Genomic DNA, 242,539 nt, shown 5'->3' with positions numbered 1-242,539 from the left:
TGATGATTTTGTCTTCTTGTCCTATTTCTGACAGTAGTAGAAATGCTTTTCAGGATCTTTACATTTAGTGCAATTAATGCGACCCTCGTGGTAAGAACAACATGTATGTACAAGCTGATTCGTGAGGACAGGGTAGTCATGCCTGAAATGGCATATAGTGTGTTTTTGTACCTCCACAATTTGCACTGATACTTCCAAACCTGGTCAGTCTAGTGAGGGCTAGAATAGTTACAGACTGATGAGACATAGCTTGAATACTGCTGATTGTGGATAAAACCATCTACTCACTCAAACACTCTAGAATATTTTATATATTATCCATAAGTAAGTTTTCAAAGGCATTTAGAAGTTGGCATAGTAATACATGACAATTTTATGGATAGCAACTTCTTGGGTTTATTGTCACGACATTTTGGGGAGAGTTAACAGTTAGCCTTACTGTTCAGTTCAGCTCAACCTGATGAGGGGGCTAGGATAAGCCCCAAAACGTCGTGAAAATAAACCCAAGAAGTTGCTATCCATAAAATTGTCATATATCCCTAAGTACTCAAAATGCATTAACAGTAGCCCCAGGAAGTCCATGAAAAGTCATCAATATTTATTTTCTTTCCTTAAAACAAAAATAATAGCATGAGTTTCCCCTAATTTTACATAATGTTCACTGCACAGATATAGATTTGATTTGGTAGGTGGGTCAGATTCACCTGATACTCCCGTTCTCTCAGAAGTGTCAACATCTTTTACCTTGGGTTCAACACATTTTTCTACAGAGTCACACATGTTAAAGGGGGACTCGTGATTAGCAGTACACATTCTTTGAGCAATCTGTTGAGCAAAATCTGATTCATGCTCACTGTCAGTTCTGTCCATGTTATTGTCTGATATGATAATATCTGTAAGGACTTTGGCACCTTGACATGGAGGGTCTGCACTGAGAGAACTGTTATTTTGTCCAGTTCCCACCGATGTTGTCAGACTGATGTCAACACAGTCCTTGGCTCTACCATGCTGTCCTCCACTGCTGTTGTCATCTTCTCCTGATGTCTTTGTTCCTTGAGAGGAGTTCACGCTAGACAATGTCCTCTCATTAGCCCTTGTTTCTGTGTGTGGTGTCTGTATACAGCTGAGCAGTATGGCCTTCAGGTCACAACTTGTCATCACCACAGCTATGCCTCCAACCCTCAAAACTCTGAAGTGAAGAAGGCTATGATAATGGGTTGACATCTCAAAAGAATTGCTCTGTTTGAAGAACTGTTCATGCTGTAGTTCACATCCTCAAACTAACTGCAGTATTACATATCGCATTCCAAATAATTAGATAAACATAGATGACCTAAACATGCAAACAATTCAAATGCCATGTTTCAAAATAGCTGGCAGAATTCTGCAGCTAGTTGAGCAACTTCACAGACTCATTTTTTTCATATCTTCCACTCACAACTTGGCCATGTCAAAGATGGAATATGTTACAGCCAACATTGTATTCTCACTTCATATAAGTTTTCATGACATGAATAAATAATTGTGGTGCAATGGACAAGATGGCATTTTCAGGATAGCCAATACTGCAGCAACCATATAAGTAAAAATAAAATTCAATGATTCAAAATTTTTCATGATGTTAGAGTAAAACTTCTTTAGCAATTGTCACAGACATTTGAAATGGTTAGATTTAGTCATGAGCTATGAAACAGGTTCCATGTGTTGCAGTAGGTGTAGTAGCTAATAGGTGCCTAGTTACCTGGAAATCTGGTGTATCAACATTGGGTAGAATAAGTCCAACTTCATTTCCATGATATGTTTGTATCCAAATGGAGCATCACACACAATTTTGTCCACTGACTGATCTCGAACAGGTAAATCTGCAACGAAATTCATGATCTTTCATTCTTTTTTTTCAGTTGAACTTATTCTCTAACTGTATCAAAACAAACTGGCAACAGGGAGTATGGCACATTCATAAGAATCTTCAAATAAATATTTCAAACATACTTCAAGTACATATATATGAAAGCAGTTTCAAGCTTACATTTATCCAGTGATTAAACATTTGGAGAAGATGAGCAACTCACCTAGGACACTTGCTGCTCCCAGGTCCAGCAGCTGACTATTGGCTGACATCCTGTTCTCCCTGGCATGGTCAAGCTGCCCATCACTGATGTCAAAACCCATGTAATGTGCCTGGAATGTGACCTGCTGTATCAATCCTATGTCTAGAGAATACATGACGAAATGTTGGTGAGGCGTTGTATTTACTTACAGGTTCACTGCATACACTCATCTTCATTAAGGAACAATTGTACATATAGTGCTAAAATAATTGTGTGTGGTGTGTTTTTGTCACATAAGAACCATCACACTACATCAAAAGGCTCTACAAGACTCTTCAGCAGAATTATCTGCTTCTTCAGGGTAATTCCTTATATTTCAATACTTAAAATGTCTGATTCTGTACCTTCAAATACAGCAAAGTTTTCTGTTGCATATGAGTGTGTTTAGTTTTATGCTGCACTTTGTAATATTCCAGCTATATGGTGGCACTCTGTAAATAATTGAGTCTGGACCAGACAATCCAGTGATAACAGCATAAACATTGATCTAACAGGGATAGGATGATGTGTTAACCAAGTCAGCGAGTCTGACCTGTTCTCGTTAGTCACCTCTAACGACATGGGCTACTGAGTGCCATATCAATTCTAACCTGGATCCTCACAGGTTCTGTTATTTTTTAAGCCAGTACATCGGTTGAACTTGTTGAAGTGGTCCTGAAGAGTATATTATATGTGGTGGTGCTCTTAATAAGCTTTTGAAATATTGTTGAAGGTTTATAAAACCTCCCATAAGAATGTTTTATCTTGGTTGATTATCAGATTGATTTTCACTTGTCATAGATGTACACAATGGGACAGAGATAACTGCAAGAAAATTAACCAAACCCTGAGGGGTTTTCAGTTTGCTGTCTCCCTTAGAGTATAAATGTGCATTTTCTGGTGCTGAATATGTCAAAAGTGAAGTCAAGGTCAAAGTTAGTTATTGGCATCAGGCCACATATCAGTAGTTACACAATACACATCCATGTGTGGCTTGACAATTCAGATGAAACGGGACCATTGACTTGTTCCCGAAAGAGTTTCCATAATGACAATTACGTCTTGGTCATTGTACATTCCTGTCATTTGATACAGACCTTGAGGGCCCCACAAACATCCAAAGTAGCAGTGGTCCTAGATGTGGAGGGCTGGGAAAAAGTATGAATTTTGATAGGAGCTGTCACATGGAAAGCAGGATTAATCTTAGGGTGGTAGATAACTTGGTGGTGGATACTGGTTCGGTCTTTGTAAATTACTGTCTCTTCTGGATCAGCAGACATCACAAGAATGTCTTCCACCTTTCTACCAGAAGCTAACACTACAAGAAAAGATGCCTTCTACATCAACAAATGAAGTGAGGGAGACAAGAGACTTGAAAAGGCAGGTGATCGAGAACAATCAGCAATTCTCAAGAAGTAAGAAATTGTGTAAACCTGATTCCAACTTTGTATTATTTCATTTATATAAATATAGCATCATGGCAAAATATGGACAATGCTAAGAAGATATCAGAAAAAATGATACAATATACACTGTACCTTATTAATCAGCAAATCCTGAACAGCTTCAACCAGGACTGAGGCCTTCCCACACATGGGGTCTAGCACCACATCACCTGTCTGCACAAAAACAGAGAATTTACATGTAGCCTTAGATTCGTAATAAGATAGCTGAAGGGGAAATATTTTCAAGGGATGCATTTCCTGCAGTTGATGAACATTGAACACTGACCTCAGACCTGTTTCGAGTACACTCACTGACCTGTATGTCTGCTAGATGTGCCATGATCCATGCTACAGTGGACCTCAAGCCAGGCTGGACCATATACTTCCTCTTTGACAATGGACACCTGGCAACACATTCTGACATTGATCATGTTCATATGAAGAACACTTATCAGAAGAAAAATGGCAACCCAGTTTTGATGAACCCTCAAAAACCGCCTGCCATTACTGATCCCTATAATGCATTACAATGGTCCTCTGTCAATAGTGATTTGCAATCCCTCTTAGCTTCATCAACTCACTGGGGTTGATAAATACATGAGCTTCAAAATCATATACTAGTATGCACCTTTTGGACACTTTCTGGGATCTTACATTAGTCCAAACAGTTAAGCCATTTTTTATGGAATCAGGTTTCTGGCAAGATTCTTCTTCTCTTTATTGAATCAGGCACAACAAACACATCTGAAAACAAACATATGCCAATGGTACATTATAAATATACCTCAGTACACCAGTTCATGAGTCCTGGATAGGTGTATCTACATGTAAAACTTAAATGAATGTCTGGGTTCTGTGTTTCTGGGCCCTTAATCTTTGTTCCTCTGAAAGGATGGAATCTGTTTCTCTCATTAACAAGAAGTTTCAGCTTGTTAATGGTGCAAGTGTACATTCCTATTGGCTGGTTAATTATAATGACCTTGTGACAGGCATGCCCACAGATACAGACTCATCATTGATGTGAACGCAGATCTGGAACATGATGAAGAACAGGATTATACTAAAGGTTTGTTAAAACTGTTGATCATGTTTTTCATCATGAGAAGTCATGAGCATCAGCCAATTTTTTTTTCAAATACATGCACTTTCTGTTGGTTGAAACATGGTGAATATAGTTTAGTAAACTGTATAAGGTTACTGCCACTGCCTATCATTAACATCATTGATAATCTCCAGGGTATACCTGTGGAATAAACCATGCCTGAGAGGAACAAACATGAGGAGTGATAGCCCCTTGTGTTTATCCCGAGGGTACGGGTTTTAAATCTCATAAAACCCTGAGGGTTAATGCTTTATCAAACTTACAAACTGACTGAAGATATACTTTAGATATGATTTCAATATTTGGTATTTACTGTTGAAATCAACAGGCATGAAAATGGCATCTGACACCTTACCTTGCATGTGCAATGCACATGCTCTGCACACACTACCTATGCCTTATGCTATCTGCCAACACTATCCATCTTGTGAGGACACACGGTTCATGCTGACGAACAGTCTCCTCACAGTGAAGCTTCATAGCCTTGAGCATAAAACCGCCATGCATGAAAGCAAAGGGTTGTAGGTTCGAAACCAGGTATCTGCACTATTTGTTGAAAATTATCGATAATGTGATATTCAGTGACAATAAAACAGAGTTCTATCAACCTTCAAAACAAGTAATAATTCAATGTCAAGGGAGGTTTTTGTTACAATCCCTGTGATTGTGCATATATTCCTTTTGATTTTGTAACGATCCCAGGGATGATACAGTCCCATGGGATTTATGATGGATAATGTTATAAGCAGTATTGTGGCGTGACGACACTGGAGGTTTATAAAGTCTCCATCAATACCCTGGATCTATCTATTGCCCAATAACTGTATTACCTCCCTTCGCTGGCTTTTTGTTCAATCAGGATTTCTATGCTGGGAAGTTGAGTGTAGTGGTAATTTAAAGGCCTCTGTCATAACATACTTGGCATAAAACTTGGCAACACAATTGTTGCAGAGGGACCCTGAAAAATGCAGAAGGAGTTCTTGTATATCTTGTGGGCGCAGTCATTGTTAACACTGGCAAGCTGGTTACTGTGAGAAGGCAGAGGAACAAAGGGAGACAACATATTATGGGACCAAGTTGTAAATGCCTCCTGAGGATTAGTGGAGATTTATCGGAATGCATACCCTGGAGATTATCAAGGATGATCATTAATTCCATTGCACACAGATGTGATTATCATTATGCAAGCATGGATGATCTTTGTGGAAAACACATATCTTGGTAAGGTTGTATCATTGAGAATTTGTATTATGAAGATTTTGTCTTGTGAGATTTTGGACAGAAAGTACTCTGTTGGAAAGTATTTACAGTACATATGGTTGCAACCATTACTTATACTACTCATATTGAAACGCTACCTCTACTTCAGGGTTTTTCAAGTCAACCTTCCACCCAAGCAGTCTCACAACATCCCTTCCAAGCTCCTGAGAGACTTCCTGCAATGTTTAATCAGTCAAATATCAAAGAGAGCAATTATTTCAATCAGAAGGTTTTGAGCCACAAAGTTACACTGACAACATATGGAGTAAAATAAGATTGTTGAAATACATTATCATCATATACCTGGAAATTCCTTGCCCTGAATGCCTTCCCCCATCGTCCAGCCACTTTGCTGGACACACGGAAAGTCGGGACATCTAACAGCAGACTTGATCCTTCATGTTCTCCCTTCCACCTCTTGTTGGATGGCTCACTTGGTTCCCCAGGCTCTGAGAGATGTGTCACATGTCTGTGTGTGACCAGAGCTGACTCTAACTTTTCCTTCTCCACCACCATCTCCTTCAGTGATCTGAGGAACTGTTTTTTCCCTATGGATAGAGAGGATTGAACAGTGTTCCATGATTCTGAAATGCCAAAGCTGCTATGTAAAACTGGGTACCTAGTATGATACATTGGTAGTCTGAATTGGAACCTTGAGGGCCTGACAGTAAAATGGATGTAATCGCCAGAGTGTGTTCTGGACTCACTGACCAGAGGTAATATGTCAGCACATTGAGCATGCAGTGTGCATGGATAAATGTGCAATATAAGTGGACCAATATTATTTATGTATCAATGAAAATCCATAATAACAACATATGTCTCATCAATTTTAGAGAACAGCTCCATGTTTTAAAAGTTCTGGATGATTATGAGATGACAATGATATCTCACTCTGACTACTTGAAGTAACTTAAACTCTAGCTCACCTTTTGTGCAAAGTTTGTTTGTGTTGAAATGAGCGATTTGCACAAATACTCTTTCCACAGATTTTAGATCAAAGAGTTTGTCATAATTCTTGACAGCACTCTTGAAATACACCTTTCCATCTGTTACACAAGCCTGAAAAGTCAAAAAAGGATTTGTCCAGCAAAATGAAAAAAACACAAAAACACAGAATATAGTGTATTTATTTACACATTTCTGTGAAGAAGGATAATATGACTAATATTGATTTTCCTTTAAGTGAAAAATTAGACATGACCTACGGAAACATATATTGGCTGATTTGGATGGTTTTCATTTTATGTCAGACAAATAAATGAAATAAAAAATGTATTTTCTGTGTAGAGACAGGTTACTTGTAGCTTTGCAATCAAACATACTTTGTGTGGTATCAAATGTTAAGAATGTACCCCCTTCAGAAAACAAGAAACAATGACACTGCACTGGCATTACACTACCTATGATGCTACTATAAAATATCACATTTGGATGTATAGAGTAGCATGACTGTGACTGAAGTAAATAAACATTTGGCCCACAAGTAAAGTGAGTAAAACCTACAAATTAATAATTAAATTGCATCACTGAAAATTGCTACTTAATCACATAATAAACACATATTTGCTCCGTAAATATATTACTGCACTAAAATTGTGACCATTGTTGTTTGGGGAAAGTACTTCACCTCATAGTCTATTTGTCTTATTACCAACTCTTGCTCTGCAAAGACTTCTGTACCCCTACCAGCGGTACAGTAAAACATTGTCTGCTTTCGGTCCCGACCGGATACCCGATTCCGTTCTCGCGCTCAGCAGCACGTTTTCAACTTTGAAGATTATCCCCGACACTTTAAAGCTAACATTTGTTTATCACTGAGGTGTGTGTGCAGTTTCCATAATTCTGACCGTCGTTTCAACTAAACTGCGTGTGGGAAATATGCCATAATCCAACGCAGAATCAAATGTTAAAGTGTAAAATGTGGACAATAAATTTATGAGGTAACAAAATTAGGGATGTGGTTAAAACGAATGTCACACATTACTCTGGTCAAACCTGACTAAAATACATTAAGTGATAGAAAGAAGTTACAGGAACAAATTATTAAAAATACTTCCTAAAACATGTCAAATCACATCAAGAAATAATTAAGAGCAAGGAAATCCTTTCACTGTAGTACAAGTCACTACCCCAATAGGGCCTCTTTAGACAAACTTATTGTTATTTTCGTACTTAGTGTAGTTTACGCAGATATACCATTAAAACTGAAAGTTACTTATAATTCATAATATTTATTTCTAACCCATCCACGTTTTACTGTTTACAAGGGAGTACGAACAGCGTCTTCGTTGCTACATAACACCTGTCAGTAAACAACATGGCGGCAGACACGGTGACTACAACAGATATGGAACGATCAGAAACCGAAGATACTGAAGTGAAAATGGAAGAGAGTGCTAAATGTGAAAAAGAAGACAAAGTGGAAGATGTCAGTCAAGAATTGCAGAAAGTTTTGGATTTAGGCGTGGATAACGCAATCGGCGGAACCATTGCAGATCTTGAAGATGTGACTTATGTGGAACCGGTTCCAGATCCTTACAACAAAGCCATTAAATACCTGGAGAAACATAACATTCTTCAGCTTTTCCAGGTATCTCTCTTTTAAAAAACAGTTTCTGCGCATTTCCCTGTCAGAGTCGTTACAATGACCATAGTAATGCAACACGATGGCAAAAGTATTCCCGAGTTTTCAAAAATGGCTGAGTGAACACAAGACAGTATGAAAACTTAAAACAGAGATATCCCAGTGTTAGGGGTTTTCGACGGTATAAGACAAAAACGCAATTTTTATTTTGATTTTGCTAACCTTGAGTGATAAAGGTATATTCATCTATTTCACAAAAAAAGTATCATGTGTTTCCAACAAAAATAGCATTTATAACATCGTACCGTCGAAACTGGAGTCGCTTGTCACATGCGGGTATTTGTGTATATGTTTTCGACGGTGAGCCATACTTTTCCCTCCGCACTGCGAGAGAGTGTTTTGATCACGTGGCTTCCTGTTTCATACATACGCTGTCACTGTCAGATGACTGATCTTGTTGAATTTTGCTGGCTAATTTTTATTATACAGGCAGTTGATTTTGCATCTGAAGTGGTATTAACGATCTAGGGTAAATAACATTGTTGTTTATTTGCTGTTTACATAACTTAATTTCTTGATTTCAATTGTCAATGAAATGTCTCACGACAGGAACTGGGCATCCGCCCTACCGTTGAAACTGTTTGTGCACTCCGATCACGCACATACTTCCTCGATATAGCGCTAGCAATGCAATCGTCGAAATCACCATAACGTCGAATTCAGCTCGCTTTGGGATATTTCAAGAAAAGAATAATGTCATACCTCATTACTTGGTCAAGTTCCCCTTGGAGAGTATGCACGCCATAATCCGTCATGGAATTGTTCATATAAGTAAGTTACTAACATAGTGTAGAGTGATATTTGTTCAGACACTGTGGATGGCATCATATAGTTCGTTAGTGGTCAGGATAGATTGTGATCATAGCTGTAGTGTTCTTTTGATGTGTAGCCATACATTTTCAATCATATTAAGATCAGGATACTGTGAAGGCCAAGTTATGCAATTAAAATCATTGTTAGCCTTGTATTCCTGAATAATTTGTGCCTAGTGCACTGGGGCGTTGTCATCTTGAAACAACATGGTTTGTTGTTGAAGTGCCGAGCCAGAAGGTATTTCAAGATACTTGACAGCATTAATATTACCATCAACACGACACAAGGTGCCAATGCCATACCAACTGATAACCTGGCCTGTTTTGAATGAATCATGTATTCGGGATGATGGGCTTCATATGCTAACACTAACTAACACTCTTCCACTCTGACCAATAATTAGCTGTGATTCATTAGTAAATATCACCTGTTTTCACTGCGGACACTCTTCAACAAAACATGTACATTACGGATACTCACTTTTATCGGCCTAACACTTTGTTGGCTGTTTTCAACATTATCACAAATCAAGTATATTTTCCCAACATTTTAAAGTTTTGATTCAGGTACACCTAATAATCTCACAATGTCAGAAGTTTTCGTTCCATTCTGTTTCAAATCGACAATTAGTTCCTTCATACTGATGTTGAGTTCCTTTATTTTCGGCCCATTATTTACAGCAGACAATTTCAGCATTCCAAGCTGACGACATAAAACATCATTGCGCATGTGCACTTACCATATATTGAGCTCACAAGCAACGTATTGAACATGAGAATATGTTCAGTATTTGCAAAGCAAGAGACAAAATACGAGACATTGCAATCAAAGTTTAACAGCCATTTTTTATAAATTGCGAATACTTTTGTCATCGTGCTGTAGCTCACTGTATTCAGGGCTAGACTACTTGACAGTCACAAAAGGAAGACATTCATTTTAGTACAAATTGGATTGAAGTACAAAATTTTGATGTTATATATTTTTTGGAGGGTAAAACATTTGGAAAATGAAATACAATAAAACATAAAGCACACCATACCAGTACTGTTTGTTTGCATTGTTTTGTTTTGGAGGAAATTAACCATAATTTATATAACCATAGGTTATATCTATCCTCTGTATTGTTTGATGATATGTTTTTGGGCAGCAGTATTCATTCTCACTATAATTAGGCAGATTGTGTGACATAGACATCGTAACTTGGATAATACCATGTCTTTATGATTTAGTTGTTTTTAATATTTTAAAATTATTCATGAGATACCTGAGAATCATAATATATTTTAACACAATATCCAATCATTTTTATGTAAGCAAGAGGCCAGGAAATAAGTTTAGCCTATTAATATAGTGTTATTGCTCAGTAGAAACCTGTGCATTTTAGAAAATGTTTGTATCAGAATATAGTGAATATAAAATGGATAGATATAATGCTCTTACGAAACATGCTTAATTAGTATTGTGACAATAATTCATCCATCTTTACATTAATTGACTTCGGTAATGCTTCAAGTAAGAAAGCTTGTTTTATATTTTTGACCTAGGTTTTTGTGGTAGCATGCAAGGGCTTCACGTTTTTTTTAAAAAGTTGGAACAGTGTTTAACCATGTTGAAATAAACTGATATTTACATGTTGAAGCTGTTGACCAATACTTGTCTGATTATCACTTCCAGACTCTGACAACAAACATTGTGTACAAGCGTCCAGAACATCCAGTTGACTTCATGATTGAAGAGATAGAAGAGCTGAAGAAGTTGATGGATCCTTCAAAAGAAAAAGCAGATGGAGCCTCATGATACTGTTTCATTTAATTTGTATTTGTGATGGTTGTGAACTTTGCCTGAGTTACAGTTATCAAGAGCTTTGGAAATGTATTGGAACAATAATACTCAGTTTGCAAGCAATCAAATTCACAAGTATATATCATGAGGTATACCTAATTTGTCTATGGCTCATTTTCAGACTAGTTTATGTAACAATATACCAATATACTGAGAGAAAAGAATTGTTCCCTGCCAGATTTGCTCGTCTGAGACATGTGATTGCATAAAGTTCACTTGATTAATTTCAAATAATAACCATGGCCAAGGACTCATCTCAGCAAATAAAGATGAAGACTGTGTGACCAAGACAGGTGACCTGGTACTGTGACTAAATTATTTTTATAACATTAGTGATTACAAGGCAAAGACTTCTAGTCATAAAAACCATGAACAATGTCAAACTCAGAATAATCTTGTCTTTGCTTTAATTTGTTGTTCTGCATGAAGCTGCATCATACATCATACAGTCTTGTGTTTTAGTGGAGTGAGTAAATATATTGTATGCAAATTACTTATATCTGGTATGCATGAGCAAATACTGCATTTTGAAAATGGTTTTGCATTTAGTTTGCAAGTAGTGTCAAATGGAGATACTGCTGAATGATGCAAGAAATGTTTGCCACACTATTTACTTCTGTCTATGCATAGCTATGTTTTGTACAAAATAACATTAAACCACAGAAGCATGTGTTGCTGTTAGGGAATTTTCACTAAATGATATTCATATATTAACATGAGCAATTGTACATGTTGTTGTAATGTCTTTTGATAAAGGAAATATGAATGACTTTGATTCTTTTGTTTATTACATATGTCTTTGATCAATTTGATCAGTATATGTGTAGGAATGTAAGGTTATTTCCAGACCTTTTTATATACACTGAGATAGATTGTAAATGACATTTGAGGACAGATTATGGGTGTGCTGTACAAGGTGTGACTGCATGTATTATAAAAGTCTTTGAAGCTTGGCCTTGATTCACAGACCCATGGTGAAAAGGTCCACAGTAACATGCTGATCTTCAGAGGTGATTTCATAGAAAGGGTGGTCAGGTTCACTGACTGGCTGACAACAGAATTGAAAATTTCATGTTTCTGTCACTGATTTCTCTAGTCCTGGTTTTGTTATACTCCTGGAATATCCCCAAATAGTTACTATTGGGTATAATTCTATGACTGCTAACTCAATGACATAGGGTTGTGACAAAATAAAGTATTCTTAGGAAGTGTGGCAGATTGTGGTGTTAATCAATGTACAAACCTTGATAGTACTCATTCATATTTCAGAAAAGTGAAGGTCTACAACAGTCAAACCTTGTCTCAAACACAAATTCATATCCCTGTTAATTCCTGCAACATTTGTCATCATTTATACTTTAATCTGACTGAAATTGTGAATACCTGGTCTGATGGTCTTGATCTCACATCAGAGTTACAAGTATCCAAATTAACCATACAATTCACCTCATGACTGAAACAGCTTTTAACCAAAAACTAATGTTTCCACATCCACATTCGCCAACTTCACAAACAACTGACCTACGCATGATTGATGCAATTTACATCAAAATCAGGATACCTTCTTCTTACTTAAGTGTTGTCACGTAACAATTGAGGCTTGAGTAATACAGATTAAGATCATGTCGGTGAATCTCGAGAAATGTCCTAAAGGTTCACTGATCACTGACAATTTGCTAGGACTGTTTGTGGCCCTTGTTCATGTACTACACCTCACCCCCTGTAACGGTAATAGTAGTAGGACATAGTCTCACATTGGTAACACATACAGGTTTGTCTTTGAATTAATTAAAGGGGCACTGATGCGGAGCGAATAATGCTTCTCGCCAACGGTCTAATTACGAAAGCAGACCGCAAATTGGTCAGCGCCCACTCCTTCGACCGTGACGGACAAAGGAACTGGGCTCCTGTCCATATTAGCAAAATTTCTTCACTTAATCAGTCAGGAGGCCGGATGCCCATCACATGCCATTTGTTTAAAAATATCCATGGTATTCCTTGTCTGATCGTAACCATATATCCCAGCAGTGTAGTTCTTTTCGGATGCTTGGATGGTATACTTACTGATCCAATTTGATCCTATTTCTGTGTTTTTAACCTCTATATTTAATCATGTTACATGAAAATATGATGTCTACAGGCACGTAGCAACCCATTTGTTTCAGTACGGAAGATTGCAAAGCTTTATATTTAGGTAGTTTTGAGTGTTGGTTGAGCTGTGATAGCAAATAGCATACGTAAATTTTGGTAGCTATGGTAGCTACAATGGTTTATTATTTATGATAATAAAACACACAGTTGATTTATTTGAATTCGTAAACAAAAAAACGATGACCTTGGCTTTGGTAGAGAAATCTGAAAATTGTCTTACGTAAAAAAAACTTATTTCACTTATTTACCAAAGTACACAGCAAATGCCTGTGTGTTTTCCTTATGTAACGAAATTCCGTTGGTATCCTCAAAACAGTTTCGGCCCATAAGTGTTTTCAGGCTGCATGCGACACAGAGATTACATCTTCCTTGCTGTAACTCGCGTTTGATGGTGTAAACCTACACGTGTTATTTGTCATCATTCTCTTGATGGTCAATTCATGAATTTATAACAGGTATAATTAGTAGCAACACCACTTCGGTTACTCAACAAAGGTTCCCATTTGGCATTTCTCCTGTCTGGAGTAAATACTCAACATTATAAATTAAGGTCTGTAATGGCAAATGTATTGTATGTTATGTAATATGTGCATGTAAGTGATGCAAGAGGGTTTATCACCTGAGTTACAAAAACAAACATCGATCAAAGGATTAACCGATAACACACTGATTGATTAATTACTTTTGTTCTTCTAGCGGATTTGTCAAAAGGCAGTGTGTGTAGATGACTACACCCTGTCGTAAAGTGTGAGTGCAAAAACAACATCCTCCCTTCAAAGAATTAACCACCCTTGCGTTGATTGATTGATTGCTCAATATTGGTCAACTAAATTACTTAGAATAGTGGACATCATACAATTAGTTGCCAGGTGTGCTATCTTGTGAGACCAATGAGAGGTTTATCTAGTTTTCACCAACGAAAGACGTGAAACGATGTGTTACTTTTTCGCAAATGAGACAGTTGTAAGACACGCGACACAGAGCAGGATTATTTACCAGCTGCAGATGAATGGAATACGATTTCTTTTACGTGGATATTGATGGATACATTCCTGAACAAGGTAGTAGCCTGACACTGTTGCTATAAAATTAGTCTGTTTTACGTTAATTTTTGCATTTTGTTTTAATTTATTTGTTGTAGCATTCAGCAGAATCTGTATGACAGAAAACACACACTAGATCGCGTATGTATGTGAAACAGGATCCACATCGGCAATCTATACAATGTATAAATGTTGCTGTTATGTTAGAAATTTACTATGAGTATAAGCAAATCGTGTGTTCTTTTATTAATTTTCAGAATCATACAAATATGACAATAAACTAATTAGGGTTATGAGACAAAATATAGAGACGTACATTGGCTTCGTTATTTTTCCGTCCTAATAGTTTTTTACCATTTCTACCACTGGCAGATGATTAACCTTCAAAGTGTTTCATTTGTTTTCATAATACATTTGTAATGAAGTACAATTGACTTCACCTCAGTTGATCTGTCTATAATTAAACTATCAATTGCGCTTACGGAATGCGCAGCAGAGGTCACGAACCAGTCACGAATTCTGGGATATCATCCGGGTACTCGAGGGAGAAAAACAATAACAAAAGTTTACACCAGTCCACGGAAAATGCTCCGCATCAGTGCCCCTTTAAGAAATGCACTCATCTTTGTGACTCCTCATTATTTCACATATTTTACAAACTGACTGCCAATTTTGTAAAATATTCAGCTTACTTCACCAAACACAGATGACAATATGGAAATAGTAGCTGTTGTATTGTATGTAATTTATTTCATTAAAACCTAAAGCGTCATTGCTGTTTGGGGGATATGAAGGGAACTTCGTTGTTGCAAAACTATTTCCCATGTACTAAAGTTGATAAATATATGTACATGTTTACCTGAGTGACTTCTTAGTGTAACTTTAAACATATTGTATTCAAAATGAGAAAAGAATTGGGGACAAGTTCTTTCAACTCTAGAAAACCCCTCTCTAAAGGCATTTAAATAAATGATTACATTACAAGCAATTATTAGACACAGAGACAGAGAAAGATTTAAAGATAACACGGGGGAATGTTATAATACACAATGTGCATAGAGAGAAGACTACTGGAATTGTTTTTATTTGCATATGTATTGATGTACATTTTTGAATATAATTTCATTGTGATGATTTGTCAGTGACTTCTTAAATCACAGCAAATTAAAGTCACCCACCTGGCAGGCAGACAGGGTGACAGCATTCATGCAATGCATGGGCAGTACATGTCAGGGACTGTCTCAAAATATCAAGTGTAGTTTCACTGCTAGTTGAGGACTAGCAGAATTACAACAGTTGCAACTCAGCTGGCATTAATGCCAATCCACAGACTTTGAGAACACATCCTTGATTTCAAGAGCATTCACTTCAGAAATTTGCCACTTCTGGAGTAATTCTCCTAAAAGAAGCATAGACGTCTGAAAGCTTCAATTGTTGCGAGCAATATAATTCTTACAGTTACCCCAGATCAGCTTCATGGGATTGAGCTCACAATGTATGCAGAACCATGTGGCCTTGTTTTACAGGTAGTTCGTCAGTGATGAACTGGATTGACTATTTTAGCTGCCAGATTTTTTACGTGAGCTGGGGCTTTGTTTCTGATTGCCTGTAAGATATGTTACTTCAAGTGAGAAAATCCTTGAGATTACTAATAGTGAGTGCGATGGTATCAGGAACACGCAGGTTATGGAAACAGGAATCATCCAACCTGATAACGCTTAGTTTGCCAGCTGCAGTAAAAGCTGATGTTCAAACCAATCCAAAAATACCTGCCATTCATTTTGCTGTGGTAATCACCATAAAATCTTTTGGCCTCAAAAACAAAGTCACATTCCCCAATCAGTCTCTTGTGTACCAGCATGCAAGATAAACAGGCATCTACCTTTGCCTGATGGTAACACTCTTGCCTGAGAACAATCTAAAGGAAGCCACAGTTGAGTGATTTTTATTTATTATTTTTATTATTATTAGAGCTTTGTAAACCTGCCTATATGTCAAATTAAGGGTTTTACACTTTCCATAGTAAACCCTGTCATAGCAGATGAGAGGTTTACCACTGTTTCTCTAGTATGAAATACTGGTATAAATTTGAAATTAATTGTTAGGCATATATATAAAGTTGCATGTTGTCAATTCAGTGTTCACACACGAAAAGAAACTTCTATGCATGAACAAGATTACCTATGAGATTTGAATTTAGACTTTTGTTACACAATTATTTTGAATATAACTACTACATGAGTGCCATCTATTTTACTTATTGATGTTAAAAAACAAAACTTTTTACAATCATTGTTATTTAATTAGTTGAAGGTATATGAAAAAACAGTCTGTATTTCAAAACTAGTTTGTATGTAGAATATTTACGAAAGTTGTTAGAATGTCAAAATTTCCTCCTGTGAAGTCACTCCTCAAGTGCATTTTTTCACATGAGCTTTAATGCTCTAACTAGGTAGAGTCATACATGTGTCATATATGTGCTTTTATCTTGTGTCAAATTCATCATAATGATATTGAAGCCAAAAAGCTTTTGTCAAAGCATTTCTGACATTACTTTAGTGTTGCATTCAGACCAGGTAATAAGTCATACCATGATGTCTGAAATGTCACTTTGCTGTTTGTTTTGAATCCAGGATAACACTAAGTTACACCCTGGCTGACCCGCTGCACGCCTTTTTTTTGTGATATGCAGATTAGTTTTGTAAACAGATCCAAGTGCATTTAATCACCAGGCTGCTCCACAGTTCTTCAATGTCCCATTGTTTTCCATTTCATGTTTTCTGTTTACAAAAGTTAATAATCTGAAAACTAAAGACCCATATGTATTAACTACATAAAACGATTAGTTTATTCATATTTTTAATAAAAATGAAGAATATGTTATTGTATAAAATGATCTACAAGACAAGGGAATGTATGTCTCACAAATATCCTTTGACATTAGTGACTTAGTAAACAAACACTCTCAGTAGGTACCTGCTGCACATTATGGACTCCTACCAGATCCTTCCACTACAGCTGATATGAGACATGGATACTTTGTAAAGGCATTATCACAGTTGGTGAAATGGACAGAATAAATATAGTACAAACATTACATAAATTCATCAAAAACAAACATTGAACATCTAATGTTGTAACTGTCTATTCAACACAAGGTAACAAATAAGCTAAACAAACTGAACAGTATTCACTTACTACTGGCTTTAACGAGAGGAAAGTCTCATATGGGATCATATTGATGATACACACCTCTGAAGTCAATGCAATAAGTTTTGTGATTTAGGAATTAAACATACAATGGAGGTGACTGTTTCTATATTATCCTTTTGTATTTCCTTCTATGCTTATTAATAACGTAGATCTTCATAAAATGCAAGCATTTTCAAATATACATCTGAACAGGTAGTGTAAACACTGAGTACAAAATACATTACATAGCATTCAGCAGATAGCTGACAAAGTAAAACCAGATACATGTTATTTTTTTTTATATGATTATTGCAAAACCCAAAAATATCATGGTGTTGTCAGTTCAATATATCAATGTACAAGAAGACAGTGTCATCAATATCCCCTCCAATGGTAAATATCCTTCGTGAATATGTCTACAAGTTATGATTACCGGTATGTCAAATGTTTTGGTGTGTATATGGATCAGTCATCAGAAGATGACATATCCCCTTCCGGCCCCCACATATTTGAAAGGACAAATAATCTGACAGTTATTTGATGTTTCTTTAGACTAAGTTTGAATCGCTTCCATGGAAATAAGGAAAAGTAAAAATGCCAAATATATCTGTAAACAGCAAAAGCCACCACATCAAGATCTGCCTCATATATCTGCCAAGTTCTGTTGAAAAATATCAAATGTTTTTTGTGAGTTGTGCTCAGGAAACAAAGCTCATCCCTCCCTTTTGAGACAAAGTCTGAATCGTTTCCATGGATGCCAAGAAAAATAAAATAACAAAAATCTATTAATAGCAAAAGGCACCTCTTTGGGGTCCGCTCACATATTTGCCAAGTTTCGCTGAAAGATCAAGTTGTGCTCCAAAAACAAAGCCCATTCCTTCCTTTTGAGACTAAGTCTGAAACATTTCCTTGAAAACCGGGAAAAATAAAAATGAAAAAAGCAAAAGGCACCACTTTAGGTTCTGACTGATATAACTAACCAATTTCGTAGCAAAATATTTAACAGATTTTGAGTCTTGCTCCAGAAACGAAGCCCACCCAACCCCTTAGACAAGTCCATAACATTTCCATGAAAACCAAGAAAAATACAATCTGTAAATGGCAAAAGGCACAACCTTAGCTTCAGTTTGTTTTGTCTGCCAATTTTGGTCTTAAAATATTGAACGATTTTTTTAGTTACGCTCGGGAAACAATATGATTTGGACAGACGGACACACAGACAAGGTCATTACTAAATCCCCGCATTACAAACCGAGGGGATAAAAAGTGGAAGGAGAGCAATGAAAGGTTTTAAAGTTCTGCTCCTGAAAGGAGCACAACCACTAATTTCAGTCTAAGTCAAACATGTTGCCATGGAATCGCCAAAATAGTTTAATCAGAATAAAAAAATTACCAAAAGGCACCACTACTCCACTAAAACCAAGCTATGTGAAAGTTTGTTGAAGAGATAGTGAACAGGTTTAGACTTATGCTCCGGAAAAGACCACTACTACTAATTTCAAAGTTGTTGCCATGGAAACCACAAAAATACTTCATTCAGAATACCCAAACTACATGGATGAACGGAGCGCACTTTAAAAAAACCCTGCAAAACACATTGCAGGGGATAAAAACAAAATAACGTTCCACTCAAATTAAAAAGATAAAATGGTCTCTCTTGAGAATTTGTAGTCAAAATCTGTAAATATCAAATACTCCTGATACTGATACTAGTTACATTTTGAAGCATTACAGTTTTAGAGCTGAGTACAGTAAGGCACAGCATGTTCAGTAAGCAGACACATATGGTTCAGTTTAATAGTGATTCTCTTGGGATATTAGAGAAAAATGTATATATGTATATACCTTAACTTTAATAATGTGTCAGACAAACATGTAAAACAATACATTCCACCATGCTTAAAGACAAGCGACCAACAATTATTCTGATAAATGATCATAACGCTAAAATGGCAATAAACTCACAAGGTGGTCAGAAAATGCAGGTACAAGAGCAAGCAGGTCACAAATGAATAAATACACAAGTTTTCTATTCTTATATTTTCTATAGTAATTTTAATACGTAAATTATGTTATGTTAATACGCATATGCTGCCTGAGTCCAAGAGGTTTGCTATGTACAGAGAATGCAGGACAATGTGATGTGGACGCAATCCTGTGATATGTTTCTACTATGGCACCTTCAGGTTCTGGCAGTGTCACATGTAGGTGGACGGACAGAAGAATTACAGGCACTTCCAAACAAACACACTGAAACAGAAGACAGCAGGACACCTAAGTGCTCAAAGCAAATAATGTAAGGCCAGATGATTTTACTACATCATATAAACAAATGAACACTTAGTTTTTCAAAAGTTATAAGAAGTGAAATAAAATGCAGTCCTTTTGCTGAAACACATATTTCTTCCACAGACTTAACCATGACAACATTTCACCGCTTCTTTTTATTTTGCCTTATGTTGCCCTGCCTACAGATCTCGAAAAAGCAGCATAAAACTAAACTCACTCACTAACTAAAGACTAAGACTAATGAATTCGTTGTGTCCTATTAAAAATATATTCCACAGATTTTGATGGCAATTAGTCTGCCCAATCCAAAGTTGAAAGCAATATTCAAAATAACTTATTTCATAATGCATGTTTGAGAGGAGAAAACAGACGAATTCCTCAAGAAGTCTATTCAACTTACCAACAGTCATCTCCTCCGGTACTGACCAGGTGCTTGTCATCATTGGTAAAGCGGACATTAGTTACGTGTGCTGAGTGACCTCCGAATCTCTTGTGAGGTGCCTGGAAACACAAAATGAAACAATAACAGAAGCACAGTCATTAATCTGCTACTGAAGTGTTTCACAGCTGCTTACTCGAAACATGCCTTGAATTATCAAACTTATCTTGCCTTGAATTATCAAACTTATCTTAGAAACAAAAGACCACAAAACAAACAGCCACAAAGGCTGCATGACAGGAAGTTGTAGGTTCAAGAGCAGATCCTCTACAGACCACATGCCAACATGCAAGTACATGCAAGTGCACCATGCCTGGTCAGAAAGTTTAAGATGTTTTTGAAAATTGTTTCAGGATATATAATTTAATCTCTTAATCACAAAAAATAAGTCACAAAATACGAAACTCATAACACAACTTTGTGCTATACACGAACACTAATGTGCTTGACAACAGTTAGATTTGAAGTATGTGCTGCACAGTGTACATAGTTAATGTGTGTGTATCGCAGACACACTGTAGGAGAGAGACAACAAGGAATACATCCATTGAATGTGATTGTTTCTTCAAACTACTTGGTTTACAGATTCTTTTTCCAAACCAATCTTGAATTTTTGGTACAACATAAATAAATAAAAATAAACACTGGTCAGGGGGTTAAGATATATACATGTTTGTTGAGTTTGTTGCTTTCAATGACAACTTCCCCAAATCCTTACGTTAGAAAAAAAGAGAAATGATCATAAAACTGTGACATATTTCTGCATCTTTAGTGTAGCGTGCTGGAAGATCAATAAACCAAGTAATAAAAAGTGAACCACCATACTATACTATGCCCATGCAGCTGGTTTGATAAACTGATGCAGTGAGTGCAATATAATCTAAGTATTGCTGGAGCATGAACTAATTTCTCGACTGCATGTTGTGGGGCCAATGCAGAGCAAGCCAGGAAGTTGTCAGTTGGGAATCAGAATATGGGTTACACAAATTCTGAAATATCATTACATAATATTCTTTCAACCCACACACAACTACTATTTTTGTTTACATGATACAGATCTAGCAGAAGAGACACAAGAGCTGACACTTACCAAACTCTACAGAAACAAAACAAAAACTATGTTTAGAATGATAACAATGACAGAATGCAATAAAGGTTCAGTAATATTAAAATATATTTGTGTCAAAAGTGGCCAATCTGTTTATCATCATAGAAAAATCACTATTTCATTCATATTCTACAACTATTACTTCATGTCATTAGCAAGATATAATTCCTGTTATACTTACGTAAGTTCATAATTGTGCTTCCAACTTACCATTTTGTCAGGACATGGGAACTCAAAGAGTTTGACAAAACCAAAGTCGTCCCCTGTTGCTAAGGCATTTCCAAGATGTGAGAGATGTGCACAGTTGACATCAGCATTACTGGAATCTTTAGGCCAAATGCCCAAAACCTCCGAGCCTAGTGTGCTGCAGTAAAGAGATATTCAACATCATGACAACGGTTGGTGAGCGTGCAGACAAATGTTATGTGATTTTGTATGTGAACGTTAGGTTCCTACTGTGTACAAAATCCTGGATAGAGAGGACTTGCAATTCACATAAAGGTCAAACAGAAACCAAACCAATTTCCAAACAATAAGGGTCTCTTCATTTTGGATTCACAGAGCATATTCAAATTTTAAAAAGAAAAGCAATTTCTTGCAACACTGGTGTGAAATGTATCTACTGCACTGCACCAAAGGGGACCAAAACATTTTCTTTGATCTTCAAACAGTGCACCTTTGTACATTCTTTAAGGGATGTATGTACTTGTATATCAAGAAAAAGTTTTGACATTAATTATGGAGTATGCTATATGTTGACCCAAATCTCCACTCTAACAGAAGCCCTTTCACTTGCCCCAAACATTCCTCCCTCAGAAACAGAACCCTGCTCTCCATGTCTACCTGGTCCATGATATCCAGGTGATCTTGCTGATGAGTTTAGGATCCTCCACAAGGGTTCCTCCAGGAATGGCAAAAATCTGGTTGACATATGCTCCTGTTGATACCTGCACAATATGATATGGCAGATAGAATTTGAGACTCAAGTGGGCTTCAAACACTATATACATTTAGAGAAATGAAAATGGGTCTATTGTGTGACAAGCAGCAAGAAAGAGATGACTGATCTGTCTGACTTGAGGTATCTTCTAAAGTAGAAGTACATTCTGATTTTTGTACTTACCCTGATATACTTGCTGTCAGCGGAGAAGTCCATCTGTATGACAAAACTCGGTATGCCATTGCAGTAGCCTTTGCGAACAAGACTAGGGCCCTGACTGATGTCATAAAAGTCCACACAGCTGTCCTCTGACCCTACAGCCAGGTATTTGTTGTCTGGGCTGAACCTTAACACAAAGCAATACACGCCAGTATCAGCAAAAGGTAACCAACATTCTTTTTACATGGAGAACTAAGTGGGTAAATGAACTACATGCATATCAAAGCTATACCACTATCAATTCTGGGCAAGAAATGCCAACCACTGAAAGCAAGAACAATGACAATGTGGCCCAATGATACACAAACAGCCATGTAACAGACAACCTCATGCAATCTACTCTATCTATAAAGCAAGTAATAGGTTCCAGACCACCAGTTCTACTTCTGAGTCCGAACATGTCTCTTTACCCATGAGAATAAAAATGAGGTTTTGTAAGTGTCAGCCCCAAAACAAACACAGCATAGAGTTCATATAATTACAATCATTGCATAAACCGTTACTTTCTTTAGTTCGTTCTTGTTACCAATATTTAAAGCAACTTACTTTTGCTGAAAAGTAGCCCATGAACAGCGAATAAGGTTGTTACCTGATGTCATTGATGGACCCGGATCGGTCTCGTTTCTTTGCCCATAGTTTCAGGTCCTTGGTGAGAATGAGGAACTCTCCATTCTTCAACCCAACAGCAATTAATTCCCCATCTCGGCTGAAGGAGACAGATCTGGCAGGACCAACCTCCAGCTTTGCCAGCAGTGCCTAAACATTAGCAGGACATGTAAGTGAATGTTGATATACTCTGCAATCAGCAATATTTTCCAGCAGCCTGTAACTATGAAGTCTGGACCTGACAAACCAATGGTTGATATCATGTCGGAGAATATTTAAGCATGGTGATAGTCAGTCAACCATGTCACTGAATGTGATCAACATATTTGTTGGAGTTGGCATTTTATGCTGAGGATCTGCTTTAATCTAGGTCCTTATGGGAATGATGACTGTGAGACAGACATGTTGAAGGAATAACTGTTGTTATTTGAAATATTTCAATCCAGACAAGTGAACAAATGGTACAATTTATACATGCATGTGACACTAAATAGTAAATGAAAAGTAATGATAAAGCTTACCTTAGATGACACATCCCAAAGTCGGACTGTTCCATCATAACTAGCAGTGATGTACTGAGGGAGGGTAGGGTGCCTGTCCAGCCCCCATACTTCACCTTCAGCATGACCACCAACTATAGTCTGCACCGTTCCATTTTTCTCTCCTATCTCAATGACATCATTGTCTTTTGTACCAATCAGAATCTTGCCCTAATGGTAACAAAAAATGTGAGAAGGTAAATCCTGACTATATCATTTCGTATAACATGCAACAAGCAATTTCAAATACAAAGACAAAACAGTAATGAAGGTGAGTATGTGACCAAAGCTGAATATTATTGAAATGTACCTTGTATCTGCAAACAGACTTGACAACTTCAGGCTTAAGACGTCCCTGGCCAACAGAGAAAGCTCGGCAACGCTTCATATCCTGATCCCACAGCTTCACAGGCCCATTTTCCTTGGACCTAAAAATGTTAATAAGCGAGTTCATGAAAGCAAAATCTGTTTGATAGTTGTAACAACAAAATATCCAGAGCAGAATTACCCCAGAAAACACTAAGAATAGCAGGGTGGAGATTAGAACTAGTTCACTAACCACAACATGTTTGCTTGATGCAATGGTATCCTTATGGCTTATAGAATCTGAAACAAAGTTGTACATTATTCCTAAACAGGCTAGTCTAGGTAAATGTTGACATGTCTGTGACTTCATCAATTTTCGCTTATCCAATTAAACACAAAATTAAACATTGCTCCTTCACTTTCACCCCTACACAGCCAGCCTTACAAAGCACTCAGCAACAGAACTCAATGAGATTACTTACGGAATTTCCTTGCCTCCAGTGACAATAAGTCCATCTCGAAGTGTTGTATACATACTGAACACAGGGCCATTGTGAGCCTTCTGTACCAGACGGGTCAGCGTGGTGTCTTTCCACACATACACATCCCCACTCATGGCACCTGTGTATGTCAGGTTGTTCTAGAAATACAAAACTGGTATTATCACTTCATGATGGTTTTATTATTAATGAGTAATTCATGGTCAATTAGCATCTGATCTGAAGAAGATATCTGTCCAATGTCTTTACTAAGAAGGAGATAACTGGGGCTAAATATTTTTAACATGTTTCAATATAAACTGGATCCTGTTGCAATGAATGCGATATATGAAAACAGTTTTAGGATTAACTTACAAAATCTTAGCACCATTTACAGACATTATCACAAAGGTATAAGAAAATGTTACACAAATAAACATATCACACAATGAGTGTTAGGACAAATGAGTGTTAGAATAAACACAAAATCATAAAAACATTGTTTACATACAGCTCCGAAGGCCACAGACAACATTGTCTGCATCTTCTTCACATCTGCACCAGATCCTGCATCAGTAAGGATGCCTCGCTTGCCCACCAGCTGACTGCCTGCTACTGTCCAAAACTTCACATGCTTCACACCCACAGACACAAACTGGGTGTCGCTGTCTGGACGGAACTCAGCCTGGAAGATTCTCTGAGAATTTCCAGGTGCAACAGCTACTTTCGAACCTGTGACATGGACAACATATCTGCTGCATTAGTATGGAATTGAAGCTCACGATCAACAGTAACTATTCAAACTAGTGAACACTGCTTTTTCAGTACACTGTGATTCTTATAGTCCAAAGAGAGCAATACAGTGAGTGAGTGAGGTTGAATGTCTTTTTTCACTACTGAATGTTATCCCACTTTCACAAAGCTGTGATTTTCTATAGTTCAACATAGACACTGATCCACAAGTGATCATAGAGCAGGGTTGGCTGGAGCTGTATGTTAGAATGAAATCTGTGACAAATACGAAAGAAACATGAACCAGACTTTTATGGAACAGTCTAAAATTGTCCCTATGGCCTTACCATCTTGCCACCTCCATACTGCCACATTATGTTCATCTTCCAGTCCCACAGTCAGCAAGTATTTTCCTGTACAAGAGAAATCCACGGAACAGACTCCCTTTGAGTGAACACCCTGGACAATGGACATAGTCTCCTTGGTTACAGCATCCCACACATGTACTGACGGAGGATTCCCGATCTGGCCGCTGGCAACCACATTCTTTAACTTGGGATGTTGATTGACAGTCAGACAGATGATATCATCAGTGTGCTTCACATAGAATGACTGGCTTCCTGGAACACAAAGTGCGAACTGTACACTGATAATACCATGAAGAGACCTTCTACTATTATCAAAATAAGGAAATGAGTCTGGAAACTATTTTTCTAGGTCCTGGTCACTTGCTGTCTATTTTAGTCAAAATATGCATATTCTGATTGTGTTAACATAACCAGTTTATGAAACAGTTATACAGACAGACCTTGTACATCCAAACTTCAGATATCGGAATACCTTGGTTTCCGAACATTCTCCAGATTTAGCTAACGAAACATCAAAATGTGTACAAATTTGCCTCGTATATCTGAACACCAAAGCTGACATCGGCAAGATGTCAGATGTTTACCGCTTATTGACAGTGATCACTGCTTTTACCTTTGAATCTACATGTGTACAATGTAGTTACGTTTCAATGTTGTTTTGTTTTCACGTGAAGCCGACCCCCTAGGTCCTGATTCAGACATCGGAATGATTCGTATATCCGAACAGAAAAACCAAAGTGTTCTGATAAACGAGGTCTGACTGTATAGTTTATGAAATGTTAGAACTAGAGCCATTTTTTATCACCCTATTCAGCCAAAAAGTAGCTAAATGAGACACAGAGAGAGATCTCAACCCATTTTTAGCATATTAAAAGCGGGTGGGCATCACACACAGTTCTTATAATTATTTCGGAATCCAATCTTGAGTATATATTGGAATCCAATATTGAGTCAATACGTCGGTCATTAGGTTACCCATCTTCCCCAGACTGCCATGCTCAAATGCATGTCTCTACCTGATGACAAATTCTGCACAATGCCTGCACCAGCTGCATGGAATACAATGTCAGCACCATCGTTGATGTAGCAGAGGTTGCTGCGGGCATCAAAACCCCTGTAGCCATGGATGTATTCCAGCTGCAGATCCTGCAATCATGAAAGATTCCCTCCATCCTGGCAAATTGCATTCAAGTCTTTCTCAGTATAAAGCTTACCGGTACAACATGACTACTGTGGGTTTCTGTTTTTAACATTCAACCATTCCACTTGGTTATCAGTTATCCAATCTTACACTAAAGTTACAGTGTACAGGAAACAAGACAACCAATATATTTTAGATACTGACTATCAATGCTGGCCGAAGGTAATTTCATTATATGTAATTTGTGTTAACTTACTGATATTTGTACGCATTATCTCGAATTCTTCAGGACCATTTTTTTCATGCTCATTTGGAGATCGACTTTCTGAAGAAGTGTGCCTACTCACTGTAACCTGGGTCATCTTCCTCCTCTTACCCCCAGCTGTGGGTGGGGGTTCAGCTCTCTGCACCTTAGGTGGCTGGGGGGCACCTCGGCTCACTGCAGGCCTGCATATAGGTAGACTTTTGAATGATTTGGGTAATCAACACCGAAAATGAACAGAGAGGGACATTATACAACCATCTAATATACCCCCTTTCCCTCTTGGAAAAACCTGACAATGTTTGACATGAATTTCTAGATCATATGCCAGCACTTCTGTATATGATACTAAATAGCACCTGTCTGCTCTCATGACCCTTAACACTGTGCTACAGCACCTAGAACTATTACTCAATGTACCACCAAGTCTAGAATCTATTGACTGTTTAACTGAATTTAGCTTTTCTTGCATTACCGTGTATATTATCTGTGAATTTGTCCTGCCATGGTACTTTTGTTCTGTTATGGTGCTACCTTTATACTGATTTGTGATTTAGTTAATAAAAGAATATAATTGTTAAATACATCACATTTCTTTGTTTTCTGTTGGTTTCACACTTTTCTTTTATGGCCAGATTACCAGTTAATTTTTTAATGTCAACTTGGGAATCAACACGTAACATACTGAACATCATGTAACTGTTACAGAGATTTCTGGATGTAAGGTAGCTTCTGCTGAATACAGCACAATTGATGCATTTGATCTACAATGTAACATAGTGGAACATCTGCCGACCTGTCCAGTTCCCTTGTGTTCTGTAGGTGAGGTCTTACTCCATCCTTCTCTCTGATGGGGTTCACATAGATTTTCGAACCATAGTCCATCTTCTTTTCTCTCTCTACATCGCTGTCATAGCCTGAAGGAACATACATACTGACTGCTTACTACTCACATGACAATGAAACCTAGCATTTTAAATCTGAATACTAAAAGATGTGGCACAGTTACTGTAATTATACAGAAAAATAGTGATCCACCTGCCTTCAGTTATAAGCATAAAAATCAGTAGGGATTCTACTACAGGAGCAAATCTCTTGAATCCCACTACCACTTCAAACATACAAATCACAAATGTTTGCAAGATCATTACCGTAATTTATATATATATACAGTAACCATAATCTCTCAGTGTTAAACATACCTGTTAGTACCATCCACACACTATATTCGAAGCATATTTAATTCAATCCAGTCATTCAAAACTGTTAAGAAACTTGAGAACTGAATATCAATGACACTTGAGATTTTGATGATATGTACCTTCTTCTTCTTCATCAGTGTCAGAGTCATCACTGTCTCCTGTTGCATTCATCTTGTTCTCAGACAAACCAACACGTTTCCACACCATCACTGCGGTGTCAGCACCGCCTGTAGAGATCAGCTTGGTGTCACTTTGTGACCATCGTACATTGGTGACATGAGCACTGTGGGCTGGATATTTCTTGAACTTAGCATACTTGCCCTGAGCAGAATGCAAAGTCAGCTTATAGACTTTTAGCCTGATAACAATGTAAGAACCTACATTAAAACATCATTCTACGCAATAAATAAGTTGTCTTCCATAAAGTTGTATGTTGCATTTTTGAGTGAACAACTTCCAGAATGCCGACCAAACAATTACTGAGAGACAAAGTACAACTAAATCATGGTGGCTTCACCTTAGTCTCTACCAGACAAACCAGCTATAAACAGCTAGTAGACTACACCCTATTTCATGAGGTCATGTTAACCTGATATCCTCCCAACCACTACAAGATGCTGTCACAGAGTTCATGTTTTGAATTCATCAATCTAAGACTGCAAAAGAAATGTCATAAAGCAATACCTTTGAAGGGTAGTTGAAGAGCTTCACAAAGCCAAAGTCATCTGCTGTTGCAAGTAGGTTGCCAGACTTTGTGAGACTTGAGGCATTCACATCTGTCACATCACACTTGGGAGGCCATACCCCCTCACATGTGGCCCCCAAAACACATGTCCAGCTGTCCCATGCAAACTTTTCTATTTCCTGGTTCTTCAAAGTTATTCTCTTTCCCCTTGGAGCCTCGAAAAACAGCTGCTCCCTAGCACCTGAGTTTACCATCAGTACTTTTCCTGGGGTGAGAATTGAAACTTTTTACCATAAATTATATATTTATACAATTATCCTATTTCAAAGATTGCACTCTCTCTTTAATTTGAGGGATGAGTAGAAACGAAAAAACATATAAACTCATCTGGGTGTCTGGTCATAGCATCCATCCTCCATGTTGTCCTCCTTCCTGGACATTCTCACTGTCTCTCGCGAGAGGCATGCACCACTCACCACTGCCTAGTCACATGACCATTCTTGCTCTTGGAGTAAATGTATATCAAGGTAGTGGGGAGGCTGGGTGGGCATCCATCACGTGAGATAGGATAAGAATATAAATATAATATTTACGGTTAAAATGTTCAAATTTTTAAACTTATTCTATCCTTAGTAGTGTACTTATCATCCTCTTGGACAGCAGGTCACAGATTTACCTATGAAAGTGCAGACGACGAAGTCTCATACAGTTTAACTACTGAGAAAAGTTGTGTGCATTAATCCATGGATTAATCTTAACATACTAAGCATGATATTGGGAGATGGGACTTCGCATTGAAGTGGTTTTCTGCTGCAACCTTGAACATGCAAAGAGATGTATTTCAGCAAGTAAACCTCGCTTTGCCACGGATTTACATAAAGCCACAGTAAACCAAGAGCTAATGATCTTGGTCTGGCCAGCTCCTGCATCAAGAATGCCCACATTGACACCATCGATTACTGGGTGAAAGATGATACGCCTTAGAATCCCACTATTTTCACATTCAGTTCCTCACAACATCAAGTGACCCTTGCTCCTTTACATAAGCTTAATCACAGATGAATGTGGCAACTGTGGCAAAAAACCACTGGTATTCGCAATACAGACTTCATTGACGTAATTGCTTGGTGAGTAGAGGTCAGTAAGCATGTGTGTCAATGTTTCTCTGCATTAAAACAATAGTCTCACCAAGACTATGTTTCATACTCTAGTGCCAACCTAAATCAGATACATCTAGTCACATAAAGTAGAAGAAAAGATTGAAGCAAGGTTAAAAAATTCATTCTGTTTCTACAAGGGATCAACGAACCGCAAGCCAGTCAAGTACCTTAAATTGTCTTAGTTGATGGGCTAACGACAACTGCATAGCCAGAAGTAATGGGCCAAATTGGTGTAAACCTTCCACATCAGGGAGCAATACGTCTCGGATGTAGTGTGACGAAAAAACTGTCAGACTTTCAAAAGCATCCTTCCATCCTTCCTTCGGAAGGGAGCTGTTACTATGTTAAGACTATAGTGGAGGTTAATGCCTCAGTCTTGTGGAGAATCGATGCTGCCTGGTAATTCAGTAAACATGTAAGCCTGCAGAATAGTTTATTGCATCCAAAAAGAGAAGGTGGTACGTGATACTTTGGAACTTGATGCAGTAGACAGAGCGATGAACAGCTGTTTCCTTTATCTGAGTCTGTTCTGTGATGCAGCTGAGTAAATTCGAAGCACTCAAACTGGGTAAAGTACTAAGTCTTCAGTGTCATGACCCAGTATGGTGGACAGTGGTGGGATGGTAAACACATGATTCGGGCAAATGGTTTTCAGAGACTTCAACACATAACTCTGCACTGTTGATATATTATGAGATAGATCAACTGATCGAAGAGCCGTAGGATCACTGATAGTAGATTTGTTGCACCATGTCACAGGTAACTGCTACAACACTGGACGTAGGTCTGAAACACCTCAAGTTCCGGTTGGTTCATCTTATCCACAGCTAAGACTCACAAAGATAGAGATCATCAATGTGACGAATCTACATCTTCATTCCCCAATAAAATACTCTGGTAAATAAGAGTCCAAAGAAGCGTCCATCCCTAGGTTTGGATGATGGTGTATGGCATCTCCTTTTTGCTCCTTTCTTAGGATGGCCTACTTTCGACCCTTTTGAAGAAGATGGGAACTGCTCTGTCCACATGCCAGAGGTTTACAAAAGCAACAATGATCATCCCAGAAGCAAAAACCCACACAATCCACACATGATATATGGGGATCAGGAACAGAAGAGATAGTTCTACATTTATCACAAAGTTTCCTCTTCCTAGAGGAAGATATTTCTTTCTTTCCCCTATTCTTGTTCGGAAAATTTGTAGTTCACAAATTAGTGTTTGCACTGATTAGCGTCAAAAAGGAGAATAATCACAAAGGAGTGATCATGTGACTAGGCAGTGGGGAGTGATGCATGCCTATTGCGAGAGACAGCAAGATATGCAGGAAGGATGACAACATGGTGAGTGGGTGCTTGGACTGGAGGCCGAGATAATTTTTTTTCATTTCCACCCATTTATCAAATTAAAGTGAGAGAGAGTACAAAATGTGAGATTCGGTAAGTTTAAAAATTTAATGACGTTTTTATTTAAACCATTGTAAACTTGCAAATACAAACAAGGGTTGACTAACAAGCTAACATCTTACACATAAATGTAATTAGTTTTAAAAATTTGGAAACTTTCAATGTCCTTTGTCACAACATTTATGATAAGGTGTGCATGTGACACACTGATTCCACAATAATCACTGTTGATCCAGTTAGTTTTATCCCATCAAATTTCCAGGTTGACATGTATCACAACTAAATAGGCTAAATTCAAGAGATGTGTTGAAACTTCTCATTTTTCTCAATCACAGAAATCAGTAGCTTCAAATTTCCCAACATGATAGAAAATGCATGTTTGAAAAGGTAATATAAACCTTAAGTGTGCTTCTCACTACATATTTGGTCATCCCTTGTTTTCCCAGAATAACCGCATTCAAGGTTTTTGTTTTGGAGGGACAGGTTTTACTTTTTGCTAGAAAGACCTCTTCCCAGGTTTTACTTTTCTTAACTTTATATGAACATCAACATTCAAATGATACATGAGTGTTTGAAATCAATTGAAAAATATCATTCAAGATTAAACTCACAACACAAATGTTTCCCCACGTGGGATTGGAACCGCAAATCTGTAAGCAGACGCTCTACAGCAGGGCCACCATGTCAACGAATGTGTTGGGGTTAAATTATCTACTTGTAGTTGATATTAAATTGATTTTAAGCGCTTCAGTTATTGTTATGTAGCTTCATTAAATGATCATCAACACTGTAATTACCCATCATTGACGGTATATATGTTAGAGAAAACACTTCTCGGTTTTTGGTAGACAATGTAAAACCATCAGTGTTTCCCACCCCTCTGGTTTTACATTGTCTACCAAAACCTCAGAGGCGTGTTTTCTCCTGTACTTACACCTGTATTTTCCAAACGAACACTGATGCATACTGATGCAGTCTTTTGTTTTTTAAATCATGGTATGCCACAATACCAGAAATACAGTGCACTTCTAATCAATGTATGCTCACTGAAGTGTTCAGCTACACCTACCACTGCTATCCCAATCAATATGAGTGATGTAGCTTGATGCCCCCTTGCAGGTGCCAACTCGCTTAGTGCTCAACACATTGTAGATGTCCACAAAATTGTCATGGGAGGCCACTGCAAGGTATTTTCCTGCACCTGAAAAAAACATTTTAACAGATACTTAGTAAACACTTCCACAAATTTGAAAGATATGACATCTGAATGTATATCAACAGCTGTTTACCTGGAGAGAATCTGATGTCCGATATTTCCTCCTTCCTGTGATGATGCGAGATTATGTCATCCATACTTTCTGCATTCACAACTACAAAACTGCCTGAAAAACAATGTGTTTGCAAATAATTATAACTGGCCGTAAATGATTGGGATTGTGGTAACAAGATCATTCTCAAACATATCTGCTATGGTAACTACATATGCAAAATGAACCGCTTACTTGAAAAACAATTGAAAAGCTTTAAGCCTCATAAAAATCAAAATGTGCAGTTACTTATGTGTAACTTATCGTATTCTTCATGCACATCAATCATCTATCATGATGGATCAATGCCATAAAACAATACTAAACATCCACAGACAAAAGCACTGACAAACAAAGGTCTGACAGAACCATCGTGCCCCAGTGTCTGGACTATATATTTCACAATGACTTTGCAGTTGTTATTTGTGACATGTGACACTCGTTTGCTGTTTATAAATCTTATGTTTGTTAATAATTTCAATGTCAATTAAAAGAAATGTTAATCTGAAATGTGTGTTTATTTTATTTTACGGGTCCTGTGAATTTCCCATGTGAGAGACAGACATCTGTAACTTACAGGATCCAATGTCCTGTTACTTTGAAAACCCATTCATAAATAGTGCATACCATCTCTGTGTCCAATGGCTAGAGCCTTGCCATCAGGTGAGAATGTGACAGATCTAGCTGGCTGCTTGAGCTCCTTGTAGTTGATCATCTTGTTTTCTGGACCAAGCTCCCACAGCCTCAAGGTCTTGTCATCACTGACTGTAGCAAAAACGTCCTGAGATGGGTGCACGGCAAGGCCCCAGACTTCACCCTCCATGTGTCCCTATCAACATGCAAAGATCACAATCACTACTAACACTGATCAGTTAGAAGTACTTTGTGCTAGAATCCCTATGGGCAGCTAATAGTCTTTAAATGCATGTAAGATGTAGACAAAACAAATATTTTGTTCAAAAGTGGGATTGTATACATTTTCAAGGGTATTTATCACTGGGTTATATGCAATAACCTGGAATAAAGTAATGATAGTAATGTCATTACTAGCAGACTGAGAAGGATATTCCTGATCAACTTCACCATCTCTAATTCTGATACCAATACCGCAAGTCGGGAGGATGTTTTCTTAACAGATGGTTGCTTTTCAACATTTTCATCAATATTTCATTTTTCTCACTTGATTGCAGTAGGTAAAACAACTTGTCCACCATAAGTGACATATTACACAGTGACAAGTGATTGTCTATGAAATGTCTAAAGATTGTGTACATAATGTGTGGTTTAGTAATTGATTTATGAGCATAAAAACACACTTGATTACTGTTTTACTTCCGAAGGTCTGGAATAGAATAGGCCTTCAGCAACCCATGCTTGCCATAAGAGGCAACAATGATTGTCATAGGAGTTGACTAACGGGATCGGGTGGTCAGGCTTGCAGCCTTGGTAGACACATTGCGAAGATTGATGCTGATGCTGTTGATCACTGGACTGTTACAGATCGCCACCATATAGCTGGAATATTGCTAAGTGCAGCATAAAACTAAACTCTCTCACTCACTCACTACTTCCAGTAACAGATTCTCACCGTACACATGAAAGAAAAGACATTTCTATGTGACATTCATACCAAGGAAACTGATGCCATGAACTGGATACAGTAAAATCAACCCCTCTGTTACTATAATATTTAGGAACAGTAATTGGAAACGTCCTAATTCTGATTTGTGATTTTTTATTGACATTTGTCTCAGACTCTGGGCTGAATATTAGACAGTATTACATACATCCCACTTCCATCAACATTGAAAAAATGGTTTCCCTTCAAAAGTTTACACTGTACACTGAAAAATTGAATGATTTGAAAGACTAAATATATTACCATGAGCATGCATAAATATGGAACAAGCAAGATTGTTGCCACCATAATAATATGAAATAGACAGGGAAAACATGTGCTAGTGGAGATTAGAATACACTACACTATACCTTGACAAGGGTTCAAAACATAATTTGATCAAGAACTAAAATGCAGTCATTATGGTGTCTTATTCAAATGGGCAGAATTTATAAATGGGGATAGTCTTTTGACAACTAATAAAGAGAACAATAACATTTATGTTGTTAATCTTTAGCGTATGTAGTGGTCAGGTTCTCCAGCTAAACAACAACCACTGATCTACTTACTTGAGTAAGAATGGTCAAGGGTCCAGACTTGTCTACTTCTAGGATTTCTCCATTCTTTGTCCCCACAAGGATCTTTCCATGTCCAAGGACAATAGCCCTTACAGCTGGGGACTCTGTGATGAACATCCCACGTGACCCTGCAGCTACAGATGCTCTTTTGATGGCATATGTCTTTAGGCATCGCTCAAACTGATCATCCCACAAGCCAATCACACCATCTTTGCCACCAGTAACAAAGCCCTGGAAGGATAAACAGTTGGTTTCTTCTTCACTTCTCTTAAACATCTGTTTCATATTGAAACTAAACAAAGGGTCAATTTTCCACTTGGAAGATTTATTTCAATTTTCGCAATTACAGTATAATTTAGAATAGAAATGTGTTATTTTATTGAGCACTACAGATAATCTGATCTCTTTGCCTTGTGACACCATCATTTATGTTCCTTAGGTCAAACCAAATTCGTTCAGAGATTTCCCATTTTGATTTTACATAAGCCAAACGATTCATATGATCGATAAACAAAGTGAAAATATGGTTTACTTATCCAGTAGAAGTGTTCACCAAAATATATTCTGAAATAATCATTATCACGCCCATTAAAAATATGTCTTAATAAATTTCTGGACGGTCAATACAGAAGCACTATTTCTTTCTTTGCTTATATGTTACATAATGTAATCATCTGGAAATCTGACTTTCTGGACTTTCTAGAGTTCCATGTCACAACTCTCTGAATAGTACCAACCTTATCCAGCGAATGCATGGCAAACACTGGGCCCTCATGAGCTTTGACTGTCTTCTGAAGTGTGATGCCATTCCATATGAAAACATTGCCATCACTGCCACCAGAGAAACACACATCTGCTGTCTTGCCGTACGCCACACATAGCATGTCACACAGCTTGGCAACTTTCCCCACAGTGCCTCGGTTGGAAGTGAACCCACCACCTGCCATTGAAACTGATGTTTAATACCACACTCACCAATACTCCAGCAAAATAAAGGAAAACTGTTAATAAGTGAGCTGGGATGAGACAAACTAGTGACTGACAGATCATGAGTAAAGATCATTTGTGTCACGGTACAGGCACACAAGCCAGTAATCAGATCACTTGAGGTATAATATTATCACATAGATTTCAGATTGTATCAAGTGGGTTTCTGTTAAATCTAGGCTCTCCCCATTTCCCCTCTATGAAAAATATTTATTGTGCATGCAGCCTGATTGATCTAACATGATGTTGGCATCATAACAGGATGCTGGGTACTAATTCCAGTCTGGAATATCACAAGTTTTATATTTGAAATGAAGGTCAAGGTCATCAAACATGACTGGGGCTTTTCTTATCCTGTGATGAACCTCGGTACCAGATGTGAAAAGAATCCAGCCTACAGTTTTTAAGATATTCCAATTCGTATGTATGAATGGACAGAGCCTAAATACAAATAGAATGGGTCTGTACATATTAATGTGCATCATTGAATGACACCTAAACACCCATTTATTAGTTTATAATATCAAGATAATAAGGTTACAAAGAACAAGATACAGGAATTAAAGGTAAAACAAAAGCACAAACACTTCTATTTGACTTTACCTGTTTGAGACCAGAACTTGATATGCTTCACTCCGACAGTAACAAGTTTGCTGGTCTCAAAGGGATTCCACTTGACCACAAAGATCTTGTCCTTGTGTCCCCTTGTGGTTGCAAGTTTCTCTCCCTTCTTCCAGTCCCAAACCACAACACAATGGTTGTCATCCAGACCCACTGACACAAGCTTCTTGCCATCACCTGATAAGAAAAACTCTCATGAGGTACTTGGATGGGCTTGAAACCAGGCCTCAAAGATAAGTATTTAGAGAAACAAAAGCTAAAGAAGTGATATGAACCAAGGAAACCACAGAGTACCTCTTGTCATCTCTGGGTTGGTAAGGTAGCCTACATGTTAAGGCACTTGCTTGTCAAACCAAAGACCCAGGTTTGATTCTTGATATGGGCACAGTGTGTGAAACCCATTTCTGGTGTACCCCACTGTGATATTGCTGGAAAATTGTGGTGTAAAACTAAACACATTCACTCATTTCATCATTGGGTAGGTCAGGCAACAATTAGTCATGCATTTTTGTTCCTTAGTGACACTTGGATCAACTTCAATAGTGAAAAAAATCAGGAGACAGTTTTAAACTCATTCTACATGACACAAGAGTGGTAAGGATTAGGGAGACAGTACTTCACACTGCTCACAAATTAATATCATTATTTATTCCTTACCAGTTTTAAACTCATTCTACATGACACAAGAGTGGTAAGGATTAGGGAGGCAGTACTTCACACTGCTCACAAATTAATATCATTATTTATTCCTTACCTGAGAAGTCGACAGCACAGACTCCCCTCTGGTGGTGTCCCTTCAAGATGGACCCTGTCTTTAATGTCTCAGCATCCCACACATGGATTGATGGTTCTCGCCCAACCTACACAGGGTACAGAAGAGCTGGTTGATGAACAGAAGTTAATACAAGAAACATGGAAAATCATAACACAAAAGCACCTAGAATTACAGAAGTATCACAGAATATCCTTTCAGAGAAAGTAAGTGGTTACTTAGTAGGAGGCAAAAACATTAATTTCCAAACTGATGAATTATGAGACTCAATATGATGATTGTGGATCTGAATTTTCTGCAAACCTTGCGTAACTCATACCTTGACATGACTGGTGCTGCTGAATGCAAATTCAAACCAACAAAGTCAATTTTATTGTGAACATGTTTGATAGAATGAATGCACTCTCACCTGTCCTGTTGCTACCAGGTCCTTAATGGGGTGTATGCAGAGACAGAGGATGTCATCCGTATGCTGAGTGTAGAACCTCTGGGAGTGCTTCTCCTTGTTGTATACAATACCGACAGAGGCCACATGGTACACAATCTCACCATTCTGTGTGTAGAACAGGTTGTTGCGGCAATCATAGCCTCGATACCTAAGAGACATTACCAAGTGGTTAGGCTTAGTGAGAAAGTGAGCTGGATTTAACCACAGATGAGACAGGATTCCAGTTACATCATGGCTGTTAGCCTATTGTGACAGGACAGCCCAAAGTGAAGCAGTTCTCAAATATTTATACAAACCTGTAGAGGTTATGAATTCTTTGATGATTGTCCTCCTTGGGGTACATATATAGCATTAAAATGTCCATTTAAAAATGCCTACGACAGTTGTAACAATATTGAATAAATATTTTACAAAACAAAAAACTCGTTTTTGTCTTGTGAGACCACCCCTACAGGGCCCCCACCCGGGCCCCTTAACAGCCAAGAGCAGGTAACTCTCGCCGTGTACCTCATACCTCACTTTTCATGCTGAGATTGTCAGACAGAATGTGGGGAGGCGGGTGGCCGTACCCCAAGGAGGACATTCTTCAAAGAATTCATAACCTCTACAGGTTTGTATAATTCTTTTTCAGAAGAAGTCCTCCTTGGGGTACATATATAGCATAAGACTCCCAACGAACGTGAGGCGGGAGCGGCATTCTGTCTGCTGATGTGTACCCTACACACACTCTCATACACTGCCGAAGCTGCGAGAGATGGAGAAATACACTTACCCAATCACCAAGCCGCTGATGTCAATCATGCGGGGGCGTGGCAACATAGGGCCGAAAGAGCCAATCGACAATAACCCAGCAAAGGTGATGGACATATGACCACACCTCATGCCATTCACTGTAAATATTCCCCCAAACCAGCGAAGTAGTGCTGGGAATAACAGTGCAAGGGTAAATATGAGCGTATGTCGACGCTAATAGTGAAAAAAAACGTCTATAGGTACAGTCGAACCCCGTTGTGTCGAACTCGTCGGGACCAAGGGAAAAGTTCGACTTATCCGAGTGTTCGACACATCCGTCAGCATTGAAAGGACCAAGAACCAACACAAACACGGTGCTTAACACATCGTTATTTCGCAGTAGGATACACATACGAACAATATATCTTTGCAATAAACGTTTACGACAGTATTGATCTTTAAATTACAACATATACAAATGTAAATCAATTCAATCACTTTATTCGTCATGGCAAATAAATATGCATACAAAAAGATAAGAACAAGAATAATTTAACAAACTCACAAGCGATCCCGTTTAGTTGGCTGCACTAATTCATTTTCAGTCAGTATAAAAAGTTGTATAGTTCACACAAACGGAATCGGAATGTACATACGTGTACATGTGGGGAATTTATCTCTTAAAAAAATCCGAAATTACAGTCTGTTTGGCGTTCGGGCATGGCATCACAGCAGAATTGCTCAAAAAGTTTCTTAATGTACCAAGCTGGTTGGAAAAAGTGTCAGTGTCACGTGCTTCCACAAATCTGATAAGGGTGTCGAGGGCGGTCCATGCTGCAGCTAGGGTAGGGGTGGGTGGTTCAATTTCATCAGATTCCGTGTCAGTCTCGGGATCGCTGTCATTGTTAGGTTTCTCCGGTGCCGGGGCTGATCGGGTCCTTCGCTGAATTGCTCTGCCATGTTACTAACCGTACTGGTTAAAAAAATTGATCCTACACCTTAAATACTACACCAAAAACAAAACATCAATTTAGATAATCCAACTCCGTTTTCCTCACTTCTCATTTTGTATTTTCAAGGAAATCACGTGACCGCTAACATAGACTGTCACATGACAACAACATGCGCCATTGTTTGTTTAGAGATATCCTGTCGGTCCATGATCAACGTGTCACTGGTAACAACTTAATTATGGTTAATTGTTTGAGTAAAGTTCAGTTGGTAAGTGTGCTGACAATGTGTGTATAGATGCGTAGTTAAACATGTCACTTGATTGTTGAGTCCGTTAATCGTTACTTTTGATCTTATGAGGATGACTTCCGATTGCGCGACTGCAGTTTTCAGTTGCAACAACCAGCTTTGACAGTTCGAGACAAAAGGGTAAATTTGTACTTGTTAGAGCCTTTGGGGACCCTAAAATGAGTTCGACACAACCGGGAATTCGACACATCTAGTTCGACACATCAGGGTAAAAATAATGATAAATATAAGGAAATCGGCAGGGACCGAGATGTCAGTTCGACACATCCGAGAATTCGTCTCAACCGAGTTCGAGACAATGGGGTTCGACTGTAGTTTCTATTGTGTTTTTTTTTAATTTTTTTATTTATATATAAAAACACCACCACCAGGGGATATCCATCACCAATATAACAAGAAATGTTTCGTGAAAACCCACCACCAGGAACATTTCATGATAAACAAAGTCGAGATCTCAGACGCTCATTCAGCTAGGGGAATCACGACTCTGCCCACTGGTGAGAACTGTATGGCCAAACCGAGCACGTTCCCGTGAATGTTTGTCCAGTTGGTAGTGATGGATAAACGTGCTCGGTCGGCTCCAAATAGCCGCAGAGCAGATCTCCTCAATGGGCAGAGCCGCGGCATAAGCCTGTGACGTAGCCACTGCCCTAACAGCATGAGCCTTTAACCCATTACGGATAGGTAACCCTTTAAGAGTATATGCCATACAAATGGCAGAGACAAGCCACCTAGATATGGTTTGCTTGTTCGCCGGCAGACCAGCTCTTCCCCCGCCATAACAACAAAACAACTGGTTATCTTTTCAGATATCAGCAGTTCGTTTGATATAAGCCCTAAGGGTCTTACGGACATCTAAGACGTGAGCACGTCGAAGAGAGGTACCGGGCGAGGGAGGCTGCATCAGCTTAGGGAGCTCGATAGGCGCTGTAACATGAAAAGCGCCTGCGATCTTAGGATGGTAAGAATCCGGCAGTCTAATACTGACCCTGTCTTTGTGAAAGACGGTCAAAGCAGGATCCGCTGACATTGCATGAATGTCACCTACCCGCCTGCCAGACGTTACCACCACAAGAAAGGCAGCCTTCCACGTTAACAGCTGGAGAGAAAGAGACGATAGCTCGTGAAAAAGAGGACCGGACAACCACTCAAGAACGACTGACAAGTCCCACGGGGGACTAATCCGCCAGACAGTCGGACGGATCCTATCCACACCCGCTAACAAAAGCTGAACAAGAGGGTGCTGCCCCAAGAGAGCACCGTCAACAGGAATATGGAATGCCGAAATGGCCGTGGAATAGCCCCGGATAGTAGAGGCGGCTAGGCCTGACTCTAACCGGGACTGCAAAAATTCCAGTACTTCAACTAGAGTTGAAGAAAAGGGATCAAGAATCCCCCTGTTGACACACCAGCGAGCATAACAGGCCCATCTATCCTCATATTGAACGTTTGTCGAATCCCTCCGCGAAGCCAGAATTGTGTCTGCAACTGGTGCAGTAAGTCCGGTCGAAAGGGTAAAAGGACAGGAGGCAATGCCAGAAACCTCATCATTACCGGAAACCAGCTTTGAGACGACCAAAGAGGAGCAAGAAGCACTAACAGTCGAGCTGGTTGGGTGGCAAGCTGCGAGAGGACCCTGGGAATCAGCGGCAGAGGTGGGAACGCCCACAATACCCTGTCCATCCAATCGAGCTGGAAAGCGTCCTGAGCGATGGCTCTCGGATCGGTATCCGAGAACAAAACACCGGAATCTGGTTCGTCCCCCCAGAGGCAAACAGATCCACCTGGAACGATCCGAACAACCGGGAGATAATCCCGAATATCTCCCGATGCAACATCCACTCGTGAGGAGCTAGGACACGTCGAGAGAGCACGTCTGCTCGAACATTGTCCACCCCGGGGAGACACCCTCGACACACCCGAACATTGAACCGGTCGCACCACTGTAGAAAGTGCCACGCCTCCTCTAGGAGGGACGGAAAAACCGTACCGCCCTGTTTCAGGATATAGGTCATTGCCGTCTGGTTGTCCATCTCTAGACGTACCACACAGCCTCGAACCGTCTCCCGAAAGTGTTGGAACACTAGCCGGACAGCTCTCAATTCGAGCACATTGATGTGCAGGCGCGTTTCGTGCCGTAACCATAGGCCCGAAACTGAATGGGCGCCCAGCACGCCACCCCACCCTGTGAGGGAAGCGTCCGTCTGAATTGAAAGGGTTGGTGAGGGAGCGTCCAGGGGTAACCCCCTGGATAGATTCCCTACCACTGTTCACCACCGTAAATGAGGAAGGAGCCACTCCGGAGTGAGGAGAATCATCTCGTAACTCCTGCCGTGGGACCACATTCGCGCCAAGGCGTACTGAATGGGTCGCATCCTCAACCGCGCCCTCCAAACAACGTCCACCGTCGCTGCCATGTTGCCTAGCAACTGGAGCCAAACCCGAGCCGAAGCCGAGGGGGACTCGAGGAATTGCATACAACTGTCTGAACTTTGGAGATCCAATCCGGCGACAGGGAGACTATGCCTCTCGCTGTGTCGAACCGTGCGCCTAAGATCAGATCCTGTGTAGGAACTAGGTCTGACTTCTTGAGATTGATAATCTAGCCCAACCTGGTGAGAATACACATTATGGCGAATGTTGCGTCTCGACTCAAGTGAGCGGCAAGTGCTCGTATAAGCCAATCGTCCAGGTACGGGTGACAACACCTGCCCTGTGACCTGGCCACTTGCGCTGGGATTAACATAAGCTTGGTGAATACCCTCGGAGCCGTAGCGATGCCGAAGATAAGCACCCGAAACTGATAGCATACCCCGTCGAAGGAGAACCGCAGGTACTTCCTGAACTCGGGATGCATCGGAACATGCAGGTACGCATCCTTGAGGTCGATGGACGTAAGCCAGTCGCCTCTTTCTACAGATGAGATCACTGACCGTAGTGTCTCCATCTTGAATGACGGTACCTGCAGCATAGTGTTCAGCTGTTTGAGATTGAGAATCGGTCTGAACCCTCCGTCATTTTTGGTGACCAGGAAATAAGTGGAGTAAAATCCCTCTTGTTCCTGGCCCCCTGGAACCACCTCGATGGCTGCCTTGTCCAGTAAAACTGAACCTCGGCGCGGAGAACCTCGGCTTTCTCCGGAACTACCGGCACAGGAGTGCGCCGAATTCCGGAAAAAGGAGGCGGGTCTCTCTTCCATAGTGGTAAGTGGCCATCCCTGAGTGTGGATAGGACCCAGGGGTTGGAGGTTACCTTTTCCCGACCCGACAGGAAGTGGGAAAGGCGGCCACCCACAGGAAGGTTTGGCAGAAGGCAATGAATGCCCGACGTCGGCAGTGCTCCGACTGCTTGATTCGGGTTCACTTGCAAGGGCTCCGGAGGATGACTTACTGGGAAGCCGGGGCCGACTTCCCTTTCCTCGGAAAAGGATGCTGGGGCGCCGTAGCCTTGCCCTTGCCCCTACCCTTACCCTTACCCTTCCGCGCCTGCAAGGGCTGTGCCCACTTAGCAGAGTCCTTGGCCGGAGCCGAAGGATAAGCGGAGGAAAGCACCGGGGGACGCGCACGAGAAGTGTGAGGCTGTTCTAACAAGGGTTTAGACTCCTTGAACGTAGACACAGCCTCCGCGGCCTCCAGGACTACTGATGCCGCTCCCGGGAAGAGAGTAGATCCCATCCGGAATGGCAGCGAAAGTAGCGCTTGTTGAGTGGCCGGCGAATACCGTGCCACGGACAGCCACAGTCTACGGAGGCCCATAACTGCAGACATCATCTGACACGAGGACCTGATCGAGTCCCGCGCCAGATGTGACTGCACCTCCGTAAGCTGTTGAGCGAGCGTAGGGGAAACACACTCCTCCTCAACACCGCCGCCGTCAACAAGCCGACGCTGCAATACCGAAGTATATGCGGCGTGTATTGTGACTTTAAGGCATTGAGCTGCATTTCGGTACTGCTCCTCAAACGACCTATAAGCCGATTTGAGGGCAGTAACGTTAGAGGTGAACGGAGGCAGGCGGCGTCCTTGCTTAGCCGAAGCTAAGGAGCTGCCAGAGGAACCCCCCAGGGCGACCGATGCATAGATACAGTCGTCGACCACTGGAGGGTATACAAGCCAAGATCACCCATAAAGGTAACGTCGGTCTAGCTCCGGCAAATCGAAGCGTGACCGCGCTCCCGTTAAAAGAGGGTTAATCACTTCTGACAATATAGAAGGGAGGATGCGCAACCGAGAATCCACCACCTTGGCTAGGGCAAAAGCCTCACCCGGCAGTCAGAATTCCTCGGGGTCAGGTGTCGCCGAAGCAACCACGACCTGCGGCAGGACAGAAGCTATACGCTCCCGTACCTGCCTCAGCGAGGTGCCGAGCGAAAACGAAAACTCACTCGGCCCACCCCGGTCCTCCCCCTCCTCCATTATCTCCTCGGCGCGATCCCCATGAGTGACACCTCAGATCTGTCATCTAAGGATAACTCCGGGGGATCGGTCGAGGGAACATCCGAAAGAGAGAGAGGCCCGAGCAGAGCCGAGCGGCCCGACGCCATAGACCCGACGCCCGAGACTGAGTCTGGGTGGCGGATCACCGGCAACGCTCCCAGCATAGGTATGGTCCCATGACCAACACTGGCAACCTCGGAGTGGCTGGCAACCGACTCTAAAGTCGGTTCCTGCGCACCCTTAATGGAAGTCCCCACACCGGCGCCAGAGGCGTGGCTGGGGAGTCCCATGGAAGCCGAAGCCGGATACACACCCGACTCCGGACGAACGCCGACCTCCTGACGGAGACCGGACATCGCATCCGAAATCAGGGTATGCACCGACGCCATTTGCTGCTGTAACAAAGACGAAAGTAAATCAAATGTTAACGGTTGCGAGGGTTCAGTGGGAGGTGCTGCGGAGGTAGAAACCACCGCTGGAGGTGGAGCCGAAGTACCCTTCGCTGGTTTTGCCGTATCCCCCCCCCCCCGAGACTGAAGCCGAAGACGCTTTCTTAATATCTTTTTTGGCTTTTTTTGAAGATGGCTCCTGCGCCCAAATATCCCCACCGATCTATAAAAGATCAAGTCTGCATGACGGGATTTTTGAGCCCTGGGGGAAGTCCTGATATATGGTGCATCCTTGCTCGTCGTGAGCTTCCTCCGCCAAGCAACGCAGGCACAGAATATGCTTATCCCTCGGGGGGAGTTTTGCGTTACAAGTAGCACACCCCTTGAACTGGAAAAAACCGAACCGTGCTATGATTAATAGCAAGGCCTGTTAATCCAACAAACACATGAGTATTTAACAGAAACAATAATACGCACTGGCGATATTTAACCGTTAAATAATAAGAAAGCTATTTATGAAAACATACAATAGCATATAAGGATTTCTTTACCATGGAAAAGAAAGGTAAAAAACCATACAAATATCCGGTTTGTATTTAAAACCACCTAAAAGAATAGGCAGAAGAAATAACCACCAGGTACGTGCCGCCCGCCATCTTGTCAGCCACATGGCTTAAGACCATGGTAGCCACGGAAAGTTACAACATTTCATGAATGAAAAAGAGTGAAATATGCATTCCTAATACCGCCCGTGCGTTAAAAAGGAACCATACATACGGTTTTCATAGCTTTCTCACTCATTTCTCTTCAATTCGTAGGTTCTGGCTCTAAATATGAGAGCTTGCTGATAGACGACTGTCCTCAATGACGACAGCATGAAAAGTGAGGTATGAGGTACACGGTGAGAGTTACCTGCTCTTGGCTGTTAAGGGGCCCGGGTGGGGGCCCTGTAGGGGTGGTCTCACAAGACAAAAACAAGTTTTTTGTTTTGTAAAATATTTATTCAATATTGTTACAACTGTCGTAGGCATTTTTAAATGGACATTTTAATGCTATATATGTACCCCAAGGAGGACTTCTTCTGAAAAAGAATTACACCCACTAAAACAGGCTTCCATCACTTGCATGGGACACAACTGCACAGTAAATCACATCACTACAGATGACTGAACCCTTTGTGCTATTTAATAAAGAAAGCAAGAGTTTGCAATTAATGGCCTTGAACAATATTTTAGAGAGATCACAGCGCGTCAGTTTAGTGAGTAAGTTAGGCTTAGTGAGAAAGTGAGCTGGATTTAACCACAGACGTGACAAAGAGAGATTTCATAGCTATTACAATTTGATGATACCCATAAGCAAGGGCAAAATGTATTGATATCAGCAGTTATTATAAGGATCATTATAATAGGCTGAATTTTGTTACATCAGAATTAGGAAGTATCATAAAAAAAATACATCCATACCTTCAAAACTTGAGAGAACTGCGAGACTATAGTTCTGCACAGTTTTTATCAATATGCAATACCACTACAAAGAGGATACCCCAACGAACAATGAGGAGAATCCATCAAAAACAGTTATGAGATGTGTCCCACAAACATTTCACATTGCACCTTGAATGGAACTGTTTTGGGTATGCTGGACAACATTGCAGAGTGGACAGGGAAGCGCTTCATCACGAACCAGCTTGCTCATGACCATCTGAGGTGCCGGCAGCTGGTGCAGAGTTCAGCAATGCCGCAACACCCCCACTAGCAGTGAAGGGTTAAGGGACTTGTGAATTGTGAATCATGAATGCTGTATGAATGCACAGTCTGCTCTTACCCATGAACATACTCCAGCTTCAGGCTGTCTGTGGGTCCACTGCTTCTCTTTACACCAGGTTTCATGTCTGATCTCATCAACTTCTTGAAGTTCTTGGTGTCCTCTTTGTAAAGGTTTCGGTCATATCGGACTTGTTTCTCACGTTCCAGGTCTGAATCAATCTCCCCAATATCACTGAGATCTGAGTCACTTGCCTCACTGTTGGAATCAATGTAGGCTGTGGAAAAGACACATGAAACCCTGTAGCCATCCTGCCAGTGTTTTTTCTGGCATTTTGTTACAGGTGGACATTGTGACCAGCTGGCATTTCAAAAACTGATCATTCGTAAATTTTATTGGTCAATTGACACCATTTACATCTATTAACTTCTCTGATAGTCTGTTATATATGAGACTGACTCTGGACAAATATTTATTCCATGTATTGCTTTTGTTACCATTGAGCTGTTCCGGCAAGTCATCATCAGTAGCGCCCTCTGGTAGATACCGCCACTGGAACACAGCATGGTCTGCACCCCCTGTTGATATCACATGATGACGATCCGCAGAGAAGCGAACATTGGTCACATGTGCAGAGTGTCCAACATACCTCCTGAACTTGGCACCTGTAAATCAAATATCAGTAACAAGTTTAGCACTTGAACTGATACACATGCATTTCCAGTAACAAGTTTAGCACTTGAACTGATACACATGCATTTCAAGTAACAAGTTTAGCACTTGAACTGATACACATGCATTTCCAGTAACAAGTTTAGCACTTGAACTGATACACATGCATTTCCAGATTGACATATCTTTTACACCAGCTCACTTCCTAACAATCACTACATGTTCTTCCCTTTGGTCTCCATTTAATCTCTTTAGTCTGTGTCTGTGCAATGTTAACTGATGAACTTATCCAATCACTCATTTGTCTGGCAAAGAAAGCATTATTTACATGCTTTGTCATATAGAGGAATGAGTATCGGTATGAGAGAAAAAGGAAAATGAGATGAGGGGTTTTGAGGGCCACAGGTTTAGACGATTCACAAGAAAGACCCTAGGGCCATAAAATTTGCAGAATTCTGTGGATCCGAGGAAACATTCTCATACCTGCATATAGCTGTGTCTCGTAAAACAATATTAAGTTGGTTTTTTTTGCCAACTGTATAAATGCATAGATGCAAATTAAAAAAGCATGGCCCAAGCATATGTGGATAATGTCTGTATTGACACTATTCACAAAGTTAGTGATAGGGCAATGTTGGAAGTTCTTTCTACTTAAAACAGTTCAATATTTACCCCCTTTACACATGGCTTGATACACAGATCTCACTTGCAAGCACTCACCTTTCTTCAAACATGGGAATCTGAACAGCTTTACAAGCCCGAAGTCATCTCCAGTGACAGCAACCTCTCCACCAAAATTTGAGTCCAGAGCATTGACATCATTAGTGTCTGTGTATTTCTCCCATATGCCATTGACTTCAGAACCAAGGACACCAGTGAACGTGCTCCAGTGGATGCTGTCCACCTCCTCTTTGTTAGTTGCCTGTTTACCCACTGTAAAACAGGAATATGAAATGATGAAAATAACACTGGATTGAAACTCATTTAAGTGTTTTGTCTTTTTTTACATGAAATTAGAATCCAATGAAATCAATATAAGTCAATATTGAGTGACCATAAACTGGAAATGTCCAATGTCCTTTAACTTTCCAAGTAGAAAGGACACTTCACAGAACCAGAAGACACACAAATACTCATTAAATAAATACAGTGGAAGCACTCTAAATTGGCAGTCCTCCAATCTGGCATTCTCTCACTATTGGAATCTGGCCCCGTCAGATGCTAGTTAATTTGAAATCATTTGCACAACCTCTAATCTGGAGTCAGTCTATTCTGTATTTCTGCACAACAAAGCATTTATATGTCCATTAAAAATTCCTACGACAGTTGTAACTACATTTTACAATAAAATAATTACAAAATCAAAAGTGAGACCACTCTTACAGGGCCCCCCAGGGCACCCTACAACCAAAAGCAAGTAACTCTGGCCATCTACCTTGCACCTCACTTTTCATGCTGAACATATCAGACAGAATGGACTTCCTTCAAAGAAGCCATAACCTCTACAGGTTTGTATAATTCTTTATCAGATGAAGTCCTCCTTGGAGTACACATAAGCATTAAACAGATTCCCAAAGACAAAAATACTAGCAAGTGGCATCTGTCTAACAACACAGTCCATTTCCTTCAAAGAAGTCATAACCTCTACAGGTTTGTATAATTCTTTATCAGATGAAGTCCTCCTTGGAGTAAACATAAACATTAAACAGATTCCCAAAGACAAAAATATTAGCAAGTGGCATCTGTCTAACAACACAGTCCATTTGACGTGCGAATCTACAACCATACAGAAATAGACAAAGACACCTACCTTGTCACCTCATCGCAAAGGGCGTGACTAAGGCGAGGACCCAGCTATCATAGCTTATATACCCATGGGCTGAATTGGGGCAATACCCAAACTAAACCCCGCCCAACCAACCCAAGGTATTTAGGTGTGGATATACGAGAACTCGCCAAAACAAACCCTAACCAAACCACATTAGTGAACTAAGCAGGGAAAGTGGATAGGAAAATATGGCACTGGGAGCTAAGGGAGAGCAGGGATTGAAAACCACCACCAAATACCACAACTGATAGATACCCAACACAAAGTATGAACAGAAGTAGTTATCTGGAAAGATTAATCAGCTTGTGCAGTGCTACTCTGTTCAATGTGGAGAACAGACTGACCAAACTGAGCACGCTCACGTAAATGTTTGCCAAGTCAGTAATGACGGATGAACATGCTCAGGCAGCTCCCAAGTATGGCGTGCGCTACCAGTCAATGCAGGACGCAAAAAAGCAGGAAGATCGATAGACACAATGATATGGCACACATGATCGATCTTAGGACAGTAGGAATCCCGTAAGCGTATGCTAACCTTATGGAACATGGTAAGTTTTGGATCCAATAACATAGCGTGTAAGTCACCAACATGTCTGCCAGACGTGACGGCCACCAAAAAGGGCATTTTCCAGCTTAAAAACTGTAACAACAAGTTGGCCAGATCATAAAAGAGAGGACAGGACAACCACTCCGTCGAACGATGGGAAGCAGTCTGTCCACACCTGCTAGAAACTGTTGCAATAGAGGACGTTGTCCTAATAGAGCACCCTCAGTAGGTTTGTGAAAGGCTGAAAGAGCCATGGAGTAACCTCGGATAGTAGACGTGGCTAAGCTGGATTCTAACGCAGACCGTAAAAACTCCAACACTTTGACTACAGACAAAGAAAAGGGATCGAGAATCCCTGTTTCCACAGGCTCATATATCCTCATACTGTACATCAGTGGAATCCCTCTGCAAAGCTAGAATTGTGTCTGCAGAAGTTCTTCTTGCTTGGAGGCGATCCCAGACAGTGACCAGCTACCCACTGAAATTCTGGGATTTGGGTGTGGCTGGCCATTCTGGAATAGTAGGTTTGTAAAGGAGCCAGAGGATAACTAAAAGGAAAGGACTGAGGGATGCGCGGAGGAAGAGGGTTCCTCAAGTTAGGGCTTCCAGTCCTTAAACTGGCTAAACTGTCTCCACTGACTACCATCAAAGCCCCCAAAAATAAGGCAGAACCTAACCAGTAAGGCACAGACAGCAACACCTGCTGAGTTGTTGAACAGTAGCTGGCGACAGACAGTGATAGCATATGGATGCACATAACAGCACACATCATCTGTTTTTTTGCAAGAACAATCGAGTCATGTGCCAGATTTCAGTGCATCTCTGTAAAGAGTTAGGGTAGCGTGGACAATGACACTTCATTGTCTCTGCCCTCCTGTGCCACTAGCTGCCTCTGCAGGACTGACACTTACACTGAGAGTACTGCAACCTTCAATTGCTGCATGGCATTGTGGTATTGTTCTCTTATTAGGCAGCGGCACTCGAGCTCTGGGAGATCAAATGGCCACACAACTGCATTTCGGCCACCTTGCACGGAGCCAAAGTCTACCTGGGTAGGGGCCAGGGATGTCCGACGGGACAACGACCTGTGGCAGTACAGCAGCAATATGATTGCACACCTGACTCAGGGAGATCTGAGTGAGAAAGGAACTTCCCCCAACTGCTCCAGACCTGCATCCTCATCCATGGCCTACTCCCCACAATCCTACAGAAATGAGCCCTCTGTAGCCAAAGACACCTCTGAAGTTACACAGGAAGGACCCGCCGACAAGGACAACGGATCCAGAAGAAACGGATTGTCTGGTCCAACCGACCCTAGGCACCAGGAAGAACCTGGGTGTCAAAATCCGCAGGATCACCTGCCAAGACAGGGATCCCCTAACACTGACAGGTACAGAGGCACCCCTACACACCCAACCGCCTTGACTGGGTTTGCTCTCCCGGATGCTTCGTTTTGAGGAAAGTAAACTCCAATACAAAATATTGCACTTTTGGTTCACAATTGTATGTTTATAATTTTGTTTATTTGCTTTTTCACAATCAGCAATGATATTATATGTCATGACTAAGTGATAATTGTGTTTTAATTGTGTTTGTTTTTTGGGTTGCATGTGACCTTTAATATAGATTGTTCTTCTAGTTTGCACTAGAAACCTTCTGATAACAAAAACAAGAAGACGAAGTCATCAATATCCCCTCAAAATAACTCTGAATATACCTACTAGTGATGATTACATCAAATGTTGTGGTGTGTATATAGCAAAGTGGAAGGAGAGTATTGAAAGGTTTTTAAGTTCTGCTCCGAAAAAAGAACACTATATTCAAATTCAGTCGAAGTCAAACTAGTTGCCCTGGAACCACAAAAAATATTTTATTCAGAAATCCAAAACTACCAAAAGGCACAGTAGACCCCCAGGCCAATCTGTGCTAAGTTGAGTGAAGAAATAGTGTATGGTTTTTAAGTTCTGCTCCAGAATGGATGAATGTGAACAGAAAAATGGACGGATGGAGTCCATTTTAAAAAGCCTTGTTTGGTCTTCCAGCAGTATTGTCCAGCTGTCATTATTTCAGGTCTTGTAAAACTTAACCACCACCTTACTGCTCTACTTGTGAAAAATGTTAATGTTGAACCCTGCCTTAAGTGGTAGAGCACATGTGAGTAATGTAATTGATTAACCCACTGGACAAGGGTTGCTGGCTATGAGCAGTGTTCACGAATAGTGTCTGACCCTCGAACAAATCTGGTAGATTTGCCAATGGTCAGACAGAAGTCCCCAACCTGCTGGCCCCAGTGTCTGACTGAATATATCACAATAACTTTGTCTGAAGTTGTTATTTGTGGCATGTGACACTTGTTCAATGTTTATGAATTTATGTTTATAACGTTTGTCATTATATAACCTTAATAATTTCAATGCCAATTATGATAAATGTTAATTGGAAATGTGTGTTTAATTTCATTCTGTGGGTCCTGTGAATTTTCAGTGGGTCAAACAGACATCTAAAACTTACAGGACCCATCGTCCTGTTACTTTGAAACACCATTCGTAAACACTGTATGAGCATTAAGCAAAGGGACAGGTAGTGGTCGTGCACTCATATCTTAAAGAGATAAACCATACATACACACTGTAAATATAAACTGTTGCCTGGCATGGTCCATTGTCTTTAAACAATACCAGTGTATACATGATCCAGAGATTTACCACAATAATGAATGTTCCGAACATGTGTCAATGCTGGCATTCTGCCAGGATCAAGGTAACAAAACCAAATCTTCAGCTGATAACCAAATCAATGTGTAGACTGGGTACACAACCAAACAGAACCCATGTAGATATATAGACCTACCTGGCATCTTGAAGAAAAGTCTCTCGGCTGCACCACTGTTTGTCTGCAGATATTTGCTGTCCTCTGACCAGTCCAGGTGGGTGATGAAGCTAGAGTTGCCAGAGCAAGTGCCAACTCGTTTGTAACGCTGCTCCACAGAATAGATGTCTACAAAGTTGTCATTGGAGCCCACCGCCAAGAACTTGCCACATGGTGAGTATTTCATCTCATGGATCATTTCCTTTCTGTCTTTGATGTGGGCAATTTCACTTAGGTCTCTGGACATGTACAACAACATTTCTAGCATGGCAGCATATAAAGTAATGTCAGTTTTAGTGATGTGTATATGTTCCCAATAATATTTTTCAAATTTTCTCATGATATATGTTATTGAGTAAGTGAATGAGTTTAGTTTTATGCTGTATATGTTATTGAGTTATTTGTGTAAGCTGATAGAGTTTATCCTCCTTCACTGTTTTGGACCACCCTCACAAAAATTACATGAAAAACACCATCTTAATCAAATTGGTGATGTTCATTTTTGCTTCCCATATATAAATACAACATGGGCTGCAACAGGTTTAGATAAAATATTTTGAGTAATAAAATAGTGAAGATCAGTGAAAGATTACCTTGATCTCAGCACCATGAAAGAACCATCCGTAAATCCTGCTGCAATATGCTGACCCTCATTGTCAAAACTACAGGAGCGAATTTTCTGGTCTAATGTTGTTTTGGACAACAGCTCAAAGTTGTTCATGTTCCACAAACTGTACCAACAAAAAGTAAGTGTGTTTTTACAATATTCTGCCAGAATTGTAGCAGAGGTGACTCAGTATTTACCTTTAAAGGTTGGGACTTGACATGGGCACTTGCCATACTATTCAGTGATTTACCACATTTTAATTTCTTTAACATGACATGTTACAACATAACAGTAAACAGAAGGACTTTCTTCCTAATTTTCTGCAATTTAATCTTTGAAGGAATTGTGCAAAATAAACACAAGCAAACTCAGATTTATCAAGATATGCTACCCTGCTCAAGGAGATAAGAACCAGCAAACAGAAAGAGAACTAAGCATGTTTAGTTTTTAAATCAATTAATTTTAAATAAACTAACACACATGCACACATGTGCCTGGCCACACCCATACACCCACCCACACCAAGTCTGTCTCCCAGGGGCAGTTTGATTTGAATCCCTGGTCAGTCTTGTCTTAATTATCTTCAGTGTTACCAACGTGTTAAAAATCCTTTAAAAACCCATCATAGTGGCAAATCTGAAACTGTTCACATTGAATATGTGGTAGTCACATTCAGCTTCACATAGACAGACAGACTAGGGGAAGTGACATTTACCGTAGAGTCTGGTCATCACTCCCTGTGGCAAAGATGGGTTTCCTAGGGTGGACAGCCAAGGCCCATAACTCTCCTTCTGCATGTCCTTGCACAAGGCACTGAGGCTTGTCTCGGTCTTTAACCTGCATCTCAAATACTTCACTGTCCTGAGTTCCCACCAGCGCTCTGTCTCCACGCCAACAGATGCTCCTGATGCAGATACCTGCAAAATTACAATACCTTGATCAAGACCAAGAAATTGGCTGTTGCCTTCCAAGGAGCATCCCCAATATCCCTAGCAGACAGAAGCAAGTCTATTGAACTAAACTGATGATAATTGCTGATTACCATTACTATGTTATCATAGGACAAACGAGGTATAACCAGGAGAAAACAGTCTGCATCTCTTAAAAGATACTGCAAGTGCAGAAGATACTGATTAAATCTGTAAGATCATATCAGTCATCATAGCTGTATCAAAGTATCAAAGACCCAAAAGGGTCCCGGGGTAAAATAGGCCTTCAGCAACCCAAGCTTGCCATAAAAGGCGACTCAGCTTGTCGTAAGAGGCAACTAACGGGATTGGGTGGCCAGGCTCCCTGACTTGGTTGACACATATCATCAGTTCCCAAAAGCGCAGATCGATGCTCATGTTGTTGGTCACTGGACTGTCTGGTCCAGACTTGATTATTTACAGACCGCCACCATATAGCTGGAATATTGCTGAATGTGGCGTAAAACTAAAGTCACTCACTCACAAGTATCAAAATAAATATGAGCATGCACTACTGCGTGGATATGTGTGTTATATAAATATCCTATATCCTATCCCATAAAAGTTGGCATATTTACTACCTGGTAATCTCTAAACCTGCATTAATGTCAATGTCTCTAGAATCATAAAACTAAATCACTGGTTAATCATGCAGTGATTTCATTGATCATATAGCATTTAACATTTGAAACACAGCAGTTCATCAGGACTTCAATAAATTTTAAATAATAAGATGGTAGAAAAGAAAAGAAGAACGGTCATCACCATTCTGGATTTAATAAACGGAAAACTATGTCCAGTCTAAATTTTATACGTAATTTAAGACATCAACAATGAACATATACTCATGGAAACAAACAAGGAAACACATGAAAGTATAAGTGTTGCTTTATTCTTTTCCAGGTTAGTTAGCAAGGTATGCATTGCTCTGTCAATGAAATTCTGAAAATATATAAAGGAACACTTGTACTTTTATGTGTTCCCTTATTTGTTTCCATGAGTATATAATATTACCTTTATAGCCTTCAGGAGCATTCACAAGGTTGACAGAAGTGATTGGTTTGAAGTCTGGGTCCCAGAATTTGGCCACCCCATCTTTTCCTCCTGATGAATATCCCTCTTCTGACATGTCCAAGGAGTACACAGGGCCCTAGATGCCGGTCATGTACATTCAATATATGTATTACTTGATGCAAATCGATTACTTTCATCAATCACTGAGAAATAATACTCAAAACATTAGTGACAGATCTTTAACTGTCCACTTGACAGATAACATTCTTTTTAAAAAATTGTGAAAGTTTTTTCTGTATTTATAAAAAATAAATAATTTTCAACACTTGTAAGCATTTAAGATTAGAATAGTAAAACACCTGTATTTTTTATATAACGCAAACATACATTATGTGCACCAGCGATGACTCGATCCAGGGTATTGCCTTTGAAGACATATATGTCACCACTCAGTGTTCCAGCATAGGTCTGACCGTCAGGTCCAAAGGCAAGGCACATCATTGTTTGTATCTCCCCTACTTTACCAAACACGCCCTTCTTGGCAGTCAGAGCATTGCCACACAACGACCAGAACTTGATGTGCTTCACACCACATGAGACAATGGTGTTGTCTTGGAATGGGTGAAACTGGACATCAAACACCTGCACAAAGAAAAAATTGGGTTGAACAACATTTCAGACAGCAGGGGTGGGAATAACCAATTGCCCGACGTCCCAGTCCAGTGTTTTGTTCCTGCCGGGCAAGCAGATTTGTATATCATGCTGTATGGATGTCCAGTTGACTTTCCAATATTAATCATGTTGTTTATTTTAAACAGTTAACAAGAAAATCAGAGGGTATAGCGGAAAAATTATCTGGGCAAGAGATGTTATATGTGCCACTGTACTGGAGTACACTTGTAATTTTACAGTTTCCACCCCTGCAGACATCATTGTCAAGGAAAGACCCAGTTTGTGTTTACAAAATTGTATCAGTACCTAATGTGATGGTTTTGTATTGATGGGCTTGTATTCTGCTAGTAAAGAACATTTGTATTGAAACATTCCATTCAGTGTTAAGTAAAAAAATTAATGTTAAAATGTCTCTTATAATAACCAAAAGAAATGTTTGAACAACAAAACAAATCTCTCCAGTTAGCCTACCAAGAACACTTTGTTTAGAATCATTAACAAAACTCAACTGATGCTGACTAAGCAATATTTCAGCTACTGGTATATAATGAAAATCCTGTACAATGACACAGTCTCACAAATTGATCCATTTTGTTGCCAGTAAGGTTTCTCTGGAACCTAATCCAACCAATGGACCAATGAGGTGTGTTAAGAAATACACTGAAGAGAGGTTCATGTCATCATGGTCAGGAGCAGTGTCACATAATCCCTGACCTGATCATCACTATCTGATATTAGTAACACTTTCGTCAAATATAAAGGTATGGAGAGTCTTTTTACTTTGTCTGAGTGACCTCTGACAGTAGATATGATTTTCCCTTTCCTCCAATCCCAGACATTGATTGTGGCATGTTGGTCCATCCCCACTGACACCAGCCTCTGAAACATGCCAACAGGACTGTCAGCACAAAAAATACTGTACAAAAATATCAAGCTAAACATTATTTAGGAGACACGAAGAATAAATTTCCCATATACCATTACTAATGAGAAAATTCAATGAAGATCACGAGTTCTGCAAACAAACAGTTGCAAACACATCAATTCAGACATGGTCAGATATCAATTCATCATGTATATTATGTCATGTACTGGAGCCTGGAAAAATGATAAATCAATCATTGAGGGCTTCATTTAGTTCATGTTATATAGTACTGAGGTGTAACTATGGCAACAAACCTGTGACAGACCCAACAAAATACCTGGTCACTGGTTATCCAACATAACTAAACTCAAGTCACTTGAAAGTGAAAACTGCTCATTTTATAATACTATCAGAAGTGGGTGTGTTATTTCAACAAAAAATAATATAAAACTAGAAAATGTTATACATGAATAGAATATGAACAAAGATAGACTTTATATAAGCTCACACTTCCGTCCTTGTCAAACCCCATTGCAGACACCCCATGTTGATGTCCTTCCTTGAGTATTGACACTGTATCGGTTGAAGCTGTGTCCCACACACAGATGTAGGGACTCTTGCCTATCTGACCCGTTGCAACCAGAGTGCGATCAGGGTGTAGTGCCAAGCTGGTAAACAATATCATCTAAAATTAGCATTATTTATACTATGAATTGCTTGTTCAAAGCACTAGTAATCAAACATGCAATCCAACACCAAATTTAATATTAACAGCTAATAACATAGTAGTGAACTGTTTCAACCACTTACAAACACTACAAGGCACAGGAAACCTCACTCATCTACATGTTGTAACATGTAAACAAACTCAACTAAGTTTTCCAATTCTCCACTTTTCTAAAGAGTATTCCAATGATGCATCATGTAGGTAAACGCTTTAAGCAGTAAGACGAAAGTAAACTAGCAAATAACAAACTACTAAATGTCTAGCATGAAAATGCTTTGCATAATACCTATAAAAGTTGTATTTTCAACTGTGCATACGTCTACGACAGAAATGTCAACCCGTTCATAGGTTCTAAAGCCTGTCACTAGGGAATTATTGATCTGTTCAGTCATGAACATGAAATCGGGGTGAAAATGAACCAAAGACGACTAGACTATGCTCTTTCATATCAAGAATGTGATTGCTAATAAGAGTATGTTTTTGCGCATACCTGACAATATCATCATCATGTCCCAGGAAAAATCTCTGTCTGTGTTCTCTTACGTTGTACACGATCCCAACGCCGGCAACGAAGTAAACAATGTCCTTGTTTCCAGTGTAAAAGAGGTTATTGCGACACTGGTGGCCTCTGTAGCCATATACCCACTGTAGTCTCAGTTGAGATGTCGGGGCTGTCTTGTCAGCCATGATTCCTGATGAAAAATATTGACAGATCGTACGCTTTCAGACGTGTTTCAACGAGCCATTTCTACCGCCACACGGAAATTTCTACTCTACGCATGCGTGTTGTTATTTTTAGCAGACGGTTACTTCCGGGAACCTGTTTCGTTATAAACTATTTACCTAACACTCAGCTTTCTTTTATATCTCTTGGGTCAGTAGTCTAGTGACAATCTGTTAATTATAAACTGTTTCTCCGAATTGCATAAACCTAAACCGAAATATGACACTCTGACCATCATCGGTCGCCTGAAATCTTGATTATGATATAACAATAGCTTACGTACACCTACAGCGAGCAGGCCCACGGGGCTAAAGGACAAACAGACCAAAACTGGGAAAGTCAAAAGAGCCAAAGAAAAGTCAGAAGGTCCAGGGGAAAGGCGAAAGGACCATAGATTAAAGTCAAAATGGCCAAACTCTTAGAAAATACAGTAAGATTAGGAGAAATTCACTACATGTTGTTGCATTAGTTCCAATATTAAACACCTCAGAGGGGTTAAGTGTGTATTTTATGAGTCAAACATACAGCTGTTTATTTAGGGGTTTTAGCACAGTTACTGGTGTGACAGTTACAATTACACTAGTCACTAATCTAAACATGATTGATGTTTTTAATTAGCTGTGAATGGTCTCGTGACTCAGAATGCGATATAAAACGAACAGTTCAATCACAAATTGATAACCATGCCCGTGAAGTGTGTCACTTGTGACAAGACAGTTAGGAAGAACTAGCATGCTCTGGTGTGTGACCGTTGTCAGAGATGGAACATACGTAGCTGTGACACAACACATGACCAGAGAGGAATACTTCCTTCTTTGAGACAGCTTGCAAGAATTTTACATGTGTTCACGGATTTATGGACCCACCATGCCTTTGCAATGACTGATAATGTCTGTAGTGAACTTGTGTGATGATGTGTTGGGTGATGATGTGTTGTGTGATGATGTGTTGAGTGATGATGTGTTGAGTGATGATGTGTTGAGTGATGATGTGTTGTGTGATGATGTGTTGAGTGATGATGTCGGTGAATTTTAAAGATACGTGAATTATGAACATTTGAACTACATATGAACATTTGATCACATATCACCTCCTGAAAACATGGCGATCACATTACATAGTATTACTACATATTGATACAAATATATATATAAAAAAACACATAAAATATATACATTAGTTTTATGTTCTCACTTGAATTTTGGTATGTGGTCGTTTTAACTTAAATTTATGGCCCTTTGACTTACAAAAGGGCCGATGAAAATTGTCAAAAGGGCCTTATTCCTAGTCATATGGGCCGAACAGAAAAAAGTTTAGAAAGGTTTTACGTTATTAATTAGCATGTATAGCATTGAAACATAATATCACCACAACATTAATAAATGGTTATGGTATAGTAATGGCAAGCATGTAGCCAAGTTTCCGTGTAATGGTAATACATAATGTTCGTATTTACTTAATTAACACAGGTTCTCATAATTAACAAAAAAATAATTAACTCAAGTTCATTCGATCCTGATGTACACAAGTTCATGGTTCATGATTTAGACACTGTTCATTTGATCATAATTAACTCAAGTTCATTCGATCATAATTTACACATGTTCATTCGATCATAAATTACGCTTGTTCATTCGATCATGATGTAACGGACTTGGGGCGGAAGCGGTAGGACATGAAGCATCTTTTGGATAATCTGACATGTTGAATGTCCATCCACAAACCACTGCTTTGTCATGGATAACTGAGCTAATTGTCTGTCAGTAGCAAACAAGAGATGCTCCTCTCCCTGACCTGGCAGACTTAAACAGGTCTCGCATGGCAGTCTTCTTCACCAATACCAACAAGGTTGATCGATCTACTAAGAATCATTTCGATTCCTTAACATTTACAAATAGCAATTAAGGAAGTTCTATTAACAATTTAACGGGGTCTTCCTCTCCCACTTACACCACTTATAATTAGGACATATAACTTAATGAGTCCTTACTTGGACTGAAATAACTTTGCCTGTCTCTGCTGTGTGACCGTGGTTCTGTTTCAGTTAAATTTGAATTAAAAACCTACAACAACAAAAAAAACAAAAAAACAAAACAAAACCAAACATCACGTACGGATTAGTCATGACACATGACAAATTCCAGTTAAAATCACAACAAACCAAACACTATTTACACTATTTTACTATGTAATTTATTAAATTGTATTTTTTGCTCCCATTTTAACATTTCATTTCGGCCCTTTTTGACTACAACCCCTTTTGACTTGTTCAATTTTTACTATAACACATAAATAAACAACTAAATATCATATAGAACAGATGTATATCCGCATTAAGACCTGGAATTTTATATATGTTTTCAGACAGATGCAGCACGCGTGTTACATGGCATTGACTAAAAACCAAGTTACAGAAGGAAAAGGGTGGATATAAAACATTGTTTAACTAAACCAGAATTGCCGTGACGAATACTGCATCATATGAATGATTACCGAGACCAGTGTACTTGATTTTCGTCATCCCCAGGTGTCGTCTGGAAGGGAGAATTATTTAATGTGAGGATATGACGTTCCTGTTGCCATCTTTTAAAGAATGTGCTACTCGTAAAAGCTCCTGATATTGTCAGGCGAGTAGACGGTTTATGATGATGTATTTAGTAGAATTATGAATATTTTGTTGTTGCATTTTATATCGAACAGGGGTGGCCAAGAAAGTTAAAAGTTGAAATGGTGTGATTAATGGTTTATAACACAGTTTCATAAAACCGTTATATTTGTTACAACCGTACGCGCGGCGAAAGAAATAGTCCCTTCCTGGTCGTTCTTATATATTAGGTTTGTATTTGTATAAAAACAAAAGTTTGAATCGAGAATGGTGCCAAGATATTTCAATTCATCAACAACTTCCGCATCTTTCTTCTGGTTGTTAACATTATCTGTTGGTGATTTACTTTGTTTTGGATACGAATTCGACTTCTTACAATGGACTCTTGAAGGTCGGGTTAGAACTGATCTTCGGGAACCCATGCCTGTCGGGTTGGGTCGTTAGGCTCGCTGACGTAGATCGGAGCTCATGCTGTTGATCCCTAGATTGTCTGGTCCAGATCTGATTATTTACAGACCGGCGCCATAAAGCTGGAATATTGCTGAGTGTGGCGTAAAACTATATAAACCAAACACACTCACTCTTACAAAGAATGACGCGTATTGATAAAAACTTTCGGTGTATGTTCAGAGGCTAGTGTTGCACGAAAGATGCAGAATTTTCAAAAAGCAGTCAAGTTCCTTGTTTGGAGGGAAAACTAATAAACATAATTGGGTTTTAAAAACCTGTCAACTGAAGCCATGCTAACAGTCATCGATATCGTTACTCATCATTTTTGTCTTTTTTTGTGGACATGTGTGAGCACTGACCAAGATCAATTCCTTACTGTTTGCTCGAAAGAAACCATGTCATTAGAAATATATAGTTCAATCACGTTCGTTCATCCGAGAGCCACATGAGGACATTAACGTGTAATGATAGTCGATAGGAAAGTATAACAATACGAAAGCGGAGATGTAAACAGCCCAAAGCAGGCACGCTAAGTGTAAGGCTTTCTATTCTTAATCTACCAAGCGGTGTCACTGAATAGAAATGGCAGATTTTACAGCCCTCATTACAGAGGCCAAAGTAGAAGATTTGCACAGAGTGTACAGAAATGCCAAGAACGCTTTCCTCTGCTTTACGAGACTTGCTGACCCGTGTTGGGTTGTGTCGGTAACCGATGGTGTGGATGTGTGGCGACTGGAGCTGGACTATGATGAGTTAGATTCACATAGAGATCTAAGCGGTGTTAACACTATGAACGCCTTCCTTACTAAATTTAGGTAAAAATTCTAACAACGTCATGTCCATATCTTTTATTCGTTTCCATATTTTCCAAGTGAGAAACTGTGACATTCCTAGAAGATGCCAGAACACCACGTTTAGCTTGCTGAACTAGTCAGTGTACTGTTCGAGTATGATGAGTGCTGATTGAACTAGGTGCTGGTAGGAGTGAGTGAGTGAGTGAGTTTAGTTGTACACTGCTATTAGCAATATTCCAGCATTATCATGGCGGGGGACACCAGAAAATGGGCTTCACACATTGTACCCATGTGGGGAATCGACCCGGGTCTTCGGCGTGACAATTGAACGCTTTAACCACTAGGCTACCCCACTGCCCCGTGCTGGTAGGAACTGTCCGCAGCACAAGCGTCCCAGTACAACTTCATATTTCAAAAGGACAACAATAGGTATTGATAGAAATTAAAGTGTTAATATTTCTTCCATTCTTTTAAGTACACAGTGAATAGCTGTAAAGTTGCTGATGCTGGGATAAGCAATATTCACTCGGTCATTATTTTAAAGCTCTAACCATAACTTAAACATTTCAAACGGGGTTATGTACTACAATATAAGTAATTTTCATCAAACAAAATATGTGGCAATGAACAAACTTAGTTGAAGAGTTTATTTTAACTCTATTGATTGACTGGTATATGCAGTGCATTCAGATAACTTGTTTAAGGTTATAAAATCACATCAAGCTGACAATCATGCTCTCTTGTATACTGATAGGGAACATGTTAGAAGGGAAACCAGTTTTTCAATGTTTATGGAAGAAGAATGTATGTAATACTGTCTAATATTCAACCCAAAATCTGAAAGAAATGTCCGTAAAAAATGTCAAATTGGAATTCAGATGTTTCCAATTACTGTTCCTAATATAGTAATAGAGGGATTGATTTTACTCGATCCACATTTCACGAGTGGAGATTCAATATTGCAACTGCAGGTAGCTTTTACAGAGTTCACGTTAATGCAGAAACATGCTTTTTTCACGCAAAAAAAATAATTAAACCTCGCAAAAAATATTTTGTGCAAGTGTTGTGGATGCATAGATTCTCATCTACATAATTTAAAAAAGTACCTTAAAACCATAACATATAGACAAACAATAAATTTTAACATGATTCAGGATTGTACTGAAAAAAGATTTGGACTGCATATTTATAGCTTTGTTTCTGCACACACTTGTACAAAACCTACCGTGATTACTGCTTTTCTTGTCAGGCTGCACCCAATGCATTAAACGTTTTCCACCACAAGTTGATGGCATCAGTTTCATTGGTATAAATGTCACATAGAAGTATGTCTTTTCTTTCATGTGTATGATGAGAATCAGTTTTATGTACACTCAGCAATATTCCAGTTACATGGTGGCAGTCTGTAAATAATCGTGTCTAGACCAGACAATCCAGTGATCAGCAGCATGAGCATCAGTCTGCGCAATTGGGAACCGATGACATGTGACAACCAAGTCAGCGAGACTGACCACCCAATCCCATTAGTCGCCTCTTACCACAAACATAGTTGCCTTTTATGGCAAGCATGGGTTGCTGAAGGTCAATTCTACCCTGGACCTTCACGGGTCAGGTTTGATGTTAATGCTGAATGCTGGTTCTGGTTCACATTTAAGAAATATCATGAATCATTTACTATGTACTTTTTAAGAATGCAGTTTTCAAGATATTGATATTAAGTGCTGTTATCACTGATCATCATCCTATCCACAGATAACTAACTTCACTAGATTCAGCTGTACATCTGTTCAGAAACTTTGAGCTTAAGTGCCACTCTGGTTAAAATTTCAAGGTCAGTTTGTCCATTAATGATGCATATATTTTTCAGGGATGGGTTTGCATCAGGTAATCTGTCTGTTTCAAGAAGTGGCACTAAGGTGACACTGACAGTGGGAACTGGAGCTTCAGCCTTCACCTTTGACCTCTATGAAGCAAAGGCAGCAGATAAAAAGACTGAACTTCAGACAGTATTGTTCCGTCTGGCTGACCAAGCAACTGACCTGAACACTAAACTAAACGCTGCAAATGTTCAGATTACAAATCTTAAAGCACAGAAGAAAGCAGGTGGTGATAGGAGTGCTCTGTTCGATCTTGGACCCAAGAAAGGAGCAAATCCTGCAAAGGCAAAGCCGAAGAAAACAGGCATGAGTGTGTTGAACCCATCAAGTCGGAAACGAAAAGCTGCAAAAGGAGTTGAATTTGATTAACATTGTTAAAAGTTATCTATTGTTTAAAATTTCAAAGGGGATGATGTGCTCTGAATGTCATAATGGGTTTAAGAATGAAAGGCCGAGACAGGTTCTCAAGTTGAGTGAGTACTGTCAGTGAATGTAACAAATCCCATCATTCAACGTGGCAGGAAAATCATCCGTCACCAATTTATTTCCTCCAATCCATGACTGACAAGCAACTCTCCAGGACAGATCAAGTGGCAGATGAAAACCTGGTTGAGTGATATACATTAAAATGGAGTTCTTTAAATACAGGGGCGGTGGGGTAGCCTGGTGGTTAAAGCGTTCGCTCGTCACGCCAAAGACCCGGGTTCAATTCCCCACATGGGTACAATGTGTGAAGCCCACTTTCTGGTGTCCCCAGATATGGTTGGAATATTGCTAAAAGCGGTGTAAAGTAAACTCACTCACTCACTCACTCTTTAAATACTTCCGAAGATAGCCTTACATACATTTTGACTTCAGGTAATCATTCTTTTGTACAACACATGCTACTCGAAGAAGTAGTTCTTGCTAATGGAATGATACTTTCTATCATTCCAAATATCTTGTGCAGTAGCATTTGCATTCATTTAAATAAACACACATACTGATCATAACTGAGAATCAGAGTGGTAGAGATTCTTGATTGTATTGTATACTAGACCACCAATAAAAGTTTTATTCTTCATTCTGTGAGTTTTTCAAGTATTGTTCCCAGTAATAGCTTTTCTCCTGCTTGTTTGCTCTTACTCTTTTTTTTTTAAATGAAATTTGATTTTAATTGGCAAAATAATCGTTATTACATCTCTAGCGTTGTCAACACTAGTGCACATATTCACCGCTTTACCCAGCTCACCAGAATCTTTCATCAAATAGTTAAATAAGATATTTTTCGACTTTTTATGGAATGGTAAAAGAGATAAAATTAAGGATATTTGTGATTACAATGGTATATTACCCTTCGAGCAATTAAAAGACAAATATGGCTTGAATGATTCTGTACTACACGACAATAAAATGCTATTAAATATTCCTTATCAATGGAGAAAATATGTATTTAACAGAGAATTCATCGATGAAAATATCAACATTCCTGAACGGTTAAGAAATATGTTAAAATATTCTAAAGGTTGTAGACACGTTAATGATAAATTAATTTAGAAAGACAATCTACCACAGGTATGAACAAAATGGAAACCCAGATGAACTGGAAATGCTCTTACTCTTTAGTACTATTATCTCTACCAGGACATCACGGAAAGTATCACTAAAGCAAGCACAGCTACTTTACAAATATAAAGATTCAATTCCCACACAATACCTTACTGGTCATGGGAACTGAAGGATGCCTGCATGCTTCAAAGACAAGGATGTCTATGAATAAGCAAAGAACGTCCAAGAGGGTCAGAACACGAGAGTTATACTAAACATGACTTTCAAAAAACTCAGTGAAAATCCATTCAAGAATGAACAGAAAATTCTCATCCGAAATTTAGAAGGATGAGGAAAGGAAAGAAAAACTCATCTATAACAGCAGAGATATATTATATTGAGAATATGACAACATAGGAATATTTTTGCTGACATCTATTAAACAGATCTCTCCTCCTTACGAAATTCAAAATAAAGAATGATCCCGGAAATGCTCTGTCAAGTATTTGCTCTGTGAAAAACTGTTAGAACTCCGCAACAGGGTTGTCAAAGTGGAATTGACAGCAGAGTTGCCTAACAGAATCATTATGTCATGTAATAAAAGAGCTTTGATATAATACAGCTGTTTCAGACGCAGCATTTGGCATTAGAGAGAAATCCTAGAAAATCCTTATCAGGGCAAACACCAACCTCAAAAGTGCAGTTTTTGTTAATGGCATTCAATCTAGACTCGTCCCTGTATTCCAAGGCTGTGTGTTGTTAACTCTCTTTTATCTTGTTTTTGTTGATGAACTTGACGAAATTGAAGCATCAAGATATGGTGTGAATGTTACTCACATTCATCTTGGAAATGAAACATTGCTGATCACATCACCCTGACTCGCACCAGAGGCCCTGCACACTCATGGATTTTGTGTCAAAGTATTCACAGAAGTGGAAGTAATTTATCCGTTCCAAATGGCAAACCTGGGTACTCCTCTACCTTTAACAAGTGATGTAGTCTGCACAACTGCCTCTACCAAACACTTTGAAGTACAATTGAACAAAAACCTTAAACACGAAGATTCAGTAATGGCTGTTTGTAGAAAAGCCAAATCGTGCTTTCATGTTCTAATGGACATTAGTTTAAAACCCACATGCTTTAATCCTCTCATGTCCCCAGATAGTGTCCGCAAAACAGTTCTACCTTGGCACCATATATATGGCAAAATCTCTACAAGGCTTCTAACTAGGACAATATGTGTCTCACTATGATCAACTGGCGATCTCAAAGAGTAGTAGAGTGAATGGGGGTTCTAACTCAACCATATAATCGCCAATAACGTGAAACTAGACCACCTTTTTCACAAACTTCGAAAAAACGGGCACTGCCCATATGCTTTCACATAAGGTGACTTTGGGGCCTAAGAAATCTTTTAACTTCAATGGCTCATGTAGGGGTGAGTTAGAACGCCCCATTCCCTCTACTACCCTATGTGTTTAAATCTCAATAGTGGGAGAGCATCCCCCCACATCTTTGAGCAATTCTCTAGAATTTCTTTCTCATCACTTTGTTCTACAATCACGGTTTGTAATTTAAAGGGGCACTGATGCAGAGCGAATAATGTTTCTCGCCAACGGTCGAATTACGAAACCAAACCGCAAATTGGTCAGCGCCCGCTCCTTCGACCATGACGGACAAAGGAACTGGGCTCCTGTCCATATTAGCAGAATTTCTTCACCTAAACAGTCAGGAGGCTGGATGCCCATCATATGCCATTTGTTTAAAAATATCCATGGTATCCCTTGTCTGATCGTAACCAAATATCCCAGCAGTGTAGTTCTTTTCGGATGCTTGGATGGTATAGTTACTGATCCAATTTGATCCTATTTCTGTGTTTTTAACCTCGATATTTAATCATGTTACATGAAAATATGATGTCTACAGGCACGTAGCAAGCCATTTGTTTCAGTACGGAAGATTGCAAAGCTTTATATATATAGGTAGTTTTGAGTGTTGGTTCAGCTGTGATAGCAAATATCACACATAAATTTTGGTAGCTATGGTAGCTACAATGGTTTATTATTTATGATAATAAAAACACAGAGTTGATTTATTTGAATTCGTAAACAAAAAACGATGACTTTGCCTTTGGTAGAGAAATCTGAAAATTTTCTTACGTAAAAAAACCCTTATTTCACCTATTTACCCAAGTACACAGCAAATGCCTGTGTGTATTCCTTATGTAACGAAATTCCGTTGGTATCCTCAAAACAGTTTCGGCCCATAAGTGTTTTCAGGCTGCATGCGACACAGAGATTACATCTTCCTTGCTGTAACTCGCGTTTGATGGTGTAAAGCTACACGTGTTATTTGCCATCATTCTCTGGATGGTCAATTAATGAATTTATAACAGGTATAATTAGTAGTAACACCACTTCGGTTACTCAACAAAGGTTCCCATTTGGCATTTCTCCTGTCTGAAGTAAATACTCAACATTATAAATTAAGGTCTGTAATGGCAAATGTATTGTATGTTATGTAATATGTGCATGTAAGTGATGCAAGAGGGTTTATCAGCTGAGTTACAAAAACAAACATCGATCAAAGGATTAACCGATAACACACTGATTGATTAATTACTTTTATCTTCTAGCGGATTTGTCAAAAGGCAGTGTGTGTAGATGACTACACCCTGTCGTAAAGAGTGAGTGCAAAAACAACATCCTCCCTTCAAAGAATTAACCACCCTTGCGTTGATTGATTGATTGCTCATTATTGGTTAACTAAATTACTTAGAATAGTGGACATCATACAGTTAGTTTGCCAGGTGTGCTATCTTGGGAGACCAATGAGAGGTTTATCTGGTTTTCACCAACGAAAGACGTGAAACGATGTGTTACTTTTTCGCAAACTAGACAGTTGTAAGACACGCGACATAGAGCAGGATTATTTACCAGCTGCAGATGAATGGAATACGATTTCTTTTATGTGGATATTGATGGATACATTCCTGAACAAGGTAGTAGCCTGACATTGTTGCTATAAAATTAGTCTGTTTTACATTCATTATTTGCATTTTGCTTTGATTTATTTGTTGTAGCATTCAGCAGAATCTGTATGACAGAAAACACACACTAGATCGCGGATGTGTGTGAAATAGGATCCACATTGGCAATCTATACAATGTATAAATGTTGCTGTTATGTTAGAAATTTACTATGAGTATAAGCAGATCGTGTGTTCTTTTATTAATTTTCAGAATCATACAAATATGACTAAACTAATTAGTGTTATGAGACAAAATATAGAGACGTACATTGCCTTCGTTATTTTTCCGTCCTATTAGTTTTTTACCATTTCTACCACTGGCAGATGATTAACCTTCAAAGTGTTTCATTTGTTTTCATAATACATTTGTAATGAAGTAAAAATGACTTCACCTAAGTTGATCTGTCTATTATTAAACTATCAATTGCGCTTACGGAATGCGCAGCAGAGGTCACGAACCAGTCACGAATTCTGGGATATTATCATGAAATGATAATTCATACCAAAATTCATTATAAATTGTAACCAGTACAAGCAATATATTAGCATTCAAATATTAGGAAAATATGAATATATACATATGGAAATTAATTAAGCAACACCAAATTCAAAGACACATAAAAACTTAACAAAGTTTAACGAAGTAATTTTGATGATTGATTATTCAATTTTGATGTATTGACATACAGCATGAGCTTTTCATGGGTTGATATGACGCGCGTGAAGCTTGCACAGCGCACGTGCATTGCTTTAACCTCAACTTTCGAAAAATGCACTTTTTCCCTGGGGTGTTTACAAGCGCAGGTTGTCGATTGCATTCGGTTTTTCATTCATTTCAATGTCATGGCACGTAGGAAATTATCAGAGGCCACTCGTTGGCAAATAATCGGCATGAGGAATGCTGGTATGTCTCTAAGACAAATCGGGACTCAAATCGGACGACATCATTCCATAATTTCAAAACTTTTGAAAAAATACCGGGCCACTAATGAAGTTAAAGACCTGCCTAGACCAGGAAGACCCAGGAAGACCACAGTCCGGGAGGACAGAGCTTTACTGAGACTTGTACGGCGCAGGTCCTTCGACTCGAGCTCTCGTTTGAGACAGGAGTGGCTTCCAGGGAGACCCATCTCGAACAGGACTGTTCGGAATCGTCTGAAAGCTGCAGGATACCGGGCAAGGAGGCCAATCAAGCCACCCAGACTGTCTCCAGCCCATAAGGCAGCCCGACTGGCCTGGTGTAATGACCGTTTGCACTGGAACATTGCCTCTTGGAGGAAGGTCCATTTCTCAGATGAGAGCCGGTTCTTGCTGCACATGGTGGACGGTCGTACTCGGGTCTGGAGGCAGAGGAACACAGCAATGGCTCCACGGAACATCCAGGAGACTGTGGCCTTTGGGGGAGGTTCCGTTATGGTATGGGGGTGCATTTCCATGAACTGCAAGTTGGATATCATTACCATCCGTGGCAACCTTAACGGTGTTCGTTACCAACAGGAGGTTCTTGACAGGGCTGTGGTACCTCATTTTGAGAACCATCCTCTGGCAACGAGACCCATATTTATGGACGACAATGCTAGACCTCACAGGGCGCATGCTGTAAATGATTTTTTGCGGCAAAATGCAATTGACAGAATTCCATGGCCTGCCATGAGCCCTGACCTCAACCCCATTGAACATTTGTGGGACTTTATTGGCCGTCGTGTGAGGCAGAGAGACCCACCAGTCCATAATCTCAACGAATTGACGGCTGCCCTGCATGAGGAGTGGAACAGGATCCCCCAGAATCAGATCCGGAGACTCATCCAAGGAATGAGGAGGCGTCTGGAATCGGTGGTGCGTGCGCAGGGAGGACACACTAGATATTGATGAAAGTCGGTGTGCAGACTCTCAGATGACTGTTCTTTCTTTCCATGTGACATTTGTGTTAATACACCTGACAACAACGTCTGTGGATGAATAGTAAATTGTGTCCATTTTTTCATGAATTTAAGACAGTTTTAAGAATTTGGATTTCGTTGCAATAAAGCAAAGTCTTGATACTTTTTCCCTTTAAGTTGTTTGTCAGAGATCGTCTGTTGAATAAAAAAGTGTCAAACTATATCAACCCGGCATATTTTGATTGTCAGAACACTTCAAAGTTGCTCCAATAGAAAAAATTGGGGTGTTGCTTGATTAATTTCCAGGTGTATAGAATATTAGTTTCATCATGTATCAGTAATAGCTTAGACAAGACTCCTCTCAAAAGTAGTAAAGCTTATCTCACAGAAATTCTATTGAAAAAGGTATAAGTTATGACCACACAATTTCATAGTTAAAATCCTAGCCTGAGGTAATCAGAACACCACTGTAAGACAAACCATTCACTAAGACAAGGGTTATGTCTAGACAGGTTAATAAACTGCTTTGATGAGGTAAACATGCTATCACCTACAGTAAAATAACATGATGCAAACACCAGTTAAGGGTCGTTAAAGATCCAGCCCAGAGTAAGCAATCAAGCATCCAGTAAATGTGCCAACAAGATTAATGTCACTTAGATAATAGGATTAAAAGATTAAGTACTCCCCCTGTCTGGTCACTGAAGTTGTAATGGTAGGACACACACCATTTTGTTTATTCTGTATTTCATTGGCTATTGTAGGTTACACCCATTTTTGTATCAGTCAGCAAATCAGAATCTTTGTATTGTTTAAATTGTAGTTAAATAGTCTCCAACTTCATTTGTCGATCAGTAGGGTTTAGACTCCCAACACAGGTCAGCTCTAGCCCTCAGCCCAGAGGGTTGTACCGACTCTCTGTGGACACCCTTGTTACTCCATCTCTTGTAAATAAAATTGTAATTAGCTTCTTGTGACTTCGGACTCTTTGCTGAGTTAATTCCCCCAAGCAAACCAGCACGCCAGTTAGATAAGGGATTTCATTGGTACCCTCACTTGGACCCGAGATCCATATCATAACAGTTGGCGGAGAATCAACGATTTTCGGAACCTCGGAGCCCAGGAACTAACTACAACCAGCTACAAGAACATATGGAATAACAAGCGACTGCATCCACCTCTGATCTCAGCACTGGATTAAGGACCACCAACTCCTGTAAAGACACCAAGCAAGGAAGAAAAAGTCGTCAAAAATTGTAAGTACAAGTTTACATTGTTGATTTCTTGTCTTTCTTCATTATAGTATGGTACATACTATAAGGTGTCATGGCCAATATGGAGTCAGGTATGGAAAATAACTTTGGAAGTGAAATTCCTACGGTGTCCTTAGTTACGCCCCTTGCCAAGAGTGTAATTCAGGTAACACTTGGCACTGAAACAACAACTTGTTTAATAGATACAGGGGCATCCATTTGTTGCATTTCATCTGCTTTTCTAAACAAAGCTTTCAACAACCCTGTGCTTGGAAACTCATCCTTTCCACACATTCAGGGTGTTGGCGGTGAATTGCACAAAGTGTTGGGTTCAGTTGTGTTAGATTTTGTCATTGAAGATCAGGAATTTTCACAAGAATTCCATGTCCTGCCCTCATTACCACAGTCAGTCCTGCTGGGTGAAAACTTCCTCAATGACAACGATGCAGTCATAGATTATAGCTGCCATTCCCTCATAATAGGCAACAGCACTTCAGATAGGCAGTATATTAACTTCATTACCAATCAAGATCAAGAAATTAGTGGATTAGCAAAAACAATGGACCAAATTTATATCCCTCCTCAGAGTGAAATTCACTTCAAGGTAAGACTGCCTGAGGCAAAAGATAATTCCCTCGTTCTCATTGAACCAATTGCCTCCCTCACTGCTCATTCTGAAGTAGCAGGTGGTAGGACCCTCTCGAAAGCATACAAGAAAACTGCTACATTTAGGCTAATGAATCCTTCCCAAGAAGAAAAAGTTTTAGACAAAGGCACAGTCGTAGGGAAATTTAGTTATATTGACAGACACTCTATCTTTGAAATTGACGGTGACCAGCCATTTGTAAGTATTGTTAGGACAGACAATAAGAAGACTGACAATGACTCTAGGGATTATGTCAAAGTTGCTCAAGATTTAGGGTTTGATCTAACCAAGACACAACTGACGCCTGACCAGCAACAAAGACTACTCAGGTTTTTAGGACAAAATAGAGACATGTTTTCCACAAGCCTTGCAGACTTAGGCAAGACTGATATGCATGAGCATGTCATTGACACGGGCAACCATCCCCCTGTTAAGTGTAGGCCTTACAGGCAATCACCCCATCTCCAGAGAGTCACTGAAGAACTGGTAGAAGATTTTCTCAAATATGATTTAATTGAGGAATCCACTTCAACGTATTCAGCCCCCATCATCTTAGTTAAAAAGCGTGACGGCTCATACAGATTTGTTTGTGACTACAGAAAGTTGAATTCTGTCACCTTACCAATGTCATGGCCACTCCCTGTTTTTGACGATGTTGTTGACCACATCGGTAATGGCCAAGCTACAATTTTCTCCACTTTAGATCTTGCCAATGGCTTTTTCCAAGTGCCATTACACGAAGATTCTAAGCATAAAACTGCTTTTGTCACCCATCAAGGCCTCTATCAATTCAAACGTTTGCCGCAGGGTTTGTCTAATTCTCCACTTTGTTTTCAGCAACTCATGAGCAAAGTGCTTAGGAAATTGCTTTTTAAAGTAGCACTGATTTACATTGATGATTTGATAATTTACAGCAAAGACTTTGAGGAACATCTCCAACATTTGGAGCAAGTCTTCTACTATCTCAAACAGGCAAATTTAACACTGAAGCCATCAAAATGCAATTTTGCATCAGACAAGGTTTCATTTCTCGGTCATGTCTTATCATGTGGAGGTGTCCAAGTTGATGACAAAAAGGTCGAAGCAATTAAGTCCTTCCCAGTACCCAAATCACAAAAACAGGTTCGTTCGTTTTTAGGCCTCACAAACTTTTACAGAAAGTATGTGAAAGATTATGCTAAAATAGCATTGCCACTGAATGCATTGTTAAAGAAGCATTCAGAGGCAGAAACTGGGAAGAAACCAAAATTCCAGTGGTCTCTCGAGTGTGATCAGGCATTTAACACACTCAAACATGCTATGTGTAACACACCTGTTCTAGCTTATCCAGACTTTGACAAAGAATTTTTCCTCGCAACCGATGCCAGCGATTTGAGCATTGGATTTGTATTAAGTCAAAAAGATGAAAAGAATAATGAGCATCCTATAGCTTTTGGAGGAAGAGCTCTTCATGGCAGCGAGAAGAACTGGAGCATTACGGAAAAAGAAGGCCTAGCTCTGGTTGAAGCCATCAGATCATTTCGTCCATACCTTGCAAATTCCAAATTCACTGTCTACACAGACCACATCGCTTTGAAATGGCTCAAATCCATCAAGGATGCCACAGGTAGGTTAGGTCGATGGTCGCTAGAACTATCTACCTATACTTTCGATATTGCTCATCGCAGCGGCAAAGCTAACGCAAATGCCGATGCACTTTCACGCAGGGAATATGAGCAGAACATTAACTGCCAGAATCAAACAGAAGAAGATGCCGAGAAAACAGTCTTTACAGCAACTTCACTTGGGCAAAGAAGCAATACCACAACGTCGCCAAGCCCACATTTATCCCCACAGGTCACCCAATCCACTCAGACTGAGAAAGATAGCATAGTGAGTATTAATCACGTGGATTCTGAATCAAAGACATCCCATTGGTCTGTCACCTTTGAATACGAGGAGGACTACCAAACAGTACCGGCAAACGTTGTTGCAGCATTACATGCCACCAGTGATGATGTCACACAAGCTACAATGATCGAGGCAAATATTAATTCTCATCCCAACTTACGTCACCTACAAAGGATCTGTCCCGATTTCACACAGATTTTTGACTACAAAGAAGATGATGTCCTTCCAGAAGATGAAAAAGATCGCCAAAAGATTCTACTTGAAGCCACTACCTTTGAAATTGATGATGGAATACTTTATAGATTTGTCCCACAGAGACAGAAGGGTCATGCAGATAAGTTTATTAAACAGCTTGCAGTTCCAAGAACTCTCAGGAACCAGGTCCTGAGATCCTACCACGATTCTGAGTTTGGCGGTTGTCACCATGGGAAGGAAAGGATGCACAACACCATGAGACCAAAATACTACTGGCCCAAGATGTACAGCGATATCGCTACATATGTCCAGACATGTGAGGTATGTCAACAAACCAAGAGGCACTATCACAGCAAGAAGCCACCCCTACGTCCACTACCTGTAGAAGAAGTCTTCACCCGATGGCATGTTGACATCCTTGGTCCCTTGCCAACTACACCTGACAAGTACAAGTTCATTCTGGTCATCACCGATGCAGCATCAAGATGGTGTGAAGCCTTTCCCCTTAGAACCCAAGAAGCCACAGAGGTAGCAGATGTTCTTGTGAGAGAAATATTTTGTCGTTATGGCGCTCCAAGGACCTTAATTTCAGACAGAGGTCAGAACTTCATGTCAAAATTAATCAAAGCTATTTGTGAACTTTTGGCTATCAAATTCACTCATACTAGCCCATACCATCCCCAAACAAATAGCTGTGTAGAGAGGCTCAATTCCTACATCAATCAGTCACTAAGGGCCTATTGTAACAAAACTCAAAATGATTGGCCCCGGTTTCTTCCAGGCATTATGATGGCCTATCGGATGGCTCCAAATTCATCCACTCAAAAGTCCCCTTTCGTTATGCTTTTCGGCCGAGAAATGAGAGCTCCACAAGATGTATCGTTAATTCCAAAGGAAAATTTAGGCCATAACAACAAAAGTTATCTTTCAAATTTGCTTGAGGAGCTAGAAATTACAAGGACAATTGCAGCAGAAAACACAGCTAGAGCAAAGGAGGTGTATTCTGAACAATATAATCGTAAGGCCAAAGAACCAGATTTCTCCCCCGGTCAAAGAGTTTGGCTATACTGTCAAAAAGTAGAAAAAGGCCTTTGCAACAAATTAACCAAAAAGTGGTATGGCAGTTATTACATTGTTCATGTAGGTCCAAATTTCACGTACAAACTGCGCCAAAGTTCTGACGACAAATTACACAAACCACTGGTCCATGCCAATCGTTTGAAGCCATATTTCGATCCAGCTGATCGACCACAGTATCCACCAGAACCATACCTGAACAACAACAATAATATGGATTCAGACGTCATAGATGACAACGAGGGACAAGTCAACAACCCACAGCTCAACAGCAAGGATTCCCAGTCAACACGTTCAACCAATGATCAATCATCTACAGGTGCAGAACTCAGTTCTAAAACTAAGGCAGGCAATCCAAGGACTAGAACCAAAAAGAAGACAGGCATACAGGAAAGCAAAGCAGGACCTAGTACAACAGTTTCAAACCAGGAGCAGAACAAACCAGGCCCAAGTAAATCCACCATGGGAAAAGGAAATACAAACAAGGGAAAACGAGGAGTAAACAGGAAACATCATCAGCCCAAAACAAGGCCACAATCAGAATCAAGTCAGATTGAACAACCAACCCAACAACCAATGTCAAGCAAAGAAGACAAGGTTTTCAATCCTGATGACATTCATTCAATTCTTACTTCCAAAAGAGCAAACAACAAAATCTACTACAGGGTGAAATGGAAGGATCCAGAAAGAGGAAATACATGGGAATATGGCAGCAGCATTCCAGATGCAATTCGAAGAGAATTTCACGTGAAGAAAAACATGTCAGGAAAACGGCGAAAACGGCCACTGAAAAATCACAAATTCTTCAATCAAAAAGAATCAGCAGAAGAAAATCAATCAGTGAATGTTATGTCACAGAACTTCAAACGGCACTCAACCATAGCCAAACAGCAATCGACCATAACAGCTCCAGAATTGAATACAGACCCATATCCAAAACACACACGCCAAGTCAATGAGGCAATAACGGAAGTTTCGGCCATTGAAATAAGTCAAGGAGAGTGCTTTGTCTCAGTCACTATTGACAACAACTATTATTGTTCTTGTAATGAGCCTGATAATGTCCATGATGATGATTATACTTATGAATTTTTGAATGTGTTCCTCTCCATCTCATGCAGGACTACCTCAATGAGAGCTACGAAGATGTCAAATTTATGCTCAAAACCGCCACCCCTGAAGAACATTATCAAGATGATGACTCTCCAATTTTCAAATCCAGCTGAAGGACTATATCGTACCACCCCTGCCAAGATCCAACTTTCTATGGAAATTTTGCTAGAAGCGCAGACTTTCTTTATTATTCAACAACAGATGATAGAATCTCCCGACCATTCCAAGGAGTGTGCGAGACATGCACATCTGGTCGTGAGATATCAATATTTCTGCGAAGTGTACAGGATATTCTTTTACAGTACCATCTCAAATAAGAGCTAATTCCTTGTTAATAATATTAAGGTTTGTTGTCGTGTCATTTCACATTGTGTTACCTGAAGACACTAGATGTGAACAAATGACATCAGCCTGATCACCTGAGTTATTTGCATCACAACAAAGTTTTGAGCATTGTTCTGATCAACCAATCTCAAACGTGAAATGAGGTGAAATGAAGTACTGGAGTGCAGAAACGAAACAAACCTATCGCGAAACGAAAACGAAGTACACCGTACGGAAACACAACAAACTTATCGCGAAATGAAAACAAAGTACACTGTACTGAAACAAAACAAACTTATCGCGAAACGAAAACAAAGTACACTGTACTAAAACAAAACAAACTTATCGCGAAATGAAAGCAAAGTACACCGTACTGAAACGAAACAAACCTATTGCGAAACGACAGCGAAATACAGTAAAATACGTCGTACCGTAATGGAACAAACCTTAAACAATGCGAAACGTAAAATGAAATACAGCGTGCCAAAAACGGAATGAACAAAACCAATGCGAAAAGGGAATAGACCGAAAATGAGCCAAGTATACAGCTTGGACTGATACTAAGTGAACAAAAAATTGAGCGAAGTAAACTCAGTTAAGTAAACCAAAGCCAAAATAAAATAAAATAAAACAGAACTAAAAATCACTAAACAAATTAAAGGTGTTAGAACTAATAGTTCTAAACAAAATGTACTTGTATGAGCTCAAAGAACAAATGCACTTGTTAAATGCACAAGCACATGTATATATGTTTGCTTCTACATAACATTTCTCTCCTAACATGAGATACTTACTAATCCATGTACATTGCCCATGCCTGATTCCAGGTCTTGACTTCATATAAGAGACATTTTACTAATAGACAATTTATTTTCAGGGCAAAATATCCTTATGTACATATTCTGCACAAATCGAAATAATTTACATGAATATCGTTGCCACTAACTAACTCTCATTTGTTTTGTATTTTTCATACAAATCATCTGTCTGCATGGGATAACGGACAAGTCAACTCCAAAAATTAGGATGTGGAACCATCACAAGGCCTCTTGGAAACATCAAGAACCAGCACACCTAGCCAAGACAAGCCAGATTCCACATCCTGACACCCTGACGACAGCAAAAAGAACCTGTGCCCCTATATCAGAGAGAGACAATAATACATTTAACTGTCATTTATTATTCTAACATTATGATGCAAGTGTCCATCTACTTTTGTACAAGTTTGGGGACCAAACTTTTTCAGACAGAGGGGAAGTTATCATGAAATGATAATTCATACCAAAATTCATTATAAATTGTAACCAGTACAAGCAATATATTAGCATTCAAATATTAGGAAAATATGAATATAGAATATTAGTTTCATCATGTATCAGTAATAGCTTAGACAAGACTCCTCTCAAAAGTAGTAAAGCTTATCTCACAGAAATTCTATTGAAAAAGGTATAAGTTATGACCACACAATTTCATAGTTAAAATCCTAGCCTGAGGTAATCAGAACACCACTGTAAGACAAACCATTCACTAAGACAAGGGTTATGTCTAGACAGGTTAATAAACTGCTTTGATGAGGTAAACATGCTATCACCTACAGTAAAATAACATGATGCAAACACCAGTTAAGGGTCGTTAAAGATCCAGCCCAGAGTAAGCAATCAAGCATCCAGTAAATGTGCCAACAAGATTAATGTCACTTAGATAATAGGATTAAAAGATTAAGTACTCCCCCTGTCTGGTCACTGAAGTTGTAATGGTAGGACACACACCATTTTGTTTATTCTGTATTTCATTGGCTATTGTAGGTTACACCCATTTTTGTATCAGTCAGCAAATCAGAATCTTTGTATTGTTTAAATTGTAGTTAAATAGTCTCCAACTTCATTTGTCGATCAGTAGGGTTTAGACTCCCAACACAGGTCAGCTCTAGCCCTCAGCCCAGAGGGTTGTACCGACTCTCTGTGGACACCCTTGTTACTCCATCTCTTGTAAATAAAATTGTAATTAGCTTCTTGTGACTTCGGACTCTTTGCTGAGTTAATTCCCCCAAGCAAACCAGCACGCCAGTTAGATAAGGGATTTCATTGGTACCCTCACTTGGACCCGAGATCCATATCATAACAATATCATCCGTGTACTCACGGGAGAAAAACAATAACAAAAGTTTACACCAGTCCACGGAAATTGCTCCGCATCAGTGCCCCTTTAACTCTGAGTGAATTACACATCGTCCCCATATACAAAGAACTCACATTGACTACACCTGAATATTTCTTTGCTCATAAGTCTATGAATGTTATTCTGATCTGGCTCTTTATTATTTTTCATTAATGTGTGATATCCGACAATTCTATTCTTTTCAATGACCGGTTTACTCTTATCATAATATCTCGCATAATCAGCAAATTAAGATGAATCGGTGCCTTCTCTCAGCATGTGAGTGCCCTGCAGACCCAACTGATATGATCATGATCCCTTGCTCACAAAATTTGCAAGGACCGCTTGCCCCTCGCGTCATGAAATTGTGCAAGGCAGTCAAACTGAGGCAATGGCGGGATATGAACACACAATGCACAGCTGCGCACCTGTACATGATAAGCCCGCACCTCAACCGATTGAGCTACTCAGGACTGAGAGCAATAATCTCGGTTTAACAGGTCTATACTGTTATTAACACTGTGATAATGTGATAGCGCTATGGCAACGGCGGTATATCACTTCCTTGATGCACTTTGAGACACAATGCATATTACTTCCTTGATGTACAAGACAATTTCACATATAGTATAAACATTGTAACATGATTACAGTGCATGAGTGGAAGAAACACGTACGTGAACGTGGAATGTGAGGGTATTCACATATGAGGAAACATGAGTTACTAAATTTATTAGGGTTAAAGTATCAAAAAACACCTGTGAAAGAGGTAAAAAAACAAGCTCATGAACATGGAATGTGAGGGTATTCCCGTATGAGGAAGTCTGAGATCCTCGAGTTAGTGAAGGAACAAAAACCTAAAGAATCACAATTCACGCCTGCTGAGCGTGCTATAGGAAAATATTTGAGAGGTTGAAGATGGAAGTTCAATGAAATATAGACATTGGAGATATAAAACAATTGGCTTTTCATAAAGTGAATGAACAAATGAAAGATTTAAGAGGCATTAAATTTCAACTCATGTTAAATATGATACTAGAGAAACAACAGGTGAATGGAGCAATTGAATATACCAATGTTTACTTCAGAGGTAAACAGGAAGTTACAACAAACTCAGAAACCATTAACTCTGCAGTTGACAGGTTCTTTGCAAAAAATTGTGAAACATTAGAACTGTACACTAATCAGGGATCTGGTTGGGTGGTTGACATGGTCTACCTGGATATTGCAAACTGTTTCCTTGAAAGGAGGTAAATCTTTACCCACCCCAAAATATTTTGTTGAAAAACACACTATAGTTAATATTCCAAATACTGGTGAGGATTGTGCGATGATATCGGTAATAGTTGGTAAATTTCCAGCTAAGAAAAATCCTTGCTGGCTTTCCACTTATCCAAAAGATCATGGTGTCAGTTGGGAAGGTATAGAGGAACCCACCCCTATCTCTCAGTTCACAAAAGTAGAAAAACGGAATCCAGATTTGGCCATAAACATATTCGGGCATGAGAGTGAAAAAGGTACAGTCCACAGGATAAGCCCTTTATTATATAAAGAGGGTAGAAAAACGATTAATCTATTTCTATTACAAAAAGGGGAACAATGTCACTACACAACGATACAGCATTTCAATTGTTTGGTGTATAATCAGTCAAAACATAAAGGGAAAAACCACTTCTTTGAAAGGTGCCTTCATGGCTTTTCTAGGGCCGATCTGCTCGATTTGGACAGGGGTGATTGTCTAGAGGTGGGGGAAAGAGCTAAAAGGATAGAGATGCCAAGAGAAAACAACAATATCTTGAAATTTATCAACCACAAAAATCAGATGGCAGTACCATACATTATCTATGCCGATTTTGAAGCTATCATTAAACCAGTCGGTACAGTAGCTCAGTCCCCTTATTCAAGTTTCACACAAATGATACAACAGCATGAAGTGTGTGGATTTGGGTATGTACTTGTTCGTTGTGATGGTCAAACTAACCCTCCCGTTATTTATAGAGGCCCAGACGCAGCTGAAAAATTTCTGAAGTGTTCACAAAATGAAGAAGAAGTGATCAAGAAAAAATTGTGCAACAAAACACCAATGTGCATGACCCAAGCAGATCAGAAAGCCCACAACAAAAGCACACATTGTAAATACAGAGGTGCAGCTCACAATGAGTGTAATTTAAAGTTAAGAATAAATCCTTAACTTATTCATATCCCAGTGGTGTTTCACAGTTTACACAGGTATGATTCACACTTGATTTTGCAAGTTATTTCAAAGGTAGAAGGCAACATATCCTGTATCCCAAACAATATGGAAAGATATATATCTTTTTCACTAAATAGGTTAAGATTCATAGATAGTGTTCAGTTTTTGTTGTCATCTCTAGATAGTTTGGTAAAGGCTAATAACCCGAATGACTTAGCTATAACTAATCGTTACACAGAAGAGAAAACTAGAACTTTGCTGCTACGTAAGGGTATATATCTGTATGAATATATCGATGACCGGTCTAAGTTTAATGAGACAAAGTTACCTCCCACTGACTGACTGAAAACGGACGTGTTGTTGCTGGCTGATGTTTTCGAGATATTCAGAAGCAGTACAGGTTGGATCCCACATAGTATTATTCGAGTCCTGGGCTCTCATGGGATGCCCTACTGAAGAAAACCGGCGAGGAGTTAGAATTATTCACAGATTACGATATGCATCTATTTATTGCTAAAGGGTTACGCGGGGGTATTTCTATGGCATCAAAATGTTATGCCAAAGCTAACAAGTATATGGAAGGCTATAACCCTAAGAAACCTACAAACCACCTACTCTACCTCGATGCCAACAACCTGTACGGCTTGGCTATGAGTCAATATCTACCCACGAGTGGATTTGAATGAGTGCCTGAGAGTAATTTTCAGACTGTGATAAACACTGATGGGGGGAGGGAATACCCTGACTGGTTATATCCTAGAAGTGGAGTACCTGGAGGAATTGCATAGATCTCACAACAGTTACCCCCTGGCACCTGAACGGTTGAGGGTTAACCAAGGATGGATGTCTGAGTACCAGCATGACTTGCTTGGGGGTATGGGGGTATCCCCCATTGAAAAACTGGTACCAAATTTGATGAACAAAACAAAGTATATCGTTCACTATTGTGCTTTACAGCTGTATCTATCGCTGGGTATGAAGCTGACTAGAGTACATAGAATGTTGAAGTTCGATCAAAGGCAATGGCTGGCCACCAACAACTTGGAGAAAAACCTGTACAAACTAATGAACAACTCTGTATTAGGCAAAATGGTGGAGAATTTACGAAAACACATTAACATGAAGCTAGTCCGGTCAAGTGAGGAAGACAAGCTCAGGAAACTGATAGCAAGCCCGTCGTACTATAGAAGTACTATATTCGATGATGACTTGGCAGCTATTCATATGAAAAAGAGTCACATTAAACTTAATCAGCCAGTCTATGTCGGTATGAGCATTCTAGACCTGTCCAAACACCTGATATATGACTTCTACTACTACAAGCTCAAGAAACAATATGGTGGCAGGTGCAAGGTATTGTACATGGATACTGATTCCCTGCTAATGGAAATTCAGTGAGACATGTATGAGGAAATAAAAACAAATATACATCTATACGACACCAATGATTACCCGAGAGACCACCCCATGCATAGCAAAATCAACAAAAAGGTGTTAGGTAAGATGAAGGACGAATGTGCGGGAACACAGTTCACCGAATACATTGGGTTGAGACCTATCAAGAAAGCAGATGACACTGAAATAAGAAAGACTAAAGGTGTGAAAAAGTCTTTAAATAAGACATCTCAGTCACCGATGGATACAAAACGATGGATAGCTTCAGATGGTGTCAATACCTATGCTTACGGTCATAAAAATATTTAAATTCCATCGACATAATGGAGAAAATTTACAACAGTCTGCGAGGATATTGTAAAGGGGTGACGCTATTAAAAAATTAGCTAAAGTCTCACGTGTTTCGGAAGAAAAAGCCAAAGCCTGATTAAAAAAACAAGCTATATGGCAAGTATACTTACTGGCACCAAAATATATACCCAGGAGAAAATTTGATATACATATACTTACTCAGTTCACCAGGCTGACCTGTTGTTTCTTCCACATGACACAGTCAGAGGTAAAACCTACAAGCATGCTCTGACAGTTGTGGACGTGGCCAACCGCTACAAGGAAGCTGAACCCTTGACCACGAAGGATGCGACTCAAGTAGCCCACAGATTTGAACCCATATACAAACGCAGTCCGCTGAAATGGCCCTCAGAGCTGCAAGTCGATCCAGGCCAGGAATTCTTGGGTGCCATGTCACAACTGCTAGCCAAACACAATACCAAGGTAAGGCGTGGTCCGGTCGGAGAACATCGACGTCAAGCCATAGCGGAGAGATTCAATCTCACCATAGTCGAACGTTTGTTAGCACACCTATATTCACTCAATTCAGAATTGGGCCCCCCACACAGAAACACCAAATGGGTAATATGACTTTCTCGGGTGGTTGACTTTATGAATTACGAAGTAATGAGACCAGTCGATGCAATCTGTATGAAATCCGTTGCAGCGGAGGCAGCAGCACCCCGTCGAAAATTTTTAAAAAAAAATTCCAGATTGCGCGATTGTTAGATATTTATATCAACCAGGTGAACACAAGGGAGACACCCTTAAACATGCTATAGATCCTATTTGGTCTATGAAAACCTACAATATCAATCGAGTGGATATCAAAGACGGGGAACCTAACCTGTACATCTTGGAAAATGGAATGCGTAGAGGATTTGTTCACGAGGAATTACAAATCATACCTTGATCTTTAACAAGCATTTAACTTCATGGATGTAGTCGTTTTTTTCTCATAAATAAGCTAAAATCGTTTTTTGTCTGCTTTACATTTACATGAGCTTTACATTTTCTGTAATGACCTTTCACCCCTATACCACACACCAAGCACTTATAGTTAGTAAAACCTTTACAGTGAAAACAACAATAACCCTCGACGTGGCTTTTATCACCACAGATTTGAGCTTTCCCAATAAGTACCCATTGACAAATATACAGTGCTGTTCTCATTTTTGAGGTATAATAATTTGTGTAATTAGCTTGTGTAACGACGGCTTCTGATTGGCTGGTTCATTTGCTGATACGCTGAGGGCTCATTGTATGTACAGAAAGATGATCTGTTTCATGAGCATTTTAGAAGTATGGCGAGTCACAAGAAAGTAAGATTCTTCCCTGTATTTTTATTGTACTTGATGCGTCGTTTCTGTATGGATTCATATATTGTTGTCAAACAAAATCATATGCTCTAGAAGTTGTTATCCATAAAGAATGTATATAGAGATGTTGGGTTTTGTAGATGCATGTTCTATGAATTCAAAAATCATCTCCGTAGAGATGGTGAACTATTGTGCGGTTGGAAACTGTCATTCGTCCAAGTACAAAGCAGGACTTGAAACTGACAAGAGTTTACATCAGTTTCTGTCAGATCTAGTCATCCGAGAAAAATGAATGTAGTTTGTTTGCAACCCACAGACATAAAAACATGTCATGTGTACAAGTATCACACCTGTCTAATTACATAATGTGGTAGAGACAGGACTCGGGTGCACGAGTCATAAATCATTTTATTTTGTTTATGGCATATAGCCTGATAGGTGTCAAGTTCAAATTGGATGTGGTCAATGATTGAGGCTGTGTATTGCATACTGTCATTAGCAGACAGGGAGGCAGACATAGGTGTCAATAAACCAGACATTGAGCTTTCTCTGTGACAGAGACTGCTTACCACAATCAACAAGTTGTTTTAAGTAATGAGTAGATTATTTACTTGTTTGTGTACACAAACTTGCTGGGCATGCATACTGTTTCAAGCTCGGCAAACTTATTCACTGTGCATGCATCATGGGCGCAGCATAGCTGTTGAAATCACTTTTTACCCCAATGCTAGGGGAAATTAAGTGAATCGTTTGAACTCCAATTTCGCAGGCTTTTATTTCATCGCATTTTTTTTCAAATTTATAGCTTATGACATTTTTGATGATTTTTTTCAGTAAGTGCATACTGAAAGGTATCAGAATCTGCAAAGTTGTATTTTACGTTGTATGTGACCTTTAAAGATAAGGTATGCAAACAAATGGCACTAGCAGATTTTACAGAACTTGAATGGTGAATTAAAATAACACTAACCAACCCCTACATCTTTTTTAACCAAAATGATTTCATTTCCAAAATTTCTAACAATGGTATGCTTCTCACGTCCTTTAAAGATAATTCTATACAAGCGTTACGGATACCAGGTCACACTGGCAACATGCTAGCGCCAGTCAATCTGAATGCCAGTTTAGTCATTCACAGTGTATACGATTACCAATGTGATTTTTTTCGGATTCATATGGTATGAAACCATACACAACACTAACTATAGGTGTATATCTTGCAGAAATTTCTGAACCAAGAATACTTTTAGATGCTCTTAGAATATTTTGGTTTAAAAGGCATGAGAATAAACGTTGTCGAATCATAATAAGACAAGGCTATCAACCTATCAATAAGCCTCGATGGGGTTCGTATTGTAAATGAAAACAATAAAGAATAATATCTGACCCATTTACCTGTACGATAATGTGAACCTTACAGGCTTAAAATATATCAATCAAAAATTAAATGACAGACAATGAAAAAAAAATTTATAGACTATGTCATAGACAAATATAATGGGTCTGTATCCAGTCGTAGATGAAGAAGGAAATATAAAGGGGAGTGTAGATGGATTTTGACTTAAACAGATATGTGAAATGAAACATCAACTAGAACAAGGGCATGACATTCGGGCATCACTACATAAAAAATATACAGTCGAACACTGTTGTGTCGAAATCATCGGGTCCAAGGGAAAAGTTCGACTTATCCGAGTGTTCGACACATCCGTCAGCATTGAAAGGACCAAGAACCAACACAACCACGGTGCATAACACATCGTTAGTATGTAGTATGTTATTAAGTAGGATACACATACGAACAATATATCTTTGCAATAAACGTTTACGACAGTATTGATTGTATTAGATTTTTCAACTACATAGATGGTGCTGATACCACCCTAATGGCAACTAGCATGGGATTAAGAGCAGTAGGAGTTGGGTTGTTGACAACAGTCATAGCCCGCACCAGTGGTGTTAGCACTTGAAATAGCAGCAATAATGACAGGAACAGCTCGATCAGTGTTTAAATTTGTATCCCGCATATTGAATAGTAAAGCAAAGAAACACGATGAAATTAGAATTCTTGCTGAAGCAAAGTTAAACATGATAGACGATCATGTTTTCTCCGCACTCAATGACAACAAAAACTCAGAATAAGAGTTTCGTTTGACTCTAGGCAAACTAGAAATATACAACAAAAAGAAAGACGAGATTCGATCGAAGGTTTGTAAAAAAATTTCTATAATTGAGGATGAAAAAAAAATAGATGAAACAAGGGATACAACAGGCCCAACAGGCATTTATTACCAAAACCAGTGGCATAATAGAAGATACACATTAAACCGTTTTGATGGAGTCAATGTCTTAGATTGATATAGTGGGGGATACCCCCACATTTAAACTGTAATTATTTTATGGGTATACCATGACGACCCACGTAAATGATTTTTATTGCCGCTTGCGAAAAAGAGATCCAGAATAAGACTTTCCCGGATTTGATAACTTTTGAGTGTGATTGGGATAAATACATTGACATCGACGGAAGCGAGTTATGTGCAAATATATTTTAAGGAGAGTCTGCTGAAGCTCAGATTCACAGATAAAGTTGAAGCGAATAGAATATGACTAAAGCGAACCGCCCTTATGGGCTGTCGATTTCAATCATGAAATATACACAAGATAACCAAGAATCCCCATTATTTAAAGCCGTGTCATTTCTCGTGCGAGCAATTGAGGAAGAAATTGCATCAAAGTGCTCACCACAAAATGGAATTGAGATTTATAATCTGCCTCTGTTTACGAAAATTCAAACTACTCTGAAAGTGGGGCTGTGTTAGAAAATCCAATCCTCAGGGTGAAAATACAAGGGCCCGATTCATCTTAATTTGCTGATTATGTGAGATATTATGATAAGAGTAAACTGGTTATCGTCAAGAATACAATAGTCGGATATCACACATTAATGAAAAATAATAAAGAGCCAGATCAGAATAACATTCATAGACTTATGAGCAAAGGAACGAAATATTCGGGTGTAGTCAATGTGAGTTCTTTGTATATGGGGACGATGTGTAATTCACTCAGAGTGAAGTTACAAACCGCGATTGTAGAACAAAGTGAGGAGAAAGGAATTCTAGAGAATTGCTCAAAGATGTGGGGGGATGCTCTCTCATTATAGAGATTTAAACACATAGGGTAATAGAGGGAATGCGGCGTTCTAACTCACCCCTACATGAGCCATCGAAGTTAAAATGATCTTTTAGACCCCAAAGTCACCTTAAGTGAAAGCATATGGGCAGTGCCTGTTTTTTCAGAGTTTGTGAAGAATTGGGTCTAGATTCACGCTACTGGCGATTATATGGTTTATTTGGGTGTGAGTTAGAACCCCCATTCCCTCTACTACTCAAAGTGTCAACTTATGCTGTTTAACTATGTTCACTCTTCCATGACAACCTATCAACGAGGCTCCCCCACAGAATACTCTACCAATATCTTCATTACCGTAACAATCAACAGAGATTTGAATCAGTGTCCTACAGAAGTACAATCTGCTGGAAGCTATGAATCAATACTTGAATATCAATATTCTACCAAGCTAATACGAGTGAAAGAGACTAATTACCCACAGAAATAAATGGTAGACGGTAGACAGCACGCACAAACAATGACCCAGCTATTTGAACTCTTTGTAATAGTTACCATTTTCTATACTTAGAGTGGGCCTTGTGTACTTTCAGAAAACGGCCTTAACACCTAAAGCTGTCTGTAAATAACAAACCTCTTCCACAAAAACGTAGGCTGAAGAGTTTAAGCTTGCCAAAGGAAGCAGTGTAATTTCAGTAACCCCAGAAATGATGGAGATAATTCACTATTTGTCAATGGCCCACCGTCAAATGAATGACACTGCTAGTTTAGTAGGCATTCCGAGGCATAACTACATTCAATTATCACAGAAACATGTGACCAACAAAGTATCATCTGAAGATTCTGAATCTTATCAAATACTTAACACATGCAACATGTGCTATGATAGTCTATACTTCTGATAATGACACTGTTGTTATATTTCTTTGATATAAATAGTTTAACAATGCAACAGTAACATCTGACCGAGAGTTTCACTGCTTGTCAAATGACCATTTGTAGGTTATTCAGATGATTGACCAACGCGTCCTACTGTCAATCACGTCATAAAAACACATATTAACAGTACATAACAATACCAGCTTTATGTTCCTTCACTGGAACACGAACGACGATCACGTGAGCATTCCAGGATGTTTTTCACGGCCAAGTGACATGGCCGTAAGTAACGTGAAAGTCTTCAGCAAATCACTACCATGCCACACAATTTAGAGTCACCTGCTAAACAATCGTTCTGTCTGACTTTAACGCCATGAAAATGCCCATTCATATTGCCAGTCAACCATGTCCAAAGTAACCCTTGTTTCATCCGATAACATAACGTTTGACCAACGATTGGTACAGCGCTGGGGCTCTTGACACCAATGACATCTTGGAATTACGTACCTGTCCATTAATCGCGGGATAACACATAGACGTTGGACATACATGTTTATGCATGTTGCTGATTTTGAATCATCTATCCTCTCTAATGCCTGGATCTCTAAGAGGCTCATTTCCAATTTGAGAATCACATTGACCTTTGGGGAGAAAAGCACGTGAAGATGTGCCATGTCTCTGGGGACCTGAAAACGGTCCAATTCAGCTCCTACAGCCCACTAAAAAGGAAAGCAGACCACACACACAAAAGTGTGTTTGAGACACTGTTAGAGAAATGTCCCCATCTATTGCTTTACGACAAAGAGAAACAAATCCCCGAGCATTTGGGACACTTCCTACGAGAGTTACCACATACCTATGCACTTTCTCGAACTTTGTTTACTGCGCTTTTGCCGATTTGTAGAAGACTGCAAAATTATAGATTTTGTCTACATATACCCACCAATCAATTTCGACCTGCATCAGGCAGGTTCTCGTTCTCGCCCAGAAACAAAGGACAGACACAACCAATGCACAGACTGCCTCGCTGATATGGGAACTACCTTCTCTATTCAAATCAGACAACTCTACTTGAAGGTGTGGCGCCATAGACCACTGGGAAAGAAATGCGTTTTCTGGAGAAGCAGAGATACACTCTAAACAACCTTGGAGCGACTCCAAATAGGGATTCCAGAAGAAATCGAGATCTCTGACTGTATCTTGAACATAGAGAACCCGTACGACAGGTTTTCCAGGTTTTCCATTACTTTGGTTTTCCATATTTTTCACGTCCCATGTATCATAAAACCTAGCAGTACCTATACCATAGTGTTTTTCACTTGCATGGCAAATATCTTCCCACACAAACCTGTATCTCCTCTATCTCTTTTACCAATTGTAGGACGTCTTTTCCCAATACTAAATGAAATAAATATGGAATGCATATACAATCATACGACTGTGTTTCCAGATAATATCACAGCAAAATGGAGCATCGCCTAATTCCTTTGAATATTAGCGATAGATTGATTCAAAGCGGATGTGTTCGAATTGAAGTTATTGCAAAGGTTTATGACTGCAAAATGTGACTTAACTACTTCCTGTGCAAAGAACATTGAAAACAGTGGCATCAGCCCTGAAGAAGGCAAAAACTCTCCTATGGACTGGAAAGGCTATGAACTTCCACATCCTCAATGTCTCCAGAGTATACGTTCCGATAGGTCCCCACTATACTCTAATGCACATGCTGACTCCGTATTCTCACAGTAGCCAATCAGTTATACCACCATTACAACCGAGCATGCCAGAGTCATAGATACCTATCGCAGCTGTGAAGGTTTGTTCGCAATACGAGTCAGATTTTGAGGAAGTCATACAGACAAATTGAAAAACCCAAAACTTTAACAAAAAATATATGCAAGAACTCCTACCTCTTTCAGAGTACCTCTGCATCATTTGTGACGCCAAGTTTAATCGGTTAGATCCTTTATAATGTGTAAGTGAGTTGTGACTGGCAGCTTCCCAGCATACGCACCTGATTGAAAAAAAAGCCAGTCAAGTGAGGTACTAAATTCATCGGGCTGAGCAGTAGATGCATCCAGGATATAGTGGAGACGTACTAGAAAATATACCCTGATGATATCAAGGATGCATGTTCCAGGACACAGGCTATTATTCCATCAATGTGCCTGTGTATATATCAACTCTTCCGCACCCTACCAAGTTCCCTGACCTGTCTCCGTCAGGCCTATATCTGTTCCCAAACACGGACTAAGATCTGACCATTTTTACAGGAATGGAACAGCTTTTTAAGAATAGTTTTGACAAAAGGATTTCCACTGGAGTGGAAGAAATCTAAAAAAATATTGTGACTATAGAGCCCTGACCGTTACTGTCCAATTATTGTTTTTAGATGCGTGTCGTTTGTGTACACGATACACTAGAAATTTGCTGTAGTTCAATTTCTGACAGGTAATTTTGCACGGAATCGAAATACCACAACTTTTCGACATTTTCGAAGACCGTAGCTCTCAAAGTACTGTTTTGATTTTTGAGAATATAAGACTTGTCCTGAAACTTGCACATATATTGTTTTCCTATTACCCCTTTCCTGTTATATATATATATATATATATACAGCTAAGACCCCGTCAGTGTTATATATATATATATATATATATATATATATATATATATATATATATATATATATATATATATATATATATATATGTATGTATGTATGTATGTATGTATGTATGTATGTATGTATGTATGTGTGTGTGAGTGTGTGTGTGTGTGTGCGTGCGTGTGTGTGTGCGTGCATGCGTGTGTACCGTGATGGCTTTACAGTCTTCTGTTGATGATACCTCTACTCGGCTTTCAACATTATAATCTTGGGTGGATGTGATGCCTCTGAATCATCTGTGTAAAGTTCTCTCATAAACTGCGTGGTCTCGTTCAAGGGCGTCTCCTAGCTGTTATTGTGGAAGTTTCAAAAGTATCGTTTCCGTAGATGTATTGTCAAATTGTCTGATTTGACATCACATGCACGTCCACCAGCTGCCCGTGATTAGCATTGCTTAGCTGTATAGTCTCCAGATTCAATGTCCGGCAGCTTCTTTTTTCAAAATACCCACGGCGCACAGATGTTCATTTTCGGGAAGTTGGGTCATTGCGGAAGCATTGTTTACGTTTAAAGGAAAATGTTTTACGAGCACCTGCGATTGCCTCATTCAGAATCACATCGCACAGAGAACGGTAGATGTAAAAGATACTGGTCGTTGAATGAACCAAGCTAACAGTATACCTGACAGATATGATTACATGTAACAAATCAGTATATTAATTCATTGAAGTTATGTGAGCTGATGTGAACAGTGTTTCAGTGGAGTCATGTTGGGTTGGATAACTTAGAAGCGTAAGACACCTGCACAAAGGACACATGTGAATGGAAAGTTTTAGTTGTATCACGGTCATCTGGATGCCGAAGACAACCCAAAGTAATGCAGATCCTGTATATATGGCGATGATAACCGAAGCAAGAACCATAACTGGATTTGGATTAGGAATTTGAACGGTCATCATATCCTGACATGATTAAACGGTTAAACTCCGAAGCAAACTGAGACGCCTGGGATCAGTGCACCGCCCATACTTTGTAAATAAAGACCACATTTAACCATTGCATAGACACATGATTGCATCCGTAACAGCAATAACTACACGACCAAAAATATAATAAGGTAAGTGTAGCGATATCGATGCAAGAATCTGGCGTGAGGACCAGTCGTTATTGAGGCAGGGTATAGTCTTACAAAATCTGGTGTGGTCTGAAAAAGTAGAATCAACACAGGCCGAAGGTTGCTTACACTGACTTCACTCACGTCTCGTCGATGATGATCTGTTGCTCCTGTATCTGATACATTCACAATACCAGGTTAAAGTATAACGAAAAATGACAATTATTATATATTATTTATCAGAGTCATTAGTAATGTATGTTCGGTAACATTGTGGGAAACCATAATCAATCATGCAGTTATACTACTGCAGTGAAATCGTATTTGAAATACGTCAGAGACAATGTACTGGTATACGGTCTCTGAATACGTTTACATTACTTCATTTAACATGATACAGATTTACTGTTTTTAATAGCTCCATATATCATTATTGAAACACGTTCATCTGACATTTATCAATATAATGCAGAAAAGATTATTAAGATACAGTAGACTCCTTTATGTTGAAATGACATATAGACATTACAACATAAATGTATGTAGAGTTGAGAACACTTTTGATACAACTTTGTTTTGTGCAAAATATACAAATTATTTCCAAGTACGTGGATGCCGAACACGGCCACGTGGAACATTTTCAGCAGACATAGCTGAGGATAAAGGGACACCGCTCTGAGGCTGTCGTCGGCTTGATGTGTCTTTGCGAGTGATACGGGCGCAGATGTTCCCCAGTGACGGCCGACGAGCCAAAGGTTGTCGAGCATTATCCCGCACAGACGGTGTCGTCTGCTGTGGAGAGCCTACAATCTTGTTGTTCTCGCTGACTGGGGGAAGCATTGTGGTAAGGACACCACGAGGTTTCCTTGTGTGTTGACGTCGTCTCCCCGGTCTCCTGCGGTCGCGAACACAAGACGGCAATACATGGACAAATGCTCCTCCCATTTCCTCATCCATTCGAGGTTTCTCCATTTTGATTGGCATGTCCGTTATATTCAGGAGTTTCCTCAAAGCTTTGTTATCGCAATGAACTTGCGAGAGAGATTTCCTAAGTTTCTTGTTTTCATCTTCAATGCAGTTCATTTGAGCCTCGATGTTCTTAATCTCGTCTCGGTAGTTATCCATCCCCTGCAGCTTGGCCTGGAGATCCTCCAGCTCCGCCTGGTCTATCATCCAACTCACTTTATAGTTATTGCATTCAAGTCGGTAGTGATTCAGCTCCTCCTGGAGCTTTGCGTTCCTCTTCTGCTCTAGGCGGAGTTGTCTCCCCATTTCCTGAATCTCCTTTCTGTGCTCCTTGGTGAGACTGAAGATATGGTCAACAAAGCTGAAACATTAAACAAGAGGTCAAGACGTTATGCATTCTCCTCCCACAGAGGTTACTCCTGTCATATCTTTCTGACGTAGGAAGATATGACAGGAGTAACCTCTGTGGGAAGAGAATGGACGTTATGTAGCATATACTAGGTTTAATTAAAACTTTTAGGAACACTAAAGAGAGTCATTTCGTTAATAACAAATTATCTGACTACATATGATTACTGACGGTATGACCAAAGGGAAAGAAAGGCATGTGTGCATGACATCTCTCGTCGAATATATGCTAAAGTTGACTTGTTTGCAAACGTTCCTTAATTCTCTTCATATGGGCATATATATGCATCAGGGCAGAAAAAATGCATGTTTCGGTGTTTGCTCGAAATGAACATTTTGGCATAATTAATTTACAAGTTAATCATTCTATTCATATCAAGGTTACAGACTTCTGTACTCACCTTTCTCCTTCTTTATCCATTTGATATGTTGGATCTTCCCGATACCCTTGAAAACCAAAAGCATGGTTATTATCACTTTCATTACCAATTAAATAACGAATGTCCAGAACAAATCCGAAGCTATTATTGGTATACAATGTAACTTCCCATCTTAATTCGAGTGAGTTTATCGAAACTCTTTGAGGGGGATATTGCAAGTGTAGAACATGTCTTACCACTTGGAAAACTGAGGTGGCGTTCCGTGATTGAGTCAGCTGTAACATCATTAGCTATATGACTGCTAGCATCAGCTGTGTCATTGTAAGGATCTGGAAAATAGTAAAGTTTCAAAACTGCAAATTACTAAAAACGAAAGTTACAAAAGCACTCTTAAGTAATTAAGACCACACCTTTTAAAGAAGGCAAAACATGACTAAAATCGGAATCCAATGCACTAACGAAAATTTACCGATGCCATTTAATAAGCTCATTTCCAGTCATAAAGAAAGATATTTCTGGTTTGTATGAAACTGGGCTGGGGCCGTAAGGTGTTGGGGGCAACGATACAGTGTTTATGTAATGTGATGTACATTCATATGTCTATACCACATTACTAAACACTGTAGCATTACCCCTGCACATTGATATGTGTGTATATAGTGCAGCATAGCATAATACCAAACATGTTACTCTCTAGTGCAGCTACATAAACAATAGTTTTAATCTGCCTTTAGAATTACATCAGCTTACCTCTGCCTGGAGTAGAAGACATTGATCTCTCCATGATATCCGGAATTGGGGACAGAAACTGTGAATCACTTTCCGAGCCCTCCCTGTAAAGGTGTATATATATATATATAAAGTTATACGTTCCGGTTTTCCTTTAAATTCTACTTCGTTGAAAATAATACTGATAAGAGCAAATTGATAGCTCAAAGGTCCATCCATGATATTGCCTAGACCCCTCATCAGTCTACATGTAATTAGGGCAAGAGCTGATGCTCACTCTTGCCAACCTGACTCTTGTTATATCAACTCTTGTTGCATTCACATAATTATTATCTGGAAGTATGAAAGATTATGATACATGCCGCTCTATAGTGTCGAGCTTCATCCTTGCAGGGACCCACGTCAACGAGATCCCTTCAGGGATATGATTGTTTTGACGTCATACCCACGTGACCCATTGTTGTCAAAGAAACGGTTGCTGGTTGAACTTCCCGGACGTAAAACTTGCATTCGTTATAAACACTGGCGCAACAGCTGTGTTGAATAGATAAGATGCATGACTTGAATGATAAACTGGTCAACTTCACATGAAATCGTTGTTTTCTCGATTTCCGTATGGGCGGTCACTTATTAAAGACAACTTTATCTATACAGACTTTCATTTTATTATTTGCAATGCATATGTGAAACAAACCGCCTTGTTGTAGCGATTTCTGTTCAAACACGTGTAAAGATTCGGTGTACACAGTTAACATGCATTTCAAGCAATGACCGTGTTACTGGAAATCTTCACTACAGTTATGACAATAGCATGATGTATGGATTCTTGACAGGTGGATGGATGGATGGATGGTTGGTGGGATGACACTGTCATATAGTGTCTAATTCAGGACAGCCTTAGTCCAAGTATGTCTAAAAAACAAAAAACTTTGAAGAGAAGCCATGTGAGACTTATTTCTTATTATTTAATCTGAATTCTTAAACGCCATCTGCTCCGCAGTGTATATTGACTTGTTAGCTACCCCGTTCCCCTTTGTCACTTCAACTAATTGCTAAATAGTTAGTATGACATTTATGACCTTCACTGGTCATTCCCGATGGCTGTTTCTGTCATCACATCAACTGTACCAGGAAGTGCTATTGTCTCTCTATCTGTACATTGTTGAGTCTTTGCCTGTACATTGTCGTCAAAACTGTAGATATATCTTCTGTGATATATATATATATATATATATATATATATATATATATATATATATATGCTCACATCTATATTGAAAAAGGGGAGTATGACATTCCAACCGTCTGTGTAGGGACGACTGCGAGCAGGATAATGCTTCTCATTGGAAACGCCCCGGGAATGAGCAGGAACTCCGCTCACCCCATTCATGTATAATTGTTCATGTCATGCCTTGTGGAACCAAACAAAGAAGTATAAACTCAACTATTTATTCATCTTCATCAACGTATTCGTTCGTCTCACATCGTCAACGTGTAATTCATCTAAATCCCGAGCTAATTCCGGAGTCGATGCACCAACCATATCAACGCATTGACAATACTAACAACGTTCCGTCTTTATTCCAAAGCTCTATATTTAATTGTATTACTTTTATCACGGTCACGTTAAGATTTGAAGATTTTTGGTTGTGATTCTTAGAATATGTAGGAAATTTACCATTCCACGTTCCCGTGGTTCTTTTAAGAATGTCATGTCCTTTTTCATGCAGTAAGAGTGAAAAGAAACTTTCGGAACTGTTCTGTCGCTTATGCCTTTATGTTTATAAGTACATTAGATCCACAGAGTGTAACATTCGCTTATTTTCTTCTATGACCCCGACGTTTCTGTTGCCCAAAGTAACAAAATGGTACTCACGATCGCGTTTGCACTTTTTGGAAAATGTCACTCAGACATCTCCATATGACTCAAGCATCCACATGTCACTAAAAGATTTGTTTCACAAAAATTCGCCCTTATTATAGATGGATGATCGAAGTGCGGTAACACAAATTGATAGAGGCAGGCAATGTATTGTCCACTGATTATCTCCCTTGACGTAGTCTCAGTCTTTCCGGTGGAAGTCATGCTGTTGCAAATATAGTCTCATTTCGTTTCATCAGATATAGTCTTTCTAATAATCGGTGACCCTTTCTCAAGAACGAAAGATGTCATTAGATTTACCAGTCACTGACATTACTTTGCTGCGTGGTGATACAGGTAGTGAACAGTTCTTTACTTGAAACGGAGTGTCCTTTTCAGAACTTTACCTTATTACGATTTACTGTGGCGTACTTTTGGTTCAATTTCGTCAACATCATGTTTCTGGGTCCGATGTAGGGCAATTTGATGAACGTGCAAACCCCATCTATCCCTATTAGAAATACAGAGACAGGGACAATCTCTGAGTTAATCCCGAAATCTATTATTTCCATGAACGCGTGAAAAACAATATCTTCAGTCGAACATGAAGAATTTTCTGGATTTCATCTTCATTTATTTCTGTTTTATCAGGGAATAAAAAAAAAGATGAAAAACAGAAAATTCTTTATGTTTATCAAATAACATCTTCTGAAATGCCAATCAGGCATTATATATTTTCTGTGTTATTTAATTTCAACCATCATCAGCGTAGAATAAAATATTGCACCAGCTATTTATGCATAATTTGATACATATTAGTGTGGTATTTAATATGATGATTGGAGAAACTGAAATAATAATACAGATAATGAAGACGTATACTACAGTTATGATATTAGGTTCTGAATGTGATAATTATAGATGTCCCTCACAGATGATAGTGTACAGTTTTATTAAGCTTGGGATCCTGAAAACATGATACTGAAACAAAGCAGAAATATAATTTAAAATATGGCTTCATACATGGTATATGTTTTTCAGTGACAAAACATATTTTCATCACACTGTTAGCATGGTAAGTCTACCCTGTGTGTTCCTCTTGAAATAGTTTGAAAAGTAGAAATGAAACATTTGTATTACCATGATTACAGTGGTATCAAGTTGGTTAATACATTGTTGCTGTTTTTTCCTCTCATGCTCCTGTGGTCTCCTCTACATAAGTGCACTTCTTGAGCATGTTGAGAGGCAAACATCCGATCCATTGGTTTAGGGTTAGGTACACTTTCCGTTCCGTATGGTTTAGGGTTACACCGTAGGGCAGTGTAAACTGATCATATCCATTAGCACACATTTCATCCCATCAGGGACTTTTTAGTACAGTCTCAGAAACAATGATGGCCAAAGAATTTGGGAAGTGTGTGGCATAGTGATGCGCATGCATGAGAAATGAAAACAAACCATTGCTGTGTTAATGACCCGTTAAACAAGCACTCATTAAGTGGGATGGTTCACTCCTACAACGCAGAACTTCCAAATGGCCTGTTCCACACTTCCATGAATATGGAGAACAACAATAGACTATGTGGACATCCTTGTTTAACATCATGGAACAATCAAAATAATGGATACCATTTGCTTTAAACATATCTTTTTCCCAAAGTGGAACCGGATTGGTAAATGAGCAGGATGTTTTCGAGTGATGTTTTCTAAGCTCCCTTTGGTATTCACCAATTACACTTTCATTCTCAACAAAGGTATTAAGATATTAATAATCTTGTTTATGAGAGTTGTATATAATTTACGCAAAGTGTTCGACAACGGCATGACCTGGTATTTACCATCCTCGATATCTCCAGGGTATACGTTCCGATAAGTCTCCACTATACCCTGGACGCATCTACGGCTTAGCCCGATAAGTTTATTACCTCCTTTGGCTGGATTTTTATGCAATCAGCTGTCTTCGCTGGGAAGTTGAGCGAAGCAATCACAACTCACTTTCGCTTTTTAAATTATCTTACCTATTAACCTCGGCAAACAAACCATGCAGATGTTCTCTGAAAGAGGTAGACTGGGTTCTTGCATATATATTTAAAAAGTTTCGGACCTATAAATTTGCCTGTATGATTTCCCCAAATTGTGGGTCGCACGGCGGGCAAATCTTCGCAGTTTGCGACTGCTACCTTTGTTGACACTGGCAAGCTCGGTTATAACGGCGGCCTAGCTGATTGGCTACTGTGAGAATGTGGAGCCAGCAAAGGGAGGTAATAAAATTATCGGGTCGGCCCGTAGATGCGTCCAGGGTATAGTGGAGACTTTTTGGAACGTATACCCTGGAGATATTGAGGATGGGTATTTACCAGGTTAAGTACTACTTCCCTTTTTATCCCCCCGGCATGTAATGCGGGGGGGGATATAGTCGACGCCTCATCTGTCCCCCGTCCGTCAGTCCGTCCGTAATCATTTTGTTTCCGGAGCATAACTCAGAAACCGTTCAATATTTTTAGACCAAACTTGATAGATATAGTAATCTCAGCCTATGGTTGTGCCTTTTGCTATTAACAGATTTTTGGTATTTATATTTTTTTGTTTTTCCATGGAACATTTTGGTGTTAGTCTTATGGTGTGGTGTGCTTCGTTTCCGGAGCAGAACTCGAAAACCGTTCAATATTTTTCAGCAAAACTTGGGAGATATATCTATCAAAACCTAAAGTGGTGCCTTTTGCTATTTACAGGTTTTTGTGATTTACTATTTTCTCGGTTTCCATGGAAACTTTTCGGACATAGTCTCAAAAGTGAGAGGTGTGTTTCGTTTCTGGAGTTTTCTTTCTGGAGCAGAACTCAAAAGCTGTTCAATATTTTTCTGCACAACTTGTTAGATATATCAGTCAGAAGCTGAAGTGGTGCCTTTTGCTAAGTACAGGATTTTGTGATTTTTTATTTTCTCGGTTTCCATGGAAATGTTTTGGACATAGTCTCAAAATGGAGGGATGGGCTTTGTTTCTGGAGCAGAACTCAAAAACCATTAAATATTTTTTGGCAAAACTTGGTAGATATATCAATCGGACCTAAAGTGGTGCCTTTTGCTACTTACAGGTTTTTGTGATTTATCATTTTATCGGTTTCCTTGGAAACGTTTCGGACCTAGTCTCAAAAGTGTGATGTGTGTTCCGTTTCCAGAGCAGAACTCAAAAACTTCTTAATATCTGTCCGTAAAACTTGGTAGATATTTGTGGCAGACCCCAAAGTGGTGCCTTTTGATGTATACAGGTTTTTGTGTTTTATTATTTTCTTGGTTTCCATGGAAACATTTCGAACTTAGTCTCAAAATGGAGGGATCGGCTTCGTTTCTGGAGCAGAACTCAAAAACTGTTCAATATTTTTCTGCAAAACTTGGTAGATATGTATGGCAGACCCCAAAGTAGTGCCTTTTGGTATATACAGATTTTTGTGATTTATTATTTTCTTGGTTTCCATGGAAACATTTTGGACTTAGTCTTAAAATGGAGGGATGGGCTTCATTTCCGGGGCAGAACTAAAAAACCGTTCAATATTTTTTGGCAAAACTTGGCAGATATATCAATCGGAACCTAAAGTGGTGCATTTTGCTGCTTACAAGAATTTGTGATTCCTTCCTTCTGTCAAAAGTGAGAGGTGTGTTTCTTTTCCGGAGCAGAACTCAAAAACTTCTTAATATCTGTCCGTAAAACTTGGCAGATATTTGTGGCAGACCCTAAAGTGGTGCCTTTTGCTATTTACAGGTTTTTATGATGTATTATTTTCTCTTTTCCATGAACACGTTGCTGACTTCGTTTCCGTAGCACAACTCGAAAACCATTTCATATCTTTCAAAAGATCTTGGCAGATATATGAGACAGATCTTGAAATGGTGACTTTTTCTGATTACAGATATATGGCATTTATATTTTTTTCATGAATTCCATTGAAACAATTCTGACTTGGTCTAAAAACACAATAAGTAACTGTCAGATGATTTGTCCTTTCAAATATGTTGGGGCCAGGGGGATATGTCATCTTCTGATGAATCTTGTTATATATAGGTATTATAATAGCAGTAGTTCATGTAGCTGGGAAATGACCTTTACACAATATTTGTGGAAACATAAAGTAAGGTAGGGCACCTTAACTTTTCTTTCTTAATTTTTCATATCTCCTTAATTTCCTTTATAAATTCTGTAGAAATACCATCGTCTCCTTGTGACTTATTCAGTTTGCAGATATAATTTCTGCAGTTTAAATTTGCAATATTTGAAATATATATGAAGTAAAACAATGGCTCAAAGGCCACTCCTGGTCACAGTCATCATGTGATACTGGGATTTAGGAAATTTTAAAAATATGTATGTCATGTTTCTGGTATTGCCTAGATATATATTTTTTACAATTTTGGAACATTACTGATTAAATAGATATTCATGAAATAAAGGATCACTTGCTACATGGTCAAAACTCATATGGTGGGGAGGACACTACTGGGATAGTGCTTGTGGTCCAGAAGTAGAGCATCCACTAATTACGTCACTAAATATTGAAGTCAGTAGTCTGACGAAGCACATTTGAGCCCCAACAGTGCTAATTAGTCTGAAAAAATGTGACTGGTAAAGTGCAGTACTCTCAATATATTGAAGTGACTTGCACGGAAATCCAGTAAAGTTTGCTCTGAACCACATTACCTTTTCAGATTTTACATCTACCTCCCAAGATGGTACCCAAACACAGTGTCAGTTTTAGTGACCAGTTTACAAATAAATTCATCTGTATACCAGATATAGTGACTGTTATGTTCAAAGATTTATAATTGTTTTGAACTGTACACCCTTGTGCAGTTTGGTTCCTTGAAATTCACCACAACATGTAACGTTTAGTGTGGTTAGTAATTTGAAAAGTTGAAAGCTGAGATATGTGCTGTTTACATATCATGTATGTGTTAAAGTTGCATTTGGATGTATTTTTGTTTATATTTGCTATACCTGTAGGTCTGGGTTTCAACATTCGAGGTGGAGTGGACATTCCCCATCTACCTGGGGATCCTGGAATATTTGTCACCAAACTCAAGGAAAATGGAGCAGCTTATCAAGATGGAAGGCTGAAGGAGGGTGATAAAATATTAGAGGTAATGTTTTCCAAGGTCTGTTCTTTGTAGTGTTTACAAGAACTTTGTTTTCACTAAGCAGCCAGAAAATAAAGAGAAAATATTTTCAAATGGAAGATCGTTTGTTTGAATATGGATGTTTTGTTCAATCAAGAGCTTTGTTTGAGTACTTGTTTTAATCACAATTATCAGAGTCACAAAGGGGAATCTGAATATGTTCATTTATGCTGTTGCTCTATTGCTCTATGATAAACCTCTTTCTTTAGCCTCTCACATGAAATTTTTTACTTGTATTTTGTGAATTTCATTCTTACGCTTGAACACAAACTATAAAATACTGCAGTGGCGAAGTTCAGACTTTTATGAGATTAGGCCCCTGAAATAAGTTTCCTCTTTCAGCCCCTCCTATGTATAGTGCATGTTGAATTGTTAACTTTTAAAATTTTCTTATGCAGTTATTCTCAGTATGGTAGTAGAAGTCTGCTTTATGAAGAATGTAGTGAGTGGTTTGTGTAAAGCAAGTAACAACTTGCACCAAGTTTGACCTTGATATTGTTGCTGATGGTCTGTTCTGGATCATACCTCAAAAGCAGGAGTATGTATACAATGACAAAGCTGTTTAAAGGTCACATGCAATGTAAAACAACTTCGCAGATTGTGATACCTTTCGGTATGCACTTACAGAAACAAATCGTCAAAAATGCCAATACAACCTATAAAGTTGAAAAAAATACACAATGAAAAAAAGCCTGTGAAATCTGAGTTCAAACGACTCACTAATTTTCCCCCAGCACTGTGCTCATAACTCATTCACAGTGAATAGCATCGCAGAGCTTGAAACAGTATGCCTGCCCAGAGTATGAGGTCGTGAGCAGTAGTCTAATCTTGGTTGTGTACAGAAAAAAGTAAATTATCGTTTGTTTTTTCTTAATCAGCAATGCATTTTATATATCATGAATAAGTGATAACCATGTTTTAATTATGCTTGCTTTTTTGGTTGCATGTGATCTTTAACTAAAACAGTAAATACCTTTAAATCTGTAGCACCGTTCCTGAAATATGTTTTTTGTAGTGACTGCTTGTGACTAGTTGCAGTCAATGACAAGTCTCAGATTAGTTGTGTATCATATGGCATGGAAGTTAAACACTAACTTTGTGATCAATCATTAATCAATGGTTGATCATGAGAATTCAATCAATTCCCAACACTAATAACCACTGAAGGCATTGAAGTACCAATACCAAGAGAAGAGGCTATATCCGTGTATCAAATCATAAGTAAATATTTTCTGTTCATACAGATCAATGGAACTCGAGTTGAGAGAGTTAGTCATCAAGAAGCTGTTCAGACATTTCTTAATGCAGGCAATGAGGTTCGACTAAAGGTGCAATGTGGAGCAGAGAAGTACATTCTGGTAAGTAGAGAGTATTTCTGCAGCATACAATGTAGACTGATCCCCAGTTCCCTTGCATTCCACCTTGCCTCTACTACTAAGTCTGAGACAACAGCTGTTTGGAATGAATCAAGGGATAGTTTGGTGTTCTTCTTCTGTTTAAAACTTATGCTCATCAAACATAAGTCTTGGTTTGATTTCCATCATGAGCCCTTTGTGCTCAGCTTATTCTGGATGTTCCTTGATGTTCCGGATATCACATGGTAAAGAATGCAACTTATCGACTAAATATATACTCTTTAAAAAAGTAGGGGATCTGCATTTTTTTATTTACGATTAAAAATGTTACAGAGATTTATCGGAGTCAGTCAATGTTGATATGATATTATTGAATGTTTTGAGAGTGTATCACCATTTGCACTTCCTTACTACTAAAGTTATTTGAATTCGAAGTCTTCTTCATCAAAGTTGTCGCAGAATCAATGCACTTCAACGAAGAAATCCTTTGGAGAGAGATTGTCCCTCTACAGGAACGACATATCTTTGATTCTACATATCTTCGATCACCGTTGATCCTATGCAGCGAGCAGAATATCAACCAACGTGGTCAACTTGCATCCATCCCGATTACATCGTCAATGCCCCAGAACCCTTAAGAGGGTGAGGTAACCCTTTCTTCAGCAGCCTCGGTCATCACAGCAGACAACTCTGAGTCAGCCATCTCTACACTCAACGCGGCTGTTTGACGCAGGTGCCTTCATGCAGCAGTTTACTATGCATATGATGAGCTTAATGGTGAGGTGGTTAGAAGTAGAAGACTACAATTGAGTGAGTGCACCCGCACCCTCTTCTCAGACTCTGAAGTAACGTCATGGTCTCACCATCCAAGGACTCCAACAAAGCTAACACTTACAGGATGAAAAACGAGGACATCGACACGCTAACGTTGTCTGCCGATAGCTCTGATATCTATGATTCCTGAGACGTTATCTACGGCATTCAAGTCAGCAACCAAGTTCAACAACATATGCCACCGTTCAATGTTTGTCGTTTCCCTCTTCATGATATGGAGCCCCTCATCACAGCACCAGACGTTGACGAAGGATACAAGATCTTCAGTTCTGCCCGCAACAGATCCTACAAGGTAGATGACAAAGGCTTGCTCAACTTGACACCAAGTGAGCAAGTCCCATGGTCAGCACTTACTGTATTTGATGGGAAGATTGAAGAGGTAGCACGGACGGATGATCAAGTCCATCGACACCTTCACAACGGTGCTCAAGCAGACAAGTCAACACTACACTAACAAGTCCAAGTTCTCCGGAGTCCAAAGAGCAAGAGATAAGAAGTTTAATGCTCGAGGCGAAAAGTCATCTTTTCGTTGCCCCTACAGATTAAATAGGCGCCCTCCTATGGAAGTATCCCACAGCACTATCTCAGTGTGGATCAGAGCTGTTATACTGAGAGCCTACAAAGCAGCAGGATTGGAACCTCTGCAAACCTCCAACCCACATGAATTCAGCCAGACCTCCGCAAGCCTCCAACCCACATGAAATCAGCCAGACCTCCGCAAGCCTCCAACCCACATGAAGTCAGCCAGACCTCCACGAGCCTCCAACCCACATGAAGTCAGTGCCTTGGTCTCCACACTAGCTCTGCCTGGGAATTGCTCGCTATCAACTATAATGGAGGGCTGCTTTTGGAAGTCAAACATGGTGTTTGCCAATCATTATCTATGAGACATAGCCACAGAGGACGTCACTGGCATTCATCAGTTTGAGCTTCTTGTTATTGCGCACAACTATTGGTTCTTCGAAGACTCTGAGTTTACTCACCCATTTATCACGTGACTTGTGGAGATCAGTCGCTCTGCAGAGTATAATGGTTGAGAGTCCATGCGCACATCTTGCACAGACTAGCATGAGTGATTATGACCCTGTACTTGTAAATCATGTACATGAAGAAGGGTTGCAACTAGTCTTCATTAGAATATCTTGCCAGTCAGTTGCATCAGATACTAGCAGGACGCTAGTTACTTTACGTATCATCATGTTCCAGGCAATGAAGCCTTCTGCAGAAGACAAGTTCAACTGGATGGATCCCCCAGAATCTACAGTGAATATTAGAAGTAAAGGACAGAATTATCACTGTTACAAGTTCCCGAAGGGGGAGAAATATTGACGTAATTTTGACAGCTAGCAGAATCCCGTGTGGCCTGACCCATCGCCCTTTCTGTCGGATTCTGTAAGCAATGAGCATGAGACAGAATAAGGGAAAAAATGTTTAATTTTCTGAATAAAATTGATATTTTATACTTATCCCGACTCATGATGAAAGCCCTCCCAGTCGCCCCTCACAGGCACGCTGAAGTTTTATAATTCACGTGTCGGGCGATTTATAAGGAGAGAGTGGCAAGCATGGCTGATCAGCTGACCATGTGCATGGGTGAAGGGAGGCTACTCGTGGGTGAGTGTATTTTACGTCGGCTTCTTTCAGAAGGGAACTTCAAAAGATTTCAGGTATTCCACTACCTTCACCACGTAAGAGGATATAAGCAATTAGGCATAAGTCAGGATTAGTATAAAATATCAATTTTATTCAGAAAATTACATACGATTTTCATTTTAAAACAAACGACTAGAAACAAAGCAAAATGTCAAAATCAGGAATGGGACCCCATGCACATGTTTGGGGCTACTGCGTTGTGCATGTGCATATCATGTGTTGTGTTCAGGGAAGGTAATAGAGGAAAATGGTGGTGTGTTCATAAGATGTCTGTCCTTGAAACATTTGTTAACATTTACAGTTCCTATCCGAATTGAAAGTTCATTATCTCCTACTTTTTTTGAAGAGTATATAAGCAGTATTTATCTGAAAGAGGTTGTCACTGTAATCATGTTTTCATATTTTAATATGCTTGTTAGCATGGTTACTAATAACCTTACTTTTTTCTACTTTCAGCAAAAAATAGATGAGAGGAAAAAGCAACAAGCAAATTCAAGTTCTATTTCACCTTCAAATAGAAAATCAAAGTTTAGTGTATTTTATTTTCTACTTGGGGTTGGTTCAGCCATTGGCATAGCATATTTTGCTTATAGAAAACTGAAAGGCATCAGAGGCACGTCGTGAAACGGTATCTGTGTTATGATGTGATCAGGCTGAGAGTAAAGTCTGTATGTCAGTTGTGTACATTTTCTCTGTCATTTTGTCATAAGAAAAGGAACACACAGAACCTAATTATAGTTTTAAAGATGTTCAAGTGATTAAGAACACTGGTGTATTAATTCTTGGTTGTTTTATATTTACAGACAATGAAATAATGTATTAGATGTATCAGATCTTAACTGGGTGAATGGTGTATGTGTAGTGTTTGGTTATTTAGCCACTGCTGTCAAATGCACACTGACTCAGTTAATTTGTCCTCATGTCCTGAGTTAAAATTCCTGTTTTGGGGGTGAAATTTACTGGGAGCAGATTATTACATGTGTTCACTTGACATCTGTTCACCCTGGTTATTTAATCTCCTCAAGTGAAAGCATTATTATCAGAAAGAGCATAGGGCATCAAATCTATGAAAAAGCAATCTCAGAATCGTGACTTCATTTGCATGTGTATGCAATTCTGTGATTTCAAAGTTATCCTTAGACATCAAAAGTTGGAAATCATATAGAGTCACACGTATTATTTATATAAACACCGGTAATTTAAAAAAAACAACATTTACTTCTGAAACTATTTGATTTAAAACCAAACCCCTGTTATTTTAGTAATGGGAGGAAGGAGCTCCACATCCATAATCAAATAGTGGAAGGTGTCTGGTATGCTGCCAGTCTAAGTAAACTTAGTCTCAGTGTTTTTCGTTACACTCCACCACTGAGTCTTACAAAACCTTATGGGAGGATAAGTTTACTTAAACATGAGGGCACCTCAAAGTTTCAAAATTCAACTGGCTCGTATACCTTTCACTTTGGTGGAAGAGGTTCGTCAGTAGCAACAAATAGGTTTGAGACCATGTAAATATTTCACTTTGAAAATATTTAATTGTGTGTATCTGATTTGTAGTTGCTTCTTGTGGTAAGATACACAATTTAACAATTTCCTTGTTAAGATTCATGTCACTGTTAGTCAGATTGCTCCAGACAAAAAGATATGCAGTTTGTATAGTTCTTGAAAGGCATTTAGAAACTGGACGAACATGAATACCTGACTCAGTTTACCTGATGAAGAAGCAAGAATTAGCTCTGAAATGTTCTATAATGAATAAGAAGTTCTCATCCGTATTTCACATGCACTTGTGAGCATTTTTGCAGAGCCCTGTTTATAGGCTGTAGTGTAGATAATGTAAAGTATTTTTTCTTTAAGAAAACTATTTTGAGGGGATACCAAGGTGAACACAGTGCCAACAATTACACTCTTATGTCATTGCTATTTTGGCATCATGAACAAGGGGAATAATTTCACTGATGCATGACCACACAAGTCAAATTGTGCCATTGCTGCACATTTCCATGAATCTTATTTTCATTTTCCACATGGACCAAACACTCTGTTTGATGTCTCTGTGAATGTTATTAGTAATACTGTGGTATGTCTAAACTCTCAATAACTTTGCTTTATGTATTTTTATTTAAAACCCCCAAAATTGAGTTGTTTGGAGTGTCATCTGATTGTAGCATCGGCTGACAACCATGGTGCAGTACTGCTGAGTATATCTCCATCAGCTCATCTCAGCACACCTAGCACTAGAGGGCTGCTTTCAGGTGTTCAAAGTTAAATGTTAGTGAATTCAGCTTAGACAGTGGCCATTTGCTGTGGTGTGTACAACAAAATATATTTCCAAAGTTCTATAGCTATTCTATTTTGTGGGTTTGGTGGTTCATGATAAGGTCAAAGCAGAAAGTAATAAACGTCTTCTTAAAATCTTAAATGAAATTGACAAAATCTCTTTCCATGTTTTCTCCTGATCAACTGAAATTTTAATGACTTGTGTAAAGTTTGTATTTTGTTCACAGTTTGTAAGAAGGTCAGTTGATTCAATAATAAAACATGTTAACTGAAATTAAGTTTCATAGTGGTGAGTGAAAATATGTATACCACTGTTGATACTGATGTGCATTTTGACAGTTTGTGTGTATAGAGAGGCGAGTTGAATCACCATGGTTACATTTTGTTGTTGATATCAGGCCAAAAATACATTTCTTTTGCAGTGATAGTTTTGACATGGATCTTAAGGCATAACAAAAATGAATCATATATTTGTTATAGCTTTTTGAATTGTAGAAGTTTTGATTGCCTCTGTTTCCACATATTGGACTTAATCATATGCAGATTGGACTGTATGTTTCATGGTGTTGTATGTTAGAGCTGTAGAGTAATTCCAACGTTTTATCTCCTGATGGCTTCATTGAAAATGAACACAACATACACAGAAACTTTGTTAGTCTGAACACTGTAATGCCCAGTGAAACAATGAAAAGTACCCATTTATGGATACCACTCAAAAGAGTTGAAGATGACCTGATATTTCTGGATTGGAGTAGTGATGGCACATGCATTTTGCAAGTCAATATTGAGTATGTCAATACTGATGAATTAGCCATCTCCATTAATTGCAAAAATCAATAAAACCTTTGCTGGTATGGCAAGTTTGTGTGTTTTTACCATACCTATAATATATTTCCATCATACATTGTTTTGAATTACATTTTTATTTAGATCTCTTTAATAAATTCATGATACACTATTAGAATGTTACCTGAGGCAAAATAGATATCTATACTTAAACAGAAAGTGTAGAATATATTGAATTCAGTTTTTGTTTCCTTTTTAAAAAGAATGTGAAATACATTTTTCTTGAGAAGTTACTGAGAGTTCAAATGCTAAATGAGGAGACCATTTTAACATTGATATGAATATATACAGCAACAGTAGTTAACAATTTGTTTTTTGTGTGTGTATTTGTGTCTATTTGCAGTTTTCTAACCCTTATTCGAGAAAGCTTATGTGCATTGTTTGTTCAACGTTTCTTTAGCTCTGTTGTTGTACCAGGATGGGATAGGATGTTCAGAACAAGACTGAGGTCTTGTATGATGCTTAGCAGTGGATTGTAAATCATTGTAGCTCTTCCTGATTGTAGGTTTCAAGGCATCTCATTCCTCAACATTAATAATAGTTAAAGGGTACCAGATCAATATTAACCCAGCTGACGTTCAGCTCTTTGGTGACTAAATAGTAACAATTCTTTTCAGTTTCTTTAATATGCTCAACTTGCCTGTATTGTTAGGATCTTACTAATAGTAAAGAAGTCACAAGAAATCTGCATTGTTCATGAAGTTTTGGGTTGTGCTGAAAATGATTTGGCATCATGAAATGGCTTACACTTTGTGCTTACCTGATTTCATATGATGGCATACATGTATATTATATATATAACTGACAAGAAAGAAATAAGCCATTAGGGGAAAGTATAATGCAATTGTCCACATCAATTTCACTTCAAATTTATTACTAACAGTTCCAATTCAGGCATTTAGCATCCTGGCGCTAGGCCAGATTTAAAGCTTTCAGTGTAAGCCTGCATGTGTGCTGTACCAACTTCCATTGGTCAAATTATTGTTTCCAAAGTATAATTCACTTTGTGTCAGATATTTCATTTATTTGTGGAATAAAGTATTAAGTATGGGAGGCCAACATCAATTTTGATTCCAGGCAATATTTGTGACCCACGTCCATGTCTTTTTCCCAAGTGGTTAAAATATGCACCATGTCTCCCAGAATTTTTAACCCAAATTTTAACCCTGCCTTTTTGTGACTGATGCACAGTTAAAATTGTTTTCACAATGCTGTCATGTACAAATCTGAATTTGGCTTCCAGTAATTTTGTCTGTGTTGATGTTTTGGCACTAGTAAGATTGAGTGTTGAATGACAGGACATAATATTGGCTGATATGAGAATGACAGTACCTCTCCATTTCAAGTAGTGTTTTAATGTTTTACCTTGGGTTTACAAATCCATATTGTGCATTGAACTACAAACCAACTAGTTACTATATACTTGAACATTTTCCCTTCACACACCCCTACTCCAATTGCTGATAGACAACCATCTGTTCAGGAGACCTTCATGGAACATAATGTATATACAATGCAGATGTAGCCTGACCAAATGTTGTCCCAAAAATGTTGCCGACGATCACATCACTTATAGACAGACAGTGATTGAGGGCTCAATTATTGCTTTGTGGCTATAATTTCATGTCTGCTGACCAGCTGTGTAAATGACATATTAGCATCATTAGTATTCACTAACCAAAATCAGCTGAATATTCTTGATAACTTTGACTGGCTCTACTAAACTCCAGAGAACCAACACTGACAGAGAATTGATTTCACTTCAAATGTCTTATGGCAGACATAGTCTCACATCATGTTAGTTTGTAACTTTGTTTTATTGTACATTATTCAATGAATGAGTGAGCCAAGGATATTTCTCAATAAATTATTCATTATGTCTACTTGAAGTTTTTTGTTTTGCTTCTCATTAAATATATCAATTGGACACTTCTGCCTGCTCCCAGGAACCAATAATGAGAAACTGTTGTCCTTCAACATCCCTTGTTTGTTATTAGAATTTGGTCACTACAACTGTAAAAGCATAAAGATCATAAACTACACAAGATGTGAATGTGTTTATTATTTCACAACCTTGAAATATGTGTATTCACTAAGAATACATACATGCATTATTCAGGTCTTTCTCTCACATTACTGTTGGTCTGAAAGGTTGGATGATTTTAATGGTACACTTTGCAAAAATCCAAGCTCTAGTATTTGAGCTGATACATGATCATCTTGACACAGTACAATGTAGTGAATATTTGGAGTTCAGAGAAATGGTAATTTCTTGGTGATGATGTTGATCACCTTTGCCCTAGAAGTAGTAGTAATACCCCAACCCGTCATCATCTGACCAGTCATCTTCTACCCTGCAAGAGGAAAGTATTCACGTAACTGCAGTATGAAAGAGGTAGCTGAATAACATTTCTTTTATATCATTGCATTTTACTTAATAAAGCTTGGCTTAATGCCAGAATCTTGGTTATCTATATAACATGATTATGTTGGCTATTAAAAAGTGAGAGAGAGATTTAACAGTATTACAATTCATTGAGTGGCAGATAGATGTTAGAGCAAGTCATCGAGTCAGGTGTGTAGATTTTGGTATGAAGGTTGGGTAGTAGGATTATCTACATGGATTTGGTACTGTGGTTTGGTCAGATAATGGCTGTGTGGATGTCATGACTGGGAAACACAGGTAATGTCAGTCTGGGTGTCATGGTTTGGTAACACAGGTTAGGTAGCATTGGTCTGGATATCATGGTTGGGTAACACAGGTTAGGTAATGTCAGTGTGGTTGTCATGGTTGGGTAACACAGGTTAGGTAATGTCAGCCTGGGTGTCATGGTTGGGTAACACAGGTTAGGTACTGTCAGTGTGGTTGTCATGGTTGGGTAACAAAGGTTAGGTAATGTCAGTCTGGGTGTCATGGTTGGGTAACACAGGTTAGGTAATGTCAGTATGGGTGTCATGGTTGGGTAACACAGGTAAGGTAATGTCAGTCTGGCTGTCATGGCTGGGTGTCACATTCTGAAGGCTTTATTTCTTATGTAGGAGACAAATCACGTACACCTGAACACCATCACCATCATAATCCTCATTCTCATCATCTGCTGCACCATCCTCATTCCTATTTCCATAACCTGAAGCCACTCTATCTGAAATATATAATTATATGAATGTAATAAGATAAAGAACAAGCATTGTCACTAAGGTGATATAGTCTCCCCCCGCAAATTATCAAACCTAAAAAGTAAGGAAAAAGAAGGTTAAAATTTAAGATGAAGTTAAATGTCAACAAAAACATGACCAGTCAACCTTTCTTCACATCTTGCTCAGTAGTTGTTCACACACACAAATATTTTCAAGACTCACATAGAGCTTGACATGAATGTCTTGGTGTATAAATATGCAAAAGTAAGAAATTGCTTATTGAGAAACATTCAAGGGAAGTCTTGAAAGTCTATGAAGAAAATCTAGTGAAATGTTCATGAGATATCTTGCTGACAATCTTAACATGCAGTTTAACATGCTGTAATCTTTAGTGTCTCCATTGAAAATTTTATGACAGTCCCCAAAATCAGCTGGACCTTGCAAATTCCCTAGATAAAGCTTGTCATACATGAAGAAAGTCGAGAGAAAGGTTCTCGAAATATCTTGCTGACAAGCTTAACACATAGTTTAACATGCTGAAATCTGCAAAGTGTCGCCATGACCTTGAAAATTAAGTGCCGGTTACCCAAGTTAACAGGGCCCTGCACATTTCCAATATAAAGTGTGAGGTTGAATGTGAAGAAAATGCAGTGAATGCTTCTTGAAATGATACACTGACAAGCTTAACATGCCGTTTAACATGCTGAAATCTTCAAAGTGTTGCAGAGACCTTGAAAATTATGTAAATAGTCAAAATCAACTGGGCCATACACCTTCCCCAGATGAAGCTTGCTGTTGAAAATGAAGAAAATCTAGCGAATAGTTCCTGAACTACCTTGCTGACAAGAGTAAATTGTCAAAGTCATCTTGTGCCCTTGGAATGAAGGTAATGGTCACCCAACCTTCCTGGGACCTGTCTTTCACAGTGACAAACCTAGGTATCAGATATGAAAAGAATCCGGTCAATGGTTCTTAAGATACTCCAATTCGTATGTACGAACAGACAGAGCCTCAAATTATATCCCCTGCTTCGATCTAAACGCGCTTGCAGGGGATAATAACTATGTTAACAACTACAAAATGTATCCGGACTTCAAATCTCATGAATACAATATGGCCTTTTGGTTATGAAGATACACTTTCATCATTTACGTGATCAAAATGTGTACCAGTACTTACATTCCTGAACATGTTTCCTGGGGTCGTACTTGAGAGACCTGATGTCTGTATCAGGATGATCCTTCAGATATTGTGCCTTGGCCTCTTCAGCTGCCTTCTCCATCTCTTCTAAGTGGATCTTTTGGGCATCCTCAGTGTTGCTGCATCTGTGAAAATAAATTGTTCACTGCATATTTGTTTACTGTATATCCCCAAAATATTATTCAAATACTCTTCAATTTTTCAGGTTTACAGATGTGACATCAACAGAAAAATATTCCATTAACAAGCTTTGTTCTATAATCCACAGATATAGACAATGAACACTAGTCAGTAAACTGTTACTTGAGAATGTTAGAAAATGACATGCAAACTTATTGGACAAAATCTGGCACAGCAAATTGTGTCTCTTCATATACACCTGTACCATACAAGCACTGATTTTGAAACAAGATTCATCAGAAGATGACATATCCCCTGGCCCCCGCATATTTGAAAGGACAAATCATCTGACAGTTACTTATTGTGTTTTTAGACCAAGTCTGAATTGTTTCCGTTGAATTCATGAAAAATATAAATGCCATATATCTGTAATCAGAAAACATCAAAACATCATTTCAAGATCTGTCTCCTATACCTGCCAAGATCTTTTGAAAGATATGAAATGGTTTTCAAGAGTGCTACGGAAACGAAATCCCCAATGTGTTCATGGAAATTAATAAATCACAAAAACCTGTAAATACCAAAAGGCAGCACTTTGGGGTCTGCCACAAATATCTACCAAGTTTTACAGACAGATATTAAGAAGTTTTTGAGTTCTGCTCTGGAAACGAAACACACCTCTCACTTTTGAGATTAAGTCCAAAATGTTTCCATGGCAAGTGAGAAAATGATAAATCACAAAAACCTGTAAGTAGCAAAAGGCACCATTTTAGGTTGACTGACATATCTACCAAGTTTTGCAGAAGTTCTAATGAGGGTTTCTCACACATTAAGGTGGGGTAGCCTAATGGTTAAAGCTTTCGCTCGTCATGCTGACGTAACATGTCATATTTGGGATTAATTACTAAGAAAGTGTAATCCCAAATATGATATATGTTACATCTGACCACTTCTATATGGCATTTTGTCATCATACTGATAACCCAAATTTGATTACCCACATGGACACATTGTGTAAAACTCATTTCTGGTGTCCCTGCTGTGATGCTGTTGGAATATTGCTAAAAGCGGTGGAAAACAAAACTCACTCACTTATACATAAAGGAGGTTACTGGCTGGTTACTACTGAACCCTCACAAAATGATAAGGCTTTGAATAAACACAGAGTACTTCCAATATATCCCAGATAAAGGGGGAAACAAACAATATTAGTCAGGATTAGGAAACATTTCAGAAAAAAATAAAAAATTATTCTATCCACTCAATTTCAACAATCACAAATGATGAGGTTAGGTGCACACTGGTTCAGTATATCCTAGCTGGCTTACTGCTGCTTACCTACCACCTTGGAAATGACTGTAGTCAATGTTTGGTTTTCGGCAGACATAGCAACTTGTGGCACCACAGGAACATGTCATCTTGTTGCAACCAGTCTCCTTGACGAATCTCTTCTTACACCGATGACAGGTTCTCAACATGGCCTCTGAGATACGGTTCTCGATGTAGGTCCTCATGTTTGTCTCCCCTTGTTTCTCAACTTCCTCACACTTCAAGGGCACATGATTGGGTTCTTTGCATAGCCTGGAAAAATAATTCTTATTACAATTTACTGAGATGAGGCAGGGGGTAGATAAATTAAGTAATGTTGGCATGTCAGACTAAAATACATTCCAAATCTCCTTATGAATGGGATTTTACAGCAAAGTAAAACTGGAAAATTCATGAAAAAGTTACCTCACAAATATAAATTTAATTATCTGTGTTAACAGAATAAGATACAAATCCCACTCCAAAAGTATTTCATGACCGAATAGAGCACAAAAAAACCCCAGCTCATCAGGATATGTCCTAGACAGCTTAAATGGCTAAACTGTCATACACCATAGCAGTTTTAACGAAAAACATTTACTGATTTGAACTGAGCTAAGTGAGTGAGAGACATATACCTGCACTATCAGGACATCTTCTATATAACTGAGTCAGGATTAGTTAGACCATTAGTTAAAGTTGAGCTACTCACCATGTACAAACACATCACTGGTTTAAATTGACCAACAATTCTGTTTTCTCTTATTGCAAGCATCAGGCATCATATGAGTGAAGTTTGCTCATATTCACCATGCTATATTTAGACAGATAACAGGAGGGCAGATATGTATGGTTCCCTTCCTAAACTCATCAGCAATATGTATTAACAAAAGAAAGAGAGACATACAACTCAATATTTTTTTCCTTTATAACATGTAACAGGGTAATATAATGATGTCAATACTTCTGCCAAAAATACACGTCAGAGATACTGACCGACATGTCTCTTTGAGGCATTCTGGGTTGAGGCACTTGAATACTTTATCACTGGGATCAGACATGATGGTGGCAAAATTACAGAATGGGCACGAGACCAGATCAGGAATTTCAGCCAATCGAATCTCTTCTTCTTGTAACCGAGACAACATTCTTGAAAACATTGCTGATGAAAGGACTTCCTGCAAGACAGTCAGTGGAATATCATATTCACATTCCCCTGTCAAGCAGGGAAACTTGGTCTTCCCTTCACCAAGTGCAGACTCTGTAGATCGACGGATACATTCACGGCAGAAGAGATGGCCATCTGCACAGGCCGACAAGTCCTCAAATAGAAGTTCATCATCAAAACAACATCCACATTCATACAGTTCACCATTTCTTCTTGCAGCTTCAAGCTTCCTTTTCCTTTCCTGCTCTATGTTTAGAAAATGATCTGAAAGGTAATAACGTAATATTCAGCATCTTGACAGTTTGCCTATATTTGTAAACATAACTGTCAGTTACTTATGAGTGTTGATGTATCTGTTTGAGGTCACCTTACACATTTGGTCAGTGAGTGTGCTCACCTGTCCTTGGTAACCTTATATTTCAGTTACAAAATAGCATTAACCTAATGCCTTAGAAAAGAGACCTTCACTTCTAAAACTGAAACTTGCTGCTGACAATCCAAAGATAAAACAATTGTAGATCTGACATTTAAATCAACAGACCACCTTGCAGTCCACTGCACAGGTCCAGAGGGCACAATGTTGTTCAAATATTGAATGATGTTCAAACTGCAGAATGGTATGTCAGTGGGCCGGTGTGGGTGAGACTTGTACCAGCAGTCAGCCAGGCATGCTGTCACTTGCCCATCACTATACAAGTGCAAAAATCTTGCAGATGACAAAAAAAATACGTTCATGTCATTCTGAAACTGCCATCAGTAAATAGAAACAGGTAAGTGAAACTTTTCCACCTGTTGCCCTGTTCTGGTTGAGAAATACTTGAAAAGTGGCAGTTTCTGTCACGTAATGCAAAGATTACCATAATGTTTTTACCTTTGATGTTTTGTTCATTTTGTGAGAAGAGAAGTTCATGATAAAATCTTTCATCTGGTTCATCTGGTAATGGTGAATGTTTTCTGTAGAGTTTTCGTGGCCGTTTCTTGGCTCTAACAAGTTCCTCTGAGTGAGTAAAAAGTAATATCAATGAAATATTAAGTACAATACAATTCATCATTACAGCTGAAATTGATGAGGTTATGGCAATGGTAAAATGGCTTGCATCATGAAAAGAACAGAAACCACTTTGTCATTCTTTGAGAAAAGAACTAGAAAAATTATCAATAATCATAATAAACATGATCCACAATTTCAAGAATATCACTGTAACAAATTGCTCATGAAAAAGATCATAAAAAGGCATTGTATTAAAGGTGTTCAAGAGTGTATGAACATTAATTGATATAAACTGTAATTAAATGAAGATTTGGGCACTTGCCTTTCAGTTCTTTCAGTTCTCTAACAGCTGGGGCCAGATGGTGATTGTATTTCTCCAGTACCTTATTCGCATTAGCCAAAGTAAAACAGTTAAACTCATTTCTAACATAGACAAAACAGTGCTCTTTGTAACTGTCACTCATAACTGTGTCTGTTTTAGAGAAAAATTCCACTGGATTTGGAAATTTGGATAAGAAGTTTTCCATGTCAAACTTTAAGTTCTTAATTTCTACTTGCTTAGCAAGTTTTCTTTTCTTTTCCAAAACATCTTTCATTTTTGGATAGTCTCTTTTATCAAACATTTGTGCTGCCAAGTTTTTCACTCTCTCTGCATCATTTGCCTTTTCTTCCAGCTGTTCAAAGAGATAGTTGGGATCACAATCTGGGAATATTTCCCGCAGTTGATCAACCTCCTGTTGTAGACTGCACGCACCTGGGAAAACTGGTTTCCCTGTAGACACCTCCTCCCCATCACTGGAAACTGACAGAGGTGTGCTGAATTTACCTTTTGATAAACAAACACTCTCCTCAGTGACCTGCAACACTTCGCCCTTCTTACCATACCAAGTTTCTGCACCTGCTTCGATTTGACTCCTGTCCATTGCAGGAAATGTTTCAGTTGTTTTTTTAATGTCCAGACACACATGGTTATTGTATATTGACTGTGGTTCACTGGGTAAAGAATCATCATCAATTACTATGGGCTGGTCAACAACTTTTGTCAACTGGTCAATCACTTTTTCAACTCTGTCACCATGGTTACTACAAGACTCCAGTAAAGCATAAACCTGATCAGGATTCGCTGCTGGGACCTTTAAGATCACCTTCTGCACCTCATCAAAGAGATCTACTTCATTAGAAGCGCCAACGGTATCCTTCTGAATCAAATCCTGGAGAAACAGATTAGCAACAATATCTGTCCGGTCAGGGGCACCAGTATGCCTCTCCAAGAGTGCATAAATTTCAGCAGGATTTAATTTCATAGATGCAGCAACTAGTTTGACTTTGTGAACCACAGATTTGACATCTTCATACAGAGTTGATTTTGAAGTTTCTCCTTGGTTTCCAGGAGCTTCATCTGTCTCAAAGTCTTCACCAGGGGGATTATCAAGAAATTCTGTTGTTACAATGTCCATTCGGTTTGGATTTGTTCTAAATGAGTAAAGTCTGTCATAAATTTCTGAAACATTAATATTGGGCACCAAGGATGCAATGACCTCAGCATCTTCTTGAAGTGATGCAATTTTGTCAATAGCTGACATATCATCTTGATTTCTATTTGGGATTTTTCCATTTTCAACAGTGTCTGTAGTTGTGAGAGTTATGAATCCACTTGGTGATTCAGCTATTATCCCAGAATCATCCTCATTAGCAGCTTCAGTGTCGAAACTAAAATTTCTCCAATTCAAGGAATTGTTATTGACAGTTAGTTTGTTTTTTTTCTTAGGAGCGGAATCTGTATCCAGGTCATTATGACCTAGATCTGACATAGGCCTCTTCACTGTTCGTTTAGTTTCCATTATGAACCACCTGTAAATTTGATCAACCAACTGGTATTTAGAAATAGAAAGAAAACAAGTCTCATATTGCATTACAATAAGCAAGATGAAATAGAGACACAATTATTTTTTGAAGATTCACTCACATTTCAAAATATGTCTTAAAGAATCACGGGGCAATTTAACACACTCATCCTGCATGCAGCTACCAATATATTTAGCATCAGCAAAAATGTAAATATACACAGAACACATATCTGATTTTGTCCCTGTGTTCCTGGTAAGTAGTGTTTCATAGAAATGTATGGATTTTCACACTTCACAAATAACAGCTGTAACATTGTAGCTAGTAAAAAATATGCTAGGACTAGACAAGCCGGAGGTTCATAGACTGAGCAATGACAATAATTACGGCTGCATAATAGGGACATAACATTCTTTTTTCTTCTTGAAATTTCACTGGTAACTTGAAATTTCAATATGTCGATCTTGATATTTCAGGAAAGTAAGTTGAAATTTCAAGTTAATAAGTTGGAATTTTAAGATATTTTACTTGAAATTTCAATATATTTTCTAGATAATTTGATAAACTTTGATCGATCTCGAGACCAGCTTTAATTTTGCCACTTGTTGATCGTATTGGTTACTTCTAGATACAAGTTTGTAATGATTTTATTCTACATTTGGAATAAACGCATTCTTCTTTGTCATCACAGTATATAATACCTCAATGGATGCCATACACATACGTTCGGTGACGCACCGACGAGTTGATGTGCAAATCATCAAAGCTCGTGAAGTTGCTCGTGACAGCCTATTCCATCAAGGGAGGTAATTTCTATGGATGCTGTAGGGGAGCCACTAAATACCGATATGTCTCCATTCTGACCAAACTCATTTCCACGACAATAGATGAAGGGGTGGACGAGCACTTTAAACACTCAGCTGCTCCCCCGTCCCGTGAAATAAGATGTATCAAACTGCATCTGCTCATATTGCCATCATTATCCCTTTGTTATTTCATGCGTCTCATGGGTTGTTCATAGTTGACACAATATTCTCATAACATACGTCTTTCCTATGACCGGATGGTGGTAATAAAAACACTAAAGCTACTTGGCTACATTTTGCCAGAAGCATTTCTGATTGACCGTCGACTTGTTTGTGGAGGTTATCACTAATTGGTCAGCGTGTCATACTGGAAGTGACATACAGATAGACAGACTGATTTTATTCAGTATAAGGCCTTTAATCAAAATACAGGAAGTTTAAGGCGACAAAATATACCTGCCGGGAACTGTTGTGTAAGTCATATTGTCTGGCGGCATGTTTGACAACCTAAGTGAGTTATTCTCATTTGTGCAGTTAGAATCACAACATCAGTACACTTGAGAATTCTTATCTATTTCATTGTAGGTATTGAATTTTATATGAGAAATATTAATGAAATATTTGCATTTTAACAATATGGTTGATTTTAATCCCTTATATTTCATTTCATTGTTGGTTATAAACAATAATCAATAAGTTGTTTGCTATGCGGGTTGCCTGTAAATTTAAGTATAATGAAAACGGTACTGCAGAGTGCCATTTCGACAGGTCAAAGCATTTTGTTGTTTTTGCCATCACAGGAAGTTTTGTTTGAGCTGTTTAATTCAGGACAGCCATCGTCCAAATGATTCTAAAAACCAAAAAGCTATGGACTTACTTGTTATTATTTTCAGCCACCCTGTTCCTCGTTGTCACTTTCTCTATCTGTCCATTGTTGAGTCTTTGCCTGTCCATTGTTATCAAAAATTGCATATACATGTACAATGCTCAAATCTATATTGAGAAAGTGGAGGATAATGCCGTTTGTAGCAAACTCCCTGGGGTTACCCTGGAACTCTGCTCTCCTCATTCATGTATACTTGTTTGTCATATATATAGAAGTTTTGAACTCTACTATACCTTCGTCTTCGTCAACGTATTGTGTGTGAAAATCTCAAGTAATCCCACATATACGCGTTGAGACAACCATTGGCCATTTTACTGACAGTGATTAATTGACACATGGTGATGATGTAGTAGAAATTGAACAATACACTTTTTAGCAGTGATGCCTTAGGCCGTCCATATGTAGTGTGTTTCTCGTCTCCATCCTCAGCCAGCAGGCGGACAGGTGGAAATATTGAAAAAGAGAAAGCCAACAAATAACTAAGGAAAACAAATATAGAAACTGTATAACTTATCTCGTCATCTAACGTCATTAGACGCCTCACTCTGGGAGTGTCTGGTATTGATCACAACATCCAGAGTACGAGATTTGTACGATATTGTAATATAATGTTAAAAAATTACTAGTATGTTACATGGTGAAATATCTTGCACACTCTGTAATGTCCTTGTATGTGTTCAACTGGGATAAAGTAACTGTGCATTATTTGATATTATGCCTTTTTCGGTGTGAAGAGATAATAACACGATTTGTCGTGTTTTCCTTAATCATTGTTTAACTGTTGAAATAATAATATCGAAATCTGTATGATCTGACACTAGGCATTGTGACACGTCATTGAAGAGACGTGGTGTCAAAGGTCAGTTCAGTTCACAACTTCACCATCGGATGTGTCCACCATTATCAACCATCGCTTGTCCCGATTCAGATAACGTCAACTGCATATTCTGGTCTTGACGTGAACGTTTCTCCATTTCACCCCGCGCGTGCTTGATAGGGTACAGGTTCGAAGAAACATCTGGCCAAGGGAGTACTGAAATGTACTGCTGCTGCTGTATTCAGGCAGTTCTTACCGTTCGCGCCACGTTCTTACTCCGTTCCCAGTGTGTGCAATCCCAATAGCAATCCTGTCCTGGTCCGATTTTTTAAAGTGTCCAGCACGCTTGCCAGTTCTCATTCCCGTTCTCAGTTTCAAGGTGGAAACATCGACATCATGATGTCTCCAAGGAAGAAGAAGAAGGGTGGACAAAAAGGCAGGTCTTGGGAAATGCGTTCAAGAAGTTCTCCAAACCGGGGATGGGCGATTCACAAGAAAAATAGGAGGACTCATCATCATCATGGGTTCCTCCGTCAGTTGTTAATAAAGATATTCGCCACCTGATCAGGTCTAAGCCAGTTCCTCAACAAACAAGTTCTTCTTTTCCTCCGTTCACGCTCCGCAGTAAGCCAGCATTGAACATGTTGATAGCTGTGAGCTTGTTCATGTTTCACAGGAAGAAATATCTGTCTAACTGACGAAATGTTACAAATGCACGTAAGTTTACCCTACCTTGTCATATTGTACTGCACGCGGCGTTGAGGAAATAAAAACTGTCTGAGAACTACATAAACGTACTAACAACGGGTAGAATGTAATGAGAACCCATTGCGATCTTTGCGACCCAAGTAGAAACGTACAATGAACGACTTCAGAACAATTCATTTTGTTTGCAATTGATGCCCAAATGCACATTGAGGACAACTCGCCAAAACGCACCAAAATCTGTTTTCCTCAATAAATGCAATAAATTGTGAACGGGAAGAAATTCATGCGTTTCCTTTTGCACGCACATTCCATGCACCATTTCCAGTAAAATTCGGGGGTTTCAATGCTCTTGCGACAGTTGACAATGTTAAAGGTCACATGCAGCCAAAACCTGAAACATAATTAAAACACAATTATCACTTATTCATGACATATAATATACATTGCTGCTTGTAAAAAAAACAACAAATAAACAAAATTATAAGCGTGCAATCGCAATTCAAAAGTGCAGTATTTTGTACTTGGGCTTACTTCCCTCGAAACGAAGCCCTCTGGAGATCGAACTCAGTCATAGCGGGTGGGCATGCACTCAAGTGTAACGACGGCTTCCGATTGGCTGGTTCATTTGCTGATACGCTGAGGGTTCATTGTGTGTACAGAAAGATGATCTGTTTGATGGGCATTTTAGAAGTATGGCGAGTCACAAGAAAGTAAGATTCTTTATGGATAACAACTTCTTTTATTGTACTTGATGCGTCGTTTCTGTATGGATTCATATACCATTTTCAAACAAAACCATATACACTAGAAGAATTTGTTATCCATAAAGAATGTGTATAGAGATATTGGGTTTTGTAAATACATGTTCTCTGAATTTGCGTTCGATTAAATAAAAAATCATCTCAGTAGAGATGATGAACTACTGCGTGTCTGAAAACTGTCATTTGTCCAAGTACAAAACAGGACTTGAAACTGAAAGAGTTTGCATCAGTTTCCGTCACATCCAGTTATCCGAGAAAAACGGATGTGGTTTGTTTGCATTCCACAGACATAAAAAGCATGTAGTGTGTACAAGTATCACACCTGTCTAAGTATATAATGTGGTAGAGACAGGACTCTGCACGAGTCACAAATCAATATATTTTGTTTATGGCGTATGGCCTGATAGATGTTAAGTTCAAATTGGATGTGGTCAAAGATTGGAGCTGTGTATTGCATATTGTCTTTAGCAGACAGGCAGGCATATATGTGTCAATAAACCAGACATTGAGCTTTCTCTGTGACAGAGGCTGCTTACCACAATCAACAATTTTTTTAAAGGTAACGAGTAGATTATTTACTTGTTTGTGTACACAACCAAGATTAAACTACTGCTCAGGACTGTATCAAGCTCCGCGAACCTATTCAGTGTGCATGCGTTATGGGCGCTGGGGGAAATTTATATAATTAGAGAATCGTTTAAACTTCGATTTCGCGGGTTTTTTGTCATCGCGTTTTTTCAACTTTATTGGTTGAATTGGCATTTTTGATGATTTGTTTCAGTAAGTGCATACCGAAAGGTATAAGAATCTGCAAAGTTGTGTTTTACGTTGCATGTGACTTTTAAATTTGGTGTTAAAGTCATGCCTAGATTTGCTGAGGCTCAGCGCAACAATGCCATTGGTCATTTGGAGGCTGGGGAGTCTCAGTCTGCGATTGCAAGGCAACTGGATGTGTCACAGAGTATCAGCAAGACTTTGGCATCACTACCAGCAGCAAGAGTCAACACGTGATCGCCCCAGGTCAGGTCGACCCCGTGTGACCACTCCCACTCAGGACAGGTTTATTCGGCGTCGGTATTTGAGGAACAGGTCCACCACAGCATCCTCCACAACTTCGGTAGTGCCAGGACTCAGAACAATTTCTGATAAGACTGAGGAACCGCTTACGTGAGGCTGGTATTCGTTGCAGAAGACCTACACGTCAACATCGGAAACAACGCAGACAGTGGTGTTGCCAACGTCTCCCATGGCTATTACAAACGTGGAGAACTGTTATCTTCAGTGAGGAGTCACGTTACATGATATTACGTCCTGACGGAAGGGCACGTGTGTATCGGCGTCGTAACGAACGCTACGCTGCGACTTGTGTACAAGAAGCGGACAGATTTAGTGGTAAAAGTGTCATGGTTTGGGCTGGAATCTCATACAGTGGCAGGACAGATCTCAGCAAGATTTTCAGCATGATAAGGCTCGGCCGCAGAAGTAAGAAAAAAACAGGAATTTCCATGCCTAGAACAACGTTCAGGTTCTTGATTGGCCCTCACGATCACGGGATCTTAACCTATTGAACATTTGTGGGACGAATTGGACCCTCAGCCACAGACGTTACCTGCTCTGTTTGTGGCCTCGAGGGAAGAGTACCACCTCATTCCAAGGCACTTCATCCGGAATCTGGTCCAGTCTATGGGACGCCGATGTTAAGTAACCACTGATGCAAACTGTGGCCACTCAAGATACCGATTGCTCTGCGACCTTCACCTTAAAACAATTGTCATTTGTGACGTACAGTTTCTTGCAGCATTGGACCGTTAATGTTCATTCAGGTTTTCTTCATGACTGCCCTGTATTACTGAACCTTTTGTGTATAAATTGATAACAATTTTCAGCTATGCGTTTCTTTTTTGAGTAGTATATATACAGACCATATGTTGTAGATTATCCCAAGTAAGAGAGCTCCGAAAATCTAAGTCCTGGGCTAGATTTTCAAGCTCTCTTAGAGCAAGATAGTCATAGGTTAATGTTAATGTATGGCACTTAGACTATCTTTGCGCCAACAGAGCTTCGAAAATCTACACCCTGGAGATTAATCAACCCTTCTAAAACTTTCAATGTCAGCTGTGTGAACCTAAATTTGCATGCGAAGTGTAAGTTCATTGTGCACAAAGTGCACATGCCACGCGTGATATGTGACATAAAATTTAATGGAAAGTGCATTGCTACATGATTAGTTATGATTATTTTTATGACTTTTCAAATAACTCTTATTGTATGAAATTTAATATTCTGCAGAGATACTTTTTTACCCTTCAGTATGCGTTAAACTTAACTATTTGCATACACATTTACATGCCAACAAGGAAACAGGGAAAATCTTATTTGGAAGGGCCATCTGAAACCATGTAAATATTATTTGTTAAATTTAAAAACAGTTTAGTGTATTCAATATTCAATAAAAGCCCAAACATTACTACCAGAGAGTGGTGATATCAGGTGATCGAGAAATGCTGAGTACACCCAACTTCAAGCCAATGGTAACCTAAAACAAATACTCCAATATATGGTACAGGTCAAAATACAGATTTACAAGGGACACTATTTTTTGTCACTGCCAAATTTTATGGGTCACATAAAACATTTGAGAAAGCTTTACTGAGACCTTGAATGTCGTAAGCTTGGTCATACAGTTTCTGAGGAAGAGTGCACCTGTTTATTAGGCTGACCAATTAATGTGGTGCAAGGTCACATGATTCAGAGTAGATATATATTATTGACTATATTTTGGCCTCAACCCATGAAGTGATTTCAAAACTTAATTTTATTTGTTACTAGTCCTAATCATTTCCTGTCACAGATTTTCTTAAAAAGGTGGAAGACACATGACAGATTGATATTTTAATTTATTCTTTCCAAATGAAATATTCTAAATGGTACATTAATAAAAGAAAACCAGCATCTGTGATTTATCAAAAAATAACATAACAAAACTTATCCACGATATGATCATGTACAGAAAATCAGAAAAACATAGCAGTTCTGGAGAAGAATTTGAGATGCTGGATAATTATTATTTATACATGTGGTAAAACATAACATAAGGTTAGCCTGCTTTGATCACATGGAAGCTTGATTAGAGAGGCAAGATGTTTATCACCTCATGTAAATGTGTGATGTGGGTAAACTGTGAAACAAAAATCTGGGCAGACTTGAATTCACACTGATGATCTAAGGGTTCTGGAACACCTGAGGGAAAATTGTGCCTCAGATGAGTCCTGAATGCCTCAAAATATGTGTAGATAGCTGGTCCTTCAGTCAATGGAATGGCAGGAACAAAGAGACAACAGGATACGTGGCATTTGAAGGTGAGGGAAAGTTTGTAATATTGCACTGGGAACTTTAAATAAATACACAATTTGAATGTGGTCCACATCCTTGTATTAGGTACATACATACATCAAAACCAATTCTTTAGACAATCATATATACAGTTATTATACAAATTCTGAGAGGGGAATAATGAAACAAAACATAACAATTATGATCTATCTAAAATAAACATCACTTGGAATAATAAGGTGAAAATATTTCTATGACAAACATAACAAAGACATCAACTTCCTGTGTGGAGTCCCATAATTTAAAGCACACTTTAATACACTTTATAAATGGACTGTCAGATTTAAACAAGTGAGGGTTAAGTAGCTGGCGGTTAAATATTGCGCTAATAATTATTGCACCCTTATCATGACATGCACACATGCTGTGTGTCTGTGCAAGCACATGTACTTGTACTAGTCAAATGTTCTGTTCATTTCGCTAGCCCACTGATCCACATGCTGAATTGGATACCTCACTGAAACAAATTATTCAGACTCTCTGCCAACCAGTCTTTGGTTATTCCATTATTGCTGAGTGCCAGACAGTCACACTCACAACCTTAGTATGAAGCAGCCATGGGATGGAACCATTAACTCCAGGGACTAGGCCAGGGAAACAGTCTGATTATGATGTGTAATCTGGATAATTGTGTATACATTAACAACATGAGGTGTTTTTTCAAATCTCTGTTACAACTTAAACATATATCTTTAAACATCTGCACTAAACATATCATGCTTTGTTGTTCTAAAACAAATATAGTCATGACACATGTATTCCCATTTGTTTGACTGAGCAGCCCTGATCCAAGTCTCCTGGTGGTGTAAACTATCACCAAGGTATTGTTGGAAATAAAATAAAAAGAACCCAACTGTTTTTAGGCTGTTACACTGTATCCTGAAAATTTACATAAATTTACACAACCTTCCTGGGTCTTCAGTGGGCTGAGTAATAGGATATTCAGAAAAGCATACTTATTCGTAAAATCGGACAAAGCTTTGAAAAAATATGAATAGTTGCTGAAAACAATAGATCAGACTGTAGATGGTGTTTAGGTTGCTCTACCAAGCATGAGGACCGACCATCGACTCGCTTGGCATAGAGTGCATGTGCTGCCTGCAGGCACAAGGTGTCTGCTCAAGATTTTGTGCTTTTTCATGTGTGTTGAATACGTCTTGTCTATTGATTAACATTGTACATGTCTTTCTTTCATAAGCTTTATGTTGAGACATGTAAACAAGGTATGATACCCTCAGAAAAGCTTAAATCAGTCATCATATTAAATGTGTTAAAAACATATGGGTGGCATGGCCACCCAAATACCAACAGGAATCGGTGTTCCTTGTAAATTGTTATCACATGCTTCTCTAGTTTAAATCTCCTAAACGATTATCTTATCTCAGCTAATATCTCTATCCCACAGCCTGAGCCTAACTACCGTCGGTAACACCTGTCCTGGTTTTGCTTTTGAGATGTCCCTTCCTACCTGTTTCTTTTTACTCTAATAGTGAGACTCCACGCTAGCTACATCCTTAATAGTTGCAGTATTATCATTATCATATTTTACGACATGAAATGAAGCTAGGTTTATTTTCCAAATGGGCATTCAAAAAGTGCTCTTTGTAATACATTATCATTGCACACTAATTTGCATAAAGCTGTTGTCTATTTTAAGTAAGTCGCTTTGGACTTTGGAAAATCATGAATTGTTCATTTCTACACTAATCTCTTTGCAGTCAAGTCCCTTTTTACAGTTTTGTTTTCCCCTCCCACTGAGACTGTAGTTAGGCCAAATTTAGTTTAACAGATATTTCACCCTTTTACACATTAACTATACTGTCCATATAAATGTGAAAAGAATTCACAGTGCCATAGTGTACCAAGCCCAGAACTGATGTTGGTACAGGTTGAATATTGCACAAAAAACATTCAATCACTCCTTTTTGGATAGAGCATTCTCCCAACATTTCTTAGTGAAAGAGAAGTTATATAATGGTAAACATTCAATATCCATAAACATAAATGTTTTGTAAAGTTTACGTCCCTATTTCAACAACCCCATCCCCACCCCAAAATGTTCAATTACCAAACAATATTTCATTTGGACACTATTGTATCATATATTGATGTATTGAGCATGGTGCCAGTGATTGTCAAAATGTGCACAATGACATGATATGCTATAAATTTGATAAATATTAATACATGTATACATTTGCAGTCTTGTAAATTATCACTTTGCTTTGACTATACATAACACAAAAATCATGCTATCAACTGATGACAATTGAATGACTTACAATCCAATGTTATCTTTCACATATCAACAATGAATGATTTCTCTGATGCTTTGCATTTTTTATACATGATGTATAAAAAAATAAATGTGATAAATAGAAAACAATCATTTCAAAACACAGCCAGTCTATGTTGGACACAATGCCTTGTATTATTTCAAGATCACTGGAGCTGTTACAAGAAGAATGAGTCATTAAATACTTCTTATAACAGGAGTTAAGTGTTATCAGGAAGTGTCAGCTTAAAGGTCGCATGCAACCAAAAAATCAAGCATAATTAAAATACAATTATCACTTATTCATTACATATAATATATATTGCTGCTTGTAAAAAACCCCAAATAAACAAAATTAAGCGTGCAATCGCAATTCAAAAGTGCAATACTTGGGCATGGGCTTTGTACTTGGGCTTACTTTCCTCGAAACGAAGCCTTCGGGGAACTGAGCCCTGTCATAGCGGGTGGGTGTGCACACAATAATGAGGGCTTCCAATTGGCTGGTTCATTTGCTGATACACTGAGGGCTCATTGTGTGTACAGAAAGATGATCTGTTTGATGGGCATTTTAGAAGTATGGTGAGTCACAAGAAAGTAAGATTCTTTATGGATAACAACTTCTTTTATTGTACTTGATGCGTCGTTTCTGTATGGATTCATATACCATTGTCAAACAAAACCATATACACTAGAAGAATTTGTTATCCATAAAGAATGTGTATAGAGATGTTGGGTTTTGTAAATACATGTTCTCTGAATTTGCATTTGATCCCATCAAAAATCATCTCAGTAGAGATGATGAACTACTGCGTGTCTGAAAACTGTCATTTGTCCAAGTACAAAACAGGACTTGAAACTGAAAGAGTTTGCATCAGTTTCCGTCAGATCAAGTCATCCAAGAAAACTGGATGCAGTTTGTTTGCAACCAAACCTTTAGCAGACAGGCAGGCAGACATATACGTGTTAATAAACCAGACACTGAGCTTTCTCTTTGACAGAGGCTGCTAACCACAATCAACATGTTTTGTTTTTTTTGTGTGTAACGAGTAGATTATTTACTTGTTTGTGTACACAACCAAGATTAGACTACTGCTCACGACCTCCTACTCCAGGCATGCATACTGTTTCAAGCTCCGGGAACCTATTCACTGCGCATAAGAGCAGCACAGCACAGCTGTCGGAACCACCTTTTTCCCCAGTGCTGGTGGAAATTTAGTGAATCGTTTAAACTCTGATTTTGTGGGCTTTCTTTTTCGTCGCATTTTTTTCAACTATAGAGGTTGAAATGGCATTTTTGATGATTTGTTTCAGTAAGTGCATACCGAAAGGTATCAGAATCTGCAAAGTTGTGTTTTACGTCGCATGTGACCTTTAAGGAGGAAAGATAAATGAATGCAGGTGTTATACAGTTTTTATCCAACCTCATGTAAGAATGTCGAGTTTTGACTGGTTCACATGACTCTGATAAAGAACCATATACACCCGTCACGATCCGCGAGCTGGGAGTACAAAAGTCATAATATTCTGCCACACCTAATATGGTTCACACAAATCACAATTTGGGCAGTATATCACAGCATGTTTGTGTGTTGTTGTTTACCACCACACCTGCAGTATTCAATGTCCAAAATGGGGTCTTGTGAATTGTGACAAGACAATCCAGTGACTGATACTAACAACAATGGTACATGTTGCTGGGATACAACACCATGTCATCCAGTATGTCATCATATCCAATTAGGAATCCTGACATTCTGACGTGTCGGTTGTCATGAGGTCAAGAAGATCCTAGTAGTCGCTGTCATCATCAACATCAGACCCATCCTCATTGTAGCTGCAACAGTAGAACATTACAGAATCCTAATGCTATCAAGCCTGATGGCTCAGTGAGAATGTGCTTTTTAAGCAATAAAATACACAAACACTAAAAGTTAGTCATTAGCTTGGACTACAATATATAAGAAAATGACCTTCCACATAACAGTATCTAAGTTGCAATACATGTAATGGTAAACCTATTTAAACTGTAGTAAAAGGTAAAATGTATGTACAGACATTCGTACACACAAGCTATAACAATTCAATTTGGACACAAGGCAAACTATTGTTTCACTACTGGTTTATCTAATTCATTCAGATGTATGTGTACACAAGCAACTCAAAATTTGTTAGTATTAGCTTATGGGGACACAGCTTGCACCTTTGACACAGATATACAACTTATCTCAAGTTCTGATTTACATGAAAACCTGTGCAGACGTTTGCTCAAATTCTTTCTTCAGCATCATTTCCTTTACATTTTACATTTCAGTTTAGCTAACAAGAATTTTACTGGATAGGATTATACACATAGCTTAAGTTGTGAACTGGGAACATACACATCACACATATCAGAGAATCTCAACATGATTCACAGAATATTATCTTCTTGCCATCAATCAAGTGGGAAAAATTAAAACAAAAAGACATGGTCATCCCCCTGCCATATGGCTCCTGAGCCCGCTTGCACAGAGCAATCTTAGTTACAATCAATCTTAGGCCCCTACAATCAACTTTACAATCACCGTACAATTGTCCTAATCCACTTGCACAAACACGATCTTAAGACAGCAAGGATTTAAGATCGTGATCTTAACTAAGATCGAACTCTTCATTGTTGGAGGTGGAAATTTCTTAAACTTGACTCCTGTCTACAGTTGTCTGTAAGTGTGCATAGCATGCAGCGAAAATAAAATGTGGAACTGGTTACTGCATACAACTCACATTCCTTCTTTAATCACACCCGGCAGAATTTTCATGAAAACAAAAAAAAATTTAAAACTGAAGTAATTGACAAAATGAAAGGTAACATATATAATCACTCGTACCTCGTGACTGTGGGGATGTTGTGGAAAATGCATGACAGGGAAATATGAAAACGATATTATTCCGTGGGTGTTGTATGTGTTGTTAAATACCATATGTTACATCCACAGTCTGTTAATAACTTTACACTATTTTTTTAATAATTATTTTTCCTTTTGTTAAAAAAAAAAAAATTACGCAAATTTCATGTACCTCAGCAAGTGTATTTTTCCTGTTTGAAGAAAACTTGTATTATATTTAAAATGCACAGATTAAAACTGTTGTCTCTCGTCGGATTTAAATGTATATTTTAGAACTAGAAAGAAACATAACTTTGTATGATATCCAAATGTAGATTACTTTAATGATAAAGTAAGACAAAATCATTGACCAAAAAGAAATATATGTGGAGATCCGCAATGTCACAACATAACATCCATTGTATTTGGGCATGGCAGATTTTACAACAACGGCATAATGTGCAATGGGAATCCACTCCCATCCCTGACTCTGAGGGTGCGGGTTCGAATCCCGGATGGGACTCAACCAAAAGCAGTACTAGAATTTGTACTTTACTGAGAAATTGAAATCCCAAATATGACACATGTTGCACTCCCATCTTGCGTAAAAATTGAGATTAACTGCCCTTGAGTTATTGAAAAGGTCATGGCCACTGCTAATCGCATGCAGACGCCTTTCATTACTATCCTTTCCTTGTTTATCAAAAAGCTATGGTGTTCATACTTTTTCCCACACTGAATCGGGTGAGAATTGCACTTTATGATATCGACTTGATAATGATTTTGTTCACTATCGCAAATAACGATATCTCTGACGTTAAATTGATGTTGCATTCTCTGTGTTGTTGAAGTGTCAAGGCGAATCATACAGTTTTATGCAATGTAATAGCAATCCCCAAACGTAAAGCTAATTATTTGCATGAAACTGAAACCAACTTGTACACCATTTTGCTACTGACTGCAATGATCTTAGCACCTTACAATTGGTTCTGACCAATTGTAAGTTTTGATTGTAACTTACAATGATCTTGGCCTACAATTTGATGGCGATTGTAGCCAAAGTCTAAGATCACGATCTTAAGGATTTACAATAATTGTAGTGGCAAGATCATTTTGTGCAAGTGGGCCCTGTTCTTTAACTCCACCATGACATTCAGTTACTGAAATAATCTGTTCCCATTGGGGATATCATGCTCTAAGTCAAGAAACACATGACATGTGCCATAACTCCACAAGAAATTGTTACCTGGTTTCTGTTTTCGACCTTCATGTCCTGAAAACACATGCCAAATTTGGTTTCTCTATCTATATCGGCTTCTGAGTGAATCTGTCCCTATCATCTCAGACAGATGACAGATGGAGCTTAAACCTATTCTCCCTCCATCTTTCTGGCAGGGGATAATAATGTGAAAGTATGAACTGTGTACATATTTTGGCATATGTTTGAACATAATCAATGCTTGTTTAACTTCAGTGCACAACACAAACAAAAAGACAAAAGCTTTTGGAGATAGCTTACTCATCATAACCACCATCTTCACTGAAACCGGCACCCATTTTATCTGAAAGAAATGATCAAATCAAAGGTGGAGTTAAATAAAGTTTAACACTGTATTTTAGTCACGGTCACAGTTATTGCACTCACATATCCATGGACATCACAAGAAACTGCTTCTTTTATGTTTAGTGCCTGTCCTAAGAGGTACCATGCCATGGTTCAACATGGCAACCATACTCAGACACACCATTCTGAAACCTATCTTTGTTTTACCTTCAAAAAATGCTAAGCGGTAGGCAAAGTAACAAGTACCTCTACTGCAGCCTGAGAATTAAACCACCAACCTTCTGCTCTCCTGGCACATGTTCATTCCATTAGACAATGGTGGATGTCTAAATTTAAGTCAAATATATTTCACAGCAAAGTGTGATAAAAATGTAAACTATATATTACTGGTGTTACTGAACAGCTGAAATTATTAATAAAACTGTAAACCCTTGTGTGTAATGGATATTATGACATCAATTACAGAGCTACATCATACTTCCCTCCCAATGTTGAACAAAATTTTCATCTTCTCAGTGAACATTCCTTTAGTCTAGATGATTCTACAAGACAAATAACTGACATTGCTACAGTGACATTGCTACCGGATGATGCTACAAGCTCGATGATGGTACCAGCCTAATGTGAAATGACACTACAGGCTTAAGCACTGATGACACCACAAGTTTGATGAGTGCACACTACAAGCATGATCACTGATGACATTACAAGGCTGATGGTGATGACAAAACAAGCCTGATGACTTATGAAATGATAAGTTTGACACAAGTTGACAGCAATGACAAGCCTGATGACCTGATACTACAAGTCTGATTACTGTTGGTAGAGCTATTTCTGAGTGACACTACTTACATTCTTGAACAAGTTTCCTGGGGTCGTACTTCAGTGAGTTAATGTCTGCATCAGGATGATCCTTCAGATATTGTACCTTGGCCTCCTCAGCTGCCTTCTCCATCTCCTCTGCATGAATCCTTTGGGCATCCTCAGTGTTGCTGCATCTGTGGACAGACAAAAATGTTCAGCACCTCAATGTAACTGACTAGTGACATGTTTTTAAATCAAATTTTTCAGTGTCCCTATATCTGAAGCATCAGTACAGCTGCTTACCATTATGACATGGGACACGCATTTACATTTAAAGGTTTACACATTATTTACAAACCAATTTAGTTCTCATAAGCAAAACCATTTTTTTTTCAGAATTTAATACCTTTGAAAATTGAAAATTTTAACGATAAATTGTATATTCGGAGGCAACTTTTGTTCTCATAAACGGAGCTAATCAGGTTTCTCCACCTTGCTCCGATTTCCTGAAAGGCCAAGTAAATGTCTCAATTGTATGAGTGGCATTCTAGAAGTTGCAGGTATAGAGATAACGCAACTTTATGGATGATCAACATCTTTATTTTAACAATCGGGGCATTTTGGTATAGGTTCTTATACTGTTTTCAAGCAAATAGGGGAATGATGGGGTACACCAGTATATACACAAGAAAAGATAACAATAACAGAGTGGGAAAACAAATCATCAAAGAAAGTTACATGATGGGCTACAATGACATGATGATGACCTGAAGATAACAAAATGAGAGGAGTGGGACTATGATTACAATAGGCAAAAGGAAGCTAATTTGGCAGAAGTCAAGATGGTTGGAGATTAATTAGTGGGAAGCCTCTGGTGAGAAATGAGTTAAGGGAGGTTGATGAGAAGCCAGTGTGGGTTGAGTGGATACTTAGTAATTATTTGAGGATAAGGTGTGGTTGTAGTGTGGTTGTAAATGTCTCAATTGTTAAAACAAAAAAGATGATCATCCAAGCAGTTGTATGATCTCTAAATTCCAGTCTGTTTACCCTAATCTTGTCATCCACTGCTTAAAAACCATCTCCCACGATCACAATACTGGTGACAGAAGTTCCCTTTAGAACAACAGTAATTAACTCTTTCTGTGTACCAAAGTTAGTCAACTATGCGTCCAGAACTTAGGAGCGCAGCACTTTGAACATCACTGGTGTTCAGTATTCAGGCTTCACTGACATGACTGCTTCTTAAAGCAGCAATCAGTAAGTACAAGTGTCCATCATCTCTGCATTCTAGTATAAGGCTGTACATCCCAGTCTGTGACTAAGTTGCTCAGTGTCAACTATACGACTAAGATTTTCATTGGTCGATCATTCCTTGGTTTCTTGGATGAAAAAGGCCCACACTCCGCCATATTATGTCTGGAGTCCCAGTCCGCATGCTGCTGGGACCCCACACTCTTATATTCAGCCAACTTTCCATAATTTAAATTGCTGCAGAGAGAGCATTTCAGATGCAAGATAAGTGAGGGGTAAACAGAGGAGGTCTTCTTACATTGTTGACAATATTTTCTTTTCCTTGAAGAAGAATCTCCTTACCCATGGTGGCATTAGGGATTCAAAGTGAACTTCAATTACAGCATGTCTGCAAAGCAGTTTGACAAGAAAGAGAATGATCAGAGAAGGAGTCACATGATCAACTGGAGGTCATGCTGCACGTTTCTCAGAGGCTACAAGGCTGACCAGAAATGGGAGCAGTGGGGATTATTCTGGCAAATGGTTCAGGAGAGGCCGGCAGCTTTGTTTAAAATTCATTTCCACTGTCAATTATGAGAGAGTGAGAAAGTACAAGACATGAGATAGGAAAAGTTTTTGGTTCAGAGTGTTCCAGTAAATGAGGCCAGAAACTTTGTTTATTTTTTATTTCACCTGTCGATCATGAGGAAGAGAGAAGGTACAAGACTTGAGATAGGATAACTTCATTCATTTTTATCATGCATGTAACTTTTTGGCTTTGCTGGCAGAAAAACAAATGCTGATTCTGAAAACTGCAGAGTTGTTATGATTTTTCCGTATTATTCATATGTCTTATTTCTGTCTCAGAGTTCTTTTCCCTCTGTATATGATGTTTGCATGGAGTGGTCAGAAACATATAAAATGCAATCACTTAATGATTATTCTCTCTTCTCTTTCTTTTTTGCTTTTGCTTACTGATGGGAAAATAGAACAAATGAACTTAGTGTGTTATTTGCTTCAGGAAACCAGTCTGGCTGTATAATATGTTGATGAAAAAATCATGAACAAAAATCAATATGTCTCCCTTAGAGCAACACCAATAAGGAATTTAAGTTGCTCAATGGGTGAAAGATTTCATCTACGCATTAGCATTGGTTCCATATAATATGAAGAAACTAAATGTCAAACCAGAAACATGCTGGTTAGAACAGTCTGAAAAGGAAGCAGACATTTCTAGAAGGCATGAGATATCCTCAAATACCACCACAGTGAAATGTTATTACCATGTTATGGTGAACTACATGTCTACTACTGGTACTAGAGTTTCTAACCATAGCAAAAACCTTCCACTCTATAGGTGTGATGTCGAATTCACATATACATGTATTCACGCGCTATAACTCATGTTCTTGATGTTATAAATGACAAAATACTGTAAATCATTAAAATTTTGCGAGCATGATATTTTTGCAAAAATTGCGAATGACTTAAGCTCGCAAAAATATCATGACGCAATTTGCTGGTAGAATGCAATGAATAATCAGCAAACAACCAGTCCTATCTTCGCTTTATTATTCACCACTTCATATAATTAACAACAGACCTAGACAATACACATATTAAGCAATGACAAAAAAGTGAGGAATGACTAATTACTAGCGTTACTCGTACTCACGTGTCACATGTCAAACAATGGATACCTGAACAAAAGTCACTCAATCAGTACATCCGATACTCCAGACAGGTGCCAGGCATACAACACACATTTCTTGGAGACTGTTTGAAAGGCCGGGACCATCCAGCAGGCGTGGATAGCTTTCATGACACTTACCTGGAGATCAACAGCTTCGCTGGCATTGACTAAACTGGTCCTTCATCAGTGCCAATTTATTAGAGTCATTCCATTTAATCCCTTTTGATTTTTTGTTTTGAAAATTAGGCAAGTCGCAAAAATATCGTGACGCAAAAACATGTGTAGGTTGCCACTCGCAAAAATATCATGATGCAAAAATTTTGTGATTTACAGAATCTACACCGATAATAACTGTCACTGTTTCCAGTTCATTTCTTGCTAACCTTGAGATTTGGTTGATGTGGTGACTAAACTGAAGGTCAGATATTTGGAAGCACCACCAGACAAACAGGTCATGACAGAAGCTCACTTAATCCAGTTAGAGTATTATAAAACACAAACGAGTAATTTTCCACCTTGCACTGCTTTCTTACCTGCCACCATTAAAGTGATCATAGTCTATGTCTGGTTCTCGGCAGACATAGCAACTTGTGGCACCACAGGAACACGTCATCTTGTTGCAACCAAAATCCTTGAAGAATCTCTTCTTGCATCGATGACAGGTTCTCAACATGGCCTCTGAGATACGGTTCTCGATGTAGGTCCTCATGCTTGTCTCCCCTTGTTTCTCAACCTCCTCACACTTCAAGGGCACATGATTGGGTTCCTTGCATAGCCTGGAAAATAATTCTTATGACCATATACTGAGCTGAGGCAGGCGGTAGATAAATCAAATAATGTCAGTATTTATGACTGAAAAAGATTTAAAATGAAAATACTGACCGACATGTCTCTTTGAGGCATTCTGGGTTAAGGCACCTGAATACTTTATCACTGGTATCAGACATGATGGTGGCAAAATTACAGAATGGGCACGAGACCAGATCAGGAATTTCAGCCAGTCGAATCTCTTCTTCTTGTAACCGAGACAACATTCTTGAAAACATTGCTGATGAAAGAACTTCCCGCAAGACAGTCAGTGGAATATCATATTCACATTCCCCTGTCAAGCAGGGAAACTTGGTCTTCCCTTCACCAAGTGCAGATTCTGTAGATCGACGGATACATTCGCGGCAGAAGAGATGGCCATCTGCACAGGCTGACAACTCCTCAAATAGAAGTTCATCATCAAAACAACATCCACATTCATACAGTTCACCATTTCTTCTTGCAGCTTGAAGTTTCCTTTTCCTCTCCAGTTCCATAAACAGGAAATGATCTGAAAAAGCAACAATAACCTATAAACAGTCTGTGTAAACTTAGTCTCAGTGTTATTCTCTCCACTACTGAGTCTAACAAACCCTAGTAGAAGGTCACGTCAGGTAACCTTTGAGCGACCTATGACCGCCCAATCAACAGCGAGACGATTAAATAGATTTAGCCAATCAGACAATGGCTACTACTTAGTGATCGGAGGGACTTGCAAAATATTCAGGTCTCTCCACAAACAAAAATCAGCATATAACACAGTTATTTGACCTGCAGTATATACGCTTTGGGGGTTCTGTTGACATGGTTACCATTAGCTAATATAGCTGTAAGATGAAATCCTTGAATATTGCCAGAAACACTATTTTCAGCGACTGTTTACTCCCCGTTGTCATGGTTGTAACATGTGTATCACTCAGAAGTGATCGTAAGCTAAATACCATTCAGAATCATTCGGGTACAAATGTTTTCGAGATAAAAAGTTCAAAAGGTGTGTGCGAATGTCCACTTTCACGACTTGGTAAGCTGTGTTCTGATTGGTCAATCTCAAAGGTTACCTGACGCGACCTCCCATAAGGTTTTGTTACTCAGTAGTGGAGTGTAATGAAAGTTTACTTAGACTCAACCTATTTAGAAAGCTAATCATAACACAGGAAACTGTTAAAGATATAATCTAACATACAGCAATCATGACAAAATGTCCTTATGAATGGGATGAAAACCATGATGTTTCACTTGACTTTCTGTCAGATTACTGTAGCAAAAACTAGCTTTTATTGCGGAGTAAAAAGTCATAAATGAACACTAAGAAACTGAAATACATTCAAAATCTTAAAATATCTTTGTTCAAATAGAGAATCTAGTTCTATATATTTATTTTTTTTTGTAAAATGATTAAATATGTTTAGATTAGAATTGGTATTTTACACTTATCCTGACCAATGCTTATTATGCTTGCCTCCTCCTTCTGTCTGAACATAGTGGAATGCTTGAATCCCTTGTTGTTCCCTTCTTTAAAGAGGATGTAGAATCAGTAATCAAAAAGAAACCTCACTTGACCCCGTGCATTTGGCATGCAAACCAGTCACATGACATTCCTGCTCTTCACTCTCTCCTAATACTTGTCCGGCACCCAGACATGACATTCCTGCTCTTCACTCTCTCCTAGTACTTGTCCGGCACCCAGACTTGCAAGGAAATCCAGAGTGTCATGAAAGGGGAAGGCAGGCGGGTTGACCTCATGAGTGAGGATATTAAGTATAAAAATATCAATTTTAATCAGAAAATTACATATTTTTCCTTATCCTGACTCTGTTTATTATGCTTGACAGAATCCGACAGAATCAGTGGTGGGTCACTGGTTGCCATGCACTTTAAGTCCTGTAACCCCACATGGAACTTGAAAGGGCACTATAGATTTGCAGACTTTCAACTTTCGTTCTTTAATTTTGGAGGGACCACAATTGTCAAAAACTCTTTCACAAACATGTACAGCTTGTCAATGCTGTACAGGTGAAATGTGAGGTGCAATGGACTTGGTGACCTTGTTGACCCTTGTTTGCTTATACAGAACGCTACCGTAGAGTTGTCTGTGTGAACTCTGAGCTACTTTCTTGTTGAGATGTGCGCCCCATCCTTGGAGGGATGCATCTATGAATAGATGAATTATGCAGTCTGACTCTGTTAGGTAATTTCCCTGCAGGCATTGTCTCTGTGTGTCCACACAGAAAATTACATATTTATATTGGTTAAATCTATTTAACCGTCTCGCATTTGATTAGAGTGTGATTGGTTGCTCAAAGGCTACCTGACGCGACCTTCTACTAGGTTTTGTTAGACTCAGTGGTGGAGTGTAACGAAATACACTGAGACGAAGTTTACTTAGACTGGACTGGAGATGGTAGATGCCACTGCACCAGATGAATGTCCCCGGGAGCCACTAGGCAATTCACCAGAATGATGAATTTCAGCATCAGACAACAGGCGGTTACTAGCGCTTTTATTAGCATGATTTGTAATTATCTGGCATGACTTGGTTATGCCTTCTATCATATTCCTTTGTATGCCTAAGAACAGCAAATATATAACAACTGAAATGTTGAATCGTTAAATTTTGACAAAGGATACAACTTGAGCTGAAAGAGCAAATGTCAGTGCAAGAAGGACAATATAAAAGTGGGGTCAGGCACCGACAACCGATATTTGCAATGAAAACAAGTTTTCATCAAATGTTATGAAACATATAACCATGAATACAAGTTAAAAAGGCAAACAAATTATGGTAATTTAATATTTTGGTATTAATTTTGTTACATGATGTAAATATATGGATCAAAAACCAAATACAGCTGTAATTTAGTTGACTACATGGAAGAAACTAGCAAAGGATATGTGCTATATCAGGTCCCCAATGGCCTCATGTCCGTCCTCTAGGGCGAATAAAGAGAGAGCATGGCTTGTCATGTGACTGGTTTGCACGCCAAATGCATGGGCTCAAGGCATGTCACTCGTTGGGTGAGTAATGATTTTACGTCCACTTCAATGAAGGGAACTTCAAGGCATTCAAATGTTCCACTATGTTCAGATAGAAGGAGACAGGCATAATAAGCATGAGTCAGGATGAGGCAGAATGCATACGTTTCCTCAGAGACTAACTTGTAGTTTATGCTGTTAAATGACTTTTCTTCAATGATGACAATGATAATAAATGCTTTTCAGTTGCTTTTACCTTTTATTCTCTGTTCATTTTGTGAGTAAAGTAGTTCATGGTAAAATCTCTCATCTGGTTCATCTGGGAAAGATAAACGCTCTGTTCGAGGTTCTTGTCTCAGTTTCTTTGTGTTGAAATGTTCTTCTGCATTAACAAAGAAAAAGAATACGTAAGAAGGATGCATGTGTTTTGGGGCAACAGCTTTCTAGAACCATTTGGTTTAGTTCAATGTTACCTTGATTTGGATAAAATAAAATTATACACCTTGTAGATGTAGTATGCATCTTTACCTTCCAAATCTGCTTTCAATCCTTTAAATTCCATGAGGGCTGGTGCTAAATGATGATTATATTTATCTAGCACCTTCTTCAGATAGCCAGCTTTGAACATTTCAAACTCATTTTTGACGTAGGCAAGGCAGTGCTGTTTATAACTGTCACTCATAACTGTATCTGTCTTTGAGAAATACTCCACTGGATCTGGAAATTTGGATAAGAAGTTTTCCATGTCAAACTTTAAATTCTTAAGCTGTCTTTGTTTAGCAATCTTTTGTTGCTTTTCCAAAATATCTTTCATTTTGGGATAGTTTCTTTTTTCAAACATTTGAGATGCCAGGTTTTTCACTCTCTCTGCATCATTTGCCTTTTCTTCCAGCTGTTCAAAGAGATAGTTGGGATCACAATCTGGGAATATTTCCCGCAGTTGATCAACCTCCTGTTGTAAACTGCAGGCACCTGGGAAAACTTTCCCTGAAGTTACCTCCCCTCCATCACTGGAAACTGACAAAGATGTGCCGAGGCTGCCTTTGGTTGAATGCAGAATTTCCTCTATGACAATTTGGACTCTATCTTTTCTATCATGGTGAGCTTCTATATATGCATAGATTTCATTCCTGTCCATATCTGGAAACATCTTAGCTACCTTTCTCATGTCCAAAAAAACTGGATCATTTCTCAGCTGTGGATCACTTGGTAGGGAATCATCTTTTTTCAACACAGGCTTGTCAACAACTTTTGTCAACTGCTCAATCACTTTCTGAACTTTATCACCATGGTTACTGAAAGACTCCAATAAAGCATAAACCTGATCAGGATTTGCTGCTGGGACCTTCGAGATCACCTTCTGCACCTCATCAAACAGATCCACTTCATTAGAAGCTCCAGCTGTATCTTTCATGTCCTGGAGAAACAGGTTAGCAACAATGTCTGTCCGGTCAGGGGCACCAGTATGCTTCTCCAAGAGTGCATAAATTTCAGCAGGATTTAATTTCACAGATGCAGCAACTAATTTGACTTTGTGAACCACAGATTTGACATCATCATACAGAGTTGATTTTGAAGCAGTTTCTCCATTATTTCCAGGGGCTTCACCTGCCTTTAAGTCTTCACCAGGTGGATTGTCAAGTAATGCTGTCGTTACAATGTCCATTCGGTTTGGGTTTCTTCTCTGCGATGCAAGTTTGTCATAAACAGCTGACACATCAACATTCGGCACCACAGATGCAATGACCTCTGCATCACGTTGAAGTGATGCAATTTTGACCATAGCTGGCTTATCATCTTGTGCCGTGTCTGACTTTTCTCCATTTTCAACAGTTACTGTTGTTCCATTTGTTACCACTCCACTGGCTGATACTGGTATATCATTTCCATCATCCACGGAACTGTTATTGATATCTACATCTACTTTAGCCTGTTTTGTTGGAGTAGCTGTCACATCTGTGTCAATGTCATTCAAATCTGATGCTGATCTCTTCAATGCTGGCTTGCTTTCCATCTTGTTTCTGTTATAATGCCTGTCAAAAATAAAAATATCATTACAAATATTGACCCTCACTTTGTTGTCAAAACAAATTCATATAATCTCACCTCCAAGGTACATCATTGACCTCCTTAACTCGAAACAAAATATTTTTTCTTACGCTTCAACACCTTTAACAGGCTTGTGCCTTCTTTCTTTAAATGCAAATTTATTCCTACTAATATTATCTTGTCTGGATACTGTTTGATATGTAGATACTAAGATATTATTCTACGATCTACACTTTCCTCCCAATCAGAATCACAAGTTCGGAAAACATATGGCAGGTGTGATAATCACGGTGACGCACATGAGGTAAGTGCGAACATGTCAATGCGAACATGCCCAATGTTTGTTGTGTGGACATCGTACGCGTGTTCACTAAATAAGCAATAATCATCAAAAGTTTTGCACCTGGAGGATGGTCTTTCTAATCATTCCAAATAAGAACTCCGGACAATTTTATTCGTTCACAGTGATATCTTTAAAATAAAAGCATAGCATACGAGTGTCGACACGACATGCACCAGTCAAACTATTTCGAAATTCAACCTTAAACTATCGCAATTTGTAGCGCAGGAACAGACCTGTTAGTTCCTCGAAGGGAGGTAAGCGAGTGAATTCATGTCATCACGCAACCCACTAAATATATGGAAGAACGAGTATAGAGCGGCCTTGGACTTCTAGAAAACATGCCCAGTGTTGGTAAAACCAGGAAGCCTATATCATGTATATAAGAGGGAGAAGACACTCCTCGAAAAGCCATTGAACGCCTCGTCACGTGACCAGTGTAGACAATATGGCGGCAGCTTAGTATTTAACGCTGAGCTCTTTTTTTAACTACTGCTGATTACATTCGCTTAACCCCCTGGATGCCACAGGGACATATATGTCCCTCCTCTACATTCCTCACTTTGAAATCCAATAACATTCTAAATATACCAAGCATATATAAGCACCTCACAGTTTTGGATTCTGCGGAAAATTCCCTGTTTCTTGATACCATCCACTATTACCTCAGACCAAGCTAAAGTGCTCAAAATTGCCTTTCAAAATAGGTTTCATCGTAAATGTCGTCATTTTGCAAACTGTACTAAATCGAGATTCACAGCGTTATTTGCAGTATGTTTTGAAATGTGAAAATCGGATAATTACTGGGAGTATTGAATTTCAAAAACAGCATATTAATGATCACTGATATCAAGTTTTGATGTAACCAGTAATGATAATTCTGAAACGTCGCCGATGAATCCAGAATCGGTTGGGATGTTTTTGAAAACACACTTACACGAACGCCGAAGTGCGCTTTCCGGCATATTGGTTAGTGTTTACAAAATCACGTTTCGAGAATGCCGGTATTGAGACGCCTATAGCATCACGTATATTTCATAGTCAGCTGCGACAAATGCATCATTGAATTCCCCACTCATCTTAGAATCAAATTACAAATGGTCTTTGTCACCAATACCAACTGTCTAGGCGAAACGAAACGAAAGATAATTGGTATGAAAACGAACGCTGTGCTCGAAAGACAGCGCTTGTTTGAAATGTAACAAAGAAAAAAATCCAATTTTACACTGCGTAGCATTTTCGGTAATATTCCAACATCCAGGCGTCTAATCATTGCTTACAATGGCTCAATACGCTTAGTATATTCTGGGGAAGAGTGTCGTAGCAAAAGATTAAATTAAAAAAAAAATTAAAAATAGATACAATGAAATAATTTGGTAATTCATAAGAAACTGTCAAACTTTAGTGCAGCGTGACGCCATGACTGACGCAAAATCACGCAGAACGACAACGGTAATTGTCGGCATTTCTGGCTTCTTCCGTCATTTACAGTGTAAACGATAAAAACATATAACAATACACAGATACTCAGAATAATTCTGATTACTTACATCTCACATTTATGTACAAAAGATCCCTGAATCAAGGAAAACGTCCTCGCAAAATCCTGTGTACTCTTGTCATCGAAGCCGCCATTTTGAAAGAAATCGGTCATCGGTAGTGATGTCACACGTCAACATTGTTGCACATATTAGGCAATTTCTTTGAGGTGAAGGTCGGTTGAAGAAGAGTAAACACAATGCCCATAGCATTCCGATTGCACTTTTTGTATTGTGATGTATATTTTGCGTATCGTTCCGATATTTTTTCATGAAACTGATTTCAGTATCTACATATGTCCATGTTCAACACCGTATCATATGTGGATTTAAGGTATGCGTTTTTATTCTTTGAAAGCTTTTGATTGTTTGAATAATATTTACGTGGGAAATTGACTCAGTAAGTGTACTATACCACATTTTAAGCCGCTACACAAGTGTTGGAAGATCACACGTAGCCATTATTGCAACATATGCTTTAGTTCCCGTCATGTGCAATATTCAATACGTTGGGACAAATATTGCAGTTTCATATGAACAGGTTAATAGACAGCGATTTAATTCCAAGTAAAACTGATAATATTAATGAAAATGATTTGTACGTTGTATGAAATGTAGGGGCACACATACTACTACATGTATTTAAAAAGGAATTGTCTTGTTCAGTGTATTGGTTTGTGTCGTTTTTATAGACAAAACAATTATGAATATTGATTGACCAGGTGCGAGTTTGTCAAAAACGTTTCATGATTCATTATTATTTTTTTCGATCATAAAGTCAATTCAAATTCGAATAAAATATATCTGATGGCAGAATATCTAACTCAAACAATATTTATACGAAAATTGTTAAAAATATATAAACCAGGTCATGTCTTAATTTGGACAAGCCTTACGTCAATATTCTAATAGTTCTGTACTGAAAAAGCGATCTCTTTGTACCTTTCATTGCATACATATGAAGTGAAATGATTTCATAATCATAAGAAGAAAAGTCTGTTTCCTAAATGAAAATACTCAATGAATATTCAGGTGTCGTGAAATTGTGATTTACGCTAAATTGATGCTAGGCAGGTGCGCGTGTTGCTTATAACACAATTTAGCGGTTAACGCTAAATGCTATTATTGCTGGACTTGCGTTTTAAATGAAAAGGAAGATATTATCTTGGGAGTAATGGCCAATATGTGTGGATGGCTACGGGGATGAGAAGGAGCAGCAGCAGCGAGCGAGAGCATGGTATTAATGCATAATCACCTTTCCGCTGTGACAAGCAGACGAGGTGAGCGTAGCGAGCGATGAGTTCCACCTACTGTGAAGCAGGCTGGAATTACGATTTTTTGGTTTCTGCTGTGAAAGCGGACAACCAGCAGCATAGCGATTGATAGCTTCTCACCCCAAGCAGGCCACCGCGATATAAATCGCCGGCCATCCACACAGCAACATATAGATATTAGAAAATAGTGGATACGCGAACAGCATGAACGACTTACACTGTGCTGGGAAATAATGGAAGCGCGTGCTCACTTACTGCCGTTATTTTTATTTATCCGAGTTAATTAGCAGTTAAAGCACTAACAATATTGTGCACAAAAATGTCCATTGCAGTGGTTGACAGGTGCACCCCGTCCGCCAAGTAATGTTCCGGGCCACATTTGACCGGATCAAACTGGTCGTGGCGGACGCTGATCCCATGAAGCTCATAGATTCTGTTTGAGAGTCTTCGATTTAGCTTTTTACGAGAAAGTTCAAGCTTTTTGATGTCCATAGCAGCCGGCCACGCAACCCGTGGCAACATGAATGACCACACCAGCGTCGTATCAGGCATACGTAGCTTGGCATACAGCAAATCACACATAATGTCTTCATATATGGACCTGGCGGACGTTTGGGACAAGTCATTCGAGCCTAAGTGGATCACGAGCCATTTGGGACTGGTGTTAGACGCGGAAGCCAAAAGACTGTTAAGCGAAGCTCGGAAGTGGCTCCATCGCCTCCCGCCTCGGACCTGCCACCGTGTACGGCCGAGACGTTGCAAGCGTTGTTCCAAGCTCCCCTTTGCCCTGGCCATGTAGCTGTCACCAATCACCCAGGCCAGATCTGTAACATAGAGATCGGACAGCAGAAAAAATTGCTACAATGTAATTGGTAAGAGCAAAGCTAGTAAATATTAAGTAGAATCAGTTAATTATGCGTGATTACTTTATTAGATCCTAATATAACCCTGGTATGCACAAGATGTCCATCTACCATACTGCTGAATTATACTTTCATCCAAACCATTAATCGCCGCAGTTGTAGCAGCGCCTATTCTGAAAGAATGTGATGTATACTGGGTCGCGTCATAACCGACATGTGATAGCGACTTATTGAGAATCGCCTGAAATTGATAGCGCGTTAATGGTGAGCCGTCAAAATGGACAAACAGCTGTGAGCTAGTGCGTGGTCTGGACGCGAGATACAGAGAGAGAGCTCTAACGGGGCATAGCTCTGAGGCAGTAGGAGAAATTGAAAGCAGAGTTCCTCTACCGAACTGGTCGGTTTTAGAAAATCTTATGCGCAAGGTTAATCCCTCGCCTGAAAATGAAACATCATTAATTTGTAGTGAAGTTTTTGAATCGTCGGCTTGTGAACTGCAAACCAACTCGCTGACCCTGAGGAAACCAAAAAAGGCTAAGGTAAATGCTGACTTAAAAACCTGAGCCTCGTAAGAAGATCTGCAGATAGCAGGCAAAACACCTACGATGCGCTGAAGAATTGGAAATGTGATGGGTTTTCGTATGTCCCTCCTAACTTTAATCTTGTGCATCCCAATGATGGCTTTTCTAACCAAAAAATGTTCACAGTGATTGATAAGGTTATTTAGTCTATTCCAGGTGGATAAGGCTGAAATGTAAGCCCTTACAGTACGAGGGGATTTACCTTGAATTGACATGTAGCCTATGAATTGCAGAAGTTGGTCTAGGCAAATGGGTCCTCCTAATGGTAGACTAAACGCGCGCCTAAACGTTTCGAGACATTGCAGCGCCGTGTAATAAGTGCGTCTAGTGTTGCGTGATAAAGAAGACACGATAAGTATATGAGATTCTGTCATACAATCTCCCAAATGTCTCTTGGTAAGCTGGTCTGTGTCGGGTCCGCGTCTGGAGCCATTTGGTGAAATCGGTGCCACTGAAAGCGCGAAAGAGCGTCAGCTATAGCATTTTCATGCGTGCTAATGTACTTGGCGTGAAATATTATGTTGTGCTGCAAGGAGAGTAATACTAAGCACCTTACTAGTGCCATGACCCTCTTGTTCTTGGATGATTGCTTGTTGATAATATGTACGACTGCTTGGTTGTCACATGTGAACATAACCTTTTTGTTGCTCAAACAATTTCCCCACAGTTTTAACGCTACCACAATAGGAAATAATTCAAGGAGTGTCATATCCTTGGTGTAGCCTTTTTGTATCCACGCTTGGGGCCAGGACGCACATGTCCAGCTGCCCTGGGAATACGCCCCGAAGCCGTGTGTGCTAGATGCATCCGTGAAAAGACGTAAATGCTGACCAGACAGCCAAATAGAATCATGAAAAACGGATACGCCATTGTAATGCTGCAGGAACTGTAACCATACTTGCAGGTCCTGTTTCATACCGTTAGTGAGTCTTATTCTATGATAGGGGTAGACGTTTCCGCAAAGGGCATCAGTCAAGCGTCTACAAAAAGCCCTCCCGCACCTTACTGCGCGACACACAAAATACAGCTTGCCTAACAAAGATTGTAACTGGTGAACTTTTAGTTTGCGCTTTTGTGACTGCAGTAAGGCGACAATTTCTTGACACAAGTGATTGATTTTTTCAGGTGGTATCCTAATCTCCATAGAGATAGTGTCTATGGTTATGCCTAGGAATTTGATGGTCGTGGTTGGTTGAACTGTTTTTTCCTGGGCTATGGGAATACCGAAATGTCGAAAAAGCTGAATGCTTGAATCTAACAGGTATTTACATTTGCCTGATTGGGCGCGACCTCCCACCAGGAAATCGTCTAGGTAATGCATGATGGATGCACTGTGTGTGTGTTTGGTTATGCACCACTGCAAGAAACGGCTAAATGTTTCAAAAAGAGCGCATGATATCGAACAACCGAAAGGGAGACATTTGTCAAAATAGTAATTTCCTTCAAAATACATACCTAACAGGTGGAAATCTTCCGGACGGACTGGTAGTAAACGGAAGGCTGACTTAACATCAAATTTTGCTAACTGAGCTCCCTTGCCTAATTGCTGCACTAAACTAACCGCCTCATCGAATCGTGAGTACTGAACGGAGCAAAATTCCGCGGAAATTCCATCGTTTACGGACGATCCCCGGGGATGGGAGAGGTGGTGTATAAGACGGTAGTTATCCGCGATTGTGGTGACACTTGATGTGTCTGATTTCTTTTTGACTAAACCAACGGGAGAAACCTTGAGGTTTTGAATCGGGCATGAGGGGAAAGGCCCGGCGATACGACCAAGAGAGATTTCTTTTTGTAGCTTGGTGTTGACAATTTGAGGAAACTGCCTTGCTGATCTAAGGTTGGGAGCGTTGTTAGGAGTGAACGAACCAGTGAACTGTAAATTAAAACCTGAGGTAAAACCTACCCGTAATAGATTGGCATCTTTTGAGCACACTGCATAGTACGCATCGATCCATGGAATCAGTGTGTTATATTTTATGGGTACCGGAGCTAACGACATCGGGAGATGGGGGTAAGCTGGCCCTGTTTCGGAGTTGCACTTGTGCATTGTTTGTTGGTTTGCTACGAAAAGAATTGCACTGACGGGCACTATGGTTTGAACTTTTGCATTTGGAACATTTGTGGGGGTACTTGCAAGATAATCTTGAACATTGGGAAAAATTGAAATCCCAGCAGACTTGCTTATCAGTGACAGCAGTGACGGAACCAGCAGTGCTGGACTTAGTGTCTGTGAGATTGTAGGACTGCCTACCGTGAACCATGTAACGGAGCCACAGATCGCCGTCGATGGCTCCCCAGGAACGCGTGGGATCTCTAGCCATTTTATGGCGGAAATAATAATCATAGGTGTACCACGAGTCATTACCGTACTTGTGTGCGGCGCCCCGAACTGCGTCAACGTATCCTAACAGTTCTTGAACTGCACCTGGGTGTTTTTGCAGGTAAATACTCATAAAAATATGGAAGGCCGTAGTCCAGGAGGCAATACTGAGGGGTTTAGAAGATTGTTTACTTGCCGGTTTAAACATGACCTGACCTGCCTGGTTAAAAACCATTTGTAACGGTACATCGCCATCCTGCGCAACGTTTTGAGAAGGGAGGAGTGTTTGGAAGTCTACGAACTCGCCGTTCCATATTTTTTGCCTGACCGAATCTTTCACATGAGCACCGATGTGGTCCGTTTTGTAGGAAAGCTGAGGCAAACCCGCATTAACCGCAGTGGCATCGGGTACCTGCCTGTACGTGGGGAGGCTTAGCTGTGAAGATCCCCCACCCGAAGCTAGATTAGAAAGCCATTGTATCGTGGCCTGATTGCTTGATGCAGAAGGAACTGTGCATGCATCTAAATCCGGATTAAACCCTGTGCGTGCATCTACCGCCTGCTGACTACTGGGGTGCGCGTCTGCCGCCGGCTGCGCTGCCGTGGATTGGGTAACCGGCGCGGGTGTTAGGGACGGTGTAGCTAATAATAAGTTTGGGTCTATCTGAATGGGATTGTTCATTCCCTGATGCAATTCTGAAGCTAAGCTAAACCTACCTTGCATTGGAGCGTTCCTAGGAGGATCGAAGGTCGTCCCCAAGGTCGTCCCTTGAATATCCACCGGCGGACTTGATGTGCTGATGGTACTGCTACCCCTTGTTGATCTGCGTTTCTTTCCAGCTGCAGGTGCCGGGACTAGCCTGTGCTGTAATGCTGCTCTTCTTTTTGGTCCCATTACAGATTGGCGACGTTAACCTGCTTATCGATGTTAATATGGTAGTGAGCGACGGTCTGTTTCCTAAATGAAAATACTCAATGAATATTCAGGTGTCGTGAAATTGTGATTTACGCTAAATTGATGCTAGGCAGGTGCGCGTGTTGCTTATAATAAGATATGTAGTAAAACCGTGCAATTGTTGATATATTCAGGACCCTATTTCAGTGATAAAACCATTCATTTTATATTTTGGCTAAAAAGTGTTGGATTCTGACACAGAAGCCGAGATCTTTTACACATTGAATGGAAATTAGGTTAGATATATACTACTCAGCAACCAGAGTCGTCTTTTTCCAACGTCACAAAATGCACAAAACGTGTCGTGACGTCAAGTAAAATGTCGCATTATTTTCAGTTATTTCATTACATTTGAAAATGTGGCTGTTACTCCGTTAATAATAATGCAAAATTAATAAAAATACATCTACACAAACAAGAGAATATGGGAATCTAAGAACTAAAATATGTATCGGATAGGGACATCCAAATCGTTATTACCTGCTTTTTCATGTAGTACACTGGCACCTTTTCTTACAAATTGTGAAAGTACCAAAAGGCATCCTCTCACATTGGGGAACTGTGTTCTGGAATAGTTTGGTTCACTGTGAACAAAACATAAGGGAAATATACTGTCCGTACCCACAGCAAATTCTCTCCATGTGATCGGAGTTACATTGACCTAATGTAAACCATAGCTGACTTATGCCCCCTTATCTTCATACGTGCATGACCTCTCTGTCGACGCTTGACGTCATAGGAGAAAATCGATTTTTTACATTTATTGAGGGTCATTTTTTACTTTGTGCGTATGACGTTATGCATTAGCACATAAATCCATTTCATATACACATATGTCGTTCAGATATCAAGCTATATTTTCTTCGCTCACACTTTACGTAAAGATGACAAATGAAAGAAATCATAGCAGAGTGCTTTTATCGGTGCACGATAAAAAAAGGAGAAATTTACTGTTTTTCAAAGCACACAAAAGTTTTGCACAACATTTAGCAGTGTCTATTTCTCAGACCCCTGAGGTAGTCGCAGTTATATTTATACCAACGGATAGGAAATCAAATATTCCACATTTGGGTGCAATTTTATAACCGTACACAGATCCAGGACCACGCGAGCGCAATTCTCGCACAACGCTCACTTTTCAAACGTTACGAAAATGTGCGCCTGAAAAAAAACTCGGCATCCAGGGGGTTAATGTTGTGACAACTGAAAAACTATATGTAGAAGATACCTTAACTATTTTGTCACTCCGGTTTAAGTCAAATAATTGTTATTAGTGTCAGTATTGGGACAGTAGATTTGTAGTTAAGTTTCAAGTCGGTATGTTATAGCTCACGGCTTCCATTCTCGATTCACCGCGAAGATTAAATTTATCAACTAAATTAAGTTAAGTTATTGTAAAGTATGGAATGGATTTTGGAATGGAGTTTGGACTGGAATGATGGAATAGAATTTAGAGTGACACGGATTTGCTCTTTATAAACAAGATTCCATTCCAAAATTGCTAAGGTAGTTTACAAACAGCTGATCACTGATAAATGGCACATAAGCAATGAGACGTGGGTGTCAGCGTCTTGCTTCAGCCAAGGCCCATTCACCACACACTCAAAGGCACATGACTCTGGGGGAAGAAGTTTAAATACACTTTCTAGGTTATGTAGATAATAAAAACAAGATGTCTTGAAGTGAAGCTGATGGCATGTAGTGTCTACATATCTAGACTTGCTTATTTGTGGGGATACAATTACAAATGTGTATCCTTGTTATTATTCTTCTGTACATCTTTGACGCAAGGCTAACGGCACGCCTGCATTGTGGCAGGCACATGTGTTGTGGCAAGATTACACATATATAGATGTAAGGAACATAGTGGGGGAAACATATTATTCAACAAAAAAGTCTCATGATATTCTTACAAAGCACAACAGAACACCATGTAAATAACATATATACACCTGGAAATTAATCAAGCAACACCCCAATTTTTTCTATTGGAGCAACTTTGAAGTGTTCTGACAATCAAAATATGCCGGGTTGATATAGTTTGACACTTTTTTATTCAACAGACGATCTCTGACAAACAACTTAAAGGGAAAAAGTATCAAGACTTTGCTTTATTGCAACGAAATCCAAATTCTTAAAACTGTCTTAAATTCATGAAAAAATGGACACAATTTACTATTCATCCACAGACGTTGTTGTCAGGTGTATTAACACAAATGTCACATGGAAAGAAAGAACAGTCATCTGAGAGTCTGCACACCGACTTTCATCAATATCTAGTGTGTCCTCCCTGCGCACGCACCACCGATTCCAGACGCCTCCTCATTCCTTGGATGAGTCTCCGGATCTGATTCTGGGGGATCCTGTTCCACTCCTCATGCAGGGCAGCCGTCAATTCGTTGAGATTATGGACTGGTGGGTCTCTCTGCCTCACACGACGGCCAATAAAGTCCCACAAATGTTCAATGGGGTTGAGGTCAGGGCTCATGGCAGGCCATGGAATTCTGTCAATTGCATTTTGCCGCAAAAAATCATTTACAGCATGCGCCCTGTGAGGTCTAGCATTGTCGTCCATAAATATGGGTCTCGTTGCCAGAGGATGGTTCTCAAAATGAGGTACCACAGCCCTGTCAAGAACCTCCTGTTGGTAACGAACACCGTTAAGGTTGCCACGGATGGTAATGATATCCAACTTGCAGTTCATGGAAATGCACCCCCATACCATAACGGAACCTCCCCCAAAGGCCACAGTCTCCTGGATGTTCCGTGGAGCCATTGCTGTGTTCCTCTGCCTCCAGACCCGAGTACGACCGTCCACCATGTGCAGCAAGAACCGGCTCTCATCTGAGAAATGGACCTTCCTCCAAGAGGCAATGTTCCAGTGCAAACGGTCATTACACCAGGCCAGTCGGGCTGCCTTATGGGCTGGAGACAGTCTGGGTCGCTTGATTGGCCTCCTTGCCCGGTATCCTGCAGCTTTCAGACGATTCCGAACAGTCCTGTTCGAGATGGGTCTCCCTGGAAGCCACTCCTGTCTCAACCGAGAGCTCGAGTCGAAGGACCTGCGCCGTACAAGTCTCAGTAAAGCTCTGTCCTCCCGGACTGTGGTCTTCCTGGGTCTTCCTGGTCTAGGCAGGTCTTTAACTTCATTAGTGGCCCGGTATTTTTTCAAAAGTTTTGAAATTATGGAATGATGTCGTCCGATTTGAGTCCCGATTTGTCTTAGAGACATACCAGCATTCCTCATGCCGATTATTTGCCAACGAGTGGCCTCTGATAATTTCCTACGTGCCATGACATTGAAATGAATGAAAAACCGAATGCAATCGACAACCTGCGCTTGTAAACACCCCAGGGAAAAAGTGCATTTTTCGAAAGTTGAGGTTAAAGCAATGCACGTGCGCTGTGCAAGCTTCACGCGCGTCATATCAACCCATGAAAAGCTCATGCTGTATGTCAATACATCAAAATTGAATAATCAATCATCAAAATTACTTCGTTAAACTTTGTTAAGTTTTTATGTGTCTTTGAATTTGGTGTTGCTTAATTAATTTCCATATGTATATATTAGGACTAATATTTATCTTGAGCTTGGTTATCATCATGAAAAAGCAATCAATAATGTCTATATCACTACAAATGTTACATACTGTCATCAAGTCTTCCTTCTAATTGTAACTGCTTTCCAGAGGTAAATTAACACAGATAATTGTATGATTTCTCATTTCATATATATGACAAATTCAACTGAAACGAGCTTACACCGTGTCCTCCATCAACCTACCCATACTATATATATACTTTAACTTCTTTAAACAGTAAAGAATGATGAATTTTAAATAATCTAAAGAGTCTGAGCTACTGCACACATCTGTATTACTCTAGAAACATTTGATTGAAGTCACAATCTTGTGACATGATCTTGAAGTGCACATTTTAACGATTTATGTGTGTCTTTGAATAAAAGAAGTATTAACATGGCTGATTTTATGAATGACGTTTGGTACACTTTTTCATAAACAAATGATTTCACAAAACACTTATGATTAGCAAACGTCACTGTATTAGATAAAGTGTACTTTCTTGGGACTGAGTAAAATAATGAAAAATATAAACATGAGAAACATATCCTTGTGAGATAGAGGCCTACGTTTATCAAAGTAAATACCAGCTTGTGAAACATTATTGCTACTACATGTCATACACTATTGGAAATTTTCAGTCGTATTTATGTAGGCGCGACAATATCCTCTTGTGATCCTCATTCAGTTGATCTTTAATTTCATTATGTATCAACACTTGACATTTCAAAACTTGGACAAACCCTTCTAGCACAGTCCACATTTAAATAGAAATAAGTATTTTGCAGAAAAATACTTTTCTTTTTTTCCCTTGCTCTTTGGACTTTGGTATATTCTATGATCAAATCGTTTCAAAAGTAAATCATTAGGAGTTTCTCTTGTTTTGGGTGTGAACTGCTGACCACATCCGTATCGTTTTCTAATCAGTCCTGCCATAAAAGTAATATGGAAGGGCTGATGGTTTTCCTTATCCATTGCTCTACTTTCAGCATACTGCAATGGCACTGAGGATAAACAATTGGCTTTGCCTTTCCTCCTCTGCGTTGCCTTTGTAGCCTTGCTGCCACGGTTTCTGGGCATGTTGTGATTAGTAAGTGATGTAATACTGCCTCTGGAAGATTGTCTTCTGTATTTTTTAAATATTCGGACAATACATCAAGGTGTTGAGCTAGTGCTATGGAATGCTGGCACAGTCTGAAACTTTGGAATCTTCTACACTGACTATCACGTGAAATGGTCAGAGTTGTAGGAGCATATTTTAACAGGTGTGGACTCCGAGGTGTTTTTGATGAAGAAGATTTGTTGTTCTCACACCCAGGAAGGGTTTTTATGTTTCCACTGTCAGATAAAAGATCTTCTGCACATGAAAACATGTCTGCCAAAGTCCGAAATGGAACACAAATAATTTCACTTTCCTCTGCACTGATTTTCAGTTTTTTAGAACTCTGATCACTTTGCCCAAATGAAGGTACGTCATTTTCAATGAGGCAATCATCATCTGGAACGAAGGACTGTAATGGTTCCCGAAAGAACCTGAAAAAACCCCAACATAATGCATGTTAAAACTTTTATCACAATATACTTTTTAATGTCTTTGTAACACGTGTCTAAGGTTTCAATAAATATATGACCACAAATGTCAGTCAAAACAACTCTGGTTACAGCCCTTTACTGCTGTCAGTAGATTTGTTAGTACCGAAAAAATTCACAACATAACCAACATTCAAACATCTTGTTTGATATTTGTATTAATTAGTCATTTCCTAACACAATATGTAGAAATATCCAATATTCGTGAAATTCATGAGATAAGGATATATCACACATTTAACACTATAAAAATATTATTGGCTACTACATATGATGGTTAAAAGTTGTATATTCATTCAAATAATCCTAGAACTGTCGTATGGTTCACAATCGAGAACTTAGCAGATGACCAATTATCGTTTCTTAAGGTGACAAGGCTAATTGATACATGCCAAAAAAGGCTTCCCGTCTCCCAATAGAATTGATAACTACAGCTAGCTACATATATTGCGATGTTTCAGCTTCTCAATGCATTTCATTCCCTGTGTTGTCTGATATGTTTACTTTTTAGATGATATGCATTTCATACATGCAGGTGTTACACTGTAGTGTACTTAACAACATCTCAAGTTACAAGTAACTTTGATAATCTCGCCGAGTATTTTGAATAGTTGTGAGAGTATGCTTTACATGAATAAAAGACAAAATGAAAATACACACTTTCTATAAACTGCCTCACGTTGCTCCTTTGTTTTCGTCCAGAAGTAGTTTTAACAGATTCCAAGATGTGAATGTCAAAATAGTGAGATGAGTGAGTTCTTTATTTGCTGTCGATCTTTAGGAATCATCGCACCACTTGGCACAGTCTCTAAGCCACTCCGTTCCTCAGCTATGGCGTGAAATACCTTTTTAGGTTTCATCAGTTTTCTTGCACAATTCCTGTATTCTCTCTTTTACTGTTTCGGGTGTTCTGGTAAATTGTTCATTTCTATTACTGTTTCCATGTGGCTGTACCTCTACCTGTTTCTCATGTCCTTCAAAGTAATACTGGGCGAACAGCTGATCCAGCATCTGGTCAGTGTTTGGATCTTGAAGTGTAATCACAATCCTGTGAAGTTTGTCACATGACTACATGATTAAGATCACCTGCTCACCCGAAGCGCGTCGTCAGAGAAAGGTGTACAGGGTTTCACTATCTCTCGCCTTCAAGTCTATAAAGACAGTCTCTGTACGAGTACCCTTTTAGGTCCACCTCTCCATACCATCACACAGAGCATTTTCCCAATGTCCTGATTTCTCAATGCTGTACACAAATTAGACACCTTTGTCTATACCTGATGGAATGTTGCAGGCTAGCTCTTTAGAGTTCAGTCTTTTAGCAACAGAAGAACAGCTTCTTTCGTTGATATTCCATGCTTCAGCGACTTGTACACTGGTAAAAAGGGATCACTGTTATAGAATGTCTTAAACATTTGATCTGTGTTTTCTATTGGAACATGTGAAAAAGACGTCTTGAGACATCTTATAGGATATTGAAGGGACGGTAAATTGTCATCATCATCATCATCGCCATCATCATCATCATCATCAACAAGAAGAACATTTCCCTTTGAAGACATTTGGTCTCCATGTTCAGCTACAACATCTCCAACTGACTGATCTATTTCAATATCCGGACGAGATGAATCACTATCAGAACTCATTTCAGCAAACAATTCTCTTGAGGTTGTTCGCCTGGCTAGGACATGGCTACTTATTGATGCCTTTTTTGTGGACTATTACAACAATCATCAATTGACTCTGTAAAGATGATGGGAGAGCTATCTGCAGTTAGAGAGTGATGCAGGTTGAAGTGAGCTTTTCTTTTCTGTCTCAGTGTATTGATGGACTTAACAGGTGAAGAATCTGAGTCCGTTGAATCTATCGTAATAGGTGTTGTCTTGGGCCAGGTGGAATACTTAAATCCTGTCCAGTGGGGCTTTATTTCAATATGCCCAGGAATGCTGTCATCTTGGTCCTGTGAAACGTAGATAAAGTTTCTATAACATGGGACAATATGTCACGGAATAACATTCAGATATTAAGATTTCACTAACCCAATAAACGATTCAATAAATACTTTGATTCAATGTTGAATATTCAAATCTAATATCTTAACTGCCCAAAAAACAGTGCCTTTGGTTATTTTCTTTCATGTAGCAAGTATGTTAGGAACAATTTAGAACAATTAAGATTTGGTTTGTTTGTTATTTGTACCGCATTCATAAGAATTAAGAAGATGTCAATAGAGAACATAGTGCAAAATTTACCTTTCACAGCATCAGCATAAGATTCCTTGAGAAAAAAATTCTTGGACATTTTTTCACTTTCTCTGTCTTGTCAACCTTCAGTCTGTATCGAAGATGTCAAATGGTGGAAGCATTTTCAGGTTGTCCCCTTCATGATCTTGGTTCATTAGAAAAAAAGAAGTCTGGACGCCGGTTTATATACTGTTTGAATTGATGATGACAATGTACTGACATATTTGGTCAAACAAGGTAACATATTACACTCAATCAACTGATGTCACTTGTGGTATAAAGGATGTATCACAAAAACCAGATCTACAGACTTAGTTCAGATCGTGTCATAAGGAAGTGTGGTAAGGTACTCTTTTGTATGTGCTTAGATTACCATGATGACATGCTGACTGCTTATTATGATGGTTTCAATATCTTGTTTGTAATTCTTATATCTCTTTCATTTATTCACATATGGACTTCTTTTTTCTTTATTTCTTCCATTCACTTATAATTCTTGCTCTTAATTCTTACTATAATTCATTCATTCATAGTAAAATTCCGAGTGATACAATAAAGTGGCTGAAGTTGGAAACGAGCCAATTCACTGTGCGTTGAAGCATGACGAGGCACACGTTAATTAGTATAAATGGTAAAGAAAACAAGCGAGTGACCTATCCCTGTTGTAGATTGGGGACACCTCACTGTCCCGGCACCTATTGTTGTAGGTGTAGATGCAGTCGGCCATGTCAGATAGATAAACGTCATTGACTTCACATGTCGCATATCCACATCACATCACAGTCCAAGCACATGTGACGCAGCACGGGCATGTTCTTCCAGACAGAAAGACATTTTTTTCATTAGTGATTCTTGAGTCCAGACTGGACCTGCTGGATTACTGTCTCTGCGTTGCACTGCTCTTTCTTGATGAGGTCGATGAACTTGTAGATGTTGGGGTGGTTGGGGCCGGACTTGTTTATCTTCGCATGCCACCCCTCATTGAAGCTGAACTGTTGTCGGCAGGGTGATTGTGACTATCAGGATAGGTTGTGATCAAGTTGTCAGATGTGTTGATTGTTGCGGGACACTCCTTTCTACAGCAACGCCAGTGCACGCTGGTGTTTCGTCTGCTCTTAATTCTAAACCTATGACCATTGTGAAAAAGATTCTGTCCTCCTTGGGAGTTAGCAACAAACCGAACATTGACTTGTACGTTTGCCATTTTGCAATGATCATGTTGACCATTGGAGCATTTATATACATGACCAAGTGGCATCAACTACTCAAAACGCTCAATTACAAACAATAAATGAAATCAAGAACATTAATCAAAAGTGTTCATCAATCTGAAATTCCTTCTACCTTACATTAATTAAACAGTGTTCACTCTGAGAACAATTCACCGGCGACTCGTGTCTCGATTGAAACAGGCTATAAGCTGAAGTGCTGTGAGCTGTAACATTTAATCCCTTATAACACCATGTAGGGTGCCGGCACAGTGAGGTTAAACCTGTAGATTCTCCCTGGTAAACATTGAAACGCTTCTTTTCATGGAAGAAAAACCTATATACTGGTACGAGTATAACTATATTCCATCATCACGCTTTTTCGTGAAGGGTCGGTGGAAAAAGTGGCGAAAAGTGGCGTAAAACCATACTTACTCACTTGTTGTAACTAGATGTCTCACACGTTCAAGGTTGACGGACCAGTGCCAGGGCCTATAAGGATAATTGCCATAACCATCGTTACCGTTACCCAGGGGCCGGTTTCAGGTGCTCGGCCGGATTGGTTTATATATCCAGGGGCCGGCTCGGCTTGGGATCGGTTCGGATGTATTCGAATATAACGCTACTTTACTGCTACATAGCAGGATATAGCAGAATTGAGGGATGGCGTTTTTATTAGCCCAAAGTTACTGTGACATCCAGACAACAAACAGAATATCTGTCAAAAACTCGCGCCGTTAGTGATTTCGTAACGTCAAGAGACATTGGAGCTCTACATTGGAGCGCTTCTGTGCACTTGGAATCTTGATTTTAACAATGTAGTGCATGTTTGGATGTTTTGGGTCGGAGATGAATCAGAGAGATCCTCCAGGACAAAATCTTGATGGATTGGAGCAAGTCCTCCATCACGAAACCGCGTTACCTGAGCGTCAAATTCAACGTCTGATCCAGTCAATGAGGAGGCTCAGTGGTGTTATTGCAGCTGCACTAGATACTGACTTTCGTTTTTATGCTCTTATGCAAATTCTTGAGGATTCTTGACGATTGTTAACCAAAAGAGTCAATTTCTTGTCATGCTTGGTTTTAAGAAACTCTTCAATTTTTTGTCCCGCATATCAGCGCCATGTCCTGTTACAAAATGTAGAGACGTTGATCTGCTGCAGTGTGCGAAACGACTGATGTCCTCAGTACGTCAGTTGTAGCAATATGATTCCCCTTCATCCATGAATGGTAGTGGCTGATTTGGACATGACGCGGTCATGATATGTGGTTGCCCCGAAGGGGGTCTGTGCAGCTGTTAGCTAACTGAACGGCACTGATTCTGAAGAACTGTTATCCGCATAGAAATGCTTCCGGTGACAATCAATGGTGAATGTGTTCGGACAGTGTTGGAGTCTAAGTATCTGGGAATTTTTAATGACTCTCACCTGAACTGGAACTCGAACACTGAAGCCCTATGCAGATTTTAACAACGTCTTCATCTCAAGCTTAATTTGAGATTTTGTAATGTTTATCGATCTGTATTGTCATCATTTTATGGAGCGATTTTTCAGAGTATTTTAACATTTTCATTCCATTGTTAGACCGCGTCTGTCTCGGTTCATTTCAAATTCTAATATACATGTACACAGAATTGTTTACACCGCAAGTAAAATCGGTGGAGTCAGATTTGAATGTGATCATCAATATATGAGCGACAGATTGTGGCTCCAGCTGTCAAAATTATATCTGACCCAACTCACTACTAAAATTCGAAATACAACCTCCATCCCTTCAGGGCCCTGCTACAAAGTTCCAGCAGTGAACACAAAGATAGCCCTTTGTTTCAAGTACCATATTTCTTAACCCCTGAAGATTGGTAAAGAAAAGGTCTTCAGTCTTCAGCAACCCATGCTTGCCGCAAAAGGCGACTATTCTTGTTGTAACAGGAAACTAACCTGCTGACTTGACTGACACGTCACTAGATCGATGCTCATGCTGTTGATTACTGAGTCCAGAATCGAATAAAATATAGCTGGAATATTGCTGAGTGTTGTGCAAAACTAAACTCACTCACTTTTTTAAACAAACGCGAAGAGACTTAAATCAATGGAGTTATGTAAATGTGCTATACATTGCATATATATGTGTCAGTAGTTCTGCTGATGTAACAAAAAATCCTAAAAAGGCATTAAAGTATTACTCTGTGTTACCATGCATTGTGTTTTACACCCAGGGTAAATTTACTTGTACCAGCTTAGCACAACTATCTCAGGAGTTCTTAAATTGAATGGCAAGATAGATTATGTGGTATTGGGATTAACAGTTTGAGTGCATATATCTGCACAAGCCACCCTTAGTAAAACTTAATACTAGTATCCCAAATTGGCTGCCAAGAGTTATACAGTGTCTTTGTCATGTTGATGAGACACTTTCTGGAAATAAAATATACTTGATAGAAATTAAACTAAATATATACTTGCTACTTACCTATGCTACTTAAAGGCCACATGCAACGTAAAACACTACTTTGCAGATTTTGATACCTTTTGGTATGCACTTACCGAAACAAATCACCCAAAATGCCAATTCAACCTGACAAAAAAACGCCATGAAACAAACCCGATTCAAACGATTCACTAATTTTCCCCCAGCACTGGGGGTTCGCAGGGCTTGAAACCGTGTGCCGGAGTATAAGGTTGTGAGCAGTGGTCTAATCTTGGCTGTGTACACAAGCAAGTAAATAATCTACTTGTTACATGAAAAAAACATGTTGACTGTGATAAACAGACTGTCACAGAGAAACCTCAATGTCTGGTTTATTCACACCTGTATGTCTGCTAATGACAATTTGCAATGCACTTCAATCACTGGCCACATGCAATTTGAAATTAACACTTATCAGGCTTATGAGCCATAAACAAAGAGCCAGCTAAACATATCGGCAAATGAACCTGTGGCCAATGAAAAGGCTTTGTCACACTTGAGTGCACACCCTCTGGCTCTGAGTGGGTTCAGTATCGTGGCTGCTTCGTTTCAAGGGAGGTAAACCCATTATAGGCAATTATAGGCTTATAATCAGCAATACTTTTTATATATCATGAACAAGTGATAACTGTTTTAATTATGTTTGATTTCTGGGTTGCACATGACCTTTAAGACAGGAACTGGCTTTGTTACAGTGCTGCTTTGAACAGTATTACAGGTGGCTTAATGTAGTCTTGTGAGCTCCAGCAAGTTTCAGGGAAGTCACAAAATCAAATTCATCATAACTGGCGATGCTTGAGTCTAATTTAATAAACCAGACATCCCAAGCTGGTCATTACACGTGATCTTGAAGTAACAAAACCTAGGAGTTCTATTTTATGGGACATATCAAGGATTCGCAAACTGTAAGTAACTTTTAAAAACTTACTTCAGTTCTTATGCAAAAGAGTGTAAAAACGTTTCTGTTGCAATACTCAGAAGTCATGCTGTGCAATGAGAATATGTTCCTGAAGAAAATTTTCTGTACTTTATTTTTTATCAAATAGATACCATATTTTGTATTTTAACTCTGGCATAAAGATAACGTTAGAACTTCATTTAGGTTTATATGGCATGGATTTCTTCAGTTGTACTCCATGCCCTATGAGCTATTTTTAGAATTTATGTGCCTCTGGCCTCTTGTCGGGTTCACTCAGTGCGCGGCACTAACGCGAGCTCGAGAATCACGTCTGTTGTGTGCGACATTGACGCTCGTGGTGGTGTTTATTTTGACTTCTCGGCTCGGTCAAGCAATGACCACTTAAGATTAATCAACCATGGATACAAGTAACAATATTAGCATAGTTTCAGCCAACTGCAGGGGCCTAGCCGTAAAAGGTAAACGTAAAGAAGTCATGAATTTATACAGAAAAAAGAAATTCTCTATTATATGTTTACAAGACATACACATTTCCGTAGAGTGTGAAAACACAATGAGAAATGAATGGGTCACTGCTCCATATAAGTCAAATTCAAGAGGTGTAGCCAGTCTTCTAAACAATAACTTCGAATATAAAATACACAATATAGCTCAAGACGAAAATGGAAATTACATAATTTTAGATGTAACTGTTGATGGCCTAAGATTAACCCTTACAAATCTGTATGGACTTAACTCTGATAGTCCTTCCCTTTACATATCTTTATTTGACAAGATAGTAAAATGGGAAACGATTCAATTGTAGTATGCGGAGATTGGAATCTAGTCCTAGACTTTGAAAACTATAAACACATCAATAACCCACAGGCTCGTAAGACTGTCTTGAACCACATTGAAAACTTAAACCTAACAGATGCTTGGAGGGTACAAAATCACAAAATAAAAAAGTATACATGGTGGAAAAAGAATCCTCGCCAACAAGCTAGATTGGATTTCTTCACAGTATCCGAAGACCTCTTTAACATACATTGTAATCTACACATTATACCTGGTTATAAAAGTGACCATTCTGCCGTAACTCTATCTTTATCTACACAAAAAAGTAAGGAAAAGGGTCGCGGTTATTGGAAGTTTAACACATCATTATTGAGACGAGACGTGTATATAACTCTAGTAACCGACTTACTTAATGAAACCAAAACTCAGACCCTACGTATTCAAATGATGAATTAAACGAAATTAAAGATGAACACTTATGTTTAACTATAACTGACACTCTATTTGTGGAGACATTTTAATGAAAGTTAGAGGAAAATCCATTTCATATTCTTCATATCTTAAGAAAAGTGGAACTACAAGACAAAAGGAACTAGATGAGAACATATGTCAAATAGAAAACGAAATAAGAAGCAACTTCCAAGACGTTAACGAAACGATTCTTGCTGATTTATCCAAAAGTAAAAATGAATTGGAAAAACTAAAAGAAGAGGAAATGAAAGGAATTCAAATTAGAAATAGAATCCAGTGGTATGAAGAAGGGGATAAACCTACAAGTTCTTTTTGTCATTTAGAAAATAGGAACTATACAAACAAACTTATTAACTCTCTCATTATTGATAATGGTGAAGAAATAGCAGATGGACGAGAAATAATTGCGGAACAAAAACAGTTTTATGAAAATCTGTATAAATCAAATTGTGATATAGACGACGACATTAAAGCTGTATTCGAAACTAATACCACTCCATCTCAAACTAAAGAACAGTCAAACGAGTTAGAGTGTGACATTAGTCAGTTGAAGAACTTTCGCATGCTATTAAATCAATGAAAAATAACAAAAGTCCAGGTTTAGATGGATTCCCTATCGTATTCTTTAAATGTTTCTGGAAACATCTCAAAATTTGGATCCACCGATATATAACAGAAACTTTCAACCATAATTCTATGAATATCACAATGAATAGAGGTGTAATTACATGTATCCCTAAAGCAGGCAAAGATAGAGGGTTTCTGAAGAAGTGGCGACCCATATCCCTCTTAAATGCATTGCATAAAGTTATAAGTACTTGTATAACAAACAGGATTAAAAAAACATTGAATGTTCTCATAGACAAAAATCAAACTGGATTCATTCCTGGAAGATGTACTTCGGAAAATATCAGACTTCTCTATGACATTTTGTTTGAAACTAAAAGGCAAAACATAAAAGGTTTACTCATTTTAATTGATTCTGAAAAAGCGTTCGGCAGCGTGTCAAAAACATTCATTAAGATGGTCCTGGATAAGTTCGGGTTTGGACGCAACATTCAAAAATGGGTTAACATACTGATTTCTAATGCATCCTCGTGTATGATACAAAACGGTCATTTATCAGAGTTTTTCGATAACGAAAGAGGATGTAGACAGGGTGATCCATATCTCCATATTTATTCTTATTGGTAGCAGAAATAATAGGAATAATGATCAGAGACAACAACAAAATAAAAGGAATTGTGTTAAACGACATCGAACATACTATTGGTTAATACGCAGACGACACTGAATTGTTTTTGGACGGATCCGAAAGTTCTCTTAATGAAGCTATGAAACCTTTCCTCTCTTTTCATAAAATGTCAGGTTTGAAAATAAATATTGACAAAACGAAAGCAGTATGGATAGGTGCAATGGCAGGTAGTCAAATAGTTTTATCTCAAGAGTATAAGCTAGATTGGCATTATGGGAACTTTGACGTATTGGTAATCAAATTAAATGCTCATTTAGAAAACCTACGGACAATCAATACAAAGAAGAGACTTGAAAATATAAAAAGAATTTTATGTAATTGGAGAAGACGTAATTTAATGTTGATTGGAAAAATAACCGTCGTAAAAACTTTAGCTTTATCCACGATGGTACACATCTTCTCATCTCCCTAATCCCCCAAAACATTTATCACTGAATTAAACAGATTGTTTTTCAAGTTTATATGGAATGACAAAACTGACAAAATAAAACGAACTAATTTAGTGAGAACGTACGAAGAAGGTGGTCTTAGAATGGTCGATGTGAAAACCTTTGTCGACTCATTAAAACTTTCATGCTTGAAGATACATCTCTAATTCTAAGAACTATGATCTTGCTGGTTTCCCTTTGCAAAACCTTCTTCTCCTAGGCAATATTTCTACACACTATAAAGTCAAAAATCCATTTTGGAAAGACTCTCTTGATGCTTGGCATAGATATGTTAAAAGATATGCGTGTGATAATAACGATATTAACGAAATACTCATGCAACCACTATGGCTAAATCACCAGTGTAACCAGTCAAACTTGATCATTCATAACTGGATTAAATGTGGAATAGTTTATATTAAAGATATTTGCAGAACTTAAAAGAAATTCTGGCATCAAGGTTACTGTGCAAGGTAATCGTGTTATCCTTAGTATACCCAAACAATGGAAAGACGTGATTCGGACAAAAAACAATTTGAATACATTGAAGTTATCAATGTGTTCTCCTTGGAACGGTTTGATCAAACCTGGTAAAGGCTCAAGGATGTTTTACGATAATCTCATATCTGACTATAACATCCCAAACGTGTGTCTCAAATGGAACGGGGAACTGAATTGGAAAAGCATATTTTCACAGTATAGACAATCCAGGAAAGACACGAAACTTTTAGATTTTCAATATAAATTTTTACACAGAGCCATTTACACTAAGCGAGAGCTACTAAGAATGAAATTGGTAGACAAAGACCTATGTACATCATGTGGCTCAGCTAGCGAGCATATTTACCATGTATATCTTGAATGCCCAATCGTCAACATGTTCTGGGCTGAATTTAACAATTTCACAACCCAGTTTCTTGGCAAAACGTACGAAACGTCAAACCACGATATTTTAGTCTGTTGCAGTGGAAACCATTTACTCAACCACATGATTCTATTAGCAAAGCGCCACATCTTCGTTATGAATATAAGAGGACACAAACCCAGCTTCACAGCTTCCATCTACAGAGCATTATTAAAGGACGTTTATGGGACAGAGAAATTTATCGATACGAAAACGGTCAACATGAAACACTTTTATAGAAAATGGAATGTCATTGCTGCAGTCGTGTAACTAGAAAAGAGCCTCTTGTATTTGCTGTATCATCTATGTATCAGCTATACTGTTCAATCCAGATATTTCCAATATGAAACATATTGTACTGTCTGCCTCTCTACTATGCGATTTGTTACAATATATTCTACCCATATATCCCGTTGAACTTTACCCAAGTAAAGTGAATAAAAACACACACACACACAAAAAAAAAAACAAACCTAGGAGTTCTTTTGGTTCAAATTTGCACGGTGGGCTCTGAATGACAGCCCCCCCCACCCCACCCCCTGCTCCACACACACACACACACGCATGTTCAAAATCAATCATATCCACCCACTTCCCATAATTATAAAATATTTTTAGGTATACAATAGCTGTGTACAAAATTTTGCATGAGTGTTACAAGAAAACTTTTTCTAATCCTTTCATAGTCACAACGGAACAGCAGACCAACAATATCACAAAAAGCATTGTACATTCACTTGTTTATTCACAATATCATTTTCATGGGTTACAATTTCATGAGAAATAAAAACTGTTTTGGGCACTTGTGTCTTGGATGATGTCAGCTATTCAGTAAAATTAACTGAACCTCATGTTCTCAATTATTGAATATACCCTTATCAGTAAAATGTATTTTGAAACATGGTAAAAACATACACACAAAACTACTGACAGGAATAGCACAAGACATCTCCTTCTATACAGTGATAAAACAATTGTGAATTTACAATCTGAAAGTCATTTTACATACATTGCACATGCTTCCATCTGACATATAATAACTCAAGGTGCTTAGTACAGTATATTATAGATATGTACCTAAGTACTTATTCAATCTGGTTCTTAAAGCACCCTTTTCTTTTTTTCTTCATCCTAGAAAGGTATTTTACAACCAGATAAATGAAGTACACAAAGTACAAAAGATTAAATGTCCGTTAAGTGTTTCATTTGAATCACTGTTTGAAGACAATCTTACAATACAAAATTGCTTGAAAAGGCATAATGTCAGGAAAACAAACATTAAATGTTGAAGTAAAGAATCATTTAACACTTTTTTGATCAATCTGATCACTTGGTTCAGTTAACACCGACTCATTACAGCTGACAGTATCTGCGCATCTTAACTTGATGAATGACAATTTAACTTTTCTCTATGTGAAGTGGACATACAGGATTCCATTCCGACACAAAAAAGCATTTTCCTCCACTAGTATGAAAATACAGTTATTATATTTCCCTCTATGACACAGTCCTGAAGTCCTACCTGATGAAGTCAAATGAGAATGTGTTACTAATCCCTGTTCATCCATACTGAAAACTGGAACATGTATGCTAATGACATTTGCAATGCTGCTTGTGGAAATAAGTCTTGCTCTCACTCCCATTTGCTTCTTAAAGCTTATTCTCTCCTCTTTTGTTTGCTCTTGCTAGATTCATAGTCCCTGCTAGACCTAGAGTCATCTCCAGCACGCTTCTGACCCCTCTTAGCCTCTGTGAAGAATTTGTCAAGACCAAACAAGTCCTCCTCCACATCCTGTTCAAACTGCACTGGCCCATCACGGCGCCTACTTCTGTCAGTGCCCTCAAACTCCCTGTCTGGGACAAATCTGTAAAATAAACAAGCTAACCCTTACTACCTGAACAACATCAAACATCATAAACAAGCACTTATGCCATTTTGTTCATGACCAAATCCATTTTCTTTTCTTCTCAATACTTCATCAAACTCTGACCATCCACTCAAATATCCAATTGACAAAGTGCATCATTTCTCATAGTATCACATTACTTTAAGTGTATTTGTGTGTTATTGCTCCATTATTATGAGGAACACACTAAATTAAAACCATGACTTAGCTTCACAACTGGAGCTCATATAAGAAAAGCCATAAATCTCAAAATTTTCCACTGTGTTTCCCTTAACTAAAGTTAGACGCTACCCGTGTTCTATCCTTAAATTTATTTTACTGAAGTGAACAGATAAAAGCTAGCCAAAGACACTTTCGCATTCCCTTCACAACATTTGGAGGCTAGCCAAAGACTTTCCCCTTACCATGGACGATGAAAGTGAACAGTCAGCCTTCCGCCCACTGTATCTGAAGGATAAAGACTCCCCCTCCTATAGCCCTGGGCAATGATAGTCAACAGTCAACCTTCACCTCAGAGGTGAACAACAATCATTCTGACCTTTTCTGTTTCATAAGGGTGTCAAAGTCCTCTCCATACAGATCCTTGTCCTTCCTGTTAGATGGTCGGTAGATCTGATTTCCTATGCTATTCTCCTCACGCCATGGCTTGTCGTACACGTTGTATGCCTCATCATCACCAAAGCCACTGTCCATACCCTGGAAACACCATACTGATATATCACATGACACAAACAATATGCTCTGAGACTATTGATGAGATAGTAATATGATGAGGGAGGGAGGCACATGATGCTAAGTGTACTTCCCAGTACAATAAAAAACAAACAACAATAACAAATAAACAGGAAGTCAAGATATATCTGTAAATCACAAACAATTCCTTTTCATTATTTTACAAATCAAAGAAAAATATGCCTGAAACTCATAAACACACATGGTGTAAGACCCATCCAACCTGCTTTAGAAAAGTCACCATAAACTGATATTCACTCATAACGGTCATGTTAATCAGGTCTGCTTTACCATTACAATGAATCGAAAGGTACTGACAATGAAAACTGATTGCACGACCTCCAAAAGAAATACAGGGACAACAGAACAACAAATTATAACAGACTACCTTGTGTGTACTAGATAATAGATTCCATTGATAACATCTCTATCATGATATATTCATTGGTATGCACCATGTTAACTTTTCAACAATAACACCTTAGATACTTAAAAAATATGTGAATACGAAACTGTTTGCGCCATGAACTTAAGTTCAAAACATGCTTAAACAAAGCTGTTAATTCTGTACTTTCACATACCTTGTTTGTGTTGAAGAGTCTTTGATCAAACTGTGTTTCTTGAGATCCTCCAGCATTAGGCAATCCCAGAGCAATTTTCTCACTGATGTCACGTTCACGTTCCTTCTGAATGCGAGATCTGCACAACACAGAAGTAACCATATCATTGATATGTGAAAACCTCTATGCTCAAATTTGAGTTCACATAAAAAATCACTTATTCTGGTATAACCATAATTTCAACAACCATTCCATAATTAAGATTTAATATGAATAAATTCAGTTCATCTGACTGTTACCTCTTATCTGGGGCTGCCCTAGCTAGATTCCTGTCTCTCTGCCTCTCCTTTTGTCTGTCTCTTCTCAGTTCATTTCTCTCAGCTTCTTCTTCGTCACGTTCTGAAGAAAAATATTATCAAAATCTAAATATTTTAGATATTAAAATATTTACCTTACCATAGGTCTTATGCATATTACCTCAAGCTTCACTTAAACAAGATCAGACAGTCGTTGATTCGCCATTCCCCTGAATGCTACCTTCGGCACGGAAGTGACGTGATCTCTGTACAAAAATCACTTTTACTGAAAGGGGAGGAGCATCCAGCGTTGGGAGGGACGGTAAGTATTTAAATATCTAAAATGTTTAGAATATAATAAATTTTTAACTTACCTTACCTTAGGTCTTATGCATATGACTTTGACAGAAGGATGGCGGTGCTCCAAAAGGACCATCCCAAAAAACTCAGACCACATGCCATAAGGGATCCAGAAGCAAGTTGAATGCAGTCACAGGCTCATCCTGACATTGAGATAGCAAGTAACTCAAGGAACCCGAAGGAAAACCAAAACTCCCAAAAGGTGAGAGTTATCCATGAGACCAAATGGGCAGCTGGCCGGGTGAGTTGCTGGGCAACAGCCTAGTTCCTCAGATAATGACTGGTGAAGACTGTAGACGACTTGCAAAAGCAGCCTTCCATTATGGCTGGGACAATGCAGTTTCTGTGTACGGTCATGGTGGAGGCTGCTAGCACTCTAATTTCATGTGGATTGTTAGTCGTAGGGTGAAAAATATTTCAGCGTTGTAGGCGGACAAAATGATCTGACAGAGCCAAAGCAACACAGTGTTTTTGTTGACTTCCCCCTTAGCAGATGAGGAAAAAGGGATGAATAGCCTTTTCCTAGAGTGCCCTCTGGAAGCCGATCTTGCAATATACAACCTCAGTGTTCTGAGTGGGCAAAGAACCTCTTCCTCCATGTCGTTAAGCCCCAAGATTGAAGAGAGAGGAGGAAGAGAGAACGTCCTGTCTGGCTGGCCAGGAAGTTGATTCTTTGCAATAAAGTCCTACAATAAACCTAGATGCACACGGCCATGTCAAGATTGCTCAAATCGGATACGGGTGACATCCAGAGCCTTATCCAAAGGTCTTATCCAAAGGTTCATAGGAAGAACCTCTAACGTGCCGCAGTACAATATGTTATCCCAAGCTGGAGGGCGCAGCTTGACTTTCTGGTCTTCCAGCTTGAATGCCTTGAGCATAGCAATAAGTTCTGGCACCTTAGAAACTTGCATGTCAGATTCCACTGCCAAAACTAAATTCAAGGCTGATCCGTATGTCCCAATAGTACTGCCCTTAAGGTGTCTGGACTTATGAAGGAAAACAAGAAACTCAGCTATCATCTGAGGAGAGACTTTTAATGGATCTATTGATTTCAGACGACAAAATTTCTCAAAAGACCATCTGTTGTCATACAAGGATCTAGTTGACACCTGTTGAGCCAAAGCTACGACTTTAGCTACACGCGTAGAATAGACACGAACAGAGGCAATTGCCGATTGAGACTGGTCGCGAATAGGTCTATCAGGGGGTGACAGTGACTGAGGCACAACAAATGAAAGGCTTGAGCCTTTGCTACGATGTTGCTGTCGTCCAGATGTCCGGTTAACTGAAACATCTGGTAAAATAGCTGCTGTGACCTGGTTGTCGCTAATCATCCATAGGACAGTGGATATCGGATGAAATCAACAGAGTGGAATTCCTTAGATGGGGCATCCAATGACATACTGCTAGGATAACTGCTTGAAATTCCAGGTTGTTTATATGCCAGTCTCGTTTGGCATCTGACCCCAGCCTTGAAGAGATGCGTTGACGAATAACTCGTGGTCGTGAGGTGCAGTTGGTCAAAGAAACTCTGACGCATACATTCAACTCGTCTATCCACCAGCGGAGATATGGATGGAGATGTAAAGGCAGAAGGATTCTGGCCTGCAGATCTTCTGCTCGAACATGAGGCAGCAGAAATCATTGAAACAGCCGAACACAACCCTTAGGAACTTCTTGTGACGATGGTAAATTGGTACGTGAAGGTGTGCATCATGGTGGTCCAGACTGGCTAGCCACGACACAGGTCTGGCTAGTTTGGCCCGAATCTGCTCCAGTGATATCACGCGGAAATGAGGTGATTCCAGAAGATAAAGTCTGTTGAATGCTGCCATGTTGTGTATCATGCACATCTTGTCTGAATCTTTGTTTGGTACTAAAAAGATGGGTGAGTAGACCCTGGGGACTGATGGGGATCTCGCACTGTCTGTATTGTGTGTTCGGTTAATAAGATTGTTAATAAGATAAGATGTTTTCTGCTAACAGAGTGTGTTGTACCTGAGATAACACGCTTGACTGGGGCATCGACGTCAGCGGAGGGGACATGGTGATTGGCAATCTGTAGTCGGTCCTCAGGATGTTGGTAATAAAAGGGATTCTCTAGGCTTTCCAAATCAGGCCAAAAGATCCCTAGTCTCCCGCCTTCAGGAGTTGGGCGAACTGGCACGACTGGGAGCGGGAGGACCCAGTCGTGGAAGTCCGAACCTTCAATGGCCAGAGTAAGGGCGCTTGCCCCTACCCCTACCAGGTGTCGCGGGAGTCTCACGGGCACCCTCTTGTTGTCGTCGCTGACCCTCAGCATCGCTCCTCCCACATCCGCGGCCTCTGGCAAAGGAGGTACATATGACCTGTGTACGAGGGACATAACAGCATTTACCCTGCCTCTTGTCGCTGGTTTACCACGAAAAGCAGAGCCTAGCACCTCAAACATAGAAAGAGAAACTCGTAAGTGCGCAAGCAAATCATGTAGCACTTTTCCTTGCCAATGAAAAAGCGTTGATAAATGTTCAATCCTGGAAGCGTTATACTCCAAGAGGTCCCACAAGGCGCCACTGAAATGGCCGAAGCAAGTACTGAAATAGGCTTCAACATACGCTTTAACTCTGTATTGATAGCTGCCAATTTGGAGTCTTGAACCTGGTACGACGGCTGGGGTGAACCTGATAAACATTTCAATGACTCATCCAACATAGCGCCAGTATCGGCAAAATCAGGCTATGAACTTTACATTCCGCCTTCCTTGATTTAGGAGCTTTGATAGTATGGATTGAGCAACAACTTGGAGAAATCAGCATCTAAGAAAGCAACAGCATTGGCAACCATAGGATGTGGCAGTATCAAAAGTTCCAGGGACAGTCTAATACCAGACGGGTCATTATTGTTAGTAGACGGTGATGGGCAGTCCAGAAGCCTATCAGCGATCCACTCATATATTGCCAAAGGTGGTAAATTAGTGCCTCCACATCTGTATCTTCTAACATCTCCTCATCATAGTTAGGAGAGAAGAACCGCTCATCTGAATCCTCCCAAGAGACGGCATGTGAAGCCAAGTGCTGGGGAGACAAAGGTAGGAACACATCCTGCGGAGTAGACAATGGACGAGAGTCCTCCCTGTAGACAAGATCTGTGGTGATGCTTCCCCCAAGTAAGAGGTCTAGAGCGTCTTTCCCCTCAGAAGATTGTCGCTGAGAACGGGATCTTGACTTTGAGCGCTGACATCGGCTCTGCTGGAGGCTACGAGAATGACAACGTCTTGGAGTCCTTGAACGAGATCTCAAAGACGTCGTTCTTGCAGCCCTTGAATGAGATCTCCTGGAATGCCGTGAGCATTCATTCAGCTTCAAAGCGACGAGGTCTCTCCTCCACTTATTGGCGCTGCAGATCCTCCTCCCTACGAGATAGTATGAGAGACACTAGGGATTCGGTAGGATGAGCTCAGAGTAGCCGCTGGCGTCAAAACCGGTGTAGGTATCGGTGCTGGCATACTGGACGGTTTAGGCAAAGGCGCTAAACATAAGAGTCGGTGCTGGAACAATATCGGGAGCAACGGGAGATATCATAGTAGAGTCAGCAGAGGCATATGTAGTCATCAGCACTGGTATTGGCGTTGGGTTAACACTAGGCATAAGCAAAAAACATAGAAGTTTCTGCACCTCCGGATGGGTAAGCGCATCAGGCCTTGACAAGTGAACGATGGCGCCGGATAGATGATGATCCGGCCACCACGACACAGTCGCTGCTGACTCCTGCGGAATCACTGACGCTGACGCTGATGCTGAAGGAGGACGCTGATTCGAAGTATCAAGGACCGATGATCATGATCCAAAGACGATGCTGGAGAGGATATCTTTCATCCGTGCTGTGTGAAATGCTTCCTCTTGACCGCAAAAAAGGTCTTGAAATTGGTTGTCGACAGTGGTGCACAATGATGGCAATGCTGGTCCAAGGTGCGCGATATAGTTGCACAATCAGGACACCAGGGGTGCGGGTCCTTGGCCGATTTCTGGACTTTACAAATACTGGACTGAGTCATGCACAGAAACTGTAACATGCACAAAAAGAAGAACGTAAAAATATTACGTTAACAAAAACCCCTACACAAAAAGTGTATATACAATGAGTACGACCCAGTATGCAAGGCAGCCAGGAGAGACAACCATGATGGCTGCCCCCACAAGGCGAGCGAAACGCGCTACAAAAACAGCAAAACATACCAGCCATAATGATAAAAAATGGCTGTAATACGGAGTACAAAGGAGAGGAAAGTCAAAGGACTTGCAAACTCCACAAACAACTGTACAACAAAGAGACGACGCAGAAAACACGCAGGTCGAAATGACCACGAGGTAGCCAGGTAAGTGAAGAAAACTTCATCTTTACGCACACATAAAATAAGGAATAGAAAACAGACCAACTGATGAAGAGTAACAACTTTAATGACAAATGTCCGAACAGAGGGATGCTTGAAGTAAAAGTGATTTTTAGATGACCCTCGCTTGCGTGGGTACAGAGATCATGTCTCTTCCTTGCATATACATTCGTCAATACATGAGGTAGCCATTCTGGGGAATGGCGAGTGAACGAATGTCAGATCCCGTTTAATAAAAGCTTGAGATAATATGCATAAGACCTATGGTAAGGTAAGTTAATAATTATTACATCAAAAAAACCCTAACCTTACAGGGAAAGACATGGCCACTGGACTAGTCTGAGACAAGTGAAAATGTTCTGAAGGGACTTGATGTAGACCAATAAATATATACAATGGTGTCCCCTTCTCCAACCACCAAAAGAAAATACAGTAGAATGCTTTTATAACGAACACGGATAATACGAACTGATGGCTACAGCGAACTGTTTTAAAAGTCCTGAAGTAATCTCTGTATATTATCATATAAAAGAGACGTGAAAAACAAATTCTCTATAATGTACTGATGGCTATAGTGAACTGATTTGCAATCCCCACAGAAGCCAATATGGCACTACAAACTTTCTTGTGTCACAGAAGACAACTGACATGTCTTCTTTCGATTCGCAAGCAGACTTGAATAAGGCTGTGGGACGTATGCAGTTGGCCAAGCGTGCCCAGAGTAAGATTACTGACTTTGTAGTGAAAAGAACGTAATATGAATGAATAAAGCCTTGAATAAACGGGTAGGAATGTGTTGTACTGTATAGTGTTTTATTGTTCTTTCAATGGATTTTCATGAATAGTGAACTACGGACATATTATGAACTGATTTCTGTGGTCCCTTGTAGTTCGTTAAAAAAGTATTTTACTGTATTGTAAATCTTAAGTAATGGATCAAATGGATCTTAAGTAATGTCACTTATCACTGATACAAGGGTATATTTGTCTGCAGAGGACCTTCTGCAATTTCATGTCTCATTACATGAATTTCTGGCATTTTCACTTGCATTGTTTCAAATGTCCAGAAAATAAATCTTGAGTGTATGCTGTTGCCTACATGCAAACCACAGCATGTATTTCTCACCATCAGCTCTGCGTATTCCTGCCCGCTCCTCCCTTGCCCTCTGGGCGAGCATTCGGAGGCTCTCCTCCTTCTTCTCCTTCTCCTTCTGCGCCATCTTCTTCTCAATCTGAGCTCTCATCTCAACTGCCTCTCTGGCCTGGAACACATTCAATGCTACATAGGCACACAGAAGTACAAACCCACATGCTTTCTGATAGAAAAGGATCTGTAACCTCAAAAATGTTTTGAGATGAGTGTTAATGACCAGCATTCTCACATGTGTGTGAGTGAACGCAACATTACACACGTCAACAATACTCCAGCTTTCACCAGTCCTTAATCTTTCATCAGACAAATATAACCACAACTAACATTCATGTTTGTTATTAAATGTGGCTCTTTTTCTTCCTTTGAAGTGGACTTCTCAACATTCTTTCCACATGATCAGATCATTATACAGACCATTTTGAAGGATTTGCAGACCATGCATGCCACAATGAAATCTTGAATCACCAGGGGATAGAAGAAAGAGATACTAATATATACAGTTCAAACTAAACACAGTGTGGGTCTTATACTATAAACATTGTTCATCAGTATGCTGACATGCAAGCCTGAAGCTAAAGAGGGATATGGACATAAGAAGACTCACTTTTCTATCGGCAATATACAAAGCTTCAGCTAACTTGGCAAAATTCTCATTGATGTGAACTCCCTGCAAACCACGGCCATCAGCAGCCAGACGTTTGTCAAGAGGTATAGTATAACCCTGAAAATGAACAAAATATTGAACTGTTGAACATAATCCAAACAAACAGAAAGGCATAAAACTGACTATGTTGAATATTGAGTCATTTGTATTTTCAGCAGTTAGTTCATGTTTCAAGTTAACAATGCTTAAGGCAAAAATCTCTGAAGTGTGAATGCTGAGGATTTATGGAGACATAAGACATGACTCAGAGAGTTTGGTTTTACGTCACTTTTAGAAACAGCAGGGAACTCAAGAAATTTATAATGAAGGTGTAATGGTACCAAGATGCCTACATGGCAATCAATTACTTACTCTGTTGTTTTTCCAGTTAGAGATACAGGGAGGAATCTTCCATTCTTGTTGTTCCTTTACAGTAACCTGAAGAGAAGAAATTGATAACATATCATGATATCATAGCGATTTCAAAGTTAATAAATTTTAGGGCTTGTCAAACTAAATTATTTGCGGCCAGGAAAGTTTTTGTCAGGGCTGGCAGGGCTAGGGTCTGGCTGAAAATGTTCAGAGTTTCATATCCTAATTGAGGGCCTATATCTGAATACTTACCTTTCTGTTAGGGGAGTGCATCACAGGTGCTGGGGGTGAAGGAGGACCCCTGGGGATCTTCTTGTTTACTCTGAAATATGAATAGGCTTATCTGTATTGACAGAACAATATTCAACATCAGTATCATTCTATCAGACACACAGTGCTCAGAAACCAGAGTGCTTCTAAATCACTTTTATTATCAACATCAAGAGTATTTGTATTGGAATATGAAAGAATCCCAAAAGTGGTACTTGTTTTCATTTGAATTACTTGCTTTTCTGGGGTCAACACTCCTGAAAACAAAACCATATACAACAATAACACCAAAAACTCTCATACTTAAATCTTGGTGGTTCCATAGGATCTTTCTGCACCTCCACCATCCTGATGATCCTCTGCTTGGCCCCGGAATTGAATGCCACACCCTGCTGTGATGGGGTATACCTGAAACATTCAAGAACAGTGGTTCAAATAGATTTACCACATCCTATATCCATAAGAACTCCCAAGAACTTTAAGTATAACAGCCATTATGTAATTTTTTAAATATATTGATATTTTATACTTATCCTGACATGCTTATCATGCTTATCTAATCCCTCTGTGCAAAGATAGTGAAATCCCTTGAAGTTCCCTTCATGGATGTACAATACACTCACCCCTCCTTTCCCGACAACTGGGTAACATGCCCAGCCATCCTTGCCACTCTCTCTGAATCTCAACATGATAATTACTGTGAATTCAGTGTGTCGGAGAGGGGCCATTGGGAGGGCTTGACGCCTGAGTCATGCTTATAATGCTTATAGAATTTGATGAAAACAGTGGTGGGTCAGGCCACACTGGATTCTGTTGACTGCTACATAAGTACATCCAGTACTTACCCACTTCAGGAATTATAACAGTGATAGTTTGGTCCTAATCTTCCAATATTCATCTGTGGGATGAGAGGGATCACACCCAGTTAAACTTGTCTTCCTTGAAGCATTCCTTGACTGGAATGTGATACTATATGCAGGGATTGGGAAAGGCACATGCTATGGGCCATTATCCACATCTGAATTAAAAATGGCCCCTCAAAATTTTGATATTTACTACTGATACAGGAGCAGTGGCCCACAGAAAATACAGGAAATAGCTAATAATCCTGAAAATGGCCTATTGTCAAAGTTCTCTGTCCCAAATCCCTGTATATAGATCAGCTAGCATCCTGCTAGTGTCTAACCCAACTGTATGTCAAGATTTCCATCAAGACCAGTTGCGATCCTTCTTCATGTACAAGTATCTTCATTACGAGTACTGGGTCACAATCACTCATGCTAGCCTTTTCAAGACATGTGCATGGACTCTCAACCATATTCTCCACAGAGCGTCTTGGTCTAGGGTAAAAGGGTGATAAAAAGGCGAGTGAAACTCAGCACCTTTGTGGAACTGTTACTTGTTTTATGACATGTGGCCCAAATCGGTGAATGCCAGTGACATCCTACACAGCGATGTCCCGTAGGCAGTGGTGTGTAAACACTGTATTTGATTTCAAAGAGAAGCCCTCCTTTATAGTTGTTCGCAAGCAGTTTCCATGTAGAGTAAGTCAACGCCAAGGCTTATGTCGATTGGAAGCTCATGGAAGTTTGAGTCCTGCTACTTTGTACTCCCTCGGTATAATGCCTCTCATCCATATGGAGATAGTGTTATGGGATACTTTCATAGGCGTCTCAGTCGATAATGGGATGAATAGGTGCTTGAAAAGTGGTTTCCTTGTCTTAGTACATTGGAGTCAATGCTCTGACATAATGATAAATCCTGTGTATCATGTGGCCCAACAACTGTAGATAATGCCTGGGTGTGGAATTGTCTGTCCAGTTGTCCAGGCAGTTGATTTTTGGTGATAAAATCCCATCTCAATCCTACATTACAATCTCATGATGATTGGTGTTGAATCGTGTGTGACTGAAGTCCAGAGCATGTATTTCTGACATCTGTGCCGTTGTTTCTAGGGCAAGTAGAAACACCACTTTCTGTGTCAATAATTCAAGAGATTTACGGTCTAGTGGCTCGTAGACATCACTCATGGTGTTGTGTACTAAGCTGTTGCATTATACCTGAGTTGTTGATCTTCCAGCTTGAATGATTGTAGTAAGGCAAGTAGTTCAGGTACTCTAGTCAGCTTGATCCTGTTTTCATGGTGATAAAAGAGCTGAGTGCTGCTAAGTATGTCGAGAGTGAAGAACCTTTCAGTTTTCTGGTACATCGTAGATGACATAAGTAGTCCGCTCCTTGAGGATGTGTGGCCTTCATTGCAGTGAAGCCTTTCTTTCTGGCATATCTTTCAAACCGCATCCATTTACCGTTGTATAAAGTAGGGTAGATCTACATAGAGCTGGGGTAACTGACTTTGAATCTCTAGTAGAATATCCTCGATTTTTTAAGCAGGCCTTGATATGATCCACACATGAAGTTGGAACAATGTTAGACTGTCGTGTGCTTGTTTGGTGTGCGGATGGACGATTAGGTTTTTCCACTCTGGTAGTGGCAGTATTGGTTGTCCCAGTTCCTCAATGAGTACTGGGAACCAATCTCTCACTGGCTGGCCAATAAGGCCAAAATCATCAGCATCATCTGTTTTATCTTCCTGATGACTTTTGGTATAAGTACTGGAGTGGGGGGAACATGTAAACTTTCAGTCTTTCCAATGAAATGCTGAGAGCTTCTGTTGCTCACGCTACCAATAAATGTTGGTATCTGCTTGTTGAACCTATTTGTGGGGATCTGAATGTCTGACTGATGAGTCGAAAAGTCCCTCAGTATAGCATCCATTTTGCTGGAGATGGTTGAAGTGGGCATGACAGCGTGTCGGCAAAGACATTTTGTGCACCTGAGATGTGACATGCCTTTACGTGGAGGTTCATGTCATCGACAAAGGTGTGAGATTTGTTGGAATCTTTTGACAGAGAGGCTAAGTCCAATCCATTCATGTTCCAAGACGTGATCTCTGAGTCTGAGAAGAGGCTTCCTCCGATGATGGAGATCGATGATGGAGATCAATGATGTCTATCTCTGTCATTTCTCAAGTGCATTCGTGCATGGAAGCTGATGTCCTATGAGTGTCATCACAGACCTCCTAACTAATTATCTTCCAGGAATGACTAACATTCTCTGAATGCCTACGCTTATTCCTGCAGGCACTCAGTGAGTCAATGGAATGAGTATCATCAATATTGTGAAGTGAAGATTTAGTCAATGGTTTTCATGAACGGGAGCAAGCATATGATGCATTCTCTTCATCCGACGGACCTAATGCAGTCAGCGAACCATCATGAAGGGTGACTGTAGTTGTAGCTGCTGAACGGCGTTTCCGTTCCTCTTCAAAATGGCAATCCATCAGGTTCATCCTATGAGTGGTTAACTGTTGCATGAAGAGAGCTGACGATCTGTACCTCAGGAAGTAATAGTGGAGGTTCGTCATAGCTATGACGTTCATCGGTGGAATTATCTCATTGCTGAAGGACTTCATAGAAGCTGTGGAGTGTAGTTTCAGTGCAGATCTAGAAGTTGAAGACTTAGTCTTAGATTATAACAACTGAAACTTCTTAGGTTGAGAAGATCCTGATTCTGACAACACCCTCTTCTGTGATCAAGACGAAGTATCACCTGTATCTCTACCATGCCCCCTGGGTACATCAGGCTGATCACTAAAATTATGTCAGCTGTTAACAATGTACAGTTACTAGATGCAGACTCAACTGATTTAGACATGGCTAGCGAGAGATTATGCTGTTTGTCCTTAGTGCACCTTTGAACTAAGTTGGAACTAAATATTATTGCAAAGTTCACAGCGAATAGTGGAAGAACAAATAGGTTTGCATGAAGGACATGCTACATGTGAATCAACTGCCGACAGTTGTAGTTTATGCTGGAGTGAGTGAGTGAGTTTAGTTTCACGCCGCATTCAGCAATATGCCAGCTATATGGCGGCAGTCTGTAAATAATCAAGCCTGGACTAGACAATCCAACGACCAACAACATAAGCATCGATCTGCACAACTGGGAACCGATGACATGTGCCAACCAAGTCAGCGAGCCTGACCAACCGATCCCATTAGTCAACTCTTACGACAAGCATAGTCGCCTTTTATGGCAAGCATGGGTTGCTGAAGGCCTATTCTACCTCGGGACCTTCATGGGTCAGTTGGAAGCATGCTGGAAGCATGATTTCATCTACTAATACCAAGTCAAAATTGAAAAAATGTGTCCCAAACACATGAAAATTTATAAGTTTCAGCAATAATTTTACAAACTGATGATGATAATTACAATCCATAAACTGATTACGACACAATTTAGATCATAGTCCTGATATATAAGCAAATATTGATCACCATATCCAGACCAAAAGTGCCTCCAGCCGTAGTTGGGTGATGAAGGAGAGAGTGACAAGCATGGTTGGTCATGTGACCATATTGGCGGGAAAGGGCGGCTGCCGAGGGGTGAGTATATTGTATGTCCTCTGCAATTTGAAGTGAACTTCATGGGATTTCAAGTGTTCCAGTATCTTTGCATAGAGGGAGGAGATAAGCATACTAAGCAGGATAAGGAAAATTAACTCGTTTAAACAACAGTCAATGGAAATATTCATGAGCTTGTCAACAGTACCTGATATACTGAGCAGGAGCCTGTTTCTCTGCATGCCGGACTGGCATGGCAGCTGATATCTTGCTGGATACCAGCTTGGATAATGCCTGCCTGGTCTTCTCTGTGGTGTCCTCAATAGCTTCTTCATCTGGCCGTTGCAGATCAGGATCATCCTCATCAATCATCTTTGGTACCAAGTCACCAGGACGGGAATGTATCACCTAGGGTGAAACAGAACATAAAATATGTGCACCATCTCATTCACAGATGCACTGACAGCAAATACATGTAATATTACCTAATACAGTAACACTGGCACGAAACAGTGTATGAGCAAATAGCCTAGACAATATTTCAGACAAAGATGTGCTTAGTCCATATTTATCATTACGAATCACAAGGCCACAGATAAGTACTAACACATGTTTGTCTTGCTTACATCCAAGTTATCAGATCAGCACAATTTCTTGGGCCTAATCTGACAGTCATCATATATGTCCTGTTGATTTTTCTAAAATTTAATGTTAAAAATGCTAAACTATGTCCCTTCAAACTTTGATTAAAATCATAAAATGTTCCAATTATACTGGCAGTATAATCACTGAAATAATTCTAATTGCAGAAACGACACACTATTCTAAGATCACACATGAGCATTTATATTTATGTCTGCTCACCTTTTCTTTGCCATGTCCTTGTCTGGCAATGGCATCATACTTGATCTTTCCATGCTGATCAAGTGACACAGCCAAAGAATTTGATGTGGTTTCCTTCAAACCCATCCCAAGTGGATACTGAGCGACATGAATTTCTGGGAAGGCACCCCCATCACCAAAATCCTGCAATGCAAACAATGAAACCTCCTGCTTAAATCTGAAACACAACAGTACTGAAATTGTACAGGATAAAAATACTTCCCCATGCCAAAAGTAAGCAACAACTGCTTAAACAGCAGTGAGTATAGTTTTATTCCAATATATCAGCAGGCGAACTGTCTGGAAATAATTGGGATTGGACCAGACAATCCAGAGGTCAACAGATAAGTATCAATCTACATGATTGGGATACGATGACATGTGTCCACCCAGTCAGCCAGCCTCACCACCTGATGCCATTAGTTGCCTCTTACAAGCATGGGTTAGTAAAGATCCATTCTTACCTGAATCTGGGTATCAAACAGCAGTAATAATTAAAGTACAGTCAGAAATAGACAAAAACTGTGTTTTCACATTTATCTCAACAATTTATGTTGTTGATATACAAAAGTGTGAAATATCTTTTAAAATAAGTTCAGCCTAACTACAGTTCCACTGGTAGAGAGATAGGAAACCTGAAAAAAGGACTTTACTGAGGAGAGATTAGTGCAGAAATGAGCAATGCAGATTTTTTCAAAGTCGAAAGCGATTTATCTGGAACAGACTATGGCCTTATGCAAATCAGTGTGCATGATATTGTATTTTAAAGGGCACTTTTTTAAATGCCCATTCATAAATTACACTTAGTATCATCATCCACAACAGCTGTCATACAAATGCTGAAACTATTATGGACATAGCTAGCATGGAATTTAATTATCACTATAAAAAGAAACATATAGGAGGGGGTTATCTCAAAAGCAAAACTTGGACAGGTGTTGCAGACGAGATATCAGGGCTAGAGATATCAGCTAAGATGTGATAATCCTTTAGGGGAATTGAACTGGGGAAATAAATGGTGTATGAGTACAATTTACAAATAATATCGAGTCATGTTGATCTCTGGGTGGTCATGCCACTTGTATATTTTGAGACATTTAATACGATGCTTTTCTAAGGGTATCAAGTATCATATATTTTTAACATAAACTTCATGAAAGAAAGACATGTAATCAATAGATGAGACATATTCAACACACACGACAAAGCACAAAATATCTTTGGAATGGCCCCTTGCACCAGTTGGCAGTGCATGCTTTTCATGCCAGATGAGTCAACTTTCTGTTCCCATACCTAGCTGAGCGACCTAATTGCCATCTATAGTTTGATCTATTGGTTTCAGCAGCTATTCATTTTTTCTTAAGTTTTACCCAATTGATAAGTAAACAATTTTTTATTTTTTTTTTATTTAAACTTTTATTTCAGGTATCAATCACACAATACAATTACATGAACAGAGAATGACATGAAAATCAAAATTTGTAAAACATATCAATTCTATTTGACATTTCAGCAGCACATTTAGCAATAATATCAATGTTCAGAAGGTTGGTAATCACTTCTGTTTATGTTCAAATACAATCTCTTTGAAAATCAAGATGATTCTGTTTAGTGGATCATTGTTTCTCTCTGAAAAAACAATGAAAATCCTTTCTTTATTAAAATGAAATTCTATTTGAGCTTTTTCGATTAGCCAACCTTCTAGTTTAGTCCACAGTGGCCTTACAAGATCACATTCCAAAATAAATGCTGCAATGTATTGTAGAAACAAGTCACTACTAAATATAAGTGTTTACAAATAGCGTCTGACCCTCTGACAAATCTGGCAAATTTGCCAGTGGTCAGGTAGAAATCACCAACGCGCCAGGCCCAGTGTCTGAATATTTCACAATGACTTTGTGTGAAGTTGTTATTTACGGCATCTGACACTTGTTTGCTGTTCAGAAAACTTGTTTGTTATCATATGATGTTAATAATTTCAATGCCAGTTATAAGAAATATGAAATCTGAAATATTTGTTGGTCCTGTGAATTTTCAGTGGGTCAGACAGAATCTGAAACTTACAGGACCCAATGTTCTGTTACTTTGAAAAACTGAAATATAACCCCTTGATTGGTAATTCAACCTTATTTCTTTATTGATGACTTAAAGGTCACATGCAATGTAAAACACAACTTTGCAGATTCTGGTACCTTTCGGTATACACTTACCGAAACAAATCATAAAAATGCCAATTCAACCTATAAAGTTGAAAAAAAACCGCGATGAAATAAAAGCCCGCGAAATCGGAGTTCAAACGTTTTACTAAATTTCCCCCAGCGCTGGGGGGAAAACTGGTTTCAACAGCTGTGCTGTGCTGCGCTGCGTCCTTAACGCATGCGCAGTGAATAGGTCCGTGGAGCTTGAAACAGTATGCATGCCCAGAGTCTGAGGTCATGAGCAGTAGTCTAATCTTGGTTGTGTACACAAACAAGTAAATAATCTACTCGTTATGTAAAAAAACTTGTTGATTGTGGTAAGCAGTCTCTGCCACAGAGAAAGCTCAGTGTCTGGTTTATTCACACCTATATGTCTGCCTGCCTGTCTGCTAAAGACAACATGCAGTACACAGCTTCAATCATTGACCACGTGCAATTTGAACTTAACACCTATCAGCCTATATGACATAAAGAAAATAAATTGATTTATGACTCGTGCACCCGAGTCCCATCTCTGCCACATTATGTAATTGGGCACGTGTGATACACATGACATGTTTTTATGTCTGTGGGTTGCAAACAAACTACATTCATTTTTTCGGATGACTGGATCTGACGGAAACTGGTGCAAACTCTTGTCAGTTGCAAGTCCTGCTTTGTACTTGGACGAATGACAGATTCCAGCCACGCTGTAGTTTACCATCTCTACTGAGATGATTTTTGATTGAATCGAGCGCAAATTCAGAGAACATGTATTTTCAAAACCTAACATCTCTATATACATTCTTCATGGATAATGACTTCTTTTAGTGTATATGATTTTGTTTGACAACAGTATATGAATCCATACTGAAACGACGCATCAAGTACACAAAAAGAAGTTGTTATCCATAAAGAATCTTACTTTCTTGTGACTCGCCATACTTCTAAAATGCCCATCAAAGAGATCATCTTTCTGTACACACAATGAACCCTCAGCATATCAGCAAATGAAACAGCCAATCGGAAGCTGTCGTTACACTTGAGTGCACATCCACCAGCTATGACTGGGTTCGGTCTCTCGAGGACTTTGTTTCAGGGGAAGTAAGCCCAAGTACAAAATATTGCACTTTTGAATCGCGATTTTTGTTTATTTGTTTTTCTAAAAGCAGCAATGTATATCATTATCATGAATAAGTGGTAAATGTGTTTGATTATGTTTGATTTTTGGGTTGCATGTGACCTTTAATATTTTTGTCTTCTAAAACAAATCATAATGAAGAGAAGGATGATATTTATTTTTAAGTTCAGTGAAGTTAAGAAAACACATGTTTCCAGTCCGAGTCTAAATAGTAGTTGCGTTTTTCGTTTATCATGATATTACAGTTATGCTGGATAGTTTGGCTGAGAATATCAATATCAGCTTGTGGTTTAATATGTTATGAAATCAAACCAGGATGAGACCATGTCCATGTAAAACAGATTTCTTATGTTTGAAATAATTTCTATTTTCAAATGATCACAATTGAGTACTAAAATATTCATTGAACTAAATTTTGGTAATTCATATCAATAAGTTTGCTCCATGGTGCTAAGAGATTCAATATTATCTTTATGCCCTGGATGTTTGAATTATTTCTGGTCATATTACCCAAAATCTCCACACAAAATATGAACAGGTGTGGGAAACAAAAGTCTCCCTGTCGACAGCCCCTTGAAATTTTGAAGAAGTCAGCGCCAAATCCACTTACCAGTATGCAACATTCAAAGTCATTATAAAAGGTTTGTACCCAATTTCGAACAAAACTTTGGAAGTTAAAGAAATCAAGCGTTTTCTCTCAGAATTTCCAGTCTACTGTAGACTGTATGTTCTGTTGAGGTACAGCTGCATTGGAGCATATCTAAGAGACACTCCTTGTATGCAGACACTTTTGGGCCCAACGCCAAGAAAGGGTATACGGAAAAACAAAAATGGAATCCTGCCCCGGTAAACAACTGTTTAAGGAAAACACCTGGCGATGGTGCACCCCAAATAGAGACAAATAGGTACACAGGCATAGAACAATGCCAGGAACAAAGATATTGCGTAAAGCCTATGCCAAGATTCGATAAGGTCATTTGTCCGTTTTGGGAAGTGAAGAGGAAATACCACATATCGTAAGCCAGATACACGCGAATTCAGGGTGAGACTAACATGGTTGAAGTCTTCAAGGGCCTGCTGGAGAAATGTTCCCATGTCTTTCTCTCTGACCGAGAGAAATAAATTGGGCCACACCTTATGCGAGCGCTACCAGATCCCTTGCCTTCCATACTCCCCAATTCTGCTTTGCAGCAAGGGACAATAAAGTTTGTTTCTACCAAAATCAAAATGAATATGTTTCAAATTTGAATTTTGTGTTCCCCAGTCATTCTGAAGTGATATCTGATTGACTGTCTTCACTTGATTAATCTATCTTGCTTTTCTTGAATCTGTGAAGACTATTTCAACAAACCGTTGGCTCATATTGATGCTTACAAATATGTACAACATCATTCAACATTTGTTTTTACAGTTTGGTGCCCTGGCAAATGATCATGTTTTGGGGTCTTAAAAATTATTTTTACTGATTTCAGTGGAGCATACACAAAAATATATAAATGTTGTACAATGGAATGGATCTGTTGGCATAATAAACAATATTGTATGGCATAACATTAACAAAATACAGTAGGTAGTGCATAGTACACATATAAGAGAAAACATAGTCAGGCTAAGTCTATAATTTTAATTCCTTGGGCCATTTCATGGTAAAAAATAGTTAGCTATTAAACGCGAGACAATCCACCTAAATCTTGGACTAACAAACTATATCAGCAGGAAAATCTGGGATTACTGATTATGACATGCAATAAAAAGCCCCAAAGTCATCATGGTCATACCTCCTGTGATCTTGGTACCCATCCCTTCCTATGGCCATATGGTGGGGCTGCTCTCTTGCTTGTGACAGGTGTAACCTTAACACAGAAAATTCATATGTGAACACTTTCAATTCATTTAAGCAATAGGCATAACCTTTATGAACAATTGTAAACCAAAAGTTACTGTGTTCTGTAATCTGATTGGTTGAAAAACTTGATTAAATGGTATTAGATTCCCGGAAACTGAAAGACTATTCACCGCGTATTGACACGTGAACAATTGTTTTGTTGTGTCATCGACAGTGGTGATGTCATTCAAATCATATTGTGACGTAAAGTTAGAATGATGTCACAAATGAGCAGCTCCAGATGCTACCATGGGAACCAGCTGAAACTGCTGTGTCCGTATTCGAGTGCAGACACTAAAACCCTTTGGTTTACTTTTGTGTTTACAATGTCGATGAACATCACATGCTGGCCAATTTCCGGGTGTTATTGAGCATTTGAAGCATGGGAATATTTCATTTGAAACCTCCGGCTAACGTCGTCAGTTCCAAATGCATTCCCGTGCTTCAAATACTCAATAACACCCGGAAATTGGCCAACACGTGATGTTTATCGCCTAATTATATTTGTTAAGACACACATAGCATCAACACTGACTGACATTTACTCTTTTGTACTGTGTCAACCAAATTAGCAAAACAATCGGAACAAAAGTAATAAAAACTATAACAATAATCTATTACAGTGATTGACACTTAAAACAAACTGAAATGAACATTACTAATCATTCACATGAAATCAGTCACCTGCATTTGTGATCTGTACTGTCTGTCTTCATCATCTCTATCATATATGCGCTGAGACGGGGCAGGCAATATACTGAAAGCAGAACAAATGACATTCAAATGACAAAGAAAAAGATCACCATTCCACTGTTTTTTATGATTATGGAATTGTTGATTCAATCTGTTCCTTTCTTAAGCTGCTGTCAGCAATATTCCCTCGATTTCATCGTACAATGTCAACCAATGAGTGAAGGAGTTATGTTTTACACTACTTTTAGCTAATATTCCAACAACAACACTTCTGGAAACACCAGAAGTGGGATTCACACAAAGTGTCCATGTGGGGTCTTTGGTGTGACAAGCAAATATCTTAATCACTAGGTTTCCCCACCACCATCCCAAGAACAAATGATGATCTTGGTAGAATTGGTCTTCAGGTACCCAAACTTGTTGTAACAGGTCACTAACAGGATCTTGTGATCATGCTTGCTGACTTGGTAGACACGTCATCATATCCCTATTGATCCCTAAGATAGATGGTCATGATGGTGATCACTGGATTGTCTGGTCCAGATTTGTTTATTTACAGACCGCCACCATAAAACTGGAATATTGCAGAGTGCTACATTATACGACAATCAAAATAACACCACAGAGAATTACCTCCATGTCGGAGGAAATCCAGAAGTCATGAAGGTCTTACATATTTGCCACATTGGACAAATCCATGAGCATGGGAGCATGTGTATGGAAATGTGATACCCATCTTTGACAGCTCCAAGATATGGGTTCTGATAGGTTAAAAAAACCCTGAAAGTATCTAATTCTATGGGTGAGACCCATAATTTTATTACCTCCTTTAGCTGGCTCAGTAGTCAACCAGCTAAGTTGCCGTTACCACAGAGCAGAGCAAAGGTTTGTTTGCTGTGTGACTCAGATTTGGGGGAAATCACACAAACAGACTGACTGGTCCGAAACTTAAAAAAAACCATTTAAGCAAGAACTCATACCTCTTTCAGAGAACCTCTGCATTGTTTGTGTTGCCAAGTTTAATTGGTTAGATAATTTAAATTTTAAGAAGTGAAAGTAGGCTGTGATCATGGTGATTGGTACACTCAACTTCCCAGTGTAGACACCTGACTGGATAAAAGACAGCTAAGGGAGGCTATGCAATTATCAGGCCCTTAGATGACTCAGGCTATAGCTGAGATTTATCAGAACATATACCCAGGAGATATTGTGGATGTGTCAAAACTAAATTCGTTATTAGGGTGTACCATAATAGGAACCCATGCTCACAGACTGCACAGGGATGCAACTCTGCGCACTGAAATGCAACAGCTTGTGTAAATGCCTGTGTGTATTTGGGCTATGGGTTGTGGAATATGGGTTTGTTCTCCATGAGGATACAGTGTACCGGTATGTTTCTGAAGTTTGTCTTGGTTTGCGGCACATTTCCTGGCATACGTATCTGTAGTACCTTTGCTGTCATCATGTGACAGATTAAGAAGCAGAGCAGTACTCCTAAAAAGTCTGTTAAAAAGTAAGTAAGTTTTCTGTCTATCAGGCTAATGAATGCTCAGAGCCAATTGTTGTTGTATGTTAGATACTCCCTGGTAGGATCATTCCCCATTATTTCATAAACGTATCATACCAGAGGCCATATACCGATATATCATTATATGGTCCCTGATCATACACAGTAAAATGTACCGTTTCAAGTTGCTTATAATAACTATGATTTCCCTTTATGTTTTAAGTACAGGAATTATCACCCGGGTATTACATACGTAAGTAGACTATTTCCTGGCGCATTAATCCCAACACTAAATTACTTGAACAAAACACATCACCACATAATGCCTTCAGTTTCATGAGTCTCTTTTCTGACACTTATTATTGTTTAAAGTGTAACTGCAAGTGGAAATAATAGTACAGAGTTGGGACACGTACATCACAATACCATAAAATGTTACTTGTTCAAATTTTATATGTCAAATACATGGAGGAATATTACTAAACACTATATTCCTAGCAAGACTTACTTTGATAAGGTCGCCATTTTGTTTCGACAGTGTAATCACATACGTTTTCAACCAGTATCTCAGCACCAATGCGCAAGGGCTTTTGCGAAGATAAAATTTAGTTATTAATAGACTGTAACCCAGTTGAAAAATATTGAGTTTGTTACTCGTAGCAGAAAATGTTTAATGCTAAGGATTTTCAGCAAATGTAGAAAATGTAAGAGATAGGTATATTGCGATATAGCCCCGCTTATACTGGTATAGAGCGTTTGCTTCGATATACACTCAGCTCCATGCAACGATATTTCCGGCAGTGTATTTAGGTGGGGTAGCACGCGCTGCAATGATTTCAAGATACCATATTGAGACAAAACCTAGTCTAGTGGACGACCGATTCCTGTGCACCTGTTTCCGGTCCTCGTCCGGGTATACGACTTACTCAGTAGGTGAAAATTCTGGACATGGAAGTTTAACCTGTAACAGCACTGATGTTAGAACGAACAGGACATTGCATTGACACGATAAATCGAATTTGTTCCGAGATTCCAACTGCTGATTCGATAAATACATTTTTATTCAAGAGAACTGTATTCATCTTTACCTGAAAGCGCAACACGATTCAATAGATCTAGCAGACGACGAACAGCAGTCTTATGAAACCCGACTTTGTAACGTCACCAACCTGAGCTTGATTTGCATGCAGTTCACCCACATGTAGAAGGCCTAGTGATGGCAGGACAAAGAGTAAGGTCCTTCATCAAGTATGGCCTTGTTGGTTCAGCAGTTGTTAGTACAGGTGTATTCCTCCAAAAGAATGACTGGGATGTGTCGTCGATCGGCGCCGTCAGGTTTGGCAGAGCAGCATACGCTGTAAGTCAAGATGATATTTTCTCATTTACTATCTAAACCTTAAGTATGTTTTCACACAAGAACACAGTGATATGAAAACCTTGAAAGAGATCATTTTAGCAAACTTGTTAGTGTGGCAGATTGGATCACAGTTTGGTTTATGTATGTGTAGCATATTAATATTCTTACTAATAATCAGGGATAATCTACAGCAGGGATAGGTCCCTCACTTGCTTTCCTTACCATGGGTACTAATGGTTTATACCCGGACTATCGACAACAACGAACAATCCGTCCAAATTACTTGTTGACAGTCTGGGGAAAGGGAGATGATGTTCCACGTGAGGCACTTCATGCCCAGTGTGCTCGCAGTTAACAAACCAATTAAAAACACAGTGTGATATACCCTGCTAAGTAAGGGGGTATATAGCGTTCATTCTGACCGTATATATTTGCATAATATATTTTGATACAGATATATATTATATGGATGTATATTATATAAGTGAATCTCTAGATTCTTGCTGGTGAAGGAAGAAGAGCAAAACATTGCCATCATTTAGTTGGTGAAGGAAATCATCTCCCGCGTCTGTCGTTGTCTGTCACTCATGCTCTAGATTGATGCATGAAGGGTCTGTGGCAGCTTAGGGACGGTCTTATGTCTGTGTCGATACATGCTGGTTCTCAAAGAATCCAAGAGAGGAATATGTTTGAGAAGGGTGTCTGGAGCAGCTGTTGGATTCTTTCCCAAGTTGCTGACTTCTTCATGGTAGATCTGAGGGGTAGGTGTAGTGTTGTCAGTCTGCACGATGATGGAGCTTTGACTTGAATGCATCAACTTCAGTACGAAATCAAATAGCCGGATGGTTGTGACCTTGACCGACCATATTCAGCAGGTTATTTTCTGTAACCAAATACGATGGACAGGTGGCATCCGTACATCTCTAGTATGTTTTCTGAGCTCTGCATCTGTTGACTCTGTACTTGAATCCATTGTGGTAAAGATTCTGACCTCCATTAATGTTGTTGGTGTATCCCGCACTTTAGCATTTGTTATTTTGACATTGATAACAACATTTTCCTGATCTATTGTACATACCCAGATGATACATGCTTTCAACAGGATTTTCAAATCCTGCTACTCCCAATTTCACAATATAATTTACGGGGATTTTTTTTGTTTTGTGGCATGTGAAACTCCAAAATGGTAATCCTTCTACTTGCATAACATAAAGTAATAGTTTGTTTGCAACCTTAATTCTCTTAGAAATTGTTAAAAAGACAAAGTTAATTCATTTCCTCATGGTACGTGCATAAAATAACAGTCTGCTTGCAACCATAATTCTCTTACAAATTGTTAAAAAGATTAACTTGATTCATTTCCTGATGATACGCGCATAACGTAAAATAATAGTCTGTTTGCAACCTTAATTCTCTGATAAATTGTTAAAAAGATTAACTTAATTCATTTCTTCATGATAAGCGCATAACGTAAAATACTAGTCTGTGTGCAACCTTAATTCTCTGACAATTTTTTAAAAAGATTTATCTTAAATAAATTACTCATAATTAACTAAGTCACTAAGTAAATATTCTTTTTCACACCGTCATGGTTTGTTGACCACACTATGTCAACACTCCAGGTTTTTACTCTGTCGATGATAAGCAACATTATAATTTTCATTTGTCAACAAATCGGGCTGACATACTAAGTAGCGTGTGCCTCGTCGTGCTCCACCGCAAACAGTGACTTGGTTCATTCCCAGCACAACTTCAGCTGTATTTAACAGAGCTTCAGTCAGTTTATTTTATCAGTCGGAATTTTACAATGAATGAATAAATGAATTATTGTAAGAATTAAGAGCAAGAATTATGTGTGAATGAAAGAACAATAGAAAGAAAGAAAAAGAATTAAAGAAAGAAGTACATATATGAATGAATGAAAGAATAAATGATACACCACAGCCATCCCTCTCAAAACATGTTAAAGAACGCGAAAGTATCGCTAGAACACATGTGTTAGCATCAGTTGTCCTTTTTGTTTACATTAATAATTGATTCACATATCTTATTGCATGCAGGGAATGGCATACCCCTCAAAAACAAAAAGTTTAAAACTATCACAAAGTGTTGGAAACACCTTTCCAGTTTTGTCAAATAATAAGATCAACAAGAAAGAAAAAGTCATAGAACTATAACCCTCAGGCATCACAAGCATCAATGGCAGATCAGATCATCACATTTTTCACACACATCACATACACCCTAACAATTTTTCTAAAATGATAAAACTATCACTATTACATGCAAACACCTTTCACCTGATGGTATATATCCCTCATAAAAATTAAAGGTGTATGTGAAAGAAGTTTTAGAATAAGAACTAGAAACACTCAAAACACTCAAACAACACAATGTAATTTTTCAATGGCGGATCAGATCAGGTCATTTCACATTTTTAACACACCTCAAATACACCCAAACATTTTGTTTTTAGATTATGAAACTATCACTAGTACTTGCAAACACACTTCACCTGATAGTATATTGCCCTCATAAGAATGAAAAGTTTACGTGAAAGATGTTTTTGAAGCAATATTTAGAAACACTCAAACAACGTTATGTAGTATTTCAGTAGCAAATCAGAACAGATCGGTGATATGTCATATTTTTCACACATCTCAAATACACCCTAACAGTTTTTAAGTCATAAAACTATCACTATTGCTTACAAATATCTTTCAACTAAACGTATGTTTCCCTTCTAAAAATTAAACTAATGTGTGAACAAAGTTTTTATCGACACAATTTAGTCAATTTTCACGGTGAATTGAGAATGGAAGCAAGTGATCTATAACATACCGACTTGAAACTTTACCACAAATCTACTGTCCTAGTACTGACACTAGTCACAATTATTTGATTTAAACTGAAGTGACAAAATGGTTAACTCATTTTCTACATGTAGGTTTTTAGTTGTCACAACACTCAGCTGTTGAAAATAAACCAGGTTCAATCTTAAATACTAAGCTGTCGCCATATTGGCTGCACTGGTCTCGTGATGAGCTGAGGCATATGTTCAGGGTTTTTTTTGAGGAGTTTCCTCTCCTTCTGTATATAGTCTCCCTCTTAATATTGTACACTGCCTGGCCTACTTGCTTTGTTCAAGTAGGCCCTGCTTTTGATATGTGTTTTGTAAATTTTTAAAACCTCTTTCCGGATATTGAATTGCTATTCCTTTTCATGATTTATTCTTATGTTACAAGTGCTAACTGACTGCATTGGTTAGATATAAATCAGTACATTCTTATCTCTTTAGGTATGAAATATTTGTATTTGTAATAATACTAATATTATTTTTTGTCAAGGGAATGTTCATAGTCATATGTTGGCATTCTAGTTTTCACTGTTTATTAGCCCTTTAAAACAAGGATACTTCCAGTTGAGACAGACATGCAAGAATAAATATTTAAAGGTCACATGCAACCAAAAAATCAAACATAATTAAAACACAGTTATCACTTGTGCATGATATATAAAATGCATTGGTGATTGTCAAAAAACAAATAAACAAAATTATAAGCGTATAATCGCAAATGAAAAGTGCAGTACATTGTATTTTGGTCTTGGGTTTACCTCCCTCGAAACGAAGCAGCCGCGATACTGAACCCAGTCAGGGCAGGTGGATGTGCACTGATGTGTAACAACGCCTTGTCATTGGCCATTGGTTCACCAATACGCTTAGGCGACTCTTTGTTTATGGCTTATAAGCCCAATAATTTCAATTGCAAATGGTCAGTAATTGAAGTTGTGCATTGCATATTGTCATCAGCAGACAGGCAGCGAATCATTTGAACTCCGAATTCGCGGGCTTTTTTCTCATCGCAATTTTTTTTTCAACTTTATAGGATGAATTGACATTTTTGATGATTTGTTTCAGTAAGTGCATACCAAAAGGTATCAGGATCTGCAAAGTTGTGTTTTACGTTGCATTTGACCTTTAAAGTTTTATGAGTCAAGAAACTGCATCAGATGTTTTTGTCTGAATTTAACAAACATACCAGTAAAAACAATGCTCGCTAAAGTTTAACACATTGTTTCTTTTTTTATGAATATCATAAAAAGCACCTAGATAATCACTTTTCATTTAAATGCACTTACTGACATTGCATATGGGTACAGCAGCGAAGTGTTATCTGCCATCTGGTTCCTATGGTAACTTCTGGAACTACTCCATTGTGACATCATTCTGACTTTTCATGAAAATATGATTTGAACAACGTTGCAACAATACATTTGTGTGCAATGTTTGTACATGTCAGTAGTCTTGCAATTTGATCATGTTTTACAACCAGTCAGATTAAAGGACACAGTGACTTTTGGTTTATAATGGCTATTCAGTCTGTCATTCCAGGGTGCATGTCCACACACATACTGTGCAACTTGAGTTGACTGAAATAGAAAAAACTGTAATTGGCTTCAAACTAGTGGGTAGAATTGCAAGTATTGTAACATATATTGCCGAAACTGACGAAAAACATATTCTGTCTCAAACACTGCATTATTGCAACATCAACATTCAGGCATACACTAACTGACATGTATATTGTGAACTTTGTTTGTTTAATATGCCTTTTTTTTCATCTTTATGACAAATCACTTATTTTCTATGTAGAGATTAATGTAATGAAGAGTTGAACTTGAAAAAAATACATATTGAACATTAATTGAATTAATAATGAACATTTTCAGATGATTATTCATTATGTACATGATAAGTGATCAATCATATAACTGATTTTAATCAATATTTATCGGCTATTAAACACATTATCACATGTTTATAAACAAGTGTACACATTCTTTTTTCAGGCTTTTAGGGTGGCTGTTGACTACAAGATAACCTACAGAAATCTGCATGAAAATGACCCGGACTACTGTAAAAAAGCATCCATGGTCTGTAAATATGAAACTATTATTTGTTATACCTAAGTTCAGTCAGTAATAAACATGTTATACTGTATTTGTTTTTATAGAGTGTGCTATTCAGCCCTCTCAGAGTGTTTGGCTGGGGTTTAAACACTGCTTTGAAGCATTGCAGCATTGTCACAAGGGGATGGTCCTCACATATTGTTTCCATTTGGAAATCAAACTGGGCCCTTTGGTTTCACCATGTAGCTGCTCCACTGCCTAATTCTTTTTTTCAAATTTGTATTTGTCACAATGTATAGAAACTTGTGGTTGCATTATTACTTTAACTTACAAAGTTTGGCTTCAATCTCTTTGTATTTTTTTCTTCAGGTACATTTGCGGTCAGCTTTACGATTAAGGGAGATGTGTTGTGCTAATGGTGGAGTGTTCATCAAAGTTGGGCAGCATGTCGGTTCTCTAGAGTACCTGTTGCCAAAAGAATATGTTGATACCATGAAGGTTCTCCATGACAGGGCACCCGAGTCAAAACTGCAGGATCTTTACAGAGTCATAGAGCAAGATCTTGGGCAAAAGGTATGATGATGCCATTGCCTGAACTGAAAGGAAAAATGTTGGCATTACTTTTCCTTAGCTAGGTTGAAAAGGCCCCAGTCATTTTCCAGATAGACTGAAACATTAAAGATAGAATTCTTATGATTTTTCATCAAGTTTATATATGTATGATAACAAAGGGTAGTTGAAGTTGATAAGGACCAGACAAGAATGTCTTGATTCTCTAGCACGACTCCTTATGCACATCCTATTTAGGAACAGTTTGAAAGGCATTAGGCAGCATTTAATGCCAAATATTGTTTGTTCAAGTTGTCAGCACCACAATGTCTGATGAGATATGAGTCCTACAATGTCTTGTGGTTCATGTCATGATAGTGTCAACTTATTTTGTAGGTAGATGCTATGTTCACTGCCTTTAGCCCAGATCCATTGGGTGCAGCCTCATTGGCACAAGTACATAAGGCATGTTTGAAGGATGGAACAGTTGTAGCTGTGAAAGTGCAACATCCAACTGTGAAATCTCACTCTTATGTTGACATGAAGACCATGGAGGTTTGTAATCATTCATGATGTAAATTTAGTCATTATAGATCAGAGTTTGAAATGAATAAATTGATGGGGTCAGTAGACTACGTGGTCTCAATGTTGTTTCCTAAGATGCATACATGTCTGATTTTCTTTTGTTATAAATACAATAAAGAAGGTCAGGTGGCTAAGAAAACAACAGCAGCAAATCTCATGGACCCAGGGACCTCCGTTACTTATAAAATTGTCTTTTCAATTTTTCAGCTATTTCTATTATTCACAATTGTATGTACTAACTGTAATTTTTTTGTTTTTTGATTCTGCGTGTTTCCATTAAGTTAGTTGATGTTACATAATTTGTCAAATGCATTCTATTGATGGTAATGATACTACTCATGTTATAGTGTTGAGCTTACATGTCCTTTTGCAGTTTCTACTGAATGCAGTTGCATGGGTATTCCCTAACTTCCAGTATACTTGGTTGTCTGATGAAACAAAGAAAAATCTGCCCCTTGAGCTTGACTTTCTCAATGAAGGAAAAAACTGTGAAAGAGCATCTGAAATGTTCAAGAAACTTGACTTCCTCAAAGTGAGTTATAGAGCATCACTTGGTGGTGATTTAGATTATGTGCTGGAAGAGCCAGCTACAATTAAGAAAGAGCCTTGAATATTGCTATCAGACTTATTCTCATGTGACCAGCTCACCATATACATTGTGTACAGTATAGATGATTAAAGTAAAACATAACTGCGAGGATCTATCTTCAAGCCTTCAGACTTGGTAAGTTATTAGTTAAAAGAGTAAACATGCAGTATCACTATGACACTTGTCTATGGCAAGTGTGATGATGATTACTTTTAAACCAAACTTTGAAGCATATACTTTTTGCAAGGGACAGTGTAATTTGATTGGATTATCATTTGAACTGGACTCATAATGGAATTTTGTGGGTCCAGTTCCAAATCATGATAGATCTGGTGAGAAAAGAAGGACGATAAAAGAGTCTACAATAATCATTGTTGCATTGTTGCCGTGTTAGCTACATATGCATGTTGTGTTGCAGGTGCCCAAAGTGTACTGGAATTTGTCTTCGGAAAGGGTTCTCACAATGGAGTTTTGTGAAGGAGGGAAAGTGGATGACAGGGAATATATGAAACGGCATAACATCTCTGTTAATGAGGTATGACATCTCTGTTAATGAGGTATGGTGAAAAAGTGTTAATTGTTCAATAACTTTATAATTTAATTGGATGATATAGAACAGACATGACATAAACATGGTTTGAGATAATGTCTTGATTACCTCCCTTTCATTAACTTGAACAAGTAGTAACACCTTGATTACAGGCCATCATGACTTTAACTGAAAAGGCCAATGTAAACACATTTCTTGCTTCAGTAAAGAATCAGTAATATTATGTATGGTTTGTTCTTTTTAGAGTACTGTCTTGAGAACACGGCGAAATGAAATTAGATTTATAAGTTGTTCACTTCTTTGAAATAATTCTACCTAGACATTGATGTATATATACAGTAAATGTTTTTTAGCGTAGAAAGCGTACATTCTCTGATTTCTCTATGGAATCTCCATATATTGTATACCTCCATATTTATTATTCATCAGTCTTTTGTATTTCACTGGTAACTGTATTCTGGGTTAGAGTTGTTCTGTAGCTGCCTAATAGGAATAAGCATGGTGATTTGTTTCTTTAGGTGAGTCAGAAGCTTGGGAAGTTGTACAGTGAAATGATATTTGTGCGGGGCTACGTGCACTGTGACCCTCACCCTGGCAACGTGTTTGTACACAAGACAAAGAAAGGAACCAACATCATTCTGTTGGACCATGGTTTGTACCAGGTAACTTCCACTTCCAAATAGTTGGCTGTGGTTTCTACATAGATTATGTGATGTTTATCTGTGTTGTAAGGGTCCAACTATGGATCTTGTAAATCAAAATGTTTTAAGTTTGGGGTTGAACTTGCCCACAGTTATTTGCATGATAGTCAGATTTCAGACAGTCTGTATACAGAATTAAACATAGCATATGCATGTGTTTGTCACCTTGTCTGAAAACATATAACGGATGCAGAAACATCTTTCAGTCTGCCTGAGTTAGATTTACGCAATCCTGTGACGTACAGTAAAACCATCAACTGTTTTTGCAGTGTATATATAGACTGTAAAGACTCCTAATTTGGAGGTGCTTATATAGATGGCTTAGAGAATGGTGTGTGTGATACAGTATCCTGTCTTGTATTGCAGACTTTAAGTGATGACTTCCGAGTGAACTATTCAAAGTTGTGGATGTCACTAATCAGTGCAGACTTGGAAGGCATCAAGAAGTATGCTGATGCCTTGAACTGTGGGGATATGTATGGCTTGTTTGCCTGCATGTTGACAGCTCGGTCATGGAAGGCTGTCTCGTCAGGCATGACTAAGCATGCATTCACAGACCAAGAGGTACAATGCTGTCTGCAGTATTCTTTCACATTGCTTTTTTTGTTGAGTAAACGTGTTTGAAGTTATCATGAGGTCACACATACAATCTACTCACATTGGTCATTAGTTCCAAACCTGTCAGAACAACAAGCTGAACTTTTGGCTCAGACAAAAATGATTAGCTCATCTTCGGCAGAGCTGCCACAAAGTTTACAGTAAAAGGTATTACTCCTATCTGAGTAGTGTGCTGAAAGGGATTGCTACCATTTTAGGTTTTCCACAATTTTGTAACACTCAATGGCTACTGTTAACAATCAATTCCAGACACTCAAATTTATTATGGTTAAGTTAAAATGTAATTGCTTCACTGTGATTCTGTGTTCTGTTATGATTTCTGTTTCTTTGCAGGGAGATGATATCAAGGGTAATGTGGCCAAATACCTCTATGAAATAACAGTAATATTGAACAAAATACCAAGACAAATGTTGCTCATATTAAAGACCAATGATGTCCTTCGTGGTATTGAGTCCTCACTACAAACTCGTGCGAATGCTACCTCATTTATCAACATGTCAAAGTGCTGTGTTCGAGGTCTTGCTCGTCATCATATAAAGACGTGCAAGACATGGACATGTCGTCTGCGAGCAAGAAGTAAAGAACAATGGCAGCTTTTCAGGATTACACTCTATGAGTTTTATTTGTGGTGTGTCAGTTCATCACTTGGACTCTATTTCCTCAGGAAGAAACCCTTATATTCATAGTGATAAAATTGTCAAGGAATATTCTTTACAGTTTGGACTGATTTATGAAATATAACTTATTGTCATTATTCTGTGTCACCCTGTGATATGGGGGTGGACCGGAGTAGAGCGGAGTGGAGTGGATATGTTTGTGGATCTATTGTTTGAATGATATATTTTTCAGATGGTTATGAAACAGAGAGAAAGATGGGATAACTTGAAAAAGAATGTCTGATGCAGATATACGTTTAGGAGCCATGAGAAAATCATGTATACCCTATATTTTTAAGCATCTAATGATCAGTTGTGATCAAGTTGAAATATTGAACTTGTTATCATGTTGATATAGTACTTAATACATGTATCTGAGTCTGGCCCATTAGGAGGTGATAATGTGCAACATTTAGAGGATTTGATCAACGTAGTATATGTAGAAATTCATAGAATTGTCAGTTTGAGCCATCAAGTGTTGTTTTCAATGTACATGACCATGCTGAACATGATTTTATTATTTCAAAACATCTCAGGAAGGTATTTGGAACATTCTGTAACTTACAGGATTCTGAAATAAACAGTGATTTCTGTACTCATTGATTCCTGTAAACTGTTTCATGCATGCATAAAGTTTAATAATCTGTAATATAATTGTTGAATTTGCCATACAGAGAAAGATAAGTTTTTATAAGTGGAGGACTGTGGGCATTAGCGGGTTGCATTGAAAAGTTTTCAGATTTAACATGGCTAGTAAGCTTGATGTGGAAGAAAAGGTTGAAGTGATGGAGATTTTAAGCGTTCACCATGTTGTTGATATGGTACTGTAATGATCAGATTGACAGGAAGATTTGCAGCATGACTTGGCCAACGTTGCTTTTGTCATTACATGCTGTGGAGGGAAGCTTTGATTTCTTTAATCTGTGTGCATTGACTAGAGGTCAAACTATTCGCCTTTTTGCAATTTATTCACTGCCATTTTCCAGTAAGAGCAGGGTAACAAAAAGTCTTGTTGTACAAGAACTTGCTCACTCGATTGACGTAAGAACATGTACAAATCACAGTTATCTACCAACACTCTAGACATAGAGAGAATGTTCTTGTTTGATCAGCCAAGGTTGCTCACTCTCGGAATACTATCAGTCAGAACAAAAAATAACTCTAAACAGTTAATGTTAACAGTAAAGAAGCTTACTGATTCAAAAGCAGCTACCCAGAATACAAGAACAATTGATGAGTGCTGATTTCTTCTTTGGCAAAGTTGACAAAATAGAGTTTGCAGTATCCAGTATGCCAGCAGTGCTATGCAATCCACTTGGTTTTGATTCACCAAATGTGGAAATACATTAAAGAACTTCAACTGCACAGACCCAACGGAGATAGTTACAATTATTAATGCTGCACCGTGCAAATCATGTTCTTTGGATCCTTTTCCGACTCGACTTCTCAAGGGCAGCTTCACTTCTGTAAGTCGAGGCTGCTTCCATGATAAACGCTTGTATCACAATTAGTACTGTTCCCCAGTTGCTTCAAACAGGTTATCATATCGCTATTCGAGAGGCCATCTCTGGGTCCTTTGGTGTTGCAAAACTATCGCACATTATCCAACTTGCCCACTACAGGAAGTAGTGCTGCTCGACATCTCGACGGCATTTGATTCAATAAACCATGCGCTCTTGCTATCCAGATCAGAACATGCCACTGGTATCACTGGTTCAACTCTTGCCTGGTTTAAATCATAACTTGAAAATAGATCAGTAAAGCTAGTATCCCACAGACATGGAGTCCCTCAGGGTTTGGTCTTGGCCCGGTCCTATTCTCCATACACACCACTCCTCTAGGAATATCTTCAGGAAACATCAACTGTAATACCACTGCTGTGCAGATGACAATCAGTTGTATATTGCAGTGAAGCCAGGAGCAGTATGTAAAGCCATTCCAGTTGTGGAACGGTGCAGAAAAGACATTCAAAAGTGGATGACGTCTAACCAGCTAAAGCTTAATAGCAACAAAACAGGATCGTTACTGGCAGCAAACAACAGATTCGCAAACGGGATAATTTTACCATTGACGCGGGAGGACACAGCGAAGCAAGTGAAAAACTTGGGAATCCTTTTTGATCAAAATCTTTCTCTTGAGAGTCATTCCAGAACAGCAGACTACCCATCCATGCCTATGTGACCTCAAGGTTGGATTGTTGTAATACATAGTTGGCGGGATCTGGTTCTGTCTCCCAGCTGCAGAGGATCCAGAACAAGGCAGCTCGCATTGTTACATGGACCAAGCCCCATGAACATATCACCTGTTCTAACAAAAGTTACTTTGGCTTCCAGTCCAGTAAAGGGTGGTGTACAAAGTTCTGTCGCTACCATATGACGCTCTGCATGAAGATAACTCCCTTCTCTACCTAAAGGTTCAGATCCAGATGTATACACCATAACAATATCTCCGATCTCAGAATGTGTATAGTCTCTCGGTTCCCTTAACATCCACTAAACTTGCTGATCGAGCCTTCACCAAAAGTACCCCCTCGTTGTGGAACAACCTACCACCTGAACTTAAAAAGCAAGCTCTCACAAATCCTCCCAGAACTGTCTTAAAACGTGCCTGTGCATATGATCTGTAAATCCTCTACCCTATGCAGCGCCATTGAGCAGCTCAAAGTTGGAAAATAGGCGCCATACAAACTAATAATAGTTATCATTAAATTAATATTTTTATAGATTATAGAATAATTTACAAATGTTTCGTTTTAGTTACTTAAACGATAGTGGTTCTTTTGGACTGAAAATAATTCTAAAGGTGGTCAGTGAGTGTTCCTCTGAAGTGGCAATAACTTTTTATTTAAAAAAAAATATGACAGCTTCTGTTGAATCTGTTCGGTGGTTGGTGTGTTGTTTAACACCGCTCACAGCGATATTCCAGCTATATTACTGGAATCAACAGTATGGCCATCGATCTATACAACTGGGATAGGATTATGTGTGTCAGCCAAGTCAGAGAACCTGACCTCCTGATCCCATTAGTCACTTCTGACGACAGGCATCTGTTGATGAAAAGCTATTCTAATCCTGATCTTCAACCCTGAGAGAGAGAGAGAGAGAGTCGTGTATTCATTCAAGTGATTGGGTGAGTTCCAGCTATATGGCGGCGGTCTTTAAATAATCGAGTCTGGACCAGACAATCCAGTGATCAACAGCATGAGCGTCGATCTGCGCAATTGGGAACCGATGACGTGTCAACCAAGTCAGCGATCCTGACCTCCCGATCCCGTTAGTCACCTCTTACGACAAGCATAGTCGCCTTTTATGGCAAGCATGGGTTGCTGAGTGTCTGTTCTACTTCGGACCTTCACGGGGCCTCCTGAAAACGGACATGAATAATGATTTTCCTGAGAAAGTACTAACGTTACAAATATCCCCAACACAAGCATTCCCACCAACTTTTATAGTGGTAGTAATGGACAATCCCATAAAAATCAGTAAACGGTACCACGTTACATAACTCACATATGTATATTGTAATATTTATTGTCCTTTTAACTATTTCAGTTTTAGACAGATCTACCCAACAAGCAGTATAATTAAACTATAGTTTTAAGGTATCAGTTTTGTCATTCAACCAATGAACATATGGTTTCAACTGAGTTTGAGTGGGTACATCAAATGAACACACACGGGTTTTGTACGTGGTGAAACGTAACTATCATGTCCCCAGAAGACCGCTCTCGGAGTACACAAGTGTGTAGGTATTGATTGACACACACCAATCAATATGTACATGGTTTCTTTGACAATAACAGATCCCCGAGGATGTATTGTGACTATGGTAAAAAGCAACTACTGCTTTGTTCGCAATACATACCTGCGATGGTTTGTCCAGGGCGAGTGAGTATGCCTATGTATCTGATCATCAACCGTTGTGCAGAGTTTTCACTACGTCTTCAGAGTTTAAGAGACATAATTAAAGAAGCAAAAAAATAACTTTATCCAACAAACTGCTATAAATTGCGGGTTTGCCACTAGTTTTCTAAAAACACGTTTCAAACTGGTGCAGCCGTATAAGCTCCTAGGTTCAGTGTACCATGACAACATAACTCGTTATAAAAAATTTTATTTAGTCAGATAGAAAACCAAACACTTTTCGTTGAAGCATGAATGTTTGTTGTGCTTACTAAAGAAGAACTGATCCATAAACTCATGTTAAAATAGTTTCAACGCTCTGAGAGTCTTCTTGAAATGTAGCCGAAATGTAGTTTGAGGTTTCATTAAAGAGAGACACTTAACAAGCGTCTCTGTCAAAATTGCTATTCATGTGTACTACTCAAAAAAGAAACGCACAGCTGAAAATTGCTATCAGTTTATGCACTTAAGGTTCAGTAATATAGGGCAGTCATGAAGAAAACCTGAATAGACAATAACGGTCCAATGCTGCAAGAATCTGTAGGTCACAAATGACAAGTGTTTCAAGGTCAAGGTCGAAGAGCCGTCAGTATCGTGTGTGGCCACCATTAGCATCAATGGTTGGTTGGCACCGGTGTCCCATAGACTGGACCAGATTCCGAATGAAGTGCCTGGGAATGAGTTGGTACTCTTACCTCAGGGCACAAACAGAGACGGTAACGTCTGTGGCTGAGGGCCACGCTGTCGCACACGACGATCTAATTGGTCCCACAAATGTTCAATGGGTTAAGATCCCTTGATCGTGACGGCCAATCAAGAAGCTGAACGTTGTTCTCGGCAAGGAAATGCCTAGTTATTCTTGTTGTATGCGACCGAGCGTTATCATGCTGAAAAATGACGTTCTGGCGGTTCATGAAAGGAAGGACATGAGATCTGGTGATTTAATCATGGTAACGTCGAGCTGTCAAATTGCCCTTGACAAGTATAAGATCTGTCCTGCCACTGTATGAGATTAAAGCCCAAACCATGATACTTTCACCACCAAATCTGTCCACTTGCTGTACACAATTTGCAGCGAAGCGTTCGTTACGTCGTCGATATACACGTGCTCTTCCGTCGGGACGTTGCAGCATGTAACGTGACTCATCACTGAAGATAATAGTTCTCCACCTTTGCAATGGCCATGGGACATGTTGGCGACACCACTCTGTGCATTGTTGCCGATGTTGACGTATAAGGACAGGTCCTTGCAAGGGTCTCCTCCTCTTGTAAACGGTTCCTCATAGTCTGATCAGAAATTGTTCTGGCACTATCGACGTTGTCGAGGATGCTGTGGTGAACCTGTTCCACAAATGTCGAAGCCGAAAAAACCTGTCCTCAGCGGGCGCGGCCACACTGGGTCGACCTGACCTAGGGCGATCACGTGTTGACCCTTGCTGCTGGTGGCGATGCCGAAGTCTTGCTATGGTACTCTGTGACACATTCCGTTGCCTTGAAATCGCAGACTGTGACTCCCCAGCCTCCAAATGACCAGTCGCATTGTTGCGCTGAGCCTCAGTAAGTCTAGGCATGATTTTAACAACAATTTTAAGATTGTCAACTGTCCCAAAAGCATTGACCCCCCCGACTTTTATTGGAAATGATGTATGGAATGTGTTTGCAAAAGGAAATACATGAATTTCTTCCTGTTCACAATTTATTGCATTTATTGAGGAAAACAGATTTTGGTGCGTTTTGGCGAGTTGTCCTCAATGACAATGGATTCAAACTCGGAAATGTTTGCAGACAGCGTTCACCATAGATATACTGGTTACATAGACACCAATGATTAAAATTCGAAAAGTTACATGGAAAAATAATACCCAGCGTTTCTGTTTTCTTTTTTCTTTTCTTTTTTTTTTTTGAGTAGTCCATTTTCTGTGAAACTGCTCTGAATATAACATGATCAAATGACAAAGTGACAATTGGTAAAACGGTCCATTTTACTCATCAAGCTTTGGTTACGCAATTCACCGTTTTACTGTGCCTGATCACTTGCTTGATCAATACGCACATGTCACTTATTTCTGTCAAGAGCTGAGAGATCGCCCTACGGAACACTTGCCGTTTTAAACATAAATTTAGAATTTGAACAGTTCGGTTGGTTATACAGACTACGAAGAAACGACTCTTTAATGAAGGGGAATGACGACATAGTTAAAGGTAGATGAAGTGCATGAATAGTTCATACACCCGTCACTGTTGTTAACACAGTGATATCACTACAATTTTGATGAAATCTTTGAAGGGAGACAAATATGTGAAAACATTACGTTTTGTGGCACGCTGTAAAACTGGAAGAATCACGCAGTTGTTGCCTTTAGATACGTTCATTGTTCCATCTAAGTTTAGATGAAGATGTAACAGATACTAATATGCCCTAATGTTGATGATCGGTCTCATTCAAGGCGTCCCATTGAAACAACAATGGTACATTATCGATTCATCCAAAATTAGGTTAAATCACGCTAAAACACCGAAACAAACTGCTGCTGTCATCAGGTTACAGGTGCAGCCAATCTCCATGCTCGGCATCAGTTACAAATCACCACATGGCCAATTGTGACACGGAAAAAATTGCCACTGCTCAAGTGACATCAGATGGGTCCAGATTTACTCTGCACTTGGTAAACGTGGTCATGTCTGGCGACATCGTAATGGAGCAAATCCACAGTATTAATCATACCTGTCTGAAATATACCCAAAGAAAAATGTATCTCAACACACGTGTTAAAATGTTTCAGTTAACAACAGAAAAGGAACTTAGCCAAGGACCCAAGAGGTGCGGTCTTGTTCAAGATTTTGGGATACAATCTTTAATAAATTGCATAAGTACAAAACAAGAAAGAAAGGAAACCGATCACCGTGTCAATATTTGGTGTAACCTCCGTCACATTCATGATCGTCCTCCTCACTGACTGTATCAAACGTTGAGGTATCGCGGTCATTCATTCTCGATTGGGGCTTATTCCAATACCTCAAGAGTTTGTACTGGATGATCTCTTTGGTGTTTTATGCGATCTATAATGTTTCAAACATGCTCTGTGGGATTGAGATCGTGACTCCTAGCAAACCAAGGGAGATTTACGAGAAGACGTCATAAAAATGTGGTACAACAATCCTGTGTAAGATGTCAGTGATGTACCGATGGATTTTGTCGGATTATCAGAGGGTCACATTTACAGTCATGTGGAAGCCACTCCAATACCATCTATGAACTAATGCCAATCGATACTTGCATCATTGTACATATAAACTGACAAGTGGAAAAGAAATCGACTTTGATTTGACCAGTGGACCCTTCTCTCGTGAACTCAAATTTCAGTTACGACGCTCTTAACGTCACGCTGGTTCTGTGCTTTGTGTCCTTTATGTCGGATGAATATTCTGGCTCTCATGAACGGATGAAGTCTTATGATTCTAAAATGGCAATATCCTCCCTATGTCGTCTTGAACGAAGACGATCCTTAATGTCATTATTGTGCTGATGTTATCGGGCCATTTAGCTGATAGTAGATGTTTGACAAACATTATCTCTTGCAATAGCGCTCAGTGACATGACATTCCGCGTACCAGTACTCTTTGCGACGTTGTCTGTTGAGGCGTTCCCCATACTAGCTATCAACAACGAAATTAATTGATTTGTATGAGTAAATGAGCTGTATGAGTAAATGAAATTAATTTTACTCTGCTATGGGGAATATTCCAGGAATATCAAGACGGTGGACACCAGAAATGGGCTTCACACATTGTAGCCCTGAACCCGGACCTCCGGCGTGACGCACCAACGCTTAAAAATAACCACTAAAGAGTACTATCGGAAATAGAAAAATAGTTTATATGCGAAAGTGTGAAATAATTGTTAAAATAATTTCGGCCTAACTACAGTTCCAGTAGTAGGGAGATAGTAAACGTATGAAGAAAGGACTAAGGAGAGATTAGTGCAGAAATGAGCAATGCCGAATTTTTCAAAGCCCAAAGCGATGTATTTGGAACAGGCTATGGCTTTAAGCCAATATTGTATTATAAAGGGCACTTATTAAATGCCCATTTTTAAATTAGACTTAGCTTCATCATAAACGATAGATATCGTAAAAAACAATAACTTCATGCTGAAACTGTTAAGATGTAGCTTGTGCGGAGTCTCACTATCACTATAAAAAGAAACAAAAGCAAAACCAGGACGGGTGTCACAGACTATGATTGGGGTTGGGCTGGGGGGTAGCGATATCAGCTAAGATATGATAATCTTTTAGGAGAATTAAACTGAGGAGATACACGGCGTATGATAATAATGTACCTGTCGATCTCAGGGTGGTCATGGCACCTTGACATTTAATACTTGCATATCATGTAGCACACTCTTTTACACAGAACGACATGTAAGGTGTTAATCAATAGATGACACACATTCAACACACATGGCACAAAATATGTTTGAGATGACCCCTTGCGCCAGTCGGCAGTGCATGCCAGGTGAATAGACTTTCCGTCGCCATTCCTGGCTGGGCGATCTAGTGTCATCAGGGATAATCTACAACAGGGATAGGTTACTCGCTTGTTTTCTTTACCATTGGTACTAATTAACGTGTGCCTCGTCATGCTCCAGTGTAACTTTACACAGTAACTTGGTTCATTCCCAGCGCAACTTCAGCTATGTTTAACCAGGGATACTCTACAATAGGGATAGGTCACTCGCTTGTTTTCTTCACTATTTGTACTAATTAACGCGTGCCTCGTCATGCTCCAAAACACACAGTGACTTGGCTCGTTCCCAGCGCAACTTCAGTTGTGTTTAACAGAACTTCAGTCAGTTTATTTTATCAGTCGGAATTTTACAATGAATGAATGAATGAATTATAGTAAGAATCAAGAGCAAGAATTATATGTGAATGAAAGAACGAAAGAAAGAAAGAAAACGAATAAAAGAAAGAAGTACATAGGTGAATGAATGAAAGGATAAATGATACACCACGGCCTTCCCTCCCAAAACATGTGTAAGAACGCAAAAGTATCGCTAGAACACATGTTATCATCAGCTGTCCTTTTAAAAAATCTACTTTGAAATATTTTTGTTTACATTAATAATTAATTCAGATATCTTATTGCATGTGGGGACATGCAACAAAATGTTTACTGACACTGTCACACTGCCCTCAAAAATAAAGTGTAAAAACTGTTACAAAGCGTTCTAAAACACCTTTCCAGTTTTGTCAAATAATAAGATCAACATGAAAGAAAGAAGTTATGGAACTACTATCAGAGGCATGGAATTATAATTTATTATAATAACAGCGAATCATGGCCGAGGAATTATTATTGTGGTTATAATATTTAGATCTAGGGATGATGTTATTAATAATAAGTGATCAAGGTGTTCTAATAGTATATTTAGAATGGGAAATAATAAATAAAGGCCTGTGAGGTAGAAAACATATACAATGTAGGAGAGGTAGGTAATCGGCTGCGGAGGAAATAAGCATGAAAGTAGGTCGTCAGAACTTAGTGGGGGGCAAGTCGAGATGACTCATAGATTAGGTAAAGGGATAGTGACGGTACAATCAAGATGGAGCAACTTGTCCGAGGACCTCAGCAGCAGTTCGTAGTATTCCACGGGACATATATGGTTAGGAGATAGAAACTTTGAGTTTCTTGGAATCCACCTCACAGCTTTACAAATATGGTATTGGGGGTACGGAATAAGGATGGGGGAGTGAAAAAGTATGCAGGGTTAGGGGTTTTTGACCAATGGGCAAAAAAAGAAGAGGGTATTGGCTGTGACGTAGGGACCCAGCTTTAAGCGGTAGCAAAGCCCAGGGTCGAGAGTCTGGTGCGCTCCCACTCTTGGTGTTTGGTCACAAGGAATCGTCGGAAAACTATGTCAAAAGGCACCAGCATTTGGCTTAAGACGGAAGCCTTGTGGCCGAAGTTTTATAGAGTGACCATAGTGTGGGTTGTCCAGCAACACAGTTTCAAATAAACTATTGAACGAAGATCATCGTCTTGTGGTTGCTGGAGGAACTACAGTAAAACTCCAAGGGCCCCCGGGTACTGACGTTGTACCTCTCGCGCATCCCCTATCGTCAAGACCGAAGTATGGGGGTATACCGTAGTTCGGGTAAGGACCCGCCCATCGCAGGTACAGGGTTCGGCCAGGTAAACGTAATCTACCTGGCAGCAAACGGAGATAATACCATACCTTGGAGACTATAACCCTCTAGCATCAATGGCGAATCAGATCAGATCAGATCGGCGATGTGTCATATTTTTCACACAGCTCAAATGCACCCTAACATTTTGTTTTAGATTAAGAAACTATCACTTTTACTTGCAAACACATTTCACCTGATAGTATATTCCCCTCATATGAATTAAAGGTGTGTGTGAAAGATGCTTTTTGAAAAATAACTAGAAACACTCAAACAACGGCGTGTAGCATTTCAATGGCGGATCAGAAAAGATCGGCGAAATGTCATATTTTTCACACATCTCAATAACACCCTAGTACTAGTACTAGTACTAGTCACTAGTACTTGGAAACACCTTTCAACTAAAGATATGTTTTCCTTCTAAAAATTAAACGAATGTGTTAAAGAAGTTTTTATCGGCACAATTTAGTCTGTCTACGCGGTGAATCGAGAATAGAAGCCAGTGAGCCATACCGACTTGAAACTTTATTACAAATCTACTGTCCTAATACGGACACTAATACCAATTATTTGACTTAAACTGAAGTGACAAAATAGTTAACCTATCTTCTACATGTTGGATTTCAGTTTTTACAACACTCAGCGAACGTAATCAGCTGTTGAAAATAAACCGGGCTCAATCTTAAATACTATGCTGCCACCACATTAGCTACACTGGTTACATAGCGACCCGAGACATACGTTCAGCGGCTTTTCGAGGAGTTTCTTCTCCCCCTCTATATAGTAGAGCTAGTTTATTGTATCATTCATTTTACAATGAATGAATGAATTATAGTAAGAATTATATGTGAATGAAGGAAAGAAATAAAGAAATAAAGAAAATAACAGAAAGAAGTACATATGTGAATGAATGAAAGAATAAATGATACAGTACGGCCATCCCTCCCAAAACATGTGAAAGAACGCAAAAGTATCGCTAGAATACATGTGTTATCATCAGCTGTCCTTTTTAAAAAATCTACTTTGAGACAGTTTTGTTTACATTAATAATTAATTCAGACATCTTGTTACATGTGGGGAATGGCATGGACATTAACAAAATGACATTAACTGACACTGTCTTATACCCCTCAAAACAGAATGTTTCAAACTATCACAAAGTGTTGGAAACACCTTTCCAGTTATGTCAAATAATAAGATCAACAAGAAAGAAAAAAGTTATAGAACTATAACCCTCAAGCATCACAAGCATCAATGGCAGATCAGATCAGATCGGCGATATGTCACATTTTTCACACATATCACAAAGACCCTAACATTATTTTTGATTATGAAACGATCACTATCACTTGCAAACACCTTTCACCTGGTAGTATATTCCCCTCATAAGAATTAAAGGTGTATGTGAAAGGTGTTCTTGAAGCAATAACTAGAAACACTCAAACAACGCCCAAAGCCGTATAGTATTTCAACGGCGGGTCAGAACAGAACGACGATATGTCATATTTTTCACACACCTCAAATACACCCAAACGTTTTTGTTAAGTCATGAAACTATCACTATTACTTGCAAATACCTTTCAATTAAATGCATCTTTCCCTTCTATAAATTAAACGAATGTGTGGAAGAGGTTTTTATCGACACAATTTAGTCTATCTTCGCGGTGAATCGAGAATGGAAGTCAGTGATCTACATTAACATACCTACTTGAAACTTTCCTACAAATCTACTGTCCTAACACTGACACTAATAACTATTATTTGACTCAAACTGAAGTGACAAAATAGGTAACTTACCTTCTACATGTAGGTTTTCAGTTGTCACAACACCCAACGAATTTAATCAGCTGTTGGAAATAATTGGCTACGACCCACGACATACGTTCAGGGGCCTTTAGGGTAGTGTCCTCTCCCTCTGTATATAGTCTCCCTGGTGTCATCTATAATCTGATGTATTGTTTTCAGCAGCTATTCGAATTTTTCTAAATTTTGCCCGATTTTACGAGGAAACATGCTTTTCTGGATACTGTCTTACGAATCCCGCTGATTGCTCCGTTAGGCCGAAGCGAGTTACGTCGACATTTCCTTTTAGCAGTTGTGTAAAGTTGAGGGATTTGGAGTAACAGACGAAAACAGGTTTTTGTTCTATTTCTGCCAGTACCTTAGGCATTGTATTGGTATCGTTTACTCATCAACTACGTAGATATCAACAGAACTCTCCTTGTTCTATGTCCATGTACATGGTATTTTCAATTACATCACTATTAGCTTTCCACCTTTTAAACCGACAAACACTTATTAAGAAAAAAAACTCATGATATATTCAGTCACAGTTACATATACTTGAGTCTGAACTGTTTCCGGTTATTCTAGAAAACAGGGCTACAGATTCATCTATCCAAACGATAGTATGTTATTCATATATAAAAGTATCATGCAGCCAATGTAAATATCCTTGCACGTTGATCGTCAAGACCATGTTCAAACAGCCCTAGTACATCTCATTATATATATATAATTAGTCCTTCTCAATTATCTCGGTGACGGGGGTGTCAGCTTTCTAATCTTGTTTAGTATAGTAGCTGAATTAGTTGCTTGTCCTGCATGTTTTCCGATTACAATCAATACCGATGGTTAACTCCTATTTACCAACACACAATAGATGTTTCTCAAGACATTGATGCTTCAGATGATGCTCTTGTCTTGTGGGAATAAAGGTTCCTCAGCAACAACAGTTTCATCCCGGCAGGTAGTTTACAGTCTTTGTATTTCTCTTTCTGCCATGTTGTCGGAAGCCTGTTTCTGGCAAGATCAATATGCTAGATCACAGACGCCAGATTAATAGAAGTTTCGTGTCCTCAGTGTTTCTTGGATACACGGTTTACACACAAGCTTTCTTCATCTGGTTGAGCCATACAACGCGCATTTTCAAATAATCAATAAGTTGAAATTACCTACGAGGTAGCAAACACAATTAGAAAACTATGTTACTGGCTTATTGATCTACCGAAGCTTAATGATAATCTGGTGATTTCTGATAAAATGAAACCAAAACGTCTACAACGAGTCGGTGAACACTTTGTCCCCGAATCTACCCCACTGCCCCTGTTCCGAATTTGTCCATAGTGATGATGCAGTTTGCTGAAATCAATGTGTACGTTCCTAAATAGGATTCAGATTATTGCTTGGTACTGTAAAAAGATAATAATTAATGACAAAATGAAAAGACCAATATACTTCAGATATATGTACTATATATGTATTTACATAGCGTACATTTTCAAATTTGAATTGATCTTCAGAAACCCATGCTTGTCGTAAAAAGCGACTGACGGAATCGGATGGTCAGTCTCGCTGAATTGGATGACACTTGTCATCCTATCCCAGTTGCGTAGATCGATGCTTATGATGTTCATCACAGAATTATATATTAGGGTCCAGATTCGATTATTTACAGACCGCCGCCATGTAGCTGGAATGTTGGCGTGTGTGGCGAAAAGGTAAGAGCCCTGTCCTTGTAAGGTAACATAATACGTGATGACCTTTTTAATAATTGAAACTGCAATGTTTTGTGGATAACATTTTGTAGTATACTTGACCTTTGACAATCAAATTGCTAACGACACTTGCTTGATATGTTTATGTCTCATCAGTATGTGCATATTATCAAATAACAGATACAACTCCTAGTAGTCCTCAACCAACCATTTCCGGTATTGCAGTTGACTTGGTGCTGAGCATTGGAAGGAATTCTCCGTTGTCCACTTCTGTTTTTTCATCATCGTCAATCTGGCAAGTTCAACATTATTTCAGTTATATGACAACGGTATACATTTTGTCAGCACCAGTCTTGGTTTGGGCATAATAAACATCAATCTACACAGTTCAAAAGGTGTGTGAGTGAGTGAGTTTAGTTTTATGCCACACTTAGCAATATTCCAGCCATATGGTGGCGGTCTGTACATATTCGAGTCTGGAAACGACAAACCATTGATTGACAGCTTCAGCATCGATGTATGAAAGATGATGACATGTGTCAGCCAAGTCGGCGAGACAACTGATCATGCACCCCAATCACAAGCACGGGTTACTGAAGAACAGTTCTAACACGGATCTTCACGGATGACTGGATGAAAATAGTTCCTTGACTATCTGACACCGCTTGTCATCCCTGCCATAAGCATTGAACCAAATATATGCCTGATCTTCGTGGGTTGGGGATTTGAATATCAATAGCCAACATATCTGAGGAGGAGTTATCCTCCTACGCGGAAACATCACTACCCTGCAACAGACAAGAAACATCCCCTGATATGTACATATCGTGAATAATTACCTTGAACGAAAATACCCCAGCAATAAGTTCTCATTAGAGCGTGTTAACACTTGTGATCCCTGAAGCACAACTCTATTCACCTGTAACTTATCTTCGACAATGCTGGTCCACTAGGAGTTTATATACCAGCTTCCTTGGGATAATATCATTAATTTATCATACACGGAAGTTACAGCAAAATTTACGTTGGCGGTTTTTTTTCTTACATTAGGTGGCAATCGATAAAAATTAACTTGGACCACGATGGAGCAAAATTATTGACGTCGTTTTCTCAGACTTTATGACACTTACATACACTACCTAACGTAACTTAACACATCACCGGTAGAGTCTGTGGTAAGAGTTTATTGATATGATAAACTACTATTATATAGTTTTAGGCTGCGATGTCTTCGTTTCCTGCACACACGATTTGTGTAGCGAAAACTCTGAAAGTCTGTGTATGTGTGGGTGTACTCGGAGTATATTTGCGTTCATGCATATCATCTTTTGTGTTGGTGTGTGTCTGTGGATATATGTACATCCGAGTATGTTATATCCATTAGCAATTGCCAGAGATGTTTAGTGATTGCAGATTATTTCTTTGTTCAGCTGGTGCTTGTCGTTGGGTGACAGCAGTTTACAATTGTTCAGGAACTAAAAACGATTGCTAGTATGAAGGTCTCAACTGGTGACATTTTTCATTTCCTTTCTAACATGTCAATTTTTCCTTTACCATCATTTCTATATAGCGTGGATTTGTATGGAACATTTTGACAAATCAATGAGTGAGTGAGCGATTGGGTGAGTGAGTGTGACTGAGTGAGTGATTGAGTGATTGAGTGATTGAGTTAATATCTAACTTCACATCGGCAATATCTCAGCCATATCGTGACGACAACATTTAATACTGAAATAAAAAATATTTCTACCATAAAAACCTGCTAACAAAGGGCAGTAAAACAACTACAATATCACAAATGGAATTAAAACTAGTGTGGAAAGTTAAAACTAATATCACTATTCGGACAATACAATATAAAAACAGGCTATAGATTGCCAACAACTGAAGGTAGATCACCATACTAGGGACCATGGGGACTTACAGTACCTTTGCTACCTGCATGGACCCTAGCTGGATTTACATAATCCCCTCAGTTGTTAGCAATTGAGACACATCTAGCCAAAAATTAAAAATACACGCATGCTACGACTAAGAACAGTGGAAAGTTTAAATTTACTGTGGGACTTATGTTTTGGGACTTACGTACCCTCTCAGGAGGAAAATAATTTTACAATACTTCAACCCCCTTTGAGGGTACAGCCACTAACAATTCAAGTTACTAATCTAAACTACCAATTATTCAAATGCAACTATCTACAAAACATAATAATCAAAATTCACTCATGAAATCAATTTCTTTAAAAAAAACCCAACAAAACAATAATTAAATGAGAACTAACGTTAATAAAAAGATCCTTAATAGTTTTGACATTGAAATGTTTATCCCTTTTGATGGAGAATTCAACACAGTCAAGCAGGATATGCTTGACCGTGACTCTCTCATCAGAAACGGAGGATCCTCACCTTTCAATAGGTATGCATGAGTATACCGTGTGTGGCCAATACGACATCGTCGTAATATAACCTCCTCAAATCTGGACTGTCAGCCCAAGTAGTTGTAATATACGGTGGTACTTCATGTAATTTGTTTATACCTACTTGGGTGTCCCACTTCTTCTGCATCAGATCACGGATGTAAGTTGCAAGGCTAGCTTTGTAATCGGAGTATGGAAAAAGAAGTGGAGTCACAGATTTGTTGAGTGCTGCCTTGGGCGCAAACTCGGCCACCGTGTTACCAGAAATGCCTACGTGGCTGGGTAACGAGCAAAAGACGATACCGTATTGGCCAGGAGCAATATCATTATACATTACAATAATTTCAATTAAAAGTTAATGTTTACAAGACAAATTTTTAATCGCCTGAAGGCAAGAAAGAGAGTCGGAATAGTTTATGTACTGTTTATGTTTAGAATGTGTAATGTTTACAAGCCACTGCGCCACCGTCCTTGGACCCATCTGTGTATATAGATTTATAGTTGGTATATTTAGTTTTTAATTGATGACATTCTTGTTTATATTGTATTTCATTAGTTTCTGATTTTATAAATGCAGTTAATGTTAGGTCAACTTGTTGCCTAACCAGTTGCCAGCTCAATGCTGGCCGAAGAATGAAATGGTTTAATTCTATGTCCTGGAGGCGGAACAGGAGAAGACTTCTTGCTGGGTAGGTCCTCATAAAGTGGATTGAAAACACAGTTATAGGCAGGGTTAGATTCATTAGCGTATAATTTAGTAATGTACTCTAAAGCTAGTTTTATACGGCGCTGCGCAAGAGATGGTTCATCAGCCTCAACGTAGAGACTGTCAATAGTGGGAATCGTAAATTAGACCCAAGAACCCAAGACCCAAGAACTTGGCCTCGTTCACAACTTTGATGGGACTTCCATTTAAAAATAGTTCTGGGTCCTTTTGCGGCTTATATTTTCTACAAAAGTGTATGCAATTAGTTTTTGACTTAGGAAATTTAAAGCCGTTTTCAAGACACCATTTAGTAATATTATTTAAAGACAATTGCAATTGCCGTTCGATAGTATGCATATTTTTACCTCGACAAGAAATGTTAAAATCATCCACAAATAATGATCCATCAATTGAGTCATTTAAAACCTTGTATAAACTGTTTATCTTGATACTAAAAAGTGTTACAGACAAAATACTGCCTTGTTCCTGATTGACGCAAGTCAAATCTATCTGTACGTTTGAGGTATGTCTCTTGTAAACTCAACGCTGATGGTTTAAAATCTTGTGATAATAGTTGAAGATCATTAAAATTGTTTCAAAGGCCTCTTCAGTTCCACTGGATAACATTATGAGAACAACTCATGGGAGCTCAATGGGAGAGCGTGAACGAGACGCAGTCCTTTTATACTGGGATGACTGTGAAGGGCTTGTCTCCATATCTAGCGGTTCATAGGTGTTATGAACCTGTACAGGCACTTGTAATGGTAAAGGCACCTCCATATGTTTAAGGGACCTGGCTTCTTTTCGTCTTTGTTGTTTCTGTTTTTTTCTAGATATTGTTGATTTCCTTTCAGGTTCATGGTCATGTTTTTGTTCAGGCATCATATCTGTCTGGGTGGATGTTCCTGTATCCTCATCAGAAATTGTATGCAGAATGTTCTGTTTTTCTGAGACCCAGGAAATGGACGTCTGGTACTCGTGATCAACTGTTGGACGAAAGGTAGATACTACAGCAGAGTAAGTTTATTTTTGTGGGGAGATTCTATCTGTGACTGGTAACAGTTTCTTTGCCTCAGCAAAAGATATATTATTTGTGTGTTTTAGTTTGAGAATTTGGACTTGTTCAAAGACTGGACATGATCGTGATGAGGACATGTGATGTCCTTGGCAGTTTGCACATTTGATGGTATTTGTGCAGTCGGCATTCTCATGTTTCTCACCACAACGAGAACATCTGGGGGAGTTCTTGTATGTGTTAGCGCCGTGTCCGAACATCTGACATTTAAAGCACCGAAGTGGATTAGAGATGTAGACTTCCACCTCAATATTAAAGTAGCCAGCTTTAACTGATTTTGGTATGGTAGAAAGACAAAACGTGAACAGATAAGTGTTTGTTTTGACAGTGTTTTCGCCGTCTTTTCTTGTGAAACGTTTCACAGAGGTGACACCTTGAGATTTAAGCTCTGCTGCGATGTCAACTTCTGACATGTCAGAGAGACATTTTGCCCGATCACGAACAATGCCTCTACATGAATTCAACGTTCTGTGTGCTGACACAGCAATCCTTGTATTTGCAAACTGACGAGCTTTAAGCAAATTTACAGCCTGTTGTTTTCTGGCACATTCCACCAGCAAGGAACCTGTTCTAAGACGAGTAACGTTTTTCACTTCACCGCATATTCCTGCAATAGCTTTCGATATTGCGAAAGGGTTCAGTTTTAATGGTTGTCCGTTAATTCCCTGTACAACCAGGAAATGAGGCCGAGAATCTAAATTCGTTGTCTCTGGTTCATCATCAGAAGACGAGACAGTTTCTAAATCTACATGCTTTCTCTTGGATTTAGATCGAGAACCAGAGAGTTGTTGGGAAGCCATGGTGAATGGATGTAGATTCTACATCCCTGCTCCCCCTCCACCACGGAGTGTCAACAAGGACGGCGTCAAAGTGAAAACCAACGATGAAACACCAGGGTTACAGGGATGTTATACTCGAGCAATACAGACACAGGTAGCCAATACTGTCAAACAGAATAAAAGTCAGCTTGGTTCCATCCATGACAATTTCTGAAGACAATTAGAACCTGGAGGTCAGTAATGCCAGATTGGCCCATGAGCCCATTTCTGGCATAGTGCTCTAGGCAAAACAATATCATGAATAATTTGAATTTAGAATAGCCAAGACCAGAAAAATAGATATGTGCAATAATACTAGCTATGCACAGGGCCTGGCGTGACCAGCCGATTGATTCAACCACCCATCTAGGTGAACTCTGGGCCAAAGTGGTGTGTTCAGCAACAGGATCACGGTTGCAGGCCCCAATTGCCCTCGGCCACTTGGATCCCTTCCTCCACCGACAAAGGTCCGCAACCCACGGCAAACAGGTTGGTGGACCAAATATGCCCCCGGGTCCACAACGGGGGCATGGCGAGCACTTAGCCTTACCCAGCACCCACCACGAGGAGGTGACTCACCACGAGTGCCACGAATGAATGAAGAAAGCTTGATTCGTGCTCTCTACTTAATCCTAGAAACTGAAACACGGTTTAATCCTGAGTTTGGTATTTTGAGGTACTATCGTGGTACATGTAGTTTAAATCCTTTTATTGTACATATACATATTTTGTTATTATAAAAAGACGCTATCAATAATGATATTGCATTAGATTGTGTAGTTCACAAATCAAATCGTAGCAATTGTTTCTTTCCTTTTTGTTGTGTCCGGTTAATCCGACTCAACGTAGTCGTTGCCTGGGGTATATACTACGATGTCTGTCAAGAGACCAGCATCCTGACCTAAAGAGTGTACGATGACACGAGTGAAATATACCTTCTATTTTGTGGGAGACAGTAAGAAAAGATAAAAGTCGCTCATCACCCTGACGCATATTATGACTGTCACCATCTACAGTTTGTCTTTAGCTTACAGAAATGGTTTCCAAAATGCAAATATTTTTTATCTTTGAGGCAAGTTCTAACAGTGCTGACAAGTAAGCTGTGCTATAACATATGCAGATGCGTTTGTTTCATTGTTAATGGGGCGCGGGTGAGTTTTTCTATAATCATAAGCAAGTCGGGTTGACTAAATGTACACTGGAAGCTGTCTAAACCGGCACTCATCAGGACTGAAGAAATAATCCAGTTATACAAGGTCCCGGATTATAGAGCTATTGATAAATGTACACGCCGCGGACGGGAGTGAATTTTATGCTGGTGTTGACAGGTTCCACTGTATATGTTGAACATGTGTTTATGAGTCACTGTGTGTTCAATGTAAATATACCTTGTCCAACACTAGGTCACAAGCACAGAATGCTTGATTTGTGAGTAATATTTTGGTCTGTGAAGAAAACTTTCAGTTATTCGTCACCTTCTTGCCTTGTCAAGGGAGTTAATTGACTATAAACGTTCTAAGTGGTTAATTCCCTTGCCTCCCGAAATTGTTCGTGACGAACATGGTGGAGATGACTCACTTCTGACACGCGATCACCTGTGCTGACCGCGTGAGCAGGAAGATCATGCCTGATAACAGAGCCCACCGCCCTCCGTCCTCTCTAAATCGTTAATATATGCCAATACATTCGGGAGGTTAAGGTTTGATTTATGTGGAAACCCTTCACGACAGAATTTTATTGTGTACTTTTGTACATATCCATTTATCAGAAATCCTCTGATCATCAAGAATAACGATGAAAACAAGAAATTTCACATCTGTTTTCGCTTAGGCAAGGTTAGTTGACAGACTCTCAGATCTGAGGTAAGGTAATGGTATAATACAGCAATCTCACCAAAGTCTTTGTACGAGGGAGAAACAGTTATGTAGAATGTAAGACAGCGAGTGGTCTGACAGCAGCTAATGTTGATTCAGGCATTGACGGATTTGTTGGCGATGATGAATATACTCCAGAACGTGTCCGTCGCAACACGGCAACCAGACTTTATATATATATTCAGTCATTTCCCGAAAGTTCGGGCACATACAGCCATCACCAACACCGTAGAAATCCCTAGCAGTCTCACTGAAGTACAAGTAGAAAACCAAGGGCAGATAATTCCCGGACAGTCTGCTACCAAAATCTTAAAAATGCTGACCATCTATTATACGAAATTTGATCCATCATAATTAGTATTCAAAACACTAAACGTTGAGACCAAATAATAATTATTACATTATTAATAACAAAATATACATACAATACACACTCGTAACACAAACAATTTACAGAAACAGTCCAATACCTTGACAGTGGATGTCCTTTCTTGGCAACAAACAGCATACGACATGGTGGCATGGCTCTTTGCTTCCACTAACGTCTTTGCTATACCTGTGGTTTTTGAATGCGAGGTCCATCCATGGTACGACCCTCAACATGTCCAGGGCGTCATGGACAATGATGCATTCAAACTTCCTTGGAACAGGTCCATACACAGCCACAGAAGAATTCCACCCAACAAAACTAATCATGTCTTATTTGATAATGCCAATGCATTTATTTGCATCATTGAATGTTTTGTCCCTTTGACAGCAGTGATTGGCAAAAGCATGCTTAACATGTCGATCTCACATTTGAAATGTCACAAGTGTACTATCGTCAGGATCCCTATTGTTCTCGGTACACTTGGTTTAACCTTCTGATCTCCTGGCGTAGATGAAAAAATGCCCATGTTCCTACCGGGAGCACAGGCCTTTTGACAGTCTGGGTATTGCAGAAGACTTGGGGAACAGTATTGGGGAACAGTCATAAGTTCTTGGTGGGCTCGACTAGACAGCATTTCCTGGGAGAAATCTGGTCTGCATGTAGTCCGGGCAAGGGTCCTGAGCTGATGATGGATCTTACCAACCTGATCATGCCTGATTCACCCGAACCCTGCATAGGCAATGTCAAAGAGATGTGCTTTGAGCCCTTTTCTGAAGGCTTTGATTGTTGCAGCCTCTGTCAGACTTGGTGGAAGTTTGTTCCAAAGCATCGCGGTTGCCTTGTCGAGGCACTTGTTTCAGTCCTTGATTTTGGTACGATGAGCAGTTATTTAGATTGGAGAGACCGTGATGGTGTGTATGAAAGTACAAATTCAGGCAAACATGCCGATGCTTTGAGATAAATACCTTTATGAAGCATGCACGCAAAGGACAGATACTCACTTTATTGCCTTTTGAATATAAATAATTTCTCTGAAAAAATGACAACATACAAAACAAAAACATCCATCATTTCTATGCATTATTTCGAATTCTTACCAAGTTTGAAAGGGCATCCTTGACTCTTGATTATATATACGTATGTAATTCACATGGCCGTTCGTGACCTGATCACAATACAGGTAAGGCCCGCTGACAAAGCACTCTGATAATATTCTTTTCAGTTCGTCACGCTACACATGACGTCACTGCTGAGAATTTGTTCACGTCTTTTAGCTATTTGTTTTTCTAAGTCAGCGGTCGTGATCAGTATGTTTTAATAGTTAAAAAAGAAATCATCACACTCTCATCCGTGTCATACATACTGCAAAAAACTTGAAAGAAGTTATGTTACTTTATTACCTGCACGCTATCGCCCGAAAATAGAAGAATTCACCATATAGGTGATGTTATCATGGTGAATCTGGACTATTTCTTTGTATTTCTCACATCACGCGAACTTATTTCCACTCATACTATCTGTATTTTAGGTTCATTCCAGACAATGTATTCCGGGTTCAAACTCCAACATATCTCCTCGAAATGAAATTATCGACGTGATTACACGATGCCCTAGTAGTACTTTTGCGTTATTGATCTTCTTGTTGACGCGGAACATCTGCTGGATCTTTATGTGTCACAGGTGGATAGAGTCCTCCGGGGGATATCTCGAACGTATGAATTCCCTCGTGTTTTGTCGAAAAACAGCGGAAACATCCATTCCCTTTGCCTGTGTGCCTACATGCGTGTCAAGTTTACAAATGTCTCAGTACTGAAAGACAGACATGTTTAAGAACGACCAAGCGCTAAAATACCATCATCTTTGCAGCTGTAGTTATCCAAAGTGGCTGTCACAGATCAATACGAATCCCGTAACGTAATATATTCGTTCCGGGGCACAATGTCCCGGGTTAACTCTTCTACGGTGCTGGAATTGGGCGACACCTCTCCATTATTAACAGTTAACGCCAAGTTACGATTCTCACCTAAACTGTGGTCATGTCTCTTTAAACGTTACAGACATACAAATCGACTTTTACAATGTACGACGTATTTTGCCCAGTCTCCGGGATTGGTAAATTTCAACTTGTTTTAGTGTTTCTCATCGCTGCCCATAATATCAGTCACGGGTTGTCTAGTTCAGACAACGTTTTTTTTCAATTTACAGTAATAAATGTTGCATCTGTAGTATTGCTCAGTGTTTAGCAACAAACATACAGATAACATTACCCAAAGGGGGGTTAGCGGCTCTATTATGTCGGGAAAATGGGTTGTACTGGTAGCAAAGTCGTCTAACTTTGTTGTGGATAGCTGCGCCACTCCAGAAACATGTGATTGCTGGTTCACATCCTGGTTCACCTGATATACGTTTCTTGTTTCTTCACCCTAGGCTTTCATCTCCAAAATTAAATAGCGATGTTTTGTCTATATTATTTCATAAAAAGCCTGCACGCATGGAAGCATCGTGTTCTCCAAAATATGAGGATTCCCACTTTCGTTTTGTATTTGGACTACACTAAAGGCTAACCCCCTGACACACCTGTCATCTAAACACTAGATAATCAGTGTGGAGGTTTGCCTGTCGCCCATTCTTCAGTTCACAGTAAACCCAGAAAAGGTTTTCACAGGCCTCTCAATGTATAATTTTTCACTTCTGCTAAATGTCCAAATCCATATTTTTTCAAAACATCTCAGACACTGTCTGTGGCATGTTTTACATATCTGGCATGGTGTTTCCAGGCTGTTTGACAGGCACAGTATTGGGGTCCAGGCATTCCTTCAGAGCCTCTTCTCGACCCTATCACCAGTGTCCAGACAGTGCTACTCCTATATTTATACCCCTTATCAGAGTCCATGCTAAGCAAAAGCAAACATGCACTCTACACGCAATAACTATTAAAAAGTAAGTTCTTCAAGCATTCAATCGATTTGTCGGCGGTTGGTACTGTGAAGCCTATGTATTGACTGACACTTCCGCAACGAGGCTGTCGCCATGGATGCACGATCTAAATCATTTCAAAAGCTGAGAAAGTGTAATCTCAGCTATAACACATGCTACATCGCAACAGCTATCTGCCTGTACGCCTATATGCTACATACAGAAACCTTAGGAGAGACCTAAGGGAGACAACCATCGTAGAGGCAAAATTCACCAACAAAGACGAAACAAAGAAGGATAAGACAATGTACACCGGGACATAATAAAATCCAGAAGTTAGCAGCGCCAGTCACAGTGTACAGAGAGTTAGTTAGCTGGAGGTGGCTGCCGGCCAGTACTTGTTACATTCGTCTTGAAGGACTGAACTATCAACGTTTAGTTGGGCTGAAATGAAGATTCAAGTTCCATTACTGATGGTGGCTGTGTCTTTGACAGCTGTAATTAACGCCACAGGTAATTATGAGAAAATCAAAATCAGAAATATCTATACATGTAACTTAAATTATTTATGTATATTTCTACCCCTTAATGATCCCAAAGACGTAAAGTAATTGAAGTGCCTGGATTAGATTAAGGATAACTCTTTCAGCTCGATCCCTTTCTTGAACATTGAATGCCTTCTTGCTTGTGTTTTAATATTGGTGATGAATGGCGGCCACTCTTGGTCCTCTATAATCGTTTTAAAATGCAATGGTGTTGCTGACCCGATGTCCTACTTTTTGCCAACGTTGGTCAACAATATCATATCTGCCCTCGTATTAATTGCGATCTCACTTCTGATACATGCTTATCAACAAACTCACGTCATCATCGTTAATGGACTAACTTATTCATTTGTCATTTACGCCCTTCTGGACATCCAGAGCTGAACGTACAAGAAACGGCGTCAGTGCACATATAAACAGAGAAGTTATGTCAAAGGTTTGGAAAAAGTTTCAGTCTGTCAATGACGAAAGATAAACAGTAATAATAATAATGGCTTTTTTATTACGTAGTCTCCACCACATAAAGGTATGCTCAAAGCGCATTAACATGTTATAACCCCGAATATCACAAACTGCCTGTTAGGCAGGCACTCTACCGGGTACATATTCTCTGCTGGGTGAGTACAGACAGTTTTAAACAATGGTAGTAAGGAGCTGCGCCATAGGCTTTTTGACAACTTCACACGAATTGTAATTGTTCAATTCTCCTGAAGACTCTCTCGTGGGCCCATATATTTGATATCATGTTCTGAATTTTGTTAATCACATTCGTGACAAAAGGGAAAAAACTCAGTTTTGACAGTGAGTAGGTCACGGAGACATTTGTACTTCCTGTGAGGCCATTTTCCGGCAATGGCGACACACGCCGTTTGACCCAGAAAACTATGACATGCAACGGGCTACATGAACGGTCCCACAAAAACGCCTAAACGATTTTGCATGAAAAGCACGTGTATATATGTATAACAGTTGCGCAGCAAGAGTGGTACTACTCTTGGTCCAGTCAAGTGAAGTCCTATTTTGCGGTCGCTCAATTTAGAACCAGAACCGTTTCTTAATGCATGCATGTCATCGGAACTCAATTACTGGAAGTAGCGCCTCGCGAGTAATACGGGCCCTATCATATGGATGATCTCACTGGATACACACAAACGGACAAAGTCAGGTATGTTGGCATGGGTAATCTTGAGACTTTCCAGAAAGTCATACTTATCATTTTCCATGACGCCCTATATTTTGTTCCTGTTATTAGTAAATCACAGATATCAGTCATGGTGATGGAAGGGACCGACCATTTGATCATATTCCGGTGGGCGACAGCTACTTTGTGGGGAGACTAGATACTTTTTAAGTCACCTTTGTAAAATCGTATAATCAGATATTTCTTTAATTAAAACTACGAGCCCAAATGAGTTACATAACAACAAACCCCACATCTGTCAACAATTTTAGAGGACTTGTTTTCATCTTAGGGTGTATACACTGGTGGATCTTTTTGGATTGTGTATAACGCCAGATTAGCTGCATGAATGAACACATAATCATTGAAACTTTCAGTAATATGACACGGTAATAATAATTGTATTCCATGAAAACAGCAATTCTCTCCCTTTCAGACACACATTGCTGCAACAACATCTTTTTGACAACATTCATCAGAGATAACATTTTACTGTCTGTCGCATGTTTATTTGTCAAACGAAAAGGATACCATGGTTTTAAATTACTTTTCCTCCTTGTTGAAATTTAGTTCTACGTGCTACTCGAAGAGAGTAATTCATCAATGTTACACTTGTCAGATTGTATACTGTTAAAAAAAGCCCTTCACATTCTTTCTTCAGGGCACTATAAAAGAGCACGAGATGGTAAGATGGTTCAATTGTTATTATTTCATTGCTGAGATCGGTGTGATGTACTCGATACACCGACAAGTGCCACAAACAGTTCCCTTAGGCTACACCGCCGTTCGAAAACATCGGTATACAGAATGTCCAGTCACAAGAATACAAATTCGAAATTTCTCAGTTCAATATTGTGTATGGCCGCCTCTCGCATTCACCACTGCCAAACACCGTCTACTCATTGACCGCCTGATGCTTGTGAATACGTGATTGGGGATTCTGAACCCTTGCTCTTGCAAGGAGCGCCAAGTTCCTGCAGATTCTGAGGTTGGTTCCTAAGACCACGAAGGATTCTCCCACGCGGATCCTAGGGGGACCTCGATGACCAGTCCATGACGTTGATTCCAGCGCTTTGAAGCAAATTTCGTGGCAACATCGCGGTATGCGGCCGAGCATTATCATGCTGGAACTGCAGACCTGGGCCGTGAGCTGCCATGAAAGGAACGAGTTCAGGGGTGAGCACCTGTGAGGTTTCCACGGATGACCAGAAGTCGGGAACGGTTGTGCCCACAGAAAGCACCCCACACCATTCAACTTCCGCCCCCGAAACTGTCGACTTCCTATACACAACATTGGGCATACCGTTCACGAAGTCGTCTCCAGATTCTATGCCTGCCATCCGCAAATCTGAGGATAAACCTGGATTCAAAACGATTTCAGTCTCTCTGGGTCCATCGGAGGTGACGTTGGGCCCACATCGCACGTTGACGTTGATGAAACTGCGTCAATATTGGCCCACGATATGGACGTCAAGATTGGAGGCTGGTAGCCCGCAATCACTTTCGAATGGTCTGTGAGGACAGTCCACCTCTAAACATCTAAGCCCTGGATCATGCAGCCGGCAGATGTCAGTCACGTAGGTGACGTAATACGATTTGACGGCATACCTGTCAACTCTCAACTCTTAATGTAAAATATAATTAACCCGAAGTAAATCAGATTATGGTGTATACAATATCACGTGTATCACTTACTATACTGAACTACTTTAGAAACGCATCACCCTATTGTCATTCATCATGGAATATGTAAAGCTGTGCTTAGAGTAATGTGACTATGACACATGAACGTGATACACATCGTGAAGGACGTGGACCCCTGTGTGATTCCAGTTGCTGGAAATCACCTTTTCACTTACAAATCGCACGAAAATGCATGATAAGTGGCGGTTCCACAACATATTGGCAGATGTTTCAACTGTGTACAAGAGATTACACCAACGGTTTTAAAAGCACTTAATTGTTACATAATGCCACGTTTATCAGCTGTTGAGAGAGAAAGAACAGTTTGGTTTCTTGAGATTGGTTTAACAACTATGGCATCACGCCAGGATGAAGGAAATATACCTGATGTCCAAATTTCATCAATGATATTCAACAGGGTCTCTAAACATGATCCGGGTAAGTGTTTCGGGAGTTGATAATGATAAAGTGATAAAGTGGCCAGAAGGTTTATTTGCCACAATTAAAAAATCGACAGGTTATCACAACACCTGGCACAACACATGATCGACAACACCTACTGTGACCTTATATCACGAAACCGGCCCGAGATCGTCACGCCGTTCAAACGATCGAGGGTATTATCTCCAAACTGTCTCCAAACTGTATGACAGCGTACATTCCAGCACGGTGTTTGATTCAAAGGCCAAGACACAACAGACTGGGGCTTGTCGACGACAGACTTCCCAAGCAGCGTATGACAGCGTTTCCTTTAAAGAAAACTGTAGACAGTATTGAAGCCTCACCACATCTTCACTATCCCACAGTACAAACCGTTAAGCTCCTACGGCAGAAGCAGGGCCATTGCATGGTTACAGGATGGTGATTCCAGTGTTGATGGCCGTGAAATAAAACAGGGGAAAAACAAGGGTGCTGAAACACGCGAGCACCATATGTTCGATATATGAGCCTAGTGCATGACAGATCTCCCGCGCAGTGAGAGGGAATGCACGAACGCATTTTGATGTTGCCTTGGTCCATTCTAATTGACATCAAAACACATCAATCAGTTCACTTGACTTTAAACTGCTGTTCTTAAAATAGCGACTAGTAATGTAAATCATGCTGTAGAACCGAATCCAAGCTCGCATACATATATCTGTTCGACGTTTCTTTGTGCATTTGTCATTCATACAACGCTGTACAAAGTTAAAAATGGATCTCTTTAATAGATTGCCAAGGATCAGAAACAGCGCGCTATGTTGAGTCGCATCGTCAGAGGCTCACTTACTGTTTTCAGAGACAATACAACCGATTCAAAACATAAATTAGGTAAAACACTTGATCAACGTGCTTCAGAATTAGAGACTTCAGCAGTGTGAGAAATAGATAACCTTACACTTGACATTCCTCTTGCTGCGAAAAGTCAGCAATCCGATTAGCACACAAGTGTAACGTTTCCACATCGTCTGCAGAATGAATCTTTCACCAGTGTCTGGTTTTTCAAAGTCAAGGTCGTCTTGGGTCGTCAAGGTCGTCGGAAGGGACTTTTCAGAAATAACTTAACAGTATTGTGATTCTACTACAATGTGATCATTCCTACCACAGGTCATAAAGTTTTACAACAATTTGACAACTATACAATGACATATCGAGATCACTTTATCACCTTCCTCTTCGATTAGCATCTGTCTTTTACTGTATTTATATTTGTAGCAATATCTGGAACCCATCCGATGACAGATTTGTCTTTTTCCGTTTTACGTATTACATGGATTATGGAACACATAGGGACACATTATCCAATATGTGGCCGGGATGATTTTATTACTTCTGTATAAATGTTTTTAAAACGTGTTTTAATCTATTTTGTTTCTCTTTCATCAAGTACATGTACAAGCTTGATAAGTAGCATAGTTAGAATACTTTGACAATAGGTTTAACCCAGCACTTATAATTACATAACTATTAACTCCTCAACAGCCAGCTTCAATCTAATGCCAAGCGCACTGCATTGTCTGCATTTTTTTCTATCTCTCCATTATGTAAGTCATGTTGCCCACAGTTAAACTTTTTTTGATCAAGCAGTGGTAAGATAAGAGTGTTACCAGTCAGAGGTCCAATACTTTGCTCAGCAAATAGTTTGGCTTTTTGTGGACCGAGTGGCTGAGGACTTCACCTCTGCTTATATATATAAGGACAAGTATTCTTAGTTTACGAAATCATGTTTATCAATGACGATAGGCAAACACCAATACTGAGAATTTGTGCCCCTTGCTTGCCTATTTTTTAATGTCGCTAGTACAAAAACACCAAGTTACAAATTACGCTCAGAAACTCAAACCATTGCTATTTTTCAATGCAGAGCCAAAACGTTACTGACAATTTATGCCCCTTACTTGCCTTACTGGCGCTAATCCATATTAACACCAAGTGTTATTCATGTCAGATATCAGTCAAGCCCACATCTTCATTCTTCCGTGACACATAAATCTTATGAGACAATAAATTTACGGACATATTAATCTATAACCCTTTCACGTGCCCACTTCACCATAGGCCTGGCCGTGGCCTGGACATACCCCGCACTGGAAATGAATTACCAGTATGTTTGGTTATAAATGCAATATGAAACTCCTTTACTTCGACTATAAAATGATGGCTCCAGTTTTTACATGTAGGGGTATGTCGAATATAATCTTTGCCCAAAAGGACTTCTCATACTCACCGATAATTATAATTGATACTTATGCTCAGTCTGTTTTCCCTTTTCGATTAGTATCTGCCTTTAGCTGTAAGTTTATATATCTCGATTTTTCTTGGTGAAAGGCCGAGGCAAGGAGACCACAACAAGTGCTGATGGATCAACCACAGCGGTAGGACGGCCAGGTGAGGACATCAGTCATGAAAATTCATCCTTTGTCTAGTGTAAGTTGATTGTCAAAACAACCTCCTTATGAGGAGAGGTGCCTCATTCAACCTGATAAGAATATTAAGTAATAGTTCAGAAATGATCATAAATGTGCCATTAAACTGTAGTTATGTAGTTTCTTCCATGACAGATTAAAGTAAAAGGACACTTCATATTTTGCAGGACGAACTGATCCGGCGAAGCCAGGTGACGATAGGCAAACACCAATGCTGAGAATTTGTGCCCCTTGCTTGCCTGTTTCTTTTAATGGCTATAGTACATAAACGCCAAGTGTCTAAATACACTTTAAAATCAAAATATTGCTATTTTTCAATGCAGAGCCATAATATTATTTACAAAATGGCGTTTGCGCGATTTTTAGTACTGGTTCTAACACATATTAACACCAAAATACACTGTATTCATGTCAACATGTCAGTCAAATCCCCATCGTCATTCTTCCGTCACACATAATTCACACATAATGTTTGGCTTTATATAAATGCAATATGGACACGGATGTAACTCCAATACATCGTTTGCGAAATGGTGGTTCTAGTTCTTCCCTGTGTGATGAATGTCAAATATAGTCTTTTGCTAAAGGAAGTGCTCAGAAGTCACTCACTAATGTTGTTGTTGTTCAGAAAAAAATTCTACTACGACTACTTTCATTCCAATTAGCGACAGTTTGGATTTGTAATGATGTTTGATAATTAGGCTCAATCTGTTTTCCTCTTTGATTAGTATCTACCTTTAACTGTAAGTTTAAATATTTCGACTTTGACTTTTCTTGATGAAAGGCGGTGGCGCGGAGAGTACAACAAGTGCAGATGGATCAACCACAATGTCAGGAAGGCCAGGTGAGAACATTAATCATGAAATAACCTTCGCCCCCATTCATCCTTCGTCTAGTATAAGTGTTGATTGTGAAAACAACCTCCTTATGAGCAGAGATACCCCATTAGTTCAACCACGATCATAAATGTGCCAATAGACTGTACTTATGTAGTTACTTCCATGACAGATTAAAGGAAAAGGTCACTGTATTTTGTAGGAAGAACTGATCCGGCGAAGCCAGGTGAGTCAACTGTACACATACGCATGGAAGATATCAACATATATAATAACTCATTGGGCACGAGTAACTTCAGAAACCAAACACATACCAGGCGTTAATCAAGACGTGTACGCATCAGAGCGCCGCGCAAAGACGTCTTACATAGCTAAGGGAACACTTACGGAACACTTACGGAACACATCATCCAATGGACAAATATTCCAATTTTAGGAAACATGTTTATCAATGACGATAGGCAAACACCAATGCTGAGAATTTGTGCCCCTTGCTTGCCTGTTTCTTTTAATGGCTATAGTACATAAACACCAAGTGTCTGAATACACGAAAAACAAATAAAAATATTGCTGTTTTTCAATGCAGAGCCAAAACATTATTTACGAAATGGCGTTTGCGCGATTCTTATTACTGGCTGTAATACACATTAACACCAAGTGTCAAAATACACTGTATTCATGTCAAAATGTCAATCAAATCCCCGTCTTCATTACTTCTTTACTCATAGATCTGATGAGATAATGAATTTACGAACATATTCATCTATGACCCTTTGACGTGCCCACTTCACCATAGGCCTGGCCATGGCCTGGACATACCCCGCACTGAAAACGAGCTACCAGTATGTTTGGCTATATATAAATACAACGTGGACATGGATGTAACTCCATTATATCGTTTGCGAAATGGTGGTTCTCGTTCTTTCCTGTGTGATGAATGTCAAATGTAGTCTTTGGCTAAAGGAAGTGCTCAGAAGTCACTCACTAATGTTGTTGTTGTTCAGAAAAAAATTCTTCTTCTACTTTCATTCCAACTAGCGACAGTTTGGCTTTGTAATAATATTTGATAATTAGGCTCAATCTGTTTTCCTCTTTGATTAGTATCTACCTTTAACTGTAAGTTTAAATATTTCGACTTTGACTTTTCTTGATGAAAGGCGGTGGCGCGGAGAGTACAACAAGTGCAGATGGATCAACCACAATGTCAGGAAGGCCAGGTGAGAACATTAATCATGAAATAATCTTCGCCCCCATTCATCCTTCGTCTAGTATAAGTGTTGATTGTGAAAACAACCTCCTTATGAGCAGAGATACCCCATTAGTTCAACCACGATCATAAATGTGCCAATAGACTGTACTTATGTAGTTACTTCCATGACAGATTAAAGGAAAAGGTCACTGTATTTTGTAGGAAGAACTGATCCGGCGAAGCCAGGTGAGTCAACTGTACACATACGCATGGAAGATATCAACATATATAATAACTCATTGGGCACGAGTAACTTCAGAAACCAAACACATACCAGGCGTTAATCAAGACGTGTACGCATCAGAGCGCCGCGCGAAGACGTCTTACATAGCTTAGGGAACACTTACGGAACACTTACGGAACACATCATCCAATGCACAAATATTCCAATTTTACGAAATCATGTTTATCAATGACGATAGGCAAACACCAATGCTGAGAATTTGTGCAACTTGCTTGCCTGTTTCTTTTAATGGCTATAGTACATAAACACCAATGTCAGAATACACGAAAAAATCAACATACTGCTGTTTTTCAATGCAGAGCCAAAACATTATTTACAAAATGGCGTTTGCTCGATTCTTATTACTGGCTGTAATACACATTAACACCAAGTGTCAAAATACACTGTATTCATGTCAACATGTCAGTCAAATCCCCATCGTCATTCTTCCGTGACACATAAATCTGATGGGATAATGAATTTACGAACATATTCATCTATGACCCTTTGACGTGCCCACTTCACCATAGGCCTGGACATGGCCTGGACATACCCCGCACTGAAAACGAGCTACCAGTATGTTTGGCTATATATAAATACAACGTAGACATGGATGTAACTCCATTATATCGTTTGCGAAATGCTGGTTCTCGTTCTTTCCTGTGTGATGAATGTCAAATGTAGTCTTTGGCTAAAGGAAGTGCTCAGAAGTCACTCACTAATGTTGTTGTTGTTCAGAAAAAAATTCTTCTTCTACTTTCATTCCAACTAGCGACAGTTTGGCTTTGTAATAATATTTGATAATTAGGCTCAATCTGTTTTCCTCTTTGATTAGTATCTACCTTTAACTGTAAGTTTAAATATTTCGACTTTGACTTTTCTTGATGAAAGGCGGTGGCGCGGAGAGTACAACAAGTGCAGATGGATCAACCACAATGTCAGGAAGGCCAGGTGAGAACATTAATCATGAAATAACCTTCGCCCCCATTCATCCTTCGTCTAGTATAAGTGTTGATTGTGAAAACAACCTCCTTATGAGCAGAGATACCCCATTAGTTCAACCACGATCATAAATGTGCCAATAGACTGTACTTATGTAGTTACTTCCATGACAGATTAAAGGAAAAGGTCACTATATTTTGTAGGAAGAACTGATCCGGCGAAGCCAGGTGAGTCAACTGTACACATACGCATGGAAGATATCAACATATATAATAACTCATTGGGCACGAGTAACTTCAGAAACGTAACACATACCAGGCGTTAATCAAGACGTGTACGCATCAGAGCGCCGCGCGAAGACGTCTTACATAGCTAAGGGAACACTTACGGAACACTTACGGAACACATCATCCAATGGACAAATATTCCAATTTTACGAAAACATGTTTATCAAAGACGATAGGCAAACACCAATGCTGAGAATTTGTGCCCCTTGCTTGCCTGTTTCTTTTAATGGCTATAGTACATAAACACCAAGTGTCTGAATACACGAAAAAAATCAACATACTGCTGTTTTTCAATGCAGAGCCAAAACATTATTTACAAAATGGCGTTTGCTCGATTCTTATTACTGGCTGTAATACACATTAACACCAAGTGTCAAAATACACTGTATTCATGTCAACATGTCAATCAAATCCCCATCGTCATTCTTCCGTGACACATAAATCTGATGGGATAATGAATTTACGAACATATTAATCTATGACCCTTTGACGTGCCCACTTCACCATAGGCCTGGACATGGCCTGGACATACCCCGCACTGAAAACGAGCTACCCGTATGTTTGGCCATATATAAATACAACGTGGACATGGATGTAACTCCATTATATCGTTTGCGAAATGGTGGTTCTCGTTCTTTCCTGTGTGATGAATGTCAAATGTAGTCTTTGGCTAAAGGAAGTGCTCAGAAGTCACTCACTAATGTTGTTGTTGTTCAGAAAAAAAATCTTCTTCTACTTTCATTCCAACTAGCGACAGTTTGGCTTTGTAATAATATTTGATAATTAGGCTCAATCTGTTTTCCTCTTTGATTAGTATCTACCTTTAACTGTAAGTTTAAATATTTCGACTTTGACTTTTCTTGATGAAAGGCGGTGGCGCGGAGAGTACAACAAGTGCAGATGGATCAACCACAATGTCAGGAAGGCCAGGTGAGAACATTAATCATGAAATAACCTTCGCCCCCATTCATCCTTCGTCTAGTATAAGTGTTGATTGTGAAAACAACTTCCTTATGAGCAGAGATACCCCATTAGTTCAACCACGATCATAAATGTGCCAATAGACTGTACTTATGTAGTTACTTCCATGACAGATTAAAGGAAAAGGACATTTTATTTTGTAGGAAGAACTGATCCGGCGAAGCCAGGTGAGTCAACTGTACACATACGCATGGAAGATATCAACATATATAATAACTCATTGGGCACGAGTAACTTCAGAAACGTAACACATACCAGGCGTTAATCAAGACGTGTACGCATCAGAGCGCCGCGCGAAGACGTCTTACATAGCTAAGGGAACACTTACGGAACACTTACGGAACACATCATCCAATGGACAAATATTCCAATTTTACGAAAACATGTTTATCAAAGACGATAGGCAAACACCAATGCTGAGAATTTGTGCCCCTTGCTTGCCTGTTTCTTTTAATGGCTATAGTACATAAACACCAAGTGTCTGAATACACGAAAAACAAATAAAAATACTGCTGTTTTTCAATGCAGAGCCAAAACATTATTTACAAAATGGCGTTTGCGCGATTCTTATTACTGGCTGTAATACACATTAACACCAAGTGTCAAAATACACTGTATTCATGTCAAAATGTCAATCAAATCCCCGTCTTCATTACTTCTTTACTCATAAATCTGATGAGAGAATGAATTTACGAACATATTAATCTATGACCCTTTGACGTGCCCACTTCACCATAGGCCTGGACATGGCCTGGACATACCCCGCACTGAAAACGAGCTACCCGTATGTTTGGCCATATATAAATACAACGTGGACATGGATGTAACTCCATTATATCGTTTGCGAAATGGTGGTTCTCGTTCTTTCCTGTGTGATGAATGTCAAATGTAGTCTTTGGCTAAAGGAAGTGCTCAGAAGTCACTCACTAATGTTGTTGCTGTTCAAAAAATATTCTACTACGACTACTTTCATTCCGACTAGCGACAGTTTGGCTTTGTAATAATATTTGATTTTAGGCTCAATCTGTTTTCCTCTTTGATTAGTATCTGCCTTTAACGGTAAGTTTAAATATTTCGACTTTGACTTTTCTTGATGAAAGGCGGTGGCGCGGAGAGTACATCAAGTGCAGATGGATCAACCACAATGTCAGGAAGGCCAGGTGAGAACATTAATCATGAAATAACCTTCGCCCCCATTCATCCTTCGTCTAGTATAAGTGTTGATTGTGAAAACAACCTCCTTATGAGCAGAGATACCCCATTAGTTCAACCACGATCATAAATGTGCCAATAGACTGTACTTATGTAGTTACTTCCATGACAGATTAAAGGAAAAGGTCACTGTATTTTGTAGGAAGAACTGATCCGGCGAAGCCAGGTGAGTCAACTGTACACATACGCATGGAAGATATCAACATATATAATAACTCATTGGGCACGAGTAACTTCAGAAACGTAACACATACCAGGCGTTAATCAAGACGTGTACGCATCAGAGCGCCGCGCGAAGACGTCTTACATAGCTAAGGGAACACTTACGGAACACTTACGGAACACATCATCCAATGGACAAATATTCCAATTTTACGAAAACATGTTTATCAAAGACGATAGGCAAACACCAATGCTGAGAATTTGTGCCCCTTGCTTGCCTGTTTCTTTTAATGGCTATAGTACATAAACACCAAGTGTCTGAATACACGAAAAAAATCAACATACTGCTGTTTTTCAATGCAGAGCCAAAACATTATTTACAAAATGGCGTTTGCTCGATTCTTATTACTGGCTGTAATACACATTAACACCAAGTGTCAAAATACACTGTATTCATGTCAACATGTCAATCAAATCCCCATCGTCATTCTTCCGTGACACATAAATCTGATGAGAGAATGAATTTACGAACATATTAATCTATGACCCTTTGACGTGCCCACTTCACCATAGGCCTGGACATGGCCTGGACATACCCCGCACTGAAAACGAGCTACCAGTATGTTTGGCTATATATAAATACAACGTGGACATGGATGTAACTCCATTATATCGTTTGCGAAATGCTGGTTCTCGTTCTTTCCTGTGTGATGAATGTCAAATGTAGTCTTTGGCTAAAGGAAGTGCTCAGAAGTCACTCACTAATGTTGTTGCTGTTCAAAAAATATTCTACTACGACTACTTTCATTCCGACTAGCGACAGTTTGGCTTTGTAATAATATTTGATAATTAGGCTCAATCTGTTTTCCTCTTTGATTAGTATCTGCCTTTAACGGTAAGTTTATATATTTCGACTTTGACTTTTCTTGATGAAAGGCGGTGGCGCGGAGAGTACATCAAGTGCAGATGGATCAACCACAATGTCAGGAAGGCCAGGTGAGAACATTAATCATGAAATAACCTTCGCCCCCATTCATCCTTCGTCTAGTATAAGTGTTGATTGTGAAAACAACTTCCTTATGAGTGGTGATGCCTGATTAAACCGAAGTGACTATTAAGTATTACTTCAAACATCATGGTGGCTATTCTACTTTTACATTCACCCATTAAGAGCCAGAAATGGATATCCGACACTCTGCCTCTGGCGTAAAGTTTGAAACGCTCACGACAAACTGAACTAAACAAATTGCAAGGTTGTACAATAATCAAGTTGGATGTATACACTCTAACGAGTAAGTCAAGTAATCAACGTAGAAATGAGATTTACTGTTCAAAATTGTATCTTATGCTGGTCGTAAGATTTGATTGGAGATCTGATATTCATGCATCTGTATAAATGTTTGTGATCGTAGGCACTTGGACATGATAATCCCCATACACAGATTGTCCAGGTCCAGATACGTTCCTTCACAGGTTGTAGTGATCAAGCTGCGATGACTGTAACTCTAACAGTTGTAACAGCTGTACATGATAGCTAAGCAGTGTAGGAAAATCTTTCTTCGACAAGGTCATGGTTAAACTTATAGAGTTTATTCAAATAGGTCCGCCCAGGCCTGGAGATCCGACGAGTTCTGGAATCACTTCAGGTTCAAGAGGCCCAAGTTCCGTTGGGGGTCCCACAAATCCGAGGGATCTATCCAGTACTGGAAGTGCGCCAACTCCATCCAGTACTGGAGGTCAACCCAAACCGGGTGGTTCATCCACGTATCCTTCCGACCCGACAGATCCTAAGGATCCGACAAACCCTGACGTATCAACAGTAAAGACCATCAAACAAAGCAAGTTGAATAAGAAAACTCTCATCATGGGTGTTGTATTTGGGGGTACTGCCGCTGTGATAACTGCAGTTGTGCTGGTAATGGCGATAAAGGCCGTTATTACAGCAGGAATGGGTGGAGGGGCGAAGGTGGCAGGTGCGGCAGGGGCAGCCTGATAGAGCTCCCACTTATAATGCATGGGCAAAGTTACGTTAATATTCGGGATTTTTCTCATCTTAATGGTGTCGATGCGTTTTTACCGACGATGTGTTGTGGCCCAGTGCGACGATTATCTTAAGTGAATTGAATTTTGTATTCCATTGTTTGTATATAAAATATACACCTGAGAAAAACTCGACTAAAACAACCAACCAGCCCAACCAGGTCCGTGTCATAAGACGTCATAATAAGTTATATTCCTTTTGTCATCAATGTGGCCATCAAAGATGATATTTGATCCAGGAATAGTGACATTCATGTGGATATGTCGATTTTCCCGATGTTTTTTACCTTGCGCAGATGAGGGGCATTGCTGCTGGTTGAAACTGAGTTGAGTTGATAGTAGAGAGTTTTTGCTCTGACCAATCGGTAATTCTGACCGTAGCAACTCATATCACTCTTTTCAACAGTTCGTATCGAATGTAATGTATTTCCATGGGACTACTTTGTTCTCGCGTGTACAAGCTTGCTCAGTTTTGTGTTATGGCTACACAAGTGCCTTAAGTGACGTATGTTGACGTGGACACAAGATGCGTACATTTTAAAGCGAGCTATATCATGGCCGTCTGCCTCTCTTTATCCACATAGGGGCGGTTTGGTGGCCTAGTGGTTAAAGCGTTCTCCAGTTACGCTCAAGACCCTTGTTCAATTCCTCACATGTGTAGAATGTATGAAGACCATTTCTCCCGAGGTGATGTTTGCTGGATTATTCCTAAAAGCGGCGTAAAACTAAACTCACTCAATCACATTATCGCCATCGTAAGTATTCATGTCCAACTTGGAAGCCGGTAGAACCGCTAACCCGCAGCAGGAATCTTGTTTCGTAGAGACAACAAATTTAATAACGTTTGTGAACAATGTAGAGAATAGACCAAATGCTTTGATATTCTCCATTGTACCTTCACATGTACAGAAACGATCTAATACTTTTTACGTGTTTGTTAGTTGGGCTTCAATTATGTATTGTATTGTTTTCCCAAGAACGTACGCATGTAGTTGAATCGATGACAAGCTAGAAACCATTCATGCATAAAGCGCCCCTATTACACTTGACAAAACATACTTTTATCCGTCAGCTTCTGAGAGATGTCTTTCTTCCAGATGAGTTTCAGTGAATTGCCATTTTGTTTGTGTTTATCACCAAATATTTGTGCACATTGCTATACAACATTGTCCACCTAATAATATATTGTTATAATGAAGACAAAAAAAGATAGAAGACCACACAGCAGGAATTTACTGCTTCCCTCAATAGATCCCATTCATATAACGATATGTTCATGTGTATACGTTTCTCTACTTCTCTCCATAAGTATGTGGTCAATACTTTAAACAGTGCAGTCAAATGATAATCTCATTTCTCAGGATGCCCCCGTACATATGGAAGATTGACAGAAAGGTGTACCACAGAAATACAGTATACACATTCTAATGTTTTATGCACCCAGTAGATGTTCTTTGTTTTGGACAACGTTCTCCCCGTATTGTATATACTCGAGCACCATATACATTTCTACTATGTGCTTCAGTGACACATTTGGGAACAAAACGCTGTTTTCAACAGCATGTCAGTAACATCACCTTAAGTTTAAAGTATTGATCAAGTTACACTGTCTGACACTGATCCCCACGCATGCTGTGTTAACATACATATTACGGCGATATCTCACACATCAGTAGTTTCTGTTACACCGTAAAAGTGAGCTACTAGTTATCCACCCAGGCGCAATGTTTCAGATCGGTTAACCGAGACCGTTCAGATCGCAGCTTGTTATACGTCACGTGAATACATCTAGCCTGTTAAATGCGAAAGTAAACATGATTTACTACGAAGGTCTACTATTTTAGACATACCTAAAGATGGCTAGACTTCTACGTGAAGTTGTATAAGTTTTGACTGTTTGGCTTGAAGGTACCCTATTTCATATTGGTTACACAAGAAAAGGAACCGGTTTGGACTGGTTGCTCATGAACAAAAACTATTTCGGAAGGTTTAGAATTGTTAAACCTGTAGGTGAACAAGGTTAGACTGGTTACCCGTGAAGGTGAACCAGTTTAGACTTGCTGAACGTGACGATCAGCTAGTTTAAACCCTTTGACCTTGAAGGAATACTTTATCAGACTAGTCAACTGTGAATGTGAACTAGGTTATACTGGTTAACCCTGAAATTGAAGCGTATGAGCACAGTGCTCCTGTAGTGTATAGCTGCATGGTTTCAAATCGACAGTCTACTTGTGCACTGTATTGAAGAAATGGTGAAAAAAACCCAGATGTGTTCCAGGTCAGTTGAGAAAGGAGAAAACAAGAAACACTGAGTCAGGAATATGAAGAAAGGCATTGATCATATCCACTTAGCTGTCGTTACAACATGCGTAAACAGATCAATGATGCCTCAAGTTAATCGGCACTTGTGTAATACAAACAATGCATTGCAGGGATGTATTGATGTTTTAGATGAGATAAACACCGTGTTCTGCGACATTTTACCACGTATATTTTATCACGTGGGTTGAGCAAAGGATTTTTTGTGAAACATTCGATAGCTACAATCTTTTTAGTGCACTTATAATCGTTGTCATTTAGTCATTTACAGTATTTTGATCGATAGATATTCATTGTGATGTGATGTACCTTTTATGTTTTTCAACAAATTGTGAAACAAAAAACATAGTGTGATATCTCCTATATATGCTTGTAACGTATCCCAGTTTTAAACCTTAATCTATTATTTTGTGAGGAAGTTCAATAAATACATTCTGCTTCAAAATATCTTGTGATGCAGTCAACATGACAAGTGTGATATTTGTATTTATGCATATCAGAATGTTGACTAGATTAGACACTTTGCCAGTCTTATAAATGCCTCATCTCTTGAGATGATTGTTTGTTTGCGAAATTCATAATGTCAGCAATTATCTCAGACCGTGTAGCTTTCCATCGATGCTTTGAGATTTCTTGGTGTCACTACCGAGATAGTGCTGGTATATTGATAAAGGCCGACCATAAATCAGAAGGTTTCCCGAACCGACGACACGGCATTCATATACAGTTATGGGGAAGGTGCTTCCTGCACCACATATTAAACCTTTCCGGGTACATTTGGTGTCATAACTTATTTTTGTTTGTCAAAAGACACTGACAATGAAGTGAACTTGAAGGATTCGAACTAATGCTCGGCGGATCAAGTCAAAACATTGATTACAGAACTGTCTCGTTTCCTGTTTACTGGATTCCATCCTACTTAGTGCAACTTAGTGCGATATCTAGCCCAGAATTTTGAAAACGAGGCTCTGCCGCAAGAAAACTTGTCAATCTTATTGTGCGTTACAGAACAATGCTGAATAAGTGACACACACACGCACACGCACACGCACACGCACACGCACACGCACACGCACATCCACCCACCAAGGAACTGGAATTCAGTGTATCCAGACGTCATACGTCATTGTCTGAACAGGTTAACGAGACTCATATTTTAGCATGCTGGCGCCCTTTGCGACGCACATGTTTACAGTCAACATTGCGCTTTATAAGATTGCGTTAAAAAGCACGTTTAGACTACACAAACTTTCCTTACATATGGTGATCGATCAGATAACATGTTCCACATTCTGATGAAAAGAAATATTTTACGAGCTCGTAAGTTGGATTAAACTACTACTACTACTACTGCTGCTGCTGCTGCTGCTGCTGCTGCTACTACTACTACTACATCACTCTTTGTTCTCGGTCTCAGTGAGATTTATATCGGTCTAACCACTGGATGATCCCCGTCATGTCGAAAGAGCCTTTCGTCAAACGTCTCTCTCCCTCTTCTCTCCCCCTCCCTCTCTCTCTCTCTCTCTCTCTCTCTCTCTCTCTCTCTCTCTCACACACTCACACACACACACACACACACACACACAATATAAGCCTCTGGAAAGAGGAACGATAAGCTTGAGGAACACTGACACTGAATGTTTAGTCAGATACAAATCTCAGGTCCAACAAAGAATTGCTAAACAAATAATGTTCAAATGAAACTCAGTGTTGTTCAAGTTTAACTTGACCAAAACCTAACGATCTAAGGATACCAATATTTACAGAGATTGGAGATTGTTTTTGTCGTTATCATGCACTCGAGTTACCATGAAACTATCTATATGATATTTTCTTAGTTTCAGTGGCATGATGTGAAATATTGTTTTACTGAGTTCTCGAACGCAAATAAATATCACTATATGCAAGGCCGTCTCCCGTATGCTGTTCAAATAGTTTAAGGTTCCGGTGATCACAGAAAAAACAGGTGATAGTTTACAAACAATACTGGGCTACTTAGCAACTATAGACACGGTTACGTGGAAATATGCTTCGTGTGGAAGATCCATACTTTCTGTATACCCACTTACTTCTCAAAATAAATATTTAATGAAGAAGGCAAGGACGAATAAACAAATAGCTCTTTACGTTATTCTTCAATCGTAATGCATTCTCTGTGGTAATGCGAATATAAAACAGTGTGCAATATCATGTTTACATACAATAATATTATGAATTGTTCACAAACCATGTTATCGATTTAGTGATTTTCGTGTTAGAAGTAAACTTCTAGTCGTTTTCAGATATTAAATAGGAATATGTCATTAAGTATTCATTTATTTGGAGAATTCTGCCCTAGGCACAGGCTAGATATTTGTGTAACTGCTTTAGCATTCTTTGACGCATTTGCAACAGTGAGATCCGTTGTCATGGGAAATAGTTGAGCCTGCTTGAGTTGTATATGGATATTTGACCAAGTTCTGCAACTTGCCACAGAGGAGTTAGGAGTCCTTTAGCTGACCCGTGACCACTGCTTCAACTCAGAGATTTGATGAGTTCCTTCCTTCAAGCAATACCTTAACAGTGTCATACATGTATGGTTTTGACTGAAATATTGTTGCCAATGAACAATGACCGGATTAGAAAACTCATCTCTGATATTGGGCAACTCATGTTGTAGTGACGAAATGCTGAGGGTGGTCAAGTTTGCTTCCTCAAATGACTTGGTCGATGCGCATTATTTTAGTCACTGAAATGTCCGGTCCAGACGATTTCTTAACTGACCACCGGCATGTAGCTGACATATTGCTGAATGTGGCGTTGAACAACAAACACACTGTTCACAATGTTTCATGAAGCATACGCTTCTTTGATTGATAATGATGTGCTTGAGAGGTATATGTAAGTTAGTATTCAAGAATCAGACAAAATAGTATGGATGTCAGTTTAATCTTTATTGCATACACAACGTTTCTTGCTTCGTCAAGGATGAAGGAAAGATCCAGAAATGGTGTGTATACCATAAATAATTTGACATCATAATATTTTGTCTCCTATTTGATTGGTGACTTTTTAAGAAATCCATTGGTACACGAGTCACACTAATTCACTAAGTA

The 242,539-nt window shown here is 39.1% G+C and overlaps 12 protein-coding genes across 25 annotated transcripts; 5 read left to right on the top strand and 7 right to left on the bottom strand.

Annotated features, from left to right (window-relative positions):
• Positions 1–583: 583 nt before the first annotated feature.
• Positions 584–8,032, bottom strand: LOC137294782 (THUMP domain-containing protein 2-like). Its single transcript, XM_067825892.1, has 10 exons — positions 7,528–8,032; positions 6,827–6,959; positions 6,201–6,445; positions 5,996–6,073; positions 4,515–4,567; positions 3,852–3,939; positions 3,629–3,709; positions 2,073–2,181; positions 1,742–1,862; positions 584–1,189 (listed from the first exon to the last, which is right to left on the bottom strand). The coding sequence occupies exons 1-10, from the start codon at positions 7,603–7,605 to the stop codon at positions 592–594; spliced, it is 1,584 nt and encodes a 527-aa protein (XP_067681993.1). The 5' UTR covers positions 7,606–8,032; the 3' UTR covers positions 584–591.
• LOC137294783 (testis-specific expressed protein 55-like) lies at positions 6,454–11,971 on the top strand. Of its 2 annotated transcripts, XM_067825893.1 has the most exons (3): positions 6,454–6,613; positions 8,168–8,490; positions 11,032–11,971. In XM_067825893.1, exons 2-3 carry the CDS (start codon positions 8,218–8,220, stop codon positions 11,152–11,154), a joined length of 396 nt encoding a protein of 131 aa, XP_067681994.1. In that variant the 5' UTR covers positions 6,454–6,613; positions 8,168–8,217; the 3' UTR covers positions 11,155–11,971. The 2 variants fall into 2 exon arrangements, with proteins under 2 accessions (XP_067681994.1, XP_067681996.1); XM_067825895.1 differs by lacking the exon at positions 6,454–6,613 and having other exon boundaries at positions 8,157–8,490.
• Positions 11,972–17,235: 5,264 nt separating this feature from the next.
• On the bottom strand, positions 17,236–57,919 carry LOC137293464 (echinoderm microtubule-associated protein-like 6). Its single transcript, XM_067824019.1, has 35 exons — positions 57,634–57,919; positions 56,925–57,084; positions 56,332–56,430; positions 55,267–55,521; positions 54,880–55,015; positions 53,613–53,814; positions 52,884–53,021; positions 52,273–52,529; positions 47,768–47,980; positions 46,873–47,040; positions 46,436–46,652; positions 37,756–37,942; positions 37,329–37,434; positions 36,557–36,751; positions 35,704–35,906; positions 34,958–35,197; positions 33,398–33,599; positions 32,753–32,845; positions 32,533–32,664; positions 28,900–29,165; positions 28,335–28,536; positions 27,810–27,930; positions 27,099–27,198; positions 26,627–26,756; positions 25,590–25,862; positions 25,022–25,242; positions 24,514–24,671; positions 24,036–24,153; positions 23,708–23,896; positions 23,170–23,336; positions 22,545–22,707; positions 22,265–22,368; positions 21,632–21,785; positions 20,275–20,375; positions 17,236–19,835 (listed from the first exon to the last, which is right to left on the bottom strand). The coding sequence occupies exons 1-35, from the start codon at positions 57,828–57,830 to the stop codon at positions 19,811–19,813; spliced, it is 5,892 nt and encodes a 1,963-aa protein (XP_067680120.1). The 5' UTR covers positions 57,831–57,919; the 3' UTR covers positions 17,236–19,810.
• A 3,482-nt stretch (positions 57,920–61,401) lies between these two features.
• LOC137293776 (protein PAXX-like) lies at positions 61,402–64,656 on the top strand. Its single transcript, XM_067824504.1, has 2 exons — positions 61,402–61,737; positions 63,584–64,656. The coding sequence occupies exons 1-2, from the start codon at positions 61,505–61,507 to the stop codon at positions 63,960–63,962; spliced, it is 612 nt and encodes a 203-aa protein (XP_067680605.1). The 5' UTR covers positions 61,402–61,504; the 3' UTR covers positions 63,963–64,656.
• Positions 64,657–66,257: 1,601 nt separating this feature from the next.
• Positions 66,258–189,411, bottom strand: LOC137293473 (SNW domain-containing protein 1-like). 2 transcript variants are annotated; one of them, XR_010957482.1, is made up of 15 exons: positions 189,108–189,150; positions 187,084–187,156; positions 186,293–186,367; positions 181,179–181,340; positions 180,523–180,722; positions 176,215–176,319; positions 175,894–175,963; positions 175,642–175,707; positions 175,231–175,347; positions 174,600–174,735; positions 168,745–168,844; positions 168,467–168,584; positions 167,692–167,849; positions 166,845–167,111; positions 66,258–66,269 (listed from the first exon to the last, which is right to left on the bottom strand). XR_010957482.1 is itself a non-coding variant. In XM_067824033.1 (14 exons), exons 1-14 carry the CDS (start codon positions 189,122–189,124, stop codon positions 166,904–166,906), a joined length of 1,605 nt encoding a protein of 534 aa, XP_067680134.1. In that variant the 5' UTR covers positions 189,125–189,411; the 3' UTR covers positions 165,972–166,903. The 2 variants fall into 2 exon arrangements, 1 of the variants encoding a protein (XP_067680134.1); XM_067824033.1 differs by lacking the exon at positions 66,258–66,269 and having other exon boundaries at positions 165,972–167,111; positions 189,108–189,411.
• LOC137294644 (uncharacterized) lies at positions 91,877–96,166 on the bottom strand. The gene is made up of 5 exons (XM_067825705.1): positions 96,014–96,166; positions 94,159–94,241; positions 93,645–93,737; positions 93,430–93,475; positions 91,877–92,981 (listed from the first exon to the last, which is right to left on the bottom strand). Exons 2-5 carry the CDS (start codon positions 94,190–94,192, stop codon positions 92,249–92,251), a joined length of 906 nt encoding a protein of 301 aa, XP_067681806.1. The 5' UTR covers positions 94,193–94,241; positions 96,014–96,166; the 3' UTR covers positions 91,877–92,248.
• On the top strand, positions 96,192–110,014 carry LOC137294643 (synaptojanin-2-binding protein-like). Its single transcript, XM_067825703.1, has 4 exons — positions 96,192–96,355; positions 100,993–101,129; positions 102,410–102,523; positions 105,464–110,014. The coding sequence occupies exons 1-4, from the start codon at positions 96,304–96,306 to the stop codon at positions 105,629–105,631; spliced, it is 471 nt and encodes a 156-aa protein (XP_067681804.1). The 5' UTR covers positions 96,192–96,303; the 3' UTR covers positions 105,632–110,014.
• Positions 110,176–119,649, bottom strand: LOC137294550 (uncharacterized). Of its 4 annotated transcripts, none has more exons than XM_067825594.1 (8): positions 119,587–119,649; positions 116,381–117,909; positions 115,939–116,064; positions 114,896–115,331; positions 113,930–114,172; positions 112,451–112,596; positions 111,189–111,276; positions 110,176–110,487 (listed from the first exon to the last, which is right to left on the bottom strand). In XM_067825594.1, exons 2-8 carry the CDS (start codon positions 117,897–117,899, stop codon positions 110,433–110,435), a joined length of 2,613 nt encoding a protein of 870 aa, XP_067681695.1. In that variant the 5' UTR covers positions 117,900–117,909; positions 119,587–119,649; the 3' UTR covers positions 110,176–110,432. The 4 variants fall into 4 exon arrangements, with proteins under 4 accessions (XP_067681695.1, XP_067681693.1, XP_067681694.1 ...); XM_067825592.1 differs by lacking the exon at positions 119,587–119,649 and adding an exon at positions 118,605–118,716; XM_067825593.1 differs by lacking the exon at positions 119,587–119,649 and adding an exon at positions 118,628–118,702.
• On the bottom strand, positions 125,234–142,305 carry LOC137294577 (uncharacterized). 2 transcript variants are annotated; one of them, XM_067825623.1, is made up of 8 exons: positions 142,110–142,305; positions 140,013–141,517; positions 139,741–139,866; positions 136,587–137,022; positions 136,238–136,480; positions 132,830–132,975; positions 131,933–131,975; positions 125,234–129,383 (listed from the first exon to the last, which is right to left on the bottom strand). In XM_067825623.1, the coding sequence occupies exons 2-8, from the start codon at positions 141,496–141,498 to the stop codon at positions 129,338–129,340; spliced, it is 2,526 nt and encodes an 841-aa protein (XP_067681724.1). In that variant the 5' UTR covers positions 141,499–141,517; positions 142,110–142,305; the 3' UTR covers positions 125,234–129,337. The 2 variants fall into 2 exon arrangements, with proteins under 2 accessions (XP_067681724.1, XP_067681723.1); XM_067825622.1 differs by having other exon boundaries at positions 141,937–142,114.
• Positions 146,646–148,494, bottom strand: LOC137294243 (uncharacterized). Its single transcript, XM_067825240.1, has 2 exons — positions 147,131–148,494; positions 146,646–146,655 (listed from the first exon to the last, which is right to left on the bottom strand). The coding sequence occupies exons 1-2, from the start codon at positions 148,492–148,494 to the stop codon at positions 146,646–146,648; spliced, it is 1,374 nt and encodes a 457-aa protein (XP_067681341.1).
• A 72-nt stretch (positions 189,412–189,483) lies between the features above and the next one.
• Positions 189,484–199,715, top strand: LOC137293823 (aarF domain-containing protein kinase 1-like). Its single transcript, XM_067824581.1, has 9 exons — positions 189,484–189,956; positions 194,808–194,891; positions 195,237–195,440; positions 195,813–195,971; positions 196,375–196,533; positions 197,009–197,125; positions 197,659–197,802; positions 198,208–198,405; positions 198,793–199,715. The coding sequence occupies exons 1-9, from the start codon at positions 189,816–189,818 to the stop codon at positions 199,144–199,146; spliced, it is 1,560 nt and encodes a 519-aa protein (XP_067680682.1). The 5' UTR covers positions 189,484–189,815; the 3' UTR covers positions 199,147–199,715.
• Positions 199,716–223,230: 23,515 nt separating this feature from the next.
• LOC137294952 (mucin-21-like) lies at positions 223,231–239,889 on the top strand. 8 transcript variants are annotated; one of them, XM_067826174.1, is made up of 15 exons: positions 223,241–223,392; positions 229,096–229,155; positions 229,361–229,384; positions 229,978–230,037; positions 230,232–230,255; positions 231,187–231,246; positions 231,441–231,464; positions 232,393–232,452; positions 232,647–232,670; positions 233,601–233,660; positions 233,855–233,878; positions 234,812–234,871; positions 235,066–235,089; positions 236,022–236,081; positions 236,687–237,154. In XM_067826174.1, the coding sequence occupies exons 1-15, from the start codon at positions 223,329–223,331 to the stop codon at positions 237,076–237,078; spliced, it is 1,020 nt and encodes a 339-aa protein (XP_067682275.1). In that variant the 5' UTR covers positions 223,241–223,328; the 3' UTR covers positions 237,079–237,154. The 8 variants fall into 8 exon arrangements, with proteins under 8 accessions (XP_067682282.1, XP_067682275.1, XP_067682276.1 ...); XM_067826175.1 differs by lacking the exon at positions 230,232–230,255 and having other exon boundaries at positions 236,687–239,889; XM_067826179.1 differs by lacking the exon at positions 231,441–231,464.
• The last annotated feature ends 2,650 nt before the right edge of the window (positions 239,890–242,539 follow it).

The sequence above is a fragment of the Haliotis asinina genome, chromosome 8 (assembly GCF_037392515.1).
Source record: "Haliotis asinina isolate JCU_RB_2024 chromosome 8, JCU_Hal_asi_v2, whole genome shotgun sequence".
Taxonomy (NCBI): Eukaryota; Metazoa; Mollusca; class Gastropoda; order Lepetellida; family Haliotidae; genus Haliotis; species Haliotis asinina.
This window is presented reverse-complemented; position numbering and strand designations above follow the sequence as displayed.

Bases quoted from the DNA above. Each gene is read 5' to 3' on its own strand.
- LOC137294782 (XM_067825892.1), bottom strand. From the start codon at position 7,605: ATGTTTTACTGTACCGCTGGTAGGGGTACAGAAGTCTTTGCAGAGCAA. The intron at 6,960-7,527 runs GTGAAGTACTTT...TTGACTTTTCAG, and splicing joins TAAGACAAATAGACTATGAG to GCTTGTGTAACAGATGGAAA. The intron at 1,190-1,741 runs GTAACTAGGCAC...TCTTCACTTCAG, and splicing joins TTGATACACCAGATTTCCAG to AGTTTTGAGGGTTGGAGGCA.
- LOC137294783 (XM_067825893.1), top strand. From the start codon at position 8,218: ATGGCGGCAGACACGGTGACTACAACAGATATGGAACGATCAGAAACC. The intron at 8,491-11,031 runs GTATCTCTCTTT...TATCACTTCCAG, and splicing joins ACATTCTTCAGCTTTTCCAG to ACTCTGACAACAAACATTGT.
- LOC137293464 (XM_067824019.1), bottom strand. From the start codon at position 57,830: ATGGCTGACAAGACAGCCCCGACATCTCAACTGAGACTACAGTGGGTA. The intron at 37,435-37,755 runs GTGAGAGTGCAT...TACCCTGTGTAG, and splicing joins ACCTGGTAGCAACAGGACAG to GTTGGGCGAGAACCATCAAT. The intron at 27,199-27,809 runs GTCGGCAGATGT...ACCTATATGCAG, and splicing joins AACACAAGGGAACTGGACAG to GCCTGCAGTGAGCCGAGGTG.
- LOC137293776 (XM_067824504.1), top strand. From the start codon at position 61,505: ATGGCAGATTTTACAGCCCTCATTACAGAGGCCAAAGTAGAAGATTTG. The intron at 61,738-63,583 runs GTAAAAATTCTA...TATATTTTTCAG, and splicing joins GCCTTCCTTACTAAATTTAG to GGATGGGTTTGCATCAGGTA.
- LOC137294644 (XM_067825705.1), bottom strand. From the start codon at position 94,192: ATGGAGAGATCAATGTCTTCTACTCCAGGCAGAG. The intron at 93,738-94,158 runs GTAAGCTGATGT...ACTATTTTCCAG, and splicing joins GTCTTCTACTCCAGGCAGAG to ATCCTTACAATGACACAGCT. The intron at 92,982-93,429 runs GTGAGTACAGAA...TTAATGTTTCAG, and splicing joins ATGGATAAAGAAGGAGAAAG to CTTTGTTGACCATATCTTCA.
- LOC137294643 (XM_067825703.1), top strand. From the start codon at position 96,304: ATGTCATTAGATTTACCAGTCACTGACATTACTTTGCTGCGTGGTGAT. The intron at 96,356-100,992 runs GTAGTGAACAGT...CTATACCTGTAG, and splicing joins TTTGCTGCGTGGTGATACAG to GTCTGGGTTTCAACATTCGA. The intron at 101,130-102,409 runs GTAATGTTTTCC...CTGTTCATACAG, and splicing joins AGGGTGATAAAATATTAGAG to ATCAATGGAACTCGAGTTGA.
- LOC137294550 (XM_067825591.1), bottom strand. From the start codon at position 118,664: ATGATTTGCACATCAACTCGTCG. The intron at 114,173-114,895 runs GTCAGTATCTCT...TTATTTTTCCAG, and splicing joins TGCCTCAAAGAGACATGTCG to GCTATGCAAAGAACCCAATC. The intron at 111,277-112,450 runs GTAAGTACTGGT...TATATATTTCAG, and splicing joins CAGGAAACATGTTCAGGAAT to ATAGAGTGGCTTCAGGTTAT.
- LOC137294577 (XM_067825623.1), bottom strand. From the start codon at position 141,498: ATGGAAAGCAAGCCAGCATTGAAGAGATCAGCATCAGATTTGAATGAC. The intron at 137,023-139,740 runs GTAAAAGCAACT...TTGCTTTTTCAG, and splicing joins AAATGAACAGAGAATAAAAG to ATCATTTCCTGTTTATGGAA. The intron at 129,384-131,932 runs GTAAGCTATCTC...CTACTGTTGCAG, and splicing joins GAAGATGGTGGTTATGATGA to CTACAATGAGGATGGGTCTG.
- LOC137294243 (XM_067825240.1), bottom strand. From the start codon at position 148,494: ATGACTCGTGGTACACCTATGATTATTATTTCCGCCATAAAATGGCTA.
- LOC137293473 (XM_067824033.1), bottom strand. The intron at 168,845-174,599 runs GTGAGAAATACA...ATTTTTCTTCAG, and splicing joins AGGAATACGCAGAGCTGATG to AACGTGACGAAGAAGAAGCT. The intron at 167,112-167,691 runs GTCAGAATGATT...TTTATTTTACAG, and splicing joins ACCCTTATGAAACAGAAAAG to ATTTGTCCCAGACAGGGAGT.
- LOC137293823 (XM_067824581.1), top strand. From the start codon at position 189,816: ATGGCAGGACAAAGAGTAAGGTCCTTCATCAAGTATGGCCTTGTTGGT. The intron at 195,441-195,812 runs GTATGATGATGC...CTTATTTTGTAG, and splicing joins AGCAAGATCTTGGGCAAAAG to GTAGATGCTATGTTCACTGC. The intron at 196,534-197,008 runs GTGAGTTATAGA...GTTGTGTTGCAG, and splicing joins AGAAACTTGACTTCCTCAAA to GTGCCCAAAGTGTACTGGAA.
- LOC137294952 (XM_067826174.1), top strand. From the start codon at position 223,329: ATGAAGATTCAAGTTCCATTACTGATGGTGGCTGTGTCTTTGACAGCT. The intron at 229,156-229,360 runs GTGAGGACATCA...CATATTTTGCAG, and splicing joins CACAGCGGTAGGACGGCCAG to GACGAACTGATCCGGCGAAG. The intron at 236,082-236,686 runs GTGAGAACATTA...TTATTCAAATAG, and splicing joins CACAATGTCAGGAAGGCCAG to GTCCGCCCAGGCCTGGAGAT.